This window comes from Notechis scutatus, chromosome 1 (genome assembly GCF_049901735.1).
Source record: "Notechis scutatus isolate UNSWTSFEM ecotype Mainland chromosome 1, rNotScu1.2, whole genome shotgun sequence".
In the NCBI taxonomy this organism is placed as follows: Eukaryota; Metazoa; Chordata; class Lepidosauria; order Squamata; family Elapidae; genus Notechis; species Notechis scutatus.
This window is the reverse complement of record NC_142009.1, coordinates 17,222,583-17,504,019: the sequence shown is the minus strand read 5'-3', so window position 1 is coordinate 17,504,019 and position 281,437 is coordinate 17,222,583. Positions and strand designations below refer to the sequence as shown.

Below are 281,437 nucleotides of genomic sequence, written 5' to 3'. Positions count from 1 at the left end.
CATAGTGCTTTACAGCCCTCTCTAAGCGGCTTATACAGTCAGCATCTTGACCCCAACAATTTTGGGGCTTCATTTTACCTACCCTGGAAGGATGGAAGGCTGAATCAACCTTGAGCCTGGTGGGATTTGAACTGCCAAATTTCAGGCAGCCGACAGCAGAAGTAGCCTGCAGCAGGGCTCGCCAACCTTTTGGACCTCAGGGACCACCAAACTCATAATTTTAAATCCCGCGGACCAGAGACCCTGGGGAAATCCCTCAAAAAGTCTGCAGGAAAATTCCCCACCCTGTTTTCCTACCGATCGATCATTCTTTATTTGGGATCGCAGGATGCCATCTCCAGCTCCGTTCTCGGAGAGAGAGAAAGAGACTTTTGGCTTCATGCAAGGAAAGCAGCAGAAGCAGCAGAAGTCTTTCTTTCTCTCCCCCAAACTCCACCAGAAATGAGTCTTTGTGAGACTTGTCGCACCTGTGCAGCACCTTGGAGGAGGATGATTTGCAGGGTGTCAAAGACTCATTTTTAGCGGAATTTGGGGGAGAGAAAGACAGACTTGCTGCTTTCCTTGCGTGCAGCCAAAAGCAGAAAAAGAAGTGGAAAGAAGGAGCCCAATGGCCAGGCAAGGCATGTGGGGTGAGTGGGGCAAGTTCCCCCCCCACCCTTTCTCCCCTCCCCTCACTACCTCGTGTTGTTCACAATGCAAGCGACATAAGCCTTGTGTTCCCACGGGCCATGTGGGTGGCGCAGCCTTGTGTTCCCGTGCAGCCTGGATTAATTGCTTTGGGGGGTGCTTTGTGGGGGTGACATTTCTCTGCAGACCACCAAAATTTTCTTGCGGACCACCAGTGGTCCCCAGCCCACTGGTTGGCAACCACTGGCCTGCAGTACTACACTCTAACCACTGCGCCACTGAGGCTCATCTGGAGTTAAGGCTGTTTTTAGCATGGAGGAGTGGAGAATGCAGTGTTGTGTCTGTCACTTTCCTTCACTAATAGTCCTAGTGGCTAAATGATTGATGATGTCATCCAAACCACCTGGAAACTCTGCTGTTGCTTTCCTGGTTCAGGATTCTGAACATCCACGATCCTTGTTGTTATATTGGACTTACATAAACTGCCTTTCAATGACCCAAGATCCTGGTTTTGTACAACACTGCAGAGCCTCTTTCAGGTTTGTTTCACTGGTTCTGCAAATAGGAAAAACCAGGGAGGAACCAAAAAAAAATTATATTGAAACTTACATTAAAATGCAGCCTCTTTCCCTTTATCCAGCAGTGGGAAATCTGCAACTTTTCAAACCCCACTGAATTTATAACTCCTAGCATTTTTCTATCTTGGCCATTTTTATTGAGGGCTGCTCAGCATTGTAGTTTAGCCCTATCTGGGCATACAGTTCTCAGCTTTATGTCACCCTAAATAAATTTAATCAGTGAGCCATGGATTCATGAAAGTGCTCCAACTTGTAGCACACCTTCCTGTAGATTTCCCCCCTCCTGTGACCAGTTCATACAAGAACTGTTTTTGCATAACATTATGGACCACTAGTTCCATTTTAATAAAACAGAACATGGGTGGTGTGTTAATACAGGTATTCCTCGTTTAGTGACCACTCAGTTATAACAGTGTTAAAAAAGCAACTTGGTGACCAATCCTCCCATTTATGACTTCCACAGATCTTCAAAGCAGAAGAAAGTTGAAACAAGAACATAAGGGTGGTTGCAGTTTCAATTAGTGACTGCTTTGCTTAACTGAGTTGCTGGTCCCAATTGCGGTCACGAAATGAGAACCCCCTGTATAAGCAGCCTGTACAGGTGAGTAAAGAAACCAGAATAGGGCTAATTTCCAAACCTGAAATTACTTTTACCGATCCTTCTCTTAGGATTTTTAGAAATGCTCATCTTAAACTCTTAGTTGGACACAATAAATAATCATCCCAAAGCTTAGATCATTTTTTTAAAAAAAGCCCTCCTCAGCCATCATAGCACGATCAAAGGGAATTGTCCATTAAAATACAAAACTAGTGGCGAATCTTTTAGCAGTTGGGATGGTGTTTTCTTCCAGTGATGTAACAATGCTTCGGAGTCATCAGACTAGGGTTTCTTTAGAAGGGAACATTGGGGAGGTTAACCTTTTTTATTTTCCTTTGAATTTCTTGGATGTGGAAAGCCTAAGCAAATATTGATCATAGTTGGCAGTGCAATTGATAGATGTTGTATTTCACTTACCGTATTATAGACAACTACAGAGAAAATGTAAAGGGTGTAGGATCTACACCTAGTCTAGTCTAATGAAAAGAAAGACTAGGGGTGACATGATAGCAGTGTTCCAATATCTCAGGGGCTGCCACAAAGAAGAGGGGGGTCAACCTATTCTCCAAGGCACCTGAGGGCAGGGCAAGAAGCAATGGATGGAAACTAACCAAGGAGAGAAGCAACCTAGAACTAAGAAGAAATTTCCTGACAGTTAGAACAATGAATCAGCAGAACAACTTGCCTCCAGAAGTTGTGAATGCTCCAACACTGGACATTTTTAAGAAGAGACTGGATAACCATTTGTCTGAAGTAGTGTAGGGTTTCCTGCCTGGGGAGGGTGTTGGACTAGGTGACCTACAAGGTTCCTGCTCCAACTCTGTTAATCTGAATCTGTAACAGCAAAACAAGCTGTCAACAGAAAAGGATCGTAGAAAGAAGCTTAAACCAACTCCACCTTAACTTCCTTTAAAAGATGCCCACAGAAGGGGAAAGAAAAAACACTGCCAGCCTTCCAAAATTCTGTTGTTGTTATACTTTATAAAAATAAAATAAAAACCAGGAGTTCTTCTGATGTCTGTTTCCTGATGTGTCCTACCTTCAAAGGCTGACATTTTTCCAGCCATCCTTTCACTTGGTATCAGTGTCCACTCACCGTGCAACTCTGGGTAGTTAACATCCAATTGAAAACAAGAACAAAATAATCAAAAATTCAAATGCATCCTATCTAAAGCAAAAGGCTTCAAAAAGAGGGCTTAGGGCAAGGAAGTCCAATTCTCGGCAACTTTTGCATGAGTGGCTGAGAAATTCTGGGAGTTGAAGTCCACAAGTCTTAAAGTTGCTAAGGTTAGTTGTCCCTGGTTTGGGCCATATATTAATTGGTGCCTAGAGTCCTTTATGTGAAATGAGCAGCTATTGCAAATTCATCAATCCATCAATCAGCCCCCAGGGGATAGGACATAAATTTCCTGCAACTCACAGGCTGAGAGATTACTGCAAGTCTATTTAACCCAAGACAGCATTCCCTAAACCATATTCTCCTCCCAGTGTGCAAGTTGAAAACAACCTGATGGCATAGAACCAAACAATCACAACATTGTGAGAAGACAATATCAGCAGGATGAGGTCAAAAAAGCCAAGATGGTTACCATATGTGCTACATGCTGCACTTGCTTCTTCTTCTGGCAGAGTGCATGTGAAGGCTTAAGCTAGGATTGGGAAGTCCAAGAATCACACGACTGTGACACATTGTTCTGTTTTTGTCCCTTTTCAAAATATTATGATTGCTATTAATATTATTATCACTTCCTTTAAGTACTAACCCATCCTCAGTGGGGAGATAGCAAAATCAACAAGAGGTCAGATGTGTCTCTGGGATTGAAGCACCACTCTATTTGCAGGTGCATGGAATGTTGACACACATACAAAAGAGGTGGGCCTTGGGCCATGACATCACACTCAACATCTTAGTAACTGTGAGAGGGATCTTTGAGTTTTAGTGGACAACCAGTTAAATATGAGTCAGCAGTGTGCAGCGGCAGCCAAAAAAGCCAGTGCAAACCTAAATGAATCACTACATTTATTAAGTGAATCCCAGGGTCGTTAATCAAATTTGGATTGCCCCATTGGATTTGCTTGTCAGAAGCCAACTGGAATGATTGCAACCATCGTAAATACAGGCCCGTTGCCAAGTGCTCAAATTTTGATTATGTGACTGTGGGGATATTGTGACAGTCATAAGTTATCTCTGTGAGGATCAGTCATAAGTCACTTTTTTTCACTGCCATAGTAACTTTGAACAGTTGCTAAACTAATGATTGTAAGACAAGGAGTGTTCCTGTCTTATATTAATATCCAGTCTAAGAGCTTTAAGAGGAGTACATGGGTTATCTCCTGTTATATAGGATGGATTGAGACAAAGTGCCAAGCAGAAACATCCACCAAGCTTCACGGCTGACAGTAGACTGAACCCTGAATGCTAATCATCATACCGCACTAGCCCAAAATATGGATATCTCATGACTGGCTGGGCAGCCATCTTGTGAACAATCTAGCACTTGCCATTTTATAAGACCATCGATGAAATGCTTTTGGAAACAGCAAAGCTCAAGTGCAACGCAAAGTGAGAATGGGGGATTCTTAATTAATTTGATCTAGTTATAACCAAGAACAAAACCTCCTCAGGGTCAGCTTTCAAAGAATTATTCCGCTATCGCTCATCTCTGATTCTCATTTGGTCTGACTTGGGAGAGACAAATGGAGATGGAACTTCAAAGCAGAACAAGTTTGTGGTTTATTTTGAAGCTTTTCCCCCTCTTGGGAATGGTGCGTTTCCTCGATTGCCGTATTCATAATTATATTTATTGGAAGCTTGAAGATGAACTGATGTTAGATTGCCCAGTATATTGCAGTTGTGTGTCTAATTAGGGAAATGAATAAGTAATACCAGATTGCAAGAAGAGAACCCAGGAGTCCATGATTAAAAGACGACAATCCAATTTCCCCCCCAAACTTCTACATATCGTTCAGATTTCTCTTTGTAGCCATAGTAAACATATATTTCTGAAAACGAATCAGTAGCAGCCCCCATCCCATTGCAGGCCAGTTATTTTCAGAGGGATCTTGGAGTCTTAGTGCACAACCAACTAAATATGAGCCAGCAGTGTGTAGCGGGAACCAAAAAAGCCAATGCAATCCTAAACTGCATTAACACAGGGATACAATCAAGATCAAGTGGGGTACTAATACCACTCTATAAAGCCTTAGTAAGACCACACCTAGAATACTGCATCCAGTTTTGGTCACCACACTATAAAAAAGATGTTGAGACTCTAGAAAGAGTGCAGAGAAGAGCAACCAGGATGATTAGGGGACTGGAAACTAAAACATATGAAGAACGGTTTCAGGAACTGGGCCTGGCTAGTCTAGTGAAGAGAAGGACCAGGGGAGACATGATAACAGTGTTCCAATATATGTGGGGCTGCCACAGAGAGGAAGGGGTCAAACTATTTTCTAAGGCACCCGAAGGCCAGACAAGAAATAATGGATGGAAACTGAACAAGGAGAGATTCAACCTGGAAATAAGAAGAAATTTTCTGACAGTGAGAACAATCAACCAATGGAACAGAAGTTGCCTTCGGAAGTTGTGGGAGCTTCATCACTGGAGGCTTTCAAGAAGAGATTGGACTGCCATTTGTCAGAAATGGTGTAGGGTCTCCTGCTTGGGTGAAGGGTTGGGCTGACCTACAGTACAAGGTCTCTTCCAACTCTGTTAATCTCTTAATCTTCTGGATTTGAACACTGGGTACAGTCAGGTATTTTGTTCTGCTTGTTTATTTGACATATCTCTGTGCTGCTGCAGTCAAAACAAGTCTTAACAGGTAATGTAGAAGAAGACAATACGATTTAAATATTCCCAGTACAATAAAAACACATGAAGATATTTTTTTAAAAGGTGACACCGGAGCACAGAAAGCTTCTTTAAACTGACCTGGTCTTTCAAAACATCTGCAATAAACAGCAAAGCAGGAGTTGGCCTGATCTTTATTGGGCAGATGTTCCATGTTGGGGTAGAAAAGTAGCACTTCCTCACCTCAGCCCCTGAACCTCCACAATGTGTGAGGTCTGCAGCTGTTTCCCTGGCAGATCTTACTGGTCAGGCTGCTACTGACTGCAATAAATGGCCCTGCAGGAATCTGATGCTGAGCCATAAAGGGTTTTGTAGTTCAAACCTATTTGCAGGACTGAGAGGAGGCCTTAATCCCCAAGAGATGCAACTGAACAGAAATTAACGCCCAACGAAAGAACAAATGAAATCACACAGAAGGAAGGAAATTGAAAACAAAATCCTGGGGCCAGGACATACTGGATCCAAATTAAAAATTGGTTACAAGAGATCACTGGGTATCTATCAGATTGAGCTCAGACCAGAAACCTTCCTTTTAGGAATCATCAAAGATAGATTACCAAAAGAAGTAAAATATTTATTGTTACATATTATAACAGCCTCCAGAATAGCTTTTGCGCAGGTATGGAAAACACCAAACACCCCTAATGAAGAACTAATAATACATAAAGTAACGGAAAGTGCTGAGATGAATATGCTAACAATGAAATTGAAAGACAAAAATGACTCTGAATTCTTTTCAATTTGGAACAATTGGTATAAATGGCTAACAAACAGAACTAAGAAGTGAGACAAAAATTCTAATTGAAACAATCCTTAAGAAAGTAAAATAAAATTTTGTAAATTATATAAAGATATAAGAATAGTAAACATAGTTAAAGCTATTATTTAGTAGTAGACAAATGTAATACAATGTATTATGATATTTAAACCAAAAACCTGTATAGATGCCAAGAACGTTGTTGATATCATGATGTTTTATGATGTAACAAAAGAAATTTAATAAAAATATATTAAAAAAAGAAAACAAAACAAAATTCTGGGGCAGGCAATATGGGAAAATTGGACTTCCCCCTTTTGTGGTATATAAAAGCTGAAGTCAGAACAGCACAAGCGTTCAAGAGAAAAGTGCAAGGTGGACCATTGCTACCACGAATCTAAAGGATAGTTCCCAGCAGCAGAGATGGGTGAATCGATCATCTACATCCGGCATATCGAGTTGCTGGGATTTGAGAAGAGATTTTTCCCCAGCCAACACTATGTAAGTACTTGGAGGTCAACAGCCTGATTTAAGAAGCCGAATTTGACTTCTGGAGGGCTGGGAGTAGAACAAACTGATGGACTCCTTTAATAGCTCAGAAACATTATTTAAAAGTTATTCAAAATGTCTTGGAGAACAGACTCCATTCAGAGGTTAAGCATGCATTCCACTGTTAAAAGGTCTCTAGTTTAATCCAAAGTTTTGACAGTTATAGAAGGGAAGGAGAGAGGAGGGTAAACATCAGGACAGATAATATTGAGTTTGATGTTTATAAATTACCATTTCATCTCTCCCTTTAAAGGAAGATCTCTGAGACAATGATAGTTCAATGGAGCAGAATAGAATGTACAAGATAGGGAAGGGAGTGGATTTTTCAAAGAATCTTAGATGAACAGGCTTAATCAGACTTAATTTGGCCAGATAAAAACCCAACAGTTGCACTCAAGCGTCTGAACTTGGTTACTTTTTAAGCTTAATTAGATGCCTGGATGGCTTAACCTACATGAACTTATCTCACTTGGTTAGCTTCCATTTCAGTGTAGTGCACAAAATGAGAATGTTGATAAATTAAGTGTGCCAGTTAAAGGAGTGCTGTGCATTCCTTTAATTGTGAAGGAAAGAATTCATGTTCCGGGCATATGAAAAGATTGTTGTGTATTTTATATTCTGGATGAATACTGTCTCAGTATACACCCAGTAGGCCAAAGAAAAAGAAAGAAAAAGAAAATCATTTTAAATGCTGTGCTTTTCTCAGGTTTATATGTTTCTCGTGAAATGGCAAGATCTGTCAGAAAAAGTTGTGTATCGGAAGTTCACGGAGATCTATGAGTTCCATGTAAGTATGGATTGGATCTATCTATGCCACCTGAATGTTTTATTATGAGATTAGGTTTGGGGGAAGGCTGAGAAAATAATAATGCCTTGAATTAAGTTTCCACCAGTCTTAACGCTTTGAATCTAACTGCAGATTTCCCCATACATAAGTATTATTAAACATTATCTATCCCAGGTTCTTCAGAAATATTTGATAAGGGGACAAAATGCCAAATCCAGTCGAAACATCTGGCTGATTGTGTGACTAACCATAATACCCAGAGCTATGTGGGAAGGAAACTTAGGAAGGAAACTTAGGACCGGCTCTGTCCTGATTGATTGGTGAGAAGTGAGCCTAAATTTAGGCAGAATCCTTAAGGCCACCTCAATTTAATTCCATCATATTTGGCTCTCCAAAGTAGAAATTAATAGGGGGACTTTTTTTTTTTTTTTTTTTTTAGCTTAACCTACACATTTGCTGAGTAAGCCCAGCTGAGAATAACTTCGGGCAGTTAAGATGGAGAGGATTTTTTTCTCCTTTGGATAGTCCCCATATCAAGATTGGTCTTGTGTTTTCTTTTCTTTTCTTTCCTTTAAAATGCAGCTGGTTAGAATTTTTGTATCTTCCAATTTGGACAGGATTATGAAATCACGAAGCTTTCCCATGTTGTGAAAGTGGAGGAAACCCACAAAGAAGCAATTGGTTACTACTGTCTTTTTTTTTAATGTAGCCTGGTTTTTTTTTTTTAGTGTGTACGTGCATTTTTGAAAGAATTAGGAAGATACTTTCTTAGACTTCAAGAAAGACAGCCTTTTTAATTCTGTATGCTTCAACTCCCTTTCTTTTCCTGTGACTGTCCCTGGTTCCTTTTCCTAGGAAAGGAAGATCAATTTCAGGGCTGTGAGAGGCAGAGTTGGCACAAAACGCTGTTGGAAGAATGATTTGGGGTTCCAACTAGAGCCGGAGTTGTGCAGGAATAAATAAAAATGAAATCCAGACAGCTGTGAGGAAAGGTGGAATGTTTATTGCCAAAAGCATAGAGGTTTGTTTTGGGGGCAGCTGCAGAGAAATGGGACACAGCAAGATTGTTTTTATAGGGGAGTTTATCCTAGGTGTGGAAGTGCATACGTGTTGCTTCTAGGCAGGGGTGGGATTCAATTTTTTTTAACAACCGGTTATGTGGACGTGGCTTGGTGGTCATGTGACTGGGTGGATATGGCTTGGTGGTTATGTTATTGGCTGGGCGTGGCCAACTCAATATCACTCACATCGAGGCACCTGGCCTCTCATGACTGTGGGGATGCTGCAACAGTCATAAGTGTAAAAAATGGTCATAAGTCACTTTTTTCAGTGCCATTGTAACTTTGAATGGTCACTCCACACAAGCAAAGTACCAGCCAAGGAGGGGAACAAAACTCCAGAGACGTTCCAGAGACAGGAAGTCTAGTCCTGCCAAGAATGTAATTAGAGTTAATGGAGAGGCAGTTTCTGTAAGCAACACCAGAATGTTTCCTTCCTTACAGGATTAGGCCAGTAATTTCTTCTAACAACCGCTTCTCCGAACTGCTTAGAATGTTAACAACTGGTTCTAGTGAATAGGTGCGAACTGGTAGAATCCCACCCCTGCTTCTAGGGCAGGGGTGGCTAACCTTTTTTTGGCTCCTGTGCCCAAAATTGTGCGCTCGCATGCCAGCACCCAGAAGCAATGCGTGCTGGCCCCCAACGCTCCCTCTGCATGTGTGCGTGACTCCCCTGCGTGCACCACGCATTTCTGTGCATGCATGCATGATCCCCCTGTACACTGTGTGTCTCTGCACATGTGTGCATGATCCCCCATGTACTGCACATCTCTGTGCATGTGCACGATACCCCCGCATACACTGCACATCTCTGCACATGCGTGCGTCTCCCACACCCCCATGCATGCGCACCAGATACCCAACAATCAGCTGTCAGGTGGCGGCGTACGCATGCGCAGTGGGGCTCTTCCGGGCGACCTCTGCGTTCCACTTCTGGCACGCGTGCCATAGGTTCGCCATCATGGTTCTAGGGTGAAATTTGAGGGGCATGTGTGTGCATAAGTATATGCCATCTAAGATCCAAATGTGCTTTTTTTCAAGAGGCAACTGGACTTTCTGGGGTTTTTTTGAGCTGAAGAAGCTTCTTGGATGAGAAGCAAAACATCTTCAAAGAAAAAACAAGAAACTCCTCTTGCCTCTTGGAAAAAGCACCTTTTGGGACAACCATGACCTGGATGACTGAGCATCTCCATAGACATTTAGTGCCATCTACAATGTTTATTCTTGTGAACAGGCAGCTCCTCTGGGAGACTGTTTTAATTAAGTGTTTGTGTTTACAAACCTTATCCTTTGATATGTAGATTAGGTCTGAGTAATTTATGAGGAATTAGGGGTTGAGGAAGTTTGAGTAAAAGATTTCCCCGTTTGCTATTTTTACTTGATTAACTTAGTTTCAGCCTGACTATCAACTGTCTAGTGGAGACACTGATTCTCAGTCCACTGTTAATGTTTAAGCAAAGATAAAGACAGTATAAAGAATAATATATATATTGGTCATAAGACTTTCCACAATGCTAATCTAGACTAAACTGAATGTTTACGTGCAGTTTCTCCATGTTGTGAGAGCAACTATTGTTTTAAGATATCTCAGAACCAGAGGGTAGACCGTGGGAAAAGGGACAGGAATTCCCCAGACATATGCAAACAGTTATTTTTTTAAATTACAGTGATATTTGTTGTTACAGAGCTTTTCAAATAAATAATGTTGATTATTATATACAATGGTGCATATTTAGTGTTCTGACCCAAACCTTGTTCCAAGGAAACAAACACGAAACAGAGGTAACAGCAAAACTTTTTAATGATTCTTTACAAATTCCATTCCTTCACGGTTAAAAGGCTGTTTCAAATTAATTATCTCTGATAAGAACGGGCCTTGCCAAGGTGGTGCAAGGCTGCCAAGGACACTAGATAAAGTTACTAAGAAATATTTAAAGACAAAGATTCTCCAAATACCAACCAAGAGATTCCGAACGTCCACAAGGCTTGAGTGCAAAAACCTCTTTGCTTCCTGCAAATAACTCCGGTTTCTCAGCTGGCTTTTTATCTCTTAATGGGAGTGGCCATTACCTAGCAGCCTTACTCCCAAGTCACTTGTGCTGCTGCAGCTGTTCTTTCCTTCTAGCAGCCCTGCGCGCGCGCACACGCACTGGGCACAGGCTCCTCGGGGACCTCTTCATCACTGCTGCCAGCCTCCACAATCTCCGAAGGCAGCATTCCACTCCCTGATGGTCCTGGCCCATCCCTGCATCACATGCAGGCCCTTCCCCTCATCTGAGTCCTTGCTGTCCGAGACCTCAGCCGTCCGCACCTGCTGCCGGCAAACTACAACATTTGGTGAACATGGCAGCTGTAGTTCATTTGCCTGAGATTTTTGGGTTGTGAGAACCCAGCCTTGTCCCCCTCTCAGAAGCTGGTGGTGCAGGGAGAAAGTATTCCTTGCACTTCTAGAGGTGAACATGCTACCATAGATGGTGCAGGCATTCCATGTGTCATATACAGAAGGGTCTCCAACTTTGGTGACTTTACGATTTGTGGACCATAGGTGGCTGAGGAATTCTAGGAGTTGAAGTCCCCAAGCCGTAAAGTCGCCAAGGTTGGAGACCCCTGATATACACCTTAGTTAGTCTTCTAAATCTTTCTTGCTGTTCCTTAACTCTAGCATTGACTGGGCTACCTTTTACTCCAAAGAAAGGGCTGGCTCTGTCCTGGGCAAATCCTTGTCCCCGTTTTATTTTGATTTAGGCAAATTGTGTGCATAAATACGGAGGCACCATGTTATTTACAGGCTCCAATTTCTATATCAGTAGAATGTAGGATTGCTGTTTATATTTTTAAAACAAGGAATATTGGTTTCTAAATCTGTGGACAATGGATTACCCAAGGGAAAGAGCAGGCAATAAGGACTCATCAGAAATGCTTGGTGGTGGATGTGATGATGCTATCAAGCATCAGTTACTATGAACCTTCAGCTTTGAAACATGAGCTGGGGGACTTTCTGTAGCTAACTTACTAACCGGTTTTTACACTTCTAATGGGGCAAGGAAAATGTTTCCCAGTCAGAAGTCAATATCCAACACTCTTCATTTATAGAAGTAGTCTTGAATCACTATAGATTATAGCTAAATTATTAAAAATTGAGCACCCCGTAGCCTTTTAGGCAATAACTTATAGGAAGTTGCCAATTAAATTTCCGGAAAGTTTTCTACAACTATGAAGCTGGCAGAAATTTAGTAGACAGGACTCCTTTTCTGCCCCAACACTCCTGGTGTCAAAGCAATGGAGAAGCAAAAAAAACCCCACTTTCTTTAGTTTTATTAGATAATAGCACTTAATAGTGAATTGGCCTAGACTGAAACTGATCTTTTGTTCTTTTCTCTTGCTTAGAAAGTTTTGAAGGAAATGTTTCCGATTGAATCTGGGGAAATTAACACGGAGAATAGAATAATCCCTCACTTGTCATGTAAGTAACCTAACTATAGCTGCAATTAGTTGTGACAAAATTGCATAAAGTTGAAGTTGACATGGGTTAGTTCCACCTGCTAATTTCAAATATGTTTTCCTTGTCCCGCTCATGACTGTTTTTGGCATTCATATGAAGCATCTGTGGATGAACCAATTTAACTGCTTTCCTGATTGCCTAGGACAAAGGCAACATGTGGCCATTCTAAACTTGCCCTCTAGCTGCAACCAGATTTACTTCTGATGGGAGTCACTGGGAATTGTAGTTTAAAAGCATTTAAGGACTATAGGTTCTCTACTTCTGGATTAAATGAAATCAGCTAGGTTTATAACACAGAATTACCTGCTGGTCCATATAATTCATTTTTCTACTGCATAGCTTCTCCTAATTCTATCATTAGCGTAACAAAAAAAGAAAGAAATTTAATTACAATATAACAATAGCAATAGACTTATGTACCACTCCATAGTGCCTTACAGCACTCTCTGAGCAGTTGACAAATATCAGCATATTGCCTCCAACAATCTGGATCCTCATTGAACTGACCTTGGAACAATGGAAGGCTGAGTCAACTTTGAGGCAGTGATGATCGAACTGCTGGCAGTGAGCAGTTAGCTTGCAATCCTGCATTTCTAACCACTAGAGTTCCTAGTGATATAAAATTCCACAGTTGTTGTAATCTGGTACAAAACTTAGACTGTAGCTTGTTTTCCCGACACACCAGGTTTTATAGATCAAACATAACAAAGAAGGAAATTTGCGGCACATTAAACTTAAATCCCTTCTTGGTCTAAGATTTGTTCTAATCTTGCGCCAATCTAGCACTGAAGTTGTTGCCTAGTTGGATAATGGAATATCTACACGAAAATATCTAAAAAGGTTAAATCAGAGCAACTTTAACTTTTAACCTTTTTAGATACTTTTGGATATTGAGTCTTCATTGATATGTCTACAAGAAAACAGCCATGTTCAACGAGCACCAAGGATTCCACAGTTCAACCCTGAGCTGCATATATTCCCTTCTATTAGCGTTTGCCCCAATATAGAAGCAGAGCCATATGCAAACAAAACACAGCTAAAGTTCTTTCATACATGTGCCAGGTGCCATCAAGATATTTGGGCAGTACTTGTCTGGTTGCTGTAACAGTCCAGCTAGCTAGTAGAATCCCACAGCCTCTTTGTATATTCAAAGACGTCCACAAGAATTTGAGGTTTGTCAAGGTTTGTTGGACAGCACGGAAGAGGGGAGGCCACAATCAGCAGCAGAGTGGTGCAGTATCTATACTGGAAGAGGTCACACCACTTGTTTCCTTCAATTTTCCATGGGCTTTGTGGGAGGGGCTTCCTTTTATGTGTGTGTGTGTGTGTGTGTGTGTGTGTGTGTATTAATCTTACTTTAGAACATTGCTATTTTGGTTTGAGTCCTGCTTCATAATGGAAATTATGACACTGGTTTTCTGCAGTTGTAACCAGAGAGAAATTCATAAAACTAAAGAAGGCACAACAGGTATTGTCTACAGGGTTTCTCAGTCATCCAGATCATGGTTGTCCCAAAGGTGATTTTTCAAGAGGCAACTGGACTTTCTGGTTTTTCTTTGAAGATGTTTCACTTCTCATCCAAGAAGCTTCTTGGGTGAGAAGTGAAATGTCTTCCAAGAAAAACCAGAAAGCCCAGTTGTCTCTTGAAAAATCACCTTTGGGGAACACCAGGTATTGAGTAGTGTTTCCTAAGTTTTCTAGCTCCCAGTTATAAAGGCACTGAATTAAAAAAAAAAACTAGCAGCATTTCATGAAAATAACAGCAATAAACTGATGGAAAAAATTGAGTGGTTTCATCCTGAAAAGGACAGATCTCTGAAAATTCTCCCACTTGCTTACACATAAGCTATTTTAACGAACAAATTATCTTTGTTATTACTGGATTATTGACCTGTGACTGAAATTCTATCTTAAAAGCCAGATCTTCTTCCAACCACCAGATTTCTGGAACTTTATTAAAGTGGAACTGAGACCATGATAGGTTCAAAAGAAATCTTTCCTTAAGATTTTCTGGCTTCCTTAAACTGAAGGTTTCGATATTTTCACGATGTGGCCAGATTTACACTAATTTTGGGAAAGGAATGATCAAATCATTACATATGTGTGCAAGTTCTGGGTTTTTGCACACTAACCTAACATGATATGTAGAAGTCTCCTGGAAAAGTTGTATTATGGGCCAGAGGCAGGTGACTGATAACCAGTGGCCAATACATTGTCAATGCTGATGATAGGTGGCTTCTGAATTTGGGGCCCATGCTTGCAAGCAAGCAGCCTTGAAACTGCCTTGTATTGAATCCATTCTATCATAGCAGCCCAGCAGTTATGAGAACTCCTTCTTCATATTTCTCCTGCTTTCTTTGTCTCTAGCCTCTCCTGGCAGGAACAGATTGTTGGGAAGTTCTGCCTTAGAGCATTGATTGAGACCTGCTTTCAACTATCATTCTAAGCCATTACTTAATCGTGGTTTGCTGATTGACCACATTTGGTTGGGTTCACACAACTTCCTACCCACCATAAACATTCATAAAAGCCAGAACTGTAATTCATATACCAGGCTAAATCCAAGCTAAACAAGCTGCATTTATTGCCCAGAGAATGGAATGTTGTCAGGCTGCCATCATATGCTTGAACTTTGCAATTTTGCATTCTCTAGCTGTCAGTCTGACATGAACTATGGGGGCAGGCAACCGGACAGGAAGGGGAAAATGAAACTGATGAAATTGATGGGAAGAAGCCTGCCTCTTAGAGACAAGTTCTCAAGGTCATTACCCTGGAAGAAGAATGCATGACCAGTTTCAAAAACACCTCTTTCAAAATTGACTGAATGATGATGGGGACCATCAATGGGAAGTATCTAGGAGGGGAAAATTAAATTTACAGATTTGGTGCGCAAACTTCAGTTCTGGCTTTGCTATATTGTAATCCACTTGGCTTTTAGTAAAAAAACCCGTTTCCCCGAAAATAAGACCCAGCTGGAAAATAAACCCTAGCATGATTTTTTGGGGATGTTCGTAATATAAGCCCTACCCCAAAAATAAGCCTCAATTAAGATCGTCAGCCAGATGGATGCATTTAGTACCATATTTCCATGAAAATAAGACATTGCCTGAAAATAAGCCCTAGTGCGTCTTTTGGAGCAAAAATTAATATGAGACCCGGTCTTATTTTCAGAGATATCTTTCACTACAAATGGAGTTGAGGGTCTTTCTTAACTAAAGGACCAATTCGAGGCAGGTCTGACTAATGTCTTCAAAGATCTTCTATTTCACTCAACTCACAATCTGAATTGTAGAATATGATTATGGCATTTCTGAAAGGTGACCCATTCCTTGTAGAGTTTAGCTTACCCTCTTTCCTTTCATTTCCTTTCCTTCCTTTTCTCTTGCTGGAAGCTCAAAACACACAAAGAGGGAGAAATGTCCAAGAGTTGAGAACGTGGGACAAAATCTCTGTCTTGGATTTTGGGGAAATACACCAGTTTAGAATTGGGTATTCTGGAACAGATGGATAATGAGCCACACCTGAGATAAGATGTATTTGCTTCCTTTCTCTGTCTAGCTCCAAAGTGGTTTGACAGCCAACGCGCCACTGAAAACCGTCAAAATACTCTGTCCGAGTACTTCTCTGCCTTGATCAATCTTCCACGCAAGATCTCCCGTTGTGTGCACGTCTTAGACTTCTTTAAAGTCAGACCAGAAGATTTGAACCCGTCTACGGCAAACCAGTGAGTATTGGCCAGGCTCTGGAAGATGTAGATTGGGACCATCCATGTTTTGTGCAACCATTGCTTATAGAATCAACCACAGTTGCTTGATAAATATGGTAAGCCACTCACAGTGGCTTACAATCATGGCTGCGTCCCAGATTATACATGTACTATATGCAAAATGAAATGATTGAATTCATGCAGCACAGTAAGCCCAAAACAAAGAAAACTACATAATGCATGACTGCAGGTATAGATTTAAATGGAAACTAGAACTACAATAGGGAATGGTTTCTTTCTTATTGTGACCCTGGCATTGACATTATTGGCATCCATGTTTGCCCTGTGTGTTACCAAGTGGTTTTTCTGGACAATGCAACAACCTCTGCAGATTTAGATAGGAACATTGCTGGAGGAGATAAGGAGGATAACAAGGAAGGAAATTCCCTAAAAGTTATTCATTGCCAGAAACACAATCGAAGCTGGCAGGTGGCTCTATTCAAACAAAGTCTTGCCCAAATAAAGGATTTTTATTTTATATACAATCTACCTAACCCTTAGTGGGGGTAAGCGCCACATGAAATGGCCCAGCGCTTTGCAATCTCAGAGTCTGAGGACATTTATTTTGGGAAGTCCTGCAGCGAAGCCAGAATTGCAAAAATGAAACAAAAAAATCCACTTTTTTGTCTGTGTGTGATGCAAGAGTGTAGTTCTGCAGAGCTTCTGGGCAAATTATTTCTGCAAATGTATTGCCTCATTCTTTCTCCAGATCCTGAATTTTCTTTTATTAGTTTGAGAGGCTGCACCAGATGGCCACAATCCACCATGTTTGGGGCTTAAGAGGGGAAAAATAGATGCCCTTATGTCTCTGTATTTCGCTCCTTCACATCTCCAGATTCCTCTCCAAATATAATCAAAAGACTGAAACTTTTGGCCCACCTGGAATTTGTACTTTATCAATTGGAAGCTCAGTTGATAAAGAGCAACATGCCCAAGGATCCTGCTGTTTTCTTTTCTTAGCCAGCAACTAGTGGAAATACAAAGTCTCAAAGAGCTTGGATATTTCCTCTTGTATGGTGCAAAGTGACTGGCAAGTGAGGGGGAAACAGTAGCATTATGGAACTACCCACCTACAATTTTGAAAGTTTTGCATTTTGTTTAGAACTTACCACTTCTTCTTCCTTTCTTCAGCTACTGCTGCAGCTACTGACCATGATCTAAAGACTTTGAGGAAGAATCTTATTGCAAATTTATGGGAGAGTGTATCACACTGCTTGCAATGTGATTTTTAATGCAAATAGAATGATGGCTTAGCAGCCAGAGAGCTTTCCCTTGTATAAATCCTCAGTTGTTTTCTTGATCATATGCTCATCAAGTCAAGGTCAACTGTTAGCCACCATATGTGTAGATTTCCCTAGGATGGTCAGTTATTTTTTTTATTAATGCATAAATTGCTCTGAAGTATGCTCTTGATGCTGGCTGGGGAATTCTGCTTGTTGAAGTCCACATATTTTAAAGTTGGCAAGATTGAGAAACGTTGCCTTGCAGGGTAGGGGCTTTTAAATGTCAGCTCCATCCTTTATATGGTATCTTAGAACACATTGCAGTTAGCAACTTTGGATGCATTTAAACGAATGTTCCCCCACTTAATGTTTTACAAAACCCCATCAAATTCTCAGAAACCCTCAAGATTCTACAGGACTCTCTTTGAAACTCCCTGGATCAAAGCATAGAATTCGATCAACCTCACTACACCTTCACCAGGCTCAGAGGCCAGCTGAGGAATAAGGAATAATTCAGTGGTTTGCTGAAGGCATTTACATTGCTGGCTAATCAGTGATGCTTGAGATAGTAACAAGTCTGTTCCTTACTCCCTGCAGCCCCAAGAAACCAGAAACATTCATGATGCCATATGATTCAAAGAAGATTGCAACAGGTAAGTCGATGTTCCTGAGTCAGTTGCATCTGTGTTGAGAATGAAAGGGTGCTAGGATGTTTCTGCATTAAATCTCGGCTCCCTAAGGCATCCGGTGCCCACTGTGAGGTAAAACAGAATACCAGATTAGATAGCTCTTTGATCTGTTCCAATGGAGGATTCCTATCTCTAAGGCTGCCCTTCCTGCAGGATTTTATTATTTCTTTCAAGAAGTTTTAATTCATAGTTTATCCTGAGGACTAGACACTTGTATTTAAAGAAGAATAGCATTGGGGAAAAACTTTGACAAATGAAAGCTCTCAATGTTCAAGTCTAGCTTTTAGGTTACACGAAATCTCCTATTTTACTAATTCTAGAAATTATCTCTTCGTTTCTGGAAATAATATCTTCATACCAAGTAAGCTGTTTAGATTCCCCCTTTTTAATTGAAGTGGCACAAAATAACATATATTGTGGTAAATAAACTAAATAAATAAACTGGGATTACCCCCTTGCAAAAAGACAGTCCCCGCTCTCAGGTTTACAACTGTGGCAAGAAAAAGGGGACAGGAAGAAAAGAGGGGAAGATGGACACAAACCAGAGATGATCCCATTTCCCTTTTTAATAGCTCATGGCTAACCTCATTCCGTTAAATGTTGGTTACAACTGAGTCCTCCGGGTTTCTCATGGCAAAAGTTTCTCCTTTTCTGTAGACATCACGGGCCCAATCATCCTACAGACCTACCGTGTGATTGCTGACTATGAGAAGAACTCCAGCACTGAGATGGCCATGAAGGTGGGGGACATAGTAGACGTGGTGGAGAAGAGCGAGAGTGGTAAGAAAATAGCTGGCGACATTTCCACCCCCCTCATCTTGCGTCGAATTGGGTCTTTTGCTCAGTGGGGAAAAACAACCACCCACCCTTCTTTTTGGTTATTCATTTCAGGATGGTGGTTTTGTCAGCAAAAGAATAAACGAGGTTGGGTACCAGCTGCTTATCTAGAACCAATGGATAGTCCAGATGAAGCTGAAGAACAGGAGCCCAACTATGCAGGTAAAGGAACTTTACTGTTGGATTTGAAGAGGTCCTCAGGCTAAGGCCCATGCAGAGCAAGGCCCAAGTTTAGCTCTAGAAGGTAGAGGTAGTCCTCAGCTTATGACCACAATGAAGACTGGAGCTTCTGTTGCTAAGCGAACGGTTATTGAGTCAGACCTGATTTAATGACTTCTTTTACCACAGGCATTGTGTGATTTCCTATGGTCATTAAGTGAATCACACAGTTGTTAAAATGAATCCAGCTTCCCCCATTGACTTTGTGAAAGCCACAAAGGGCAGTCAGGTGATTTTGAGATGCCGCAACTATACACGCTGGTTGCCCAGCACCCAAATTTTGATCATGCGACCGTGGGGATGGTCATAACTGTGAGGACTGGTCATACGTCACTTTTTCAACACTATTGTCACTTTGAACAGTTGTTAAACAAATGCTCGAATAAGTTTAGGCCTACCTGTATTGCATTAAAAAAGAAAAGGAAATGATTTAGGTATTCATATTATAAAATATGGGAAGGATGTCCCCTCATTGCTTCATTCCTTTCAGATTTTAATGTAGTATATTAAAATAATCAGCAACAAAGGCCAGACTGGTCTGAAAACACAAAGCCAGATGTGGCTCAGTCTATCAACCATAGAACAAGAAATGATAATAAACCTTTGTTAGTTTAATTTAAAGCAAATATAATTGGTTTAGACAAAGGAACTGAAGACTCTTTATCCCAAGGGTTGTGAGGATTAAAAAAGGGAGGTATGGCATTGTAAGATTTCTAAAAGTGCACTTTATGTATATTATACCTTATGTAATATATGTGAAAGAAATCAATAATAAAGAATACTACGATATATCTGCAAAATTTACTGCAATATTTATTAATGATCAACGCATAGTACAGTATGTGTGTTTCAGTGATCAATAAGCAATGAAAATATCAATTTATTAATCAATATTGAGTAAAATTTAAAATAAATACGATCAAATTAATATAAGGTGAAATGGGATGGCTTTGGAAAGTCTGGTTATACTTAAGCTGCATGAATCAGCAGTAAGTTACTGTAAACATTGCATTTCCTTAACATAAAATCATGCATTTTTGTAAAAAAAAAAAAGTTGCCATTAATGAACTTCCTTCCTGCATTTTTTCTTTCGGGGCTAACTAAAAGAAATCTAGTCTGTTTTGAAAACACACATTAACGATCCAAATTGTTTAGCCTATTTTCCCATTAAAATGCCTCACTAACTGATAAAATATTCACCATTAAAAAAAGACATTTAAAAGAGGTTGCTGGTTGAAGCTAATTTAAATGAAATATAAAAAAAATATGAATTAAGTTGGAAGCATTTATTATACCTCAGAATTTGTTTCATCTCTCTAATTTGAGTTCGTCCCTTTTTTTGCCTTTCACGCTTTGAATGCATAAGCAGGTTTTCACCCTCCACAGTCCAATCTGTAAAAGGGGTAGCTGAGGGAAATCAAGATTTAAAACAGGAATGAAAGCAGTTAAATGTTTTTGGGGGCACCTGATATCAGTTTCAACTCAGAATCACTTCTTACAAGATGGGTGACTGTATAAATTTGATCAATCAATCAAATAATCTCTCTTCTTGCAAGGTGAGCTCCATGTTGTCCGAAAAGGTTACACAGCTGCTCAGGAAGACGAGATTTCCCTGAAGGAAGGAGAAACCATAGAAGTTATCCATAAACTGCTTGATGGTTGGTGGGTAGTCAGGTAAGGCTTCATTCAGCCATGACTCTTTTCAGAATGGAAGCAATGGAGATGTTCTGTCCTTGAACTTCTCACAAATTGTTCCCTTGCAAATGCGCCGGGACAAATTTCAGAATTCTGACCGTGGAATCTAGTTGCCAGAGTCCTAACTTGCTTGGAGGACACCTCATTTGAAGGCCCCTGCGGCTGAATGTGGGAATGACACTCATCAATGCCGGCTTTCTTGGATGAGAAGCAGAACACTTGTCACTTCAGAGTTTGAGGGCCTCTTTGGGGATCTATCTGGGTATTTATTCTGTGTATTTATTCTTGCCTTTTAAGCATCACACTGAAAATATAATAATACGTGGACATTGGACAATTACAGTTCATTTTCTGTCTCCGTGTATTGTCAAAGGCGTGGGAATCAACCACTGGGTAAGCAATAGCCCTGCAAAATTTCTATCAAGGGTTTTTCCCAGTCTACCTCGGAATTAACCTTGGAATTCTGCCACAAGTCAAACAAACAAACAAAAAAAAAAAAAAAAACACCACAGGAAAGTCCAGTTCCCTTTTGGAAAAAGCACTTTTGGGACAACCATGACCTGGTTGATTGAAAATCTCCATAGCCCTAAATCCAGTCTAATTATTTTAAGATCCTCGAATCCCTAGTCTGCTATGATGAATCTGTCAAAATCAATTTTCTCCAGTTTGGTTTCTGTCCAGTTTCTAGTCATGTTTTTTGAGTTCTTCCTCTCTCCCATATATGAAGTCATCTGTGAGTGGGGTTGGAGTGCTTTAGGGTGAAATTTGTGAGTGTAGTCTTTTCGTCTTTAGTCATAACTCAGAGGCACAGGCATGACTTGTGGGCAGAAGTTCTAGATTAATTCTGAGGTAGACTGGGGAAAACCCTTGACAGAAATTTTGCAGGCCAATTGCTGACCCAGTGGTTGATTCCCACGCCTTTGACAACACAAGGAGACAGAGAGAGAACTGTAATTGTCCAATGTCCACGTATTATTATATTTTCAGTGTGATGCTTAAAAGGTAAGTCTCAATCAACACAGAATATATACCCAGATAGAGGCCAAAGAGGCCCTCAAAAATCTGAAGTGATAGATGTCTATGGAGATTTTCAATCATCCAGGTCATGATTGTCCCAAAGGGGCTTTTTCAAGAGGTAACAGGACTTTCTGGGCTTTCTTTGAAGATGTTTCATTCCTCATCCAAGAAACTTCTTCAGAAGTGACAGGTGTTAAAAAGAGGAAGTCTTAGCTGACAGCCATGGATAAGCATTTATGTATTGCAACACTGAATTAAGTTCAGAGCTAAATTAATCAGTGTGTGGGAGATAGCCCTGGAGCATGACATATTCTTTCCTCTTTTTTGTAATAAGTTTTTACTTTATTTTATAACATACAAAAATTCCAATTTTAATTGAACAGTGTCTGGGGACAAATCATTTTAGGAAATAATAATCACAGTATTTACAACAATATTCATTGCATTAATATCAATTATATTAATGTTAAAAACCATAATAATCATACTATTTATTTAACCAAGTTAAAGTATCTTACTTATATCACTAATCCTTTCATATATTTCCCTGTTTCTAGCTCCTGTTTTTGTTAGTTAACCATTGATAAAATAAGTCTCAAGTCAAAAAATATTCAGTTTCTTCCTTTTCTTTAATGATAAGTGTTAGCTTATCCATTTCTGCACATTCTAATATTTTTCTAATCACATCTTCATCTGTTGAGATCTCTTCACTTTTCCATTGTTGTGCAAATACTATTCTCGCTGCAGTCAATACATGTAAAATCAGATATACATTCCCTTTCTTATATCTGTCTGGTAGAATGCCCAGCAAAAATATCTCTGGTTTGAAATCGATATATTGTTTTATCATTTTTTTCAAGCCATGTATGTATTTTTGTCCAATATTTTTTTGCTTTTTGACATGTCCACCACATATGATAGTATGAACCAGGTATCTGGTGGCATTTCCAACATTTTGCAGATTTATCCTTAAACATCTTTGCAAACCTTGAGGGTGGACAATGCCATCTATCAAACATTTTATAAAGATTTTCTTCGTATGCAGTAGACATTGCATTGTTAATTTATAATTTCTATCCCATAGCTCTGCCATTAATCTAACTCAATTGAATAGCCAAAGTTTTAGCCCATACTATCATCGTCTCTTTTACTTGTTCCTCTTCCACCCTGATACTGAACAAATAGCTACCTATTTTCTTTATTAAGACATATTCTTATTCTGTTCAGCATTATATGCCAATAGAGGAGAATATATGTAGATCAGGGTTGAACTGTGGAATCTTTGGTGCTCTCGGAGTTTGGTTTTTGGCTTCCAGATATTTTCTTACCCAAATAGGTAACATCATCAGTATTTAATGTACACTTTATCTTTCTTAGAAGGATCTTGCTATGCAGTGCGACCAAAGTTCAAGCTATCTCTCTTTGTTTATTTTTATGCCTCAATGAAATGGTCTTCTTAAATCTTAGGAAGGATGAGATCACAGGCTACTATCCTTCAATGTATCTGCAGAAAGTAGGAGAGGAAAACATGACCGAGAACAACCCGCTGAGGAATAAAGCAGCACCCCCTCGAAGGTATAGTTGGCCTCTCTGGAAGTTCATTTGTTTGTTTTGAAGTGTTGAATTAAGATGGGTGAAACCAAACTTCAAGTCCATCCTCAGCCTTGGAAACTCACTGGGAGATTTTGGGCTGTCAGCCTAGCCTACCTCACAGGTTCTTGTGAGGACAAAATGAAGAGAGTTCTCTTTAGAATCAATTTGGAGCCCCTAGATGTAAATGTAAATCAAGAATTATTTTACTTTGGCCTTTTGGCCATAAGTAGACATTGTCATGTCCTTGTCAAGACTAATCTCTGAACCACGGGCTCAGATAAATGCTGGTTAATTCAGCAGGAAGTCAGCAAGATTCATATTTTCTCGGGTCAAAGAAAATATGAGATTTTAAGCCTGGGAAATTAGCCAATTGCATAAAATCCCATAATAAAAAAAAACTGGGATGAAGCAGCCAAAGAATCTGACATTTTGCTCAATGCAAGATCCAGATCAAATCATCCCTAGCCAATGGAACCATGGGGTTTTTTATAGGAAAATATGTGGAGTTACTCCACTTGGAAACATTGAGAATATTAATCCATACACAAGGAAAATGCTAGGTTGGAGGAACCTGCCTTAGCAGAGTCTAGCATTGTTATTTGTGTGCTTATAGTTTCATTGATGATTTTCCTTTCCTTTGGATGACCGGGCAGGTCCAGCATCAGCAACATCAAGAGCATCCACAAGCAAAGTCGCAAGCAGATTAGCCAGGAGACGTATAGGCGGAACAGCGTGAAATACATGCAAAGCAGAAAGAAGCTGAAGAACAAATTCTTGGGCAAAACCAATATTATCGGTAAGTGTGGGAGCTTCGGAAAAATGTCCTTCCAAAATCTCTAATTTGGTTAAATATGTAAAAGTGACAAGGCACAAAATGGCCTTCTCTGACCACCTAAGCCAATGTTTATCCAGCTTGGCAACTTGAAGAGGGGTAGGACTTCAACTCCCAGAATTCCCCAGCTGGTGATTTGCTGGCTAGGGGATTCTGGCTAGGGGATTCTCCATCATCTTCAAGTTGCCAAAGTTAAGAAACATTGTTCCAAGCCTTGGTAAATTTGGTTTCTTCTGAGTTTTGATTATTTCCTCTTTTTAACATGGCTGCCCAACTCAAACGACATGACACTAGGCATTGGGCACAAATCACCAGCCAGGGAATTTTGGGATTTGAAGTCCACTCATCTTCAAGTTGCCAAGGTTGGCAAACATTAACTCAAACATTTAACTCTGGCTAAGCAGATTCTTTCCTCTCCTTTTATTGATACAAATGTCTTCATATGGAATATTTTCATGGAATATTTGACCTGACATGATAGGCAACACAATTATTAGCCTACTCTAATATTGTGGCAAATTAAGCCTATGAATATTAATTCTCCAAGGGCCTCAGGGTTGCACCTTTATAGATGCCAGATCTGAAAGAAAGAAGGTCTTGCTTTTCTCCATCACAAATCAGGAAATCAGTTTGGAATGATGTAAAAAGTTTTGCTGTATCATCTCAAGGCTGTTTTCCCCTCCCCTCCATTTTATTTTATACAGAGGAAAAAAATGAAAATGATGAACCCAAACCTGCAATTCCTCCGAGACCCAGTAAAGATTTGCTTCTGATTCGTTGTTCTGAGAGCACAAAGAAAAAAATCCAGTGAGGAAGAAACGGAGGAATTTATCGCTCCATCTTTGCTACCATCACTAAAAAGAACTTGAAAGGATCTAAAAAGGATCACCTGACGACCTCTGTTTTTGGAAGAGTTATTGCAAATGATGTCTAGTGATCCCTTGCAGCTCTTGTGTTCAGAGAGTATGATCCTTTTTCTACTTCTTGACCAATCTTACAGGGGAGAGAAGTGTTTAGAACATAAGAATAGCACATGGTTATTACAATTCTACAATAGTTATATAATTATAATTGGGCATAGAATTTAGCACTAATGACTTGCAATTTTTTCTACAGAGTCTCTTATTGTCTAATCCAGGGGTAGTCAACCTTTTTATACCTACCGCCAACTTTTGTATCTCTGTTAGTCGTAAAATTTTCTCTAACCGCCCACCGGTTCCACAGTAATGGTGATTTATACAGTAGGGCAGTGGCCCCCAACCTTTTTTGTCCCACGGCCCGGTACCAGCATCACAAAATGATCCACGGCCCGGTACCGGCATCAGCATGCACGACCAAGGCAAGGAGAGCTGAGCAACCGGCCAGCCAGCTGTCCCCCGCTTCTCCCAGCCACCTTCAACTCCTCCTTTGTACCTTTGTCGATGGGCTTTTCGGGCTCTTTCTTAATCTCCTCCTAACGCGAGACTCCATCGCCATCGGGACGGCTCTTCGTTCAAAGCCCCCCCAACGAAACTAAGGCGCAAGGATTCCTTCAGCACCCAAATGCCACTTTCCAACTGACGACCGACAAGCTCACCCGGAAGCACTTTCTCAAGCGCCGTCGAAACAAGATGGCAGCGCCCACTTCTTTGCGGCCCAGTAAAAAATGATCCACGGACCGGTATCGGTCCGGGGCCCGGTGGTTGGGGACCACTGCAGTAGGGGACAAAATCCCTATTGCCCACCATGAAAGCTGGAATGCCCACTAGTGGGCGGTAGGGACCAGGTTGACTACCACTGGTCTAATCAATTGAATCAAGGTGGTACAAGCTATTTTGAATTGAATTAAGTATGTTGTAAGAATGGCATTCATGCACCATTCTTGGCCATTTTAAGTCCTGATAAGTAGTATTTTTCCTACATTCAAAGTCTGCTGAGTTTTCACTTCCATTTAGTATTTTGTTTGAGGGGTGTTATTTGTCTGTGGTTTAGCTCCTTTGGTTAGTTTGGGTTCAATATGTTAATGAAACTACATGGTAGGTTTAGATTTTATGATTAGTTTATTATATATGACTAATTTCATTGGGATTGTAATTTATAAATATATGACAGTATATTTTATTCTTTTTGCATGTGTCTAACTACTGTTTAGTTTTCATCTGATTTTTTTATTGTAGTTACAACATTAAAATTGTTTTTTTCCCCTGAAAAACAAGAAAAAGTGTTGCCATAGCCACAGAGTGAGTGAGTGAGCACACATGTCTTTAGATGTTGTAAATTTTGATCAGTGGGGTAGCTGGCACTAAGGGGTAGACACGTGCATTGAGCTTATGATTATTAATTATGATGCACGTCTATCAACTTAGTGTATTTATTTTTCATGGGCCAAAGGTTGTTACCCATGCATAAGATAGATTGCTTTCTAAAATACGTTTTGAGTAGATGGGATCTTGCTTTACATCTACTGTATTGCACTTGTAACATCTGTGACTATATAATATAATATATATATAATAAATATATAATAAACAAGCTGGGATAAACAAGCGGGCCTTTAGTCTTCTTTTCAGCAAGTCATTCCAATCAAACAGCAGTGGTTGTGACACAAAGGAAAACCTTCTGTTGTACTTCCGACCAGCAGATTGCTCAAAAAAGCCCCTTGCATAAGATTCTGTGCAAAAAAGAATTTGCAAACATTTAAGAAAGTGACTGTTTTTGAGGAAAGTTGACCAACAAATGAATTTTCAACCGCAAGGTTGGGTAGGATCTCACAGCCTCTCCAGTTCACCATTTCAGCTTCCAGCCAATCCTATGTGTGGCTGTCTAGAAGTTAATAAAAACTTGGTTTTCCTAAAAGGTCTTGGGACTGGCTGTGAAACCACAGCCTACTTCATAAGTGTTTGTGTGTGTGCATTTTTTAAATTATTCCATACACCTTGTTAATATTTTTGTTATAAAATTTTCAATTATATTTTCCAGATAGCTGTTTTAATCTCACTAGACAGAGAGATGGTGGCATATACAATACATACATACATACATACATATACAATACATACATACATACATACATACATACAACTGTCAACTGCCTGGAGTCCATGAAGATTGGGAGCATTGATGAACTGCATTAATTTTTCTTAAATGCCTTTCTGCAGAACTTTCTTTCCATCTTTCCCTTTTTCCAGTTGATAAGCAATATAGCTATTTATTTAGTTATATTTATTTATATCCTGTCTATATTATTTTTACAAATAATTCAAGGCAGCGAATGTATCCAACACACCTTCCTCTTCCTGTTTTTCCCCACAACAACAACCCTGTGAGGTGGGTTGGGCTGAGTGATTGGCCCAAAGTCAACCAGCTGGCTTTCATGGATGAGGCAGGACTTGAACTCACAATCTCTAACTTTCTAGCCTAGCTTAGTCCCTTAGTCACTAGACCAAACTCTCTCTGTGGTCAGTTGGATGCTTGAACATGGTTCCTGCTCTTGTGCTATATGTCTGCCATCTTTTTGCTTTTAGGAATAAATATTTCTTCTTTCTTCACAGTCTCAATGGTCCAAACTTCCTTCCACCACTCCCCCCACCAGGTCCAGCAAACCCCCACTGGAGTTTGACATACCTCATTTTTATAATTTTTATAGTTTTTATAATTTTTATAGAATTTTTATAGCCTGTGGTCCGATCTAAGCAGAGTTCACAAAATTGTCTGCTATAACATCTTGCCTGTCAACAACTTCTTAGCCTGAATCACAATAATGCACAGGCAAACAACTGACACAAACTCAAGGTAAACTGATGCAAACTCGATTGTAGAAAATACGACTTCAGCAACAATGTGGTCAATGCCTGGAATGCCCTACCCGACTCCGTTGTTGTAGCCTCAACCCCTCACAGCTTCAACCTCAAACTGTCTACCGTGGACCTTGGTGGTCCTTAAAGGGGGCATGTATAAGCGCACCAGTGTGCCTACCGTCCCTGTCTTACTGTCCCCATTTATCTGCATTTACTCCTTTTGTTCTTGTTTATGTTCATATTTATACTTGTTACCTTGTACATGTTTGACAAACAAATAAATACAATAAAAATAAATAAATATTCTTATGCAGCCCCAGCTCGAGTTGGAACCCCAAATTATTCTTCTGACAAAGGACTGGGGATGTGTGTGAGACGATAGCCATGTCCCAATATTTAAGGGGCTTGCCACAAAGAAGAGGGAGCCAACTTATTCTCCAAAGCAGCTTAAGGCAGGTCAGGAAGTAATGGATGGAAACTCATCAAGGAGAGAACAAAGGAGAAATTTCCTGATAGTTAGAACAATTAATCAGTTGAACAGCTTGCTTCCAAAAGTCCTAGATGCTACAACACTGGAGGTTTTGACTACCACTTGTTTGAAATAGTATTGTCAAGATTCAGGCAGTTACTCCAATTAAATCATGAGCCTCGAACCACACTCCCAAAACTAAAAATATTTATTTGAAGTTAACATTCTACCTCCTATATTTACCTGGGTGTAGCCAACTCTGAGATACGTAATTCACTGTCATCCTTGATCCTGCTTCCTCCCACATTTTGTATACACGTTTTATAGTTGACAAGTATATGGTTTCTTGCTTGAGCAGGGGTTTTTATTTATTTATTTTTATTTATTTATTTTTATTTGTCAGTTGCTTACAAGATAATAGGTATGAGTAAAAACATAGTTATGAATACATGGATAAATATAAGAAAAATAAAAAAAATAAAAGAAACAATAGGACAGGGACGGTAGACACGTCAGTGCGCTTATGCATGCCCCCTACAGACCTCTTAGGAAAGGGGTGAGGTCAATAGTAGAAAGTCTAAGGTTAAAGTTTTTGGGGTTTGGGGAAAAAAAACCACAGAGTCAGGTAGAGTATTCCAAACATTGACCACTCTGTTGCTGAAGTCGTATTTCTTGCAATCAAGTTTGGTGCGATTAACCTTGAGTTTGTATCTATTGTTTGCTCTAGTGTTGTTATGGTTGAAGCTGAAGTATTCATTGACAGGTAGGACACTGCAATGTATGATTTTATATACTATATTTAGATTGGACCGAAGGTGGCATAGTTCTAGGTTTTCTAGGTCTAGAATTTTGAGTCTGGTGGCATAAGGTATTCTACAATGAGTAGAGGAGTGGAGAACTCTTCTTGTAAAATATTTCTGGACTTTCTCAACTGTGTTAATATCAGATACATAATGTGGGTTCCAGACTGATGAGCTGTATTCGAGTATTGGTCTAGCAAATGTTTTGTATGCTCTAGTTAGTAGTGTAATATTACCAGAGAAAAAGCTACGTAAGATTAGGTTAACAACTCTTAACGCCTTTTTGGCTATGTAGTTACAGTGGGCTCTAGCACTTAGGTCATTAGAGATGAGTACTCCAAGGTCCTTGACAGAGTTTGGATTATCAACAAGGTCTTGACTATTCAGCCTATATTTTATTTTCTGATTTATTTTGCCAATATGTAGGACAGATCATTTATTTGTTGAGATTTGAAGTTGCCATTTGTTTGACCATTCTGATACATAGTCAAGGTCTTTTTGAAGGGTAGCAGTATTGTCTATGGTGTTGAATAGCTTTACATCATCAGCGAAGAGAATGTAGTAGCTCTTGATATGATCACAGAGGTCATTTATGTAGAGTATGAAAAGAGTTGGTCCTAGAACACTGCCTTGGGGGACATCACTGTTGACAGGTACAGAATTTGATAGGACGCTCCAAATTTTGACCATTTGTTGTCTGTTTGACAGGAATGCTTCTATCCAGTAATGCAGGTGTCCAGAGATACCCTAATATTTTAGTTTTAGGAGTAGTTTGTCATGTACCACTGAATCAAAGGCTTTACAGAAGTCTATGTAGATTGCGTCTATTGCTTTGCCCTGATCGAGTTGTGTAGTCCATATGTTTTTGCAGTGTAAGAGTTGCAGATTACATGATAGTTTTTTCCTAAAACCAAATTGTTTATTAGAGAGTAGGTTGTTTGTTTCTAAGTGGAGGATGATGGATTGGTTAATAATTGATTCCATGATTTTACAGGTGACACAGCATAAAGAGATTGGTCTGTAATTTTCAACTAGGCTGGGATCTCCCTTTTTGAAGATGGGGATGACCGTGGCTTGTGACCATAGTTTTGGCAAGGAGTTGGTCCTGAAAGATTTTTCAAAGATTATGCTTGGCAGTGGGTAGCTTTTTTAAGAAGTAGGCACATATTCCGTCCGGTCCAATAGATAGAGATGGTTTTAGATTGCACAGTGCTTTTTCAACAATGTCTTCTGTAAAGTTGATATGTATTAGATCATTGTAGTTGTCTGTGGTTTGACTAGGAAATACTGGGTATGATCCATTGCTGTTTACAAATACTGAGTCAAAGAATGTGTTAAAGAGGTTGGCTTTAATAGTGTCGTCGTTGCAGTCTTTACCATTAGGTCCTTTTAGGGGTGGGATGGACCTTGAGTCTTTTAGTTTGTTGTTTATAAAATTGTAGAAAGAGCGGGTGGAATTGGTACATAGAAGGTTTTCTTCTTGTTTAATGTGATAATTGGTGCATTCAGTTTTTATCTGGTGGCATAAATTTTTGTATCGGCTTTTGAAGTTGGCAACGTGACCAGATTTGTTTTTCCACCAAAGTGATTTCTTTTTGGATTGAAGCTTCCTTATTGTTATGGGTAATTTGTTTTTTCTGCTTTGGGAGTTGTTAATGGTTCATATAGTTTGATGACTCTTTTGACTTCAAGTAAAAATATGTTGTAATGGTCTTCTACAGTATTGCATCCAGAGAATAGAAATTGCCAATCAAGGGATGAGAGATCATTGTTTATAAGATCTTAGTTGCCTTTTTTGAAGTTATAATTTGGGATTCCGTCGCTGTGATGATTTTTGTGTGGACGTATGTTGAGACAAAAGTCAATCATGTTTTGGTCACTGTTGGAAAAGGGTTCTTTAATTTGTATTCTGTAAATTGAATTCAAACTATTGCAGAAGATGAGATCGAGGCAGTTGTTAAGTCTAGTGTTGTTCTAGTTGTTGGTTGTTCTAGTCCCAGATTTGTTACTGCACTGTAGGAGGTTGCATGTGTGGGTTCAGTTGTACATTCATTAAGGGTCCAGTTAATATGAGGTAGATTGAAGTCACCAAGAAAGATAAAAGCGTGTGGGCAGGATGCTGCCCATGTTAGTAGTGTATTTAGCTTGTTTGCATGTTTGATATCATAACCAGGGGCTCTGTAACATAGTAAGAACCGAAATGTGATATTTAAGGACAGTTCACAGACGATGGTCTCAGGAATAGCAAGCTCCTGGGTAACTAGGATGTTTTTTAGATGTAGGGATTTTTTTTTATAGAAGATAGCAACACCACCTCCTCTACGGATTTCACGATCTGATTGGTAAACATGATAGTCTCTTACTGTGGTAATGGAGTCAGGGAGAGATGCGTTGAGCCATGTTTCACAGACAAATATAATGTTGAATTTAGCCATATTTAGTAAGAGGAGAAATTCAGGTATTTTATTTACAAGGCTTCTTGCATTGAGTAGCTTGCATTTAAGGCCAGTTGTGGTTGGAATAGAGGTAGTTAGGGGCATGCATGCTTAGTTTTGAGTGATGTTGGATTGGATGGGGTGGGGTTGGATGCGGAGTTGTGCGGACTTTCTTTTGATGCAATCAGCTCTGTAGTCAATGTATAGGTCCTTATCTCCATTGCTAGACAGTTTTTGAGTTCTGCGCAGAGTTCACGGAAGTGGATTTTTTGCAGTATGGATAAGGCTGGTCTTGAGTGAAGTTTTTTGTGGCTGGGATTGGTTTTTGCAATGGCATTTATTGTATGAATGAATATGCGTTTGCTGGACTCATTTTTGCATACAACTCTACAAAATCTTGGGGCCACAGAGCTGTCATTGTATTTGTACCCATGGCCATCTCTGGTTATTTCAATGATATCTTCAGGAGTATTGTTTGTTGTATTAGAGTTGCTTATGATATCACAAACTTTGGTGATGTCATCTGATTCGTTGGTGTTTTCGAGACCAAATAAGATGGCATTTGGACGTTTCTGTTCATATTCCATGGTGTCTCTGATGAGTAAGGAGATATTATTTGTGGAATTATTTGAAGGGATAGTAATTGTTTGTGGCTGTGCTTTGGTGGTTGTAGTTGTGATTGTAGTTGAGGTAGTGGTTGTGGTTGTTGTGGGATTTGATTTTGAGCTGATAGGTACTCACTTATCTGTGCTGTATTTTTTTTCCCAAGAGAAATTAGGCTTGCTTGTATAGTTGTTTCAAAACGTGTTGCTAAGCGTTCTTCTATTGAGTGAATGACTGATTCTATGCTTTCAACTTTGTCAGGTAGGGTACTCAGTTTGTTTAGCTTAGGAGAACATGATGGACATAGAAAAAAGAGTGTATCTGAATTTTTAACCACATCAGCTAGGTTTTTGTTTGCATTTAAGCAAGTAGGGTGGGCTAGATTATCGCATAGGTGGCATTTGATGTAAATTTCTCTTTCATTGACGGTTTCAAGACATTTGAAACATGTGCAGGAGTCTGGGAGGTCATTGGTAGAGATATTTTTCTTTTGTTTTGGTTTGGAGTTTTTGGCTGGCATGGTCAATGGCAATAGTACAGTAATCAATTACAATAACTAGTTAATGTGATAGGTAGACAGTTACTTAATGAATGTTGGTAATTAATAAATGTTAATTGATATGTTACAGAACAAATCAAAAGTAAGGTTGCTTATTACTAAAAATCAATCAATCAATCGGTTATTCAAATCACTCTAATCAAATTTTGCTAAGCAACAAACAGCCTAATTTATTACAATAATTACTAAACACATTGGTCAATTAAATTCACTAAATCACTGATTTTACTAATCAGATATTCAGTACACTATATGCACTAAACATTCAGATACAGATAATCAGAGTTGGAAGGGACCTTGTAGGTCATCTAGTCCAACCCTCGGCCCAAGCAGGAGACCCTACACCATTTCTGACAAATGGCAGTCCAATCAATTGATCATTTGATAAAAATTAATTATTTTAAAGAAATTGATTTTTTTGAGATAATGAAAGTAAGTAATATGAAGTAGTATTGAGAGTTGGTAAGTAAAGGGTTAATGCTTTGCTTTGTTTTGCTTAGCTGTTGCTGATATCTGAGAATAGGTTTATAACCCTTTATAAACTGGCAGGAGGTCTCTTTTCCTGGGCTGTTTGAAAACAATCAATGAACAAGGGTTTACACTCTCTTTCTTGTTTTGTAGATTGAGTTTTTGAGATAGTAAAGATGCAAAGATGTTGAAGGGGGGATCTCTGGCCCCTCACTGGGAGGCAACAGGAAACTTTTTGTTTTGTTTTCCCTTGATGAATGGGATTTCTGGCCCCCTCTTAGTTAATTTAAATACACTTTCAAAGTTTGTTGCTTTTAAGAGAAAGAGAAAGAAATGTAGTCTTGCACTGGCAATTTGAACAGTTTATATTTTTATTATGTAGAACAGGGGTCCCCAACCACTGGGCCCCGGACCGGTACCGGTCCGTGGATCATTTTGTATCGGGCCGCCTATTTTGCTTGGGCGCCGCCATCTTGTTTCGACGGCGCTTGAGAAAGTGCTTCCGGGTGAGCTTGTCGGTCGTTGGTTGGAAAGCGGCGTTTGGGTGCTGAAGGAATCCTCGCGCCTTAGTTTTGTCGAAGGGGGGGCGGCTTCGAACGAAGAGCCGTCCCGATGGCGGTGGAGTCTCGTGTTACTCAGGAGGACATTAAGAAAGAGCCCGAAAAGCCCATCGACCGCGAGAAGGTACAAAGGAGGAGTTGAAGGTGGCGGGGAGAAGCGGGGGACAGCTGGCTGGCTGGTCGCTTGGCTGGCCTTGCCTTGGTCGTGCGTGCTGATGCCGGTCCCGGTCCATGGATTGGTCCATGGATTGTACCGGTCCATGGTACAAAAAAGGTTGTGGACCACTGATGTAGAAGACCTAAAAGTTCCCTTCCAACTCTGTTATGCTGTTAAAAATTGTCAGCTGGAATAGCTGCACTCCTGATTTTTGGCTACGATTAACATGAGTCTTCTCTGTAAGAAATAGTTCTCTCTCTCTTTGCATCTCTGTGTCTTCGTCCTCTCTGAAAACTGTGTTTTTTTCTGTGTGAAGGGGATTGTGCAAAAGCTTACGATAATATATTTGTTAATCCTTAAATTGCTACATGACTCTTGGTTCATTTTTCTGCAAAAGGCAAAGCCCACTACTAGTTTTCTGGAAATTGGACCAACAAGCAATCTTTGCAGGAGACTACAAACCCTTTTTGGTTTCATGCATGCATTCTGTTTTCAGGCTCTTTCCCTTAAGTGAAGTCCCCTTCCCGTTACAACATGGAAGGAAGCCTTTTTTTTGCCTACACGACCCAACCATTTCAAGTTCTTCTTTTACTCACTTTTCTGCTGATTCGACCATTTATTGGTGAGGCTTTCTAATTTCCATTGCATTCAAATTATTTTGGTGCTCTTTACTGGAAAAATAACTGTAGTTTAGTTTCCAGTTTTGTTTGCACCCAGCACACTCCTGGGCGGTTCCTATCCAGACCAGAGGAAATGTACACCCAACTCAGTTCAATAGGCAAAATATTATGTAATTTGATGTTAATTAATTAAACTTCAGCAAACTTCAAAAACTGGAAGAAATCAGAGCAAAAGTAGGAAGAGACAATCATGGATAATCATGACAAGATGATAAATAATTATTTATTTATTTTATTTATTAACAAGGTGATAAAGAGATAGTGCCTATCCCTTCCCACTTATGACTATATTACTTGTTTCCTAGTATGATTTGATTGCTTATTAGTAACCTATGACTATCATTAAGTGTTGTATTCTATGATTCTTGATGTATTCTATGATTCTTGATGAATGTATTTTATTTTTTCTTTATGTACACTGGGAGCTTATGCACCGAAGACAAATTCCTTATGTGTCCAGTCACACTTGGCCAATAAAGAATTCTATTCCATTCCATTCCATTCCATTCTATTACCTCTACTCTACTCTATTCTACTTCTCTATTCTATTCTAACCCCTATCCCTACCTCCACCCTACACTACCCTATTCTATTCTAACCTCTACCTCTACCCCTACCCTACTCTATTCTAAAAGGAGGTCTAAATATATCTTTGTCATAATTCAGACCATCCCAGCTCTTTCAAACAGATGGCAGATAATTAGCCAAAGATAACAGAATCAAGATAATAGAACCAAGAAGGATAATACAGGTAGTCCTTGACTTACAGCAGTTCATTTAGTGACCGTTGTTACAACAGCCCTGAAAAGGTGACTTATGGCCATTTTTCACACTTATGACTTTTGCAGCATCCCCATGCTCATGTGATCAAAATTCAGACCCTTGGCAACTGTACAGGGTCAATGGCTACAATGTCCCAGGGTCAGGTCACCTTTTGCGACCTTCTGACAAGCAAAGTCAATGGGGAAGCCAAATTCATTTAACAACCGTGTCACTAGCTCAACGGCTGCAGTGATTCACTTAACAACTGTGGCAAGAAAGATGCTAAAATGGAGCAAAACTCACTCAACAAATGTCTCGCTTAGCAACAGAAATTTCGAGCTCCCACAAGTCAAGGACTACCTTTATACAAGACCTTTTATTAAACTTCCTGATATTTATTGGAGTTCTATAGCTGCCCAACTCAACCAATACCCAACTTTTATTTCCATATAACATATGGAAATATATATCCATATAATAACAAAATGGATAGAAACATGTTGTTGAACCCAAACATTTTTGAAAAGCTCTTTCAGCTAACATCGCTTGCTTGCAATAGATCGGAAGATGTGGTCCTGCAGGTATTCTGGTGTCCCACCACAGAGTCTTTGGAGTTGGTGACTTCTGACTTCCTGACCGTTTCCCCAATGTTTTTCTTTCTTGGATGCATTAGAAATCATGATTGGGTGACTGTGGGGATGCTGCAGCGGCTACAACTTTGCACATAAAACTGTTCTTGAATGTTATAACAATTTCAATTCCATCGGCGTAATGGGCCCCATATTTGCATTCTTCATGTTAGTGAGTTTTGGCACCTTGATTAAAATTGGTGGTGAGTATAACACACCGTTTGGGTTAACTTGAAGGTACAAACAGACAGATAAACACATTGAGAATTTTAGTATTGTAATATATAGATCAGGGGGGAAAACATGGGAGAGGTGGGAGAGCCTGTGGGAGAGGTTTGGCTGCTTGAAATGCATGTTGCTTTATAAACTCTGATTTATGCCATATGTATGAGACATATGATGTGAAGCAAGGTCTTGTGTAGAATTCAGTAAAGGCAGTTTTTCAGAATAAGGTTATGTCTCCTTTGAATTAAGCTTGAAGTCTGGGAAGCGCAAGGCCACATCTGTGCAATTTTCTTGTTAGCAGTTTCCCTCAGCCCTCTTCTGGGAAGTTGTGTAACCTGTAACACTTAAAAAAAGCCAATACATTGCGTTTGTTACATTCCTAAGTTGCATTAAGAGAGGGATACCGTCAAGATCAAGTGAGGTACTAATACCACTCTATAAAGCCTAGTTAAGACCACACCTAGAGTACTGCATCCGGTTTTGGTCGCCACACTATAAAAAGGATGTTAAGACTCTAGAAAAAGTACAGAGAAGAGCAACCAGGGTGATTAGGGGACTGGAGGCTAAAACAGATGAAGAATGGTTACAGGAACTGGGCATGGCTAGTCTAGTGAAGAGAAGAACCAGGGGAGACATGATAGCAGTCTTCCAATATTTGAGGGGCTGCCACAGAGAGGAAGGGCCTATTTTCCAAAGCACCTGAAGGCCAGACAAGGAATAATGGATGGAAACTGAACAAGGAGAGATTCAACCTGGAAATAAGGAGAAACTTTCTGACAGTGAGAACAATCAACCAATGGAACAGCTTGCTTTCGGAAGTTGTGGGGGTATCATCACTTGAAACTTTCAAGAAGAGATTGGACTGCCATTTGTCAGAAATGGTGTAGGGTCTCCCACTTGGGCGGGGTGTTGGACTAGATGACCTACAAGGTCCCTTCCAACTCTGATTATCTGTTATCTGTTATCAAGCCTGCCTTCTGGAGCATCTTTAAAGAAACTGGCTTCAGCTCCCCTTTAGCCTCCCTCTGTGTTTCTATCAACCCAAAGGAATGCAACTTGAAAAATCCTATACAGGTAGTCCTCGACTTACCACAGTTCACATAGTGACCATTCAAAGTTACAGCATCACTGAAAAAAGTTGACTTATGACCATTTTTCAAACTTACGACCCTTGCAGCGTCCCCATGGTCATAGGATCAAAATTCAGACAGTTGGCAATCGATTTGTATTTATGACGGCTGCAGTGTCCCAAAATCATGGGATCCCCTTTTGCAACCTTCTGACAAGCAAAGTCAATGGGAAAGCCAGATTCATTTAACAATCGTGTTACTAACTTAACAACTCCAGTGATTCACTTAACAATTGTGGCAAGAAAGGTTGTAAAATGGAGCAAAACTCACTTAACAATTGTCTCGCTTAGCAAGAGAAATTTGAAGCTCAGTTGCGGTAATATATGTCAAGGACTACTTCTACATTAAACTACCACTGCATTCTCCTCCTTTGTTAAATTTTTAATATGTGACCCAATTCATCTCAGAGTTGCCTCTGATGTCTGACTGCCACCGGCCCAATAGGAAACCATCTGGTGCGTCCTGGCTTTTAATGAATGAAAGGCTTGGCTGAACCTCAACATTTAGGTTCGTCTCTAAATGATAGGTATCATGGCGAAATGTACCGAGTCCTTGGTGCGCTTGCGCACAGCGAAATAATCTCGAAATTACGGCTCAGCTCCCAAAGGGGGCGCTAGAGATATGGACAGGGCCGCGGGAACAAAAAAAAACAACCCCATTCCTGATAAAAGTACGCCCGGAGGCTTTGACTGAACAGTAAATTTTGCGCCTGCGCAAACAAGAACAGCTGCATTGAAAAGTCACCGCCAGTGCGCCTGCCGAGATTACCGGCTGGCTAACGACAACATCGGACTCTTGCCTATATTATCATGGCGGTTTCTTTGAGTGGGGAGAATTGCGCCTGCGCAGAACAAGAAAAGGTGAAAGGTTAACAAGATGGCGCTGCCCATGATCCCAAGATGGTGATTATTTTTAACGGGTAGAAACGTGGTTTGGTGATCTCTCCAGGCAAGGGATCTGAGATGGGGCTTACTGGCTGTCTGACAGCCTTCCAGAGAAGGATCTGGGTGACATCTGTGGGGTCCAAGAAGCAGCTCCTTCAGCGACCTACAAGCAAGGACTTCGATGGCGTGCCCGGACTCTGCACAAGAGGGCTGTATGGGGGATATCTGAGAAGGGGACGGGTCTCCCACGGGGTGCCATGGCTGAATCCTTCCCTCCACGGTGCCCCCCGGTCCTTCCTTGGCTTTCCCCTCGGGCTCTTCTTTGAAGGGCGGCATCGCGGCTTCGCGAAAGCTGCCAAGCCAAAGAGCATCCGGCACGCCAAAGCCACCGACGAGGCTGCCCCCATTTTCAAATATGTGGGAGACCGAGCCAAAAGGAAAGAGCGGGTCTTTGTGTGCGGCTTCACCTACTCGGGGGCTCTGGGCATCCCTTCCTTTATCATCCCAGATGCAGGGAAAAGGCGAAGGCGGATCCAGCCCACGCCTTACCGCCTGGAGGTGATGGAGAAGGTGAGAGGAGGGAAATCTTCCTACTTTCTTGGAGTTGGGTCGTTTCAAGAATGAGAAGGGGACAGCACCTACTTCAGTTGCCACTGAAACCACAGTCAAAATCAGACCCAATAAGGGTTGGGATGGGTGACCACTAGGAAAGCACAGGAAAGTCGATGTAAGCCCTTTGAGGTAGCCCATTTGGGAAACCAAAACAAGAGTACAACTACTTTTATAAGGTTACAGTAAATAAATTCAACAAATAAATAATAAATAGGATCTTGAAAGTCACTTCTCCCCGTCTTTATAATTAGTCTCCAGAGAGTGAGGGAGGGTCACTTAGGAGATGCTTCCTGGGTCTATTTTCCTTCCTAAGATACATTTTGCATGATGGTCGTCTAGGCCAGGGGTTGCCAACCTTTTGGATCTCTGGGACCACCAAACTCATAATTTTAAATCCTGTGGACCACTAATATGAATTTTGACTGACGGTGGCTTGCTGACGGTGGTGGGAGAGAGAGAGAGAGAGAGAGAGAGAAATCTGATCTAACCTGGGAGGGCTGGTGATTCATTCTCTCTCTCTCTCTCTCTCTCTCTCACACACACACACACACACACACACATACACACACACACAGAGATCCCTCATACACCGCCCCCTCCAAGGCAGCCACATTCCTAACCTGCTTTTGAGCTCAGTTGAGGGGAGGGGGAGGGAGAGAGAAATATATTCTGAGATATATTCTGTAGTTTGGGGGAGAGAATGAAAGACTTTTGTTGCTTTCCTTGCATGCAGCCAAAAGCAGAAGAAGAAAGAAGCGGAAAGAAGCAGCCAAGTTCCCCCCTCCGTCCCCCCCGCCACTACTTTGTGTTGTTCCTATGCAAGCCTTGTGTTCCTGCAGGCCATGTGGGCGGCGCAGCCTTGTATTCCCTCACAGCCTGGATTAATTGCTTTGGGGGGTGCTCTAGGGGTGACATTTCTCTGCAGACCACCAAAATTTTCTCACGGACCACCAGTGAATTGCAGACCATCGGTTGGTGACCACTGGTCTAGGCCGGGGTCTTCAAACTTGACAGTTTTAAGACTTGTGGACTTCAACTCCCAGAATTTCTCCTCCAGTCATGTTAGCTCAGGAATTCTGGGAGTTAAAGTCCACAAGTCTTAAACTTGCCAAGTTCAAAGACCCTTGGTCTAGGCTGTGGCTCTCCCTCTTGCCTCCCAAGGTTGTTCTCACAGCCTGGTGCATCCAGACAGTGACATCAACAAGGAGATCCCAGAAGAAAGCAAAAACAAACTGCCTCTGTACTTTGTTTTCCATGAAATCAGCAAGAGTCAGGCTTGACTTTAAAAATGGAGATCCCAGAGGATGTTGCTGTTATAGCAGTCACCTAGGTGTTAAAGGATATTTCAGGATTGCTACAGGACTTTTTAGAACAGCTTTCCAACTAGGTAACCTTCAGGTATGGAAAGCTGTGGTGTTGCTGATTGTCATACCATCTTAGGTTAAATACTAAAATTAGTTTGATTCTAAACTATGCTTCATAGATTTCTTCCCCTCACTCCCTGCTGAAACAATCTTATAATTCCACCAAAGTCTGTTTTTTTCTTTGTTTTTATTGTCAGCTAAGAGGTATATCCAGGTAAAACTGATCTTATGTATTATGCAAGAAGATTTGTTTGCAAAAGAAAGATCCCTTTATATCTAGCCTTTAAAATTCCTCATTTTTTTCTAAATGAACAATGGATCTTTGAGGGACCAAAAGAAGCACTCTTTGTCCATAATGAACATAATATAAAGGAACAACATTTCAGCATAGTCTCCCTGTTCTAATTCTTGAACATTGTACATCAGTTTCTCAGAATAGATAAATTGTTTTCTCAGCAGATTTTTCTTTCTTTTTTATTAAAGTTTTTTTTATTTTTAACAACAAACATAAACAAACACAAACACAAAACAACAAATAAAACCTTACAGTTATACAGTGTGTCGATTGGTACATATCTCTTGTGCACAATATCAACAGTCCTTTCATCCTGTTTTTATATTACAATTCATTATCAGACTGTATTTATAAATTCATCTCATCTTTTTCGAGCAAGAATCAACTATTATAAAACCTAGTTTAAGGTATCATTCATTTCCAAATAATCAAACATAGAATATCGTATTATAATCCTTTCCATAGTAAAGAAGCAGATTTTTCAAGCAGCAACTATCTCTGTAACTGTTGTTGCTAAAAGAACAATGATTCAGTTTATTATTTATTTATTTGTATCCTGCCTTTATTATTTTTACAAATTACTGAAGGCAGCTTTTGACATCTCTGATCAGCATTCCTATCCCTGAAAATGCAAAGGAGAAAAATCCCTGACTTTTTGAATTGCCGAATGAGAGCCTGATTAAGTTTCTGTATACAGTATTCTTCGCTTCTTTCTGATCCAGAGAGTTGGGTAGACTTCTTTCCTTTCTTTTTTTGACATTAGAAGTGGGGAATTTGTGTTTCCTAAAAATAACATTAGAGTGTCTTGTTATTCATGATCACTGGCCTGTTAGCTTTGATGAGAATTGTGATTCAAAAATAGTGGAGAACTACAGGTTCCCCATCTTTATTGTATGCTTGTTTATATCAAGCTACAGCTAAACGTCTACTTGTTGTTTTAAAGATTTCTTCTGCTGCTTGTGGCTATGGGTTCACACTTCTGTCCTCCAAAACAATGGATATTAACAAGATCTGGGGAATGGGGCTGAATAAAGATTCTCAGATTGGATTTCACAGGAGCAGGAAAAATAAATGTAAGTATGAAAAACTTTGCTAATTTTAAAACGTGCATGCTATCCTTGTTCTTTCACTCCCATGCTTCTAATTGGTTATTACATATTTATTTCATCCTTTAGTCATCTTCCCAGAATGCTTGACAGAAAAAAAGTAGAACCGTTAAAATTATACAACATTAAAAATAATTACGGATAGTGAAGTCAGGCTAAAAAGCAATCTCTAGACTTAAAATTAATATCTATGATTTTCAAAGATTGGGAAAATGTCTTTGCATGGCACTGGAAAACTATTGGGCAGTTGTCAGACAAACCTGTTGCAGGATAATCCTACATTTGGACCAAATGAACATTTGGCATGACCCAGTAAATCTTTCTATAGGTAGTAGCTACAAATAGAACATGTAGTCAAGAGTATATGCTTGGGGACAATAGCTGCCTTAATATCATTGTTGGTAGTCTTGTGGAAACATCTTTCGCCTTTTATTACAAACACAATGCTAACTATGAACTGGCCACCTAGAATGGGTGTTAAATTTTTAGATTTTAAAAAATGGGCATTGCAAGGCTTGCCTTGAAATACATATTACTAGTAGTGACTGTGTTCCTGGCCACAAATAATAGTATGTAAATTGCAGAGAGTGTGAAAGTTAATAACTGAGCATCTTGAAGTATTTAAATCCATTTATTGTGACATTTGTTGAGTCTTTGTAACTTCCGTAGCAGATTAAAGCTACACTCTGTTTAATACATTGCACATACATTGCAATACATTGTCTGTTTCTTTATTTTTAAGCTAAAGGCTATGAATATGTCTTGGAGCCAAGCCCTGTTCCCTTGCCACTGGCCAAGCCACAGCAGAGCAGAGTTTTGCAAGTATCTTGTGGGAGAGCACATTCTTTGGTGTTAACAGAAGAAGGAGGTTTGATGGTACTTTTATACTTTATAGAAAGAGACTGACACTAAAGTTAATACATAACTTTGTCATCTTATAAGAAATGGATAGAATAGAATAGAATAGAATAGAATAGAATAGAAGAATAGAATAGAATAGAATAGAATAGAATAGAATAGAATAGAATAGAATAGAATAGAATAGAATAGAATTCTTTATTGGCCAAGTGTGGTTGGACACAGGGGTGGGATTCAAATTTTTTAACAACCGGTTCTGTGGGCGTGGCTTAGTTGGTGGGCATGACTTGGTGGTCATGTGACTGGCTGGGCGTGGTCAACTCAACATCACTCACATTGAGGCACGCATCTCCTCGCCTGGCCTCTCATGACTGTGAGGATACTGCAACAGTCGTAAGTGTGAAAAACAGTCATAAGTCACTTTTTTCAGTGCCATTGTAACTTTGAATGGTCACTCCACACAAGCAAAGTACCAGCAAAGGAGGAAAAAAAACTCCAGAGAAGTTCCAGAGACAGAAAGTCTAGTTCTGCCAAGAATGTAATAAGGGTTAACGGAGAGGCAGTTTCTGTAAGCAATCCTTACAGGATTAGGCCAGTAATTTCTTCTAACAACTGGTTCTCAGAACTGCTTAGAATGTTAACAACCGGTTCTAGCAAATAGGTGCGAACCTGTAGAATCCCACCCCTGGTTGGACACACAAGGAATAAAAAACAAACAAACAAACAAACCTGTAAGGTTTTTAAAGTACTGGTTAAAATATACCAAGGTGGTGTTGTAGTTAAGTATTGAGCTGTGACCTGGGAGATTCTGGTTCAATCCCATCTTTAGCTTAGTTCATGGTGATGTGGGACCAATCGTTCTTTCTCAGGCCAGCCTATCTCATGGAATTGCTGTTTTTGAAGTTAAAATAAAGGGAGTTCCATAGCAATCCATTACCAGTCATGATGATGTCAAAATGGACATTTTTCCACAGGTTCTAAAATGATACGAATTGTGCAGTTTACATCAGCAATGTCATGTCTAATATCAATCCATAAATCGTTGCACAATGATGTCATGGTTTCCTCATTTGCAGATACCTATGGGGAGATTTCTATATCTTAAGCTCCTGGAGGAAAGCCAGGATAAAATTACAAATTTGTTGATTCATGAACAAGTGGCTGTATGGGTGCATTATGGTAAACTATAATCCATAGTTTAGCAATCATATCAGCTGGGTTTGATATTGTGCTTAACCAAAACCAAACTGTACAGTATGGTAAAAACAAAGGCTTAGCATTAGGTGTCATACAATCTTGGACAGTCTTAGATTAAAGATTAAGCTGCCAAATGGTGATTTCATGTTCAGTACATCTTCCCTGATTATGGACTTCTGTTTGTAGGATGTCCATTTTCTAAAATTTACTGGTGATGGAGGAAAGGGGAAAATTAACTTTGATATTTGATTTACATCTTGCTTAGCTCTATTTCCAGAACCAAACTCTCATGTCTTCCTGAGAAAATCCATATTTACATATAAATGCATATTGTTCTGGGAATATTTAAAAGAAAAATAATAATTGCATATTCCCTTTTCAGATTTGAGGGAAACAAGATCTTCCTGAAAAGGCATTTTTTTTTAGCTAAGCAGGATATTGGATATTTACCTGATGGTGTCTCATAATTTTTCTTTCAGTCTTTAGCATGGGCAACAATGCTTATGGCCAGTGTGGCCGAAAAGTGATTGAAGGTGAAATATACAGGTGAGAGAACTTGTTTGGTTCTATATAATGGTTCTTGCTGGAAGTGTATCTCTAAGCAGGACTAGGAGGTGTGTGATTGACTTTGCTTAACTGGAATCCTGGTTTAAGATCTATTGGTACTTTTGTTGAGGTAATTCCCCGTTAGGAGAATGAGCGCATACAGGGAGACATATAGAGAGTAGAGTTGGAATAATACGCATAGAGCACACAGATACACTGTACAGTAAATGTAGGTTTTTACTTCCAGAAATGTTAAGCAAAGTCCAAAATAGGCAGTCCAAAGTCATTCACAGGTTAAATCAGTCAGTTTTCAATCCAGGGATAATCCAAATATCAAAGTCCAGTGTCAAAAAACAGTTCAGTATCAGACTTACATCAAATCCAGTAATAGCAGTCAATTAGGAGAAATGGAGGAACGGCAATACTTTCCAACAGAAGGAAACAGAGATACTCACTCAGACACACTCTCTTCTGAGACTCAGACTAAGACAACCCAGGTTTCTGGCTCCATCTTATGGCCGTTTGAGAAACCACACCTAATTACGGTTTTGCATTTTCTTAAAGATACAGTTTTAAAATGTTTATCCTGGTTTATATATTTCTAACCCAAATAGCTGTTAGGTGACTCGTATTCCTAACAACTTTGCATTCTAGAATGTTGACATCTGAAGTTATGAAGGTATGATATGCTGTCACTGGCTCTCCCTTGTAGTTATTGCTTCATAACATCTCCCACCAGTTCCAACAGGCACCACCAATGGTGAAGGATGCAGAGAAATGTTGCTTAGCAATACCTTAGGGTCAGATCCCTAACATGTCCCTGGAATGGAGGAAGAATATTACAACTGATGTAGACCATTTTCTTCCTGTTGGAACTTTTAAGGAAAAAAACAGAAAAAATCTACCTCAAGCATTTCCCCCTCTGTCTATTGATTGGAGTGCTCTGTGATTTCACCTTAAAATTCAGCTGAGATTCTTTTAATCTCAGAACAATTCCATGCTATAGTTTCAAATACTAAAAAGCCCTTCTGCAGCGTCAGGAATGTGCTTTGGAAAATACAGGAAGTTAAATAGTGAGTGCTCTGAAACTTTGTTGGTAATAGGCATTTGCTTCAACCACATGTTTAAAATAAACTGTTTAGCTGTTCACGTGATGGCTTGTTTCACTTTCTTGTTATGACCTTTTTTCCCTGGGCAAAACGTAGTGAGAGCCAGATCATTAATAAACTGCAAGGATTTGAAGACAGAGTGGTCCAAGTAAGTCGTGCCGAAAACCTGTATCCTCTTTTTGAAGGAAAAACGTGTTGCGCTGCATGAACTTTTCTGTGTGTCTTTGAAAAGGAAACTGTAATATGCTGAATCAGACCAGGGGATCAGTCTAGTTTAGCACTCAGACCCTAGTCAAATTTCATATGGTCTTTCAAGCCAAAGAGATAATTTCAGAATTTGCATAGAAAAAGATGCCAAAATGAACAAAGGTTGAGAAAAATATGGTGTTTTTGGTTGGGATCCCATCTTCTGCTTGTTTCAGCTCTTCCCACAATTACCTCAGAGTGGGATGCAACTGACTAATCAAAGCTAACTTTTACCTGCAATCTAGAATTTTTCTCAATTGGGCTATGAGAAATAAGAGGTGCATCTTGAAAGCTTGGATTTTATCATCCATGGCTTTCTTCAACTCACAGAAAGATTTTGGCTGCCCAGCCTAGGGATGATATCAAATTGGGAAGGATCCAGGTCAGGAGAAGATTGGCCCACACTGACTACATTCACATAACAGGCTTAACCCATTCAGCTAAAAATGTAGTCACTGCATATTACAGAATGCTAAGTTTGGTTAGCATTAAACTTGGGTTCATTTATTTTGGGAGCGGCTCTATTATGTGAACTCAGGAAATGGTTTCATTCATAACCAGCTTAATTGTGCAAACACAGCCATTAAAAAATAAGCAACCCCACAACTTTTCTTTGTTCTAGTCTCAGAAGTCTTGGTTTCATTGATTTGTTTCCCCCCAACTTAGGCCTCTATGCCACTCCAGTCATATATGATTCAGGTTCTTGCAGAAGATCTTTAAAATTTTAACAATCCCACAGTCATTTTTGCGAACTAACAGGTAGTCCTCGACCTACACTATAATTGAACCCGGAATTACAGTTGTAAGTCATGATGAGCATAAGCAAGTCATCATGTGCAACTCTGCCTTAATTTTACAACCTTTTAGGCAGCAGACTTTTAAGTGAACCCTGCAGTCATAAAGTGAACGCCAGGTTGTTAAGTAAATAGAAATAGGAACTAAATGCTAGTTTCCAGTAAAAAAGGGACCGTGTGATGCTCAGACAGCCATAAAAATGGGCTGTTTACTGAGCATCCAAAATGTGGTCATGTGACTACCAGTGAGGCTGGCTGTCAAATCTTTGAATCCAGGTTGTATGTAGCTCTGGGGAGGTTTGTCATAATTTCAAGCAGTTGCTAAGCAGCCGGTTGTGAATTGAAGACTACCTGTAAATGCCAAGTTATAATAGAAACACCGGGAGATGGAAAGTTGTTTTAATTCTGGTTTCCTCCTTATGCCTATTTAACTTTGACTGAAAATAGAGCGTTTGAGAAGCAAGCATAGCATTTAAATCCTAAATTTTTCAACAAATCTTTATGTTTTATTTTGCCTAAAGGTTGCCTGTGGGCAGGATCATAGCCTCTTCCGGACTGAAAAAGGAGATGTTTATTCTTGTGGTTGGGGAGCGGATGGCCAGACAGGTAAAGTGTCTGAGATGGATCATGCCAGCAATTTAATTTAATTTTGATCTAATAATTGAATTGAATTTAGCAAACAAGAAAAAAAAGAAAAAGGAACAAGAAAGAAACACAAAAACGAGATTTACAAGTTGCATATAATTGAATAAGAATGTTCAAATTAGGTTAATGCTACATATAAGGGTGATCTCCCCCCCCCCCCAATTTTGCACTTGTTAAAATCAACTCAGTCATAGCAAAGGCAGCCAATATATGGCCAGAACTGTCAATCAGAATAAAAGTAGCAATTGATCCAATCTGATATACTATGCCCTTATAATGCATCAAACAAAATCTAATATTGCATATTTCTGTTTAGAGAAACCTGAATTTTGTATGTGGTGTAATTCCACATGCAAAATTTATATTCCATAAATGGTTTCCAGAACAATTAACTTCACTATCAAACAAAAAGGTTCTTTTTGACAACAGTGCCAACTCTGGAAGTTTACTCTCTGTTATCCCTCTAAAAAGGAATTGTCTGTAATTTCAAGTTAGAAGCAAAGTATTCTAGCAGCTGTCAAGGTGTAGTGCCAACTCTGTATACTTTGTAGGAATCTAATGGTCAGCAGAAAAAGAACTGGCACCAAAATAAATAGGAAAGTTTTTAATTTATCATTGTTTCATTCTGGGATAAATGATTTTCCAGAATTGTTGTGGCTTATGACATTGCCACCATGCAAAGAATGATTCATCCTAACAGCTGCATTGCTAGCAGTGTTTTTGAATCTGTTCAAAACCATAAAAATGGAGACTGGAGCATTGTTGATTTTGCTTCTGAAGTAGAAGTGAATTTAACTATTTTGTACCTATTGAGCAAGTTACTTTGGAAGATGGAAGGCTGCTGTATAAAGTGAAGGAAAGGCATAGAAATGGTTACACCACTTCTGACTTGCAGAATAAATATCTTAATTAAAGAAGAAAGGGGAGGGAGGGTCCCCAATGGCTCAGTGGTTAAAGACCCTGAGCTTGTCAACTGCAAAGTTGACAGCCCGGGTTCAAGACCCAAGTGCTGCACCATTGGGTGAGCTCCCATCCTTGCCTCAACTTCTGCCTACCTAACAGTTCAAAAGCATGCAAATGCAAGTAGATAAATAGGTACCACTTCGCTGGGAAGATAACAGCGTTCTGTGTGCCTTAGCATATAGTCATGCTGGCCACGTGACCATGGAAACATCTTTGGACAGCGTTGGCTCCCTCAGCTAAGAAATGGAGATGAATGTTGCCCCCTAGACATGACTGGACAGGGGAAATCTTTACCTTTATTTTAAGGAACAATATTTTAGAGTCATGGATGAAATAGACCAGAGGTAGTCAAACTGTGTTTCATAGAAGAGAATCTGGTTCTGTCTCCTTTGTCTTCCTTCTGATGATTAAGATCAATACTATTTTGAACTAGATTAGATTCTATAGGAGGCTGACCACATTCTGGTGATTTTCATAACTTAATTTAATCAATTAATTTTGCCCTAAACATTATTGGTCAGTTAAAGGCAAAGTTATGGCTTTGCCTTTAACAGTTATATTACAATAACTGTGCTTTAATTTGTAGCATGAGTTCATGTACATGCATATAAAGATGGATGCACATTATGCGATGATCTGCAAACAGCCCTTAATCATTTTTTAGTGGTCTTAGAATTTAAAACAACATAATTTAGAAGTATTGCTTCATTCAGTCCAGGAATACGCATATTCCAGGAATATGCATATAACAGTATCTTGAATAGAGCCATTATAATGAAAAGTCTAAAGCCCTGAATAATTGATACATCATGCATGCATTTGCCTCTATCTACTTGTTCATGTTCTGTAGAAGTGAACAAATCTTCTTGCTCCTTCGTCTTTTTTAATGTCTTTTTTGCAGGTTGTGGTACAAAAAAACAAAACAAAAACAAGACAATACCTGTAAAGTTCAGTTCAAAGCTCTGCCTATTTTTGTGTTGGCTGCCATTTTGACTGTGGATCACACCCTGCGGATTAACTCATTCAATAGAACCGAAAATCAGCCTATAAAATGCCCCTCGTGCCAGCTTCTGGGGTGTGGGATCAGTTGTGGAGGAGAACCAGGGACAAGCTCACGAGGTCCCATTATATTAGCCCAAATTGCTCAATTTGGAGAGAGCCAGTTTGTCTAGTGGTTAAAGTGTCCCAGAAACCAGGCGGTTTGTAAGTTCTAGTCCTGTCTTAGGCACGGAAAATCACTGGGCAACTTTGAACAGTCATACTGTCTCAGCCCAGTTCACCTCATATAGCCTGTGTTGTTTGTGGGATGATAGGAGAAGGAAGGTGTATTGATACGTTCACTACCTTGAGTTATAGATGAAGAAAAGGATACGTTATAAAAAAAGTAGTCTACCTTGCAGGATTTTTGTGAGGATAAAACTAACAGGGTGGAGTTCTATATGCTTAAAGAGCAGTACAGGTTATCCTTGACTTACGACCACAATTGAGCCCAAAATTTATGTTGCTCAGTGAGACAGTTAAGTGATTTGTTTCCTCCATTTTGTAACTTTTCTTCTCACAGTTAAGCGAATCACTGCACTCGTTAATTTCGTACCACGGTGGTTAAGTGAATTCCCCATTGACTTTGCTTGTCAGAAGGTCGCCAAAGGGTGATCACATGACCCCAGGACACTGCAACTGTAATAAATATGAGTCAGTTGAATTTTGATCACGTGGCCATGGGGCCGTTGTAACTTTTTTCAGTGCTATTGGAACTTTGAATGGTCACTAAATGAACTCTTGTAAGTTAAGGACTGTAGTGCTTAACTTCCCACACTCCAATGAAAATATAAGGGAGCTCCAGATAAGAGAAGGTGAACAGAGGCTGGATCTAACAATAAAACTGGGGTTTCTTCAAATTCTTTTTCCACTGTGGGCAAGCTATGTCTCTGCAGACAGTCTAAATCTGTGTTTCTCAACCTTAGCAACTTGAAGACATCTGGACTTCAACTCCCAGCATAGCTGGCTGGGGAATTCTGGGAGGTGAAGTCCACTTACTTAGTGGCTAAGGTTGAGATATACTGGCCTACAGCAGGGGTCTCCAACCTTGGCAACTTTAAGACTTGTAGACTTCAACTCCCAGAATTCTGGGAGTTGAAGTCTACAAGTCTTGAAGTTGCCAAGGTTGGAGACTCCTGGTCTACAGCATAATAGAAAAATAAGCCTAACCTAATACAATATAACCCAAAATATGTGGACCAGAGCTATCACTAAACAAATAGTAAGTTGAGGGCCACCTGCATGTAATTATTAATTGTTAATTATTAACTGGTTGACTTGCCATTAACATGCATATAATGCACTGACTTTCCTTCTCTTTCTCTCCCAACTAGGCCTAGGCCACTACGACATAGCGAGTGTTCCCACAAAACTCGGCGGGGACATTGGAGGCGTCCGCATTACACAGGTCACAACCTATGGAGATTCTTGCCTGGCTGTATCCGAGACTGGCGAGCTCTTTGGCTGGGGAAATTCAGAATATCTTCAGCTGACCTCTGTTACTGAGACGACCCAGGTTAGAACGGTTGCCACTTGCACAACTCGGCAAGGCCTTTTGTGCCACAGGAAAAGAGGGAGGCTGGATTGGCTGGGAGCGGAGGATACCTTTTTTTTGAGAGAATCACGCATGTGCTCGGGTAGCATGCTGAAGGTCTCCTTTTGTAGAACTAGGCGTGGCTAAAATTGACAGGCGAGAGCAGGGAAAAGAAAATTAATTTCTTTGAAATGTCAGGGTAGTTCGAATTACATCAATTACAATAACGTGTCACCAGCTCCGAATCTCCAGCACCAAGAAAACCGCAAGCAAGATGGTTTGGTTGGAAGTGTGAAAACCCGGCATGGAGTGACAAACAAACAAAGTCAGTGCCATGGTTTGTCTCCTGTGCCTTAAATTCCAATGTGTGTGCCTACCCCACGCATCGGCTTCCGCCCGCCGCTAACATCCCACAATCATTGCTCGCACCTAATCTGACAAGCAGCTGACGGCCTGCTTCCGGGATTCCAGCACTTCGCTTCTCCGCTGAACAGCTCCGCCGCGTAGCTGGATCTTCCAGCCGTGTCTCAGCTGCCGGCCTGCTTTCCGAGGCCCAGCTGCATCAGCGCTTTGCTCAGCTGCTTCTGGCACAGCCTTCACCTGGTGCTCTGTTCTCCCCGCCGCATCCCAGCTGATCGCCAGCTGCTTCTTCTGCCGCCGCTCAGCTGATCAGCTGCGGTGAGTTAAGCCTGGCAACCCTGAGACAGCTTGCTGGTGGCTTGCTGTTTCGGGGGTCGACATAATGAGCATGTTAATCATTTTTTCAGTTCAGCCAAGGTTTTTGCAGAACTTGGGGAGCTCAAGTTCTGAACTTTGCATTAGTCAGAATGAAGAGGTCTATCCTAATGTCCCATAAAGTAGAGATCCATAGTAGGCACAGCATAACTTTCCAGGCATCTGCTAAAGATCAGCGACCCATCAAGCTGAAAGCATAGTCAAAATAAACCAGAAATATCTAATTCTGGAGATGCCTAAAGTGATATCTTCATATTGGACACACACCACTCTGCCCCAAGCTCAAACGAAGAGCTAGTGGCTGTATACAGGTGGTCCTTGACTATCAACCATTCATTTAGCAACTATTTGAAGTTACAACGGCACTGAAAAATGATTTGCAACCAATCCTCACCCAACCCGTTGCCTCCTCCCTGCAATCACATGATCAAAATTTGGACACTTGGAACCGGCATGAGAGTTGCAGCATCTCAAGGTCATCCGATCACCATTTGTGACCTTCCCAGCCAGCGTCTAACAAGCAGAGTCAATGGGGGAAGCCAGATTCACTTAACGACCACATGATTCACTTAACAGCTGCAGTGATTTGCTTAACAACTCTGGCAAAAAAGGTTGTGAAACGGGACACAACTCATTTAACAACTGTCTTGCTTAGCGACAGATTATTGGGCTCAACTGTGGTTGTAAGTTGAGGGCTACTTATACCTGGGCTGCATTTTTTTTGCAGAGTTCAGCATGACACAGTGTTGAACCTTGGTGTGTATGTTTGTGGTGTGAATAAATGAAATTTAATGGACGTCAAACTTGTCAAGCTTTGGATTCGTCTTTGTAAAAGAGACTGTAATGCTTTTCTTTTAGTTCAGTTCGGTACAGTTTATTGATGGTTGTTGACCAGTACATAAAGCTCTTTTTCTGAAAGTCTTAAAATAACAGCCATGTCACATTCGATATTTCTGCTCATTGCAGGTCAATGTGCCCAGGCATTTGCACTTCAATGTTGGAAAAGTGAAGGAAGCTTCCTGTGGTGGAACTGGCAATGCCATCTTAACTGGTGAGCCTCTTGGTCATCCCCCCCTGCCTTTTATGAGTCATGGTGGTGCAGTGGTTAGAGTGCAGTACTGCAGGCTACTTCTGCTGGCTGCCAGCAATTTGGCAGTTCAAATCTCACCAGGCTCAAGGTTGACTCAGCCTTCCATCCTTCCGAGGTGGGTAAAACAAGGACCCAAATTGTTGGGGGCAATAGGCTGACTCTGTCAACTGCTTAGAGGGGGCTGTAAAGCACTGTAAAGCGATATATAAGTCTAATTGCTATTGCTAAACCAGAATAAGATAGAAGAATAAGATAGAAGTGAGCAGTATTGTAAGTTGCAATCCTTTAGTATGGGCTGTGCTGGCCGAGGCTGATGGGAGCAAAATACTACTTTTCAGAAGATGGATTTTCTGCCTGTGATTCAAAGTACCTTTGAAAAATATCATACTTGTTGCTGGTTATGTTAGTTGACTCCTTTCTGCAATTTGGTAGTTCGAATCTCACCAAGTTCAAGGTTGACTCAGCCTTCCATCCTTCCGAGGTTGGTAAAATGAGGACCCAGATTGTTGGGGGCAAGATGCTGACTCTGTAAACCGCTTAGAGAGGGCTGTAAAGCACTGTAAAGCAGTGCTATTGCTGTTGCTATAATAGTAAAGATACTGTTAGCTAATGTGATTGTGATTCCTATCTAGTTTACCCAGTGAGGCTGATGTACTGATTTTGTGCTAACGCAAAAGTGGGATTTGTGCAACACTGAACCCATGGCCTGCCCATCTTACCCCATTTCTGTATATATTAGTGTCTTGTCTTGAAGCCAGCTGTTGTTATCTTACCTATTTTTGTTTCTGATAATCTAGAGGAAGGCCATGTTTTTGTGTGGGGCTATGGGATCCTTGGGAAAGGACCAAATCTTATGGAAACAGCCATTCCTGAGATGATCCCACCTTCCCTGTTTGGCTTGTCAGACTTCAACCCTGATATTCGCGTGGACCGGATCCGTTGTGGATTAAACCAGTTTGCGGCGATCACTAGTAAGTATCTTGGAGTAAAATTGTAAGTGCATCTGTTTAGGGGGGAAAAGCCTCTTTAGTGAGAATTACTTCAATCTATTTATGTAAGGGGTTGTCTTATAGTTGCCTGCAAACTGTTAAGGTTCTCTCATGTTCCCAAATCTGGAATTGATTCCCCCCCCCTTCTGTAAATTATATTGATTTGCGTAAGTATCCAGTATTGATCCCAAAGAATCTTTTGTAGCAATCAAAAGTCCTTTTATAGAGGACCCAGATTGTTGGCGGCAACATGCTGATTTTGTAAACCACTTAAGAGAGGGCTGTAAAACCACAATGAAGTAAGTCAAAGTGCTATTGCTTTTGAATGACATTTGATTTTTTTTCTGTTGGTTTTTAGACCACGGAGAACTCTTTATATGGGGCAAAAATGTGCGAGGATGCTTGGGAATTGGCAGGATGGAAGACCAGTACTTCCCCTGGAGGGTAAGAAATGACCTTGTTATGGTTTGTCACATAGTCAGCCAGATGTTTAGACTGGACTTGGCATTTTTGCCTACCTATTAAGTGCATCCCACTCTCTGGGATAGGCAGATGTTCTGGGATGTCAGCTGTTCCAAGTATAGCTGCCTTTTGCAATTGACTGAGGGTGATTTTGTCAATGCCAGTGGGTTTTGTCAGTGCTGAAGGTGTTTGTCAGCTATCGTTATTTAAATGTATATTCTACCCAGCTGCCAGCACCTCTGGGCAGTTTACAAATTATTTAAAATTTGAAAAAACAGACCATAAAAACCGAGAAACAAAAGAAGGATAGAAATTGTAGAAAAACAGACCAGGTAGAAACAAAATAATCTAGGCTAAAAGGAAGCTACACTCATCCCTCACCGAAGACTTGGATTGAAGAGCTTAATCTTCAGGTCCCTTCATAATCCCAACAGGGTGGGGTGGGGCATTCCTTCAGATCTTGGGGGCAGCCTCATTCCAGAGTCTTTTGAAGAGTTATTTGTTTTTAAAAAGGATCTCGCTGCAACTGTAGGATTGGGCAGCAGTAGCAGCAGCAACCTAAATAAAAATGTCAACTCAGCAGATATCTGTATTCCAGCATCCTGAGCTCCAGAAGATAAATTGGAATGCCCCTGCATTATTAATTGTAGCTTGCCTACCAACCCAGAATATACTATTTTTTGCTAATGTGCTTTTTGCTATTTGATTCTGGTCCTTATTAGAAGTTTTATTGGTTTGAAGCAACTACAAAGCTCTACCAAGCTGGAAAATTTTTGAAACTTGCTTTCCCTCAAGGTCAACCCTGTTTTCTGGGCTCAGTGTTCAACATAGGAAACCTTTCCCAGAGCTACATCCTAGTCCTATTAGTTGAGAGAGTGAGTATGGGGGGAATGGAAGTCCAAAATGCTCCAACTGGTTTAAGAGTCTTAGCATATATAGTAGCAATATGCATATTTTAAAAATATTTCAGAAGTGATTTGGACCTCATGGAAACAGCACTTTTTAGCTCCTTCTAAAGCAGCCCAGTCTTTTGCAGCCTTATTCACTAGCTTGACAAAAATAAATTGTTGCTGCTGCTGGTTTACAGAATCCACTTCTTAAAATTAAGACAGGTGTTGTCTGGTGCAAATTTCAAAGCAATTTTCTTAGTTGTTTCCGAAGCATGCACAGCCCTAATATGAGCTGTGGTGACGCAGTGGTTAGAATGCAGTACTGCAGGCTACTTCTATTGACTGCCAGCTGCCAGCAGTTCGATCCTGACTGGCTCAAGGTTAACTCAGCCTTCCATCCTTCCGAGATGGGTAAAATGAGGACCCAAAATTGTTGGGGGCAATATGCTGACTCTGTAAACTGTTTAGAGAGGGCTGTAAAGCACTGTGAAGTGGTATATAAGTCTAAGTGCTATTGCTAAACCAGAATAAGATAGAATAATAAGATAGAAGTGAGCAATGTTGTAAGTTGCAATCCTTTAGTATGGGCTAAAGGATTAGTTGAGGGCCAGTGAAAAAAAAAGGGGGGGGGCCCCCCCCCCGGGGGGGGGGGGGGGGGGGGGGGGGGGGGGGGGGGTCGGGGGGGCGGGGGGTTGGGGGGCTCCCTGGGCTAGGGTGGTAGGGGTTATGCTGACTCTGTAAACTGCTTAGAGAGAGCTGGAAAGCCCTGTGAAGCGGTATATAAGTCTACGTGCTATTGCTAATGGTATACAACATCACTACTGGTGACTACTGTAGATGCCAAGCTACAAAATAATGAAACTTTTAACAAAAATAGTTATAAAATTGTGGCCCACTTAGGCCAAAGGCTTTTTTGGCCATGCCTTCTACTTTTTACATTCCAGCAACTGGAAACCTTTGCAAAGTGCAAGAACAGGCATGTGAATAACAATACAACCCTCCTTCGATTCTCCAGCACCTGAAAGCTACATAGGGAATTTGTTCATGCAGGAGAGGCATCCGGTTCTGCTTGGCAGCCGGTAAACAGAACGTGGCAGCTTTTACCCAGGGATGTAGGGATCCTGTGCAATGAGGCTCCCCTTGCTCACTATTTTGGCAATCAAAATCGACCCTTGCAAAACCAAATGGCATCCAGTATGAAAGGATAAAGTCCAGGGTGCTGGACCTGGAGGTTTTTTTTCGGGAGGGGGAAGGAGTGACTGATCTAGGTGAACTCCATGAACCTTCTACTGGATCATCCTGAATAGAAGTGGGTGGTCTGTATTAGGAACCATGAGACTACTTGAACATAATGCTTTTTGCTAGGCACCATTTGTAAATTTCCAGCTTTTGCCATTTCCGAAGCCTGGCATGGGAAGACCGTGAAACTGCTTAAAAAAAAAAAAGGATATTCTTGGAATTTGCTGTAAGGCAGGAAAAAAAAAATGTAAGTGGATTTTAATTTTCCTTTTTCTTCTTCAGGTGACAGTGCCAGGCGAGGTAGTGGACGTAGCCTGTGGCGTTGATCACATGGTCATCCTGGTTAAATCTTTTATTTAGTAGCGTACCTGCGCACGAGTGCCTGTCCAGATGAGCGGGAAGCCGAATTGTAAAGCCTTTGCTGGGGCCCTGCGGTTGGCCTAATGGTGGAGAACTCACTGAAGCTAGGAAACGCTTTGTAAATCCATTGGGAGAGATTGAGCACGCAGTAACTGTAGCCCAAGGAGCAGCTGAAGGAAATGCAGACTGCAGTCGGACATTTATTGCTAATGCCAGCCATCCTGAATTTTTTTTTAAAAAAAAGCACTCCTGTTTTCCTGGGTAGTGTAAGAATGTTACTGTTAAGGTCCAGAAACGGCACAAAAAATAATTAACAGTAAAAGGAAAATGTGCTACACTGCAGGGTGTTTCTAACAACTATAAATAGTACTTGCAGATCCTCAAGTTAAGTCTATTTTTTAAATGAACAGTCTTACAAGAATCTCATAAGATTTCAGTATAATCATATGAGATCTTGGGAGTCACTTTGGTGATCCATTAAGATTTATGCCATTGGTTAATAAAAGTTATATATCTAATGCCAAAAAGATTGCTGATTCAACAGTCTTTTATTTAAGGGTAAATACTGGGAGATGAACCCTGCTTCCAAATAGCTCTTTCATTATTGTTCCTTCCTGAAGACCATTCCTCTCTCTTTCTAAGACTATTTTCATGGAATTCTTTTCTGGCCTATCCCCACTGATGTCATTTCTGTCACCAGGCGGTTGTGTCCTTACTCTATCTCAGATATCAGTGCTTTTAAAATGTCCCGGCAAGAGAAATAATTGTCATCCTCTGGCTGAGACAATTCCAGGTTGGAATTAACTTGGAACACATGACGTTGGAAAACTTTGCAATACTTTTATGTTGGTGGGCCACTGTATTTGTTGTGGCTACCTCCCCTGTGTGCCTGGTTTTGGATGCCCACCATTGGTACTCAAAATGTGAACAATGCAAATGGAGTAGATTATTTCAGGATCCAATCTGAGTCAGTCACTGGGATCAGAGCAGAGGTGGTATTCAGCAGGTTCTGATCAGGCCTGGAGATTGAGTAGTTTGGAGAACTGGCAAATCCCGCCTCTGACTGGAGATTTTACAGTATCCTTCCCCTGCCACGCCCACCAAGCAACACCCGGTAGTAAAAACATTTGTATCCCACCATTGGACCAGGGATTTAGTCTTCCGAGCTTTTGGACTTGGTGCTGGAGCCCATCTTCAGGGAATTTCTCTCTCACCAGAATGTGTGTATCAACTGCCACTTCACACTTTTGCTTGAAGAACCATTGTGACACAGTGGTTAGAATACAGTACTGTAGGCTGACTATGCCCAGAGCCAGGAGTTCAATCCTAATGCGGATCATGGTTGATTCAGCCTTCCATCCTTCTGAGGTCGATAAAATGAGGACCCAGATTGTTGGGGGCAACATGCTGACTCTGCAAACTGCTTAGAGCAGTGGCCCCCAACCTTTTTTGTGCCACGGCTCGGTACCGGCATCACAAAATGATCCGCGGCCCGGTACCGGCATCAGCACGCATGGCAAGGCGAGCCAAGTGACCAGCCAGCCAGCCGTCCCCCGCTTCTTCCCGCCACCTTCAACTCCTTCTTTGTACCTTTGTCGATGGGCTTCGGGACGGTCGCTCGGCTCGCCTTGCCTTGGGTGCTGAAAGAATCCTCGCGCCTTAGTTTTGTTCGAAGCCGCCCCCCTCGATGAAACTAAAGCGCGAGGATTCCTTCAGGACCCAAACGCCGCTTTCCAACTGGAAAAGCTCACCGGAAGCACTTTCTCATCAAAACAAGATGGCGGCGCCCAGCAAACCGGCGGCCTGGTAGAAAATGTTCCACAGACCGGTACCGGTCCGGGGCCCGGTGGTTGGGGACCCCTGGCTTAGAGGGCTGAAAAGCACTGTGAAGCTGTATATAAGTCTAAGTGCTATTTGCTATTGCTTTGCAGACATTCAGTACCAGCTGCCGTGAACTCAAGGGGGGCCTAGATGGGAGGTGGGAAACTTCAGGGGAAACAAAAGCTTACTGTATCTCTCCAAGAGAAGCTTCAAGGTCAGATAGCTGGGAACGGAACACAACTGCACACCAAATCTAGTCCTGAACTGACCGTTCTGAAACCATCTTGTTTAAATTTGATTGGACCTAAGGGAGCTGGGATCGGAGGCAAATGTTACACTTGGAGACTTCTGGTGCACACTTTTCAGTTCTGGTTTTGACTTAACTGCAATTCACTCGACTTCAAGTAAACTATATCTTCCTCACCCAAATGGAGTGAAGGATCATTCTTACTTAGAGGTTTAAGCAGAGACAGGTCTGACTGTGTTGTCTCATTCCGGTGAGAGAGAAGTTTCCTGAGGATCCCAAGACCCCTGAGCAGGAATCCAAAAGCTTGGAAGACTAAACTGGTGACCGACCCGGATTGGATCCTGCAACATGATCCTGGGACACACATATATTTTGCCTTCATTCATGAGTAGATTATTATTTGCCATCTGGTAGAAAGTAGAATGGGCATAAAGAAGGGAGAAAAGATTCAGAATGACACCAAAACTTAAATTTTTGCACCAAATATGTATTGGGAGGCCGCAGAAGGCTCTCTTAAGAGGTATACAATTGCAGCAACACAGAGGATAATTTTTCTAAGTATAAGTATTCAGAAATTATATTTTACATTTCCAAAACATCACAGCCTGGGCTCAGCCCTTTTAGTAATCTTCAATAGTTCAAGAAGGAATTATATTTAAAAAAATTAAAGTACCTTTTTTTCCTCCTTGTAACTGAACTGGATGTAAGATCAGCCAAGTGCTCTTAGACGGGGCTGGGAATTTAAAGAGTCTTAATGTTCATCATGTCTAGGGGGCTCCAGGTTGGCGAATGTTACCCTTAGGCAATCTGGGCCAATAACTCACCCATTATTATTATTTTTTACAAAAGATGTGTACACTTTCCCAAGCTGGTGAAAAATGAACTAGATCATGCTGGTTGAGAATTAATGGTGCCCTGGTCCAGCACACCTGGAGAGCACCATTAGTGGATTAAGTAGAAACATACAGGTGCAAAATTCACTGCTCAGTTTTAAGCAGCCTTCACCCAAAGGAAATGCTGCAGGTAGGAAGAAATTCTATGTTAGGCTAGGCTATCTGGATAAGCAGTTCAGTCTCTTCTCTGGCTGTAGTGGCTTTCAAGATTTCAAATAGGGAAGGATCATTTCGCTTGGACCGGCCCTGGAACTTTTTCAGTGTGCAAACTATTCATGCTGATCGATGTGCCAGTTAGCTCTGATCACCCAATGACATCTTGCAGTTAAAGGCCTCTCCATGAGAATACAAGAGGGAATACTATATGCCTTTTCTTTTCTTTTTTTGGAATCCAGACGACTTCCTTTCCCTATAATCTGGAGGAAAGCAGAGAGGAGCAGAAGTCCCAAGATAGATTTCCTACACACATTCATGGGAGACTGGGATATACAGAACTAGGCAACTTTTTGGACCCTTTGGGAATTTGAGATCATGTGGTAGCTGCAATTACAAAATGGCCACTGGGGTATATGTGTGTGTTCATCCACAAAATGGCAGCCACAAATAACACAGGTAATCACAAATCATTCATCTGAGAGAAAGCCCATAAATGAGTCAGTTGGTGTGAGCTTTCCTGGTTGTCAGCTTGCCTTTTGACCTTTTTTTTTTTTTAAAAAAGAAAGTCAAATGGGGAAGGAAGCCTGCTGTGACAGCAAGGAGAACAGCCTAGCTACGCGCATAATCATGTTTTCAAAATTAATCCCATTGTCTGTGTTAGCAAAATAGTCAGAATTGCAAGCCAGAGTATACGTCACATTCATTCTAGTGTCACCTTGTGCAAACTTTGTCAATTATCATCTTAGCACACATACTATTTCAGCCAAAATTTTGGGATAAAAGGCCATTCACAAATCATTTGCTTACACCCAGGGTCTTCAAACTTGGCAAATTTAAGACTTGTGGGCTTCAACTCCCAGAATTCCTGAGCTAACATGACTGGGGGAGGAATTCTGGGAGTTGAAGTCCACAAGTCTTAAAGCTGTCAAGTTTGAAGACCCCTGGTTTACACATTATCTGGTATTTCCATCAATACAATTGTGAAGACTGCTATTACTGAAGAGCTGACTCTGGGATTAATCACAGCAAGGTTATTCTTAACCATTATGGGGTTCCACAGGAGGTCTTAACACTTGTGATCCAGTGTCCCCCAGTATGTGTTGATTTGGTTGCAAATCCAGGGCTTTCTATTCCTCTTTTTCCTCTCAATGCATGTTTTATTTTTTTCTACTTCCTTCCCAATAAAAACCGGAGCATTCAGTTCTGTTTTTCAGCTGCAATGTTAATAGCACAACCAGAAATATTCCTGGATTTCATACTAAATGTAGGACTACAGTCTAAAATGGTTGGTTTACTCAAGAGGAAGCAACACAATTCGACATTTTCTTCTCCTTCAGTATTCTACTGTAGTATCGATCCATACAATCTAGTTTCTGGTTGCTAACCAGCACCCTGGTACTTGCCAGCCACGCTGGGCCATTTTGGAGGCAGCAGCAACAGCTGGCAGAGCACAGCTGCCAAGATCAAGAGCCACCCTTTTTCACGGGCGGTAAATCAGGGCCAAAACAAAGACTACTATATATTTGGTTTAGTTTAATTTAAATGAACTTAAATCTGTTCCATTCACATGATTACTCCCTACATATTAAGCAAGTTTCCCTATCAGTCACATGAACAATCTTAAATTTAGTAATTGGCAATGTTTGGAAGAGTGGTGTGTGTTGCATCCAAGGGTTGAGGGGGGGAGGGAGAACAATCTCTTGAGTTCCAAGGCTAACACGAATTTATCAGAGAGGGAAATCTTAGTGTTATAATCTAAACATGGGCTCTGGTTTCTTGCTATACTAATCAGACCAGCGTTGTAAATCAACTCCAGATGAGGATTTGCAGAGACAAACCAAGAGATAGGACGATGGTCATGAAGCTTAATCAGGACTCAGCAACCTTTCGATGAGATGGATCTAATCACTCGTGATAGCAGGGACCACACACACACACACACACACACACAAAGAGGTGGGTTTTGGCATTGTCACCTGAACTCTCCAGGAAATCTTACGAAATCCTGCTAGATTTGGCCATTGCAATTGCAATGTTCTAAGGGCCGTTAAAGAGTTTTGTGAGCACCAACAAGGCGTGCCCCAGGCCAGAGGGTATCCATGAGAGCTTGTTGCCGGGTTCCTGAAAAGCCACGTTGGTTGAGAAGTTAGGAAAGTTGAAGTCCAACACATTCACAAGCCCGGATTGAAAAATGCTACTTCCTGTTCCAGTCATGTCTGGGTATGTTGACCCAATCGGGCTAGCAAGAGGATCTCCAAGCAACATGAAACACGCTGCTTTTTTTTTTCTGATCAAATGGCACCATCAGCAATTCCAGGTTCGCATTTTCAGTGAGAATGCAACTGTGGCATATGCCAACTACACCAACCAAAGGAAAAACAAAAACAAACAGCATAATAGTGACATTTCGCTTCAGAGCTGAATGTCAAAAAACCTTCACAGTGCTTTTAATCCCAAAGATTCTTTCTTCATCTCCTCCTTGCCTTGAAGATATTTTTTTATTACTATTTTGTAAAAAGCTACTGGGAGTCAAATCGCCTATGCAATAGTCTTTTGTTTCATCACTTCTTTGTGGCATGACAATATTTCTCCCGTGCTCTCTTTGGAGTAAAAAAGAAAAAAAGAAGAAGAAAGAATCACCCACCCCATTGCTAGGAAATACTGAGAAGAATTTTTTGTCTTAAAATACACCTGGGTCCCATTCTGAAAAATAAAAAATTAATATTTTTCAGGTTGACTGACTTGGAGTGCATTGATAACGCCGTTGATATTTTCTTCTGGAACCTGTAAGGCAAAAAAACAAACAAAAAAACAAACAAAAATAAGGGTTGGTAGTTGGATAGCAATAACATTTAGGCTTATATACTGCCCCACTGTGCTTTTCAGCATTCTCTGGGTGGTTTACAATGTAAGCATTTGCCTATTGTCCCCAACAATCTGGGTCCTCATTTTACCAACCTTGGAAGGATGGAAGGCTGAGGCTGTCAGGATTGAACTCCAGGCTGTGGGCAGAATTTGCCTGCAATATTGCACTTTAACCACTGAGCCACTAGGGATTTTTCTCCCGACCAAATTCAGCCTGTGTCTGCTGTTCTAGGTCCCTGCCAGCAGTGGGAGCTCTTAGGTTGCCCCCATGTTATAACGTACTTTGCATTTGTGAGGTACCTTCTTCCCTGCATTTTGCAAGCAGAGATAGCCACTCTGTTCTGATGGGACTGTTAGTGTGGATGATAGCTCTGGTTCACATCTTTTGGATTATATTGTATTAGGTTAAGGTTATTTTTCTATTATGCTGTAGAGCAGTACTTCTCAACTTTAGCCACCTTAAGATGAGTGGACTTCAACCTCCAGAATTCCCCAGTCATCACAGAATTCTGGGAGTTGAAGTCTACTCATCTTAAAGTGGTTAAGGTGAGAAACACAGATTTAGACTGTCAATAGATTGTCTGCAGAGGAAACAGAAAATGAAGGAACCCCAATTTTGTTGTTAGACCCAACCTCTGCTCACCTTCTCTGATCTAAAGCTCCCTTGTATTTTAACTGGAACGTGGGAAGTTAAGCACTACAGGTAGTCATCAACTTAAAACAGTTCATTTAGTGACCATTCAATTTCAATAGTGCTGAAAAAAGTGACTTATGACCATTTTTCACACTTACAACCATAGCTGCATCCCCATGATCATGTGATCAAAATTCAGATGCTTGGCAACTGACTCATATTTATGACATTTGCAGTGTCCTGGAGTCATATGACCACTTTTTGCAACCTTCTGACAAACAAAATCAATGGGGAAGCCAGATTCACTTAACAATTGTGTTACCGGCTTAACAACCACAGTGATTCACTTAACAACTGTGGCAGGAAAGGTCATAAAATGGGGCAAAATTCACTGTCTTGCTTAAGAACAGAAATTCTGGGCTCAGTTGTGGTTATAAGTCAAGGGTTACCTGTATTATGCCAATGAACCAATCTTTTGGAAATAAAGTAAGAGCAACAGATTCACACTTCTCCCATTAACATTTTACATTTTTCTTCTTCTTCCCTTTGGAAGATAAACAACTTACTTTTTATTAAGCCAAAGGAAAATGATCAAAACCAAAACTGGAATAAAGATTTGGTGTTGCACTAGCAGAAAAGTAGTGTGCATAGAGACAACAACTACCTTAGCTTTCTCCCTTGACTCAACAAATTCCCTGCCTGGAGCTTATTTATGGGTAGATGAGCATTAGTAAGGTGAGACCCTCACCTGAAGAGGTAGGGCCAGATGCAGACATTATCACATGAGTGAGAAATAGGTCAGTGTGTTAGTTTTGAGATAGGAGTGGATGGGCTTATCTCACTGCTATGGTTAATGTTCAAGGAAAGTAAACCCAACGGATCTAATCATTTGACCTTCGCTATCTGAGATCATGTTGACTTTCTGCTCTTAAATACACACCGAGGCTTCCAAGTTGGAAAAAGAAGGTGATGCTAATAGTAAAGAGACAGGAAAAAAGGAGAAGCAATTTTGACTTTTCTCTTAATGGGTTAAAGGTCAGGTGGTGGAAAGGAGCTTAATGCCTTGTTAACAGGAAAAATAATGGGACACCCCCATGAGAATTGGAAGTGGGGTTGGTGAGGGCAGAAATACACAATACCTGGCTTGAAAATCCAGATAGTCCAGACGTGGTGTCAAATAGAAGAGAAAAACTGTTGAGAATTTCTGTAATTCTCAACATCTTCCCATAATGATCAGGTAAAGAATGATAAGCAAATGGATTTTGGCATTGGAACTTGTTGGAAGTTTATTTGCACACCACAGTTGTGAGACTTTTACTGGATGAATGTGTGGTAGGCAAAATTTGGTTTCAGTTGGTTCTTCCCTGAAGGGAAAATATTTTATATTTCCTTTTTAAAGTTTATAGCATGGTGGAGGGTGATTCTAGGAGGTATTGGAGAAGAAACCAGTATTCTTAAACAGCCCCCAGGTTTTTCAGATGTTCTTGGCTTTTTAATAAGGAAACAGGAATAAAATTCCCATAACCAGCTTGTGTACTTTTCAAAAATAAATCCAAACTTTTCTAATGTTTGTTTGGAGGGGGAGATTGCATTTAAAAAAAAAGAAAATGGCAAATCAATACACTATGAAAAGTCATTCCTACTGACAAGGACAATTTGAAAGGTTTCAAACCTTCAGCCAAACACTTAAGGCAGGAGGGAATTTCATTCGGCAGATTTCCTCTATAAGCCCCATACAAATAAGCAACACAATGTCCTTCAGAATCTCGTTCTTTTTATAGGGAAGATTAAGGAAATGCCTGAGGCTTAGCTGGGAAAAACATGTTTCCAACATCTCCAGGTAAAATTACTTTTGAATCTAGGGATAGCTACTTACTGGTCAGGCAAATAAACTTTCTCCAAGTCGGAGTTCTCCTGAGGTGTTGGCTAAGCCTGTCAGGAGATTCGCAACAGATGAGAAAGGCAAGCGACAAGAATGAGAGTAGTGTAGACATTATTCATCTCAATCAACTCACCAGTGCATGATCAAACTTAAATGTACTGATGTAATAGGCAGGGATATCTGCGGCAGCTAAAGGCTCAGAGATCTGAGCCACGATTCCACACTCATCTGAGGAGAAGAAAAAATTACGACTTCACAATGGCAAAAAGAGTTTGGCTGTAGTTTTCTGAGTCCCAATACCATCCAAATTAATTTACAGCAACATTCTGCATAGAATGGCCTATTCACATTGAAAAGAAACCCCTGCTTAGTTTATGAATCAGAAACCCCTTGAAGCATTCTTGCTTCAACAACTTGATTTCAACAACTCTCCCTTATCTCCTAGACTAAGGGTTGCCAACCCTTGGTCCGTGGACTGGTGCCTGAAACCGGTCAGCACAAACATGTAAAGCCCCATTTGCGGGACTGAGGCAGCATATGCGAAACCATGCCCCCTCCGGTCAGTGGAAAAACCTCCCTCCACGGAACTGGTCCTTGGTGCCTCAAAGGTTGGGGGGGCTGCTGTCCTAGACCTTATGAAATTTCAAAGCTCATAGTGTCTATAGCAGACATATCTGTCAGGCAAAACTAGTGAAATATTGCCAGACTGGATCCATGCTTCCCCCCCCCAAAAAAAAAATTGACTTCAGAGCTTCACAAAGGGCTACTTGTAGGTCCTGCATTGTTGGTAAACTGTAAATTACATTTTAAAAAAGAAGCATGCATTTGTTTCAATCTGCATGGGCTATCAGACCACATTTCCATGTGTACTAAAGAGGATGCCAAATATAACAAAGAGATATAAACAGTGACATGTGTTTTATCATTTCTACCAGACCATTATTAATTTAATGGCAGGATGGACAGTTGCCTTTTGCCTATCTATGGTAGCAATTCTTTTTGGTCCCTCTGGGGTATGCTGGAAAAAAATAAAATGGTGGACAGCAGCTTGCCTGTTCCATAAAAATGAAATGATGGAAGACACTAAGAAGTGGCTGCTAAAATCAGCTGTAGCAGAAGACAGAAAGAGCTGTTCTTCCTTGCCTGTTTTTTTAAAGAAACTATAGCTCTTCAAGGCAATAAGGATAAGAGGTGAATAATACATTCCAAGAGATATTTAGTTTAGTCCTACTTATCATGTGGACACAGATATATGTAAGGTGATTTAGCTGGGGGAGGAGGGTGCATAGTTCTGGCACTATTTTTAGAGTGATAATTAGGATTTAAATCTTTAGAACTTGTTTGTTTGCTGATTTTGCAACAAAGCAAAGCCAATCCTTCTGCATTTCGTGCCTCAGTCAGGAGCGTTCCAGATATTCTGGCCCAGATCTTTTACAAGCCTACCTCTCAGAGAGCAAGGACTATGGGAACTGCAGTCCAAAATGCTAGAAAATAGTGGGCTAAAAATGAAGCATGGATGGATGTGACTCAGTTAACTGATATATGCTATTTCTGTCTCCACTTTTCCCCAAGGTATTATAGATGTACTGAAGCTACAATTCTCTATATTCAGAGCATCTATCAGTGGCTGGATTATTTTGCTGACTTTCTCTATGGAGAACGATCACGAGCAATAGCAAAAACTTGGAAGCCTCATTAATACTAATACTTCCATGTTAGAAGTACTGATGTGCTTCCATGAGGAAAGAATTTGCCGGTGACATCACTGTTGCCTAGGGGAAGCCCAATTGGGGTGGGTGGGTCTCCTTTCATGTCCCCTCAAAGTTGCCCACTGAAGTGATACCCATTAATTTATTTGCATGCTTTCAAACCGCTGGGTCAGTGGGAGCTGGAGCATGTGGCAAGAGCTCACCCTGTCCTGCAGCAGCAATGGGTCCCGAACACAAGGCTGCCAATTATCAGCCCAGCATTCTAACCTTGTGAGCCACTGTTCTCCTTTGGAAAGCCTGATTATCATCGCACTAATGGCTAATTGACTTTGGTACTCTCACATAGGCCTTCTCCTCCCCTTTGCTGAAGGAAGTCTCAGATTTATAAGACTTTCCTCCCTTCCCAGCTTCATCGAAACAAAGGCAGCCAGGTATATTAGAAGAGACTGCAGAGATTGTAGCAGTGACGACATCACTGCCTAAAAATTCTCACTTTCCTGTAACCGACCCTGTAAGTTGGCTTGCAAGAAGAATTAATGGTTGCTGTCATGTAAAACTGATGGGCCAAATCTGCCTTTTTTTTCTTTCTGTCTCTGAAAAAGGGATGTTTTAAGAAGGTCATTCCTTCCTTGCTCTGAGTTGTCCTTCTCATACTGGCATTTCCTTGGCCTCAAAGCATTTGGGAGCACAGGGGAGAGCAGTTAAACAAGCCTATAAACAACCATGTAGGCTACAAAGTACGTAATCTTTATTGCAAGGAGAAGGCAAGGAAGGGCTGAGAGAATAGGGGAATCCTGCAGAGTTAATAATGTGGGATTTAATACTGTTAAAAATCCCTCTGAGGCAAAATAACAGAGGAAGTTGAGATGCAGAATAAAACTTTAGATAATAGGGAGCAGGCTGCAATCAGGGCCAGCCCTATCATTAGACAGATTGAGGTGACTGCCTTAAGCAGCAGACACCAAAATAGGATTCAATGTATTTATTCAGACATCCTCAGCATACGGAACTGTATTATGATATATCTTAACCTTTTGCCCAGACACCAAAAATGTCTTTGACTGGGCCTGGTTGCAAGGGTCCATGACAGGGGTGTCAAACTTGATTTCTGTCGTGTCCGTCGAGAAAGGAAGCTCGGAGTCAGTGACTTGGTTTCAGCTCTTTATTGGCTCCTGATACAGCTTAAACTTGAGGGGAAAAAACTGCGGCTTTTTTCTCGAGCCGCGGCGGTCGCCAATGACACCCTTGAATCTCCCGCGATTAGTTTCCACCAATCGCGGGGATTCGCAGCGGACCAATCAGTGCGGCTCGCCGACCAATCCGGTCGCCGCGCGCCTTAACCAATCGCGACGCTGGCTACGAGTATGTAAATTGACTTGTACAGAACACCCCTCCCCTCTTGGTTCGGTCCTACGTAACGTAGTCCCGTAGGTAGGCGGGCTTCGTACTTGTCTACTTGACTTGCGCAGCTTAGTTGTTGTTTGGTTCCCGGCCGGTTCGGTCGGGACTTCTGTTTCTCTTGGCCCTGTCGATGGAACCCCTGGAAGGCGTCGCTGGGCCTCTTGTTGCAGCTCCCTCCCGGTCTACCGGGTTGGTCGAGCTGCGACTTTCGCCGCTCCTGCCTGGTCTTTCCGGGCTGGTTGAGCTGGCCTGGCTGTTCCTTCCTGGTGAGACTTCGGGCTGGCTGTTGACTGGTGAGTATTGCTGGTTATTTCCTATTTGATCCTCTGTGTCTTCCTCCCCTCTTGGTTTGTGTTATCGGGTCGTCTGTGTTTTTGTTCTTGATCTTATTTGATCGATGTGGCGTTTCCATGTTTGTCCGTCGGTTGTCTGTGGCGGTAGGAGTGGGGTCCTGTCAGTTGGGTTATAGTTGCCGGTACCCATAGTGGGTCTCCGGTAAGGTTTTTTGCATAGACTGCGTCGCCTGGTGCAAAAACCCGGTGCTTGCTAGATGAGTCCGGGGGTTTTCCGGGTGTATGTGGGGTGTAGTCTGTCGAGTGGTGACCTTAGTTTTCTCCCCCATTAGTAATTCTGCCGGGCTTTTGTTAGTCGTTGTGTTAGGGGTGATATGTTGTATTAGGAGCATTTTATTTATTTTTTCTTGTATGTCCCGTGTTCGATCTTTTGGAGGGTTCTTTTTGTAAATTGAACCATCCGTTCTGCTCCTACCATTGGCCGCCGGATGCGCCGTCGCTGTCAGTGCGTGTCGTATGCCTCGCTCCGCTAGGAATCTTTCGAATTCCAGCGAGGTGAACTGGGGTCCGTTGTCTGACACGATGACATCCGGGAGACCGTGGGTTGCGAAGAGTTTGTTTAAGACCTTGGTTACCGCATCTGTTGTGGTGGTCTTCATGTTGCTTACCTCCAGCCAGTTGGAGTAAGCATCCACCGTGATGAGGAATGTGTTCCCTTTTGTGGGCCCGGCAAAGTCTATATGGAGTCTCGACCATGGTCCCCTGGGCGTTTCCCATTCTAAAATTGGTGCTGCTGGGGGATTTGGTCTGGTTTCTTGGCAGCGCGAGCACTTGGCTACCCAGGCCTCGATCTCCTTGTCCATACCTGGCCACCAAGCATAGCTTCTGGCTAAAGCTTTAGTCCTCACAATCCCGGGTGCCCTTCGTGTAATAATTGTAATACCTTCCCTTGCAGTTTTCCCGGTATGACCACCCTGTCCCCCCATAACAAACAACCTTTCTGTAGTGACAGTTCTGTTTGCCGGTTTCGGAATGTCCTGAATGCATCATCGCTGTCTTTCTCTGGCCATCCCTTTGCTACCCAATGTAATACCCGCGCCAGACGCTTGTCTTTATTAGTCTCTCGGGCAATGTCTGACGCGTTATGGGTAGGTCCGCAATGTCTCTATGCTGAGGGTGGTCGTCGTGGGAGCTGGATCGTCGTCTATGTCGGGAAGCGGCGAGCGGCTCAACGCGTCTGCATGGGAGATCGTCTTACCCGGTCTGTGTGTGAGCCGGTAGTCGTGGGCGGCGAGGAACTCAGACCACCTTGTCATCCTGGGGGATAGGATGTTCGGGTGGCCTTGTTCCCGCCAGGATGCCTAGCAGCGGCTTGTGGTCCGTGATGAGGGTGAATCGGCGGCCGTAGAGGTACTGTGGAACTTTTTACTGCTGCGACGATGGCCAGTGCCTCCTTATCTAATTGGCTGTAGTTTCTTTCGGGTTTGCTGAGTGTTCTTGAAAAGAAAGCGATGGGTGCTTCTTTTCCGTCTGGGAGTGTATGGCTGAGGACAGCGCCGACGCCAAATGGTGAGGCGTCGCATGTGACGGCGATGGGTAGGGTCTCATTATACTGAATGAGAACGGCATCCGAGGTGAGCAGGTCTTTGGTATTCTTGAATGCGGTGTTCTCCCGTTTCCCCCAGGTCCATTTGGCCGTCCTGTCCAGGAGCCTATGCAAGGCTCCGTGCGGTCGCCTTTTGGGGCAAGAACACATTGTAAAAATTTAGCAGTCCCAGAAATGCCTGCAGCTCTGTTTTGTTCTTGGGTGTGGGGGCTTCCTTTATGGCTTTGACCTTGCTTCCGGTTGGGTGGATGCCATGTCGGTCTAGGAGGTACCCCAGAAACTCGACTTGCTCTGTGTATAGCTGGCATTTCTCTTTCTTCACCTTTAGCCCGGCCCCTTTGAATTTTTCTAGTACCTCCCTTAGGCGACCCTCTAGTTCCTTCTGGTTGGCTGCTGACACCAATACATCGTCAAAATAGGGGACCACCCCTTGATTCCTCGCAGCAGTCTCTCCATGAGGCTCTGGAAAATTCCTGGGGCTACGCTGACTCCAAACTGGAGTCGGTTACAACGAAACGCTCCCGGTGGGTGACTATTGTTTGCGCCTCGGCGGTTTCTTCATCGACCGGCAGTTGCTGATAGGCTTGCGCCAGGTCGAGCCAAAGACCTTGCCCCCCCAGCGAGTGTAATAGGTGTTGCACTACTGGGACGGGGTAGGCGCTTTGTTGCAGGGCGCAATTGAGGGTGGCCTTATAGTCCCCGCAGATCCTTACTGACCCATCTGGTTTGACTGGGGTGACTATAGGGGTCTCCCACCGGGCGTGGTCGATTGGCTGCAAAACCCCTGTTTGACGAGTTTGTCAATCTGCTCGTCTATTTTCTTCCGGAGTGCAAAAGGCACCCGTCTGGGTTTTAGGCGATGGGGCGACATTTGGGTCTAGGCTAAAAGAGATAGGGGGCCCTTTGTACTTGCCTAGGGTGCCGTCGAATACTTCTTGGAAGTCCCTCGCCAGCTGCTGCTCCCAGTCGGCCTCTGTGGTGTGGTTTACTCCCGTGACCTCGATCCCGAGTGGCGCGAACCATTGGAGTCCTAAAAGGCTGGGTCGGTTCCGGTCCACGATAGTCAGGGGAAGTTTCGCGGTGCGGTTTTTGAAGGTCACCACGAACTGTCCGGTCCCAATGACGGGGATGCGGTTCCCCTGATAGTCCTTGATGATCAGTTTCTGGTTCTCCAGTCCTCTTTTCTGGATGTTTGGTACCAGGCGCTTGAGTTCTTTCCAGGCGACCATGGAGAGGTAGGATCCGGAGTCTACCTCCATCCGGCATGGTTCGCCCTCGATGCTCACCTCCACGTAGACCTTCCGGGCATCCGTGGTTTCGGCATGGCCGATGGTGACCGTCTGGTGGGTTTCTTCTCTCTGTCGGCCTTCCCCGCTCCGTCGTCCTCGGTTGTCTCGGTTCCAGCGATAGTCGGCTTGGCGATCTCTGGTTCTCGGGGGTGTCGTCTCGTCCCCGGTTGCTTGGTTCTCGCCGGCGGGGCTGTGTGTCTTTTGAGTCGGCAGACTCGGGCGATGTGGCCCTTCTTGTTGCACTGCCGGCAGATCGCGCCGATAAAACGGCACTCGGATCGAAAGTGGTTTCCCCGCACCCGGCGCACTGGTTCCCCGACTTACGACCCGTTGATCTCGCCGGTCCCGTCCTGTTTGTAGTCGGTGGACGTCTTCCTCCTCGTCCGTAGTATCGGAGGCGGAGTCCAGGTCCCCGTGGTGTGTGGTGGTTTCTCGTCGGCTTGTCTCGGGGGTTTCAGTGTGGTCCCGTTGTCTGCCCTCCGAAGTCTGGCTGCTGACTTCCGGGTGGCTTCGCTGCGGAAGCTTCGGCCAGGGCGTCCCGAGGTCGATGTTGCCTTTCGCCATCAGTCGACTTTTAGTGCCTGATCCCTGAGGCCTAGGACCACGCGGTCTCGGAGGACATCGTCCAGGTCCCTGAACTCGCACATCCCCCTAGGTCTCGCAAGGCGGCTATAAAGTCGCTAATGCTCTCGTCCTGCCGCTGGTTTCGCCGATAGAACTCATCCCGCCGGATGAGGATGGGCACAGCGGGGCGTAGTGGTTCCGAAGGAGTGGCTCGAGATCGGCCCAGTCCATCGCCTTCACGTCCTCTGGCTTCGCGAGGGCTTTTGCCATCTTAAACACTGCGGGCCCGCAGTGTGTGAGGAAAACGGCCCTTTCTTCTGCCCGTTCGCATCCTTCAAATTGCTACTTTCGAGGAACATCAGGAATCTATCCGTGTACGATTCCCAGTCCTCGGTAGCGGGGTTGAAGGGTGCTGGTGGGGTCATGCTGGCCATCTTGTCGGTCCTTTGTCTTCCTCGGGACACGTGCTCGGTGGTTATTCTCTGGATCCCACCTTCGCCGCCAGTGTCGTGTCCGTCGAGAAAGGAAGCTCGGAGTCAGTGACTTGGTTTCAGCTCTTTATTGGCTCCTGATACAGCTTAAACTTGAGGGGAAAAACTGCGGCTTTTTATTCTCGAGCCGCGGCGGTCGCGACCAATGACACCCTTTTTCGATCTCCGCGATTAGTTTCCACCAATCGCGGGGATTCGCAGCGACCAATCAGTGCGGCTCGCTTCGACCAATCCGGTCGCCGCGCGCCTTAACCAATCGCGACGCGGGGCTACGAGTATGTAAATTGACTTGTACAGAACAATTTCATTGAGGGCCACATCAGGGTTGTGTTTGACCTTGGGGGGCCGGGGTGGAGAGGCCAGGGTAGGCATGGCCAGCTCGACGTCACTCCTGTCGGGGACGCCTGGGGTGTCCTGAACACTCTGCCAGCGAAAACGGACTCTCGAGCTCCATTTTCACTGGCAGAGGGTTGCAGGAGGCCGTGGTAGCCAAAAATGGAGCTCGGGAGCCCGTTTTCACTGGCAGAAGCACCGTGGGCCAGTCCTTCGCTGTTTCCAGGGCGGCCCCGTGGGCCAGATCTAAGTGGCCCCTGGGCCTTGAGTTTGACACCCCTGCTCTATGTAATCACTGTATTCAACTGAGCTGGCACGAAATCAAATTTAAATAGTGCCCCTCCAGAGCACTATTCAAAGATCAGTGTGGCTCTTGGCCTAGAAAAGGATTACTTAATTCTAATACAGACAATTCTAATACAGACAATACTCAGATCCCAAAGAGATCTGGATTCAATCATCCTTTGGCCATGAAGCTTTCTGAGTCACCTTGGAACAGCTACTTTCCTATTTGCAATGATTTGGTAATAGAACTGCCAATCAAAACATGTTAACACACAGTACCTCCCCCCCAATGTATATTTTTGGGGAAGAATTAAGGGGAGAGAGATTTGTGTGGATTGGAAGGAAGGTCAGATTCTGAGCCTAAGAAAACGTTCATCTCTCTAAGTGACATTAGATAGGTTGCAACTCTTAAAATCATTTAATGAAGTTAATGTTTAAAGAGGGATCCAATTAACCAAATGACTGTGCAATTTTATACTTTTCCCAAGTTCTGCCTTCTCAAGTTACCAGAGATTGGAAATATGGAGAAAAAAGAACTTCCAAAGAAGGGAAGGGCTTGAGGATAACATCAAAACTGTTAAAACTTTTGTGTCTGTTTATTTGTTTGTAACCTTCAACTAAGTGAAATGAAGCATTCATAGGGCAACCATTTTTGAATCAATATATCTCAAACGTTTTCACTTACAGAATGCATCAAAAATCCAGGAGCCATGACTCATGTGGGACTGAAATTTGCAAAGTTTATCATTTCTAATGCTCCCTACCAGCTTCCAACAAGGAAGATTAATGGGGAAACCGGCAGGATGTTGGAAATTACTCCTGTTCCCACTGATTTTTATCTGCCTGTCACTTATGACTGTGTTGCTTAGCAATGGTCCAATTATTGTCATTAACCAAGGACTACCTGTAATACTTTCAGAATAATGATTCCTTAACATCAGCTTGGAGGAGCATTTAGCAACAAGGGCAGTCTTCAGATAATCTTCCCAGAGGGATGCACTTTTTGATATTATTGGATGGATTTCAGCAATATTAAGTTAAACCCCCCCCCCAACAACCACAAAAGGAGCAGAGGGGTTTCTTCTGATCCAGATGGGGCAACAGAGAAAGGCAGAGAAAGCCAGCAGCCAATCAGTATGACGTAACATACCAAAGCCGAGAGGTTGCCCTCCAATGCGAACCATCTTCCAGAGTTCTCCTGATGCGCTTGTAAACAACAGATTATTAGGAAATCTAAACAGAGAGAGACAGAGAAAATAGCAGAAAAAAGAAAGAAGTGTCAAAACAATACACACACACACACACACACACACACACACAATCAATTCTGAATCAATAATTCAATGGTGGCTGAGGGATATCTACACACACCTATCTCTCTCTATTTATCATCTATCTGTCTATTACCTATCAATCAATCATTCATCTATTTATATTGATCTCATTCATCTATTAATCTCTATCCTATTAATCTCTCTCTATCATCTATCTATCAATCAATCAATCTATCTATCTATCTATCTATCTATCTATCTATCTATCTATCTATCTATCTATCTATCTACCTACCTACCTATCTATCTATTTATATCTATCTATCATTCATGTCTATTTGTCTGTCTATCTATCTATCCATCCACCCATCATCCTCTTTTTCAAAGGAGGCAACCTTTATGGACTGGGAGTATAACTGGATTTCTGAGCCCATCTCAGAAAATGGCTGCCAAGAGAAACTTTTTATAAAATGACTGCCTTAGTGGGCATGGCTTGTTATGAAACACCCATTTTTCAGAAGGTTGGGGCGCTCCTCAGAATATTCTCTATCTCACTCCAATAAATCAAATATTTATTACAGTTATAGATCAACATGTATCCCACCCTAGGGAAGCCTAAACACATTCTTGAAGATATGTGTGACTGTGCAGCAGCATGCATCTTTCTATCTGATTTTCAAAATAAAAATATTTTAAAAGACCAAGAGAGTTATTGAAGCATCAAAAGTTTTTCTTGCAAAAAAAATGGTTGTGGTTATATATCTCTGGTTGGACCAGGAACATCTTAATTATTCTGGGAATTTTTTCAGTCCCTTCTTGACAAAGCACATAACTTTGAGACATCCAAAATCTTGACAAGTATTCCAGATTTATTCCAGCTCTTACCTTTTCTGCGTCTGTACATCCATCACCAAAGAAATGTATCCCTCAATGAGAGAAAATGAGAAAAAACGAATGTGTTCAGAATCTTCATTGCTTGCCACTAAATCTTTTACTCTGGAGTAAAGAAAGAGCCAAAGACAAGCATGGTTAGGGTCTATTCAATTTACACAAAGTCTATTGGATATGGACTGAGGCTGTCAAATTACTGTTCCTAGTTATCATGGTTTGGAGATATATTATACTGGACTTTTTTCTTAGAGTCTGTAGAAAGTTGAGAGGAGTTTTTCTAAGCATCATTTCTCAAATTGTGAATCTGAGGTCGCCACTAGATTTCAGCATTGCCTAGAAGGGTCCTATTGGTTCCTAGATAGAAGTTGAGAGAAGACACTCTAGGGCAGGAGTGTCAAACTCGCAGTCGTCACGGCATGTCACGTGATGTATCACAACATTTTCCCCCTTTGCTAAACCGGCCGTGGCCAGCGCGTGATGCATCTGGCCTGTGGGCTGCGAGTTTGACAGCCCTGCTCTAGGCAAATGGCCTGAAGATGTGATATTTTCAATAATAAAAATACAGTGTTCTTTACTTGAATTTAAACTTAAAACATTGCCCTCACAAAATTAGATGAGGGCAATTTTTCAGTAATAATTATTTGGTGCTCCAGCTTTCTTTCTAGTAACAGCAGTTCAAGGATTTTTAACATTTTCAACTATATCCCGGAATTAAGAAGTCTGAGAACCTATTTTCTGGACCACATTCCCTTGGTATCTATGGAGATTCTCAATCATCCTGGTCATGGTTGTTTCTTGGGCTTTTTTCCTTTGAAAAAGTTTTGCTTCTCATCCAACAAGCTAACTGACTGGTGGGGAAATGGAAGTATTTAGCAGTCCCAAAAAGATTTCACACCTATTCATAATCTGATTCAGGTGACCCTGAGTATACAGGTAAACCCCCAAGTAACCTTAAAGAGATAACAGCCAGATGACCGCAAAGAATATAAAACCTTCCAGTCTCCACCAGTAACTTAGAATTGAAGAAGCTTTTTGGATGAGAAGTGAAACGTTTTCAAAGGAAAAAAATGAAGAAAGTCCAGTTGCCTTTTGGAAAAAAAGCACCTTTGGGACATGTTCCCTTAGAGAAAAAATGGAATAGGCCAAATAACTTCCTAGAATCTGTCAGAACTGCCATGCTGTTCCGGGTATGCTTCGCTATATGCCAGTGTCTGCCATGAGCAATGGAGGGAGGGAGGGAGCTGTGAGGCAGGTGAAGGGGAGGAGCATGTTTCTGGGGAATCAAAACTATGCATCGTGCCATCCCATGAGAACCACCGGCAGTTCCAAAATCACATCATGGAATGCAGCACCCATCTTTGCCCACCAACCCAACAAAACAATTTGTTGGAATGTAATTGGACAAGCACAGATAACTAAAGTGGGAGGGGGAGAAAAGGGAACAGTTAACCATATGCTTTGGGCGTAAAAACTCAGACCCGGTTTTGCTATGTTACAACCAATTTGCCTTAGTATAGTATACTTATTGTAGCCATGGTCTTGAGAGTCTTTCTTTGCTAGGAGCTTTACTTGGGTAGCTGACCGACTCTCAGTAAGACTACATGATTAGCGTATTGCAGCCAGGGGTGGGATTCTACCAGTTCGCACCTATTCTCTAGAACTGGTTGTTAACATTCTAAGCAGTTCTGAGAACTGGTTGTTAGAAGAAATTACTGGCCTAATCCTGTAAGGAAGGCAGGAAGGAAACATTCTGGTGTTGCTTACAGAAACTTCCTCTCCGTTAATCCTTATTACATTCTTGGCAGGACTAGACTTCCTGTCTCTGGAGTTTCTTTTCCCTCCTTTGCTGGTACTTTGCTTGTGTGGAGTGACCATTCAAAGTTACATTGGTACTGAAAAAAGTGACTTATGACCATTTTTCACACTTACGACTGTTGCAGCATTCCCACAGTCACAAGAGGCCAGGCGAGGAGATGCGTGCCTTGATGTGAGTGATGTTGAGTTGGCCACGCCCAGCCAATAACATGACCACCAAGCCACGCCCACCACCTAAGCCACGCCCACAGAACCGGTTGTTAAAAAGTTTGAATCCCACCCCTGATTGCAGCCTTATATGAAAAACAACCAAATGCTTCCTGAATGGGTTGGATAATAACACTTGCTGGCTGGGGATGACTGGAGTTGTAGTCCATCCAGAGGCACCAAGGCCAAGGAAGGCTGGTTTAGTTTGAGGACATATTTATTGAAAGATCCAACTTCCCTCCACTACTATGAGAAATATTCTTAATGGGATTAAAATAAGCGAGTTTAGAAAAGAAAATACCCCAGTCTGAACATACCCATTGGAGTAAAACATGACATCCATAAGGAGTGTAGCAACAGAGGGAAGGGTATCAGGGTCCAGGCTGGTGACACAGAACATGTTACTCGGACTGGAAAGGGGGTGGATGACAGGCCTTTGAACTGGAAGAGAGGGAGAGAGAGACAGGAAGGTTGAAGGCTTCATAATGAAAAAATAAAACTGCAGTATGGATTCCACATTTCTAACACCACTAGAAATACAATAATGCAAATATTTTTTTACAGACAGAAAACTAACATGACAAGGAAAATTTTCTTGGAATGTTAGTTTTCTACACACAACGTAAGGGTATTCAACCATCCCCATGTCCTGAGTTGCAAGACTAATGGAAGACTGCATGCAATGGCAACTTGTTTGTAGTGCCAGAGGTTGCAATCCTATGTGCCAAATGAAAGCATCTTGAGGACTGATTATAAGTCAGATGTATGCACTATAGGTAGTCCTCGACTTACAACCATAACTGCTGTGGCTCTCCTTCTCTGTTTTCAGAGCATAGGGGTTGAGAAACAAGTCTGTCCTTGAAAAACTCTGTACAGGCATAACAACCTTTTACCACCATTGCTACAGATAGTAGTAATGAAAAAGGCAGAAAGTGGAGGAACATTTTTAGTTGCAGAATTCACTATCCACCTATTTCTTCGACATGCCCCAACAACAAGAAAACAAATGACTCCCGGGGACTTCCGGTTTGTCGGCCATGAGCGGCAGGGATTTGCGAAGCTGCGCGATCCCTGCCGCGCTAGCCGTTTTTGGGGCTCCGATCCGGACGGGTGCGAGCTAGGCTGCCCTGCAGGGGCAGCTGAAGGTAGGGGGATCCGGAGAGGGGTTTGGAGGTGTTGCAGACCCCCTCCCGGCCGGCAGAACCCCTTTTCTCAGGACGGTGCAGCGGCGGTCCGTAATGGCCGCCACAAAGAAGCTGGCAGCCGGGTAAGAATGCGCAGGAGGAAATGGAGAAAATGCTTGAAAGGAGAAAGTTTTTCTTGGTTCCTAGGACTCTAAGACATATTTAACAAAATTCCTGAAAAGTATGACTTTCTGAATGATACCTTCGAGAAGAGGAAAAAGCGGCAGTTTGATGGTGCTGAAAGGATAGCTTACCTTCTTTTTCTACGGAATAAAAAGTGAATATTAAGAAACCTATTTTTTTTTAGGTGAAAACTGGCTCTAAGCGATGAGTGGGAAAAGAGAGGACTAAAAAAAATATTTGTATGCTAAGACTTTGTTGGAGGAGATGCCTTAAGGATTGAAAGACTAAAATATATTGCAACAAGATTTTAAGAAATAGATTTGGACTTTCTTTTTCTGATTGATACTACCCTAGGAGGAGAGAGTGGGAACTCTGTCTTGGTTTGGACTGATTGATAACTTTGGGATTGTTTTATTTTTCCTTTGGAATATTTTGGTTGTTGTAAGAGAAAAGAAAAGAAAAGATTTATAATGGCTCCTTCTATTGAGGAACTGAGAAGGGACTATGAGCAAGCAAAAAAAATGGTAAAGCTGGTTTGAAAGAAGCCTGCCTTTTTTTGGAAATGGCACTCATTAACTATCAACAAACATTGCAACAGATGAAGACAGCAGAAGAAGAAGAAGGAGAGGAAGCCATCTTTAATAAATCTCAGAACTCGACCAAGAGGGAAGGAAGAGGGAAAGGAAGAGAAATAAAGGACTTAAGATTTAAAAAAGCATTTAAGAAAGGGAAAAACAAGGTGCAAAATCAATATAATGATGGTAAACAAAAGGAAAGAGGAATACGACAGAGAAGGGAAGCCAGTAAGGCAGAGGCTAGAAGAAGTGGGGGTAGAAAGGTTTGTTGGGAGAAGAAAGAAAGGGAAAAGGTGGAGAAAAGCTACAAAGTTTTGAAATTAAATGGGAAAAAAGGAATCTTTTTAGGGATAAAGGATAAGTATAATTTCTGCAAAGAGATTTTGCAAGGTACATAAGATGATATTGTAGTATTGTATTAGAAATAGAAAACTTAAATGGCTTAAGAGTTGATAAGAGATTAAAATGTTGAAATGTTAATAATGATTGGTTTTAAAATTTAATAATATGAGGGGAGATTTAGAATATTGAGCTTTAATTAAAGAGTTTAATAAGATTATGGTATTGATGTTATTATAAAATTTTTATTATAGTATTTGTTTTTAATATTTAGATTTACTGTTTAACTATGTATTTAATTATTCTGGATGTATTATTCAGTTAGAATGTACCAAGCAAAATCGGATTGGGTATTGGGTGTTATTTTAAAGATTAACTTGATTAATTTAGTGGGGAGATAGAAAGGCATCATACTCTGATTAGTGATTTCAGGAGAAATTTCTTTTTTTTATAAGGAATGAGACAAAGGTACAATAAAGAATGGACAAAAGATACAAATATAATGACTCAAATTAAGATGATTAATTAAGATAGAATTAAAAAGAGTGAAATATGGGGAGAAGTTAATATAGAAGACTTAGAATGGTAAATAAAATAAGTAATGATATGTAATATGAGCATGAATACAGTTGAAGTCCATGAAGAAAGAGATACCTGGGTCCAAGTTACTTTCCAAAAAGATTTTTTTATGTTTTGTGTGTTGTGTATATATGTTTTTTTTTTTTTTTGGGGGGAGAATTAATGAAACCTTGCAGAAATATAGAATGAGAATAATGGTAACTAAGTCAGAAAGAAATAGATGAAATAATAATAATAAAATGGAATAAGAGTAAAGAGAAATAAAGAAAAATGGATAAGAGGTTTTTGTATGTTTATATGGAAATGGTTTAAAACAGAATTATAGTTCATCTGATTTGTTAAATTAATAATGGAAAAAGGTTTAAATATGTAATGGATAATGATGACTTGTGTGTGTTTGAAAATTAATAAAACTTGTTTTAAAAAAAAGAAAAGAAAACAAATGACTCCCTTCCAAAATAGGAGCACTAATTCTGCGTCCCTTTGGAGGCAAGAGAAAGGAAGAATGCTAAGAAACTCTTTAAAAGGTACCAGAAAAATGGGGGGAAAAACATATTCCTCCAGGCTACACCTTTATTCCAGGTTGGAATGACACAGAGTGAATTTCCCAGAGGGAAGGAGTTGAAAAGGAAGGATTCTTAGGCACTTATCAATGCGTTTGAAATATATTGTCTCCAGGGCTGGGCTGCTGGGGGTTTGCAGGGGTTCGGGAGAGCCCCTAGCTAAGATTCTGTGCAATTCAGAGAATCCCCAAATCCCACTTCTGGCTTTCCCCGCCCACCTCTCCCCTCCCCTGAGTCCCCACGCATCCTGTTTTGGATGCAGGTAAGTGCAGGGCGTGCACAGAGGTTTGGGAAGGCCGGAAATGGGCCTGTTTCCGGCTTCCAGAGAGCCTCCAGGGCCCAGTCTCCGGAGTACAGGGAGGGCGACCCCCCCCCCACCATGGTGCAGGAGGCTGATTAGGCCACGCCCACCGTGGCCACACCCACTCAGCAACCAGGCAGAGAACCCTTTGCTAAAATTTTTGAAGCCCACCCCTGATTATCTTCCCTTAGGCAATCAGCTTTTATGAGTTGGATGAGAAAAGAAGAACTGGCCCAGACGTGGGACAGATGAAGAAGGCAAGGGAGTTCTTTACCCAGTTTTGGTTTCATAAATCCATTGGTTATCCCAAGGTTATCGGCAGCCACAGTCTCCCCATTCACGACTTTGAGGATGGTGAACTCAGAAGCCAGGGTGTGTGTGACAAAGGCCAGGTCCCTCTCGCGCACCTGAGGGGAAAAAAAAAATCTCCTTAGGGAACGAACATCATGTCAACTTTCAGGAATTTAACTCTTCATCAATGGAATCAATTGACCTGGGATAGGAGCTGGGAGTTCTTGTAGATCACAAACATTTGCACTTTGTGTGTGAAAGCTACCACCAGACTGGGCTATAGAGGCCATGTTTATATTATAAGGTTATGCCCTGTTCCTATCTTTTTTTATCATGGATGGGTTGACATAAGAGGCTCAACTCTTAGCTCTGTTTTTTTTTTAAATACAGTTACTGCCTTCACACCATATGCTATGCCTGAATAATTACAAATATTGAACAATGCCTTTTCTTTGGGTCTCTTGAAATGTTTGACTGACCAGGTAAGATTTCTAAACTATTGATGAACTATTCTGAATTGAAGTAAGAATTCAGAATTCTGAACTTCACAAATGACAATTAAGTAGGCCTTTCTCTAAAGCACTTCACGTTCCTTATTCACAATTACTTAGCAGCCAAACCTGTCTTGTATTATTGGAAACTTCTTAAACCTGCTGTTCCAATTTTGCAATTGGTTAACAAATATTGGTTGTTAAGCAAGACGTTTGTTGAATATACATGATCATAGAATAGAACAGAATAGAATAGAATGAGCTAGAAGGGGTCTTGGAGGTTTTCTAGTCCAGTCCCTGCTAAAGCAGGGAAACCTATAGCATTTCAGGATAAGTGTTTGTCTAGTCTCTTCTTAAAAACATCCAATGATGGAGCGTCCACGATTTCTGAAGGCAAGCTGTTCCACTGGTTAATTATCCTCACTGTTAGAAAGCTTCTCTTTAATTCCAGGTTGTTTCTCTCTTTGATTAGTTTTCAGCCACTGTTTCTTGTCCAGGTTGGAAACTAATCAAAGGGAGAAGCAACCTGGAATCATAATGTGTCACAAACTACTGCAATACAAATGCTGATGGACATGATTGCTTCTTCTTACTTTTCTATTTCCAACCCCCCATTCTTAACCCAAAACAGATCTTTTATCTCCACCAAGTGGTTTATTCGCTTTTTCTGCAAACAGTCCTCATTTAGGGACTGCCCTGTACAGTGATTGTTCATAGTAGCAATGAAAAAGTAACGTTGCACCCAATCCTTGTGTTTATGACTGTCACAAGTCTCTAAAGCAAAGGAAAGCTGAAGTAAGATTATAAACACAATCATGATTTCACTTAGCAACCACTTCATTTAAATGACCAAGTTGTTGGCCCCAATTGTGGTTGAAAACAAGGACTGGTTGTACTCAAAAAGCACTCAGCATTCAATGCCTGAACACTTGGGTCCTTGCTCTGCATGGTTGATCATAAAAGTAATGTCATTTGTTGCATGGAAATACAGACAGCGTTTCATCTTTTTTTATTAGATAACATTTTTTAAAAGGTCCTAAAAATGGACCGGAGGCAGTACAGACATATTTGTAAAAGACAAGAATGCATTGTCCTGCTTATTCAAAGAAGTTGAGAAAGGTCTGAAGGATAACAATATAAGATTCTAAACATTTAACCAACAATCACAGATGATCTCAAAATGTGGGTGGTAATGTATACGTGGTCAGATGGTCCTGGTTAAACTGCGATCCTGGACAACTAGGGAAAAATGCAAACTAATGGTTTTCTGAGCCCATAGGTTTGGCTCAGCTGAGTTCAAGAAGAGGGATCTCTAAACTTGGCAACTTTAAGACTTGTGGACTTCAACTCCCAGAATTCCTCAGCCAGCTTAGCTTAAAGTGGCTAAGATTGGAGACCCCGGTTCAAGAAAACAAACAAGAGTGTCAAAGCTTACTAAGCGCATTATAGAATTTATCATGAATCCAAGGAAAAATCAATGGGAAAATAGCATAAGAATTTAGCTTCACCCCTTCAAATGTGCGCTTAATTCTTATAAGGATGTCTGTGGAGATTCTCAATCATCCAGGTCATGGATGTCCCAGAGTTGCTTTTCAAAAGGTAATTTTCTTAATCCAGGTGCCTTTTGAAAAACAACTGTTGGGACACTTATTAGGATCTTGGTGGAAAGAATATGCCTCCTTCTCCCAGCATTAGTTCACATCAAGTTTTCCTTACCAGAATAAAGTCTGTCTGATAGGTGGAGAGCATAAATACTGAGATATTCTGACTGGCTAGTGGAGCTATGACTGATTTGGCAATTTTGGTCACACCGATAGGCTGAGAGCCGGAGAAGCCACCTCCTCCCGAGACGACGTTGAGGGCCAACCATGTTGCATCTGCTACGCTCAAGTGTTCTGATGAAGGGAGCTCTGAAACAGAAAGGTGAAAAGGCACAGAAAACAGTTTTATTTATTGCCTTTTAATGAAAAGAAAATAAGCACTACCCTGTTAGATTGGATCTCTTGGCTCACCTATAATCACTATTGCTATTTATGCTGCTGAGAGCCAATTTGGTCTAGTGTTTAAGGCACCAGGCTAGAAGCCAGGAGACTGTGAGTTCCAATCCCGCCTTAGGCATGAAAGCCAACTGGGTGACTTTGGGCCAATCATCAGGAGATTGTGAGTTCTGGTCCCGCTGGGTGACTTTGAGCCAGACATTCAATCTCAACCCAGCCCGGCTCATAGGGTTGTTGTTGTGGAGAAAGGAGGAAGATGAAGAAGAGTATTATAAAAGTTAATACCCTGTTTCTCCAACAATACGACCTCCCCCAATAGGATAGGCATGATATGAAATTAAGCCCCTCCCCCAAATTAAGGCCCATATTAAAACATGCAAAATGGGGGGAATGGTGGGGGGGGGCTTGCCGTTAGGAAGTACTTTTGTTGCACACCCGGATATGGTGCTGCCTGCGTTGACCCCGATACGAAGTGCCCCACCAACGCCAAGGTCAACATCCAAGCCGTCACCGCCCGCCCAAAGAAGCAAGGGGGGGGGAATTAAGTCACCCCCGAAAAGACGGCCTAGCCATTTTTTCGGGGCTCAAAAAAAAAAAAAAAAAAGACCCGGCCTTATTATATGAGAAACACGGTAGATGCAAGATAAAAATCAAATAAACAAACATTGGAATTCTTTAATGGAATACCCTTCCTACCTGACTGAGGTAATGGGATGAGGAGGATTTTATAGGCAACCTGGTCCTATGCCATGTACGGCTTTAAAGGTCACAGTCAACAGCTTGAATTGAACCCAGAAGCAAAGCAGCATCCAACGTGATTTATGCAGCAGAGGTGTTATATATATATGCAGTCCTTGGGGTACCCAAGATTACTCAGACTGCTTTTTTAACAGCTGAAGCTTCCGGTTACTTTTCAAGGGTAAATTAGAACAGCTTAGGTTAAACAAAAACAATTTTCTATTTATGGAAAGACAGATTTTTATTAAGTTCTGGAGCAAACAGGCTTGCATAAATATACATGCACACACGTGTTGGTGTGTGTGTGTTTCCTCTAACCTTTGGTTGCTGGATTGTAGTAAAAACAGAATTGATCCCACATGTTTGAGTCACGCAACCAGAATAAGAAAAGGCCTCCACAACTATTTTCCAAACAGTGATGATTCAAGCATTAGGAGTCAATATTTACAAAGAAAACAAACTAAATTTAAATAATGTTGCATTTTCTCCAATTGATCCTTATTATTAGCAACCTCCCTTACGAGCCCTGCATCCAAATAATGATTAAAATGCTTCCTTTAAAAAATAATAATCCAAGGGTGAAACCCATATACTGCATTAGCTTCCTTGGATAGGTGGAATTTGAGTTCCATTAAAAACACAAAAGTCAAAAAGTTATTCAATTTTCTCTTAGGCCAATATAGCAATGTTATAAGCCATCCAGATTCTTTGTGGCAGCAAACAAATTTAATAAATAAATAAATAAATAATAAATGCATCTTTATTTTGGTAATCAAAACAACGTATGAAATACGTGCATACATATATATTTGCCTCCATATGCATATGTTTGCAGAATTGGACTTCACAACTTCTGAAACCAAAGCTGGCTACCCTCTCATTTGCCTAAAGCAGACTGCATCTCCTAAACAAGGCATCTATTATTAATAATAATAAAATAATAATAATAATAATAATAATAATAATAATAATAATAATAATAATAATAATAATAATAATAATAATAGAAAATGATTGACTTGCAATTTTTGGATACTGTTCTTGGCAGGCTTGATGGGTGGAAAAGTACAATTCAGGTTTATAGTAAAACAAACAAAATTTAGAAAGTGATTAAACGTAGCTGAGAATGACCTAATTTAATGTGTGGGTGGATTTTTCTGTTCAAGAGACTGTGAAATATACAGAGTACAAAAAGTGCTCTGAATTCCAAAACACAGCATTACTGGATTGGGGGTTCCAAAAGGCAGAAGAATTTATTAGAAAAGGAAGTAAACAACCAGGGTGCTCAAATGCCTTTGGTGAGGGAGAGTGGGACTCCTGCTTGCCATTTTTTATTTAACCAATAAATAAATAACATTAATAATAACACTGGAGGACCACTTGAAACACCATCAGCATTGATAAATCAGTCAATCTTGGATTGATTTGCTTGTAATTTGTTCATTTGATGGTTCTGAGCCATCCAGAGTCCTTGAGAGTTGAGTGGCATACAAAGTTAAATAATTACACTGGCGAGATCCAGGAGAAGAGCCTTCTGTGCCATGGCACCTGCCTTCCATGGAGGACCTGTATACGGCATGAGTCAAAAAGAGGGCTGTGAAAATATTTACAGACCCCCTCACATCCCAGACACAAACTGTTTCAACTCCTTCCCTCAAAACGATGCTATAGAGCACTGCACACCAGAACAACCAGACACAAGAACAGTTTTTTCCCAAAAGCCATCACTCTGCTAAACAAATAATTCCCTCAACACTGTCCAACTATTTACAAAGTCTGCACTACTATTACTATTAATCTTCTCATCACTCCTTATCACCCATCCCCTCCCACTTGTGACTGTATGACTGTAACTTTGTTGCTTGTATCCTTACGATTTATATTGACTGTTTCCTAGTATGATTTGATTGCTTATTGTACCCTATGATTATTATTAAGTGTTGTACCTTATGATTCTCAACTCCTGACAAATGTATCTTTTCTTTTATGTATACTGAGAATATTTACACCAAGACAAATTCCTTGTGTGTCCAATCACACTTGGCCAATAAAGTATTCTATTCTATTCTATTCTATTCTATTCTATTCTATTCTATTCTATTCTATTCTATTCTATTCTATTCTATTCTATTCCATTCCATTCCATTCCATTCCATTCCATTCCATTCCATTCCATTCCTAAATCTAATTCTAATTCTAATTCTAATTCCAATTCCAATTCCAATTCTATTCTTTGGAACATATTCTTATTCCCTTTGGGTGAGATCTGCTCCCACCTCCTGACCTTCTATAAGAGCCTGAAGATGTGGCTCTGCCATTTGGCTTGGAGCCCTAATGGAGGCGTATCATGCTGGAGGAGGTTGATGGACCAAGAGAGGAGGGCCACCTCCCTTTCTCCCCATCCTGCTCCATCCCTCCCCAACTTTTAATTATAATTCAATTATCATGTTTATCTTTATTATTAGAAATATTTATTTTTATGGTTTTATTATTTTTAATGTTGTAAGATGCCCAGAGTCTGTTTGTGGGAAGATGGCTGGCAAACAAATTTAACAAGCAAGCAAACAAGCAAATAAATTTTAAACATAAAAAGAATGGTTGAAGGAATTGAGTATGTTTAGTTTAATGAACAGAAGGACTAGGGCAGGGGTGGCTAACCTTTTTGGGCTCCCATGCTGATAATTGCATGCACCAATAATCTGCATCTGTCATCATGTAACTGTGACTGATTTTACCATCTTTTTTGCAACAGTTATTAAGTGAATGAAGCAGTCAATAAGTGGATATGTTTTATGCCCATGGGTATTTTTTGTCAGAAATTGGAACTAAATTCTGGAGAAAAAAGCTTAATATCACAGTCATGTGACAACAAGATGCTGAGAAGAGCCATAAATGTAAGGTAGTTGTCAAGTGCCCCAAATCTGATTGCATTGTGGGAACTTCAAAGTCCAGTCGTACGAACCATCATAACTTCCAATACTTGCTAAGTGACTCATCGTTAAATGAGGACTACCTGTACATCCTGTCCTCCCAGGCTCTACCATGTGGTCTTTGCCCATCCTGCTCCCTGTTTTGCAGTTAGCTGCCCTGTGTGCCTTATTATTAGTACTGTGTATTCCATCTATTCCAGGGGTGTCAAACATGATTTCATTGAGGGCCGCATCAGGTTGTGTTTGACCTTGGGGGGCTGGATGGACGTGGCCAGCTCAACATCACTCATGTCGGGGGTACCTAAAGAGGCCGGAGTGCTCTGCCAGCGAAAATGGAGCTAGGGAGGACCACACACAACCCTCCTGACCTCCGGGTTTGCTGGCAGGGGGTTTCAGGAAGCCATTGCGGCCGAAAATGGAGCTCAGGAGGGCCTTCCCGAGCTCCATTTTCGCTGGCAGAGGCACCATGGGCTGGTCCTTCACTGTTTCCAGGGCGGTCCCGTGGGTCAGATCTAAGCACCCCATGGATTGGTTCTGGCCCACGGGCCTTGAGTTTGACCCCCTTGATCTATTCCATCCTTATTTCCTGCTATTCAAAATATGCTTGTTTTTCTAGTGTTCAAACCTGAATAATTACTATCCAAACGTATTAACTTTCATATGCCTGCCAAGAGACATGCAAGCAACAAAGTTAAAACTGTTTACTTAGCATATAATATTCCATAGTATAATTAATTTTGGAGCATTAGTTCCACTCCAGGGTTTAAATTCTCAAGAGTTCATTGAAAAATTTAACATTTTCTAAGCAATCCAATTGTTTTAGGCTACATAATCTAAAAATGAATGAATGAAATAACAGGTCAGTCAGACACAATATTATCCAGCAAGCTAACTGTAAATATACCCCATATTTTTGGCTAATGCATACATTACATCTACTTTGGGTCTATTACCTTACATTGCTAACAAGAAATACTGAATTTTCTAGAATTGCACTGAAGCCGTAGGCTGCAAAAAAAATAAAAAATCTTATAAATAATATAAGCATTTTTAATACCTCATCTTTTTATACACATGGTGTACCTGCTTTGTACAAACTTTAATTACAACCTTTTTTTTCTTTTTGGTTATTATTTGTTACATGATAAATCTTAACATGAATCTGAACAAAAGCAAACAACAGCAGCAGCAGCATTTAATAAGGGCTGTTTTACCCATACAAGTATGTCACTTGATTAAATCAGTCCTGACAGCCAAATATGTGGACTAATTTCCTTGAAACATAACCAGTTTTATATATTTTCATGGGTTGCCAGCTATGAAGTATAATAGAAACAGGTATTACAGAGTAGGAACACATTTTTTGGGGGAAAAAGAGTGCATATACACAGACATGTAGTTCTCAACTTAAGTCATTCGTTTAGTAACTGTTCAAAGTTACAATGGCATTAAAAAGGTGAATAACCACAGTGGTTAGGATGCAGTACTACAGGCTACTTCTGCTGACTGCCGGCTGCCTGCAGTTTGGCAGTCTGATTGTCACCAGCTCAAGGTTGACTCATCCTTCCATCCTTCCGAGGTCAGTAAAATGAGGAGGCAGATTGTTGGAGACAATATCTGTAAACTGCTTAGAGCGGGCTGTAAAGCACTATGAGACAGTATATAAGTCTAAGTGCTATTGCTGATGACTGTTTTTCACACTACAACCATTGCAGCATCTCCATGGTCACATGATCAAAATTTGGATGCTTGGCAACTGGCATGTGTTTATGAAACAAAGGACTGTCCTTAAAAGATGTAAGGTCATTCATGATAAAACAAAAAGGTTTTTGGAATGCAGGTATGAACATGAACCCTGATACAACTCATTAAAGCAGCTATGTCTTTTTTTTTTTTAAATCATATGGAGTCCCTTTGCAGCTATAGTACAATCCTGGGAAATGAGATGTTTGGTTTCAGGCACTGCAAACAGATGTTATGTTGGCAACTTTTCTTGCTCTGCCTTTTCCCTTCCACAGCACAACCTTAAAATGCAAGGCATCTGTGTCGTTCTTGTGGAGAAGTTATCCTTTGGGTTTTAGTGGTTGAATTTTACGTAACTTATCTGAAATTAGAACGGATCTCAGTTGTTAAATAATGCAACAAAATAATTTCTCTTCTGCCCTGAAATATATAGGTAGTCTTCACTTAGAGACCACTTGTTCAGTAACTGCTCGAAGATGGCTTTGAACAAGATGATTTATGATTGGTGCTTGAATTTGTAGCTGTCACAGCATCCTCACAATCAAGTGACGGAGTGTGATTCGGGCAGAAGGCAACTGGCATGTAATTATAATGGTTGCAAATGTTCCATGTCATGTGAGCACCATTTGTGACCATCACCACCAACAAGCAAAGTCAGCGGGGAAACTAGCAGGAGGTTGAAGATAGCAAGCAAGTGATATTGCACCTAATAACTATAATTGGAACTTCCAGAATTGCTACTGTTAAGTTGGCACAATTCTGTCATTTTTCACTTTATGGCGTATTGCTTAGGAATGGAGTTCCCAGGCTTAATTCATTGTTAATTGAGGACTATCTGCATTGCTGAGATGAAATAACAGCTTGGAGGAACAGGAAGTGAAACTCTCTGTGTGGTAGGATCTATTCAATTGGAAAATTCCTGGGCAAAGGATTACTTAATTCTAGAGCTGTTTGCACACTAGCAACATTTGCCCTCTTTTTGGATTTCCCAACCATCCTTGAAGTAATAAAAATATTATTATTATTCTTACACAGTATCATGGTTGCATGATTCTAGAAAACCCTGTAAGTCACTGTGGATGGGGTGTGGGTCCTGCAGAAGTGGAGGTCTTTTTGCATCAAGCTCTGGTTAGCAGACTTTTGAGTTCTAACAGTAACAGAAAGTCGATAAATGCCATATTGTACCTTAAGATTCTTTCATTTAGAAGAACAGGGGGGAAAGTCTCTTACTAATTAAATTGCTTTAAGCTTCGGCTGAGCTATTCAAAATCCAACCTTCTGTTTTCATCAAGGTAAAAGAGAAACAATAATGAAAGAAACAATAGTTGGAAAGGAAAGAGCTTGGGGCTTAGGAGACTTTTAATTGATTCATTATATGTCATCAAATTGTTCTTGACTCTTAGTAATCAGAGATAAGATTTTCTCCAGGATGATCTGTCCTTAAGCTGGCCCTTCAGGTTTTCCAATGAGACATCTATCGTCATTGGTTAACCTCTTCTTCTCATCTATGATTAGAATTAGCATTAAAACCTTCTCATTTATTAGACTGCCTCTCTCCAATTGTTTCTGTCCAACTGGCAAGATCTAACTAAGTTGAATCACCATGTTCTAGGTCAGGAGTGTCAAACTTTGAGGGCCAGATCAGCATTTACTTACTCTCCGTGGGCCGGGGGGGGGGATTAGAATTAGAAGAACTTTATTGTCATTGTACAAGTACAACGAAACTGTGGATGCACCCCAGCAACTGTTTGCAATACAATAAAACCAAAGCACTTTGACACCCGTTCTAGGTATTTTCAGCAAAACAAAGGCCCCTTGCGGGATTCCAAAGTCAGGTCTTCTTTGCTGCTGTCCTGAACCTATGGATAATCATTCCTCCCAAATCCTTAAGGTCCTGACCCTGTTGTCATTTAGAAAAAACTGAAGACAGGGCTTCAGGAGGAGCACGGATGACTGAGTGAAACACTGCTTTTTTGCAGTGGCCGAAATAGGAACTGGTGAAGGGCACAGCTCCTCAGAATTCCTCCTCAGATTAAGGAGAAGACAAGGATCACCCATATTGAGCTCGATACAGATTCTCCAGATTTGTTTATAAGTCAGGAGAGATGTCTTCTGCTTGATTTCTTAGAGGAAAAGCTTGAGTATAAAATTGAACTTTTAAATAAAAATAAAAATATAAATGTTAGTATTTCTGATAGTTTATTTCTTTATTTATCAAATTTATTGGCTGCCCAACTTATCTCAGGGTAACTCTGAGAGACTTATAATATTAAGTTCTTAATGGATTTTTGCTGATTAGAATGATCTGTTTTGTTTTGTACTTTGACTATGGATAAGGCATGAGATATGGGAAGAAGAGATTTTTTTAAAAAATTAAGTACTAGGGAAGGTGTTACAGGTTGTCCTCAACTTATGACTGCTAGCTTGATGGCAACCTGATGTTACAACAGCCTTGGAAAACTTGTGTTTGCACTTATGTCCATCATATCACCCCCACATCCACATAATTGCAATTTGGATGCTTGGCAATTGGCTCATGTTTACAGCCGGCTGCAGCTTCCTACAGTCACATGATTGTGATTTTCAAGTTTTGCTGATTTCTGCCAAAAAACACTACTGTAAAAATTGTTGTAAAATTGGGTCTGACTTAACTGCAACGACTTATGACACAATTTACAATTCCAATTGTGGTCATAAATCAAGGACTATGTGCAAACTAGTCAGATTGTTTATATTTGGGAGGTGGGTAGGTAGTTTGCATTAGTTTATCTTTGTATTTGCAAACTTTAATAAAATCATTGAAAATAAAAAAACTGCTTTGAAGATCAAAATGGGACAACTCAATACAGTCTACTTGCCATAGTCAACTTGTCACAGGACAGTTCAGCAAATACAAAAGTTTAATTAATTTCAACGGAACCGTGGCCAATAAGAATAAAATAAAGTCAATCCAGAAATGTAAAAGCTACAATCATTTTGACAAAAACACCATCACCGATAAAAGTAACCGAATGAAATGATTAATACATTTATTATTAAGAAAATTTCTCACAGCAAGTTGGCCACAGCAAAGTGACTGTGGAGAGTTGTCTATGGTGAGTTGTCCTAGACCCTTTGAACACTTAGCTCTTCCAGAAGATTCTAGGGTAGGATGATTTGGCACTGCTCAGTGAGTTACAAGGCACTGCTTTTTCTTGATGTAGGATGTGTTTGTGTGTATGTGTCGAAATACTCAAACATATATATCGTAGTATAGACACCTTTTCTTCCATTTTAAATGTTTATTATTGTTTTACATCAGTTACAGCTGCTTTGGCAAATGAGGAAACTAACACATAGATTAGATAAACAAGTTTAGGTATGTATGAATTGGGTAAGGAATTGCATTGTGTATTAGCTCATAGCAGCTACTGTTTCAACAGTAATCTTACTCCAATTAAAGCACTCTAGAAAGGCATCACATTTGTCATTGAATATGCAAAGATATATTTTCTAATGTGTGGAGAGGGTCTTATATATAATTCAGTGATCAGCGGGTTCCACCGATTCATTAATGGTGATCCCCAATGCCTCCTATACCACAAGAAGGCTATATACCAAATTGGCTCTCTCATTAAAAGTGGAAATTAGGGGAGGCACCTCAAAAGATATTGTACTGTTAAGAAAATTGAAAGTTCTTTAATTGATATGATTTGATCTTGTCTAGCTTTAGCTTTGTTTTGGTTTCAAATTACAGTCTATATCAGTGGCCATTTTGAGAAGACATTCTATAGTAGCAATCTCATTGTATTGTTGAACTATATTTCTAAAACATGAATTTGACATCTTATGAATAATGTTGGTTCTATCAAATCTGGGGCATGGCAAGAGCATATATTTTATGCAACTGCAACAAACTTAGTCTTTTGATTTTAAGGAATGGGTGCATGATATGAATTTTTGATCTATTCTGTAAAATAGACAAAAAGTTTAGGATCCCTGTGTCCTAAAAATGAGAAGATATCACAGTATGTTCTTTATGGCCTTGCTTTTTAACGTTGCCCTACTTTTTCTATAAGAATAGCTAAGTTGACTTCAAAATTACAGAAACTAAAAACGTGCATAGGTTCAATGCTTGCCCAATTCACATTGACATAAGCCAGGAGAATTCTTGTGGCTAGATATGCTCTTGATCGAAAAGTAGTACACTCTTTATCTGAGATGGTTGTTCTCTTCCACTGAAAGCACAGTTACAGAAAATCTCAATGTATTGTTGAACTCACATATGGGAGTGGGGAGGGAGGAGACACCTGCCTAGGCAGTCAGATCAACTCTGATGATCAATGGTGTGACAGATGTTGCAGCCAGATTGTCTTCACATCTGAGACTGGTAGCTGATGGCCTAAATCTTTGCAACGTAATCCAAATTGTCTGCCAAGACAAACCAAAAAGTGACGCAGCCTCATTGCCTCCGTCTGAATGAAATAAACAGTGTCTGCCTACACAGTTGTGCTTTGGCACCAACTGTTTGGTTGTGAAAAGTGCCAAGTGCGGGTGTGTCAGGAGGAATGCAGCAGCGCCTAAAGTTAAAATTAGGACCTTTATACTGTGCCTCTGTTTTATCTCGTGGATAAGCAACATATGTCAACAGTATTGGAATAAAGAGCTTGCCAGCTGGAGATTATGAAGAAACAACCAGCATCTGAAATATTGCTGTGTTCGACTGTTTCGGGTCTCTTTGGGAGCCAAAAGGCTAACAATTTTATTGTAGCTTCATTTTGGGGGCGTGGTGGTTATGATCATACCACCTGAATCCTTAACAGGGATAGTGGAAGTTGTAATCCTGGAGGCCAGTGGATTGAAAAGAAGCAGATTCTGATATATATTCTTTATCAGGTTCAGTTTTGCATATTTTTAAGAATAAGAAATCCAAAGCCTTCATCCTGGTCTAACACATCCTTTATTTAAATAGCCAACTAGATATCTTTGGAGTGCACACAAATGTTATCTCTTCAGTTGCGTCTAACTCTTGGCGATTCAATGGGCCAGGTGTCTTCCGATCTTGTACTTACTTCTTTGAGTTGTTCTATGTTCTGGCTGGTGTCAGCTTTGATGGTGTCTGTGATCTTTGTCGGCCTGGTTTCCTTTTACTGCTAACTCATCCAAACATAATTGCTTTCTCCAGTGAATCCCCCCACAAGACATGGCCAAAAAAAATGAGACACAGTTTTGTGTTTTTGTCTTCCAGTGACATGCCTGGTGTTTATGCGCTTCAATACTTGCTTGTTAGTCACCTTTGCTGTCCAAGGAATACGCAGAAGCCTCCTCCAGCACCATAGCTCAAATGAGTCGATTTTCTTCCTGTCTTACTTATTTAAGGCCCAACTTTCACAATCATAGCCAGGGTGAGAAGGACACAGCCTTCTCCCACTGTTATTCTCCCTCAACAGGTATTTGCAAGCATGCCGACAAGCTAGGAAGCAAGGTCTCAATAGGCCTGCCATTGGTGAATGTATGCACCCTTCTTTTAAAGCCGTTCAACTACTACCACGTTTTCTGCTAAAGAATTCAATGGATTACCAATAGAGGAGAATGTTTGTTGCTCAAAGTTGAATTGTGGGGTCCTTGCTGCTCTCTGATCTTGGCGTTTTTCTTGCAGATGTTTCATTACCAAACTAGGAAACATCACCAAACATCACCAACATCCAGAAATATCTGCAACACCACCACCCCCCAAGCTCAGAGAGCAGCAAGGACCCCACAATTCAACACATTAATTAGACCCATGGGAAGAAGTCCTCTCGGGAGGGCGGAGCTGGCGTCGCGACGATACAGCATGCAATCTCGGAGGTCTGAGATTGCAGCCGATATCTTTGCCCCTGGACGGTCCAAACGGACCTAAACCGGGAAGAAGTCCTCTCTTTGGTCTGTTTTAAATCTCCTTCCAAACAGCTTCATTGGATGGGCCTTGGTTCTAACATTTGGAGAAAGGAAACGTCTCCCTGCCATGTAGGTTTTTGCAATAATTGCTTTTTCTTCTCTTTCCAAATGTGAAGACCAGAACTAATTTTAAACTTTTGGCACAGTTTTTTTTTATGTTCCATTTTATTCTGCACATAAAAACTCAGAGATTCTGCTGAATCCAGCCAAGACTCGCCTCAGTCACCCATTATGATTCTTCCTGAGACCAACTAGATGTCTCTGGGATGCTCACAAGCAGGAGATGGACGTATTCCCCTCTCCCGTAGTTGTCCATGGAGATTCTCTCCCGTAATTGTCCTCCTGCAGCTGGTATTAAAATACATGTTGCTCTCATCCTTAAGGTAACTCCAAAATCTATTTTTTTAAAAAAATTTCATTCAATCATGTCCGATTCTCAGAGACTGCCTGGACAAGTCCCTGCAGTTTTCTTGGCAAGGTTTTTAAGAAGTGATTCACAGGGTCTTCTTTCTAAAGCTAAGAGAAAGTGACTGGCCCAAGGTCACCCAGCTGGCTTTATGCCCAAAGTGGGATGAGAAATCTCAGACTTTCTAGACTGATGCCTTAACCACTACATCAAACTGGCTCTTCTCAAGGTCTCTAGTCCATGATAAATCACTTCTCCATAAATTTTCCCCACCTCCTTTGAATTTCTCTAGATCAAGGGTCTTCAAACTTGGCAAGTTTAAGCCTTGTGGACTTCAACTCCCAGAATTCCTGAACTAACATGACTGGACGAGGAATTCTGAGGGTTGAAGTCCACAAGGCTTAAAGCTGTCAAGTTTGAAGACCCCTGCTCTAGATGATAAAGGAACTTATTAAACTTGTGTTTCCAACCTTGTGAATTCACCTAGCGCTGCATCAGAATCCTCCACAAAACTATGAATTATATTTTTATAGGTATAAAATAATTGTAAACCATTCTCTCCCGCTCTCTCTCATGTCCTTGTCACTTAAACAGAGGAAAGAAATAAAATATAATCCTACTGAAATAAATCCTTACTTATCCTTACTTACATATAAACCCTACTTATAAAACCTTAGTAAGACCACACCTGGAATACTGCATCCAGTTTTGGCCACCACATTACAAAAAAAGATGCTGAGACTTTGGAAAAAGTGCAAAGAACAGCAATTAAGATGATTAAGGGCTTGGAGACTAAAACATATGAATAACAATTGCAGGATTTGGGTATGGCCAGTCTAGAGAAAAGGAGGATTAGGGGTGACATGATAACAGTATTCCAGTATTTGAGGGGCTGCCACAAAGAACTTATTTTCCAAAGCATCAAAAGGGAAGACAAGAAACAATGGATGGAAACCAATCAAGGAAAGAAGCAACATAGAACTAAGGAGTGAGGACAATTAACCAGTGGAACAGCTTGCCTTCAGAAGTTGTTAGGTGCTTCATCCCTGGAGGTTTTTAAAGAAAAGACTGGACAGCTGCCTATCTGAAATGGTATAGGGTCTCCTGCTTGAGCAGTGGGTTGGACTAGAAGACCTCTAAGGTCCCTTCGAGCTCTGTTCCGATTGAAATTTATTCATTTCTTAATAAACTAATCTTCACAAGCCTGGACATAATAGGCAAATTTTAAGCTCATAATTAGATCCTGTGGAACCAGTTAGGGAAGGATCCATTCTTTCCAATACATCCATTTTGCATTTTAACTGCTATTATGTAGCACGTCCTTCTAAACAATTTCCCAATACTTTTACAGGTCCACTGGAAATAATACACTCTGTAATCCTTTCAGTTTAATATGCTATTAACGGCTAAAAGCTTTTAAATTTTATCACAGTTCTTAAAAAAAGAGTGTCCAACAATGATCCTGATGTAGACGATGCATCAAGTTTAATCTATTTGGTGTTAAAAAACAACAACCAATGATGCAATAGTTTATAGAAATCGAGTTTCAACTTTACTGCAAGATGTACTTGGAATCCTAAAATCTTCAAGCTGGAAAGAGCGGTGTGGAGTATTGATTTCAACTCCCTGCTCTCCGCAGGAAACTTCTCAGACAGACTGGGCATCCAGACTCTGCTTAAAGCTTCAGTGAAAGGAAGCCCACTCCTTCACTTGTGTTCCCTACACATACAAAGACACAAATATAGATTTCTGTGATGTCTGTACCCACATCTTTTTCTGCTCTTAAATATACAGGTAGTCCTCGACTTACGACCCCAGAATTTTGGTTGCTTAGCAAGGCGGTTGTTAAGAGAGACGTGCCTAATTTTATGACTTTTTTTTTGCCATGGTTATTCTGAAAATCACATGGCCATTAAGCAAATCCAGCTTTGCCTGTTGACATTACTTGTTCAAAGCTGGCTGGGAAGGTCACAAATGGTGATCATGGGACCAGGGGTGGGATTCTATTGGTTCGGACTGGTTCGGGTGAACCGGATGTTAAGTTTTCATCTGGTTTGCCGAACCGGTATTTCAACCGACTGGCAGGCCCTGCCCACCCAGACCCTCCCCTCCCAGGAGTTTCCACCTGATGCAGGTAAGTGTAGGGTCCGTGCAGAGGCTCTGGGAGGGGGAAAAAACGGCTCTTCCGGAAGTCTGGAAATGACCTGTTTCCGGCTTCTGGAATGTCTCCAGAGCCCAGGGGAGGCAGATTTCGCCCCCACAGAGTCCCAGGGGAGGCCTCCAGCCCATTGGGAGGGCAAAAAACGCCCCTCCCAGAAGTACCAGAAGTCCAGAAATGGGCCTGTTTCTGGCTTTCGGTGGGCTTCTAGAGCCCAGCAGAGGCCATTTTCACCCTCCCTGAGGCCCGGGGAAGCCTCTGGACCTTTAGGAGGGCGAAAAATGCCCCCCCCCGGAAGTTCTGGTAGGCCACGCCCACTCAGCAACTGGGCAGAGAACTGGTTGCTGGGATTTTTGAATTCCACCCCTGCATGGGACCCCCGGATGCTGCAACGGTCGTAAATACATGCTAGTTGACAAGCACTTGAAATCTGATCTCGTGATTGTGGAGATGCTACAATGATTGTAAGAGTGAAGACCAGTTTTAAATTAAAGATGTGGAGTCTATGGCCTTAGATTCTCTCCCGAATTCCTCAGAACCACCTATAGGTCCATCAAGTGATGGTATTGCCAGTAGATAGTTAAAGAGCTGAAAGGGACAGAAGTTTAATTTGTAAAGAAAAGTTCTCAATCTCTGGAAATAATCATCTATGGGGAAATTACTGTTGCTTTTGAAGAGCTTTATTGAACCTGACTTGGCAGGACTTAAATAATTATTTGTACATTACGTGAAGGCCCGGTGGTTCATCTAATGAACTTCTTGGACTGATTTACTTTGACATTTTTCTTTTTGAACCTTCTGGATCTTCAATGTGTGTCTATTGACTACATATACTTACAGTTGGGCATATATAGATAACAGACTGTTGGCTTGCAAGGTAGTCTCCAGATTAGAGATAGTGGCCTGCCGAGAATAGCATGAGCATCCTTGGGATAAAACTTGATTTGGCTGTGCTTGGGGCATAACTAGCCAAAATACACAACAACGGATCCTTTGCCATTATCAAGAAATGTGTATGATCACAGATGGTAACCTTGACTTGTGGAATAAAAAGCAGGAATATGTGCATGGAAGTGAAAATGTAGGCTTAAATTATGAATGAAAAGGCTAATATATATGTCCAAATGTTGAGCTGGTATCATCTAGATCAGAGGTATCAAACTCAATTTTATTGAGGGCATCGGGGTTGTTTTTCACCTTGTGGTGGGATCGGGTGCCAGGGGGCATGGCTAGTTCAATGTCAATTGTGTCGGGGGCACCTGTGGTGGCCTGGGCGGGGCTGGGGAAATCCGGGCTCCATTGTCAGCTGTGATGGCCTCCTGCAGCCCTCTGCCAGCGAAAACAGAGCTATGGGAGGTCTGCGCATGGCCTTCCCAAGCTCCGTTTTCACTGGCAGAAGCACCGCAGGTGCACCCTGTGGGCCGGATCTGGCCCACGGGCCTTGAGTTTGACACCCTGATCTAGATTGTGTCGGAATGTAAGGAATTCATTAGATGGTGAAAATTGCATGTTATGCTCCTTGGAACGATGCTAATAGAATGAATTTTGGGGGGAAAGACGTTAAAATATTTAAAGCAAAATGGTTTATTAGTCTGCTAACAAACTACAGGGAACTTTACTAAACTTACTTGAGATGATGTTGGGTAGAATTCTGGTGAGAAAAGACAATGAACAACATTTGGAAAACATGATGTAGGTTTGTACTAGATATGTTTGTGTGTGCTGACTGTCAACTTATAAAACATTTCTATACCTGTTTTATAGTTGCCAACAGAAAAGAGGGGCAAGGAGTTTGAAAGAGCAGTGCAGCAGTTTGGAATCAAAAGTGCATTCCTTTCATATCTTGCAAAGATTATAACTAAGCGACTGGAGTTTCTGCAAATCTCTAATTGGAGAACATGATTGATGACTCTTGGCTATGGATGTGTTTCATTGGAGAATATGAATTATGATACACCCAGAGGGATGGAGGAAAACCAGGATCAAGGGTGACAGTGAATTATGTGTCTCAGAATCGGCTACACACAGGTCATACTGACATGTTAGCTCCTAATAAATCCTCTGGAGTTTTTGAAGCTTGGCTCAAAGCTCATGATTTAATTAGGGTCACTGCCAGAATCCTGACACTGACCAGTTCATTGAAAAATGTTATCGATAGATAATTCTCAACCTACAACCATTTTGGAGCCTGCCCATTACGATCATAAGTTATTATGGTTGTAAAGTGAACCCACAGTCATTAAGCCATTAATTAAGTCATTAATCATTGGCGAAAATGTTATAAACTGCCGTCATGTGATTGTGGGACACTGCAAATGGCTGTAACTATGGATTGGTGGTCAACTGTCAGAAATGCAGTCATGTGACTGCAAAGAGCGGGTGGCAGTCAGAACTTTGAAACCAGGTCTTACATATCTTTTGGGGAGGTCCAATGTAACGTAACATTTGTTAAGCAACTGGTTGCAAGTCGAGGACTACCCATATGTGACAATGAGAATTCTCTAAGTTGAATGGCTGTTTTTAAACTATCCACCAGAACCTGGTTTCCTGTTAAATAAATCCATTATCTACTGTCCTTCATTCTGAACAATGAAGAAAAGTTCTTGAACTTCTGTATGACATCCTTTTTTGGTACTGGAGAAGTGCTAGTTCTTTCAGTAAGGTGGAACATATTGATCATCTTCCATCCTTCTTCATGAGAGCTGTGACAATTCCCCAATCTTTCTCGTGACCCTTCTCTGACCCTTTCCTTCTTTCTAAATCCTTCTTGAGGGCCCATTATACAAGGCAGGGTGTGTTTAAAACACCCAGATCCGGTCTGATGCAAAATGATGCATCCATTCATGTTGGGTTCTGACTTCACTTAGAGGAGGACTAAAGTGCACAAACCAGATTTGAGGTTTTCTTGGTTGGTTCTGCTGTGCCCTTGAGGTCAAAGGAGATCTCACTCTGGGTGTGAGCAATTCCTTATCCCCTCTTATATGCATGCCCCAGGACAGGATGCCCAAGATAGTGAGGCTGAGGTAACCACATAATACAATCCAAACTTGTTCAGCAGGTTCCTGTGTTGCTATAATTAGACCTGGAAAGATAACTCACCTTTGGCTGGCACTACTTCCTCTGATCAAGAATGTGTTTATATGAAACCCTAATGCAGAAGCCAAGAGGCAGCCCAGCTGCCAGCCAAGTGGCAGATTTTTTTTTCAAGCACAGATGCAAGCTGCTTTCAAGCTCTACTAATCTGATAAGAATACCCAGAGAGCTATGGGTAAACAGTAAAAGTTAGACTGAGGCGAGTTGTTGTCAATCTGGAGAGGGGGAGAGCAACGAAAGCTCTCTTTGTTCCTTTAGGTCAGAGATATTTAATCCCGGGGATATTGAGCCATGCAGAGAAGATTGGAATCACTGGAGCCCTGAAGGATCTGACTTAATTTTTTAAAGATTATCCCCCCCACCTTAAAGTGCAATATTACACAATAACAGAGTTGGAAGGGACCTTGGAGGTCTTCTAGCCCAACCCCCTGCTCAGGCAGGAAAGTCTATATGATTTCAGACAAATGGTTGTCCAATCTCTTCTTTAAAACCTCCAGTGTTGGAGCACCCCCAATTTCTGGATGAAAGCCATTCCACTGATTAATTGTCAAACTTCTCCTTAGTTCTAGGTTGGTTCTCTCCTGAATTAGTTTCCATCCATTGCTTCTTGTCCTGCCTTCAAGTGCTTTGGAGAATAGCTTGATTCCGTCTTCTTTCTGACAGCTCCTTAGATATTGGAAGACTGCTATTTTATTACCCCTAGTCCTTCTTTTCATTAAACTAGTCATACTCAATTCCAGCAACCGTTCTTAGCCACTAGTTCCCTTCCCTTTTTTTAAGGAAAGCTGGCATACAATAAAGCAAAGTGATTGTATTGTTGTCTTACTTTACAAAAAACACTTCTAGGCCCATCTAAGTCACACAGATAAAATGTGGTGATCCTAGGTCACAGATGTCAAACTTCCTGTGTCACGTTGATGTCACGTGACATATTGCGATGTTTTTGCCTTCGCGGAACTGGGGTGGGTGTGGCTGGCATGTGATGCACCCGGCCCGTGGGCTGCCAGTTTGACACCCCTATCCTAGGTCCTTACATTGTCCACACCTGGCTTGGACTTCAGAGCTGCATGGATTTGGACACAAACTAAGGCTACACAGATGGTCCTCGATTTATAACCATTTGTTTAGTGACCGAAGTTACAACAGCATTGAAAAAAGTGACTAATGACCAGTTTTCACACCACTGCATCACCTCCATGGTCACGTGATCAAAATTTGGTTGCTTGGCAACTGGTTCACATTTATGACATTTGTGGTGTTCTAGAGTCATGTAATCACCATCTGTGACCTTCTGATAAGCAAAGTCAGTGGGGAAGCCACATTCACTTAACAACCATATGTTATTAACTTAACAACTGCAGCGATTCACTTAATAAGAGCCTCGGTGGCACAGTGGTTACAGTGCAGTACTGCAAGCTACTTCTGTTGACAGCCGGCTGCCTGCAATTTGGCAGATTGAATCTCACCAGGCTCAAGGTTGACTTGGCCTTCCAACCTTCCGAGGTGGGTAAAACGAGGACCCAGAATGTTGGGGGCAATAGGTTGACTCTGTAAACTGCTTAGAGAGGGCTGTAAAGCACTATAAAGCGGTATATAAGTCTAAGTGTTATTGCTATTGGTAATAACAGTGTTAAGATCATAAAATGGGGGCAAAACTCACTTAACAAATGTCTCGCTTATCAACAGACTTTTTGGACACAATTGTGGTTGTAAGTTGAGGATTGTCTGCACTTCCTTAGCCTTAAAGATGCTGTAGGAGGAATCCATAACCTGAGCTCTATGTTTAGCAACCCAGGAGTATGCAAATCCACTTCTGTAAGACATGTTTATTAATCCTTCAAACTGAAAAACAGATATTCATTTCTTTCTCTAAAAAGAGGAGCACGCTTCCCTGAATTAAAAGTTAAACCAAAGTTTATTTTTGGTTGCCTCTTGATTATATAAAAGTTTATTATGTAACTAACCCTAGAGTTAGGAACATTTTGTTTGGTTGACTTAAAGCACGGCAAGGTTTTGGTTTTGCTGCCCCCCAAAAAAAGCCCCACTCCCCTCTCCTTGCTCCCCAAGAGCTTTTCAAAATAGCCAGTTAGTTCCTTGAGGTACATTAATGAAGGAACCACAGGTAGTCCAATATAAACATTCTGACTAGGTGAGCAAATACTTGAGCTGTATGTGTGCATGCACAGATATACACACAAGCACATTTTCCCCACCCTCTCCTCTAACCTCGCTCAGCTTTAGCCTAGAAAAAGGAATTATCCAGACCCAAAATAGAAAGCTTAATTTGGAGATGTTTTCCTTCTCCAGTTTTGGTACCTATCTTACAAACAGGACATTTGCTCTTGAGCCTCCTAAAACATATTTAGGCAGCCTCCTGGCATCTGTCCCCCTACTGAGAGACATCTACAGGGCCCGGAGCTGAAGCAGAAGGGGGTGCATTTTGTATTTAAAAGGGCAGTTTCTTCTAAATTCTGTTTGGACCATTTCTGGAAGGCTGGGAGTTATATGTCATGTTTGAAGAGTTATGGGAGATGAAGAGTTATGGGAGGTGAAGCAATACCCCCAAATCCGTGGGGCTGAATCAAAGATATTAACAGGGTTTCTTCTACTGTTTTTTAGATTTTTTTACCCCTTTATTCCAGTTTTAGAAACTGTGTTCCTTTAAGATTTTCCTTTAGCTTTAAGCTGTCCTTACAACATTCTGCCACTAATTTTCAGCAGTTGCTTTTAGAGAATATTAAAAGAAACAGCTGTAAGAAACAGGTCTGCAACATGTAATCTTTTAAGAGCACTGGTGTCTAACTCGCAGTGACACATTGCTGTCACATGCCGTTTTGCCATGTTTCCTTTGTGTAGCTGAGGTGGGCATGGCCTGCGCATGATGCATCCGGCCCGTGGGCCACCAGTTTGACACCCCTGTTTAAGATGAAGTGAGATCTGTCCGATCTAAGTATAGTATATAAAATCATACATTGCAAAGTCCTACCTGTCAATGAATACTTCAGCTTCAACCACAACAATACAAAAGCACAGAATAGATATAAACTCAAGGTTAGCCGCACCAAACTTGATTGCAGGAAATACGACTTCAGCAACAGAGTGGTCAATGTCTGGAATACTCTACCTGACTCTGTGGTTTCTTCCCCCAAACCCAAAAACTTTAACCTTAGACTTTCTACTATTGACCTCACCCCTTTCCTGAGAGGTCTGTAGGGGGCGTGCATAAGTGCACCAACGTGCCTACCGTCCCTGTCCTATTGTTTCTTTTATTTTTCTTATATGTACCCATTTCATGTATTCATAACTATGTTTATACTTATACCTATTATCTTGTAAGCAATTGACAAACCAAATAAAAAATAAAAAAATAAAAAATAAAAAAAATAAAAAAATAAAAAACCTCTGATGACCTTATGGCTATCTTCCAATCATTATCTTGGTAATAATATTGAAGTGGTATCCGATTGCCTTCTGGGAAAACCATTTAACTTCTCGATTTGCTGTATAATCCTGTTCTTTTCCAAGTATATAACCAGTTCTGATGTTTATGGAGATTCTCAGTCATCCAGCTCATGGTTGTCCCAAAAGGCAACTGGAACTTTCTCTTTTTTTCCCCCCTTGTAGATGTTTCTCTTCTTATCTAAGGAACTTCTTCAGTTCAGAACTGAAGAAGCTTATTGGAAGAGAAGCAAAATGTCTTCAAGAAAACCACCACAACAAAGGAAGTCCAGTGGCCTTTTGAAAAGCACCTTTGGGACAACTAGTTCTTGATGAAGCTGAGCAATTTTTCAGACCGAGCAAGATTGCTTAAGCTCCCACCCTAAACTACCTTAGACCCCTAAATTCCAGAAAAACAGCATTTTTAAGCATACAGAAGCCTAGTGAAATAGTTAAACTGAAAAAAAAAAAAGAGAGGAATATTTAGCTAAGACTGAAGAGGGGTTTAAAACCGGCTCTTCCTGTCTAAATCTGTCTGATACATAAGAATACAACCATTGGGAGACCTCAATTCTCAAAAATCTTAGTAAAGGCCACGTTAGAAATATATCTGAAGGACACTAAGGCTGTGAAAGGAGCAATTCTCTAATATTTCCTTCAAAGTCTTTCAGTGCTACATTTAGTGACTATTGTCTATGAAAGATAAAGGACAAGCTTTCATTTCAGAAAGCTGTCCTTTAGATTATTTACCTGATTTTCCTCTTGAATTTTCCTTTGTAAAGCAGAGTTATAAACATAATTCTCACCCCCCCCCCCAATTCTTATGAGCTTCTTTCAGTTTTGCCCCATTTTTGGGAGTTGTCCTTTATTTTATTCCAATAACATGATCACTGTAGTTATCTCAGAAGATGCTAAGAATTTTCGCCCCCAAACGATATCAAATGTGTGTTCAGTTGCTAATCTTTGCTTTTTTTTAAAAAAAAAATTCTAATCCTTGTATTTCTGACTGAAAAGTCAATTCAAATATAAGCATCTGAAGCTCCTGGGATTATAATATTAGTCCACACTGACTACTAGCATTTATATGCAATTTCAATGGGTCTTCTTAGTCATACATGGATGGATGGATGGATTAGGTTAGATTTTATTACAATCTGAGTTCAGAAACAAACAATAAAATAGTAGGGTAATAAAGTAAAATTAGTTCAAAGGGTCCAAATAAAATTATTACTCATGTAGCTAGAAGTTGGCAGCTTAAAGATATTCCCGTCTTTTGTGCAAAATTATGCACAAGAATGTTCTTACCCAACCAAGAAAGATTAACATAAAATTAATCAGACTACCCTGGACTACATGATAATGAAGAAAAAAAAACAGCGTCTTCAAATGTCATTATCAAAACATCAATAGAAGAACATGCAAAAGATGGAGTCAATCATGCCAACTCCTCATTTCTCTCCTCTGGAAATGTATGAATTTATTTGCAAATCTTCACTCCGAACATTCTGTTCCAATAACAGTTTCCCTGTCTTATTTGGATTGAATAATCCATTCAAAGGACATACTCATTTGCTGAACACTTTGGCAAATGGCAACAATCTAGATACAGCAATAGCAATAGTACTTGGATTTATATACCGCTTCACAGTGCTTTACAGCCCTCTCTTAAGCAGTTTACAGAGGCAGCACATTTCCCCCAACAATCTGTGTCCTCATTTTACCAACCTTGGAAGGATGGAAGGCTGAGTTCACCTTGAGCTGGTCAGGATCGAAATCCTGGCAGTCAGCAGAATTGGCCTGCAATACCACATTCTAACCAATGCACCACCTTGGCTCTTCGTGATGACCACCAGATAACAGCAAAGGAGGTTTAGGTGCCCCCTTTTTTACCCATCTGATATTAAATCTGGAGTTTGCAGTCCAGATTTAGTGGATCAATTTGAACACAGCAAATTCCCACATCACCCCAGGGTGGATGATTGCTTGTTATACCAACTTCACAGCCTAGTTCTGCCAATTACACCACTGTGACTAAGCCTGACTTTTATATCTTTGGGGATAGCTGGGAGGTCAGCTCTATTTCTGATATAGGTGTCAATTTTACGAAAAACTGAGAAAAAAGATAGAAAAAGATCCTATGAGAAATTGCTAATCTTTTTTCAGCAGCCATGGATTATATATATTTTTTTGTTTTCTGCATCCAAGTTTGTACAACTTGGAACACAGTCCATCTTTATTGCTTTCTAATGCAGCCATAGTAAACTAAGGATATTTTATAACTGTCACAGAGCAGTTATTTATTTATTTAGCACATGATGAGACCATGACAGAAGAGAAGTAAATGTATACACCAGAGGCGGTATTCACCAGAGGCAGTATTCCAACCAGTTCTGGAGAACCGGTAGCGGAAATTTTGAGTAGTTCGGAGACACGGCAAATACCACCTCTGACTGGAGATTTTAGAGTATCCTTCCCCTGCCACTCTCACCAAGCCATGCCCACAGAACTGGTAGTAAAAAAAATTGAATCCCACCACTGGTATTCACACCGTCCGTGTAATTATATACAAAACTACTACGAGGTTGCGGCAATGGTCCCATAACTAGATGTCCAATTCAGCTATCCAGGGGACCACTCTGGTATTGCTTTGTGCAGATCTTCTAGGGAACCGGAAAACACACACATTATGGGCAATCTTGTACAATATGTTTAATTGAGCACTTGAACTTCCCCTTTCCTAAATCCAGCGTCTCTGATTCATAAACCTTTTCTCTTCACACAGTACAATGTCAACCTGAGAGTTGAAAATGTTTTATTTTGAAACACCGTGCCCACCACGGTGTCTAACTTGTCTGCTATTAGGGACTTGCTGGTCTGATTTCATTTGAAGGGCATGTTCCTATCTTAAAACATACCCTAGATCAGGGTGTCCAACCTTGGCAACTTTAAGACTTGTGGACTTCAACTCCCAGAATTCCTCAGCCAGCTAAGCAAAGCAAAGATGGCTGAGGAATTCTGGGAGTTGAAGTCCACAAGTCTTAAAGTTGCCAAGGTTGGACACCCCTGCCCTAGATGAAGACCGACTGGCTATGTGGCAGTCCTAGTAGAACACGCACAGCTAAGGCCACGAGGAAGCCTAGTGTAGATGACTTTGGCAACCAGAATATAGACAGTCAGATATAGATAGTCCTTGCCTTACAATCGAAGTTATAACGCCTCCCCTCCCCAATCCAGTCCCAAGTTCTGATAGTATTCCCCCCCAGTCATGTGACTGCATTTCAGGTGCTTGGCAACCAGCATACATTTACAGACTTTTTGGAACATCCCATGATCCTGTTACCACAATTTATGAGGTATTTGCTGGCAGGTTTACTTCCGGTTTTCAGCAAAAACCTTTCAAAGTGAACAATAGGTTCACTTAATGACCATGGATTCACTTAATGACTACTAAACACACACGAAAGTCATAAAATCAAGTCTGTCAAATGGGTGATCTGCTTTTTGACCTTCACAATTTACAATTGTAATCGTTAGGCTCCATTATGGCTGTAAGTTGAATTCTACCCCTTGGCTACACCCATGCCTGTGGCTATATAGCAGGCTTCGACTTACAACAGTTCACTTAGTGACCATTTGAATCTACAATGGCACTGAAAAAAGTGGCGTATGGACGTATTTCACACTTACGATCATTGCATCATCCCCAGTCATGTGATTTACATTTGGATACTTCCGTGGTCCCGTGATCCCCTTCTGTGACTGCCTGACACGTGTCTGACAAGTCAATAGGTAAACCAGACTCACTGAATAGTCATTTTACTAACTTAACAACTGCAGTGATTCACTTAACAACTGTGGCAAGAAAGGTCGTAAAATGGGGCAAAACTCAACTCAACATGTCTCACTTAGCAACATAAATTTTGGGCTCAATTGTGGTCATATGTTAGGCAGATAACCTTAGTTTAAAACTTAATTTTAATTGTTTTTCTTGAACTATTGACAGGGGTGCCCAAGGGATGTGGTTAAAAGAAAAGTCAAGATGTTAGCCACAGTGGAACAATGATGCACTCACTACTTGTTGCCTATGAGCATGGCCAAATTTTGTAAGTACATTCATTAAAAGGTACCTTTCAAAAATTGATCTCCATGATCCCTTATTTATCTGCAACTTAATCTTTGTTCTTTATCCTCATGACATTGTTTGTCTCTCTTTATATGTTTTAAATCCATCTAATCCAGGGGTGGGATTCTACCGGTTTGGACCGGTTATTCTGCGCAGTTCAGAGAACCGGCAAATCATGCCCCTGGCTGGCCTCTCCCCTCTCCGCCTGCCCCTCCCGCCCAGTGTACTTATTGTGCATGCGCGACATCACGCACATGCCTGACATCGCTGACTGAGATCTCCCCCGCCCAGTCAGTCCTTAAGTTATTTCTCCCCCCCCCTGATGATCAGCTGTTCCGATGATCAGCTGTGCCGGAATCCCCCTCTCTGTCTTACTGCTTTGCCCAGGAGGCTTCCCTGAGGCCCAGTGTCAGCTATGGAGGCAAAAAGGGGTGTGCAGGGTGGGGGTGCCTTCCTGTGCCCCAGGGAAGCCTTCTGGGAGCAAAAACGCCCCCCCCCCGAGGCTTCCCTTAGGCCCAGGAAGCAAAAAAAGAGGGGGGTGCTGCAAAAAAGCCACGCCCACCCAGTCACATGGCGATGCCCATTTAGCCAAGTCCACAGACCCGGTTGTTAAAAAATTTGAATCCCACCCCTGATCTAATCCCCAAACACTAGACCACAAGCTGCTTTAATTGGAACAGCTCACATTTTGGGACCATACCTTTTAACACCATCAAATAACCTTGGGAAAGACTCAGTAGGTGGATAAAAATGTCAAATTCAGTCTAAACATCTGGCTGACTGTGCGGCCAACTATAATAATAGACAGGTGTGCGCTCCCAAAGTCTTTAATTACACTCCCCAGAACATTGCTTGCTCAATCGCACTTGTGACAGAAGTGCATTAAACAGAAAGCTTTTAAATGTACTTCATTTAATCCAGTAGTTATAATAAAATTTAGCTTTTCGTCCTGCCCTTGGCCATTCCATCTTGCCCCCTACACACTAGTCAAAGGACAAAGGGCAGCCTCGTTCAATAAAACAACTGTATATTCTGGCATAGAACTTGACATTGCCCCGTGAGCAGATTTGGTATCTGTGAAAACCAACCACGAAAGGACATGCATGTTTTTGACTTAGAAAGAGATTTAGCAGGAGGAATAGGTTCCCTCCAGATGCTCATGGGAAGCAGTGCAAATTGGAGCACGTTTAATTGGCCCAGAACCATGCTTGAGATTTTAACACAAATCAGATGTAGAAAACATCTGCTTTCAAGGAGTGGCTATTTCAGTGTTGGTGATCTAAAAATAAAAAACCACGTTATTACTAAATTAAGATTTCATCAACAAAAGCGTAATTTTTTTTACCAGGTCTCAAAACCAATAAGATTGAAAAGTGTTGTCTTCAATAAATAAGCTTATCACTCCTTCAGAATCGATTCCCCCAAACTTTTTCTAGTGGCCTCTGACATCAGAGGACTGGGCAATTATCAGAATGAACTTCCAAAGGTTTTTCTAGAACAGGAGCAATAAATCATTTCCCAGGAAATTGACAAGCTCTCTTTGCTGTGGCAAGGGAAGGAGACTGGATAGAGTATTTCAAAGTTAACTAGAAGAAGAGAATGGGAAAAGAGTCAAGCAGTTTTTTGGTGTGAGTGCACCCAACCATGGATCTTTTCTTTTCTCTGATGGAATTTTTCACCACTAGAGTTCACCTTGCAACATTTTGTGTAGGATTATTTGTATTTGTTTATTCGTAATATCCTAAAATGGTATGGTGGCCTAGTGGTAAATATGCTCACCTCCCATTCGGAAGGTTAAGAGTTCAATCCTAGGTAGGGGCAGATGTCCCATTCCTAGGGCACAAAGAAAAAAGATGCTGCAAACTCCGCACATGGGAATGAGACAACTTGGTGCAGCCAACTCCCCGCGGCCAACTAACTCACCGTGGGACAACTCATTGTGGCCAACTCACCTTGGGACAATTTACTGCAGGACATTTCAATGATTCAATTTAAGTATTTAAAATAATTAAAAATATATTTTAATTTGTATCGTTCACATTTCATTTTGTCCCTCCTATTGCATCCTTTTTAAATCATTCTATTCCATCATTTTCTTCAATATTAGCGTAATTCTTGTCCTGCAGTGAGTGGGCTACTCTGAATTGTCCCAGAACCCTACGTGGCATCTGGAAGGGGGGAGCCAGCTAATAAATGCTCAGCTCCATCCAGCTTTTCCCAACTCTACCCTGAATTAAGGGATTACAGGGTCATAAAAAGGGAGTTCAGCTGTCTGGATCCATATAGGATGGCAAATAATTCAAAGCTACATTAAATTAATCAATAACAATAACATCAAAAATAATAATACATTTCTAATTAAAAGCTTAGGGTTGCATGTCAGTCAACTTATAATGTTTGTTGTTCTGAGAAGATGAATCAATAGTGCTCTGCTGAGTTTCACATTGTTTACTCTCAAATAACCATGCATAACATTGCAATCATACATCAAATTAATTGCACTGTTCTATTAGATTTTGTTGCTTCAGCTGTCCATGTTTGTAAGGCCTGTTTTTATGATGTGGTTTTTAAATTAGCATGTTAGGTCATCTAAATAAACAGCAGAGAAGGCATACAGACATACACACCACAAAAAAGTGGGCATTATAATACAGTGCAAGATCTAGCCATACAGGTAGTCCTGGAATTAGGATCGGTTGCTTAGCAACCATTTGAAGTTATGACAGACCTCCCCAGGGGTATTTACGACCCAGTTCCAAAGTTCTGACAGCCACTCCCCCTGCAGTCACATGACTACATTTTGGGTGCTTGGCTATTCACTCATCTCAGTTCACTTTACAACTGTAAGTTGAAGAGTACTTGTATTTCTTTTTCTTTTAAAAATAAACGTACCCATATTTATTCATTCATTTTGCCTCCCTTCCATTCTCTCCAGTTGTCTGTCTGTCTGTCTGTCTGTCTGTCTGTCTGCCTGCCTGCCTGCCTGCCTATCTATCTATCATCTATCTATCTATCTATCTATCTATCTATCTATCTATCTATCTATCTATCTATCTATCTATCTATCTATCTTTCTATCCATCCATCCATCCATCCATCCACCCACCCACCCACCCATCCATCCAAGGGTGGGCTTCAAAAAGTTTAGCAACGGGTTCTCTGCCCAGTTTCTGGGTAGCCGTGGCCATGGTAGGCATGGCCTAACTAGGCTGCTGCACCATGGTGGGGGCGTTTTTAACCTCCCCAGGCTCCGGAGGCTTTCCTCGAGTCTCTGGGAGGACGAAAACGGCCTCCCTGGGGCTCCAGAGGCTCTCTGGAAGCCAGAAATGGGCCCATTTCCAGCCTTCCCGAACTTCCGGGAGGCTCATTTTTCACCCTCCCTGAACCGCTGCGTGCACCCTACCATTACCTGCATCCAAAACGGGCCATGTGGGGACTCCTGGGAGGGGAGAGGCAGGCGGGATCAGCCAGGAGTAGGATTTGGGGGTTCTCCGAACTGCACAGAATCTTAGCTAGAGGATCTCCGAACCCCTGCGAACCCCCAGCAGCCCACTCCTGTATCTACCTACCTACCTACCTAGGCTTTTCCTTGGGAGAATATTTTGGAGGTTGCCTTGTTATAAACTCTTGAATTTGACAATGACCACCATGTCGCTACAAGCAGATACACAACACTGATTTTTAGGTGCCATTTTAGACTGCAATCTTTCCTCAGCTTAATCTCCACCAGAGGTGATGGGATTTGTTCCCGAGTGAGCACACACAAGACGCTCAGCCTGTTTATTCTCCACAGCTTTTAAATTGCTTGAACAATGCCTCTGCTCTTTTCATTTACCCTTCTGGTTATCTTATTGATTGTTCTCTGATGCTGATGAAGTTTTATGAGGACTTTAACTTTATTGTCTCAATATTATTTTAACTGCCCTGATACTGTCTGGCTCAGTTGTCTTCTTGACCAAAGCAGAGCCAAACTGGGAATTCAGTGTGATCAATGGTGCCCAAACTTTGGTAACGTACTATAAATACTGCGATTTGTCTAGAAAGGTGGCAGGGAATGTTCTATAATTCTATGATGGATTGGCTCTTCTATTTGCCACACCCTTATCATCTTGGTACCCATTTATGGAAAACAGGGTTGCCTTATAGTAAATCCTACCCTCAAAATGATGCTATAGAGCACTGCACACCAGAACATTAAGACACAAGGACGGTTTTTCCCCCAAACGCCATCACTCTGCTAAGCAAATAATTCCCTCAACACTGTCCAACTATTTACTAAGTCTGCACTACTATTACTATTAATCTTCTCATCACTCCTTATCACCCATCCCCTCCCACTTATGACTGTAACTTTGTCGCTTGTATCCTTACAATTTGTACTGACTGTTTCCTAGTATGATTTGATTGCTTATTGTACCCTATGAATATCATTAAGTGTTGTACCTTATGATTCTTGACTCTTGATGAATGTATCTTTTCTTTTATGTACACTGAGAGCATTTGCACCAAGACAAACTCCTTGTGTGTCCAATTACACTTGGCCAATAAAGAATTCTATTCTATTCTATTCATCAGACCTGGTGCCAATGGCCCACTTCCACTGGAAAACTCATTAAGGCTTCCTATGTGCTCAGTTTACATGGAGGAAAAACTAGAGGGAGACTGTTGACTCACAGAGCTCTGCAGAACTACAGGTAGTCCTCGACTTATGATCACAATTGAGCCCAAGATTTCTGTTGTTAAGCAAGACATTTTAAATGGGTTTTGCCCCATTTTACGACTTTTCTTGCCTCAGATATTGAGTATCTCACTTCAGTTGATAAGTTAGTAATTTGGTTGTTCAATGAACCTGGCTTCCCTGTTGACTTTGCTTGTCAGAAAGTCGCAAAAGATGATCCCATGTCCTTGGGACATAGCAATGGTCATAAGAATGAACCAGTTACCAAGCATCTGAATCACATGATCATGGGGACGTTATGAAGGTCGTAACTGTAAAAAATGGTACTAAATCACTTTTTTAAAGTGCCGTTGTAACTTTGAATGGTCCCTAAGTGAACTGTTGTAAGTCAAGGACTGCCTGTATTCCCTCCTATCCATCAATATTCCATGGGAATATTGATCTGCTGGAAATCTTCCATGATGTTGAAATCTCCCATGAAATCTCCCACTGAATGATATGAAGTAAGGTGGTGGATTCTCATGGTAACACTGAATAGAATAGAATAGAATAGAATAGAATAGAATAGAATAGAGTAGAGTAGAGTAGAGTAGAGTAGAGTAGAGTAGAGTAGAACAGAACAGAATAGAATAACAGAGATGGAATGGACCTTGGAGGTCTTCTAGTCCAACGCCCTGCTTAGGCAGAAAACCCTACACCACTTAAATGGTTATCCAATCTTTTCTTAAAAACTTCCAGGATTGGAGCATTTACAACTTATGGTGGTAGTTAGCGGTGTAAATTAGTAGACAATTGAATGTCACTCTTGATGTCTTTCCCATGGAAGAGAGGGGACAAGAAACTAAAACAAAATTAAAAGTGCTCTTGGTTGCTGTAGTCTACAATTTTTCCTCTGGAAATCCATTCCTACTCCCACACCATTCAAAGGGTGTTCATCCCAAATTGTATAGCTAAAAGCTATACAGGAGCACTTACTCAGGTGACCCTGAGGACACAGATAAACCTCCAAATGCTTCAACAACCCTATAAAAGGATGCAAATGACCAGCTGTCTGCAAGGAATATAAATCCTTCCATTCCCCACTATACTGCCAGAGCTGAAGAAGCTTCTTGGATGAGAAGCAAAATGTCTTCAAAAGAAAAAACATGAAAGGCCTCCTGAAAAAGCACCTTTGGGACAACCATGACTTGGATGACTGAGAATCTCTACAGACTTCAAGGAAGCATATATTTCACAGTTCTGCAGGGATACAGAAGTTAAGGTAGATATTGTAAGAGCTGCAGCTTGATCCTGGGTAGAGGATGTTACCTTTAGGAAAAGCACTTTAGGAAGACCCAAAATAGAGTAAGCTTGCAGCCTGTTCTATAGCAGCATAAAACACCTTTGTCTTTCTCAGCTAACTTGGTTCCAGGAAAAAGGAAGTGACAGAAAGAAGATCTTTTTGCAGTCTCCTCTCCTCAAGATTGCTATTAAAAAATCAGAAAACATCTTAAGATCCATCTTTGGGTGATATTAATGTTGCTCAATGTTAAATTTGGTCGTGATCCCTCAAAGATTCCTGAAGGTCGTGGCGCCCTTGCATGTCAATGTGATTCTAGATATCTCCCTGGGCTGCCATCTGCTTCTCTGTTCCCTCTGACTTTAAGCTTTTTTTTTTTAATCTTAAATTAACAGTGAAATTAACTTGGAATCTGATATGCTGCAAAGCAGCAGGAGCTTTTAAGAACGATCATGCATGAATGCTTCTGATCCCTGCAAAGAGAAAATGAAAACGTTGGGAATCTACAAGCCAGCTTTGGAACTCCACTTGTCTCCTTAAAAAAAAAAAGGGGGTGATTAAACATGATCCAGAGGTTAGACGGAGCCTGTGAGATAACAATTAAATAGGAATGAAGCCAGTACGTATGCAGGTAGGCCTTGACTTATGACTGCAATTGGGACCAGAATTTCGGAGGGTAAGCAAGGCGGTTCTTAAGTGAGTTACGCCTGATTTTATGACCCTTTTTGCCATGGTTTTTAAGTGAATCACTACATTTATTAAGTGAATCCCAGGGTCGTTAATCAAATTTGGATTGCCCCATTGGATTTGCTTGTCGGAAGCCAACTGGAATGATTGCAACCATCGTAAATACAGGCCCGTTGCCAAGTGCTCAAATTTTGATCATGTGACTGTGGGGATATTGTGACAGTCATAAGTTATCTCTGTGAGGATCAGTCATAAGTCACTTTTTTTCACTGCCATAGTAACTTTGAACAGTTGCTAAACTAATGATTGTAAGACAAGGAGTGTTCCTGTCTTATATTAATATCCAGTCAAAGAGCTTTAAGAGGAGTACATGGGTTATCTCCTGTTATATAGGATGGATTGAGACAAAGTGCCAAGCAGAAACATCCACCAAGCTTCACGGCTGACAGTAGACTTAACCCTGAATGCTAATCATCATACCGCACTAGCCCAAAATATGGATATCTCATGACTGGCTGGGCAGCCATCTTGTGAACAATCTAGCACTTGCCATTTTATAAGACCATCGATGAAATGCTTTTGGAAACAGCACAGCTCAAGTGCAACGCAAAGTGAGAATGGGGGATTCTTAATTAATTTGATCTAGTTATAACCAAGAACAAAACCTCCTCAGGGTCAGCTTTCAAAGAATTATTCCACTATCGCTCATCTCTGATTCTCATTTGGTCTGACTTGGGAGAGACAAATGGAGATGGAACTTCAAAGCAGAACAAGTCTGTGGTTTATTTTGAAGCTTCCCCCCCTCTTGGGAATGGTGCGTTTCCTCGATTGCCGTATTCATAATTATATTTATTGGAAGCTTGAAGATGAACTGATATTAGATTGCCCAGTATATTGCAGTTGTGTGTCTAATTAGGGAAATGAATAAGTAATACCAGATTGCAAGAAGAGAACCCAGGAGTCCATGATTAAAAGACGACAATCCAATTTCCCCCCAAACTTCTACATATCGTTCAGATTTCTCTTTGTAGCCATAGTAAACATATATTTCTGAAAATGAATCAGTAGCAGCCCCCATCCCATTGCAGGCCAGTTATTTTCAGAGGGATCTTGGAGTCTTAGTGCACAACCAACTAAATATGAGCCAGCAGTGTGTAGCGGGAGCCAAAAAAGCCAATGCAATCCTAAACTGCATTAACAGAGAGATATAATCAAGATCAAGTGAGGTACTAATACCACTCTATAAAGCCTTAGTAAGACCACACCTAGAATACTGCATCCAGTTTTGGTCACCACACTATAAAAAAGATGTTGAGACTCTAGAAAGAGTGCAGAGAAGAGCAACCAGGATGATTAGGGGACGGGAAACTAAAAAATATGACGAATGGTTACAGGAACTGGGCTTGGCTAATCTAGTGAAGAGAAGGACCAGGGGAGACATGATAGCAGTGTTCCAATATTTGAGGGGCTGCCACAGAGAGGAAGGGGTCAAGCTAGTTTCCCAAGCACCTGAAAGCCAGACAAGGAATAATAGATGGAAGCTGAACAAGGATAGATTCAACCTAGAAATAAGGAGAAATTTTCTGACAGTGAGAACAACCAACCAACAGAACAGCTTGCCTTCTGAAGTTGTGGGAGCTTCATCACTGGAGGCTTTCAAGAAGAGATTGGACTCCCATCTGTCAGAAATGGTGTAGGGTCTCCTGCTTGGGCAGGGGGTTGGACTAGATGACCTGCAAGGTCTCTTCCAACTCTGTTAATCTGTAATTAGGTTGGAGGTTTCAATTTAAACAGAAGACCGAGAGAAATAGAATCTGCCCCAAATGTGATTTCTGCATATTAAGGGCACCTGAAAGTCGCTGGCCCTGTGCACCAGTGTTTGTGGACACAAGGAAAGGAAGAAGAGGGAGAAGAAAATATGTTTTCATTTTGCATTACAATTCCCTGGATTGAAACCTGCTTTGGGACTGCCATCTGCTCTATAAATAAATGTGACTTTTCATCCCTTTAAATTGTAGGCCATTTCCTTAAAGGCATAACTAATCTCATCAGGATAAGACTAACCTATACAAAAATTTCATGACCCGCAACAGATGTTGAACCAGTTGCTATCACAATCATACTCCAGCACGAATGGAGGCCAATTACTATTTTGTACGGTACAGGTAAGTCCTCGACTTATGACAATTTAACCCAATATTTCTGTTGCTAAGCGAGACAGTTGTTAAGTGTTCCCCCCCCACATTTTGCAATGTTTCTTGCCACAGTTGTTAAGTGAATCATTGCAGCTGTTAAGTTACTAACACAGTTGAGTGAATCTGGCTTCCCCATTGACTTGGTTGTCAGAAAGTGGCAAATGTCAATCGCATGACGCCAGGACACTGCAATCATCATAAATTCATGCTAGTTGTCAAGCGTCTGAATTTTGATCGTATTATCATGAGGATGCTGCAACAGTCATAAGTGTGAAAATGGTCATAAATCACCTTTTTCGAATGGTTGTAAGTTGAGAATTACCTGTAAATACAAAAACATCCTTCTTTCCTCACATACATCTGGACTTGCTGTAAGAAGGGTCCACTACAGAATAGCATCCTTCCCTAGTAAAATTTGGATCTGTCTCTTCTAAAAATTGATTCCAAATTGTCATCTCAGATTAACAGAGTTGGAAGGGATCTTGTAGGTCATCTAGTCCAACCCCCCACCCAAGCAGCAGACCCTACACCATTTCTAACAAATGGCAGTCCAATCTCTTCTTGAAAGCCTCCAGGGATGAAGCTCCCATAACTTCCGAAGGCAACTTCTGTTCCATGGGTTGATTGTTCTCACTGTCAGAAAATTTCTCCTTATTTCTAGGTTGAACCTCTCCTTGATCAGTCTCCATCCATTATTCCTTGTCTGGCCTTCGGGTGCTTTGGAAAATAGCTTTACCCTTTCCTGTCTGCAGCAGCCCCTCAAATATTGGAACACTGCTGTCATGTCTCCCCTGGCCCTTCTCTTCATTAGGCTAGCCATGCCCAGTTCCTGTAACCATTCTTCATATGCTTTAGATTCCAGTCCCCTAGGTCTCAAAGTGACACAAGTGGAATGTATTACTGTAAATGCTTGGAAAATGAATCTATTTATTACAATTAACTGCACTTCACTTAAAATAAATCAAATTTAGTTTTTGTCTTCCACTACATTTTTGTCCTGCCTTTCTTATTTTACACCGAACTTTACAAAGGCCCTTCTAAATCTGAGCCAGAGAAAAGCAGATACCCCCTACTTTAGTAGACAAGGTTTTGGGGACAAAGACTTAAAAATCAGCTATAGGCTTCTCACAGCTCCTGGCCTAGGGCAAGTTGAGTCAAAGCCAACAAAAAACTTTATCGTGGTAGCAGATCAGACATGTCTCCTTTTTGAGTGCTCTGAGCAAATTCTTCAGCAGGATTTTATGGTAGTATGGTACCTCAATAGTTAATATATATAATTGACTTTAAAAAAAAAGAACCTACTACCTGAAAGGCAGAGAGATTACAAAGACATGCTATTCATCAGCCACTCCTTTGCAAACCATGAAATGTCTGAATTATTAACCACAGTTCCCAGCTCCAGTGAGACAAATGCATAAATGTTAAGAGACAAATGTTAAAAGGACACTAAACACTGAAACTTCTCAATACAGGTAGTCCTTACAATCACAATTGAGCCCAACATTTCTATTTCTAAGCAAATAGAAATTAAGTGAATTTTGCCCCATTTAAAAAATTTTCTTGCCACTGCTGTTAAGTAAATTATTTCAATTGTTAAGTTAGTCGCACATTTATTAAATGAATCTGGCTTTCCCATTGACTTTGCTTATGAGAAGGTTGCAAAAGGTGACCCCGGGACACTGCAACCGTCATAAATGTGAGTCAGTTGCCAAGCATCTGAATTTTGATCATGTGACCATGGGGATGCTACAACGATTGTAAGTGTGAAAAATCACACTTTTCAGAGCTGTTGTAACTTCGAATGGTTAGTAAACAAATTTTTGTAAGTCAAGGATGACCTGTACTCAGGCCCAGCCTGTGACATATTTGACAAGTTTTCATGAGAAGATATACAGGTAGTCCTTGTCCTACTACAATTCATTTAATGACCATTTGAAGTTACAACAGCACTGAAAAAGTGACATGACCATTTTTCACTTATGACTGATGCCATGATCATGTGATCAAAATTCAGACACTTGGCAACTGACTTGTATTTATGATGGTTGCAGTCAGTGGTGGGATTAATTTTTTTTTAGTACTGGTTCTGTGGGGGTGGCTTGGTGGGTGTGGCAGGGGAAAGATACTGCAAAATCTCCATTCCCTCCCCACCCCACTAACCTGCTTTCCAGCTCCGTTCTCCTGTGCAGGGCAACAAAAGAAGACCCAGCTGATCAGCTGGAACTCGAAAGGCAGAGAATAGATGGGGGCAGAGCCAGTCAGAGGTGGTATTTGCTGATTCTCTGAACTACTCAAAATTTCTCCAGAACTGGTCAGAACCTGCTGAATACCACCTCTGGTTGCAGTGTCCCAGGGTCCTGTGATCATATTTTGTGACCTTCTGACAAGCAAAGTCAACGGGGAATCCAGAGTCACTTAACAACTGTGTTCCTAATTTAACAACTGCAGTGATTCAACTTAACACCCGTGGCAAGAAAGGTGGTAAAATGGGGCAAAACTCACTGAGCAACTTTCTCACTTAGCAACAGAAATTTGGGGCTCAATTGTGGTCATAAACTGAGGCGTACCTATACTCGTAGCACTACAGCTTCCAAGACTTCATATGAAGGAGGAATGTCCATTAAAACAGTTCCTCACATACTCCTATTCCAGAACTGCTTGATATCTCAAATGGTGGTAAACAGGTTGCTTATTACAAACCCCATGAAAAACTACTTATTTTGTATTGACTAATGAATGTCTAGAGAGCCACTCTGGTGTAGTGATTAAGGCACCAGGCTAGAAATAGGAGACCGGAGGTTCTATTCCCATTTTAGGCTTAAAGGAAACTGAGTGACCTTTTTCTAGTTTTTCCCCCCCTTTCTCTTTCTCCCCCCTCTCTCTGTCAGCCCCAGGGAGAAGGCAAGGGAAAACCATTTTTGAAAAAATCTTGCCAAGAAAACTGCAGGGACTTGAAAAATATATACCTCCCTCCCCCCATTTTTAAACAATGTTTTAATTAAAAATAATAATTACAGCTATTTTGCCTTGATCTAGCAAATACTTCTCATGAATCTAAGTAGATTCTTTTTTTTTTAATTAAGTCTAAGATTCTGCAATACAGGGTACATGGGACTTAATTTAACCTTCACTAATCTGGTATGAGATCGATGTGTTAAAGGCAGCAATAGCTGAGAATCCTTGGAACTGCAGTTCCAACAAACCTAGAGAATGCTTGGATGGATAAAAGTTAATCTAATCTATGGCCTTCACCATAAAATGTGATGAAAGCCACCACCGATTTGTTGATTTTCCCATCAAGTTGGTGTCCGCTCTTACCAACCACATAGGTAGGTTTTTCTCCAGGATAACTTTCAGGTCTTTCAATGGTGCATCCCCATTGCCAGGGTAAATTGAATCTATCCATCTTGTTGCTGATTGTTCTCTTTTTTTTCTCTTTCCTTCCACGTTTTTCAGCATTGTGGAATTTTCAAGAAAGCTGGGTTTTTTTTTTATAATGTATACAAAATATAATAACCTGAGCTTAAATTTAATAACCTGAGTTTAAATATAATAACCTGAGCTTAGTCATTTATGCCTCAAATAAAAATTCTAAGACGTTGATTTCTTCTATGATCCATTTGTTGTTTTCTTGGGCATCCACAATATTTTCTGGAGGCTTCTCCAACATCTAAGTTTGAATACGTAAATACTCTACGTTGCTTCTTTAAAGTCCAATTTCTGCTTCTAACTCCTTCCTCACTGTTCAGTGTTCTTTTGACAAAGAACAGAGATGTGGAAAAAAGCAGTGGAGGAGGTACATTTAAAGTCTTTTGATTTCAGCTGAAAATTAAATGATAAAGTACTTTAGTAACATCCCCTTGGAATTGAACTTAACTCTTAATGTCTTCAGAGATATTTTCATGTACTTTTCTTGGTAACAGTATGGGAATGGCTTGGCATTGTCTTCTTCTGTGGAGTTTTAGTCATTATTTTAGTCTACAGTTCTGGAATACTTGATGGTCCTGAATCAAACCAAATGGACCTGGCTTAGCTTTCCAGAGCAGGCTTGGAACTATCACCTATTGACCCAAAAATGCTTTTTCAAAAGGCAACTGGACTTTCTTTGTTTTTCCTTGAAGATGTTCCCCTTCTCATCCAAGAAGCTTCAGAACTGAAGATGCTTCTTGGATGAGAAGCAAAATGTTTTCAAAAAAAAAAGAAAAAAAAGAAAGTCCAGTTGCCTTTTGAAAAAGCACTTTTGGGACAACCATGACCTCCACAGAGTTCTGTCACCTATTAAATCACCAGAGGATGAGACCATACTGGGAAGAGAACAGAGAAGTATCAAAAAGGATGAACATATAGATGTCTTGCAGCAAATCCAGCCTCATTTGAAGGTAGACAAGAATGTTTTCTCTAAACTTTTTCCATATATTTCCTTATAAGCTCAGCAGATTCGTTTCCACAGGATGGCCAACGAGGTGTGACTTGCGTGAGGGTGACTTTTTGGCTGCTGAGGCTATTAATGTTTAAGATGCAATTAGAAGAGGGGTAGAAAATAGCTTTAGCCAAGCATTTCTCAGGCCATTAGTTTAAAGAATTTGCCACATAATTTCTCTCTGACATTCATAAACAGAAAAGAAAAAAAAATCTATTTCCTCTCATTTGCTAAATGTAGCTTGATTCTAATCAGAAACAGTAGTAGCCATCCATTTCATATGCTCCAGTACATGAAGCTTTTTCTCTGACTATACACAAAAAGATATTATTAGCAGAAGAGTTTGTCTCTGGATTTCTAAGTTTCTAGCCTTCATCCCTGAAGGTCTCTTAATTTTGCCACTTATAAGGGGGAAAGAGACTCAATGAGCTATTGCTGGCTGGGGAATTCTGGGTGTTGAAGTCCACCCATCTTAAACTTGCCAAGGTTGAGAAGCAGTGACCTACATCCTTCTTGGCTATTTCTACTTCATTAAAAGCTACACAATATGGCAGACCTCCTTCGAAGAATACATCATGTACGGTTTTGAAATAAAAAGTTTAAAACTAACATCTTTACAATATCGATGTCCTGAGTAATATTATGATAGTAATATAATAAAATATCATAATATCAGGAACACTATAGTTATTGTATTTCTCACAGCTAGAGCTGGGCAAAAAGTTAAGCTCCGAGCTATGGTTTACAAGGGCAAGGTTCACATGGCATAGAAAACCAAACCCACTGGTTTAGAACAATATGTGAACCCATACCAGCCATAGTTTATTTATGTTGCAAAGTAATTCTTGATTCCTTTTGATTAAGTGTTTGCAAAGCTCTGCTATAAGCTTTATTTGCATAACATTCCCCCCCAGATGCTAAATTAATTACACAAGCTGTGTCTGTGCAACAAACTCATCCACAAATAAGCAAACCACCTACTGTGAGTAGTCTGTTCTGACCATTCATCTGGATATTCACTAGGTGGCAGGAAAGAGACTGAATAAATAGCAATAGCAAAAGCAAAGCACTTACACTTATATACAGCTTTACAGTGCTTTATAGCCCTCTCTAAGCGGTTTACAGAGTCAGCAAATTGCCCCCAACAATCTGGGTCCTCATTTTACCAACCTCAAAAGAATGGAAGGCTGAGTCAACTTTGAGCCGATGAGAATTGAACTGCTGGCAGTCAGCAGAAGTAGCCTGCAGTACTGCATTCTAAACACTTCGCCAGCACGGCTCTTACAAAATAAAATACAGAAATATAAAAAATACAATGAGAATCCACAAATAAGCTGAAGAAACAGTAGACCACTTAGTTAGCTGCTGCAAGGAGATTACACAGACTGATTACACACAACGGCATGACAAAGTAGCAACAATGTTGTTTTAGAATATATGCAAGAAATACCTGCAAGCAACACCTGGTGGTACCACAAAATAGAGAAAGCAATCAAAATGAAGAATCTGAAATGCTCTAGGACTTTAGAATCAAACAGATAAGCACCTGCCACATAACAACCCAGACTTAACAACTGTTGATAAGAAAGACAATAAAGTCTGGACAGCAGACATGGCAGAACTTGGAGAGAGCAGAATAGGAGAGAAAGAACTGGAGAATATAACAAAATTAAATGACCCGTAAATGGAAAGAGAACGACTGTGACAAAAGAAAGCAAAGATAGTACCAATATTAATAAGTGCCTTGGGTACAACCTCAAAACATCTGGAATACTACTTGAACACCCATTGGCACTGACAAAACCCTAATCAATTAATTACAAAAGGCAGCTTACATCTTGCCATGATACCTTTAATATCTTCAGACAACATCTGCTTTTTGGGAAGGACTTAGTAGGTAGATAAAAATGCCAAATCAAATCTAAACATCTGGCAGGGTGTGCAATCAATCTTAATAATAATAAATGAACCTTTTGTTATCATCTAATGATCATCCTAGCAAAGAAAACAAACAAATGTACCATAGAACAAATCAATCCAGAGTTTTTAGTCAAGGCACAAATGATCTGGCTCAAAATACTGTATTTTGGTTAAATTGTTTGCAGCCCCAGCTCTCTTGAGAAATCTGTAATGCTTAGAAAAATGGAAGAAAATAGAAGAAAGGAAGACCAGCAGCAAAGTGGATAGGCTCCCTTATAGTGGTAATGAAGACCTGTTGGAAGATGTGAAGAATGAGGTTGGAGCCAGATTGTCTTGGGAGATAATCTATCTGTATGATTGACCTGATGGCATATAATCAGTCAAAAATCCTTAAAAAAGGTTGTTCTCTATGTTTGGTTGGGTTTGCTCTTCCTTTTTCGCCAAGAACCATCAGCTGTTTTATCTCTTGGAGCTCGTTTAAAATTGAGGAGACTCTCCTGGATATGTGAACAGCAGTAATCCATGTAGGGCCATCCAATTGAAGTCATTGTTACCCATTCATTTCAAGCAACCAAAGTCTAATTCAAATCCATAAACTAGGATTTCAGATACAGCCTCAAGGCTCATTCTGAAACCCAACTAGATCCATCAGGTTCTTGGGTAGACCAATTAAACAGGTCCTTCCTTCCTTAGGTGCGGGGTACAGCCATAGAAAAGTCTAATACTAAGACGAATCTGACCATGATAAGGGAACAATAGTATCTTCTCCCCAAATTTCAGTTCACACTATAATTGCCCTAAGATTACAACTAGATTCGACATGTCTGGAGCCCTTGCTGTCCTGGATTAGGTTCCTAGCTCCCACAAGGGGCTTGAACTCACAAGCTACTTCTGATTCCCTGCCCAGAGAAGATAGGTTGAAATTCCTCAAGACCCGGGGTGTCAAACTCAATTTCATTGAGGGCCACATCAGGGTTGTGTTTGACCTTGTAGGGCCAGGATGAGCATGGCCAGGGTGGGAGTGGCCAGCTCGACATCACTCATGTCCAGGGCGCAGGTGGTGGCCCGAGCGCTCTACCAATGAAAAGGGGCTCCCAAGCTCCGTTTTCAGCTGCGACGTCCTCCTGCAACCCTCTGCCAGTAAAAATGGAGCTTGAGAAGGCCACACGTGACCCTCCCAAGTTCCATTTTCACTGGCAGAGGCACCATCGGCCAGTCTTTCGCTGTTTCCAGGGTGGCCCCGCGGGTCAGTTCTAAGCACCCTGTGGGCCAAATCCAGCCCCCTGGGCCTTGAGTTTGACACCTCTGCTGAACACTAAAAAGTCTAGGAAGCTACCAGCCTGGTTCTGGTGTCCAGCTCAGATAATGAAACAGCAAGGAGGTTGGTAAGTAATAACAATCTCATCTGTCCTGTTGAGCTCAACATCACAATTAGGCTCTCCTATCCATCTAATCAGTGAAGCAGCATCCATGACAAGTGTGACTCTCACTGATGAAGATGATTAGATTTGTCTGAGCCCATCTAGGACAGACTTGATAAGTGGGATTTGAAACAAAATGCCCTACTGTTTACCCAGCCAACTTACTTTGCTCCCCCCCCCCCCGAATACTACACTAGCAGTCCTTGATTTGTGACCATTAGTTTAACAACCATTTGAAATTACAACAGGGCTAAAAGCATATAGACTTGAAACCAGAGATATTTTTGTTGGGAATTTTGCCTGAAATATATAGTAAAGAATTGAAATATCTGATTGTAAATGTATTGACAGTGGCTAGGATTGTATTTGCCAAAAACTGGAAAAATGAGAAAATACCATTACAGGAGGAAACCATTAAGAAAATATTGGAATGTGCTGAAATGAGTAGATTGACATTTGAAATCAGAGAACAAGATGATAAACAATTTTATAAAATTTGGGATCTATTCTATCAATGGTTAGACAATAAAACATGGTAATGAAATATGTAGATTCTTAGAAAATAATAAATATATAAAGATGTATTTTTTTCTTATTATATCTACAAAATGATTGTAGGATAGATTTGAGATGATAATATGAACTGTCATAAAACAAATTAAGTAAAATATGGATTATTTTGTAAAACATGAATAATAGTATAGTCAAATGATTAACAATGATATTAATGTATTTAATATTTGATTGAAAATATGAGAATATAAACAATGTAATTGTAATTGAAGACTACGAAATGGAAGCACAAAATAATTTGTAAACCAACCGACACACTGTATGTATATATATGGAAGATGGCGTGATGTTTTTATGTTTTGTTTGTCTATGTTTGTCTTAAAAACCAATAAAAATTAAAAAAAAAAGGATTATAACAGGGCTGGAAAAAAAAGGGACTTAGGGTCAGTCCTTGTGCTTACAACTGTCACAGAATCCTCGTGGTCTTGTGATCACAATTTGGGCACTTGGCAACTGGCGTGCATGTATGACAACTGCAGCATCCTGGGTTAGATGGTTGCCATCTATGGCCTTCCTAGATGGCTTCTGACAAGCAAAGTCAATGGGGAAGTTGGATTTGCTTAACAACCATGCTTTGCTTAATGACCACGTCAAAAAGGTTGCAAAATCAGACATGGCTCACTTAACAAGTGAATTGCTTAGTGGCAGAGGTCTCAACTGTGGCCATTATTTGAGGACTACCTGTATTCCATCCTCTCTCATTGTCCATTAGGATTCTGTCAAACAAATAATGACTGAATTAAGGGTGGGGCAATCTTCCTTTAAAGAGTTATCTTAATGATTTTTCATACTACAATTCTGAAAATGTTAAAAGAGTTTTCCTAAATCATCCACGGTTGCATTAATGGCATGTGTTGGCTACTGAAATGGCGCAGGTTTTGGGGAATGAGCTTAAATTGGTATGCTCTTCCGATGTATTCCTGTTGCCTTTGACCTGCTGGCTGGGACTGAAAAGGCAGTTAAACCTACTGAAGGGAATCAGTTGGAGGTGAAGAGGGAATGGAGAATAACAGAACAGAATAACAGAGTTAGAAGGGACCCTGGAGGCCTTCTAGTCCAGCCCACTGTTCAGGAAACCGTATAACGTTTTAGACAAATTGTCCAATCTCTTCCTAAAAATCTCCAGTGTTCTTAAGATGAGCATTCACAGGCAAGCTACTCCACTGATTAACTGTTCCAACGGCAAGGAAATTTCTCCTTAGTTCTACGTTGCTTCTCTCCTTGACTAGTTTCCATCCATTGCTTCTTGTCCTGCCTTCAGGTGCTTTGGAGAATAGCTTGACTCCTTTTTCTTTGTGGCAGTCTCTTAAATAGGGGAACACTGCTACCATGTCACCCCTAGTCCTTATTTTTATTAAACTAGAAATACCCAATTCCAGAAACCGTTCTTTGTATGTTTTAGCCTAATAATATAAATTATAATCTTCTGGGCTGGCTAACCACAATAAACGGAACGGGAATGCAGTAGCTCACCTAAAAATCCTTCTTCATCCACTATGACCGTGTAGTCTTCCGGCGTCTCAGTCAGGCTGAAAAATTTGCACCTGGAAGAGAAAAAAAAAAGGCATGTTTAGCTCCCAGCCAACCATCAAGATTAATGGATGATTAATTTAGAAACCACTCTCTCCAAATTTACCTGTTTATTAGATATTTACCCTTCCTTTATTTTTGTATAAGTAACCAAAGGTAGTTGAACATGTATAATACTCTTTCCTCCATTTTCCCCCTACAAGAACCCTGTGAGGTAGGTTGGGCTGAGAGAGAGTAACGGGCTCAAAGTCATCCAGTTGGCTTTCATTCAAAAGAACTCAGTGGAACCTTTGTTCTTATAGATGACCTCATAGTTCAAGGGTCTTCAAACTTGGCAAGTTTAAGACTTGTGGACTTCAACTCCCAGAATTCCTCAGTTAACATGATTGGAGGAGGAATTCTTGGAGTCCACAAGTCTTAAAGCTGTCATGTTTGAAGACCCCTGTCATAGTTACAGCCTATGCCTTCCTGTGATGGATATTTATTTGAGAGTAAATTCCAAGAAAGGGACATGAGATACAGTCCTGACTATACTTGTATAATATGAGGCTGCAAGTTTTTTTTGTGTGTGTGTGCGTGTGTGTGCGCGCGCGCCTTTAAGTCAGTTTTCATTGTGAATGCCTGGACCAGTTCCCTGCAGTTTTCTTGGCAGGATTTCAGAAATGGTTTGCTATTGCCTGCTTCCATGGAAAAGAATCAAGTTACCTCTAAAGTAACTCTGCAACAGATTATTTTCTTACAAGTGCACCTTCAAAAGACCATGGTGGTGCAGTGGTTAGAATGCAGTATTGCAGGCTAACTCTGCCCACAACCTGGAGTTCGATCCTGATGGGCTCAGGGTTGGCTCAGCCTTCCATCCTTCCAAGGTCGGTAAAATGAGGACCCAGATTGTTGGGGGTGATATGCTGACTCTGTAAACCACTTAGAGAGGACTGTAAAGCACTGTGAAGCAGTAAATAAGTCTAAGTACTATTGCTGTTTAAGAACACATTTAAGCAAATTCCAGCTAGCTATTATTCCAAAAAGAGAGAGAGTGAGTGAGTAATGGCACTGCTGCAACTGGATGGAGAAACGGGATGCAAGCTCAGATTTGCATAAAATTAGCAATATGGTAATAAGTACAGATAGGTGGTAGAATCTTGCTGATGTCCTGGTCCCACTCCATGAACTTCATAAAACAATGCAATTGAAAATCCATTCCATTTACAGGGCTAGCAAGAACTTGATACCATGACAAAACCTATGAATAGGATGTCTCTACGGGTCTAAGGCAGGGCTGGATCAGCATTGTAGTTGTCCTTTGCCAGCTGGGCGGGGGGGGAAGTGTGGGGGGGGTGTAGACAGGATGGATATCTCCTGTAGCACTCTGTCAGCTGAAAACAAACCGTGTGGGGGTGTCGCACACATTTTTGGCTGGTAGAGTGCTGCAGGAGCAGCCAGTTTTGGCTGGCAGAGGCATTGCGGGCCAGTCCTTTGATATTTCCAGATTTAAGCACCCAGCGGTCCGGATCCAGCCTGCGTGCCTTGAGTTTGACACCCCTGGTCTAAAGGGTTTATGTGAAGGTGACCCTTTGCCCACATTCTTCTAGACATCTAAACCTCAGCTTCTTCTAATGGTTGCCATATTGGGGAACTGATTGTAGAACTATTACACATTGGCTCAGGAATTGATAAAACACTGGAGTAACAAAACAACCACTTCACACACATGCACGGCACAACATAGGAGAACAAACCCATCGGGACAAGATTCAGCAGTCCCTCTGCATTTGAAAGACAAAGGTCACCCTTCTGAAGACAGCCAAGTCGACATTCTGGACAGAGAGGACCACTGGTTTGAAAGAGGGGTCAAAGAGGCCATCTACATCAAGACTGAGCAGCCTCTTTTCAACAGAGAGGGGAGGGATATGATGCCCCCTATCTCCTGCTTACAACACAGTCCTTTAGCAGTTCCAAGAAGGTTCCACATCCATTTGCATTATTCAGGTGACCCTGAGGGCACAGATAAACCTCTAAGTGGCCTCAGTGACTCTCAGGAAGAGTGCTAAGGACCAGACCACAAGGAATAGAAATCCTCCCATTCTCTACCATTCAGTCAGAACTGAAGACGTTTCTTGGGTGAGTAGTGAAACGTCTTCAAGCAAAACCAAAGAAAATCCATTTGCCTTTTGAAAAAAGCACCTTTGGGATAAAAGCCAACTTTCTCCTCACTTGGAAGGTAATGCCTACCGTCCTTGAACCTGCAAGCTTTTCTTTCTTTTTTTTTTTAGAAGGTGAGACTAACTTGATGAACTTCCCAGACACCATTAGCTCTAATGAACTCTGAACTGCTGGTGAATCACTCCCAATCACCCCATCAAAGAAGATGCCCGCACACCTGCCCTCACCATACACAATTGCTTCCCTCCCTTTGCCATAATGGCAAACACTGCGCAAAAGCTTTTCTTTTCCTTTTCGATTAAGAATTTCCCAATTGCTCCTGCAAGACACAGAAACTCATTTTACAAGGTTCAGCAAGAAGTCACTCTTGGGCCACAGAACTGTCATAAAAGCAGGCAGACATAGCAAAACAAAATATCACCAAGATGATGAGCAGGGCAAGGCCTCATGAAAATCTTGAATTAGATAGATAGATGCTATTGTGCTGGCCCCAGCATGGCCAAAAAAAATGTGGATATCTCCTAGGTGTTTTTATTTTCTTTCTAGACCACTTGCCCTTAAAAACATTTCAAGGTGGTCCACCATAAATCTGTAAAACAGAGATTAAAACCATTCGTAAAAGCATGTATTGTGACCCTTTACAAATGTACAATGGTTATAAATGTAAAAAATGGTCATAAGTAACTTTTTTCAATGCCCTTGTAACTTTGAACAGTCACTAAGCGAACTGTTGTAAGTCAAGGACTACCTGTACTGAATGGGATTTCACCTGGACTAAGTACAGGTAGTCCTCGACTTATGACCACAACTGTGCCCCAAATTTGTGTTGCTAAGCAAGACAGTTAAGTGAATTTTGCCCCATTTCACATTCTTTCTTGCCACAGCTATTAAGTGAATCATTGTCAACTCATAAAATATTTTGTATACAAGTTTTAAAGTTGTCAACAGAAAGAAAAGGGGGGGGGAGTTTCAAAGAGCAGGCAGCAGTGTGGAATCAAAAGCACATTCCATTCATATTTTCTTCAGAGACTGATTAGATGACTGAAGCTTCTGCCATGCAAATATCTAACTGGAGAGCATGATTGATGACTCTTGGCTATGGATGTGTTTCCTTGGATGATACACCCAGAGGGGTGGGGGGAAAAGCAGGATCAAGGGTCACAGTGAATTACATATCTCAGAGTCGGGTACGCCCAAGCTAATGTCGGTATGTTAATTTCTAATAAATCCTTTCAAGTTTTGGAAGTGTGGCTCAAGGCTCATGATTTAATTGGAGTAACTGCCGGAATCCTGACAGATAACACGGTTGTTAAGTGAATCTGGCTTCCCCATTGACTCTGCTTCTCAGAAGGTCATAAAAGGTTATCACAGGATGCCGGGACACTGCAGCCATTATAATTATGAGCCAGTTTTGCCAAGTGTCCAAATTTTGATCATGTGACCACACGGATACTGCAGCGATTATAAGTCATAAATGTGAAAAACAGTCATAAGTCACTTTTTTTCAGTGCCATTGTAACTTCAAATGGTCAAACAAACTATTATAAGTCGAGGACTACCTGTAATAGATTTTGGCTTAATTAGCTTGTTTTAGAAAGCAGAAGCTAGCCTCAATATACTAAATGAGATTTAACCTGGACTTAGTAAAGTTCTACAGCCTTAATCACCACCCTTAGTTATAGCAAAGAAGGATTTCCTGTTTTCAACCAGAGCAGGAGAAACTAGAGTTACAGAGGATGCGCAAGAAAAATATGAGAAATGAATACACCGATGAACTTTACATCCCTACCAGAACAAAGGTTTGTAGGAAAGAAACGCTTATGAGTTCAGCTACCATCTGAAGGTCAGCAGTTCCTTCAGTTTTAAGGCATAGCTTCATTCCTTGAATAATAAAACACTACAAAAACAATGGAAGCATTTGTACACCCAAATATTGGTAAAATGGGAACTATTGTTAGATATAAGGATATATTAAATGAAAAGGGTGAGCTCAAAACCAAACAAAAACTGAACAAACAAAGAATCAATATGGATTGGTACTCATATATGCAAATACAATCAAGATATGAAAAAGATGTAAAAGAGGAAGCTATTTATAAGGAATTGACAGAGCTGGATAAAATACTAACAGGAACAGAAGATGAATTGATTAAAAAATTGTATTGCTATTTACTAGTTGTTAAACTAGAAGAAGAACAAGTAAAGGAAACAATGATAGCATGGGCAAAAAAATTTGGGTACACGATAGAATTAGATAAGTGGCAGAAAATATGAGAAAGAAATTATAAATTAACAATATCGACAGCATATAAAGAAAACTTGTATAAGATGTTTTACAGATGGCACTTTGCACCAGCAAAATGGCAGACTTCCGGTTTGTCGGCCGCAGCGGCAGGGATTCGCGAAGCTGCGCGATCCCTGCTGCGCTAGCCACTTTTGGGGCTCCGATCCGGACGGTGCGGAGCTAGGCTGCCCTGCAGGGGCAGCTGAAGGTAGGGGATCCGGAGAGGGGTTTGGGGTGTTGCAGACCCCCTCCCGGCCGGCAGAACCCCCTTTTCCCAAGACGGTGCAGCGGCGGTCCGTAATGGCCGCCACAAAGAAGCTGGCAGCCGGGTAAGAATGCGCAGGAGGAAGTGGAGAAAGTTTTTGAAAGGAGAAAGTTTTTCTTGGTTCCTAGGACTCTAAGACATATTTAACAAAATTCCTGAAAAGTATGACTTTCTGAATGATACCTTCTAGAAGAGGAAAAAAGCGGCAGTTTGATGGTGCTGAAAGGAAAGCTTACCCTCTTTTCCTTCAGAATAAATAAGTGAATATTAAGAAACCTATTTTTTTTTTAGGTGAAAACTGGTTTTAAGCGATGAGTGGGAAGAGAGAGGACTAAAAAAAAAATATTTGTATGCTAAGACTTTGTTGGAGGAGATGCCTTAAGGATTTGAAGACTAAAATATATTGCAATAAGATTTTAAGAAACAGATTTGGACTTTCTTTTTCTCTGATTGATACTACCCCAGGAGGAGAAAGTGAGAACTCTGCCTTGGTTTGGACTGATTGATAACTTTGGGACTGTTTCATTTTTTTTTTTGGAATATTCTGGTTGTTGTAAGAAGAAAGAAGGGGAAAAGAAAAGAAAAGATTTATAATGGCTCTTTCTATTGAGGAACTGAGAAAAGATTATGAACAAGCAAAAAAAATGGTAAAGCTGGTTTGAAAGAAGCCTTCCTTTTTTTTAGAAATGGCGCTTATTAACTATCAACAAACATTACAACAGATGAAAACAGCAGAAGAAGAAGAAGGAGAGGAAGCCATTTTTAATAAATTTCAGAACTCGACCAAGAAAGAAGGAAGAGGGAAAGGAAGAGAAATAAAGGACTTAAGATTTAAAAAAACACTTAAGACAGGGAAAAATAAGGTGCAAAATCAATATAATGATAGTAAACAAAAGGGAAAGGAATACGACAGAGAAGGGAAGCCAGTAAGGCAGAGGCTAGAAGAAGGGGGGTAGAAAGGTTTGTTGGGAGAAGAAAGAAAGGGAAAAGATGGAGAAAAGCTACAAAGTTTTGAAATTAAATGGGAAAAAGGAATCTTTTTAAGGATAAAGGATAAAGTATAATTTTTCAAAGAGATTTTGCAAGGTACATAAGATGATATTGTAGTATTGTATTAGAAATAGAAAACTTAAATGGTTTAAGAGTTGATAAGAGATTAAAATGTTGAAATGTTTAATAATGATTGATTTTAAAATTTAATAATATGAGGGAGGTTTAGAATATTGAGTTTTAATTAAAGAGTTTAATAAGATTATGGTATTGATGTTATTATAAAATTTCTATTATAGTATTTGTTTTTAATATTTAGATCTATTGTTTAACTATGTATTTAATTATTCTGGATGTAATGTACCAAGCAAAATCGGATTGGGTATTGGGCATTATTTTAAAGGTTAATTTGATTAATTTAGTGGGGAGATAGAAAGACATCATACTCTGATTAGTGATTTCAGGAGAAACTTCTTTTTTTTATAAGGAGCGAGACAAAGGGACAATAAAGAATGGACAAAAGATACAAATATAATGACTCAAATTAAGATGATTAATTAAGATAGAATTAAGAAGAGTGAAATATGTGGAGAAGTTAATATAGAAGACTTAGAATGGTAAATAAAATAAGTAATGATATGTAAGATGAGCATGAATATAATTGAAGTCCATGAAGAGAGAGATACCTGGGTCCAGGTTACTTTCCAAAAAGATTTTTTTATGTTTTGTGTGTTGTGTGTATATGTTTTTTTTGGGGGGAGAATTAATAAAACCTTGCAGAAATATAGAATGAGAATAATGGTAACTAAGTCAGAAAGAAATAGATGAAATAATAATAATAAAATTGAATAAGAGTAAAGAGAAGTAAAGAGAAATTGGATAAGAGGTTTTTGTATGTTTATATGGAAATGGTTTAAAACAGAATTATAGTTTATCTGACTTGTTAAATTTATAATGGAAAAAGGTTTAAACATGTAATGGATAATGATGATTTGTGTGTTTTGAAAATTAATAAAACTTGTTTTTTTTTAAAAAAGAATTAGATAAGTGGCAGAAAATATGAGAAAGAAATTATAAATTAACAATATCGACAGCATATAAAGAAAACTTGTATAAGATGTTTTACAGATGGCACTTTGCACCAGCAAAACTGGCAAAGATGTTTAAAGATAAATCAGCCAAATGCTAGAAGTGTCACCATGAACCTGGAACATATTACCATATGTGGTGGATATGCATAGAAGCTAAAAGATACTGGACAAGGACACACATGGTTGGAAAAAAATATAAAGAAACATATAGATTTGAAACCCGAAATATTTTTACTGGGGATGGTACCTGAATGTTATAATAAAGAAGAAACATATTTAATTATACATATATTAACAGCAGTTAGGATTGTATTTGCGCAGAATTGGAAAAATGATAAAATACTAGAAGAGGGAAAAGTGATTGAGAAAATATTTGAATGTGCAGAGTTGAATAGATTAATAGTGGAAATTAAAGAAAAAGAAGAAACTGAATATTATATGATATGGGACTTATTTTATAAATGATTAGAAAATAAAATTGAGTAGATACATAGAAATTAGTTAAGATAGTTATAAAGATAATAAATTTTAGAGGAAATGATTTATGATCTACAAAGAAAATGTGATTATTGTTATATTGGTTAAAACATATTATGATTGTTAGCACAAGATATATGTACCCAGTCGACACATTGTATGAATGAAAGATGGAATTATTGTAACTATTTAAAAAAATAAACACTAAAATAAACACTGCAAATCAAGCTATGGAAAAGATCTAGGAAACTTCATAATTTCTTTCATACTTGCTCATATGCAGCTGTGAGCTCTGAGTAAGTACTTGAGAAGCAAACTCTGTTGTTTAAGAAGGTTTCATACATAGGAGGCATCATTGCTTTTGGTAGAACGTATGGCAAAGGGGGACCGTCACACGCTGCTCTCCCCCATCTGCTTTATATCAATAGATCCGACCTCTCATGTGTGACCATTCTTTCTTCTGCTTGCATTCTCAAGAAAAGGCCAAACTGAAGATCACAAACAACTCTTTGTTTTAAGCCTGGACACAAAAGTTAATTTATGAATATGTCTCAGATTTACCTCATCCCATGTTCAGCAATAATGGCTATTGACTCTTAACCTGGTTGACTGTATTGGCTTTAACATTTGGATTTCTATATAAGTAGTGTGTGTGGAATTCAGAGCTAAAAATTGCTTTACCTCTACTGATAATTCCAAGATCGCTCAGGCGAAGTCTGTCATGTAGAGCACATTCTGGATTTGTACATTATTTTAAGTTGGAGATGCACAATTTGAGAAGCCAAGTGGTATAATAGTTAAGGAGTTTGATTGACACCAGAGAGATATAAGTCCATGTCCACCCTCAGCCATGGAAGCTCCTGGGTAAGTTTGGTCCCGACACTCTTATTCAACCTAAGAACGGTTGAGTATAGTACCATGGTATAGTAAAGTTGTTAGTCGAGGAGTGGGGAGACCCATGTTTTAATTCCCTCTCATCTATAGAAGGGCTCTTGTAACTTTGGACCCATCATTCTTTCTCAGACAAACTTCCCACATAGAACTGCAGTGGGAAAAACAACCATCACCAGAAGATGGTATGTGCACCATCTTAAGTACCTGCAAGAAAGATATGATAATTGTCAGATTATTTGAGAGCCATTTTGGTCTAGTGGTTAAGGCAGTAGGCTTGAAATCAGAGATTGAGTTCAAGTTATCCCTTAAGTTATGAATGCCAGCTGGGTGACCTTGGACCAGTCACTCTCTCTCAGCTCAACTTACCTCATAGGGTTGTTGTTATGGGAAAATAGGAGGAGAAAGGTATGGTGGATATGTTTGCTACCTTGAGTTATTTGTAAAAATAATAAACGCAGGACATACATACATATAGTACATATATACATTAATTAAACAACCAAGTTGGAGCTGTAAAATTTGCCTAACAAAGAAAGTATTACATATATTCCTGGAGAGCAATCATTTTATTTTCCTGTAAAGTAAAATGTGCATATGTTTTAAAAATTTTTTGTTCATTTTCCATTAGTAGAAGATATCCCAATGAAGGCTGGCAGAAAGGGAGGGGTGCACAATTTCCAAAACCTGGATTGACAGCACACCTCAGGAAACTGTCCTTCACTTTGTTATAAATAATTTGTTACATTAGCAGACAGCAATTATTAATCCATTATGCATCTTTCAATGAGTGTTTAAAATACATTTCAAATTCCTTTCTCCCTTTTTATATTACCACAATTCACTGGCTGATGTGACAAGTGTTCAAACAGCCCACTTTTTTCCCCTTCCAATGTCTCTAGAAAATAAACATTCTTTTTCCTTTAATGTTCAGATAAACATATTTATGCACACTGCCTAGTTAATGGTGCTGTCAGAGCAGGATTTTGGAGCAGAAATCTGGTATCTGTTTAACAGAGTGAAAAAAAAGGACCCCCCAAATGCAGCCCAGCAAGCTTTCATTTTAATGGTTTCTTAATGTCACTGAAGTACTTATGACCACTATTGGGACCTGAATTTCCATTGCTAAGCAAGGTGGTTATATAGTGAGTTAGACCCAATTTTATGACCTTTTTTTGCCAGAGAATCCCTGCAGTTAATAATAGAACCATCCAGCTTCCCCTGTTGACTTGGGTTTGTCAGAAGCCAGCTGGGAAGTTTGCAAACGGTGATCGTATGATCTGGGATGCTGCAACCATGGAAAATACATGCCAGTTGCCAAGGACCCAAATTTTGATCATATGACCTGGGAATGCTGTGACGGTTGTTAAATGCAAGGGGTGGTTGTAAGTTACATTCTTCAGTGCCGTTATAACTTTGAATGTCACTAAATGAATGCTTGTAAGTTGACGATTACATGCAGATCAAATTCAGATCAATAGAGGAAGCTGGTTTATCAGACTATGGCTTTGGGGTAGCTTTAGTTTAGAAGTTAAACCTATATTTCAAGATAATCTAAGGCAGGGCATGCATTTTTGTTGATAGCTCTCTCATCAATCTTACCATGTTTTCATGACCCAATGTTTTCTCTTGCTAATTCAGACTTCTCTTTGGAGGCAGCCAAACCAAATCATAGTTACAAACACCCCCCAGGTCAAGCTATGTTTTCTCATTGGAACTGGACGACTGGTAGCAAACCACAGTTTGAGTTGGCATTGTGACACATCACATTGAAACTTCACTGCGGCTTGAGATCCAAACAGAATCGTAAAAACCAAAACCAAATCAAGCTAAATTGGAAAACCTCCCCCTGCCCCCAGCCATACAAAATACCCAATTCATTTGCTCTTCCCAAGGCAACAGCTTGGAAGCCACACTGCCCTTTTCAGCCAAATAAGCAACAACAGAGGAAGAGGATAAATTAAAAATAGCTCAAGGGACATGCCAACTGCAGATTAAGACAAATAAACAAGTGGAACTTAACTAATTCTGAGCCAGTCATTTGCAAAAGGTTAAACTACCACATAGGGTACCACCTCTGTAGTGGAATGACTTGTGTGTTAAGTGCACAACCTACACAGGCAGATGTCACTGATACGAAGTCTATGGCACTCAAGTCTACCTACAACCATCAGGTTCTGTCCTTCCTGTAGCCTGTCAAGCCTGAATCACCTTCTCCCTTTACAGACAAACTTTTTTTAAATAAGGTTTTACTGAGTTTTAACAAAACAAATAAAACATCTTATTTGAGTACAGCATGGTTCCAGGTGATCACATTTCTATACAGACACAATTTCATATGCATATTCTTTTTATATATTCAACTTCATATCTTATCACTTTTTCCAACTTTTCACTATTTCTCCCTTTACTTCTCTTAGTTTTATTTTATAGTTATCTCATTTTCTTCTTATTCAATTGTATTTCTTTTGCCTAAATTTCTATATCTTTTTATTCATTATACTTATACTTTCGTCTGTCTTATTTACAATTTCATATATTCTCTTCTAATATTCTTAAAAAGCAAAATTCCCCCTATGATTGCCAATCGGAGTGCAACACTTTAAGTCTTATAGTTATTATCATGTGAAATCTCACTGAACATTAAATTTGTGCATTCTAAAATTATAACATTCAAATTTCTAATATCTATTTTATATCATGTAAATCTCATCATTCAGACTCTGCTTGGTACTTCCCCTTGAAAATGTAAAAATGTAACTTAATTTAGCCATTATCTCTGTGTTTCCTAGCTGAGCAAACACCTTTAATCCTAGTACGTTTCCCCTTTTTCTTTATTTCCTGTTTTTGTCCCTCATAAGTTCTTTCCCTTTCTATCTTCCCCCCCTTTTTCTCATCCCCCTTTTTATACCCTTCTCTCTCTAATTTTCCCTTCTGTAGTTTTCTTTTCTGCTTCTCCTTGCTGTTATACTTCTTTTTCAGACTATTTTTCTTTTTGGCTGTTCCCTTTAATCTCAAATTTTTAACTCCTTTCCCCCTTTTTCTCCTTTTTACCACACTTTGTATTATTTGATCATTGAAAATGGCTTCTTCTTTGTCCCGCCCTTCTTCTTGCTCTTGAAGCTTTTCCTTTTGCTTTTCACAGTTCAGGATCTCCATTTCAAAAAATTCAAATATGAAGCCAAAGGATCTTCCTTCCCTTTCTTCATCTTCTTTCTGTTTTTCAAGACTCATCTTCAATTCCTCCAGGAGTGATGCCATTTTAAACACTTTTGAACAACCACCCGATTGACTTTAAGTAAAAAAAATAAAAAAAACCCAATGTCAAAAACTTTTTTTTAAAATCACCAAATGATCCCAGACTGTTCCTTCTTGTTTCTTTCCTTTCCTTTCCTTTTCCTTTCTGTAGGTTATTGTATCTTTTAATAAGATTTCAGTTACTATGTATCCTCAGGAGCCTTTTCAAAGTTTCACTGTTAATCCTCTTTGTTTTTTCAGGTGGCACTCCATTTTTTCATTATTCCAAGTTCCACCCTTTTGCCTCCATTCTTCTCCTTTTTAGGGCTTTAAAATGACGAAGAAAAAAAATCTTTATTCTCCTTTTGACACTTAGATTTCAGCTTCAAGTTGCCTATTAGTGTCAAAATGAATTAACATAAATTTCTTTCCATACCATTTGGAATTGTCAATATAAAGGTAAAGGGATTTTTAACCTCCTTTTCTCTCTCCTTCGCCACTTAAAAATCTTCTTTCGGAAGTATCCCTCTAAGTACTTTTAAATTCGGGGTACCTTGCTTAGATGTTCTCTGTGTTTAGCCCAGTCTGTCCTGCTTTCCTCTTTGTCTTCCTCCTGCATGATCTTATCCAGTCGGGTTCTTCTTTGAGGTGGCCATTTCTGACCACCGCTACAGCTGCCTTCGGGAAAGGGAGTTTAGACCAGCCAAGGAGGAGAGATGCAGCTCCCCTCCACTCGGCTAGTGATCTCCCCCCTCTTCACCACCTCTACGGGGTGGTTTCAGCCCCGAATCCAAAGGATCGGGGTGCTCCAGCAGCGAGCACGGATCGAAACCGCGCACGATCGTGGATTTCGGTCCATTGCTGAAGAAACCCAAGCTGGAAGAGCCCCTTACAGACAAACTTTGACGGCTTCTTCCTTTTTCATTTCTGCTCCCTGGCCTCTGACTATATAACTTTAAGCATTGCATACACTATGGAAAAGTGCAGGCAGGAAAATACCTTTCCCCCTCTCTTGGATAATGCTACAATACTGAAAGACCTTCAGCGATTCAGAAACAATTTCTTTGTGCACTGCATAACTGATATCATGAAGAGCTGCCAGCTTAGATGACTTTCAAAAGACTAGGAAGACAAGAAGGCCTTCAATGGCCACTTAGCCACTAAAACTTCCTCCACTCTTTAGGGACAGTCTCTCTGTATTAATATTTGCTACAGGCCATCACCGATAATGGAGACTTATTGTCTTCACACTCTACTGTACTTGAGATTCCAAGTTCTCAGTGGATCCTAGACAAAGTTTCTGCATCATCCAGTAACCCTCTCCTGATACTAATCTGTAATAGCTAAAGCTGGAACTGCCATGGGCAAAGATAATGTACTCCTAGTTCCAGAATCTATGGATATACAAGAAAGCCGGTCCAGCTCTCAAAATTTGACCTCTTTTTGAATCTTAACCTGCTCATTTTCCAAAACCTTCCCAACTTGATGGTCCCAATAGTTTTTACTACCTTGAAATCCAAACCTCTGGCAAAGTTGCTAATGAATAATTCTGGCAATTTTGTCATGACTCTGGCTTATAGTCAAGTTTGTGAAGTTTTGCTGCAGCCACTGATTATTATATTATGATTATTGCCTGTCATAAGCCGAATGCCTAAGAATGAAAAGTGGCTTCATACCAAAGTGGGCTATTCTTCTGTGCAGTTTGGCCTATACTTTTCCAGCTAGCTACTATTTTGGATGAGAGTTCTGATCATTCCCAACTATGTTGGTTGAGTATGATGGAAAGTGTAATCCAAGGCACTGGGTGCAATTGGAATGGTTTTCCCATTCTGAACACCCATGGCCTGCCCCTTGCAAAGCATGTGCTCTATGACTTTCCCCCAGATTTCTTCTATTTCCTTAGTGGGAGCATTTGGCCTCTTTACCTCAGGCTGAACTACAGGTATTGCTTGACTTATGGCCATTCGTTTAGTGACGGTTCAAAGTTACAATGGCACTGAAAAAAGTTTTTCACATTTATGACCATTGCAGCATCCCCATGGTTACATGATCAAAATTCAGATGCTTGGCAACTGGCTCATATTTATGACGGTTGCATTGTCCCAGGGTCATGTGGTCAGCATTTGCGATCTTCTAACAAGAAAATTCAATGGAGCAGCTAGATTCACTTAACAACCAGGTTACTAACTGGTTTCTTTTAACAAATGTGGCAAGTATGGTTGAAAAAATGAGGCAAAACTGACTTAAAAATGGTCTTGCTTAGCACTGGAAGTTTTGAGCTCAACTGTCGTTATAGGTTGAGGGACTACCTGTACTGATGGACTGACTATACAGCTCAGCAGGTAAAGCATATTGTTTAACTTTGAGAAGGCCCTAAGTTCAATCTTTGCTTTTTGAAATTAAAAGTATTTTAAAAAGGAAAGTGGGAAAAGACGCTTGTGGTGATCTGACTTAATTCAAGCTCTCTGAGCCAAGTTTCCAGATGTCTCTTACAGAGGGGGGAGAAAAGGAAGATTTCTTTGCATGGAAATAAATAGCAGACTAGTGTCACAGAATCCTGATCGACATGCTCTCCCAACGCAAAAGTACACATACAAAATGAAACATAAAGCTAAACCATTTGTTCCACTTGGCAAGCCTGCTTGGAATGCCAGGCCACGCAAAGAGTTAGTCCTTTCATTGTAAAGACACAGCAACGAAGAGGAGCCAAAAAAGGGACAAATATACCCCGAGTAACTGCAAAGACTTAACGGCTGTCTTCCCACAAACATATTTATTGTGCTGAAGAACCAACAACTACATTTGCAGAACCTGTTTATTTGGGGGTGGGAGGGTAGCTTAATGATGATGAAACACCAGCCTGTTCTGTAAACTCAGAATGAAGTCTGTAACCAAGTTGTATGAATGCCACCAGGCTGTGCAACTGGAATGTTAGCTGTATGCATACACATGCACAGAACTCCCAAATGGTTTGGTTGTGGCTGGCTGAATTTCAAAAGTTGTATTTTTAAAAAGTGCACATCTAAAAGGGGGAAATTGGAGACACTGGGAGTTTGTATGGACTAAGGCAACGATCAATTCCCACCTCCCCAGCTTCAAAACAAACCCAAGAACAGCCAGGATGAATCAGGCAAAAGGTCCATCTAATCACTGCATGGCTTTCCAGAGTGAGCAATCAGATATCACAAGCCAGGGATTAAAGCAGTATTTCAATTCCATTACAAGTTCCCAGCAGAGCTGCTGGGGTAGTTTAAATTTATAACTAGCTTGAGGCATTGCAATCCATATCCATCTGGGTTAAAATGTTTAGGACATTGCTTTGTTCAAAATGTGAGGTCCTCAGTTTTTCAAGAGGGAACTCTACAACAGATAGTGCCTTAACCCAGCAGTGTTAACCTCTTACCTCCAGTAATCCTTAGTGTATCCTATGGCTGCAAGTTCCACAGGTTAATCATGATTCACACTTTCTTTTCTTCTCTGGTTCTTTCTCATGAATTCCATCAGATAACTCCAAGGGTTGTGGGAAATACTATCTCTCTGCCTATCTTAATTAGCTATTTACTCCTTTTGCAAACTTCCAACAAGTCTCCAAAGCATTACAAAAATGCTTCAGCTATTTTTCAAAGGAATCATCTTACACAGCTTGGCAGAAGTAGCCTGGTATAGGCATACATATTTGGTATTTTGGTCTGGCTTGGATTCAAAACAAAGCCATTCCTGACCATTTATGATTATGTGTCATCAAGAACGTGTTAACTCTTAATGATTTCTCCATGATGATCAATCCCCAACTTGGTCCTTCAGAGCAGAGATGGGTGAACAGCTGGAAGACCTGAAGGACTAGGTTGGAATAGATCCTCCTGGAGAAAAATTACTGATGTGGTTGCCAAGAGTTGACACTGACTTGATAGCATATAATCAATCAATCAATCAACCAATTTGCTCCTTATCCAACATCTTCATAGTTACACTGCATTGGCTCTTATGCTTGATTTAGAGTTGCTCACAACTGTGTGTTGGCAATGCTGCATACCTTAGCTGCAAAGGGCTTGATGAGTAAGCCTAGGTAAGGAATAATCTAGCAAGGAATAACATTAAAGGAAGATACGGCTGAAGGATCTGACCTCACTTGTATTACTTGGAGGACCCTGAACAGGTTGAGAGTTGGAGTTCCTAAATGTAAAATGAATGTGCTGAAGTAGAAGTTCTTAGCAGAAGACAATATGCTATGTGATTGTAGAGAGACACAGAGCCCAGCCCATCTGCTGGTATGTTGGCTACTACCAGAAACATGTACTGATAATGGACATATTTTGGGCAATGATAAAGCCAAAAAGGTGGCTTCATTGTGGCAGTTTAAAGTTTGATCTAGAGGAGGAGGAGGAGGAGACTTAGGTTGCAGATAGCTGCAGATGGGCTGATGAGCATACCTCAGCTGTGCATTGTGCAGAGGTACACATCCTGCATGCTGATTGGTTGATGAAACTTCCCGCCCCATGCTTTGCGGTTTGAGCTCCCCCTACTCATAATGAACATTCATAGATGTATAAATGCAACAGCAATGCAACCGTCTCCAAATGACAGATGCTACATTTCCTGATGTTCAGCGACAAGAGAATTTTAATGCATGTTTTAGGCTGGGAGCATAAGACTGGCTCAAAGTCACCCAGGTAGCTCATGAGTGGAACTAAAACTGTGCTTTTCCAACTCTAATCCAGCAGTTTAACCACTATATCACATCAGCTCCAATCATAGTCCAGCATCATCTGGAGAAGCATTATCTCCCCAATTTGCGTTCAATGCTAACATAAAAAATGGCATCCTTTAACTCTGAAGTGAGTTTCTGGTAAAACCCTTGAACATCTCATATCTAGGACAGGTTTATGCATACCAACATCATCAACCATATCAGAATGAGATCTGGGAATTATATGCAATATACTTTTCATACAGAAGTGGGGTAAAATATAGTTCAGCATCACCTATGATACTTAGTAATAGTTCTCTGGCAACTAAAATCCTTCAGGCTGAAATCTCTTCAAATGTAAAACCAGGATCTAAAGCATGAGAAATGCTACTGAAGTATAGATCTCCTTATGCTTCCTGTTTCAATGCATTATTTACTCAAAGGTAATTTTTTTTAAAAAAAAGCAGGGTCATATGCTAAGAGGCAGCATTCATGAAATACATTACAACATATTTTCATAGTAAAAAGCAAAATATTTATTTCAAGCTGAGCTTTCCAAAGTGATGCTCATGTCACTTAAAATACCTTTCTTAATATCTGCAAGCCTCCATGGATCCTTGTTGATTAAAGTGGTCATGCTCCAAAATGAATGTCTAAATTGTAGCTGCCATTTTTATTTTTCCAGAAAAAATAAAAGACCACAGAAACATTAATGGAAGATAAAAATGAACGTGCCGCAGGTCAGAATGAAAGGAAAATTACTTTGGGAAAAAGTAGCATGTGTCTGTAAAAGGGGGAAAAGAAGAGAAAATGATGAGTTCAACAGATCTTCTTCATGATTGTTCAAAGTTACAACAGCACTTAAAAAAAGTGACATGACCATTTTTCAAACTTATGACTGTTGCAGTATCCCCATGGTCATGTGATTTATATTCAGATGCTTGACAATTGACATTTATGACAGTCGCAGTGTCCCAGAGTCATGTGATCCTGTTTTGCAACCTTCTTATAAGCAAAGACAATGGGGAAACCAGATTCACTTAACAACCGTGTTACTAATTTAACAACTGCAGTGATGTGGCAAGAAAAGTTGTTAAAACTCACACAACAAATTTCTCACTTCGCAACATCAATTTTTGGCTCAATTGTGGTTGTAAGTTGAGGACTACCTGTACACAAGCCTTCTGGGAAGACCTTTAGCTCACCTATTTATTTTTTTCCTTGTAGGAAATGGTTGTTTTGTGGCTCAGCACATGCAATATGGCAGCCATTTTGTGAAAAAAGAACCCACCTGGGTGGCAGACATTTTATGATACATGCTCAATGCTATCACCATCTATGACACTTAATATGCTAGTGTATTTATCGCATGTTTATGCTACCCATTGATAGTTCTCAGAGTGGTGAGCAATCCAGCAAAATATGTTATTAAAAAAATAAAAAAAATATTTTAAAACAGCAGAGAGAATAGCGCAATAGGAATTCAGGAACATCAAATGTTTGCCAATGACTAAAATGTATCCACCAGCTCCAAAGAATAAATAAAATAATCAGCTAAGAATCACACAGCTGCACAAAAAACATTCTCAAAAAATGCCTGAAGGAGAATTGTTTTAAGAAAAAACCTGATCCACTTAGGAGCCTATAACTGAGAAGAAGAATAAGAGATCAGTCTCTTATGCCCCATCAGTTGAACTGATCTGATTAGTGGGCATTTAAGCAAGTATTTTAAAGCAGATCTTAAGGGGAAACAAGGCTCAAATTGACTTCATTTTTGGAAATAAACTCTCCAAATCAAGTTTGATTCCTGGAGACTTGATAGAAACTCCAAATAATTTCTTAATGTTTTAATGTTAATGTCTGTAATTTTCTCGGATTTAAAAAAATCCTATTCTAATCTATAGACCTAAGATAGGTCTATAGTACAGTACTATTACAGTACAGATAGTCCTTAGAACCACGACTGATCCCCAAATTTCAGTTGCTAAGTGAGAAGTTTGTCAAGTGAATTTTGCCCCATTTTATGAACTTTCTTGGCACATTTGTTAAGTGAGTTACTGCAGTTATTAAGTTAGTAATATGGTTGTTAAGTGAATCTGGCTTCCCCATGGACTTCGCTTGTCAGAAGGTCGCAAAAGGGGATGACATGACTTTGCACATTGCAACTGACATAAATATGAATCAGTTGGCAAGCATCTAAATTTTGATTACCTGACCATGGAAATGCTGCAACCTTTTTAAGTGTGAAAAATGGTCATGGCACTTCTTTCAGTGGTGATGTTCAAACTGCCACTAAACAAATTGTTGTAAGTCGAGGACTATCTGTATCCCATCCAAGTACTAACCAGAATCGATCCTGCTTAGCTACTGAGCCCTGGTTGGCCAGGTGTTTCCATCTGCTTACAAGTTAGCTCTTTAGATACCTGGATAGCTACCCTCTGGGATGAGAAGTTGGGTGGCACATACATTCAATAAATTATTATTATTGCACTTTTTACAACGTTGCCCTATGGTCATATGCTGCATTCTGCTGAAGCTCCTCTGAAATTAGTCACTGTAGGAGGCAGAGGTACAAAAAGGCAGAGTATTTGTTTTGTCTGTGGAAAATATCATCTTGGATTCCTGGAATCTCTCTACAGATCTGAGGAAAAAAATAATTATGCCTGAACTCTGCAGTGTGAAAACAAACATAAATCTTGTTTGGATTTCAATTTTTTTCTGGATGCTCCTCTGTCCTCAACAGCACCATCTAGAGCAGGAAGCTGAATTTTGCATCCTAGTCAGTCCTAAACATACATTTAGATCAGAGGTCTTCAAACTTGGCAACTGTAAGACTTGTGAACTTCAACTGGCTGGAGAATTCTGGGAGTTGAAGTCCACAAGTTTTAAAGTTTCCAAGTTTGGGGACCCCTGATTTAGATCCTTGTGAAATTCAAAATTTAAAATTGCAGTGTTACAGATTTAAGAAAGATGTTTGTGTATTGAGAAAGCTTGAATCTTACTGAGTCTAAAGACGTTTATTTATTGCAGCCTAAACATTCACAGATTGAAATATGAAATGTTTATTTGAAACTATTTCTTTTGAAAAGGAAGGTAATTTAAAAATATTATGTAGTTTGAACTTTCTTGAACTTAACAAGTAAGAAACTAGCTGTTGCTGAGTAATGAACATACCAGTTACAAGTGAGCCCTTCAGAATATTATGACATCAACCAAATGCTGTTAAAAATATTCACAAAATAATGTTTTCTAAGATGGTATTTTGAATACATATATGCCAACCGGAGAATGGGTGCCTTGGCATCAAGAAAAGGAGATTCTTATTCACATAAATTTTGAATATGCTGGTTCACTCACATGATGGTACACTTAGAAATAAGGGCTGTGATTTAAATGGGAAGGCGTGATACTTTGTAAGAATAGACTTACAAAGTCTACAGTTGTATACTGCACACACTGGGTGCTAAGGTCAATGGGGAATGTCAAGCCCCATGGTGCTTTCTTTCCTTATAATCCTTTATCTTCCTATTGAATTTTCTACAATCATAAAGGTGTTTTTTCAGGAGACAACTGTATTTTCAACCATGACCTGGATGACTGAGAACCTCCACAGATTTCCACAGTCCTACTTTCAAACACAGATAGTCGTTGACTTATGACCATTTGTTTAACAACCATTAGAAGTTATAATAGCACTGAAAAAAGTTATTTAGGACATTGCAACATCTCCATGGTCAGGTGTTCAAAATTTGGGAACTTGACAACTGACATGTACTTAGACAGTTGTAGCTTCCCAAGGTCACATGGATCAACATTTATGATCTTCCCAGGGGCTTCCAACAAGCAAAGTCGATAAGGGAAGCTAGATTGACTTAACAATCATTGCAAAAACGTCATAAAACCAGGTGCCATTCACTTAATCTCATTGTTTAGCAACAGAGATTTTTGTTCCAATTGTGGTCATAAGTCAAGGACTACCCATATGACAGTCCTTCCTAGTCTGGTGCCCTCTAGATGTATTGGGACTCCAACTCTCAATTTCTGTAGACAAATAGGAAAGCTGGAGGTAGCAGTCCAAACATCTGGGACCACCAGTTTGGGGAAGGTTGACTCTTCTGTGTAATGTTATCTCTCATCTATTATGTGTATTGCCCAGACAGAATTTAATATTCACTGCTTTACTTAGAATGGACTAAAAAAGTGAACAACAATGGTTGGGTGATGTACAAACTTAATTAATAACAGCAACTGTTTAGGGTCAATGTTATACACAAAAAGTAAGGTTCTTCCCATATACATGCACAGTCATAAATATGTGGAAAATCTTTGGAGAATTTCTATTTCAACCACTTTAACAGAACAACAGAGGTGGAAGGGACCTTGGAGGTCTTCTAGTCCAACTCCCTGCTCAAGCAGGAAACCCTATATCATTTCAGACAAATGGTTGTTCAATCTCTTCTTAAAAACCTCCAGTGTTGGAGCACCCACAACTTCAATGCAAGAAATCCAGAGCACAAGAGATCGGAAACTTCAGAGTTTCCAAGTGTTCTACTACATATCCCAACAGCCTCAGCTGACAAGGCCAATGGGCAGGAATAATGGGAGGTGCAGTATTTGGAGGGCCATGGTTTACCCAACTGAGTTCTAACACCCTGGCCACAGAATTGTCCAGGCTTTGAAGTTAAGCACTTCTTCTAGGCCAGGGTTTCTGTTGCTAAATTACTTTTAGCATTAAGAAATTTCTCTCAGATTTAACTCAGATGTGTCCACCACCTATGTATAATTTACACCCATCAGATCTGGGACAGGAGATAGTGTGTCTCTGCCTCTTTAATGACAGCCGTTTCAATCCAAAACAATCGAAATCCCTGCCTGTTTTCCCACATTTTCTCTTTCCAAGGTAAAACACAGATTTCCACTTTACTTCATCACACTGACAGCCAATACCATCCAACAGTTGGGACACTGGCGACTAGCAGCAGACCCAAACATTTTGAAAAGGTTTACCAAAGATCCAACATAAACTCTAAAACGGGGTGTTGGCTGGCTGCAAACTTCATCATCCTTAATCCTGCCAAGCCTTTTTTTGTCTTTGCTAATATTTTTCTTACTTACCAAGTCAAGCAATTCAATTGGCTGCATTTAACAAAGCCAAGCAGTCGAAAGAATAAATAAATACATAAATCCAGATCTTGCCTGCCAAGCAAGAGAAGATAACGGCCTCTGAGACATGCTTCATTTCTTTTTGGTAGAAATCAGGGTATTTATTTCTGCATGTACCCTTGCAGCTTCTCATTCCCTGCTTAATCACATTAAATGCAACTGGCATTGTATCAATCGTGTGCAATAAAAACTTAACATGCCCAACTATCTATTCATACTTTTTTGCTATTGGGTATGGGACAATTATATGGGCAACATTTTCTTGAATAGATATAATTAAGAATTCAAAAGTTATTTAAGACTGTGAGGTCCTTGGTGCTGAGCTTGGTTGGGAGTTTTTTTGCAGACATTTCATTACCAAACTATGTAATATCATCAGTGCTTTGTAGTTAGTGCTACCAATTATTTAAGAGTTGTAATGAAAAAATTAAGAGTATCATTCTGCTTGCAACCTCAAATCTGTTTACTCAAAAGCTGATTTCACCTGATTCAATGGAAATTTACGCTCTAATACAGTGTTTCTTGATCTCAACAACTGTTAAGATCTGTGGATTTCAACTCCAGAATGGAATTGTGGGGATTGAAGTCCAAACATCTTAAAGTTGTTGAGGTTGTGAAACACTGTTCCAGTAAACAGATTCAGGATTGCAGCTTCAATTGTATGTGCAAAGACAAACTTGTTTCTGGTTCACAGCATTTCAGTTTCGTGGTGACTTCCCAGATATCATAAGATAAATTCCATATGTAATATAAAGTTCCTGCATATCAAAGCAAGTGTAATAGGAAGTATTATGTAATCTGCTACCAGCAGCTGTGTTTATGGCAGCAGATTGCTATGGCTATAAAAGATTTTAAAAGAGAATGCAATGAATTCATGGAGGATCAGACTATCAATGGCCATTAATACCATTGTGAAACCTCATTTCAAATGATTAACTAGGGGAGAGGTGGTTGTTATTCCTGAAAGTCCACTGAATCAAAGAGTATATATCATTTGCATAATGTCATCATTATGCAAATAACATAAACTGAAGCAGAATTTGGTGTGTTGCATGCAAATTCTGTAAAAACCAAGGTTTTACTGTATAATGAGGTAAACTAGGCCTGAAATATTGGTTGCTGGGAAGCAACTGCAGAAAAAACTCTTTCAGCCTTCAGTCCAAACTTGTACAGGTACTCCTTAACTTACAAAAGTTCATTTAGTGCCTGTTTGAAGTTACAACAGCACTGGAAAAAATGACTTATGACCATTTTTCACACTTATTGTTTGCAGCATCCCCATGGTCATGTGATCAAAATACAGACGCTTAGCAACTGACTCATATTTATGACGGTTACAGTGTCCCGGGGTCATGTGATCCCCTTTTGCGACCTTCAATGGGGAAGCCAGATTCACTGGCTTAACTACCAGTGTTACTAACTTAACTACCGCAGGGGATTAGCAACGGTGGCAAGAAAGGTCATAAAACGGAGAAAAATTCACTTAGCAACTGCCTTTTTTTTAGCAACAGACATTTTGAGGCTCTATTGGGGATGATGATTCAGCAAAGCTCAACTTCTGAAGGATTCTGGCCTTGACTTTTCTTGGGCAAACCACAGCAGCTGTTTAAGAACCTGCTTGAGTTTCTGAACATAAAATATAGCTGGCGAAGAAAAGTTAAGGGGGCCTTTCATTGCCGGTACAGCACTGACACTACAGGTTACAAGGCACTGAAAAAAAGGACTTACAAATGATCCTTGCACTTAAGCCCCACAGTCACAAAATTAAAACTTGGGTGCTTGGCAGCCAGACAGTATATACAAAGTTTGCAGGATCCCAGGGTCGTTTGATTGCCATTTGTGACCTTCCCAGCTGGCTTCCAACAAGCAAAGTCCATAGAGGACGATGGATTCAATTAATGACTGCATGATTCATTTAACAATCGCAGTGATTCCCTTAACAACTGTGGTAAAAACGTCAAAAAAATCAGGCCCGATTCACTTAACAATCACCTTGTTTATCGAGGGAGATTCTGGTTCAAACTGTGGTTATAAGTCGAGGACTACTTGAGTAGGCCTCTCTCCAGGGGAAGGTAGCGGTGTGGCCTAATCAGGAGGACAAACCCTTATTGGAGAAGCCCAGATTAAAGTGATGTCATTCATCAAAGTACCTGAACAACAGATAAGTATACAAGTACTTCTGTTTTGTTTGACTTTACTGATAATAAGCAAATGATACCCAAATCAGTACCCTTTTAACATTTTGTTTAAAGGGTGGGGGAGGGGGGAAGTAGTTCCTCTTAAAGGATGGGGGAGGGGGGAAGTAGTTCCTCTTTTTGGAAGTAAACAGAAAGAAGATTTATATTTCCTGTTTTGCAAATGGATACAAACATAGCTTATTTTCACGTTAGCTTTTAATGAGAAACCTACTGTTTGTATGGTGCTCCTGGTGAGGTTATCATTTTCCTTTTCAAAAAAACAATGTCCTGTTTACTCCCATTGTGTGTTGATTTGCATTCCTTTTTCCCCTGTATTCCAATTTGTTAATTATTAAGATGAGCAACCAAATGAAACTGAAAACTAGCAAACCAGGGAAAAGAAGAAAAGGAGAAAAGTCCACAACATTTCTGGAACTAAGCTAAGTTGAAGCAATGTTCAGAATCAGTGGGCGTATCTGGAATTTGGGCAGTGTTGTGAACATTTATTTATCCAAAAAACAATGGATCAGAATGCTCCCCATCATTGCTGTAGCTCATTAAATCTTTTCTATCATTTTAGTTTAAATACATTTTGTGTCCTCTCAGGTGAATGTGCTTCCCCAAAAAGCAGAGTTGTATCAACCTAGTCACCCTTTAAAATCAGTAACTGGTCCTTCTCCTTGGCTTCCTTTGAGTGCTATCAAGCTGGTCAACACAAAAGACAGGGCCTTTTTCACTGTGGCCCCATCATTGCAAGTTTTAATAAAGCTTACCCCTACATTTTTTTTTCTTGAAAAGATTTTACTGGAACATTGTCTGACTTTAGCTTTAACCAATTCTTCTTTCAATAAAATGCCAGAATATTTGTCACCACTTTATTGTAAGTTTATGAGTAAGCCACCCATAGGGGTAGCATCTCTGTCCTTGAAGGGGGACATACAGGTTGTCCTCAACTTATAACATTGTTTAGTGACTGTTCAAAGTTACAATGGCCCTGAAAAAGGTGACTTATGAACATTTTCCACACTTACAACCATCACAGCAGCCCCATGGTCACATGATCAAAATTCTGATACTTGGCAACTGACTCATAGTTATGACGGTTGCAGTGTCTCGAGGCCATGTGATCCATTTTTGTGATCTTCTGAGTAGCAACGTCAATGGGGAAGCCAGACTCACTCAATAACCATGTTACTAACTTAATTGCAGTGACAAGTTAACAATTATGGTAAGAAAAGGTCGTAAAAATGGGGGCAAAACTCACTTAACAAATGTCTCGCCCAGCAACAGAAATTTTGGGCTCAATTGTGGTTATACGTAAAGGACCACCTGTATACTGCAAATATTTTTAATGAGTAAGTAAAATGTAATCCCAGATCACTCTCAAGTGTCATGCCCCTGTTGGAATCTGATTCCAATGGGGGAGTAGCTGATAGGGAGTGGGAGTGTGGCTCCACTGGCTGTGGAAGAAACTGGGGAAGGGCAAAGTCCAGCTGGGCAGAGCAGGGAAGAGGTAGAGCAAGGCAGGGGGAATTCAGAGGAAGATCCAGGCCCACCCCCTCTTCATCCTAGGGCACACAGGGAGAAACAGAGAAGGGAGCAATGTGAATTGCGTGGCTTACAGGGAGGAAAGGGTCCTGATTCCCTTCATTAGCTGCATCTGGGAACACAGTGTATAAAAAGGGAGGTTGCCCACAGCAACTTGTTGTCGAGGCTTATCTGGGTTCCTGGCATCTTCCCAACTATGTGTGTTTTGCTGGCCTTTCAAGTCTGGAATTCCTTCTCCTGCCCTGTCAAGTTAATTACTGCAATGTGGTTTGTGTGGATTTTTATTTACAGTTTGTAGGTACTTTGTTTTCAGACTGAATTTCCTCCACTTAAAGACTGTTCTTAGGAGAGTTTTTTCTCCACCGAAGGTAACCTGGACATTGGGGGCAAAGTTGGAGGTATTAAAGGGACTTTTCTTACTTATGTGACTGTGTTGCCTTTGTGCTATGCCCCAGGTCATCACACTCAAGTAATTCAATAGCAATGGGCATCCTATTCAATGGGCATCCTATTTAGTTCTGGTAGGGCAATCTAAAATCATATTAGCCTTACTTGCAGCTTCATCACACTGCTAGCTCAAGTTAACCTACTTTTATGACTGAAGTTGAATTGCAGGAATTAGGAGTAGAAGAACAAACAGCACTGAGTGTTAGCATTATCCTTTAGGTGGGGCTGCTTGGAGAATAAAACCTGGCCTCTTCCGCTGGATGAAGAGAGAGAAGCTTCAAGGAACTTGCTTCTCCCTCTTGATTAGAAAGAACAGCTTTCAGTTGCTCTGGAAGGAGGCAGCCCATGTCCCCATCTGTCAACAAAGGAATAAGCACCGCTAATCGATCTTTGATGCAAGAACATGAACGAAGACAGACCATCCAGGCCTGAATAACACAGACCAGCATACTTTTAGTTCATCACTTTTTTCTTGTTATCCTCTATTTTCCTTGCCCTCTTCTGCTGCTCTTTTTTTTTTTTTTTAATGAAGTTTGAGAATTGGGTTTTATTCCCTCAGATTCAGGAGATTAAATTTTTGAAAAATATGGTAATAAATACAGAAAGCAACCAGACATTGTAAGTTTATGAACAGAAATAGGGATAGAAAAAAAAAGAGAAGAGACATAATTTCCTTGCAAAGCACCAGTGAAATGTCCAGTGGCCCAGAGAAAGATCAAACCAAAAAGAAGTGTATTTTCATGCCCTGGTACAGATGATCTCCCTTACTGGTTGGATTCCTTCTTTCTACCAGATGCAGGGATTCGGGTAGTCCTGATTTATAACCCCAACAGGGACTAGAATTTCTACTATTCAGCAAGTAAGTGTTAAGTGACTCAGAGTTGTTAAGCAAATCAGTGCAATTCTTAAGGAAATCACATGACTGTTAAGGAAATTCAGCTTTCTCCCACTGACTTTGCTTGTTGGAAGTCAGCTGAAAATGTCGTAAATGATGATCACATGATACCATGACATTGCAACCGTCATAAATAAATGCCACCTGCCAAGCATTCAAATTTCGTTCACTAATGGTGGGGATACTGCAATGATCATAAGTCCATTTTTTTCAGTGAGCTTGAAGTTGCTAAACAAATGACTGTAAATCAAGGGCTATCTTATCTGTAGATTCCATTCTCTGCAGTCAGTTAAAAGTATCTTAGAATTCAGGGAAAAACTCATCTCAATCTGGTCCAATGCTGTGCTTAGGTTGGATTTACACTGCATACTGTTTTAAGATTTGTTTTAACTTAACTTTATTAATTTATAAATAATACAAGATGGCATACCTAGTACTCCTTCCTCCTCCTATTTTCTCCTATTTCTCCAACAACTCCTCTGTAAGGTAGGTTGGACTGACAGAGAATATACTGGCCCAAGTCACCTAGATGATTTTCATGCCTAAAGCGGGACTAGAACTCATAGTCTCCTGCTAACTGGCTAAAGTCACCCAGCTGGTTTTCATGTCTAAGGTAGGACTAGAACTCACAGTATCTTGGTTTCTATCCTGTTGATACCTTAATCACTAGACCAAAATGGCTCTCCATTAACCACTAAGTCCATGATTTGCTTTGTCATAGTATAATCTCACAGGTTACATTCATCAAAAGCCACAAGCCTGCCAACCACAACAGTTAAGTTTCCAAAATAAACTCCTTTATGGAACAGCACTTTATATTAAATAGTTACAGAATCAGTTTTGGGGTAGTTAAAAGTTGAAGGAAGATTATACTTACTGAAATAATTTATATCCAAGCATTCTATTACTAGGCCTGTAAAGCAGGATCTTGAACCAACACATTCAAAATAACCATAAAAATGCAAATGCAATAATCTTATGGCTTTTAAACAGTTTGAACTACAGATTGAGTAATATACAGATTATTCATTGTGGGTGCTAGTTACCGTCCTGGTTATTAAAAGTTTAAAGGCACACACCAGTACATCTAAATCATGCCAGTTTACATAGGCAATAAGATAAGAAGAAAAACAAATATATGCTAAGAATTATTACTTTCCCTCACTACAGTTTTGGACTTCAAAGAAAGGGTTTTGATATTTTGAGACTTTGGTGTTGGAGAAATCTTCTGAGAATACCATGGATAGCCAAGAAAATAAACCAATGGATCATTGAATAAATCAACTCAGAATTCTCACCTGAAGCACAAACGACCAGGTTCAAATACTTCATGTGAAGACTCAGCTCTCTGGAGAAAGTTCTAATTTTTATATATTTAATTAATTATTTGTTTGCTGCCCATCTCATTGCAAGGCAACTCTGGGTGGCTTACAACATTAAAAGCAATAACATAATGTATGTGTGTGTGTGTGTGTGTGTGTGTGTGTGTGTGTGTGTGTGTGTACATATACATATACATCTATCTATCTATCTATCTATCTATCTATCTATCTATCTATCTATCTATCTATCTATCTTTGGTTATTCGGGTTTTCTCCGTAAAATTGGAAGTATCTTGGCGACGTTTTGTGAAGTCTCATTTATCATCTTCAGGCTTGTGTCTTCGGCTTTGTGCTTACTCCGAGAAGCACAAAGCCGAAGACACAAGCCTGAAGATGACGAATGAGACTTTGTCAAAACGTTGCCAAGATACTTCCAATTTTACGCGGGAGAAAACCCGAATAACCAAAGATCCACATCCAAATACCCGCGAAAACCTCAGAAAATATATGGTCTATCAACCACCTCCAGTGTGATGCTCTCTCATTGGGGGTCCCAAGCCAATTGGCACAGCCAGGTCTTTGGGCTCTGGTAGAAGATCAGAAGGATGGGAGCCAAGCTCACTTCAGGGGGTGAGGCAGTGACGGCGAACCTTTTCAGCACCAAGTGCCGAAATGGGAGCATGCATCAGAAACCAAAAGAACAGCTCCCTGATGCTTGTGCGTGAGTACTGGAAAGTTAGCTTCCTGACATGCACACTGGGGAGCTGCTCTTCCAGTTTCCAGCGCTCCCTTGCGCACGAACAGCAACTGGCTAGCACGTGCAATGAGCGACAAGCTGGCGTGCCTGGAGAGAAGGCTCTGCATGCCACTTCTGGCAGGTGTGGCATAAGTTCGCATCACGAGGGTAAGGTGTTCCAAAGGACAGGAGCCAGGGCAGAAAGGGCTCTTCTCTTGGACTGAATTTTGTCTGAAATGATACAGGGCAGCGTTTCACAAGCTCAGCAACTTTTAACATGTGTGGACTTCAACTCTCAGAATTCTCCAGCCAGCAGGGTAGGAATTGAAGTTGATGCATCTTAAAGTTGCTGAGTCTGAGAAGCACTGGTATAGGGTTTTTTTTTTTTTTTTGTCTGATATGGTATATAGTTTCCTGGCTGGGTAGGGGATTTGCCATGAAGACCTCCCAAGACCTCCCAAGACCTTCCAACTCTTTTGTTCTGCTGTTCTATTACCCTGCTAGCCAGAATACCAATTGACAGGGTCCAGGGTCCAGGGTCCACAGCATTCCTTATCTGCTGGCATGGACAGGGTGCGCCAGTCCCATTATGCTGGGAAAAGAAGGACAACCAATAGAAGGTGGATGGAATCAATTACGATAATAATCGATGCAGTATTGGAAGACTTAACGGGCTGGCTGGGGAGAGATCTACTGGAGAATGTCTATGTGGTCACTAAGAGTTAATATTTATATAGAATGCCAATACAGCACAATCAGGGAATTGGGGATTCTGGGATTTATAGCATTCTGTAAGAAAAGGAAGAGCCTTTTAGTGGTTAAGGCACCAGGCTAGAAATCAGGAGACTTGTGTATTCTAGTCCCACTTAAGGCATGAAAGCCAACTAGGTAATTTTCGGTCAGACACTCCCTCTCAGCCCAACCCGTCTCATAGGGTTTTCTCGTGGGGAAAATAGGAGGAGGAAAGAGTATTATGTATGTTTGTTGCCTTGAGTTATTTACAAAAATAATAAAGGCAGGATGTAAATAAAATAAATAAAAAGCCAAAGGTACAAAAGAATACCGTGTTTCTCACAAAATAAGGCCAGGCCTTTTTTTTTTTATCCCCCCCCAAAATGGCTAGGCTGTCTTTTGGGGGGGGTGACTTAATTCCCCCCCCTTGCATCCTCGGGCGGGCGGCAACAGCTTGGATGTTGACCTCGGTGATGGTGGGGCACTTCGTATCGGGAAACCTTGCGCCACCGTTGCTTTCCCTTCTCCCCGTGCTGCCGGGCGTTTAGAGCAACGCCGCGGCATTTGGCGCAGCCATGCACGGCCAGCCAGGGCTCCTCCCTGCAACCGGAGCCCAGAGTGCTCGTGTTGCCACCTTCCCTTCGCCTTCGAAGACAAATCCAATTCTTTTAAAAACGATGCCCTACTACCGGTATGACAAAGACTCCCCTGCCCAAGAGGGCAGCCCAACCCACGTGGGGAGGCAAATCTCCTGGGGCTGCAGCACAGGATCGGCCACCCCGGAGAAGCACCCATCCGCCATCCCTGCCTGGTGCCGGGCAGAGCGCGAAGAGCTTCGCCTGGGCGCCCAGGGCAGCTGACAGGCAGGCCCTCCTTCCTGGCGGCGGAGCTCTTGCCAAGGCAGCGAGCGCCTCCCCGCCGGACCCTCCACTCATCCCACCAGAGCTGTGCGGGCTGGGCAGAGCCAGGAAAGTGAGCCGCAGGTGCGCGTCCGCCTGCCAAGCAAAAGAGCCGGGCCGACCCGAGCTTGCTTCCTTCCCAAGTCCCTCCAGCCCAAATACGAAGGGGCCACTGGGAGAGGCAGTGATAGCGCCCACCCATCCGTGGACAGGGAGGCAAGGCGACGGCCTGCGCTGCGTCCTCCGACGAGCTGAGCCCCGACGAGTGAGCGCCTCTGCCGGATGCCCATGCTGCTGCAGCGTTTGGAGCTGCCTGCGCGTTTGGAAATGCATGGGGACGGGGACAGGCTGGCCGAGGGATGGAAAGGACGGGCGGCTTCGGGCTCTCTCCGCTGGACCCGCCGGCCAGGGAAGCAGCGCTGCCGTCGCCTCGCCTCCCTGTCTGCGGATGGGTGGGTGCTATCACTGCCTCGGGCAGCCTCTCCTGGTGGCCCCTTCGGGTTCGGGCTGGAGGAACTTGGGAAGGAAGTCAAGCTCAGGTTGGCCCGGCTCTTTCGGTTGGTAGGCAGGCGCGCACCTGCGGCTCGCTTTCCCGGCTCTGCCCAGCCCGCATGGCTCTGGCGCGGCCCTGGCGGGATGAGTGGAGGGTTTGGCGGGGAGGCGCTCGCTGCCTTGGCGAGAGCTCCGCCACCGGGCAGGAGGGCTCGCCTGTCAGCTGCGCTGGGCGCCCCAAGCGAAGCTCTTCGCACTCTACCCGGCGCCAGGCAGGGATGGCGGCTGGGCGCTTCTCCCAGGGTGGGCCGATCCTGCTCTGCGGCCCCGGGAGATTCGCCTCCCCACGTGGGTTGGGCTGCCCTCTCGGGTAGGGGAGTCTTTGTCGTACCGGTAGTAGGGCGTCGTTTTTAAAAGAATTGGCTTTGCCATCGAAGACGAAGGGAAGGAGGTGACAGGAGTGCCTGAAGCCGAATGTCTCAGCTGGGCTCCAGTTGCAGGGAGAAGCCCTGGCTAGCTGCGCATGGCTACGCCAAATGCCGCAGCGTTGCTTTAAATGCTGCGGCAGCACGGGGAAAAGGGAAGGCAACGGTGGTGGAAGGTCTCCCGATACGAAGTGCCCCACCAACGCCGAGGTCAACACAGGCAGCACCATATCTGGGTATGCAACAAAAGTACTTCCTAACAGTCAGCCCCCCGCCATTCCCCCCCATTTCGCATGTTTAATATAGGCCTTAATTTGGGGGGAGGGGCTTAATTTGATTTTATGCCTATAAAGCATGCTGGGACTTCCTATTGGGGGAGGCCGTATTGTTGGAGAAACACGGTAGGTGGTCAGCCTATTGTAGCTACTAAAATAAATGTTATCACATTCTCTGCCTGTCTCCCTCACCTCTAACAAAGAATGCAAAGTATGGGGAAGCAATGAGTTATTGTTTAAGACTGGTTTCCTCTAGATGCATCAGACTCCAGTTCCTAGAATTACACAGAAACTGCTCTCTGCTCTGTCATATATAATCTATCATAGCTAGAGAGCAAAAACATTATGGTTTGTTTTAGGTTTGGAAGAAACTCAAGCGGGGAATTCGATTTTCACTTTGCATCAGTCTAAAGCCATTCGGAAGAGAAAATAAATAAGAGCTTAATCTGAGTCCTAGAAACATTTTTCTTTTTAAATGAAATGAGGTGCTCCTTAAAACGGCTAACGAAAGTACCATTAGTTCTAAATATCATTATGTAATTCTACTTTTACAGAATATATAGTATCCTATTTTGGGGTATAGTTTCCTCTTTTAAGCTTGAAGACCTCACTGTCATTGAACTATTCAGTTTACCTGACGCTTTCCTTTAAAAGCACAACAGTCTTATGAGGTAAGTTGGGCTGATGAGCAGCCTAAAGTCACTGAGTGACCTTCTGCAGTTGATTTCAACCTGGGTCTTGCTGGTGCCAATGCAACATTTCATCTGTCAAGAATAGGGTCAGATAATGGTACTAAGGTATTTAATTTTTGATTGACAATATGAGATCATATGCAATGTAATTGTAATTGAAGACTATGAAATGGAAGCACAAAACAATTTGTAAACCAACCGGCACACTGTATGTACACCTATGGAAGATAGCTTGATGTTTTTATGTTTTGTTTGTTTATGTTTGTTTTTAAAAAACCAATAAAATTTATATATATATATATATATATATATATATATATATATATATATATATATATATATATATATATATATATATATATATATATAATCACATACATACATACATACATACATACATACATACATACATACATACATATATATATATATATATAATAGGGTCAGAGTAAAAACAAAATTTAATTTGAAGAGAATTAGATATATTTTCTAATTTGCAATAGCTAGCCAATTTTTGCTGATATCAGAAAAGTTAGGCTGGTCAGTTTATTATTATATTATAGTTTTTATATGTATAGCTCAAAGTGACAAACATATATCTAATACTTCTGCCTCTTGTTTTTGCCACAACAACCCTGCGAGGTAGGTTGAGCTGAGAGAAAATACCTTAAGACAGTTGACTACAAAGTGTGATGGGAAAAGGCAAGAGATGTGCCTTTCTGTTTTGAGCTTGTTGAAGTGCCTTTATTTTACAGAATAAAATCACAATGGTGATTGGGCCCTTAGTCAAGCTCAACTTGCAAGGCTGTTGTTATGAATAAAAAGGAAGAGGAAGCTCATGCCTGCCATTACAAACTCTACCATACAGTAAAAAACATTCTATAATGAAATATGTTAAAATGGGTTCAGAGAAGCCCTTCCTTGGAAAGAAATGAGTAAAAAAAGAGACTTGGGTTTTCTCCCCTCCCCCCACCTGATAGATGAAAGGAAAAAAAAGGATGTGCTTCTCCCAAATCTCTCTCTCTCCTTAAATAATACTGTAACTTCATAAGTTTTCTTTTAAGAAAAAAACATGAAGTGTTCAAATCTGAGAATTCCAACCTGCATTACACTACAAATTGGTACAATCCAGGATGCTATTGGTTAATGGCTGTATCCAGCAGAATTGATTGGTAAAGCAGCAGTTCCTGGCTATACCACATCAGACTGATGGTGGGAGCTGAAATGTTTCAATGCACTTTCCCAGGCTGGATGGACACAGATTCTCTACAGAGAGCTCTAGTGTGCCAGAGAAAGGATCACCCTTGGCTTAATTCTGAATGAACAAGGAGTTGTTTTTCATGAAGGAACTGCAGAACTATCTCGACAGGTGGCAGCACTGTGTCAATTTAGTCTTGATGGAGAATCTAAAGGAGTACAAGCTTATAAACTGGTTATACTAGGATGGAACACCACTAGGAAATCTCAGAGCTGTAGGCTAGATTGTAAAAAACAACAACAAAACTACCACCTCTCAGAAGACAAAGGCAAATCACTTTCAGAATCCAATAGTTACCAATGATCAAAAAGTGTCTACTGCACTTTACTATAGAAATATGCAGTTGTTAACAGAAGTAGCCTAAGTCAGGAGTCTATTTTTCAATTGCATCTGTCCAGGTCATAGAATAATTATTCTGTCCCTAGAGCAATTATGTTATTGCAAAGCACAAGGGAGAATAACAACTCTATTGGCAAGGCTATCACATCTGTAACATCAGAGTTAAGCATTCCATCACAAGCTTAACAATTTCATCCAAGAAACTGAGCGAGGCAGCCTAGTAAAGAACTATCGATAATAAAATGCTGTTTGAGACACTGATTTGAAAAGTTAAAGAAAATAGCTGGAAAAAAAGTTAGCAGTACTACCCGGCTCCTAGAAAAGCAGAGTCCAACTTCTGCATTCCTTTTGGCATGTGTTTTCAAGGATTTGCAATGTGTTAAGCTAGGATATAAAAGGCTGCTGTGCTGAGGTCTGAAATGCAATATTTTTAGACAAGGAGGATTTAAAGGTTATTGGTGACATTAAAAAAAAAACCTTTGGGATGGTTTCCCCTTTCCTAGAACACCAAAGATTAAGAACACAATGAAAAAAGGGAGTTCCGTTTGTCCATCAGCAGAAAAGAACTGTTTTTTTAAAAAACCCACAATTCTGTTGTACTGTACGCATAATACCCAATTGAGTAATTCAAAAGAAGCTGTAAACAAGTTAGCAGTGGTAACATTACACAGCAAACCACATCAACTGCCAAGCCACAAATCAAAGGGAAATTTCAACCCAGTGAACTTTTTATTAGAGATAAAGGACAATAATGAAATTCAATTGCAAACACCCCCCTTTAACCAGGCAGATTGAGATGGAAAGAAAGGGTTTGGGGGGGCGTGGGGGGAAAAAGATTATCTTTGCATTTTTAATTTGCAATTTAGTTTCAACATGAATATGCACGCTCGTTTTATTATCAGCCTTCCCTAGGGCCATTAGGGGTGTGTCGTTATTAAAAATGGTTTTTTGAAGGGGGTTCTTCTCAGCATACTTAAAAGGCTACAGTCAAGAGGCAAAAACTGAGTTCAGAAATGGTTTTTCTCAACTCCATCTAGTCTAACTGCACGAAATAAGCAGAGGTGGGTGAAGAAACCTATCTTTCTATTTACTATGCTATTTGCAAGTCAAATTATTTGTATGGGGGTGGGGGAGGAAGAAATCCAGTGATTGAAGTCACCGGTCCAAAAAACATTTTTATTTTGTTCTTTCTGCTTGTTCATATACATATATTCATTTAGCTAATCCAGATCTCTTGACTTCCTCCAAAAGAACATTATGCAAAAAGAGAAAAAAAATAAGGCAATGTTGCAGAGAATATAACAACCCCCCCCCCTATTTATCAATAAATCCTATTCCCCAAAACCCGACATGATTTTAACTGATAGGAATAAAATATGCAACCCACAAATATCTCTCGTTTTTGCCCCCTCCCGTTCTTATTGCTGTTCTTTGTTGTCCTGGGCGCTGATCCTCTCTTGAGTTGTTGTTGTTTACCTCCTTATTAATATTATTATTATTATTCCTTTTTAAAGATGACTTTGGAAATTTATGGAACAGCGAGCCCCCAATCCTAAAGCTAGTTTCCTTCAGCAACATCTTTTAAAGGAGAATTAAAAAATCGACTCCACTGGAGGGGGGGGAAGGGAAGAAGGGGGCGTGTTTGTGCAGAAACTCAGTCTCTATTGAAAAGATACTAGAAAATGAAAGAAACCATTGAGAGCTCTAAGCAAGAGGCTGGGTACGAGATACCTATGTGGAGACACATCCACACACAAGTGTGTTAAAGGGGGGTCACCTCCTTAAAACTAAACCCTCTGTAACACCCCCCAAAAAAAAAAAAAACAACCCTTGGTGCCTGCGAGTGATTATTTTTTTAAAGGCTTTCTGTGTCGCTTCCTTTGCAGGGCAATTTTCCTTTGCTTCTCACATTTTTATCAATTCTGTGTCAACAATTAATTTGTTGGTTCTCTAGCCGGCTTACCTGGTCTTGGAGGAGAGGAACGCCAGTTTGATCAATCCATAGGTAAACAATTGGATGCTGTCTTTCGCTATGCTCGCTACTTTCAAGCGGTGCTCTAAAATGTGCAATTCCATCTTTTTTTTCTTTCTCATTTGTAGTTCATCTGTTTCGATTCTCCGCTTTCTTGTGGGCTGTTTCTCTTTCTCTCTCTCTCTCTCTCGCCCCCCTCCCCTTACTCAACCAGAGTATTTTTCCACTGTCTTTCCTTTTTACGTTTTCCAGCGCAGGCAGAGAGAAGCAGTGGGGGGAAGGCTAATAATGACTTTAGGAAGGGGGTGGAATATGGTATTTATTATTAAAAAGAAAGAAACGGGGGAAAATATAGGAAAAGGTGTTATTGCTAAATCCAGAAGTAGAAGGAATGAGGAAAGAAAAGAAGCAAAGGAGAGAAAAAAAAATAAGGAGTGGGGGGGAGCAGAAGCTGGGAAGAGAGTTGGGAGCTCGAGAGTGCAGAAAAGCTGCTGCTGTTTCAGAATGTAACAAACAACTTGCCAGTCAAACGAACCCCCAATGGGCATGCGCATAGAGCGGAGCTTCGTGGGAAATGTAGTTCGAGGGGCGGAGCGCTGCTAAGTTTTTTTTCCTTCCTTCTTTAAATAAGCAAATTGAAAAAGAGGGCGGTTGCTTCTCAAAATAAAAGGATACATATATTTCTCTGTTGTTGTTTTTGCTGAGCCAATTGTCTCACTTTCCTGATTTGTTTTAAAAAATTACTAAAAGTAATACATAATTAAGTGCAACTTTAGTGCCTGAATTTTGTGAAGAGGGGAAAATTAGAGTAGCAGTAGCTCCTGATAATGATAATGTGTTTCTGTGCAACTTAACTCAGGAGTAAGCCCCACTGTGTTCAGTTAAATTTACTCCCAGGTAAGTATAAAACTACATATCGTGATTGTTATTTTTATTTTCTAAAAGTATTGCTGAACCTAACTTATCTGAAAGTCTTTGTTATTAAGCATTGCTTTCTAATTCTGGGGAAAATAAGCTTATTTGTAGGTCAATAAATAATATTTTGGCCATAACTCAAATGATTTAAAAATATATGGAACATACTTGAAAGCCATTAGTTACAGTAACAATGCAAATTATACATCCAGGCCATGTATGAGGTAATGCGAGCAAAATTTAAAATGAAATCGAGTTGAATTAATAATAGCAATAGCAATATAGCACTTACTTATATTTTGCTCCATAGTGTTTTACAACACTCCCTCTGAGCAGTAAGAACAGAATTAGAAGGGACCTTGGAAGTTTGCTAGTCCAATCCTCTGCTCAGGCACAAAACCCTATACCAAGGATCTTCAAACTTGACAGCTTTAAGACTTGTGGACTTCAACTCCCAGAATTCCTCCTCCAATCATGTTAGCTCAGGAATTCTGAGAGTTGAAGTCCACAAGTATTAAACTTGCCAAGTTTGAAGGCCCTTGCCCTATACCAGGGGTCCCCAAACTTGGCAACTTTAAGACTTGTAGATTTCAGTTCCCAGAATTCTCCAGCCAGCTATGGAGAATCCTGGGAGTTGAAGTCCACAAGACTTAAAGTTGCCAAGTTTGGAGACCTAAGCCCTATACAAATGGCTGTCCAATCTCTTCTTAAAAACCTCCAGTGATGAACCACCCATAACTGCTTAAGGCTAACTGTTCCACTAGTTAATTGTTCTCACTGAGGAAATTTCTCCTTAGTTTTAAGTTGCTTCTCTCCTTGATCAGTTTCCACCCATTGCTTCTTGTCCTGCCCTCAGGGGCTTTGGAGAATAGTTTGACTCCTACTTCTTTGTGGCAGCCCCTGAGATATTGGAACTCTGCTATCATGTCACCCCTAGTCCTTCTTTTCATTAAACTAGACATACCCAGTTCCAGCAACCATTCTTCAGATTGGATTGCTGTTTGTCAGAAACGGTGTAGGGCAGGCCTGTCAAACTCCTGGCCCACAGGCCGGATGTGTCACGTGCTGGCCACACCCACACCTGGTTTAGCGAAGGGGGGGTATCCTGATATGTCACGTGATGCTGCTGTGATGACATGAGTGCAGGGTCTCCTGCTTGTGGTGGGTGAGTTGGACTAGATGACCTACAAGGTCCCTTCCAACTCTGTTAATCTATAATCTGTAATGTTTTAGCCCCCTAATCATCTGTGTTGCTTTTCTCTGCACACTTTCTAGAGTCTCAATATCTTTTTTATATAATGGTAAACCATTCCTGTGTTTTTACCAAGGAAGCACATTGGTAGATGCTAGAGTACTCATCTCTAATGATCTAAGTGCTAGAGCCCACTGTAACTACATAGCCAAAAAGGCGTTAAGAGTTGTTAACCTAATCTTACGTAGCTTTTTCTCTGGTAATATTACACTAATAACTAGAGCATACAAAACATTTGCTAAACCAATACTCAAATACAGCTCATCAGTCTGGAACCCACATTACGTATCTGATATTAACACAGTTGAGAAAGTCCAGAAATATTTCACAAGAAGAGTTCTCCACTCCTCCACTTGTTGCAGAATACCTTATGCCACCAGACTCGAAATTCTAGACCTAGAAAACCTAGAACTACGCCGCCTTCGGTCCGATCTAAGTATGGTATATAAAATCATATATTGCAATGTCCTATCTGTCAATGAATATTTCAGCTTCAACCGTAACAACACAAGAGCAAACAATAGATACAAACTCAAGGTTAATCGCACCAAACTTGATTGCAGGAAATACGACTTCAGCAACAGAGTGGTCAATGTCTGAAATACTCTACCTGACTCTGTGGTTTTTTCCCCAAACCCCAAAAACTTTAACCTTAGACTGTCTACTATTGACCTCACCCCTTTCCTAAGAGGTCTATAGGGGGCGTGCATAAGCGGACCATCGTGCCTACCGTCCCTGTCCTATTGTTTCTTTTATATATATTTTTATTTTTCTTATATGTATCCATGTATTCATAACTATGTTTTTACTTATACCTATTACCTTGTAAGTAATTGACAAATAAAAATATAAAAAAAGAATGCTGGATGATGGGCCTCTCAGGCCAGCTAACACTCAACATTGCTACTGAGGAAGAGCTTGAGGATGTTTTGTAGTAGTGATGATGTTTATGACATGGGTAGATTAAAGCTCTTGGGATGTCTAGTTGCTGATGTTGTCATGCAGGGAAAAAAAATCAGAAGCTGCAAAGAGAATTACAGTGGGGACATGTGATGTAAGCAGCATGAAGATGGGAAAACTCAACACAATCAAAGACAAAATGAGTCAGCTATAGAATGGAATGGAATAGAATAACAGAGCTGGAAGGGACCTTGGAGGTCTTCTAGTCCAACCCCCTGCTTAGGCAGGAAACTGTTGTGGTTCGCCAGCAGCCGGTGCAGCCAGCAGCAGAATCGGACAGTGAGGAATAAAGGGAACCAGTCAGGGAGTCTGGAGAGGATTCGAACAAGGGTCCTACATCCGATGCAGGGAGCCTTTGGAGTCTGGCAGCAGTGAAGCAGAGGACCCCAGGGAGCCTGTTCCTAGTGCATGTGTGCCCAGAGCTGCTAGAAGGTGAGAGCAGCTGAAACAGAAGGGGCGACTCGGAAGTAAGGCTGGGAGGTGATTGCCCCTCCCATAAGGGATAAAAGTCAGACCTCAATGATGAAATCTTTGCAGGAAGCACAATAGTTCAATAGATTCCGAGTTCTCCTTGAAGCTCTGTATACTCTGGTTGTTGTTTTTCTGCTACTTCAGTTGGTTTCTGTTATAATTATTTGGATACTTCTGTTTTGGGCAACATTCCACAGCACTAAAAGGTGTGTTCTTATCTTGGGGAACTGTTTATAATTAGTTCTGGCTGGGAATGAAAGTAATTCCCAGCATTGCAATAAAATAGGTTTTGCTTTTAAAACAAGTTTGTGTTTAATTCCGTTTGACGAAGCTTGGGTCAGAACAGAAACCCTAAATTGAGATGGACTGGGATTGGATACAAGTCAGAAGACCATATTGTATATTAGGGCATGAAAAAAAAAGAAATAAATGATGCTGCCTTTTCTGTCAGCTTTTGGCTATAGAGGTAGTCCTCGACTTACATCAGTTCATTTAGTGACTGTTCAATGTTATAACAGTGCTGGATCCCCAGGGTCATGTGGTCAAAATTCAGGCATTTGACCACTGACTCACATTTATGATGGTTGTAGTGTCCCTGGGGCCATGCGATCCCCTTTTGCGACCTTGTGACAAAGCAAAGTCAATGGGGAAGCCAGATTCATTTAACGACCATGTTACTGACTTAACAACTGCAGGGATTTACTTAGCAACTATGGCAAGAAAGGTCATAAAATGGGGCAAAACTTCCTTACAATGACAGTATCTCAATTAGCAACAGAAAATTTGGGGCTCAACTGTAGTCATTAATCGAGGACTACCTGTAGTCGGTCAGTGATCAAGTAAAATCATCTATACTGTGAAAATATTTACAGACCCCTCACATCCCGGACATAAACTGTTTCAACTCCTTCCCTCAAAACGACGCTATAGAGCACTGCACACCAGAACAACTAGACACAAGGACAGTTTTTCCCCGAACACCATCTCTCTGCTAAACAAATAATTCTATTTACAAAGTGTGCACTACTATTAGTATTCTTCTTCTTATCACTCCTTATCACCCATCCCCTCCCACTTGTGACTGTAGGACTGTAACTTTGTCACTTGTATCCTTATGATTTATATTGACTGTTTCCTAGTATGATTTGATTGCTGATTGTACCCTATGACTATCATTAAGTGTTGTACGTTATGATTCTTGATTCTTAATGAATGTATCTTTTCTTTTATGTATACTAAGAGTATTTACACCAAGAAAAATTCCCTGTGTGTCCAATCACACTTGGCCAATAAAGTATTCTATGTCTATGTCTAGACTCCACGGACGGCCCTTTAAGATTGTCCAGGTTTATTCCCCGACTGCTGACGCAGAAGAAGAGGTTGATGAGTTTTATGGTCAAGTTCAATCTGAAATCATCAGAGCATGTAAGCAAGATGTTCTGCTTGTGGTTGGAGACAAGAATGCCAGAACTGGAAATATTAAGGAAGAATTTGAATTGAATTGAATTCTTTATTGGCCAAGTGAGATTGGACACACAAGGAATTTGTCTTGGTGTAAATACTCTCAGTATACTTAAAAGAAAAGATACATTCGTAAAGAATCAAGAATCATAACATGCAACACTTAACGACAGTCATAGGGTACAATCAGCAATCAAATGTACTGTAGTTGGACTGTGTAGTCCAGGAAATGCAGCAGAGGAACAATATATCATCTCCTGCCAATCTAATTATATTACTAACAAGAGTTATTCAACTAACTAAACGTTACCTCTATAGGTGAGCATCACCAGAGAGAGTACACTGAAATCAAACTGGCAGCAGGTGTCCCCAACTTACGACCACAATTGGAATTTCTGTTGCCAAGCAAAGGCAGTTGTTAAAGTGAGCCGCACCCAATTTTACAATCTTTTTTTTTTTGCCATGGCTGTTCACTGAATCACTGCAGTTGTTAAGTGAATAATGTGGTCACTAAGCAAATCTAGCTTCCCCCATTGATTTTACTCTAAAACTGGATCGGGAAAGTCGCAAGTGATGACCCTGGGATGTTGCAACAGTTGTAAAAACATGCCGGTTGCCAAGTGCCCACATTTTGATTATCTGATGGTGAGGAATACCGCAAGGGTTGTAAGTGTGAGGACTGGTGGTAAGTCCTTTTTTTTCTATGCTGTTGTAACTCTGAAGAGTCCTTGGTGCTTTCTAGTGAACTCGCAAGATTAGTTTCTCTCACCATGTACATGTATACATCCAAACTACTGTGTTGTTTCTCTGTGTCATATAATATATGTAGGTATATACATAATTTTTATTTATTTATTTAGTCATGTTTATATAGTGTATATTAGAGTGGTAGAGACGCTTTGAGAGCAACAAAATTCATTTTAATATATGCCGATTAGTGTACATTCAACGTGACAATAAAACTACGATTCTTCTTCTCCTCCTCCTCCTCCTCCTCCCTCTCCACCTCTTTTTCTTCTTCTCCTCCCCCTCTCCCTCCCTCCTCCTCCTCTCCTCCTCCTTGTCCTCCTCCACCACCTCTTTTTCTTCTTCCCCTCCTCCCCCTTCCCCTCCCTCCTCCCTTTCCTCCTCTCTCCTCCTCCTCTCCTTCTCCTTCCTTCTTGCTTTTTTTCTTGCAAACAAGTAACATCATCCTAGACTAGTATCAGAGGTGGAATTCAGCAGGTTCTGACCAGTTCTGGAGAACCGGTAGCGGAAATTTTGAGTAGTTCAGAGAACCGGCAAATACCGCCTCTGCACTGCCCCCATCTATTCTCTGCCTCCCAAGTCCCCAGCTGATCAGCTGGGTCTTCTGTGGTTGCCCTGCACAGGAGAACAGAACTGGAAAGCAGGTTAGAGGAGTGGGGAAGGAATGGGGATTTTGCAGTATCCTTCCCCTGCCACACCCACCAAGACATGCCCACAAAACCAGTAGTAAATTTTTTTGAATCCCACTACTGCCATATATACACTTTTCATCACCAAGAACTGCTTTGAAGCCTCCAAACTTCATTGATAGGAATCAGAGGAACCGTAGAATCAAATCAATGAAATTGTTAAGGATGAATGTGAAAATAGATGGCAGAGACCAAGAACAAGAAAAAGTAAACTAGATGTCAGAGCACACGGTGGAAATTTGCCAAAAGGAAAAGGGTTGGAAGCCAAGAAAGATAACAATCTCAGAAAGAAACTTAACAAAGACTTTCGGAGAGCTGTTAGAGAGAAGAAACAGTATTACAAGGGTATCTGAAAAGATATTAAAGGCATGGAAAAGCAAGGAAAATCTCCCCCAAGATTTCTGAATTCAGAAGGCAGTTCTAACCCTCAAATTGGTATACTGGATGCCAGTGGATAGATAATAATTGATTTCAGGAAGATCAAACAAAGATGGAAAGAGTGTGCTCTGAGTACATTATACAGTGGAGATATTGTCTCTTTTTACAATCCTGCAATCCCTTAATTTGGGATAGAGTTGGGGTGACTGGATGGAGCTGAGCATTAACTGGCCGGATGCCCTTCCTGATGCCGTGCAAGAGTTCGCAGCAGTTATTTTTTTCCTTCAGCCTTAGGAGAGAAATATTTGCCACTACCTAGGTTTGAACTCTCAACCTTCTGAGTGGGAGGCAAGCGTCTTCACTACTACGCTGCTATATAGTGGAGATATCAACACCCAAGATACAATTCCCTACTTAAAAGAATCTTTAGTATTAGAAGATAACGTTAGATTAACAATACAATCAATACCAGATCAGAAGGCTAGAGGAATTTATGGAAATATGTACAGGAATATAGCAAGCAAGATAAGCAGCAGCTGTGAAATTTCTAACCTGTCATGTCAGCAAGTCTGGAGAATGATGTATTGGCCAACAGATTGGAAGAGGTCAATCTACATACCAATACCAACGAAACACGATTTAACAGAGTGCAATTTCATTGTATCATATCCTTAAATCCATATTCTAGTACAGGGGTCCCCAGCCAGAAACTGGGCCATGCAAAGAAGTGAAGCCCCATCCATGGAATTTAGGCAGCCCACAAAACCAGGGCTGTGTGCGCATGTAATAAACCTTAAGCTGTGCCGCCCGGACAGCTGATGAGCACTGTGCGCAGGTGCGCAGAGTTTCAAAAGCCACTTTTTAACTACTTTTTCAACTTCAGCTGTGCCGCACAAAACAGCTGAGGTTTAAAAAACAGGAAATAAAGGACAGATAAGAGCCCAGGTGGACCAAAAAAGCAGCAGACACAGAACTGGTTCAGTGTCTGCTGCTCTTCAGAGCTACAGGTTCTATAGAGCCGGGCAGAATTGGTAGCATCCCACCCCTGGTTGGTGGCCACTGCTCTAGCAAAATAAAACTTCAGATCCTCCAATGCAGCCCTACACGGAAGAAGAGATGTCCAAGCTGACTTTCCAAAAAGGCCAAGGAATATGAGACTGTATTATGCACACCATCTGGATGACTGGGAAAGCAAACGAATACTAAAAAAAGAATACTCAATATGTGGTTCAATGAGCATAGAAAAGCCTTTGATTGCATCAGTCATGTCATGTTGTGGTATATGCTTAGGAAATGGGAATCCCAGAATATTTCATCGTCATGCAAAAACCTATACAGGTAGTCCTCGACTTACATCAATTCATTTAGTGACCGTTCAAAGTTACAATGGTACTGAAAAAGGTGACTTATGACCATTTTTCACAATTACGATCTTGGTCACGTGATCAAAATTCAGATGCTTGGCAACCGACCCATATTTATGACGCTTGCAGTGTCCTGGGGGCCATGTGATTCTCCTTTTGCAACCTTCTGACAAGTAAAGTAAATGGGGAAGCCAGATTCACTTAACAACCCTGTTACTAACTTAACCACTGCCGTGATTCGCTTAACAACTGTGGCAAGAAAGGGCATAAAATGGGCAACATTCACTTAGCAACTTCCTTAATTAGCAACAGAAATTTTGGGATCCGTTATGATTGTAAGTTGAGGACTACCTGTTCACAGAAGATGGCAACTTCAAATCTCAACAAATAAATGTTCTGTCCTACATATTGGCCAAAGGAATCAGAAAATAAAATACAGGCTGAATAGTCAAGACCTTTTTGATGATCCAAACTCTGTCAAGGATCTTGGAGTACTCATCTCTAATGATCTAAGTGCTAGAGCCCACTGTAACTACATAGCCAAAAAGGCGTTAAGAGTTGTTAACCTAATCTTACGTAGCTTTTTCTCTGGTAATATTACACTAATAACTAGAGCATACAAAACATTTGCTAGACCAATACTCAAATACAGCTCATCAGTCTGGAACCCACATTACGTATCTGAGAAATACGCACAGTTGAGAAAGTCCAGAAATATTTCACAAGAAGAGTTCTCCACTCCTCTACTTGTTGCAGAATACCTTATGCCACCAGACTCGAAATTCTAGACCTAGAAAATCTAGAACTACGCCGCCTTCTGTCCGATCTAAGTATAGTATATAAAATCATACATTGCAATGTCCTATCTGTCAATGAATACTTCAGCTTCAACCATAACAACACAAGAGCAAACAATAGATACAAACTCAAGGTTAATCGCACCAAACTTGATTGCAGGAAATACGACTTTAGCAACAGAGTGGTCAATGTCTGGAATACTCTACCTGACTCTGTGGTTTCTTCCCAAAACCCCCAAAACTTTAACCTTAGACTTTCTACTATTGACCTCACCCCTTTCCTAAGAGGTCATAAGCGCACCAACGTGCCTACCATCCCTGTCCTATTGTGTGTGTGTGTGTGTATGTTTTCGTGGGTACTTACATGTATGGCATTCAGCTTTGTTCGGGTATTTTCCCACGTCATTGTAGTTGTGCTTTTAAAGTTGTAGCAACGTTTCGGCAGAATCTCATCTGCCATCATCAGGCTTCTCTATTGTGTCCGTCTGTGAGTCAGGCCCCACAGTTGTTTCAGTTTTAAATTTGGGGCAGCCTATTGCTGTGCCAGAATGGTTTTTTCTTCATCCTGATTGGTTGGGAATCTTGGTCTGTGTTTATTGGTCTTGGAGTTTGCTGTGTTCTGCTTGATTGGTGTTTCTAATATCTTCTGTCTGTTTTGTGGCTCTTTTTGTATCTTGATTGGCTGGCAACATTGTGTTCCTTTATTGGAGGCCTTTTGTGCTTGGCTCCCGGTAAATGGACGGCTATCATTTGTTAGGAAGCTAGGTTTCATCTGGGTGCCTGGTTGGGGTGTGTTTGAGCTGGAAGTATCAGGGGGGATCTGTTTGTGTCCAGGTGTTTGCCTGGCTAGTGATGTGGAGATTTTTTTTGTTTGTGAGTGCAGGCTTCCAAATGATTGACAGTCTGGTGGAATCATCTCTTCTATTCATGCTTTCAGCAGACATGATATTCTTCCGATTAAAATCGAAATTCCGATTTTTTTGGGAATCGCCCCCCTTTCCCCCTTCTTCTCCTCCTTCCCCTCCCCTCGGAGGCCCCGAGTCAGGAGTTGCTACCGCTGGCGTGGCTCTGCGTGGCTCCAGTCCTGCGTTGCCTCAGGAAGGGAAAGGCAAAAAGGAAGAGCCGCGGCGGCGCTTTGCAATGGCAGCAGCGGCTCCTGGTTTTGCCTTTCCTTCCCGAGGCAACGCGGGACTGGAGCCACGCCGGCGGTAGCAACTCCTGACAGCCCCAGCCGGATACCTGAGCGGAGCCCGGGCGGGCGGGCGGTGCGGCGGAGCCCGGGCAGGTGGGCGGGCGGTGCGAGCGGAGCCCGGGCGGGCGGGCGGTGCGAGCGGAGCCCGGGCAGGCGGGTGGTGCGAGCGGAGGCCGCTGAGCGGCAGGAAAAGGGAGCTGGGCAGCGATTTCTTGGCGCGGTGGGGGTCTCTTTTGGCCGGCCCGATTTTTTTTTCAGAGGGAATATCATGCCTGTCTATGGCTTCTCTGATGATTCTGTGGCTGGGGTTTTCTATAGTGGCTAGGGTTTTGGTGCCATTGAAGTTGATGCTATGACCTGTGGCTTCCATGTGTTGGACTAGTGAGGAAGTGTGTTCCAGCTTTTTTACTGAATTTTTGTGTTCATCCAGGCGGGTGCTTATTCTTCTATTGGTCTGTCCAATGTATGTGGCTGGGCATGATGCACAGGGGACTTCGTATATGCCTTGGTTTTCTAGGTCAATTTTATCTTTGGGGTTTCTAAGGATGGCTGCTATTTTTCTGTCTGTTTTGAAGGCAGTCTTGATGTGATGCCTGTGTAGTATCTTACTGATTTTGTCTGTAGTACCTTTTATATAGGGCAGGACAGCTGTTCCATAGGTCTGTTCATCTTCTAGGTCTCCATTATGTCTCAGTGTGTTTTTGTGGATCAAGCCGGTGATTTTGCTTTTGTGGAAGCCGTTGGCTGTCAGTACTTTAGTCAGGGTGCATAGTTCAGTCTTTATGTGTGTCTTGTCTGCCAGGCGTTTGGTTCTAGCAATTAGTGTTTTAGCCACGGAGTTTATCTGTGCTGGGTGGTGGTGGGATTGGGCGTTGAGGTAGCGGTTAGTGTGTGTTTTCTTCTGGTATACGGTGTGTCCTAGTGTGCCATCTGTTTTTTTTTGTAGATTAGTACATCTAGGAATGGTAGTTGTTTGTTTGTTTCTGTTTCCATGGTGAACTTGATTTTGGGGTGTGTGCTGTTTAGGTGTGTTAGGAAATTGTTTAGGTTTTCTTTTCCATGGGGCCAAATCACAAATGTGTCATCGATGTATCTTAACCATAGTTTGGGTTTGTGGGTGGCATTGGCCAGGGCTCTGGATTCGAATTCTTCCATGAACAGGTTTGCAGTGACGGGTGACAGTGGTGATCCCATAGGGGTTCCTTCAATTTGTTTGTATCTTTGTCCTTTGTATATGAAATATGTGTTGGTTAAGCAGTGTTCTGTTAGTTCCATGAGGTGTTTAGCTGGTTGGTATTTATTTTTGATGATTTCAAGGGTCTCTTTTATCGGGACTTGAGTGAATAGTGAAACCACGTCAAAACTTACATAGCAGATGTAAGAAGATCTGTTTGTAAGTTTTGATGTGGTTTCACTATTCAATGACTCCTCCCCTCTTATTTATTCAACTTATATGCTGAATATGTATTGAGCAATGTGAATTGGAAGAAGATAAACTTGGTGTAAGTTCAGAGGGAGAACCATCAATAACCAGCATTATGCTACTGTCGCTACTCAGATGAAAATGAAAATGATCTACAAGCAAGCTCTAGTAATAAAATTCAAGGAGCACAGTGAAGAAATTGTGATTAAATATAAAGAAGACCAAACTCATGACAACAGATAGAGGAACCAGCTTTATAGCTCATAATGAAGATGTTGAAATGCATAATGTTTGCCTTTTAGGATCAGCTATCAACTGTAAAGGAACCAGCAGTCAAAACACACATTGCAGTTGATAGAGGAAACATGAAGGGCTCGGAAAAGATATTCAGATGCTTTGATGTGTCTATACCTACAAAGATCGGTGACAGTCCATTGATGTGAGTGTTGGATTTTGAAGTAATGCGATAAAAAGAGTACTGATGCCTTTGAACATTGAAGTTGGAGAAGACTCTGAGAGTTCTATGATCAGCCAAGTAAAGAACTAATGGATCCTTGAACAAATCAACCCAGAAGTTCTTACTCAAGGCACAAATGACTAGGCACAAATAATAGTACTTTGGAGATATTATGCTTCGCTGTAGCTCTCTGGGATCTATAATGCTGGGAAATGGGACAGTGTTCTGACCAAGGCTTCCTGAGACAGTAACAATCACATGGTGTTCCCAAAAACCTTTTGTTTTACTTCAACATTATATGCATTCACAGCCCGTAATGAGTCCCAAACAGTTTATGAATAGTCCAACAGAAATCTGCCACAGTCTTTCGGGATAAGGCTGATAAGCACCCATCTTTATCTCCCTTGAAATGCTGCCAATGACTAAATTGCCCATTAGCTGTACAAGGCCAAATGGAGCACAAAGTCAATGCGGAGCTTCAAAGTTTAAACTGATCAGAACGAACAAAGTTGCTTCCTGCAAAGGCTCATGTCCCTTTGCTTTTCCTTTATGTCTTATGGGAGGGGCCAATCATCTCCAAGCCTTACTCCCAAGTCGCCCCTTTTGTCTTAACTGTTCTTGCCTTCTGGCAGCTCTGTGCAAACGCAAACTGGGAACAGGTTCCCCTTGTTCCTCTGCCTCGCTGATGTCAGATTCTGGAGGCTCCGGAGTCTGTACATAACTGTCAGATGGCCCTGGCCCCATCACTCACCCAAGCCCTCCCCAGACTCCAGGACTGGCCCATGTTCCTCCCCACTGTCCGACTCTGCTGTCAGCTCCGTAGGCCACCAGCAGACCACAACAGACAGGAAACAGAAGATGATGACAAGCAGCAAGGTGGATGGATTCAATTGCAGCTTTGACAGGTGTCCCATTGGAAGATCTGAAGGACCAGATCATTCTGGAGAGTTGACATATAATCAATTAGTCCAGAGGTCTCCAAACTCGGCAACTTTAAGACTTGTGGACTTCAACTCCCAGAATTCTCCAGCCAGCTTTGCTGGCTGGAGAATTCTGGAAGTTGAAGTCCACAAGTCTTAAAGTTGCCAAGTTGGGGACCCCTAAATTAGTCAGTCATCCTGATCTTTGCAGCTCATACTTGGTAACCCTATCTACAACCAATGGGACATTTAAAAAAATAATTTCTGTATGGTGGCTGGATTCACATAACACACAACTAAGACAATGAAAGAAGTAGCTGTGTATCACTTGTAACACATGTAATTTCATTAGGTTTTTATTTTGATGTACAGTGTACTGTGTGACCCTTGTCTGGCAATGCATTGTGGTTCAATATATTGGAGGTTTAATTTTTTTAACTGGGTTGGGGAAGTGATTAAAAGCAGACATAGCTTAACCATGGTTTGAACAAACAACAGTTGTTTGGTTTTGCATAACACAGTGTGCCACAAACCATGATTTAAAATTCACAGGAGCTTGGTTTACAGATCGTGCTAAGCCATATTACAACACACTTGGTGTGCTACGTATTATTTGTGGGTATAGAATCTATTCATAGGCCTGGGTAACATTTCACATTTAAAAAGTGGGATTGCCAGGTTTGGTGGGAACAAAAATTGTTTGTGATGTTAACTGGCTGAAAAGTTTCTGGAGTTTCAATTACAATGGTATCTTGGTACTCATTGTTAATTGTTTCCAGGAAGCATGATGATTATGAAAAATGAGTACCAAGCAAATTTTCCCATAAGAAATAATATAGTGAGTCACAAGACAGCCAACACCGACAAGTTCTAGTATGTGCATTGAGTACCAAACAAACAATGAGTAATGGGACCAAACTGTTGCGTCAAAATGCGTCAAATTCCAAATTCAATGAGTTTCAAAGCAATTGAATATCAAAGTACCACTGTACTACTTCAGACCCCTGGAGGTGTATGCGGAGACTAGAAGAATGAGTTAACTTTGACATATTACCCTTCAGACACAGATTATATATAGAAATGGAGTTGAGGAAGTGACCCAATAATAAAACTTAGAACAATGCTTGCATAAGATATTCAGCTTTAACCTCATTTTGGCTCAAGACATAGATTCATATAACATACTAGACTTATTAGGTCTACATGACAAGATGTTCAATGATTTATTAAATCCAATTTTTTGACACCCTGAATCATAAACTAATCACATGGGTTTGGCTTTACAAAACACAGTAATTAAATACCGTTGCCTAGTTTGTGATACAATGTGTTGCATGAATGCAACCTAGGTCTTTCATTCACCTGAGTTAGTGGGCCATGTGTATCTAGCCATAGTATGGTTTCTTTTATTTTGATTACATTCTATGAAGAAGCCATTAGCAGTGAATTAAGGCAGTAGACTGCAAAAATCTGGGCAGCTAGCAAAGGTACAGAAGCTCCCATCTTTCTGCTATCTAGTGGTGGTGTGATTCTGCAGCCTAAATTTGCTAACCTAAGGTATGTTCCACATTAAATCTCGGAATAGCCTGATGTGTGAATCCATTAATCCAGGGTCTATTAAATGGTCGACTGCTGCTTGCTGTCTCTTCTGGCGCTGTGGCTAGTTTGCACAAATGGGTTGTATTGTTCAGTGTGTGAGAATCCAGCTTATTTGAATGTGGGCTGGTGGAGAGGATGTGTTCCAGTCTTTTTGTTCCCTTCCTAGTTCTTTTTTTGATTGTCTCTTTTGAATGGCTTGTAAATGTGGTTTATCTCTATGTATCTATTGAGGGCTGATTTGTCTGAATGCCAAGCTTCCAGGAATTCTCTAGCATTTTTTTTGGATCTGGCTCGGTTTAAAATGCTAATGGTTTCCAAACTGAACCGCTGGTTGAATCCGTCAGTGCATTGCAAGATGAAGGAGTTTTCAACGGGTCTTCTGGCTGCCAGTTGGTGTTTTAGGAATGCCCTCTGCTAGTCTGTTTGTTCATTTTGGGTGAAGGATTTTGATGGCCATGAGAAGCATGCAGATTTTCAAAGCTGTGTCCTGATCCTGAACTGAATAGATATAAATCCACACCCCCTCCTTGCTGCTACAGGAAAAGTTGCGATGCTGGTTACAGGAGGCTGCAACACCAGGCGTGCAAAGATTCTGCTGAGCTCAGCATGGCTGAAATTTTGAGAGGAAGCAGGAGTGGCTGGCAAGGACCCAGGACCCCCCAAGGCTCTTCCCAATGTTCCTCCCCGTCCTCCCACTTCACTGGGGCTGCTCTTTGAACAATGTAGTCTGTTTGTCCTCTGTTTGGCTGGCAAAAAATCTCTGATCTTTAGAAAAAGAAAAGTCCTTTACAGAAATGGAGAGGGGAAATAGCAGATACAACATTGCAATAAATGATAATACCGCATATCTTAGAAATGCAGAAAAGTCTATGCTGTATATTCCAACCCCCGGGCCCCAAACATCAGCATTTTTAGGATAAGATGCTGATTGCATATTTGGATTTAATATCTTGCCCCTTTTCCTGTTGGTCCTCAAAACAGCTAACGTTTCAAACAAAAATAGAAAAGATTAAGAAGTTAAACCCCGAGAAAGCGGGCTAAAATTACAAGATAAGGTTGTAATTTTTTTTCTTGAACATGTTGAAGAATGATAAATGTAAATCTGAAGGGCATGTAGGCCATAGCTTGAAAGAGATGGAAAGTATTGCCTGTTTGGTTTTGCTAGGGTATTGTAGGAATCCAGCCACTGTGGGTTTATGAACCACGATTGTGTGAACTCACCCAGTTGTGGTTTATGTTAAATAAATCCTGATTAGGCAGGCCTATGTGGTGATTCTCAGTCATCCAGGTCATGGTTGTCCCAAATGTGCTTTTTCAAAAGGCAACTGGGCTTTGTTTTTCCTTCAAGACATTTCGCTTTTCATCCAAGATTCGCTTTTCATTCTTCAGTTCTGACAAAATGGTGGAGGATGGAAGGACTTATGTTCCTTGCTGTCATCTGGTCATTAGCCATCTACATTAAGATTGAACAGCCCTCTCTCAAAAGAGTGGGAGGGATATGACACCATTTCTCTCCTGTTTACACGGTCCTTTCTGCAGTTCCAAGAAGGTTTCACACCCAACTGCACTATTCAGGTGACCCTGAGGGCACAGATAAACCTCCAAGTGGCTTCAACTACTCTCAGAAAGACTGCTAACAAGCAGATGATTGCAAGGAATGTAAACCCTTCCACCCTCTGCCATTTGGCCAGAACTGAAGAAGCTTCTTAGATGAGAAGTGAAACACCTTCAAGGAAAAACAAAGTCTAGTTGCCTTTTGAAAAAGCACCTTTGGGACATGAGGCAGCCATCTTTCCTTAAGCTCTCAGAGCAGAGAGATACAAACACGTTATGCCCCTTGTAGATTGGTTTTACACAGGGGTGGGCTTCAAAAATTTTAGCAACAGATTCTCTGCCTGGCTGCTGAGTGGGCGTGGCCATGGTGGGCATGGCCTAGTCGGCCTCCTGCACCAAGGTGGGGGGGGGGCTTTTTGTCCTCCCTGGGCTCTGGAGGCTTTCCTTGAGCTTCCAGGAGGGCGGAAACGGCCTTCCCTGGCTCCGGAGGCTCTCTGGAAGCCAGAAAGGCCCATTTCCGGCCTTCCCGAAATTCTGGGAGGCCCATTTTTCGCTTTCCCCGAGCCTCCATGCATGCCCTACACTTACCTGCATCCAAAACAGACTGTGTGGAGACTCCTGGGAGGGACAGGGTGGGATGGGCGGGGCAGCCAGGAGTGGGATTTTGGGGGTTCTCCGAACTGTGCAGAATCTTAGCTAAAGGCTCTCCTGAACCCCTGTGAACCTCCAGCAGCCCACCCCTGGTTTTACATGATGTCTAGCCCTTGCCATTCCCCCAAAGGTGTTGGTGGTGGTGGAATTTCTATATTTTTGATAAGAATACAACATGCATTTGTGTGTAGAGTCACTAGGAGTTCAGCTTAACTTCAGGATGTCTTTAAATAAATAGAAAGCTGCAAACCACCAACCATCAAGTCTTACATGTGTTATCACCATGGAGCAAATGATAACAGCTGCCAGTTCCTTACTTTTATTTCCAAAACACTCTTACAAGGTAAATTAAACCCAAAGGCAAATCATTAGCACTGTATTATCCAGGAAATGATTGTAGCCAGCTCCCCCAAGCCTTAAACTAGGCTCTACCTGATATTACGTTTAATATACTGTTATTCAGTGGAATTTAGCCAATGAACCCTTCATTTGTTTAGGCCCCCTCATACACAAGGTTGATGTATGCTGCATGTACCTTGCACAAGTATCTGGATCTGTTTATTCCAAGTTCAAATCTGACTTTTCATCTTATGTGCAGTTTCTGCCTTCTAGCACAGTCCTTTTGGAAGCCTTACATTCAATTACATTCAGTTTGGCTGGTTCTTTTTCATCTGGCTATGTTCTAGGCCAGTGTTTCTCAAGATTAGCCATTTTAAGAGGTGGGGACTTCAACTCCCAGAATTCCCCACATACAACACAGGGAACAGGAACTAACCAGTATACTGCCGGAGGATAGCTAATAAAAACAAAACAGATAAAGGTCTTGACTGGGGGACGATGGGAAGATTCACATACATGCTGAGAGGGCAAGGGTGAATTTAGAGGAGGAGAGCCCAAAGCTAAGATGGCGTGACCATGCATTCGAATCCTGGTCCTATATATGTTCATGCAATGTTAATGCATCTTTAAAGGGGGAGGATTTTGATCACACGATTGCATCCACCATCTTGGCTTCCTGCCCAGCATTCCTATGGATCTCTCTGCTCATAGACATTTTTAAATGACATAAACTCTTAAATAAATGAAATGAAAATGCAGGGTGGCTATAGCCCCGTGTTTGGGATTTAACAGATTTAACAGATAATCAGAGTTGGAAGGGACCTTGTAGGTCATCTAGTCCAACCCCCCACCCAAGCGGGAGACCCTACACCATTTCTGACAAATGGCAGTCCAATCTCTTCTTGAAAGTCTCAAGTGATGGCGCTCCTACAACTTCTGAGGGCAAGCTGGTCCATTGGTTGATTCTCACTGTCAGAAAGTTTCTCCTTATTTCCAGGTTAAATCTCTCCTTGGTCAGTTTCCATCCATTATTCCTTGTCTGGCCTTTGGGTGCTTTAGAAAATAGATTGACCCCTTCCTCCCTGTGGTAGTCCTTCAAATATTGGAAGACTGCTATCATGTCTCCCCTGGTCCTTCTCTTTACTAGACTAGCCAAGCCCAGTTCCTGCAACCTTTAATTATATGTTTTAGCCTCCAGTCCCCTAATCATCCTGGTTGCTCTTCTCTGTACTTTTTCTAGAGTCTCAACATTTTTTTTATAATGTACTGGATTTGTTTGGAAATAAGTTCAACCTACCAGGAAAACTGATAGCCTGGAAATAGGACTAGACAGAATGAGGAAGGGAGCAACCACATCAATTTACACTCAGGTTTACATAGAATTACATCTATGGTTGTGTGTGATTATCTACAGAGAGTCCTTGACTTAACCAGGGGTGGGCTGCTACTGGTTCGCCCCGGTTTGGACGAACAGGTATTTAATTTTATGGCTGGTTCGGCAAACTGGCAAATCCCACCCCTGGCTGGCCCTGCCCACCCCTCCCCTCCCAGGAGTCCCCACGCGGCCTGTTTTGGATCCCAGGTAAGTGCAGGGCCCACACGGAGGTTCAGGGAGGGCGAAAAAGGGGCCTCCAGAGGCTTTGGAAGTCCAGAAACGGGTCTGTTTCCAGCCCCCAGAGAGTCTTCAGAGCCCGGGGAGCCCATTTTCACCCTCCCGGAAGCTCAAGGAAAGCCTCCAGAGCTCAGGGAGGGTGAAAACACCCCCCCTCCATGGTGTAGGAGGCCGACTAGGCCATACCCACCATGGCCATGCCCACCCAGGAACCTGGCATAGAACTGGTTGCTAAATTTTTTGAAGCCATCCCTGCTTAAAACCACAATTGACAGCAGAATTTCCATTGCTAAGCAAGGCGGTTGTTGAGTGAGTCACAATCAATTTTATGGCCATAAGTTAAGAGAATCACTGCAGTCAGGGAGTCATTAAGTGAATCTGGCTTTCCCCATTGCTTTTGGTTGTTGGAAGCTGCCTGAGAAGGCTGCACCTTTTAATCATATAGTCTGGGATGTTACAATCATCATCAATGGATGCCAGTTGATAAGCAACCAAATTTTGAACATGTGACTGGGGGGAATACTGCAATGGTTTTAAGTGTGGGGACAGGTCACAAGTCACTTTTTTCAGTGCTGTTACAACTTCAAGCGGTCACTAAACAAATGGTCATAAGTCAAGGACTACCTGTGTGACCACCATTGCACCATGTTGTGAGTAAATGTTCCTTTTTCCATTATCTGAGCCTACCAAACTGTTGTGTTGCTTCCCCCACCTTGCTTAATCTTTTATTTCTGGCAATCTTTTGCAGTAGCTGACACCCAACTCTAACATGAAGCAAAGTGGGGGATAGCTGGATCACAAAGATAGATTAAGTTCTTTGATCGACTTGCATTGCTGGAAAAAGATTCCAGATGTTTTGTTTTGCAGGGCTGCTTGAATACAAAGTAAATCTTTGTTTGTTTGAACTCAAGACAAGCCATTGAGCCATTGTGAAAAGACTGCACATTTCAATCCATTTAGTTTGTCGATTAATCAACGAAAGTTTGAGTGGATTAACAAGAATGTGGTAATTTTAAGCCAGAGGAGAATGAATTGCTTTGTGTTTGTACAATTAACTCACTATGTAAAGATATAATGATGTCATGTTCCTCCAGCTCACACCCTCCCATGTTTGCCTGTTTAACTAGAAACAGTGGCTTTACTGAAGCCCTTTATAGTTAAACTTAGCAAGATCTGAATTTGAATTCATTTGATTCTTGACTCTTGACATATGTATCTTTTCTTTTATGTACACTGAGAGCATTTGCACCAAGACAATTTCCTTGTGTGTCGAATCACACTTGGCCAGTAAAGAATTCAATTCAATTCAACTCAACTCTACTCTACTCTACTCTACTCTACTCTACTCTACTCTACTCTACTCTACTCTACTCTACTCTACTCTACTCTGGCTTCTACAAATCAGTGGTGGCGGACAATCTGAGAGGAGATCAAATGGTGATCACTGGAGGTTTTCAAGAAAAGGTTGGTCATCCGCAACAAGAATTGTATATGAGCAGCAGTGGAAGAATGGAAACACCCCATCAGAGGATGAGACGATAAGGAAGATACTAGACTGTGCGGAAATGGGCAGACGCTAAAAATAAAAGATAAAGGAGATACAGAATACTATTTAACATAGAATAGGTTCTATCAATGGTTAGAACCATGAGGTAGAAGCCGGAATGCAAAAGAATCAGGTTAGGTGGACATGGAAAGAGATATTATTTTTAATATTGATATAGGAATGTCAGTATTAGAACGGTAGATAAGTTGACATATTAGAATATGATGGTCAGAAACGATTGTACAACTCTAGCACTGTTTAAAATAGTATGTATGTTACTTTTATGTTCACTTTTGTTGTACGATAATTGGAATGCCAGGACAATTACACTGTATTCAACATATTTACATGTAAACAATAAAAATTTATTTTAAAAAAGAGGAAAGGTTGGTCATCCATTTGTCCAAGATGTTATAAGGGCCTCTTGAGCAGGGGGCTGGACTAGAAGACCTCTAAGGTCCCTTTCAGCCCTATGATTCTATAAGCTATAGGCAAGGCTCTATTCCTATTTTCTTTTTCTTCCGTTCCGTGTGTCTGATTCTCAGAGACTGCTTGGACATTTCTCAGCAGGGCTTTTTTTTTTTTGGCAAGGTTTTTCAGACGTTCAAGCAGTCCTCGACTTAAGACTGGAATTGAGCCTGGAATTATGGCCACAAGTTATGCCCGTTGTTATGTAGGCCATCAGGTGACCGACCTGGTTCTGCAACACTTTTTTGTGGCGATCATTAAGTGAATCATTATGATTGTTAGATCCACGGTGGTTAAGTCAATGATGCAGCTGTAAAGCAAACCCATTGACAGCAGTGAGCAAGTTTTGCCAAAAACTAGATGTAAACATCAGTTTTTGGCAAAAAAAATATCATAAACCGGTTACTTGACCATGGGATGCTGCAAACAGCTGCAAATGCAGTTGCTGAGCCCTCAAAATGTGATTATATGACTGTTAGGGGAGGGGGCGACCATTGGAACTTGTAAGTACTATTTTTTGGGGTGGGTGGGGGTTGTAATTTTGAACAGACTTAAGTTGAGGTCTACCTGTAGCTGGCCATTGCATCCTTCCTAGGATTGAGAGAAAGTGACTGTCCCATGGTTACCCAGCTGTCTTTGTGTCTAAAAAGTCCCTGTGGATGTCACTCTGCTGGTTGTTGCTGACTCTAGGGCAGGGGTGTTAAACTCAATTTCATTGAGGGACGCATTAGGATTGTGGTTGACTTTGGGGGACCGGCTGGCTGTCCGGGGCTGACTGGGTGGGCGTGGCCAGCATGACATCACTCACTGGGCATGGCCGACTGGGTGGGTGTGGCCAGCTTGATGCCACTCCCCAAACCGCTGACATGTTTCCGCTTTGCATTGGGTAGACCGGGCTGAAGCAATGTAGGTAGACTGGGCCAAAGCGATGCGAGCCGGCCCCTTACATTTTCCAGGATGGCTCTGTGGGCTGGATCTGACCACATTGCAAGCCAGATCCGGCCCGTGGGCCTTGAGTTTGACACCCCTGCTTCAGCAGGAGATGCTCATCTCCATTTCAAGGCCATTGAGCTAGAGGTGGTATTTAACAGGTTCTGACCAGTTCTGGAGAACCGGTAGCGGACATTTTGAGTAGTTCAGAGAACTGGCAAATATCACCTCCAACTGGCCCCGCCCCCATCTATTCTCTGCCTCCTGAGTCCCAGCTGATCGGCTGGATCTTCTTTTGTTGCCCTACACAGGAGAACGGAGCTGGAAAGCAGGTTAGTGGGGTGGGGAGGGAATGGGGATTTTGTAGTAACCTTCCCCTGCTGTGCCCACCAAGCCACGCTCACCAAGCCACACCATGCCCACCAAGCCACACGCACAGAACTGGCAGTAAAAATTTTTGGACACCACCACTGAATTGAGCCAATGGTGCCAAGACATTTCTAAGGTCATGTGGCCAGCATGAGTTCATGGAGTACTGGTTGGTATTGTGTTATTTCCAAGAGGGGACCAGAATTCATGGTTTCCCAGTTTCTAGCCTGATGCCTTCACTACTACACCAAACTGCTATAATAATGGTTAATGAGACATACTGTATTTTGTTGCATGCCACCCAAATTCACATTTTGTAGTGATGGATGGCTATACAAATTTAATAAATAAATATATGAGACATATGTGTTCAGTATGGAGATGACTCTAAAGAAGATATTTCGGATTCTCTTATGGTACAGTTTAGCAGTGATGTAAAGTTGCAACAGTCCTTATGGTATTCTGATCTGACCTACTGTGAAGAGCTGCAGAGATATGGGATAAATAAATACAATAAAAATATGATGATGCCATGTTTTTTAACCCTTTACAAAAGGTGCATGATTCACTGAACCACAAATGAGTCAATCAAGTCTAGCTTTTAATGCAAAAGCAGCTTGCATAGCAAATTTATGGTTCATTGGGTCATGTGTTTAACCCCTGTTGTGAACATAGACTTTTCCTGCAGTCTAGAAATTTTTCAATCTGTGTCTGTGATGGAGCATAGATGACAAATATGCTAAAGGATATGACATGCCATTCTTACTAAATTGTAGGTTTCATGGACTCACAGAGGTGGAAAGGGATGTTTACAGGCCATTGAGTCCAACTACATGCCCATTGCAAGAATCCAGATTAAAGGCTCCCCATATCCAGCGAAGGGAGATCCACCCCCCTCTGGGTCATTGGTTGCACTGTCAAACCGCTTTTATGGTTAAGCAGTCTTTTTTCTAGCATTTACTTGGAATTTACAGGTAGTCAATTCGTTTAGAGACCAAAGTTACAATGGCACTGAAAAAAGTGACTTATGACTGTTTTTCACACTTACGACCATTGCAGCATCCCTGTATCCAGATGCTTGGCAAACTGGTTCATATTTATGATGGTTGCAATGTCCTGGGGTCATGGGACTCTATTTTGCGACCTTCTGACAAGCCGAGTCAATGAAGAAAATCAGATTCACTTAACAATGACTTTACTAACTTTAACAACTGCAGTGATTCAACCGTGGCAAGGTTGTAGAATGGGGCGAAACTCATTTAACAAATGTCTCACTTAACAACAGAAAGTGGATTTGTGGATTTTTTTTTTTGTTTTGGGGGGGGGGGGGGGGGGGGGGGGGTTGTTGGTGGTGTTTTTTTTTTTTTGTTGGTTTTTTTTTGGTTTGTTTTTTTTTTTTTTCCGGGGGGGGGGAGAGGGGGGGGGTTGTTTGTTTTTTTTTTGGTGTTTGGGGGGGGGGGTTTTTTTTTTTTTTGGGGGGGGGGTGGGGCGCGGGGGAAATTTTTTTTTGGGGGGGGGGGGGGGGGGGTTCTTTTTTTGGGGGGGGGGGGGGGGGGACCAGGTTAGGTGGCTGGACGCCAAACAAACCTGATGATGGCAGATGAGATTCTGCCGAAACATTGCTACAACTTTAAAAGCACAACTACAATGATGTGGGAAAATACCCGAACAAAGCTGAATGCCATACATGTAAGTACCCGCGAAAACTTAAGAATATATATATACTTAAGAATATATATATATATTTCTCAGATTCCTCATTATATTTTCTCTATAAATCATCTATACATTACAAAATGCTATTTTCAATATATTTTTATACACCCCAACACATTACCTTGTGGAATCCCCTTCCTTATCCCTTTTTTTCACCCATTATCTCTCTCTGTTCAAAAACAGTGTACCTTCTTTTCATCCTTGTTTGTTTCCTGTTCCTCTTTATTTTCAGGGTCCTTTCTCTTAATTCCCTTTTCCCCCATTCTTATTCCCCTCCTTTTCTCATTCCAGTTATTAAACTTTTCTCTCTCCCTCTTTTGATTTTCCTTTTGCACTTCCTTTTTCTGCTTTTTCCTTCTCTCTTTAGCCATTTTCCGAACCATTCTCCCTTTTATCATCCCATCAGACCACAAATTTTTAATTCTAATTCCTTTTCCCCCCTGCTTAGATAATTGTTGTTCATTTTGTCCTTCTAAGTTGGCTTCTTCTTAATAAAATTCCTCCCCCTTTGATTTATTATGTTCTTGTATATGCTGACTCACCATTTCTAATTTCTGTAGTACATAATTACACATTTCAAGTTTGATTTTTATCATGTCCCTTGTATCTTGCATATCCGATCTTATATCTTGTGAGTCCAGTCTTATTATCAACAAGTAGCTCCTTCATTATATCTTCTCCTTTTTTCTTTTTCTTTCCTCTTCCTTAATAGCTGAAATCCTCTTCTTTCATAGATATATTCAATTTCAGAGTCCAGTATATTATTTCAGCCAATATCTTTTGAGTTTATTTTCAACAATTCATCCTCTTGAATCTTTATTCTGAATCGTCTAATTGGCCTCTCAACTGTTTCCCAAATTACTGGCAATAGTAAAATTCCTTTTATTTTCTTTGAAGTTCCAAAATCCAAAGTCTCAAAAAGATCAGACACTCATTTTAAAACATATTAAAATTTTCCTGTATCATCAGGTGGCGCTCTTGAATCTTTTTCTTTTTAACTTTCTTTGTTGAATATAATATTTTTATTAAGTTCACTAATTTCAATCATTAGCTATTCTTTTCAACACACCCAATTCCAGCATTTAGTTATGCCCTTTAAGTGCTCACAATTCAATATCTGTCCAGGTTAATTTTTAAACCTTTGTTGTGTTAATGTATTTTCCTTTAAATTTTTCCTCCAGATTAGTCCAATGGAATAGTCAAATCCAAATTTAAAAACCTGTTTTCCTTCTCACTTTCTCTGGTTGCCGCTTCCATACACTTTCCTCCAAAACAGCTCTTTAATTTGATACCGGGGTACCTCAAAAGCGATGTCCTTTGCCTGGTTCACACTCTGCTCGCTACTTCTCTCTCCAGCACAAAACTTAGTTTCCCAGAATGTTCTTCGTCTTCGTGGTGGCCATTTTAAAACCAACGCCGCAACTTGCCTTTGGGAGGGATTTTCCTGTCAGGGAGGAGAGTTGCAGCTCCCCTCGACCCTCCAGGCAATTTCCGCCTTCTTCACCACCTCACCAGAGTGGCTGCGATCCAGCAAGTGAGCTCGGGCGAAACCGTGCACGATCGGGGATTCCACACCGACACCAACGAGAAACAAACTGGAAGTCCTCCAAGCACCCAAATTTTGATCACATGACTATTGATCACAAATATCTCTGAGCAGAATTTGTGTTCAGATATTGAGTTAATTGAGATAATTAAAAACTCCATCATGACAAATTCATCCCTCTTTGAAAAACTAGCATTTTTCTGTGGGAAAAATCATTCACATATTTTCTTGGTTGTTCAAGTGATTATGGATACCAGCATTTATTCTTTTTTATTTAGTGATTTTTAGGAAAGTTTGCCTGTGAAAGAAGGTTTTGGTTTTTAACTTAATCCAGTTCCCAGATTAATTGCAAATTTCTTCCAAGTTTCTCTTCACCAATATTTTGAGCTGATTTTATTATTGGAAGCTAGCTTGTGCCTTCTATATGTATTTTTTCTATTATTCTGATACTTCTCTGCTTCCTGCAGTCTGAACCAATGTAATGGAAAAATTTCCTCATTATAGTTCCCCTTGACATTTTAGTTCTGTAAAGAAGTATTTGCCCCTTTTCAGATTTTCTGAATTGCTGCGTATTGCTGCCACGGAATATCAGAGCTTCCTATGAATATTACTGAGATATTAAAAAAAGAAATCTAGCGCTCTTGTGGGGGGAGATGTTCCTTGTGGTGGAGGAAAGCCAAGGTTGGTGACTTTTGATAGAGGGCAGGTTGACCCAAATCATACATGATAGCTTAATGAATTCTTGTAGAGAAGACGGAGAATAGATTTGAAGGACAGAAAGCAAGCTGCTACCAAGGCAATGGATACATCAGCAGAGCTGAAGCCAAGACCAAGGAAAATAACAAGAAAATGAGTCAGACAAGCCCATCCCAAGTTCACAAGAATGAAGGAAGAATGAAGAAGTAAGGGAGGAGAAAAAAACCAGGAATTGGGTATGTCTAGTTTAATGAAAAGAAGGACTGGGGTGACATGATAGCAGTCTTCCAATATCTCAGGGGCTGCCACAAAGAACAGGGAGTCAATCTATTCTCCAAGGCATCTGAGGGCAGGACAAGAAATAATGGATGGAAATGAATCAAGAAGAGATCCAACCCAGAACTAAGGAAGAAATTCCTAATGGTGAGAACAATTGCGTGCCCCATTGCTGGTGACTTTTAAGGAGAGACTGGACAACCACTTCTCTGAAATGATATATTGTCTCCTGCTTGAGCAGGGGGTTGGACTAGATGGACTTCCAGGGTCCCTTCCAACTCTGTTATCCTATATTCTATTCTATATTCAGATTTTCAAGATTCTGTTACTATACTTTCTATAAAAAACTAGCAAGGTACGCATGCTTTACTATGAAACTATGTGATCGGGCAAGTTTTTAGGGAGGAAAATAAGGGGGAAAATAGCTTTATTTGTTTTATTTATTTATTTATTTGATTTGTCAATCGCTTACAAGATAATAGGCATAAGTATAAACATGAGTAAGAATACAGGAAATAGGTACGATTAAATGGGGACATTAGGACAGGGACGGGAAGCACATATGGTGCACTTATGCATGCCCCTTACAGACCTCTTAGGAATGGGGTGAGGTCAATAGTGGATAGTTCGAGGTTGAAGGAGTGGGGGTTAGACGGTGTAACAACAGAGACAGGTAGTGCATTCCAGGCATTGACCACTCTGTTGCTGAAGTTGTACTTTCTGCAATCAAGTTTAGAGCGGTTAACATTGAGTTTGTATCTATTGTGTGCTCTTATATTGTTGCGGTTGAAGCTGAAGTAGTCATTGACTGGTAGGACATTGTAGCAGATAATTTTGTGTACTATGCTTAAGTCCAACCATAGGCGGCGTAGTTCACGATTGTCCAAGCCCAAAATTTCAAGTCTGGTGATATAGGATATTCTGTTGCGAGCAGAGGAGTGTAGTACTCTTCTCGTGAAATACTTCTGGACTCGCTCAATTGTATTAATGTCTGATATACTGTGCAGATTCCAGACAGATGAGCTGTATTCGAGTGTTGGTCTAGCAAAAGTTGTGTATGCCCTAGTTAGCAATTCAATATTTCCAGAGGAGAAGCTTCGTAAGATTAGATTTACAACTCTTAATACCTTTTTGGCAATGCTGTTACAGTGAGCTCTGGCACTTAGATAATTAGATTTGAGTACTGTGCCTCTACCTACCAGCATCCATCGATATTCATCTGGCTAGCGTCCTGTCAGTGTGTGAGAGAGTTCAGGACAGTATTTGCTGTGTGAGCAAGAAGGAGACAGCAAGGAGTCTGGGCGTGGCTTAGCTGAACTGTAGTTGGAAGATATTTCTTTTCAGGTAGGGAGGGGGAGTAGAACTCCTTAGCATCAGAGCGTGTTAATAATAATAATATAGGGAATACTAATGCTCTGATGGTCATTTCAAAAAATCCTTTGTTAGCGAGTACTTAGAAGCCAAGAGGAACATGCGTGCCAAATTTCAAGTTTGTAGGCTTTACGGTTCTGGAGATTTTGTGATGACGCATGAGTGCTTTTTCGCTTTTATATATATAGAAGATAGATGTAATCCTGATTTATAGTAGTCCTCAACTTACAGCCATTTGCTTAGTGATCATTTTGAAGTTACAACAGCACTGAAAAAAATGATTTACAACTGGTCCCCAAAGTTAGGACTATTGCACTACCCCTGTGATCATGTGATCATGATTTTGGCACTTGACAATTGACTCGCATTTACAATGGTTGCATCATCCACTCACATGATCAGGTTTTGTGACCTTCCCAGCCATCCTCTGACAAGCAAAATCAAATGGTTCAAGCCAGATTCACTTAATGATTGTGCTATTTACTTAATGACCATGGTTGAGATAGTCATACAATTGGGTCATGTGATGTCTGACTTAATGACCACATTGCTTAACAACTGTTTTTTCTGTCCCAATTGTGGTCATAAGTTGAGGAATTCAGTATGTAGCTGAAACGACAAAGACCTGGGTGTTTAAGAAATCATTTGAAGATTCAGGTTCGAAACACGATCGTCCATAACTCTGCCATGCTTTTTTACCTTTTATTTATGCAATTGTGATTGATCTTCCCCATTTTTCATACTATTATTGTGACATTTATATCCTGATGATTATACAGTAACTTTTACCTGGATGTTAACTACCTAGTCCTAGAGCCTCTGGCGCTGGGCAAGATATAAACCTTAGGAAATAAATAAGCAAACCAGCCTTTTGTGTGACTGTAGCATCTATGAATAACTCTGGACAGTTTTTGCAACCCAATCTATTACCATGATTTAAGTCACTAAATAAGCTCCTGCTTAATCACAAAGCACTTCATGTGTCAGGAGGCATTCCATTTCGCCCCACCTTTGTATTCCAGGCTTCAGTTATTTCTTTATTTACTTTCCCATTCTGTCTCTTTTTCGGCAAAGTTGTTTTTGCAACATCAGCACTAAAATGTCATTGCTGATTTCATCCCTCATTAATCTGCAGGTTAAATCTAAATACTTTGGAGGGTTTTTTCTTCTTCTCTCTCTCTTTTTAACACAGCAGCAGTTTCAGCTTCTGGTCGGTTAAATATGAAATGATAATAATACAGTGAGATGATCATCTTGTGGAACTGTTATCGCCATTGCTTCCCTTTAAAAAAAGAAAAACCCACCATGGTAATGTTGCAAGTCTGTTCAGAGAAAGGCAGTTTTTTTGGTTTTTTGTTTTATATCACAGAGACAAAAAAAGTTGGTGCTTACAAATATTTCAGATCTGAGAACCACAGCTGCAATATTTAATTGTTGGACTAATTGATTGAAACATTTAACAGACTACAGGTGTGCTTTTTGAATTTTTAAATGGACTATTCTTTAGTACAATTGCTTATATCTGGGAGAAAAAAAGATGCAAGAATCCTCTTTAGATGTCTGGGAGTTTTCTTGCTGAAGATGGAGCAATTGTCTCCCTTGCTCCAGGGGGTAAAATGAGAATTAATGGGTAGAAATTTCAGGGTTTGAGCTAAACATTTCCTCAAATGAAAGCTGTTTATCACTGCAAGACTGCCAAAGGAGGCGGTGAGGTCTCCTCTGCTGGAGGGATTAAAAGCACGGGTTGGGTTGCCATCTGTTGAAAATACTATAATTTCATCCTTTGCTCAACAGAGAGTTATATTAGCAGGGGGAACGCAGTTGTTGTTTTTTTAGTTTACTAGTGTTGGAAGTTATAGCCTTCTGGGTTCAGTTCCAAGTGGGGAAAAAGATACTGGAAATATGGAGGCTGTTTGGAAAGATGGTTTAATGGTGGACAGGATCACATGCCTTGGAGCTCTTGGGCGAAGAAAAAGGAAAGAGATGCTGAGAGTCCCTGGGTTTTATACCCTCTCTGTAGTGGTGAGATTAAAAATTTTTTTACTACCGGTTCTGTGGGCATGGCTTGGTGGGTGTGGCATGCTTGGTGGGCGTGACATGGCTTGGTGGACGTGGCAGGGGAAGGATACTGCAAAATCACCATTCCTTCCACACCCCACTAACCTGCTTTCCAGCTCCGTTCTCCTGTGCAGGGCAACAAAAGACGACCCAGCCGATCAGCTGGGACTCGGGAGGCAGAGAATAGCTGGGGGCGGGGCCAGTCAGAGGTTGTATTTGCCGGTTCTCCGAACTACTCAAAATTTCCACTACCAGTTCTGAGTTTCTGCCTCTCTGAGTGTCTACTTCTCTTTTAAGGGAAATATTCTGCCTTTTAATATATCCTAAAATATTTCATTTTCCTAGGAGGGAGGTGGGTTTTAACTTCCAACTTCTTGGGGTTTTTTTCCTTTGAAAATGTTTAATATCTCATCCAAGAGGCTTCTTCAGAAATAAATATGCATTATATGATCATCATTACATGAGATATGTCAGGTAAATAAATAAATATGCAAAATCAGGACACTACCACATATAGGTAGTCCTTGACTTATGATCGCAATTGAACCATTAATTTTGGTCGTACGTTGTGCAATTGTAAGTAGAGTCACCACATGACTGGATTTGATTTAATGGCCATTTTTGCAACACTCATTAACTGAATCACATGGGTGTGAAGTGAACAACATGGCGGTAAGTCCAAACTCAGCTTACCCAATTGGTGGTTTGGGGTGGTGCAATCATGTGATCAAAAGTTGTTTCAACCAGTTGTTAATGGGAACCGGTTGCCAAGTGCCTGAAATACAATCATGTGACCATGGGGAGGATGATATGGCAGTTGTATCTTTGAGGATGGATGGGTTGTAAGTAATGGACTTTTTTCAAGTCCATCATAACTTTGAAAAGTTGATAGGCAACTGGTTGTAAATTGAGGATTATCTGTAGTGGCAAACCAAGCCAGAATTGACAGGTGTAGGATAGAGGTCCATAATGGGTACAACACCTTTGAAGCAGGCATACTTTTGTACCAACTCAAGGATGAGTAAATAGCACTCTAATTTGACAGTAAGTATCCAGCTTTGTTAAGAATTCTTATATTACAGTATTGCTGATTCCTGAATTTTGACTTCAGGGCTTGTTTACTGTTTTACTTTGGGTGCAGTTTGCTTTGATGATCTGTGGCTGATTTCACAAGCCTTTCACCCTTTCATCACCCGGGTTCTAAAGGAGTTTGCACAATAGGCTAAATTTTAAATCATGGTTAATTAATAACAAATGCAGTATTCTAACAACAAACTTAGCTGAAATAAACCATGTTATGATTTAACATGATAGCCTACTCCACACATACCTTATCACAGCATACTCAGTGTTTGTATAATATGTAAGAAACCTGGCAACCATGTTTTAGCTCAGTGAAATGTTTCTTAACCTTGACAAATTTAAGATATTTGGACTTTAACTGCCAGAATTATCCCGGCTGGGGAATTCTGGGAATTGAAGTGCAGACACCCTGAAAGATGCCAAACACTTAATAACCACAGTGATTTGCTTAACAAGTATGGCAAAAAGGATTATAAAATTGGGCTGCACTAGAGTGTGGTTAGTTGCACTAGTGCAGACACCTTGAAAGATGCCAAACACTGCACAGTGTGGTTAGTTTATTGTTCACTGTATTGCACAAATTCAGTGAACTGGATTGACTAAATGACTTTCAACCATGTATAAAGGTGTTATGCAGACGCTTTATAATTTGTTGTGTTTTGGCATAACCTTGGAGAATGATTTATGGTTTGACATGTTGGATGAACACCATGTTTGTGGGATACTGAAGGAGAACAAATAGGAGGACAAATAATGCTGGCTCCTAGCTCATAGTTTTAGAAGCATCTCGTGTGTATGTTCAAAAGAGCCCCCTATAGATATGATGCAGCTCTGCATCCTTTGTGTGTGCCTTATGAAATTGCATTAATGCTTCCATCACTTTGGTGAAAGTGATGGAGCCTATGGACACCTGCCAATCATTCCATTTTGAGTTTCATTGTTATAGTTTTCATACAGGTTATACTTAAATTACAGTCTTTTGTTTAGTAACTGTTCAAAGTTACAACGACACTGAAAAAAGTGACTTACAACTGGTCCTCACACCATTATAGCATCCTCATAGTCATGTGATCAATATTTGGTTGCTTGGCAACTGGCATATATTACAATAGTTTGCTGTGTCCCAGGATCATGTGAATGTCATTTGTGACCTTCTCAGCCAGTTTCAGGTAAGCAAAATCAATGGAGGAAGCCAGATTTACTTAATGACTGTATGATTCACTTAATAACCACAGTGATTTGCTTAACAAGTATGGCAAAAAGGATTATAAAATTGGGTGCGGCTCACTCAACTGCCTTGCTTAACAACAGAAGTTCTGCTCTCAGTTGCCGTTGTAATTTGAAGAGTACCCGTACTAAGAAACATTCCTTTGACGTGGAACCAGAAAGCTCCAATTAACACAACTGACCTAGACGCAAAATGAACTGTTGTAAGTCAAGGACTCAAACTGTGGCGTTTTAGATTTTTTTTTATTCCAATGAAATACTAAGCATATTTAGGGCCTTCACCCTGGATTCCTTGGCTGTCAAAAATGATACTGCTCATTGGACACTTAATACACTTGGAACAGTTTCTCTCATCAGCGTGGTTTATTGAAGTGCAAGGATGCGATGATAATTTCCTGCGAACATATCCCATTTTGTATACCACCTGCCCTACATTGGGAGACTATCCTGGCTTACGCTGATGAGTATCTTGTTACAGAAGTTTTTCTTTTGTCGTTAGACAGGGCAAGGGAATTTTGAAATATTAGATCTGGCTACTCAACTTCTTTTCGGTGACTGCTGAGAAGGCAGATGTTTCCTCAACCACAGGAACCAACTCTGCTGTCTGGAACCTGTTACTTAATCTTTTATTTGAGTTGTATGTATCATCCTCCAGAGCAGGGGTGTCAAACTTGATTTCATTGAGGGCCGCATCAGGGTTGGGTTTGACCTTGGGGAGGCTGGGTGGGTGTAGCTAGCTTGACATGACTTGTGTCGGGGGTGCCTGTTTTGGCCTGAGCTCTCTGCCAGTGAAAACAGAGCTCAGGCCTCCTGAGCTCCGTTTTCGCTGGCAGAGGGTTGCAGGAGGCCGTCACAGCCGAAAACGATGTGGCCCTCCCGAGCTCCGTTTTCACTGGCAGAAGTACGGTCCTTTGCTGTTTCCAGGGCAGCCTCATGGGCCAGGTCTAAGCACCCTGCGGCCCTTGAATTTGACACATCTGCTCTAGAGCCTGTCCCTGAAGGTTGGCCTGAAAAATGAGAATGGATGGATGCAGTAAATATAGTGCTAATATTTTAGAATTCCTTATAGAATAGAATTCTTTATTGGCCATGTGGGATTGGACACACAAGGAATTTGTCTTGGTGCATAAGCTCTCAGTGTAAATAAAAGAAAAGATGCATTTGTCAAGAGTCAAGAATCATCAGGTACAACTCTTAATAAATTACAGAGATTTACAGATAATCAGAGTTGGAAGGGACCTTGTAGGCCCAAGCGGGAGACCCTACACCATTTCTGACAAATGGCAGTCCAATCTTTTCTTGAAAGTCTCAAGTGATGGCGCTCCCACAACTTCCGAGGGCAAGCTGTTCCATTGGTTGATTGTTCTCACTGTCAGAAAGTTTCTCCTTGTTTCCAGGTTAAATCTCTCCTTGTTCAGTTTCCATCCATTATTCCTTGTCTGGCCTATAGGAGCTTTAGAAAATAGCTTGACCCTTTCCACTCTGTGGCAGCCCCTCAAATGTTGGAGGACTGCTATCATGTCTCCCCTGGTCCTTCTCTTCCCTAGACTAGCCAAGCCCAGTTCCTGCAACCGTTTGTGGTATGTTTTAGCCTTCAGTCCCCTAATCATCCTGGTTGCTCTTCTCTGTACTATTTCTAGAGTCTCAACATCTTTTTTATAATGTGGTGACCAAAACTGGATGCAGTACTCTAGGTGCGGTCTTACTAAGGCTTTATAGAGTGGTATTAGTACTTCCCTTGATCTTGACTGTATCCTTCTGTTAATACAATTTAGGATTGCATTAGCTTTTTTGGCGGCTGCTGCACACTGCTTGCTCATATTTAGCTGGTTGTCCACTAAGACTCCAAGATCCCTCTCACAGTTACTGCTATTGAGCCTGGTTTCACCCAGTCTATATGTGTACTTTTGGTTTTTCTTGCCTAAGTGTAGGACTTTACTTTTCTCTATATTGAATTTCATTTTATTAGATATGGCCCAGTGTTCTAGTCTGTCAAGATCCATCTGGATCTTGAGCCTATCTTCTTGGGTGTTAGCTATTCCTGCCAGCTTAATATCATCTGCAAATTTGGTAAGTTCCACTTCTATTCCCTCATCTAAGTCGTTAATGAAGATCTTGAAGAGTGCTGGGCCCACTGCTTACTTCCCTCCATGTAGACTTAGACTTAATAATAGTCATATGGTACAATAAGCAATCAAATCATACTAGGAAACAGTCAATATAAACCGTAAGGATACAAACAACAAAGTTACAGTCATACAATTACAAGTGGGAGGCAATGGGTGATAAGGATGAGTAGATTAATAGTAATAGTTGTTAAGTCTGGAAAGATGGGTCCAAGAACGGAGACGAGACTCAGATAGCAACAACAGCTCTTTATTAGTGACTTCAGATCTGAGCGAAATATCCTAGCTGCAGCGGCCCCTTTTATAGAGCTGGCTGCGGCTAAGCGGCCAATGACATCGATTTGAGCTTGCTGCGCTTGGTTTGCCCAATCGCGGCAGCCCGTTAACTAGCCAATCGGATCAGTCTGGAGCGACCAATCACGACCCACTGTTAGCGGACCAATCCGAATGCAGGTTTTCAAGCCTGCTAGTCCGGAACACCCCTCCCCTCTAGGTTCCGTCTAAGGGGTGGGGTTATGTAGTCTCGCAGGTAGGCGGGTCTTCGCACCTGTCTACCTGATTTGCGCGGTTCAAAATGTCTGTGTCCGGTCTTGGGTTCCGACGGGCTGCTCGCTGGAATTGCCTGGAACGGTGAGCCGGTTCCATAGTTGTGACTCCCTTCTGGTGACCTCAGGATGATTGAGTCGCCTCCTTCGTCGCTACCGCTTGGGCTCCCAGGGCTCGCTGAACCTGCTCGGCTGCTGCTTCTAGGTGAAACGCCCGATTGCCAAGGCTCTACTTCAGCTATTGTAGGCTTTGATTTGGTGATCGTGGGGTTTGTTCTTCTAGGCCAGATGTTGGTTCTATTCCAGAACCCGTGGTTTCCCCTCCCCCTCTGGTTTCGTGGTAGGGGTCACTGATGGGAGATGTGGTCAGCCTGGACCGTAGCTGGTCGATGTGGCGTTTCCACAGTCTCCCATCTGTGGTTTCTAGGCGGTAGGAGTGGGGGCCTGTAATCTGAGTTATTTTGGCAGGGATCCACAATGGGTCTCCTGAAAAGTTTTTTGCAAATACAGGGTCTCCTACCTTAAAGGCGCGGTGTTTACTGCTGGAGCCCAGGGGCTTTTCCGGGGTGTACGCAGGGTGTAGGTGGTCTAGGGGCGATCTGAGTTTTCTGGCCATCAGAAGTTCAGCTGGGCTTTTGTTGGTCGTACTGTTTGGTGTGATGTGCTGGAGAAGGAGCATCCTGGTGACTTTATTGTGGATGTTGCCTTGTTCCATTTTTTGTAGAGTTCTTTTGTGAACTGAACCATTCGTTCAGCTCTACCATTCGCCACCGGGTGAGCCGGTGATGTCAATGCGTGTCGTATGCCACAGTCTGCTAAGTATTGTTCAAGGCTAAAGTGGTAAATTGAGGGCCATTGTCGGATACCAGGACATCTGGTAGGCTGTGCGTTGCAAAAAGTCTGTTCAATTTCTTGATGACTGCATCTGTGGTGGTAGTCTTCATTTTGTTAACCTCGAGCCAGTTAGAGTATGCATCTACTGTTATTAGGAAGGTATTTTTATGGATAATGGATAAAGTATAATTTTTTTTTTAAAAAAAAAAAAGATTTTGCAAGGTACATAAGATGAGATGGTAGTATTGCAATGGTTTAAGAGTTGATAAGAGATTAAAATGTTAAAATGTTTAAAAATGATTTGTTTTAAAACTTAATAATAGGAGAGGTTTAGAATATTGTTTTAATTAAAGAGTTTAATAAAATTATGGTATTGATGTTATTATAAAATTTTTATTATAGTATTTCTTTTTAATATTTGGATTTATTCTCTAATTATGCACTTAATTGTGTCGGATGTATTAGTTAGATAGAATGTACCAAGCAAAATCTGATTGGGTATTAGATATTATTTTAAAGATTAATTTGATTAACTTAGGGGGAGATAGAAAGGCATCATACTCTGATTAATGATTTCAGGAGAAACTGATTTTTTTTTCGTAAGGGATGAGACAAAGGGATGATAAAAAATGGACAAAAGATACAAATATAATGATTTAAACTAAGATGATTAATTAAGGTAGAATTAAGAAGTGTGAAATATGTGGAGAAGTTAATATAGAAGGCTTAGAATGGTAAATAAAATAAGTAATGATATGTAAGATGAGCATGAATATAATGGAAGTCCATGAAGAGAGAGACACCTGGGTCCAAGTTACTTTCCAAAAAGATATTTTTTTATGTTTTGTGTGTTGTGTGTATATGTCTTTTTGGGGGAGAATTGGTAAAAACTTGTAGAAATATAGAATGAGAATAATGGTAACTAAGTCAGAAAGAAACAGATGAAATAATAATAATGATATTGAATAAGAGTAAAGAGAAGTAAAGAGAAATTGAATAAGAGGTTTTGGTATATTATATGGAAATGGTTTAAAACAGAATCATAATTTATCTGACTTGTTAAATTTACAAGGGAAAAAGGTTTAAACATGTAATGAATAATGATAATTTGTGTGTTTTAAAAATTAATAAAACTTGTTTTTAAAAAAAAAAAAAAAAAAAAAAGGAAGGTATGCCCTTTTGTAGGTCCCTGAAATCGATATGGATGCGTGACCAGGGGCCTCTGGGCGTTTCCCATTCGGCTGGTGGAGCTTTTGGTGGGGCCGGCGTGTCTCTTGGCATCTGCTACAGGTGGCGACCCAGGTTTCAATTTGTTTGTCCATACCTGGCCACCAGGCGTAGCTCCTTGCCAGCGCTTTCATACGTACGATGCCCGGGTGCCCGTCATGCAGTAATTGTAGAACTTTTTTTGTAGTTTTGCTGGTATGACCACTGGTCTCCCCACAAAACGCACCCTCTTTGTGAGAAGAGTTCTGTTTGTCTGTTCTTGAAGGGTTTAAAGGTTTCGTTGGGTTCGATTTCTGGCCATCCCCTTTCCACCCAGCCAAGAACTCATGCCAAGTATAAGTCTTTTTGGTTTCTAATGCGATGTCTTGTGCTGTTAGTGGAGGTGAGGGAATTGTCTCAATTTGTAGTATTGGTAGTGTGGGAGCCGGGTCATCTTGCAGTTCCGGTAGTAGAGAGTGGCTTAAAGCGTCTGCTTGGGGGTGGTTTTCCCGGCGATGTCTCAATTGATAGTCGTAGGCGGCTAGGAACTCCGACCATCGTGTCATTCTAGGGGATAGAATATGTGGAGTAGGTTTGTCGCCCGCCAGGATGCCCAGTAATAGTTTATGATCTGTGATGATGGAAAATGATCTCCCATACACATACTGTGGAACCTTTTGATTGCAGATACAATGGCGAGGGCTTCCTTGTCTAGGTGACTATAGTTCCTTTCTGTTTTTGAGAAAGTTCTTGAAAAAAAATGCAATAGGCGCCTCTGTACCGTTTGGTAGGACGTGGCTCAGGATGGCTCCTACCCCAAAAGGTGAGGCGTCACAAGTCACAGTTAATGGAAGTGTTCATTATATTGGATGAGCACTGCATCCGAAGTTAAAAGGTCCTTTACTTGTTGCAAGGCATGTTCCTCCCATCATCCCCAAATCCAGGAGTCTATGAACGGGTTCAGCGATGGTCGCCTTCTGGGGTAGGAAAATGTTATAAAAGTTCATGAGTCCCAGGAAGGCTTGAAGGTCTGTTTTGTTTTTTGGTCTCGGGGCATTTTTGATGGCTGCCAATTTCTTTTCTGTAGGGTGAATTCCTTGTTTGTCAAGGAGGTAACCAAGAAATTAAACCCTTTCAGTGCATAACTGGCACTTTTCCTTTTTTACCTTGAGGCCAGCGTCTTGGAACTTTTGTAGGACTGTTCTTAGCCGTTTCTCTAACTGACTCCTTGTTGGGGCGGCTATTAACACATCGTCGAAGTAGGGCATGACCCCTTTAATGCCCTGCAACAACCTCTCCATCAGATTTTGGAAGATGCCTGGTGCTACGCTTACTCCAAACTGGAGCCTGTTACATTTGAACGCGCCTCAATGTGTAACTATGGTTTGGGCTTTGGCGGTTTCCGCATCTACTGGCAACTGTTGATAAGCTTGGGCCAGGTCAAGCTTTGCGAATATTCTGCCACCCCCAAGTGAGTGTAGGAGATGCTGGACCACTGGTACCGGATAGGCACTCTGCTGTAACGCGTGGTTGAGGGTGGCCTTGTAATCCCCACAGATTCTCAAAGACCCGTCAGGTTTTATGGGAGTTACAATTGGGGTCTCCCATCGGGCGTGATCAATGGGTTCTAACACACCTTGTGCAATTAGTTTGTCCAGTTGCTCGTCAATTTTGGGTTTGAGAGCAAAAGGGACTCGGCGTGGTTTTAGCGAATGGGCGCGATGTCAGGGTGGAGGTTAAAGGAGATAGGGGACCCCTTGTACTTGCCTAGATTTTCACTGAAGACTTCTTGGAAGTCCTGGACGAGGGCCACTTCCCAGTCTTCGTCCTTCAGTATGGTTGATGCCTGCCATTCCGATTCCTAATGGCGCGAACCACTGTAGACCCAGTAGGCTGGGTCGGTCTCTATCAACGATGGTGAGTGGTAGTATTGCAGTGTGGTCCTTGAAGGAGACCTGGAAATGACTGGTGCCAGCGACCGGAATCCGGTTGCCCTGGTAGTCCTTTAATATGAGTCTCTGGTTGCTGAGGTCTCGGCGGCGGATGTTGGGAATCAGCTGCTTTAGGGTTTTCCAGGAGACCATGGATAGGGAAGACCCGGAGTCCACTTCCATGATGCACGGTTGATTTTCGATGGTGACCTCTACACTGATTTTTTTGGTGTCCAAGGATGAAGCGTGGCGATGGTGATAGTCTGATGTGCTTCTTCCCGTCTGGGTGCACCAGTAAACTTCCGGGGTCTGTTGTACTGGTTCCACTGGTTGTTTGGGCGGTCCCGATTTGTGGTGGGGGTGCCATCGATTTTTCTGGGACTGTTTTTCTCCGTCTGGGGCTGGAACCTCTTTTGTTCCGGCATACTTTAGCAATATGCCTCGTTTTTTCACAAAAATGACAGATGGCGTCTAGGAATCTGCATTCGGATCGTGGGGGTTCCCACCGCACCGGTGCATTGGAAGTTCGATTTACGACCCCGCCCGGTCTCGTTGCTCGCGTTCTGACCGGAGTCTGTGGACTTCTTCCTCTTCACTATCCGATGAGGATTCGATGTCTTCATGATGGGTGGCTGACGTGTATTTCTCTGATGGCGTCGCCGTATCGTTGGTGGGTTGGCGGCTGGCCCCATTTGCCTGGCGCATTCGTGCTGCTGATTTACGGGTGGCTTCAGCTGCAGTGGCGTCGGCTATGGAATCCGTGAGGGAGATGTCTCCCTTGGCCATGATCTTGCTTTTGGACCGTTGGATCTCTTAGGCCAAGGACGACTCAATCCCGCATGGCTTCTTCTAGATTAGCGAAGCCACACAATCCGCCTAAATTCCTTAGGTCAGCCACAAAATCCCCGATGCTCTCACCTTCTCGTTGATCCCTTTGGTAAAATTCGTGTCCGCGGATGAGAGTCGGTACTGCTGGGGCGTAATGGTTGCGAAAGATGGGAGCAAGGGTATCCCAGTCCATTGATTTGACTTCAGCTGGTTTTGCAGTGCTTTGGCCATCTTAAAGATGGCGGGTCCGCAATGCGTCAGGAAAACTGCTCGTTTTTTTGCTGGGAGTGGCATCCTTCAGATTGTTGGACTCTAGGAACATTTGAAACCTGTCCATATATGAGTCCCAGTCCTCGCTGGCTGGATCGAATGGGGCGGGTGGTATAGCACTGCTGGCCATTCTGCTGACGTCTGCGCGCTGTCAGTCACGTGCTCTGTCAATCTTCTGCGAGTGCTCAGTCAGCTCTGCTGTCTCCGCATCCCATCCTCGTCGCCAGTGTTAAGTCTGGAAGGATGGGTCCAAGAACAGAGACGAGACTCCGATAACAACAACAGCTCTTTATTAGTGACTTCAGATCTGAGCGAAATATCCTAGCCACAGCGGCCCCTTTTATAGAGCTGGCTGCGGCTAAGCGGCCAATGACATCGATTTGAGCTTGCCGCGCTTGATTTTCCCAACTGCGGCAGCCCGTTAACTAGCCAATCGGATCAGTCTGGAGCGACCAATCACGACCTGCTGTTAGCGGACCAATCCGAATGCAGGCTTTCAAGCCTGCTAGTCCGGAACAATAGTAGTGTAAATAGTTGGACAGTATTGAGGGAATTATTTGTTTAGCAGAGTGATGGCATTCGGGGAAAAACTGTTCTTGTGTCTAGTGCCCTATAGCATCATTTTGAGGGTAGGAGCTGAAACAGTTTATGTCCAGGATGTGAGGGGTCTGTAAATATTTTCACAGCCCTCTTTTTGACTGGTGCAGTATACAGGTCCTCGATGGAAGGCAGGTTGGTAGCAATTGTTTTTTCTGCAATCCTAATTACTCTCTGGAGTCTGTGACTGTCTTGTTGGGTTGCAGAACCAAACCAGACAGTTATTTTCATTCCTTTCTCTGTTGATTTGCCTTCATGCAGCAGATGGAAGGTAGCAGATTTAAGAGGTGATGGCAAAATCTAGAACCTTCACAGGTCTGCTCTTTAAGACTGGGTATTATCTCTTCACTCCATTATCCATCAACTGAGATGACAACCTGTCTGTGCAGAAGGATTGGACTGTACAAACCATGTTGTATTTATCTTGTAACACCTAGAGTTGAAGTAAAAGAAAGGGAGCTGAAGAAAAATCAGGCAGTTTAATTTGCACAGAATAGGGGGTTCCTGTACCCCACAAATGCTTTCCAGAACCTTTTGAAGACAGCACCCACTTAAATCTTTTTCTGAAAACCCTAGGGATGTGTATGTTTGCAGATATTTTTTTTTTAAAAGAGATTAGAATTACACCACTCCTGCTTAATCCTAGTGATTAAAAGCCAGCCCAAACAAGCAAGGTTTACAACATTAAGATTTCAAGGACTGTTTGGTTAAGGGGAGTGTCATGTAATAGTCTAGGGTGAACTACACAGATAAGATAAGATACTTGCTTGTTGTTATATTTTGCTGTGTAGGAACTTTTCTTTGCAATTTTTTGGTTCTGGCCACTTATGCACTTATGCACCAATTTTTTGGTTCTGGCCACTTCTGCATCAATTTTTTGGTTCTGGCCACTTATTATTTATTATATCTCTGTTTATTTATAACACATATAGTGCATAACACAACTAATGCTAATTTAACATACAGCTTGGCTATTTTTCCCAAGTCCCAGATGCATAACAAACCTCATGTATTATAACTATGTTTTAATTTACAGTCAAACCCAAAAGAAAGAAACAATGCATTTCTTAACCAAAACGTGTGTTAAAAGAATGCCTTAACCCTCAAAAGTAAGATTAGTACAACTACCACGCTATTAAGTTATAACTGTTAACGTTTGCATCCAAGGTTTTTGACTGCCATTGCTACAGCACAGAATTTGGCCATCTATCTAGAGATTTTGCAGTCATGTAATAATTGCCTCTTAAGGCTAGCTTGGATAATTTGCAGAGAAATGAAGTCTATCCTCCAGGGATAATAAATGGGGCATTGTAAAAGTCTCAAGTGTGAGAGTGAATTTTTTTTTGTGTGAGGTTATAAATAAGTGATAAATATATTTTGGGGTGATGAATGTTCAAACTTGCTATTGCAGAAACGGGAAGGATTCAGTCCATATATCAAAATATAGGATTCTCTACTTTAATTTGATTTCAGGTTTTATCTAGATCCAGTATAATGTTGGAAGAAATATCCAGGTCCAGTTCCAAGCCAGGAGAAAGGCACTGGAGAAAAAAATGGAGGCTGGAGGCTGATTGGAAAGAAGGACCATTTATTGATGGAGCAGAACCACCAAGCACGTGTGATTCTGGGTAGCTGACCACATGGAGTTGAGAGTGAGGAGTTTTTATACCTTCTAGTGGGCTTTGTACTTGAACTTCCTGTTCCTGTGCAAGAACATGTATTCTGTTGGCTGTTGTCAGACTCCCATGGTGCCATGTACAAATCCTAGGAGTTTGTCTGAACTAAGCTTGGTTGAAATTTGGCTGATGCAGTGAAGGGGCTTGCTGGGCAATTCCTATTATGGCTGAAGGCTAACCTTATCTTTGTTCAGACCTTGCTGCAGGGAGTAATGGATTACCAAATTTGCATTTCCAAAAGCTGGCCTCAGCTTAGTATCTGCTTGGGGGCAGGGAGCTGGGGCTCTGAGTTTCTATGTCACTTAAGATTTTTATTTATTTTAGGGGAAATATTTTATCCTGCCTTTTTAAATAGTTTTGAAAAATTTTCATTCTTCTAGGAGAGGGGTGAGTGCTAACCAGTGGTGGAATTCAATTTTTTTTACTACCGGTTCCGTGGGTGTGGCTTGGTGGGCGTGGCAGGCGAAGGATACTGTAAAATCTCCAGTCAGAGGGGGTATTTGAACTACTCAAAATTTCCGCTACTGGTTAGAGGTGGTATTCAGCAGGTTCTGACCAGTTCTGGAGAACCGGTAGCGGAAATTTTGAGTAGTTCGGAGAACCAGCAACTACCACCCCTGACTGGAGATTTTACAGTATCCTTCCCATGCCACGCCCACCAAGCCTTGCCCACAGAACCAGTAGTAAAAAAAATTTGAATCTCACCACTGCTACCGGTTCTCCAGAACTGGTCAGAACCTGCTGAATACCACTTTCTACACTAGATAAGGATTGGGAACTGACTGAGCCTGTAGTCTTTTGGACTGGATATTGTTTATTTCTTTCACAAACAACTACAACTACCTATTGTACAAGTTGGGGTTAGAGCAGTGTTTTCAACCTTGGCAAGTTAAGCCATATGGACTTCAACTCCCAGAATTCCCCAGCCTGCCACATTAGGCTAGAAATTGGCTGCTACAGATTTGACTTACAACCATTCATGTATTGTCATTCAAAGTTAAAGTGGACTGAAAAAAGTGACTTTCCATGGAAATTTTGGGCTCAGTTGTGAGCATAAGTCAAGGACTATCTGTATTAGAAACAATGTATAGTAGTACTGTTCTGATCTCCAAATTTCTCACTCTGTTGTAAATATGCTGAGTCTCTGTTAAGTCTCAATGGAGGCTGTCCATTTAAGAATCAGTTTACAAGTAGTCCTTGACTTACCACTATAATTAAACCTAAAACTTCCATTGCTAAGCAAGGCAGTTGTTAAGCGAACTTTGTGTCAGTGTTCCAGAGAACCTCCATTCCAATTAGTAACTCCGAGACAAACATCATCTCAAAAGTATCTTTATTAGAATAGCATCTGGCACATCTGTGGAATTCCAAAACTAAAAGTTTCCCAGACTTCCCACAATATCCCAAATTACAAACCACCCCCCTTTCCCCTCATCATCACATCACATGCACCAATCCCAAGTATATTCCTTTTCTTCTGTGCCAATTTTTTTGACCTTGAACTAACAAAAGAATTCTATTTTGTCTACTAAGCTACTCAATAAGACTCACCCCCCACCCACCTTCTCAAGCTATGTGGCAGCGATGGATCAGGATTCCAAAGCTGACACTTCGCCTCATTTTATGACCTTTTTTGCCACAGTTGTTAAGCAAATCACTGCAGTTGTTAAGGGAATCATACAGTCGTTAATCTGGCTTCCCCATTGACTTTGCCTGTCGAAAGGCAGCTGAGAACCTTACAAATGGTGACCACATGACCTCAGGACAGTGCAACTGTCATAATTACATGCCAGTTGCCAAGCGTCTGAAGTTTGATCATGTGACCATGGGGATGCTACAACAGTCATGAAAAATAGTTGTAAATTGTTTTTGTTTTTTTTAATTTTGAACAGTCACTGAATGAAAAGTTGTAAATCCAGGAGTACCTGTACTGATGTTTCTTGAGTGTCAGATCTTATGAGATTTCAGTGATCCTGTTCTCAGAACTCCTGCCAGCTGGATGTTAGGAGTGAAAATAATGAATTAACACTTTTACATTCTCCTAGGCAGTTAAGAGCAATTATTCTGTTTAACCAACAAGATTTCAGAAGTTTATTATTTGCTGGATTGATGGTTAAGAGTGCAGTTGATGATCTGTTAGTGAACTTGCTTTCTTAGATAAGCATCTGAAACACTCAACATAAGGTACCTGCGATACTGTGCATATTTAGCTTGAAGGCTAAATCTTATGAGGGGCGGTTAAAGGGACATGGTATGTTTGGCTTAAAGAAGGGAAGCTAAAAGGAGACATGATAGCAGTCTTCGAATACATGAAGGGATGTTACAGGAAAGAGGGAGTAGATCAGAGATGGTATTCAGCAGGTTCGGACCAGTTCTGGAGAGCTGGTAGTGGAAATTTTGAGTAGTTCAGAGAACTGGCAAATACCACCTTTGACTGGCCCTGCCCCCATCTATTCTCTGCCTCCCGAGTCCCAGCTGATCGGCTGGGTCTTCTTTTGCTACCCTGCACAGGAGAACGGAGCTGGAAAGCAGGTTAGTGGGGTGGGGAGGGAATGGGGATTTTGCAGTATCCTTCCCCTGCCACGCCTACCAAGCCATGCCCACAGAACCGGTAGTAAAAAATTTTGAATCCCACCACCGGAGTAGATCTATTCTCCAATGAGTGGAAGCTTTACAGTGAGAGATCCATGCTAAAAATAAGGAGGGATTTCTTGGCTGTGAGAGCTATTAAACTGTGGAACAGCCTGACTCATGAAGTCATGGTTCTTCATTTCTGGAGGTTCTCAAGAAAGAACTGGGTAGCTGGTTGTACAGAATGGTTTAGGATTCCTGTATTGGGCAGGAAGTTGGTGTAAAAGACCTTAAGGCTCCTTCCAACCCTATGATTCTAAGAGATATGTGTCTCACTCCTTAAGCATTTCACTCCTCTGGCTCCCCGAAGTATATTTGAATTACACAGTACATCCCTCTTTAATGTTGTTATTGAAACCTTTATATTTGCACAGACTTTCGGGTTCTGATTTCTATAAAAAAATTACTCTTGCCTTCCCAAGGACTTACACCTTCTGATTAAAGGTTTGATGGGCTGGTTGAACTATTCAGATGCAGGTAGTCCTCATTTAGTGACCACAATTGGGATTGGCAAGTGAAGTAGTTGCTAAGTGAAACCATAGCTGTACTTACGGTCTTACTTCAGCTTTCCTTTGCTTTACAGGCCTGCAAAGGTTATAAATTCAGGGATCGTTTGTCATTGCATGTTTTCATCATTGTTGTAACTGTGAATCATCCTTAAATGAGGCAATCGCTAAATGAGGACTACCTATGCAGTTGTTTTAGCCCATATCTTTGCTTACTGTTAGCTACATATGATTTTTTCTTTTCGCAACCCTGTAAATCCTTTTATTGGGATGGAGTCAGGGCGAACTGAATGAAGTTGAGGAATTTATTTATTTTTATTTTATTTATTTAGTTTGTCAAGCATGTATGAGAAAACAAGTATAAGTATGAACAAAACATATATAAGTATAAACAGGTATAGGTATATACATAATAAATGAGTATGGATAAATGGGAACAGTAGGACAGGGACGATAGGCACGCTGGCGCGCTTATGCATGCCCCCTTACAGACCTCTTAGGAATGGGGTGAGGTCAATAGTGGATAATTTGAGGTTAAAGGAGTGGGGGTTTGAGGATGTAACAACAGAGTCAGGTAGTGAGTTCCAGGCATTGACCACTCTGTTGCTGAAGTTATATTTTCTGCAATCAGGTTTGGAGTGGTTTACTTTGAGTTTGTATCTATTGTTTTGCCCATGTGTTATTGTGGTTGAAGCTGAAGTAGTCATTGACAGGTAGGACGTTGTAGCAGTCAATTTTGTGTACTAAGCTTAGGTCAGACTGTAGATGGCGTAGTTCTAGGTTGTCTAGGTCCAAAATTTCAAGCCTGGTGGCATAAGGTATTTATGATGACCCAGGTTGGGATACCAAATAAACACAGTTACAAAAAAAAACAGATGAAGCCCCTTTTATTCCTTCACTTTGCCTCCAAGCTCCAAATATCCTTAATGGAAGACAAAAAATTCCCACACAAGCAGTTACAAGAAGGAGGGAAAAAACAACACAAACCAGGCAAGATAAGGGCTAGAGGACATCCACAGATAACAGAACACACACTGGGAAGGACACCAAACTCAGAGAGGAACCATAAACTAGAGATATTTCCACGCTTTGTTTCCAGCGCTCGCCCGTACGCATGTCCGTCCTCTTACTCAGTTGTCACAGCTGCAGCCCATGAAGAGGATCAAGGCCCTGTCCTCCCGAGTAGACCACGTCTCTCCCTTATCCTCTCCTCCCTGCGTGCCCTAGGATGGAGAGGGGATGGACTTGGGTCCTCCTCTGACTGCCCAACCAGCCTCTGCCCTTCCCCAGCCTCCTCCACAACCTCTGGAGCCACACTTCCACTCCCTGCAGGCTGTTCCTCCTCTCCCTCAGAGTCAGTCTTCACCAGGGGCATGACAGTATTCTGTTGCGAGCTGAGGAGTAGAGTACTCTTCTCGTGAAATACCACTTAATTCATTCACTTGTATTAATGTCTGTTATACAGTGTGGATTCCAGGCAGATGAGCTGTATTCGAGAATTGGTCTGGTGAAGGTTTTGTATGCCCTGGTTATTTTTTACTGGCCGGATGCCTTTCCTGATGCCTACATAGAGTTCGCAGCAGATATTTTCTCTGTGCCCTGGTAGAGAAACATCTGTCTCTGCATAGGATTGGACTATAAACCTTCCAAGTGGGAGGCTACAGCTTCACTCACTATTAGCTAGATATGTGGACAGAATTCCATTGGACTGTTGTGGATGTTATCTTGACTTTTCTCACCTTACCCTGAGACAATCTTGGGCTTTAAGCATCCTATATTGTTTTTGAGCTCATGCTAGAAGTCTTACCTCACCAAAAGGTGGGTTTATTCTGAACCAGAACCAACCCCAACACAACATTTCTATGTTTAGTCAATGGTTTTTCTGAGAAAGTTCCAAAAGCAACATTGATTAAAAAAAACCAAAGGCTTCAGTACAAACAGTGCTGTTCAATAAATGTAAATTGACTTATTTAAGCTCTTGTTTTGGCTCCAGGCCAAAATAAAGCAACTTGAGTTACTGCTATTTAAGTATTACTTATGGAAACAGTCACTTGTGTTAGACAGTCTGTGTTCTCACCTCCTGCGAGCGGGAGCGAAGTTTTTTTCTTGTTTCAGTAAATCATTTGGGTGGAGTGGTGTTGGTGAGACTTCAATTATCGAGCTGACTTGAGATTCCGATGTGTCTCAATAGTTTGCGTGTGATAAATGTGAGAGGCTTTTTTTTAATTGGGTAAGTGGTCGGATTTATGCCTGTTCATTTAAAATGCTGATATTGATTTAAAAAAAACGCACCAAACTACAGTACTTATCTTGCTGTTCCGTCAAAAGTTTTACCCAGAGTCATATTAGTGGAAGTCAAATCTCAAATAAAGTCAGTCATGAGCTTGGTTTATTATCTTTCACAAAACATACACGGCCTATTACATGAGCTTATGCACAGCTTCAAACAAAATGAAAATGCAGCTTATGAACAACGACGCTAGGGGTCAGCGTGATTCTGTTGTGTTGATCCATTATATTCTTTCCTATTTTGATTTTCCTAATAAGAAAGCTCTGGAGAGAGAATGAGAGAAAAAGAAAAAGAAAGAAAGAAAGAAAGAAAGAAAGAAAAGAAAAAGAAAGAAGAAAGAAAGAAAGAAAGAAAGAAAGAAAGAAAGAAAGAAAGAAAGAAAGAAAGAAAGAAAGAAAGAAAGGGAAGGAGACTTTGGTGAATATTATATTTATAGCTTTCTGAACCCATTTCCCCCTCTAAAGGAGGGAGGTGATTTTTTGGCCAGGATACTTACAACTTTTAATATATTTTTTAATTTTTTTCTTTAGCCAGTCTGCCTTTCATGTTTCTTGATATTCTTGATAGCAACTGTATTTGTTTTAGACACTATTTCCTTTCTCTGAGGAATCTCAAAAATTGTGGTGAGGAAAGAATGAAATTGTACAGTAATTTTTTAAAAAAATCGATGGCATTTTAATGTTTTGATAGCACATTGCCACCAGATGTCCCTGTAAGTTCACTACCAAATATAAGAGAAAAATCCTAAATCTGACCATCTCCTAGCATCTTTTATGACTGCTCTTCTCACATTTAATGCTTTTGTTTAAAGAAGGAATGAGAACTTCAGAACTTTTAACAATGATGCAAAATAAAATACAATTGTGGAATGGCTAAGTATAATTTGAATTAACAAAGCAATTCAAATCCTGGAACAGGTGATAATTAAATTAGAAATTGGCGCAGTTTTGAAGGACCAGAATAACCATGATTTTTCTTAAGACTTTTGCAGTGTGGCTGATTATTTAATGCCATGATTCACAAACATTGAAAAACAGCCATAAGACATAATTGGCAACAGGTGTGTGGTTTCATAGTCGCCATTAATTAAATAAACCACATTTCTTTGGGCTAATAAATAAAAGTAACATTCTGCTGCAAACTGCATGATGTTAGGCCAGGAGGAAGTGGATTAAGAACCACAAATTTGATGGATTGTCCTTCCTGTCTCTGCCCCCTTTTTTCTTTGACACAGGTAGTCCTCGACTTATGGCCACAATTGAGCCCAAAATTGTTGCTAAGTGAGATGTTTGTTAAGTGAGTTTTGCCCCGTTTCACATCCTTGCTTGCCAAAGCGAATCACTGCAAGTTAGTAACATGGTTGTTAAATGAATCTGGCTTCCCCATTGGTCGGAAGGTTGCAAAAGGAGATCATGAGATCCTAACACCAGAGGTGGTATTCAGCCGATTCTGACCAGTTCTGGAGAACCGGTAGCAGAAGTTTGGAGTAGTTTGGAGAACTGACAAATATCACCTCTGACTGGCCCCGCCCCATCTATTCTCTGCCTCCCGAGTCCCAGCTGATCGGCTGGGTCTTCTTTTGTTGCCCTGCACAGGAGAATGGAGCTGGAAAGCAGGTTAGTAGGGTGGGGAGGGAATGGGGATTTTGCAGTAACCTTCCCCCAGGAGTGGGAAGGGAATGGAGATTTTACAGTAGCCCTTGCCTGCCACGCCCACCAAGCCACACCCACCAACCCATGCCACATCCACCTAGCCACACCCACAGAACCAGTAGTAAAATTTTTTGAATCCCACTACTGCCTAACATGTTGCAATGGTCATAATTATGAACCAGTTGCCAAACATCCAAATTTTGATCACGTGACCATGGGGAGGTGCAACAGTCATTAGTGTGAAAAATGGTCATCAGTCACTTTTTTCAGTGCTGTTGTAACTTTGAACAGTCGCTAAACAAATGGTGGTAAGTCAAAGGCTACCTGTATTTTTCTTTCTTCAAAAAGCATTTGGCTTAGGTCAAGAGAAGGGACAATGATTTATTACAGAAGACCATGTTGCCTTCCTCCTGAGAGCTTTTAACAATGGTCCCAGGGCTACATATGGCTGCATTGTCTCCCTCCCTCATTTAAAGTGTTGAGAGAACACGCATCTCTTGAAATGCCCAGGGAAGCATTCTCCAGATGGGCCATCAAACCTGTCAAAGTTCTGTCACTCTTGCAGAAGGTGAATGTTTTAGGGAAGGAGTCGGAGAAGTCCTTCTTGGAACTTTCATGTTTTTTATTTATTTATTTTATTTATTTGGTTTGTCAATTGCTTACAAGATAATAGGTATAAGTAAAAACATAGTTATGAATACATGGATACATATAAGAAAAATAAAAAAGAAACAATAGGACCGGGACAGTAGGCACGTTGGTGCGCTTATGCACGCCCCCTACAGACCTCTTAGGAAAGGAGTGAGGTCAATAGTAGACAGTCTAAGGTTAAAGTTTTTGGGGTTTGGGGAAGAAACCACAGAGTCAGGTAGAGTATTCCAGACATTGACCACTGTGTTGCTGAAGTCGTATTTCCTGTAGTCAAGTTTGGTGCGATTAACCTTGAGTTTTTATCTATTGTTTGCTCTTGTATTGTTATGGTTGAAGCTGAAGTATTCATTGACAGGTAAGACACTGCAATGTATGATTTTATATACTATACTTAGTTCGGACTGAAGGGGGTGTAGTTCTAGGTTTTCTCGGTCTAGAATTTCAAGTCTGGTGGCATAAGGTATTATGCCAGTAGACGAGTAGAGGAGTGGAGAACTCTTCTTGTGAAATATTTCTGCACTTTCTCAACTGTGTTAATATCAGATACGTAATGTGGATTCCAGACTGATGAGCTGTATTTGAGTATTGGTCTAGCAAATGTTTTTTTTTTTTTTGTATGCTCTAGTTATTAGTGTAATATTACCAGAGAAAAAAGCTATGTAAGATTAGGTTAACAACTCTTTGGCTATGTAGTTACAGTGGGCTCTAGCACTTAGATCATTAGAGATGAGTACTCCAAGATCCTTGAAAGAGTTTGGATCATCAACAAGGTCTTGACTATTCAGCCTGTATTTTATTTTCTGATTTTTTTTTGCCTTTATTTGTTGAGATTTGAAGTTGCCATTTGTTTAGCCATTCTGATACATAGTTGAGGTCTTTTTGAAGGGTAGCAGTATTGTCTGTGGTATTGAATAGCTTTACATCATCAGCGAAGAGAACGCAGTTGCTCTTAATATGATCAGAGAGGTCATTTATGTAGAGTATGAAAAGAGTTGGTCCTAGAACACTGCCTTGGCGGACACCACTGTTGACAGGTACAGAATTTGATAGAGCGCTCCCAATTTTGACCATTTGTTGTCTGTTTGACAGGAATGTTTCTATCCAGTTATGCAGGTGTCCAGAGATACCATAAGATTTTAGTTTTAGGAGTAGTTTGTCGTGTACCACTGAATCAAAGGCTTTTTTGGCCAAGTATGAGCTGGCTTCATAAGTGGCATAACATGAAGGCCAAGACTTCACAATAACTTTATTTAATTGTTTCCAATTCTTTCTACAGAGGAATGATTGAGTCTTTATCTGCATCTCTATATCTGTCTGGTTTGGTTCTGCAACCAAACAAAACAGACACAGACTTCAACGGATAATTAGAACTGCAGAAAAAAACAATTGCTACCAACCTGCCTTCCATTGCCAACCTGCCTTCCACTGAGGACCTGTATACAGCACAAGTCAAAAAGAGAGCTGTGAAAATATCTACAGACCCCTTCATATCATGGACATAAATTGTTTCAACTTCTACCCTCAAAACGATGCTATAGGGCACTGCACACCAGAATAACAAGACACAAGGACAGTTTTTCCCCGAATGCTCTCACTCTGCTAAACAACTAACTCCCACAACACTGTCAAATTACTTAGTAAGACTGTATTACTATTATTCTTCTCATCCTTCCTATTAACTATCTCTTCCCACTTATGACTATAACCGTGTTGCTTGTATCTTTACAATTTATATTGTTTTATTTATTTTCCTAGTATGTTTTGATTACGTATTAGTAACCTTTGTATGATTTGATTGCTTACAGTAACCTATGACTATTACTAAGTGTTGTATCTTATAATTCTTGATGAATGTATTTTATTTTTTCTTATGTACACTGAGAGCCTATGCACTAAAGACGAATTCCTTGGGTGTCCAATCACACTTGGCCAATAAAGAATTCTATTCTATTCTATTCTATTCTATTCTATTCTATTCTATTTCCTGAACTAGAATCTCCCTGGGAAATAACATGATTGAATCTTTGATAGTTACTGAGACTCTAGATTGGAGAATAGAAGCTGGTGAATGAAGTTGGCATGATATAATTCTTCCTCCTCCTCCTCCTCCTCCTCCTCCTCCTCCTCCTCCTCCTCCTCCTCCTCCTCCTCCTCCTCCTCCTCCTCCTCCTCCATGCAGGGAAATATAGTTACGAAACTTTATGTCTTATTATAGATCAAATGAGGTCTTTTGGGAATGGTTGCCCTTTCCAATTATTTGAGTTGTCAGAAGCTCTTCAGAGAGTGTATCCCTAGCTGATTATCTTGGCATTTGCATGGCTGTTAAAATTAGAGAGCAAATGAGGGCTGTTGTATGTGGATAAATGTCTATCCATGTCCCATGGCTGTTCTGAGGAACAGTCCAGCTCCATCCTAAAATATCACTCTCCTCTCCTTCCTCCAAAAGACAATTGCATCTCATTACTTCCTTTTCTCAAATGCATGGATTTTTCTCTTCCCCATTCCCTAGGGTACCAGACACCGGGAAGAAAATATATCAACTAAATATTTAATATGGCTCCAATGAATTCTTGATTGTTTTCATTTCCAGCACAATGCTTTGCACTGTTGGAAACTACCATTAAATGATGGATGCTAAATGCACACTGATTAGAACGCCCTTGTTCCAATATTTCTTTGAAAAGGTGAAAGCTACATTTACACTGGCAGAGGCACTGCGGGCCAGTCTTTCACTATTTTCAGTGTGGAGAACCTGTAGTAGAATCCCCATTCTCTCTACTACAGGTCCTCCCAAGCTACATTTTCACTGGCAGAGGCACTGCGGGCCAGTCCTTCACTGTTTTCAGTGTGGCCCCGTGGGTCAGATTATCTAAGAACCCTGCGGGCTGTATCCAGTCCCCAGGCCTTGAGTTTGACACCCCTGAGCTAGAAGGACCCATGACAGGGATACTATAATGATTTACCTTCACCTTTTCAAAGAGATATTGGAACAAGGGCGTTCTAATCGGTGTGCATTTAGCATCCATAGTAGAGAGAATGGAGATTCTGGACCAGTTCTGTTTCTCTCCTCAGTGATGGGCTGCCATTGAGCAGGTGGGGCTGCCCCGAGGATGCAGAACCCAGAGCCAAAGGCGAAGGAAAAGGCGGCGCAGAGAAAAAAATGGCAGCACGCAGATGCCGTAGTAGTAGAGATGACGGGAGTCTGAACCAGTTCCGTTTCTCTCCTCGGTGACAGGATCACCAGGCAGGGCTGCCTCGAGGATGCGGAACCTGGAGCCAAAGGCGAAGGAAAAGGCAGCGCGGCGCAGAGAAAAAATGGCAGCGCGCAGATGCCATAGTAGTAGACAATGGGAGTCTGGATCAATTCCACTTCTCTCCTCGGTGACCGGACCACCAGGCGGGGCTGCCCCAAGGATGCGGAACCCGGAGCCAAAGGCGAAGGAAAAGGCGGCGCGGCGCAGAGAAAAAAATGGCAGCGCGCAGATGCCGTAGTAGTAGACAATGGGAGTCTGGACCAATTCCACTTCTCTCCTCGGTGACTGGACCACCAGGTGGGGCTGCCCCGAGGATGCTGAACCCGGAGCCAAAGGCGAAGGAAAAGGTGGCGCGGCGCAGAGAAAAACCGTCAGCGTGCAGATCTTGGGAGGTTCTGTTTTCTCTGGCAGAGGGTTCAGGAGGCCGTTGTCGCCAAAAACAGAGCTCGGGAGCCCATTTTTCCTGGCAAAGTGCTTGGGCCACCACATGTGCCTCTGACATGAGCGATGTTAACCTGACCATGCCACCCTCTTGGTCAAACACAACCCCGATGTGGCCCTCAATGAAATTGAGTTTGACACCCCTGTTCTAGCTACATCCAGGTTAGTGGGCTCCAAAATTCCAAGAAAGTCAACCCAACCCCACTGACCTCTAAGCAATACCCCACAACTACTCAAAGGCTGGTATTCACAGTTTACGATACAGGTAGTCCTCAACCTATGACCACAATTGATTCCAAAATTTATGTTGCTAACTGAGAAATTTATTACGTGAGATTTGCCCCATTTTATGACTTTTCTTGCCACGTTTGTTAAGTGAATGGCTGCAGTTGATAAGTCAGTAATACAGCTGTTAAGTGAAACTGGCCTTCCCATTGGCTTTGCTTGTCGGAAGGTCTCAAAAGGGGATCACGTGACCTCAGGACGCTACGACCATCATAAATAGGAGTCATTTATCAAGCAGCTGAATATAAATAATGTGATCATAGGGATGTTGCAAAGATTATAAGGGTTAAAACTGGTGATAAGTCACTTTCTTTCAGTACTGTTGTAACTTCGAATGGTCACTAAGTGAACTGTTGTAAGTTGAGGACAACTTGTACCATTCTTCCCCTATTCTACTACAACTTCTGTTCCTCCACTCCTTTTCTTTGCGAGCCCTAGTTCTGGAGAATAGTACAATAAATTTGCCTTAAGCTGCTTCACACTGTGTAAGTTTCCCAAACAACACAAGCCACCTTCTCTTTCACTCTACACTAGGGGTGTCAAACTCGGAGACCTGGTAGCGGACATATTGAGTACCGTGTTTTTCACAAGATAAGGCCGGGCCTTATTTTTTTTTTGACTCCCGAAAAAATCGCTAGGCCGTCTTTTCGGGGGTGACTTAATTTCCTCCTCCACCTAGAGCGCCCCATGCGCACTTACCTCTCCACGAGGCCGTTTTTATCAGCCGACGAAAGCTCCCAAAGGCAGAATCACCAGCTTCTCCCCTCGCCGCGAGGCCATTTCTATCGGCCGATCGAAGTGGCTGGTGACTGCCCTTGGGGAGCTTCCATCACCCGAAAGACACTGCCTTATGGCAAGGGGAGTGTGCATGGATGCTCCTGTCAGAAATACCCCGCGGGCAGCCACGCCTCGCCCCGAAGCGGCTGGGGACTCTGCCTCCGGGGAGCTTCTATCGGCTGATGTTCTATTGGTAGTAGATTGGGGTATTCTAGCCTAGGCTACCTGCAGGGCGCTCCTAAAGGGAAGTTTTCTCCCCACTCCCCCTGCCCTTTCCCCCCATTTATCTTCACCTCGTGTAGTTCTAACGAGCGATGTGAGAAATGGCGGGGAAACGCATGGTTTAAATAGGCCTAAATTTTGGGGGCGGGGTTTAATTTCACCTCATGCCTAGAAATCATGCTGGGCCTTCCTATTGGTGGAGGCTGTATTGTTGGAGAAACACAGTAGTTCGGAGAACCAGATTTTTGCCACCTCTGACTGACCCTGCCCCCATCTATTCTCTGCCTCCCGAGTCCCAGCTGATCGGCTGGGTCTTCTTTCATTGCCCTGCACAGGAGAACGGAGCTGGAAAGCAGGTTAGTAGGGTGGGGTGGGGAGGGAATGGGGATTTTACAGTATCTTTCCCTGCCATGCCCACCAAGCCACCCCCACAGAACCGGTAGTAAAAAAAATTGAATCCCACCACTGCACTAAATGAACTGTTGTAAATTGAAGACTTCCTGTATTTGATTTATTATAGTCATCCCACTTCAAACAATTCTGGGCCTAATAAAAAGTGTCCACAAAAGAGACCTAAAATAAGGTGACCAACCATCCTCCTTTAGGACTAATTGAAGACCAATTAGTCTTCAATTAGTATGCGCTCCACACAGGAGAATTGTTTTGAGAGAGTGTGCCATGCGCAAGTGGCTTTGTTTTTTTTTCCTTCAATTTATTTGTGTCCTCCTTCTTAATGTAAAAAAAATTGGTCACCTTATATTTCTTCCAACACTGCCTTGAGTGTAGTTTTATATTTTTCATGTAATCCTATCTGGAATACTGTATAGAGGTGGTCCTCAACTTACAACAATAATTGGGATCAGAATTTTCATTGCTAAACAAGGCAGTTGTTAAGCAAATTACATCTGATTTTACAATCACTCTGGTGGTTAAGTGAATCATGCAGTTATTAAATGAATCTGGCTTTCCTCATTGAATTTGCTTGTTGAAAGCTGACTGGGAAGGCTGCAAATGGCGGTCACAACAAACACCCCTGCAAACATCGTAAATACATGGCAGTTTCCAAGCGAAGAGTTTTGAACACATCATCCTGGGATGCTGTAACAGATATAAGCGCAACAACCGGTTGTAAGTCACCTTTTTCACTGTCATTGTAACTTTGAACAGCTGTTACATGAATGGCTGTAAATCGAGATCTGTATATTTCTCTCCCTCCCCTCCCTTTCTCTCTCTCTTTCTCCACTGTTTTCTATCCTTTGGCACAACTGACTCACTAATCAGGCAATAAAATGGAAAGATAAGTCTAAAGAAATGCCAGGGATTCTCTTTTATCAATACTGATGCCTGGAATAAAATGGATTGTTCTCTTGATCCTTGTAAGCAGTGAGTTGTTCTTTGGGCATACTCAGTCTTAGGAAACCTCTTTTTGGGGAAACTGATTGTTGCTTTCTCCAGTTGAAGACAGCCTTCCATCTATCATGTCTTGCTGCAGTCAGCCTACTTTCCTAATGTCCTTAATAGAATTACAGTATAATGATGCAGCTTGGTTTCCACCAGTTCTTCCTTTACAATAACTGAGATTACATTTATAAAAAGGTACCTGCAGTGAGTACAACTGGCCTTAAATGCAAGCTACTCAATGCAAGAAGTCTTGTGAATAAAATACCTGAATTTCTCCTTTTACTAAATATGGATAAATTTGACATCATATTTGTCTGTGAAACATGTCTGTGGCTCAATGCATCTCTCCCTGACTCCATTACCACAGTAAGAGACTATCATGTTTACCAATCAGATCGTGAAATCCGTACAGGAGGTGGTGTTGCTATCTTCTATAAAAGTCCTTACATCTAAAAAACATCCAAGTTACCCAAGAGCTTGCTCTTCCTGAGACCATCGTCTGTGAACTGTCCTTAAATATCACATTTTGATTCTTACTATGTTACAGAGGGGCCAATTGGCTAAATTGTTGTCGATCCATCTTGTTTTAGGTAAGGTGACCAACTTTTTTACAATGAGAAGAAAAAAAACAAAGCCACTTGCGCGTGGCACACTCTCTCAAAACAATTCTCCTGTGTGGAGCATATGCATCGCATAATCGCATCTCACCGCACTGTACTGAGCCTTGACAAATCGTCATGTCAAATACAAAAATGTCACATCACACACAACGGATCGGATCGGCATCGATCAAATACGGAGATTTACAGATTAGTCTTCAAATATCAAAAAGGAGGACATGGAGGAGGACACTTTTCGAGAGAGGACAGAACTTACAAAAGGAGGGCTGTCCTCCCTAAAGGACAGTTGATCACCTTAAGAAATATCCACCTGGTTTAGTTCCAAGCTGGGAGAAAGACACTGGAAACATGGTTGGAAAGATGGTTTAATGATGAACAGAACCATCAGCGTTTATGGTTCTGGTGCAGCTGACAAAATGGAGATGAGGGTAGGGGTTTTTTATACCTTCTTTGGACTTTTTTATTTGAGCTTCCTGTTCCTGTGCAAGAACATATCGTTTAGTCTTTTATTGGCTATTGTCAGATTCCTATGGGGTCATGGAGGGGTCATGGAGGGGTCATAGCTGGCTCTATAGGCAAAACAGGAAATGCTTGTCTAGGTGCTTGTCTGAGTTAATCTGGTCAGCCTCTGGTGGGGCAGGAAGACTGAGTCTGCTTTCTGTCTCTAAAAAAACATGTTTCTCCATTTCTCATTTAGAGAAATATAATATTCTGCCATTTTTAATATTTCCCAAAATATTTCATTCTTCCAGGAGTGTGTGTGTGTGTGTGTGTGTGTGTGTACTTCCCACAACAGTGATGATTAAAAACATCAGAGGAAATCTATCACATCCTTAATTAAAATTAAACCATGTTCATTGAAATATACTATATAGTCAACATTAATTTTTGTTCTGATTCCATTGACTTTGTCCAAACTGTATCTATTTTCAGAGCTTGGAAAAAGTTCCTCATCTCCAGTACTTAGAGGCTGAGGCTTTGATTTACATTTTTTGATTCTCAATTTTATTGTCGACTTCTGACTTCTAAGCTGGCCTTGAGGGATCAGTGGTGTCGAGGTAATCCTGGTCCTCTAGAGTAGTGGGCTGCAAATCTGGCAACTCATAGAGGTGTGGACTTCAACTCCCAGAATTCCCAGCCAGTATGGCTAGTTGTGAACTTATGGGAATTGAAGTCCACAAGTCTTAAAGTTGCCAAATTTGAGAACACCTGTTCTAGAAGGAAGTTTGGATCCTGTGATTGTTCTTTGGTTCTTTTGCTTTTATAAGGCTTTATGATGATTTATGTTCATATTTTAATGTTGGTTTCCCCTCCCCCTTGGTAAGCTGCTTGTAAGACTTTACAAAGGTTGTAAAATGGGGTAAAAATGTAGGCACATCTTCGGCAAGATGGGATATGACATCATTATTTATTTTAAGCAATGCTGAAGTGATGTTAGCTTTGGGATTTTGATACTTGCCGGGGCTTGAACACTTGCCCATGTGCTGTTTCTCTCACCACAGCTAACACACAGTGTGAAGAACCAAGACGACAGCTTTAAAAGCATATAAAAAAACTGGAAAGTATCCAGAGAATGGATGGAGGAGTAGGCTGGAGACTACCGTATACCTTATGAAGAAAGGTTGAAGCTACTGGGTATATTTTAAGCTGGTGGAAAAATAATGAAGAGATGATATGGAGGCCATCGAAAGGCAGTGACTTAGGACCAGAGGTGGGATTCTACCAGTTCAGACGGGTTCAGGAGAACTGGTAGTTCCGGTGATCATTTGGCCTCGTCCACTCGCCTCTGCCATTTTCCTGTGCTTTATTTCCTTGTTTTTGAGCACAGCCGATTTGCGTGGCAAAGCAGCCAGGGGTGGGATATGGCGGCTCGCAGAACCATCCATAAGATTAACTACGGGTCCACCCGAACCTGGGCAAACCCATAGCAGCTCACCCCTGCCATGGGGATGCTGCAACAGTCATAAGTGTGAAAAATAGCAATAGCACTTAGACTTATATACTGCTTCACAGTGCTTTTACAGCCCTCTCTAAGAGGTTTACAGAGTCATCCTATTGCCCCCAACACTCTGGGTCCTCATTTGACCCACCTTGGAAGGATGGAAGGCTGAGTCAACCTTGAGCCTGGTGAGATTTGAACTGCCAAATTACAGGCAGCCGGCAGTCAGCAGAAGTAGCCTGCAGTACTGCACTCTAACCACTGCACCACCAAGGTTCATGGTCATATGTGGCTTTTTTTCAGCGCCGTTGTAACTTTGAACGGTCACGAAATGAATGGTTGTAAGTTGAGTACTGTATGAGGTTGGCATAGATAATCTTTGAGAAAGATTGCAGTTCAGCGATGCAGCAACTATTCCACGTGTGAAATGTCCCATCTCTAAGCGCACCTCCTGAACAAGGGAGGGAGCTGAAGGAAAGAATTGATGAAGCCAAAGAAAAGTGACTTGTCTGAGAGCCTAAATTCAGGACAGGCTTTGGGTCTCTGTTCCAAAATACAAGTCCAGTCTTTTTAAGCTACCGTTTTATGCTCCAGCAAGGAGGATCCACCAACTTGGCCAAGGCCAGACTTTGGATCTGAGCTACTAGCCAGTTCCAAGTACTAAACCTCTAAGTCACAATAAAATGCCAATTCTGCCCAAGGCAAACTAGGGTTTATTTTATTTTATTTATTTATTTGGTTTGTCAATTGCTTACAAGATAATAGGTATAAGTAAAAACATAGTTATGAATACATGGATACATATAAGAAAAATAAAAGAAACAATAGGACAGGGATGGTAGGCACATTGGTGCGCTTATGCACGCCCCCCATCTTCTAGATTCCCTTATGAATCTAGTGGTCCAGCCACAGCAATGTCATTGTTCTGTAAATCTTTTTAGTTATAGTTTTCCCCTTTGAAATACATCTGATTTTTTGAACCTCAAAAAACAATTGAGAAAAAGAAGTAAGGGAAAGAATTTGTACAAAATGTTCTGATCACAACATGACAATTTCGTCGGTTCAGAGTGTTGGAGATAGAAAAAAAAAGGACAAGGAGGTTCTAGACAGACACACCCTGTTCTTCTCTAAATTTCAATGATGTTTATGGTTAAGGTGCTTTTCAAGAAAACATTGGCTGTTTACTTCTTAGTGTAATGAAGTACAGAGGTGGTATTCAGCTGGTTATGGCCAGTTCTGGAGAACCGGTAGCGGAAATTTTGAGTAGTTTGGATAACCGGCAAATACCAGCTCTGACTGGCCCTGCCCCCATCTATTCTCTGCCTCCCATTGAGTCCCAGCTGATCGGCTGGGTCTTCTTTTGTTGCCCTGCACAGGAGAAGGGAGCTGGAAAGCAGGTTAGTGGGCTGGGGAGGGAATGGGATTTTACAGTATTCTTCCCCTGCATGCCCACCAAGCCACACGCACCAAGCCATGCCACGCCTACAGAACCAGTAGTAAAATTTTTTGAAACCCACCGCTGATGAAGTATATACATTTTGTATACAAGTAGTCCTCAATTTATAACTGCAACTGAATCAGAGGTGGCATTCAGCAGGTTCTGACTAGTTCTGGAGAACTGGTAGTGGAAATTTTGAGTAGTTTGGAGAACCGGCAAATGCCACCTCTGACTGGCCCTGCCCCCATCTATTCTCTGCCTCCCAAGTCTCAGCTGATCGGCTGGGTCTTCTTTTGTTGCTCTGCATACGGAGATGGAAAGCAGGTTAGTGGGGTAGGGAGGGAATGGGATTTTTCAGTATCCTTCCCCTGCCATGCCCACCAAGCCACACCCATAGAACCAGTAGAAAAAATTTTTGAATCTCACCATGGACTAAACCCAACATTTCTGTTGCTAAACAAGACAGTTGTTAAGTGACTTTTGCATCTTTTTTATAACCTTTCTTGCCACAGTTGTTAACTGAATTGCTCTAGTTTGTTAAATTAGTAACTCAGTTGTCACGTGAATCTGGCTTCCTCACTGACTTTGCTTGTCCCCAGGAACTGCCATAAATACATGCCAGTTGCCAAATGTCCAAATTTTGATCATGTGACCATGGGGATGCTGCATCGTGAAAAAGTCCCTTTCAGTGCCAGTGTAACTTTGAGTGGTCACTAAATGAGTGATTGTAAGCCAAGGACTACCTTGAGAAATTTGAATAGTTTTTAGTTTTGTAATTGTTCTGCTTCTGTGTTAGTTTGGCTTGTTTGTAGAGCTTGGATTTCTGTGTGGTTAATGCATATATTTCTGTCCTGATTGGTTCCTATTGGGAATGATTGTAATGAAGTTTTAAAAATGTCTTTTAAAAAATCACCCCCTTTGCCGATTTTTGTGCCACTTAGGTGGTAGGTAGCGTATACCATGAAGTGCTGACCCATCTACTCTTGGGGCCCTGCAGTGAAAAATAGGGGACAATTTTAACATTGAAACCAGTGGTGGTATTCAACCGATTCACACAGGTTCTGTTGAACTGGTAGCAATGATGACAGTGGAGACCGAACTGTTCTCTCCGCTGCTCTGCTGTTGGGCCCGCCCGCCTGCCCAGGCTCCCATACTCACCTTTGTCCCCTGCTTTTGAAGTGCAGCTTCTTTGTGTGGCATGGCAGAGTGCTGTGCGGCAGCTGCTGAATGCATGCTTGCAGGAGGTGAGTTGGAATGCCTCTGTGCCCGCACAAAGTGCCCGTTTGGTGCATGTGTGCATGCAATGTGTGTGCAAGCACAAAAAACACGTCCACCAAGCTCCACCCACCGAACCGGTGGTAAATTTTTTTGAATCCCACCACTGGTTGAAACATTTAAGATATTTCAGAGTTTCTTCTAGAGAAAGACTGCTTTCACTTTTAATTCTACTGGAAGACAGCCAACTCCCAACAGTTTAAAACAGAAGTCCTTTTCAATTTCATGGACCTCTTTTGAGAATGGCTGTCATCCAGAGAGTCATGTCAGAAATTAGGTTTGAACTAGAGACATCTAGATTTGCAGTTAAGATTATTATTATTATTTTTGCTATGAAAGGGGATTTTTCAAGGCTAAAAGAAACACTCTGTGTGTGTGTGTGTGTGTGTTGTGTGTGTGTGTGTGTGTGTGTTGCTCCAGGCCCCAACTATAAAAGGAACATCATCAAAACCATACGTCAGTTTCTGAATTGATCAGAGGTTTCCTTTCTGCAAAGCAGCAAAACTAACACCAAGCATTATTTTTCATTGTTATAGGTTTCCCCAGATGTGGTTGCTTATTGAAATATTGACTTCAGTGAACAACCACCACAACAAAACAACTTCAGAGAAAAATGCCATTGACACAAAACACAACGTGAAAAAAAAAAAAAAAGCAATAGGGTAGGGTAGTACTGAAGTTAATATCTCATTCCTGATTTTTCCAAGCTGTAAAAATAGCCCTGGCTGCTGTGGTGACACTTGAACCCTTGTTAAATCATGGTTTTGTTTGCACCGTACAGCAAATTGGCTGGCTTTGAGCAATCACATTGCATTTCAAAAGATTTCACCAGCTCAGCAGACTGCAGGAAACATGCATAGCATCATGTCAATAGGAAAACAGAGGAGACAGGAAGTGACTGAAGGAAAAGGTGAGCCCACTAACAAGGTAGGTTAGAGCTCCACTTGCTGCTGGAGTTGATTAATTGAACAATGCAGCTTGAAATTCCACAGCAGTCTCTAAAATTAGGTCACTAATTCCAACTATTTATTTATTTATTTATATTTATTTGATTTGTCAATCGCTACACAAGATAATAGATATAAGTATAAACATGAATAAGAATACAGGAAATAGGTACGAATAAATGGGGACAATAGGACAGGGATGGTAGGCACAATGGGGCACTTATTCAGGCCCCTTACAGACCTCTTAGGAATGGGGTGAGGTCAATAGTGGATAGTTCGAGGTTAAAGGAGTGGGGGTCAGACGGTGTAACAACAGAGTCAGGTAGTGCATTCCAGGCATTGACCACTCTGTTGCTGAAGTTGTACTTTCTGCAATCAAGTTTGGAGCAGTTTACATTGAGTTTGTATCTGTTGTGTGCTCTTGTATTGTTGTGGTTATAGCTGAAGTAATCATTGACTGGTAGGACATTGTAGCAGATAATTTTGTGTACTACGCTTAAGTCCAACCATAGGCGGCGTAGTTCAAGGTTGTCCTAGCCCAAAATCTCAAGCCTGGTGATACAGGGTACTCTATTGCGAGCAGAGGAGTGTAGTATTCTTCTTGTGAAATACTTCTGGACTCGCTCAATTGTATTAATGTCCAATATACAGTGTGGATTCCAGACTGATGAGCTGTATTTGAGTATTGGTCTAGCAAGAATTTTGTATGCTCTAGTTAGCAATTCAATATTTCCAGAGGAGAAGCTTAGTAAGATTAGATTTACAACTCTTAATGCCTTTTTGGCAATGCTGTTACAGTGAGCTCTGGTGCTTAGGTAATTTGATATGAAAACTCCAAGGTCCTTGACAGAGTGAGGATCATCAGTGAGGTCATATCCACCTAGTTTGTATTTAATTTTTTTTTACCAATGTGTAGGACAGAACAACTACAAGCAGTCCTCACAACACGTCATTTAGTGACTGTTCAAAGTTACAACGACACAGTACAATGGCAGTGAAAGAAGCTTATTTTATTTTATATTTTTTTATTTGATTTGTCAATCGCGTACAAGACAATAGGTGTAAGAATAAACATGAGTATGAATACAGGAAATAGGTACAAATAAATGGGGACAATAGAACAGGGACGGTAGGCACGATTGTGCACTTATGTTGTTGTCAGCTTGGAAGCCATTTTTCTTTGAGGCTTCTGGGCTGCCACATTTAGTGCCTGGGAATTTGGGAGGGGGATTTCAAGGAGCAGTGGAAGATTAGCCACAACAACATTCCTTTCTCAGAAAGTCAAGGACATGTTAAAATCAAATAAAATCCTATGGTATCTCTGGACAACTGAATAACTGGATAGAAGCATTCCTGGCAAACAGACAACAAATGGTCAAAATTGGGAGCGTCCTATCAAATTCTGTACCTGTCAATAGTGGTGTCCCCCAAGGCAGTGTTCTAGGACCAACTCTCTTCATACTCTACATAAATGACCTCTGTGATCATATTAAGAGCAATTGCATTCTTTTCGCTGATGGTGTAAAGCTGTTCAATACCACAGACAATACTGCTACCCTACAAAAACATCTTGACTATGTATCAGAATGGTCAAACAAATGGCAACTTCAAATCTCAACAAATAAATGCTCTGTCTTACATATTGGCAAAAAAAATCAGAAAATAAAATACAAGCTGAATAGTCAAGATCTTGTTGATGACCCAAGCTCTGTAAAGGACCTTGGAATACTCACCTCTAATGATCTAAGTGCTAGAGCCCACTGCAACTACATAGCCAAAAAGGCATTAAGAGTTGTTAACCTAATCCTACGTAGCTTTTTCTCTGGTAATATCACACTACTAACCAGAGCATACAAAACATTTGCTAGACCAATACTCGAATACAGTTCATCAGTCTGGAACCCACATTACGTATCTGATATTAGCACAATTGAGAAAGTCCAGAAATATTTCACAAGAAGAGTTCTCCACTCCTCTACTCGTTGTAGAATACCTTATGCCACCAGACTTGAAATTCTAGACCTAGAAAACCTTGAATTACGCCGTCTTCGGTCTGATTTAAGCATGGTATATAAAATCATACATTGCAATGTCCTACCTGTCAATGAATACTTCAACTTCAACCATAACAACACAAGAGCACACAATAGATACAAACTCAAAGTTAACCGCACCAAACTTGATTGCAGGAAATACGACTTCAGCAATAGAGTGGTCAATGTCTGGAATACTCTACCCGACTCTGTAGTTTCTTCCCCAAACCCCAAAAACTTTAACCTTAGACTGTCTACTATTGACCTCACCCCTTTCCTAAGAGGTCTGTAGGGGGCGTGCATAAGCGCACCAACGTGCCTACCGTCCCTGTCCTATTGTTTCTCTTATTCTTCTTTTATTTTTCTTATATGTACCCATTTCATGTATTCACAACTATGTATACAGTTATACTTATTATCTTGTAAACAATTGGCAAATCAAATAAATAAATAAAAATAAAAATAAATGTTACCCTGCACCCGGAGGGGAGTGACTGGGGGTATAGTCTCCAGCTGTAGCGAAATGACGATTGGACCCTGTGATGGACGATTGGACCAAGTGATGGATGAGGGGTTGGATTTTGGGTGTTCTTTGGGCTAGGGAAAACCCGGAACTCTCAGATTCAGGTTTTCCGCAGATGTGCCAAAATGACATCTCTAATAAAATGTATCTTTGGAAAGATGATATTCTCGGAGTCTTTTTCTTTGGAGATAGTTACTTGGAACACTGACAGAAGTGACTTATGACAGGTTTTCACCCTTATGACCTTATGACCACTCTTACGAGCATTGCAGCATCTCCATGGTCACATGGCCAAAATTCAGATGCTTGGCAACTGACATGTATTTATGACAGTTGCAGTATCCTGGGATGATGTGATCACCTTCTCTTCTGCGACTGTCTGATAAACAAAGTCAATGGGGAACCAGATTCACTTAATAGCCGTGTCAGTAACTTAACAACTGCAGTGATTTATTTGACAACTGTTGCAAGAGAAATAAAATGGGACAAAATTCACTTAAGAAATATAGAGTAGAATAGAAATAGAAATAGAAATACAAGGGACCTTGGAGGACTTCTAGCCCAGCTCCCTGCTCAAGCAGGAGATCCTATATCAGGGGTGCAGGGATGGATTCTACAGGTTCACACTTATTCACTAGAACCGGTTGTTAACATTCTAAGCACTTCAGAGAACTAGTTGTTAGAAGAAATTACAGGCCTAATCCTGTAAGGAAGGCAGGAAGGAAACATTCTGGTGTTGCTTACAGAAACTGCCTCTCTGTTAACCCTTATTACGTTCTTGGCAGGACTAGACTTCCTGTCTCAGGAACTTCTCTGGAGTTTCTTTTTCCCTCCTTTGCTGGTACTTTGCTTGTGTGGAGTGACCATTCAAAGGTACAATGGCACTGAAAAAAGTGGCTTATGACCATTTTTCACACTTATGACTGTTGCAGCATCCCCACAGTCATGAGAGGCCAGGCGAGGAGATGTGTGCCTCGATGTGAGTGATATTGAGTTGGCCATGCCCAGCCAATAACATGACCACCAAGCCACGTCCACCCGGTCACATGACCACCAAGCCACGCCCACCAACTAAGCCACGCCCATAGAACTGGTTGTTAAAATTTTTGAATCCCACCCCTGTAGGGGTGTCAAACTTGCAGCCCATGGGCTGGATGTGTCATGTGCTGGCCCCACCCCTGCCCCGTTTAGTGAAGGGGAAAAAAGTTCCGATACATTACGTGACATTGCCATGATGACACAAGTTTGACATCCCTGCCCTATACCATTTCAGACAAGACACTGTCTAGTCCAGTGAGGGCTAATCTTTTTGTCGTCGTGTGCCGAAAGTGTGCACGCGAAAGCATGCACACATGCCCGCACCCATAATGCAATGCATGCAGGACCCCCCATTCTTCCCTCCGCCCCCTGCACAGGCGCATGCATCTCCTACATGTGCCCTGCTCACCACACATGTGTGGAAGATACCCGAAAATCAGCTGGCTGGCAGGAGGCACGCACGCATGCGCAGTGGAACTGAGCTGGGGTGATGGCTGTAGAGATGGCTCTGTGTGCCACTTCTGGCATGTGTGTCATAGGTTCACCATCACGGCACTAGGATCTTCTTAAAACCGCCCAATGGTGGAGCACCCATGATTTCTGAAGGCACGTTGTTCCACTGGTTGAATGTTCTCACTGTTAGAAAGTTTCTCCTTAATTCCAGGTTGCTTCTCTCCTTGATTAGTTTCCAATCATTGTTTCTTGTCCTGCCCTCTGGTGCTTTGGAGGATAATTTGACCCCCTCTTCTTTGTGCCAGCCCCTCAAATACTGCAATACTGCTATCATGTCCCCCCTAATTCTTCTTTTCTTTAGATTAGCCGAACCCCAAACCTGCAGCCGTTCTTTGTATGTTGTAGTTTCCAGGCCTTTGATCATCTTAATTGCTCTTCTCTGAGCGTTTGACTCACTTAGCGGCATAAATTTTGAACTCAGTTGTGGTCCTATGTTGAGGACTTCTTGTACTCATTCTCACATCCAGATTGTGAACCCCTGCCCAGCACTACTTCTCTGTTTTGTTCCTAAGGAACTAGCTTTTACCTCCCTCCCACACAGATGGCATGTATTTCTGATTCAATTCTGATGGCAGGGCAAGAAGTAATGGATGGACGCTTGTCAAAGAGAGCTCCAACCTAGAATTAAGGAGAAATTTCTTGTCAGTGAGAACAATTAATCAGTGGAACAGCTTGCCTCCAGAAGTTGTGGGTGCTTCATGACTGGAGCTTTTTAAAGAAGAGAATGGACAGCCATTTGTCTGGAATGGTATAAGGTCTCCTGGTTGAGCAAGGGGTTGGACTAGAAGACCTCCAAGGTCCCTTCCAACTCTGGTATCCTGTATTTTATATTCTTTCCAACTTCCAATCAGACACTAAATAATATATGCTCACGCAGAAATTAACACTTGGAATGCTTCTTGGGCTTTGCATAAACACAGCATGAGGAAAAAAATTAAGACCTTATATCCGAAGCGTCTGCTTCATTGCACTCTCAAGAATCAGATAATTGGGAATTTCCATTTGGGTTTCTGGTTTGAAATCCAAAGTTAGCAATTCTAGTGAAGCCTGCAAATCTTTAGGAGGCTTGCTGTCCTTTTCTCTCCTTTCTCCTAGGCAGGTGAAAAAAAACCTTACCTGCCGGCTGGAGTATTTCTGCTGCTTCGCAGCATGAATTATCACCTTTTCTGCCTCACGTTAGTCATTTCCACATTCTTTATAGCGTCAGTTTTGCTGCAAAGCTCCAAAATGCGAGGCCTGGTCCTCAGTCATCATGACTAACTGGTTTTATGCTATTATGTCTGACTGTTGTTTTCCAAGGTTGAAGTTACGGATAGGTGCCTCCGGTTATAAGACAAACCCCCAATCGCCCTGCAAATTATAAACAGGGATGTTGTTTTGTCTAAATCTATGGCTCATTGGGGAGCATGATACTCCCGGGTGAGGTGGATCGAGTGTCTACACAGCATGATGTACGACTCTGTTCAGCTCTCAAATGGTTGGACTGTATTGATCTTTGAGCTCCATGTTTAAATGTCTATTTACAGCCCACCTGGAAAGGAAGGGATATAGGAGAGAGGAGCTATGTGGCAGGATAGTCTGAGATCACTAAAAATTACCGTAAGTAGTTACAACATAGAATAATAGGTTTGGAAGGGACTTCAGAGGTTTTCTAGTCCAACCCTCTGCTTGAGCAGGATACCCTATACTACAAGTAGTCCTCAACTTACAACAACAATTGAGCCCAAAATTTATGTGGTTAAGAGAGACTGTTAGGATTCCGGCAATTGCCCTCATCAAATCATGAGCCTCGAGCCAGACTTCAAAACCTATAATGAATTTATTAGGAGCGAACATGTTGGCAGGACCTGTTTGAAGCCGATTCTGAGACACGTAATTCCCTGTTACCCTTGACCTTGGTTTCCCCCCACCCCTTTGGGTGCATCAAAATTCATATTCTCCAATGAAACATGTCCATGTCATCAATCATGTTCTCCAATTAGAGATTTGCACGACAGTCGCCTGGTTATAATCTCTGCAAGTTATGAATGGAATGCACTTTCAATTCCAAACTGCTGTACTGCTCTTTCAAATTCCTTCCCCTCCCTTTCTGTTGGCAACTATAAAACAGGCATAGAAATGTTTTGTGAGTTGACAGAGAAATTTGTTAAGTGAGTTTTGTTCCATTTTATGACCTTTCTTGCCACAGTTGTTAAGTGAATAGCTGCAATTGGTAAGTTAGTAACACAGTTGTTAAGTGAATCTGGCTTCCCCATAGATTTTGCTTGTCAAAAGGTTGCAAAAGATTATCACACGACCTTGGGACACAACAATGGTCGTGCATAAATGCACCATCGTGCCTCCCGTCCTACTGTCCTATTGTCCCCATTTATTCGTACCTATTTCCTGTATTCTTGCTCATGTTTATACTTATACCTATTATCTTGTAAGTGATTGACAAATCAAATCAAATAAGTAAGTAAGTAAGTAAGTAAGTAAGTAAGTAATGATGATAAGCAATAGCACTTAGACTTATATAATGTTTCATAGTGCTTTACATCCATCTCTAAGAGGTTTACAGAGTCAGCATTTTGCCCCCAACAATCTGGGTCCTCATTTTACCAACCCTGGAAGGATGGAAGGCTGAGTCAACCTTGAGCCTGGTGAGACTTGAATTGCCAAATTGCAGGCAGTTGGTAGTCAGCAATGGCCATAAGTAGGAATTAGTTGTCAAGCATCTGAATTTTGATCATATGATCATGGGGATGCTACAAAGACTGTAACTTTGAAAAATGGCCATAAGTCACTTTTTTCAGTGCTGTTGTAACGGTCACTAAATGAACCGTAGTAAGTCGAGGACTACTTAAAAACTTCCAATGATGGACCATCCACAATTTCCAGAGGTAAGCCGTTCCACTGATTAATTTGTTCTCACTGTCAGGAAATTTCTCCTTAATTTTAGCTTGGATTTCTCTTTAATGACCTTCCACCTGTTACTTTTTGTCCTGCCCTCAGGTGTTTTGGAGTTCTGTTCTGTGGGAGAATGGGTCAACCCAACTCCCACCAATGGCTTGTGGAGTCCTTGGTGCCTCTTTGAGTTTAGTTGGGCTTGGAGCTCATTATCTTCATTTCAGTAGTCCTCACTTAACAACCACAATTATGACTAGCCACTCGGTTGCTAAGAGATATGGTAGATAAGCAAAATGTCACAAGATCATACCAGATTGACTTTGACACAGTGTTATTAAGTCTGTGGTCATTCAGTGAGATTTTTATTACCTCCATTTTGCTTGGTGGAAGCTGGTTGTGCAGTGCCCCAAATGAAGATCATGGGACCATGGGACAGCGCAAAAGTTATAAATGCCCATTGAATATGAAGCACCGGAATCTGGATAACATGATTGTGAAGACACTGATGATAATTAAGTGTAAGAATTGGTTGTGAAGTTACTTTTTCAGTGCCGTGGCGACTTCAAACAGTTGCTAAACAGGGCAGTTGTTAAGCAAGGATTGTCTGTAAACCTGACATTTAAACCTTTTAAAAGGTAGTCTACATCATGTTGATTCTGATTTAAGGCTTGATTGTTTATCCTAATTTAATGAATATTTAGTTAATGTTGATCCTGATTTAATGTTTTAGTGTTGATTCTGATCCTAACCCTGACTTCACAGGTATCTCTGCCATTTTTTTGGAAGGTTATGGAACAGGTTGACCTTCTCCTAGAATTTTTATTTTACTTCTCAGGCCAGAATTGGATTTCCTGGTGGCCTCCCATTCAACCATAGAGAAAATCTTATCTCTCTATGCCTGCGAAGAGTTGATGTTGACATAATGACGCATAACCAGCTGAGCACTAAACAAGTCCAGCCCTTCTTCTTCCGAAGACTTCTAAAGAAATCTGATGAGATCAACTAGTTGAATTTGATGCTTTCAGTGTGGTTTGAAAATAGGTTACCGGCAAATCAAAAGCAGCTCTTTCACAGTTTATAAGGAAAAAAAGTGTCAGTTTCCCAATGGCTGCTGTTACCCATTTTTCTCCCAGCAGAGGGCACTATTGCTTCACGAAAATCCTCATTGCTACCTTGGATGAATAATTCCATCACATACTCCCTTTTCAGTTTTTGTCAAGTCTTCTTTTCAGCTACTCAAGAATTGTGACTTTTTAAGTAAGAGCCCCAAACAGCTTCAAAATCTCGGATCTCGCTTTGCAGGGGGAGAAGTTTGTAGTTTCAGAGGAGGTCTGGCATTGCCCTTGGAGGACACTCTTTTCTTCAAAATAGACATAATCTTTCCGTGCATTCCTTAAGTCTCAGTTCCAGGTTTTTTGAATTGTTGGTGAGGCAAGCAAGGTGTTGTGGCCCACTAGTGGCCAGCAGAGCTGGCCACGGATTTGGACAGTGAGGAGGTTGGGGAGGAACATGAGCCAGTCCTGGAGTCTGGGGAAGGCTCTGACGAGTAGTCTGTGTCGGAGGCAGAGATGAAGCCAGGGCTGTCTGACAGTTATCAGCTGTCTTCGGAGTTGGACATCAGTGAGGCAGAAAAACAGCTGGAGCCTGTTCCCAGTGTGCTCATGCACAGAGTTGCCAGATGAAGGGAACAGCTAAGGAACAAGGGTCAACTTGGGAGTAAAGCCACAGGTGGACGGTGAATGGCCCCTCCCATAGTGAATAAAAGAGGAACGAAGGGGGAGTGGGGTTTTGCAGGAGACAATTAGTTCATTTTGAGTTAAGATCTGTTCCTTCATTCTTGCTAAGTATTGTGGCGTCTGAAAGATATCGGCCTGGCCACTCTCCAAGCCTGATAAAGGTCTGTAATTGTGAACTATCTTGAAAGACTATTGGTCGGGACTTTGCTGGAGAGGAATTCACTGTAAATTAAATAAAAGGGGTTTATCAGGACAAAGACTTGGCTTTATGCTGTTGGGGAAGCCTAGATCAGAACACAAAGTTGGCCTTATCGGGATCTTGAGGGAAATGGTTCTAAAAAGGGCAAAATGAGGATGGAAAAAGCACATCTCCTGAGCCCATCCGGTGATCCTGGATGATTGGAACCAGATCTTATCAGATGGACCACAGTCATTGGAGAAAATGGGGCTGCAAATCGCCATCTAATTTGTGGCTTTCCTGGTTGGGGAACTTTGGACAGTGAAGTCCATTCCATTTAAAATTACTGCCTGATGAAAAACACAGAATTAGGGCCATAATAGAGACTTTTTTTTTTTTTTTGCAGTGGTTGTTAAGGTAACATGGTTGGACGTGGCGATCTTAAAGCAAACACAGCAGTCAATAAGTGAACCTATTGTTCATCACGGGCCGATTTTGCTAAAACCCACAAGCAAATATTGGGCTTTGGAATGTGTTGTCATGACTGTGGGACCAGTGGTGGGATTCAAATTGTTTTACCACCAGTTCGGTGGGTGTGGCTTGGTGGGCATGCTTCGCCTAACACTGGCATGCAGCTTTCCCCACTGAGGCCTGCAGTGCCAACCAGCTGAGAGGATAAAGAAGAGAAAAGCACAGGGGCAAGTGGGAGGGCCGATCCTGTGCTTTTCTCTTCTTTATCCTCTCAGCTGAGGATTTTTTTCCTCCTCTCAGCTGATCTTTAGCTTTTTTTTTTTACTACTGGTTCGGCCAAACCGGTCTGAACCGGTAGCATACCACCACTGTGTGGGACGTTGCAAATAGCAGTAAATGAAAGCCGGTTGCTGAATGCCTGAGATGCAATCATATTGTCATGCTCTTGGTAGAGTCGGACTCTGAGGGAGAAGAGGAACAGCCGACAGGGAGTGGAGGTGGGGCTCCAGAGGTTGTGGAGGAGGCTGGGGAAGGGCAGAGGGCAGCTGGGCAGTCAGAGGAAGAACCAGGCCCATCCCCTCTACATCCTAGGACATGTAGGGAAGAACAGAGAAGGAAACAACTTGGCTTATGAGAGAGGAAGTGGTCATGATCCTCCTCAATGGTTGCAGCTGGGGAGACTAGTATATAAGAGAGATGATTACAACACAGCATTGCCAGAAGCAAAGCGTCTGTTATTTTGGGCTGAAGTTATCTTGGTTGGCATCCTTCCAACAGACTGTGCCTTGTTATCTCCTTGAATTTGGTAATTACTTATCCTGGTCCATTGTGGAAATTTTGTCATTGTAGTTTGTTTGGTTTTTTTTATTTCACCTCTGTCTGCTCATTAAGTTCGGACTGTATTGCTTTCTTTTGAAGGCTATTTTTGAGTAGGTTTTTATCTCCAACTGACAATTATTGAACAGTGAGGCCAAGCTTGAAGGCATTAAAGGACATTTCTTTACATTTTGGATTTTGTTACGTTTGTGTCACACTCTCGATCGTCACACATATGGCCAATGGGGCAGTGGCCATCAAAACTTCAGAACCAGTCATAAGTACTCTTAGTTGTAAGTTGAGGACTATCTGAACTGCTCTAGGGATTAACCTGCTCATATAAACAAAGGTGTCTGGGGAGGAAGTCTAGAAATCAAATTATAATCTGCAACTCTTCCTTTATCAATGCACTTAAAAAGGGGCTCAGGATTTGGGCACCATTGATGTCCCCCCTCCTTCGTGGACACCCCTGCACCTGAGGTTTGTAAAGGAACAAAATTTGATTTCCGGTGATCTCCAAGCCCCCATGTCCCATTTCTATACATTTTAATAGACTAGCGTCGAAGGTTTGCAAGAGCGTGCTATGTGTGTGTGTGTGTGTGTGTGTGTGTGTGTGAAAATACGCTTTTCTTTTTTTAAAAAAAAACCCCACAAAGATATTACAATGTACAGTATTTGTATTTGTTGCCTGCTGCTGTGATGGCTTTTGCAGAAAGGGTGTCAAAGAATAAGATGAAAAATCAAATATGTGGATACAAGCTGTTAAAGTTTTTCGGCAGTGATTGTAGCAAGTTGTGGTCCAAAACAGCCAAGGAGACAATATTGTGGATGTGTGTGTGTGTGTGTTTGTGTGGATGTGTGTAATCTAAAATATTTCGATTGGTGGGCTGGTGAGAGACTTTAAGCTAAACAAAGCCTATAAATCCAGATGTACCCATTTGTTCATATCCTTTTTTTTTTTTTTTGCCAGGTTTGAGAAGCCTGATCTGGGGTGGCTATAGGGGGTTAGGATACAGAGCTCCTGGGCTGTTTATTGAGGCTGCTCACCCTGGGTTGTGGCCTATGGCTTCCCTTGCTGTGTGGAAAATGCGAAATCCTGGCCAGATTTGACCACCCTGTGAATGTCCCAATTCCTTTTGCTGTATTCCTTGGCACCCATTCCAAGCAGGAAGCCCCCTGTGTGTATTTTATCCATTCCATCTCTGCTCTTGTGTGATTTGGCATGATTATAAGCTGCCCCTTGGTGATCTTTCTCCTCCCCTCTGTTCCAGAAATGCCCTGGAAATCATGAAAAGTTAATGCGCATTGATGAACAAAATCGATTTCCACTTTCCTGCAAAAGGGCTCTATCACCAACTAGCAGTCAGAAGACACGATGAAAACTAATTTCACAACGCATAGCCAGACTTAACCATAGTTTCAATTGGGAATATGTGACTGTTCTAGACCAAGCCAAGTCCAAAAACTCTAGAGAATTTCTAGAAACCTGGCACCCTGACAAATTAGCCATCGATAGACACATAGATATTAACAGTATCTATAGATAATGCAAAAGAGACGATCAACTAGCTAAAAGGGAACAAAAAGACCTCTCTCTATCACCAATCAAAATCCAAATCAGCATAGATTAATTCCAAGATAAACATCAGACCAACAATCAAGTAAACAATTCACATGAAATGTTAATACCATTTTATAATACCTTGGTGAGGGCACACTTGGAATACTACATTCAGTTTTGGTTGACATGATGTTAAAAAAAAAATGTTGAGACTCTGGAAAGAGTGCAGAGAAGAGCAACCAAGATGATTAGGGGACTGGAGGCTAAAACATATGAAGAACAGTTGCTGGAATTGGGTATGTCTAGTTTAATGAAAAGAAGGACCAGGGTTGACATGATAGTAGTGTTCCGATATCTCAGGGGTTGCCACAAAGAAGAGGGAGTCAAGCTATTCTCCAAAGCACCTGAGGGCAGGATAAGAAGCAATGGTTGGAAACTAATCAAGGAGAGAAGCAACTTAGAACTAAGAAGAAATTTCCTGACAGAACAATTAATCAGTGGAACAATTAGCCTTCAGAAGCTGTGAATGCTCCAACACTGGAAGTTTTAAAGAAAAGATTGGGCAACCATTTGTCTGAAATGATGTAAGGTTTCCTGCCTGAGCAGGGGGTTGGACTAGAAGACCTCCAAAGTCCCTTTCAACTCTCTTATTCTGTAATACCCCAATCAAGAAACTGCCAAAGAAGCCAACAGCAAACAGCCCAACCAAAGAACCTTTCACTCCCACCAACACTGACAGGGCAAGGCACTAGAGTATAAACTACGGGTCTGTTGTGGTTAGCTGGCAGAAGGTGCAGACGGTGGAGGAGAGCGAGGATTCGGAGGAGGGGCCGGGATCATCAGGGAGTGAACTGCTGCCTTCAGAGATGGTGGGGGCTGGCAGCAGTGACGAGGAGGTTTCTGAGGATCCTGTGCTCAGTGCACCTGATCGCAGGATGCTTGTCGGAGGGAACAGCTGAAGCTGCATAGACGACTCGGGAGTAAGGAGGCAATGTAAGGGCCCCTCTCTCTAGGGAATATATGCTTGGTTGCAAACGGTTTTTGCCTTTGCAGAAGGCAAAAAGCCGTTTGAAGGGTTAAGTGTGATGATAACAGACTTTGATTTATTTGAAGGTTTTTCTAATTGGATTACTTGGCTACAAGCCATTTGGTAACTACAAAGAGGTATTTGTGGAATAAAGCCATGAAGGTTTCAGTTTTCGAGTCTATCTGTTTGCTTTCGGAAGCTTTGGCTAGGACAGAACAGGATCCTCAAACTTGGCAAGTTTAAGATCTGTGGACTTCAACTCCCAGAATTCCTCAGCGTAGCTGGTTGAGGAATTCTGGGAGTTGAAGTCCACAAGTCTTAAAGTTCATTCATTCATTCATTCATTCATTCATTCATTTATTTATTTATTTATTATTTTATTTGGTTTGTCAATTGCTTACAAGATAATAGGGAAAAGTAAAAACATAGTTATGAATACGTGGATATATATATAAGAAAAATAAAAGAAACAATAGGACAGGGACGGTAGGCATGTTGGTCCGCTTATGCACACCCCCTATAGACCTCTTAGGAAAGGGGTGAGGTCAATAGTAGAAAGTCTAAGGTTAAAGTTTTTGGGGTTTGGAGAAGAAACCACAGAGTCAGGTAGAGTATTCCAGACATTGACCACTCTGTTGCTGAAGTCGTATTTCCTGCAATCAAGTTTGCAATGTATGATTTTATATACTATACTTAGATCGGACCGTAGGCGGCATAGTACTAGGTTTTCTAGGTCTAGAATTTTGAGTCTGGTGGCATAAGGTATTCTGCAATGAGTAGAGGAGTGGAGAACTCTTCTTGTGAAATATTTCTGGACTTTCTCAACTGTGTTAATATCAGATACATAATGTGGGTTCCAGACTGATGAGCTGTATTCGAGTATTGGTCCAGCAAATGTTTGGTATGCTCTAGTTAGTAGTGTAATATTACCAGAGAAAAAGCTACGTAAGATTAGGTTAACAACTCTTAACGCCTTTTTGGCTATGTAGTTACAGTGGGCTCTAGCACTTAGATCATTAGAGATGAGTACTCCAGGATCCTTGACAGAGTTTGGATCATCAACAAGGTCTTGACTATTCAGCCTGTATTTTATTTTCTGATTTCTTTTGCCTTTATTTGTTGAGATTTGAAGTTGCCATTTGTTTAGCCATTCTGATACATAGTCAAGGTCTTTTTGAAGGGTAGCAGTATTGTCTATGGTGTTGAATAGCTTTACATCATCAGCGAAGAGAACGTAGTAGCTCTTGATATGATCACAGAGGTCATTTATGTAGAGTATGAAAAGAATTGGTCCTAGAACACTGCCTTGGGGGACAGTGTACAGAATTTGATAGGACGCTCCCAATTTTGACCATTTGTTGTCTGTTTGACAGGAATGCTTCTATCCAGTAATGCAGGTGTCCAGAGATACCCTAATATTTTAGTTTTAGGAGTAGTTTGTTGTGTACCACTGAATCAAAGGCTTTACAGAAGTCTATGTAGATTGCGTCTATTGTTTTGCCCTGATCGAGTTGTGTAGTCCATATGTTTTTGCGGTGTAAGAGTTGCAGATTGCAGGATAGTTTTTTTCTGAAACCAAATTGTTTATTAGAGAGTAGGTTGTTTGTCTCTAAGTGGAGGATAATGAATTGGTTAATAATTGATTCCATGACTTTACAGGTGACGCAGCATAAGGAGATTGGTCTGTAATTTTCAACTAGACTGGGGTCTCCCTTTTTGAAGTTGGGGATGACCGTGGCTTGTGACCCTAGTTTTGGCAAGGAGCTGGTCCTGGAAGATTTTTCACAGATTATGCTTAGAGGTTTGGCTATGGCAGTCGGTAGCTTTTTTAAGAAGTTGCCAAGTTTGGAGACCTCTGGTATAAACTGAGAGCAAACCATGCTCCTTACTGGCATTGATGATGTTACCTAGCTTGAGTAATGAAACATCTGCAAGAAAACAAGCAAGGGACCCCTCATTTCATCCCAGAGCTACAAATATTCTCCTTTATTGGGCTCTATTGCTACTTCTGAACTTGGGCAGTTTGGCATAGGATGAGGCTACCTAAGGCTGCAATTTCCTTTCCGTAAAAAAAAATATGGATTAAGTTTCCATTTACCACCCAGAGCTGCTCATGGATGCTAGCTTCATTCCTGGGTGGGCTGCAGATCTGTTTTGCAGCATTCTTCTTGATTGCTGCTATAGTTCAGTCATATATTCTCCATTTGCATTTTTTTTTTTAAATCTCTCCTGGTTTGGTACCCCTTCTAATTAAAGCCTGGAGACATTTCCTGTAACTGATACTCCTGCCTCGGCAACTCCATCAAATCAGGGCTTTGGGATTGGCTTGGGAATCGGATACCCAAAGAGACTTCCTTCTCTTCCCAGAGCCATTTTCTCTCCAACTGTTCTTCACCTGACCAGGAATTGACTCGGTATGATATGCTAATGGCTGGGGAGGATTAAAGGTGACAGGGGGGGGGGGGGGGGGGGGGGGGGGGGGGGGGGGGGGGGGGGGGGGGGCGGGCGGGCCGGGGGGGGGGGCGGGGGGGGGGGGGCCGCGGGCGGGCGGGGCGGGGGGGGGGGGGGGGGGGGGGGGGGGGGGGGGGGGGCGGGGGGGGGGGGGGGCGGGGGGCGCGGCCGGCGCGCGGGGGGGGGGGGGGGGCGGCGGGGGCCCGCCGCCCGCCGCCCGGGGGCGGGGGGGGGGCGGGGGGGGCGGGGGGGGGGGGGGGGGGGGGGGGCGCGGGCCGGGGGGGGGGGGGGGGGGGGGGGGGCGGGGGGGGGGGGGGGGGGGGGGGGCGGCGGGGGGGGGGGGGGGGGGTGGGGGGGGGGCGTTGGGGTGGGGTTTGGCGTTTTGGGGGGGGGGGGTTTTTGGGTTGTGGGGGGGGGGGGGGGTTCCCGTTGGGGGGGTTTTTTTTTTGGGGTTTTTTTTTTTTTTTTTGATTAGTGAGGGGGGGGGGGGGGGGGTGGGTGGGGGGGGGGGAGTGAGTTTCAATCCTTCGGTCCTGTCAGATACATGCTTGTTAAACGGCGCTTTGGAGTAGTTCTTAAGTTTCTGATCAAAGCGAATGAAGCAGAAATCACCCGTGGGCCTAACATAATGATGGGAGAAATGGATTTGATTAATTCTGTATTCTGTATTCATGCCGTTTCCATGCATAACTTTCTTCTTTCGTTTTTTTTTTTTTTGTACTAGCAAACCAAGGACCGTCACAGGGATTGAGGAATGCCCTCTTCTACAGCAATCTAGTTTGGAAAGTGAAGTTTTAAAACATTGTACAATAGGCCTTGACCCAAAGATGCTTTTTTTTTCAAGAGTCAACTGGACTTCCTGGTTATTTCTTTGAAGACGTTTTGCTCCTCATCCAAGAAGCTTCTTCAGCTTTGACTGGATGGTGGGGAATGAGTGAAGAAGCTGAAGAAGCCTCTTGGTTGAGAAGTGAAACATCTTCAAAGAAAAACCAGAAATTCTAGTTCCCTCTTGAAAAAACCTGTTTTGGGCCAACCATCAGAAAAATAAAAATAAAACTAAGACAATGAACAAATCTGTCAGCCCTGTTCAGGAAACAGACACCACAAGGATTCCTAGAATTAGTAATTTGCTATTGCCTGCTTCCTAGGGCTGAGAGAGTGTGACTGGCCCAAGGTCAAACAACTGGCTTTCTGCCTAGGCAGGACAAGAACTCACGGTCTCCCAGTTTCTACCCTGGGTGCCTTAATCACTTCCCCAAACTGGCTTTCCTTGGTATTCTATACCAATTGGTTACAAATATTGCCTTATTGGGGATATGGATAGCAAAAAATGAAACAAAAACAAAGCCCCTTTTAATAAAATAAATAAATAAATAAATAATTTAAGAAAGAAGTGTTTCTCATCTCTACCTAAAGATAGCGGTGATGAGCCAAAAGTCTCTATTCAACTCTGCGCACAGCATATGCTCTGCAAGTGAACAGCGGCCTTTCTTTGAATAATAGCTGTGATGGGGTGATGTGCTTAATATCCAAAATGTACAGTACAGGGCTGGACTGCACACTGTTTGTTTTACATGTTTAGATTATATTTCTGTGTTCTGCCACCATGTGGAATTAGCCCGGGGTGTGAAAGCTGAGCTAGATGAATGAGAGGGGAGGTACATCACTCAGCCTACACAAATAGACCAGCTTGGGAACAGTAACCACTGATCTAATACCCTGTGGTTAAAACATTTGCCTGCATTGGAACTGCTGAATGGCTCGAATTACAACCATCAATAAAACACAACCTGCCATTGAGAAAACGCAGTTATTACAGCCTGCATTTTCTAGAAACGCTGTTTATATTCACTGCAAAATCTTTGATAAAATTATAGCTTCCAACGGTACATTTAGGGATCGTTTATTCATGGCATGTCACTCTCGATTTCCATCTTTGTCTGCTGTGACAGAGCTAGATTGGTAAGAGAGATGGTTTATTATTTTGCTTGAAACAAACCTCTATTGTTTAAGGTTCAGGCTCGGGACAAATATCTCTGAAAATAGGAAGTGTTTGGGTTAGCCTGATGGCTCATCAGTTGTAAGGAGAACATGGAGGACAGTCAAGAACCCTTATCCATCCTGTGTATTAAAAAAAGGATGTTGTCATGGATGCATATTGAGATAGAAAAGGGGAGATAACTTAGAAGGTTCACTTTCCTTAATAATTGCAAAGAATAAGTTAAAAGGTAAAGATTATCCTGTCCAGCCGTGTCTGACTCTAGGGCATGATGCCCATCTCCATTTCTTAGCCAAGGGAGTCAGCGTTGTCTGAAGACAATTTCCATGGTCATGCGACCAGCATGGCTATAGGCACAGATGCATAGAACACTGTTACTGTCAAGTATCGGCTGGCTGTCAGGACTCCAACAAACTCTGTGGTTTCTTCCCCAAATCCCAAAAACTTTAACCTTAGACTATTGACCTCACCCCTTTCCTAAGAGGTCTGTAGGGGGCGTACATAAGTGTACCAACGTGCCTACCGTCCCTGTTCTATTGTTTCCTTTATTTTTCTTATATATACCCATTTCATGTATTCATAACTATGTATATACTTATACCTATTCTCTTGTAAGCGATTGATAAATCAAAATAAATAAATAAATAAAAAGTAAATCAAATAAATCGTAAGTCTCTAGCCGAATCTCAGAGAAAAGAAAATTGATTTATTAGAAGTGGCCATGTTGGTGTTAGCTGGGTGCAGCCGATACGAAAATACACCATTCATTTCCTCCTTGACCCTGGTCTTCTCCCCACCCCCTGGATGTGTATTCTCTAATGGGACACATCCATCCCCAAGAGTCATCAATCATGCTCTCCAGTAATTTTCTTGCGCTCTGAAAACTTTGGGCTGCCAGGGTGATTATCTAAGCACTTAAGGCACTTAAGGAATGCACTGTTTTCCCCCACTCCCTTTTTCTGGTAGCTAAAAAGACCAAAGGAGTATCTTTTTAGTTGACATTTACCTTCCAACTGAAGTGATACCTATACTCACATATGCATGCTTTAGAACTGTTAGGTGGGAATGGGAGCTGGGGCAAGGAATGGGAACTCACACCATTGTGTGAGGCTCGGATCTTGAACCAGGGCTGTCAGCTTTTGAGCTGACAAACTCAGTGTCTTTAATCATTGAGCCATTGCAACCCTAAATCGCTGAGCTACCATGCAATGAATAAGCTGGGATTTATTCTTTGAATGGAAACCAGCTTCTTGGCTGGAAGTGGTCAGGAAGATCCATGACAGAATTGTCCAGCTGCTGAAGTGATGTGGATACCTTACCTTCCATGAGGCTGGACTGGTTTCTCTCAGGAATTAAAAACACAGTAGTTTTATAAGTGGATATACAAATTCAGGAGATAAGAGACCAAGGCTTTCTGCTTGATCATAAAATCAGACACAGTTCATTTAACGATGCCTTGCTTAACAATGGAAAGTCTAGATCCAATTGTAGTCATAAATCAAGAACTATCTGTACTAGAGTATTCTGTCATGTACAGCATGGAATATCTTTCTCTCTCTGTTCAAAAGTTAGAATTTCATGGCCATCCATTGATAGGAAAATGTGGAACATTCTAGGATAAACAAAGTGTTTTTTTTATCCAAATCAATAAATTTTGAGATATCCATTTTTTCCTGAAAATAGTTAGATCTTATTTTTAGGGAAATGTGATACTAAATGAGTCTGTCTGTTTGACAATCTTCTGGGGCTTATTTATTTTTTTTTATTTTTTTTGGGGGGGGGGGTAGGGCTTATATTACGACCATCCTGAAAGATCATGCCAGGGCTTATTTTCCGGCTGAGTCTTATTTTCAGGGAAACGGGTTACCATATATACTTATGGATAAGTCAAGAATATTGGCTTGTTTGCAGTTAGGCTTATCTTCAAGTATATATGATGGATTGTTCTCTCAGCTTTTAAAAAGTTCCATTATTTCCTATATATACTCAAACATGATCTCATCCATGGATAAGGAAATTTTTTTAACTCAAATACAAAAAAAACCCATATGTGAATAAGGTGATTGTAAAAATTGAAGCATACAAAAATTTCAAGAATTGACATATTTGCCTATGTACATTTTTCATGTATTTTGGTTAAAGTTTTGAGAATCTGTTTATCTGAGAATGGGCTTATCCATAACTGTACACGGTAGATTGGTTACCATTAGAAATGATTATGATAGTTGTTTAGGATGTTTTAAAAGGAAATTAGATACAATCATGAAGGATTGAGGCTCTCAATGGCTACTTATTTTGATGGTGGCATACTTGTTCCTTCTCTTGAGAAGTCCATAATGGTGGAAAAGGTGGAAAGAAAGAGAAGTGTGATTGATAGCAAGGTGGATGAGCTTATTATAGAGATGATGGATGCATCATTAGGATGTTTGAAGGATTAGCTTGGGGACAGATCATTCTGGAGAAGATCTACCTATTGGTTGCCAGGAATTGACATTGACTTGATGGCACACCATCCATCCATCCATCCATCCATCCATCCATCCATCCATCCATCCATCCATCCATCCATCCATTTTTGCTTGCTTGTAGCAATAGCAATAGCACTTAGACTTATATACTGCTTTACAGTACTATTTACAGCCCGCTCTAAGTGGTTTACGGAGTCAGCCTATTGCCCTCAACAATCTGGGTCCTCATTTTACCCTATTCGGAAGAATAGAAGGCTGAGTCAACCTTGAGCCTGGTGAGATTCAATTTGCCAAATTGCAGGCAGCCAACAGTCGGTAGAATTAACCTGCAGAATTAGCGTTCTAACCACTATGCCACTGTGGCTCTAGTGCTTAGCACTTATATAGTGCTTCATGGTACTTTACAACACTCTGTGAGCAGTTTACAGAGTCAGCATATTGCCTCCCAACAATCTGCCTCCTCATTTTACTGACCTCAGAAGGACGGAAGGCTGAGCCAATCTTGAAGTGGTGAGGATCGAACTCCAGGCTGTGGACACAGTTTGCCTGCAATATTGCATTTTAAATACTGCACCACCACAGCTCCAGTAGATGAGAATCCTTTCTGTTTTTTTAATTTGCAAATATTACTGGACATTATATGCTATAGAATGCTTTAACTAGATGGGCATTTGTGCTGATCCATCATGGCTCTTTTTATGTTCTCATATTTCTGACTCTTGTTCAAAATCTTTTGACAGGGCTGCTTCCGATGTTATCAGTTCCATCCAAATTGTGACACTCCCTTCTCCCTTCCTGCTTTAAAGTTCAGAACAACAAAGATGAATTTAGCTTTGCAGACACTTCCCCTTAAAATACAGCGTAGGAATTTAAGAGGCAAGTTGACCAAGGATGTACTAATGAATGAAGATTAGTTACCAGATACACTTTTGAGGCCTTGTTGCAGACTGTCTCATAAGCTGACATGGTGACACATAAAAAAATGGAGAAACGGAAAAAAACATCAGTTGAAGGGAAGAGAAAATTGATAAAGGGGGAGCATTCTTAAAGGCACATCTGGAAAAAGACTAAGACTGTAATAGGTCACGGAGTGTTTAGATTCCATCACTGTTACCATTAAAAACCTCCTGGTGGTAGATCCAGGAATTTGAAAATAATGAGTTCAGGATGTTGTTGATTATAGAAAATGACAACCATAAAACAGGATGAATTGGTAGTGAGCCAGCATAGAGATTCCATGATTTACTAGAGGTTGACGAACATTTTCCATCAAACATCTGAGGGATCCTGCAGTTAAGTTACAAAATTGATTTATGGGAGGGATATTTGCTAAAACATACTTTTTCCAGTATTTGCCAAGTAGCCAGACAGACTGTATCCCATCCCATTGTGATCAAGCCCTTACACATTTCTTCCTTACCCGCAAGAGTCATTCTAGAACTGGAAGAAGACCTTCTCAACTGATGGAATGCTATTATTGATGATAAGCAGAAGAATTTTGGGTGGGACATAACCTCTCTCTCCAAATCCTTGCATAGGAGAGAGAAGAAAGGAGAGGACTATTAGGGACTAAACCGTACAATGAACGGTTGTGGGAATTGAGAATGTCTAGTGGAACAAAGAAAAGGACTAGGGGTGGCATGATAGAAGTCTTCCAATATTTGAAGTCTGTCACAGAGAGGAGGAAGTCAACCTATTCTCCAAAGCACCTGAAGGCAGGACAAGAAGTAATGCATGGAAGTTTAACAGAGAGAGATCCAACTTAGAATTAAGAAGGAATTTCCTGTCAGTGGAACAATTTGCGTTCAGAAGTTGTGGGTGCCCCAACACTATTTATTGCAGAATACCTTATGCCACCAGACTCGAAATTCTAGACCTAGAAAACCTAGAACTACACCGCCTTCGGTCTGATCTAAGTATAGTATATAAAATCATACATTGCAATGTCCTACCTGTCAATGAATACTTCAGCTTCAACCATAACAACACAAGAGCAAACAATAGATACAAACTCAAGGTTAACCGCACCAAACTTGATTGCAGGAAATACGACTTCAGCAACAGAGTGGTCAATGTCTGGAATACTCTACCTGACTCTCTGGTTTCTTCCCCAAACCCCAAAAACTTTAACCTTAGACTGTCTACTCTTGACCTCACCCCTTTCCTAAGAGGTCTGTAGGGGGCGTGCATAAGCGCACCAACATGCCTACCGTCCCTGTCCTATTGTTTCTTTTTATTTTTTTATTTTTCTTATATGTATCCGTGTATTCATAACTATGTTTTTACTTATACCTATTATCTTGTAAGCAATTGACAAAAATAAATAAATAAATAAAACACTGGCAGTTTTTAAGAAGAGATTTGACAGCCATTGTCTAAAATTGTATCGGATCTCCTGCTTGAGCAAGGGATTGGACAGAAGACTTCCAAGATTCCTTCCAATTCTGTTATTCTGTATTAGGAGGACAAAACAATTTCTAGGCAGTTTGGGTTAAATGGTTGTGGCTGTTTCAGTGGCACTACAGAATACAGATGAAATTCATGAATGAAGGCGAATATATGTGTGTGTCCCAGGATAATGTTGCAGGATCCGATCTGGGTCAGTCACCAGCTAATTGATCATGCCTTTGGAGAAGATATCGGATTTCCTCCTTTTCTTCTTTTTCTTTGTTCCTGTCAGGCCACCAAATCAAGAAAGACATGTGATTCTTCCCAACAGATTTCTTTATTGTTCCATACCTGTGTAGACATACCCATAGACAGAATCTTGCCAAACTTAAGTGGCTTGCTACCCACATCACACATATACTATGAGAAGATGCTGTCTTCATCCTTTTTCTTTCACACAAACTATCTGAACTGAATTGCTTCTTACTTCTCTAGAATATTTCCCCTCCCTCCTGGGAATCTGGCCTACTACATTCCATTATATTTCCTATCTTTTTTCTTTTCTTTTCTTTTCTTTTCTTTTCTTTTCTTTTCTTTTCTTTTCTTTTCTTTTCTTTTCTTTTAACCATTTTGTTTACTGCCCAGAATTGTTGGGAGTTTGGATAGCATATACATCTAAAATAGGGATGTCCAAATTTGGCAAATTTAAGACTTGTGGACTTCAACTCCCAGAATTCTCCAGTCAGAATTCTCCCAGCCTTCATTTCTGGGAGTTGAAATCCACAAATCTTAAAGTTATCAAGGTCAGATGTCTCTGATCAAAATGATGATGTTAGGAGTTGTGTATTATATATACCCAGTCAGCTGCGGTTCACATAATAATAAACCATGATCAAACATAAGGCAACATGTGAAGCTTGCCAATAAATGACTGGCTAAGTGTATTTTCGAGTGATTGCCTGCCCTCCAGGGACATTACATGACAGATAGAACAACTCTGGCACAAAACATATTGCCTGAATATTGTATCTTTATTCATGAAACTTGTCTCCCCATACATACCTTTAAAATTGAGAGTGCTTTAATATAGTTGTGTGCCAGTTTTTATGAAGCACTTAAAACCCCTCTGAGAGAAGAGGGGTGCAGGAATAAATGTCTATTAATAATAATATAAATGAAGAGAAGCACACTCAGATCACGGGCTCTTAAATTAATTATTCCCTGTTACCATATTAGAAGTTGAAATGGAAGCTGCCTAAATGTGTAATAACCATGATAGTTTCTCTCCCTCTCTCTCCTCCCAATCCTTAATAAATTAATTACATTTTACATATTTTTGTAGGCAAGGTTCTTCCTTTTCTCTCTCTCCCACATTATTTTTAAAATTAAAAGTAGCAATTATGTAAATCAAGAACCAGAACAGTTTCTCAAAAGTGTTATATAATAGCATATCTCACATTCCAGTTATCTTATTAGGACAATTAAACTTCTTCACAAGTTGCTCCTTTTGATTTCATAACAGTTCACCTAGCACAAGGGATTAATAGGAAACTGATATAACAATCTGAGGAAGACATATTGAAATGTTTTCTACAGGTAGTTCTCATTTAGCAACTGTTTTGTTTAGTGACTACAGTTATGACAGTGATGGAAAAACTAATTTTATAACCAATCCTTGCTCTTTGTCTATGGAGATTCTCAGTCATCCAGCTCATGGTTGTCCCAAAGGTGCTTTTTCAAGAGGCAACTGGACTTTCTAAACCTCCAAGTGGCCTCAATGACTCTCAGAAAGAATGCTAATGACCAGATGACTGCAAGGAATATAAACCCTTCCATTCCACACTATTCAATCAGAACTGAAGAAACTTTTTGGATGAGAAGGAGAATTTCTTCAAGGAAAAACAAAAAAGCCCAGTGGCCTCTGGAAAAAGCACCTTTGGGATAATTCTAGCTTTTGCTATAAAGCAAAGGAAACCTGAAGTAAGATCCTAAACACAGTTGTAGTTTCATTAAGCAACTTCTTTGCCTAGTGACTGAGTTGCCAGTACCAATTGTAGTTACTAAACAAAGACTACCGGTAGTTATTTTCCTCTTTGCCCAAGATCAGAAAAGGTGGTTTTCCTGAGGCTAAGATGCAGTTTGCCTGTCCTTAAAGTACTGTGTGTCCAATCACACTTGGCCAATAAAGAATATTTCTATCCTATCCTATCCTTGTTTCTGTTTAGTCCTGCCCCAATAGAGGTGTGCTAATTTATCATGTGCAAACTAAGTTAGCTGAAGTGGGATCTATAATAAATAAAATATTCACACAGCCTTTATTCACAATAGAGTCTTTTTTTCCCATAGGGAATAGAGGTGCATGGTTCAGTGGCTTAATGATACTGGAGGCAGTCTCTGCTCCAGCAGTTCGAAACCTAGCACTGTGTGGCAGGGTGAGCTCCTGTCACTCGCCTCAGCTTCTATCCACCTAACCATTCAAAAGCACGTTCTATGCAAGTAAATACCGTAGATAGGTACCACTTTGGTGGGAAGACAAATTGGTGCTCTGTGCAGGCAGGCAGATTCCTGACAGCTCTGAACTTTCCTGAATGCAGTGCCTGTTTGCAAGGCAGCTCCGGGAAAGATCCTCCTGATCCTGATATGTACTGTACTGTATGTTTATTTTATTAGAGCAAATCTGTTAAATAAGGCACACACAAACATACACCACACATTCTCTACCATACAACTTAAGGGGCTTGATTAAGTCCAGCCTTATTACAATGTAATGAAATTTACATTTCCCTATTCAATTGAGAAGGGTTTTCGAAGAATTCAAAGTGACAAGCCATACTTAATATCCATGAAATATTTGGCATTAAGTCATTCGCAGCATGCTCATTTAAGCTTGGCAATTTTCCATACGGCCTGACCTGAAAATTGTGCTACTGTAGTTCTCTTAATTCCTTCGATCATAGCAATTTGTCTTCCCCTGACTTTGAATGTCATCTGTGAGCAAACTAAAGTAGCCGATAATGACCGGGTGCTTTCACTTTTCTTCCTCGGTGACAGCTTGAACTGTGAGCGCTTCCAGACGCCAATTGCCAATTTCCCAAACCTCCAGCTGCTCACCATACATAAAACCTGATCTCTGCTTTCCCGCCCCACTCTTGCTTTAGGGATAGATGGGACTTCCAGTCCCACAAATTCATCCAAAAGTTGTAAACATTTGTTTCCCCTACTGGATAGACTGTCTGCCTGGCATGTCACGTCCTGCTCCTGGCTAGTGTTTTATGGAGTGCAATTGTGGGAAATATATTTTGCTAACACGTTCCTCTGCTCGCTACTATACAACACTCTCAGGATTTGCTGGAATGAGTTTGCTAGAATCTTCCTAGGACCTGCTCTGAAATGCTGTTTTGGTACCACGGAGAACAGAAGGCCTTTGAGGCTTCTTCATGCACTTGTTGACATTCCTACTACATTTGTTAACAGGATCAAAAATTTAACTTTCCTTTCCTTTCCTTTCCTTCTTTCCTCCTAGAAGAAATTTGCACAGTACTGGGAATTCTGGGAAATTCTGTGAGAATTGGTTGGTACAGTATTCTCTATACTCAACTGTTGGCTTGCTCAGACTAAACAGTGAGTAGTAAAGAAATTATCTTTGAGCTCTTGGCTCACAATCTATACCAGAGGTCTCCAAACTCAAAATGCCAGACTTTAAGACAAGGATCTTCAAACTTGGCAAGTTTAAGACTTGTGGACTTCAACTCCCTAGCATACTGAGGAATTCCCCAGTCCAGCATGGAGTTGAAATTCACAAGGGTTGATTCAAGTCTTAAAGTTGTGAAGTTTGGAGACTCCTGATCTATACTGTATAGACAACATCAAAGTGAAGACCTCTGAAATCTGCAGAAAGTGAAGACAATGTAAAAAAAAAGTATATTGTCTTTCAAACATTTTGGGAATGATTAGCAGATGCAATGATTGATGGCGTGGAAGATTTTTATACAACATCATCTTTCTCCCTGTTGTGGAGCAAATGAGAAGGTCCTATAGAAGAGATTATATGTAGTCAAGGATTGAACTGTGGAGTCCTTGATGCTCTCTGAACTTGGTTGTTTGCTTGCAGATGTTAGGTAGCTTCCAGTGATGATAAAATATCTGCAAACAAACTGATGTCACAGAGTATCAAGGATTCCCCAAGAGATAAGTTTGCAGGGAGGTAGAACCGGAGATGTTCCAGCTCAGCTACTTGTGAAAAAAGGGAGCACACGAAGTGCATGGACCTTGGGTAAAATACAGTATATTCAGGGGTGGGATTCAAATTTTTTAACAACTGGTTCTGTGCGCGTGGCTTAGGTGGTGGGCGTGGCTTGGTGGTCATGTGACTGGATGGACATGGCTTGGTGGTCATGTGACTGGCTGGGTGTGGCCAACTCAATATCACTCACATCGAGGCAGGCATCTCCTCGCCTGGCCTCTCATGACTGTGGGGATGCTGCAACAGTCGTAAGTGTGAAAAATGGTCATAAGTCACTTTTTTCAGTGCCATTATAACTTTGAATGGTCACTCCACACAAGCAAAGCAAAGTACAGCAAAGGAGGGGGAAAAAACTCCAGAGAAGTTCCAGAGACAGGAAGTCTAATCCTGCCAAGAATGTAATAAGGGTTAACGGAGAGGCAGTTTCTGTAAGCAACACCAGAATGTTTCCTTCCTGCCTTCCTTACAGGATTAGGCCAGTAATTTCTTCTAACAACCGGTTCTCAGAACTGCTTAGAATGTTAATAACCGGTTCTAGAGAATAGGTGCGAACTGGTAGAATCCCACCCCTGAGCATATTCATTTGTTTCCTTCCTAGATTGTTACCTTGCCTCTTTTCCCCTAAGAGCTAAAGGCAGCTTACGTAGAAATCTCTATTCATTTTATTGCCACAACAACAATCCTGTGGTAAGTGAAGCTAAAAGACAATGATTGGTCCAAAACCACTCTAGGAGCTTCACTGACTGAAAGTATCTCCATCTCTCCATCTCCTGGTTTATTTCATGATGATGATGATGATGATGATGATGATGATGATGATGATACACATTCAGGTGGGTCCAACTCTTGGACATTCTGTGGTCCAGGACTTTCCACATCTTTGGATTTGTGCTCCTTCTTTTGAGTTGTTCTATGCTCTGGCTGGTGTTAGGTTTGATGGTATCCAGCCATCATTGGTTGTTTGGTGGCCTGGTTTCCTTTTATTGTTAACTTTTCCAAACATAATTGCTTTCTTCAGTGAATTTCCCCGCACGAGATGTCGAAAGTAAGTGAGATGCAGTTTTGTGATTTTGCCTTCCAGTGATATGTCTGGCGTTATGTGTTCCAGTACTTGCTTGTTACCTTTGCTGTCCAAGGAATTTGCAGTAGCCTTCTCCAGCATCAGAGCTCAAAACTGACTTTAGCAATGGGTAAATCTCAAGATTTATTGTTCTATAACTGAGTGGATTTTTTGAATACTAAGGTGCTTCTTCCAAAGAGAAATTAGCATCCTTGAATCTGCTTCAGCAAGACAGAAATCTTCTTAGCAGCTTCTTCCAGATACTTCCTGAACTGAAATATTTTTTTTCCCATAGAACTGGGCAAATGTGTGGTTTCTATGCATCCCTTTTAACATCCACCCATGCAAATCTAAGCATTTTATAAAATTACCAAATCTTTCCAATTTATGGAGTGCAACTTGTGCATTACAAATAACTTTTCAAAAACCATCGCTCAGGCAAAGTTGCTTACAATCTTCACTGCTTGAAACAAAGCTGTTTGTATGAATATTTACATTAGGATTCTGTGTGTTTCCTGAAGTAGACACTCAGTTGAATGCTTGCACAAAACAGCAGCAACAAACTTAATGTTGTATTTATAACTATTCTTTCTATGTGACAGAGTGAAGAAAATAAACACCATCTGTTATCCGGTCACATGATCTCCCAGGCATACAAACCATATTTGTAATAACTTAAATCTAGGAAATACTGAAAGAAGAACAAATGAGGTTTTCATACACACACAGAGAGTAGGTAGGTGAAATAAGCTATAGGTGAAATTGGCTAAGGACTTCACAGGAATTGTGATAGAAATTGACTCACAAGGGAAAGAGAAAGAAAATTGGCTAGTGAGGAACAATATCTGGTAAAGAGATGCAAATCTCAGACTTCAAAATTAGCAGAAAAGAATTGGCACAGAATTTGCTATGCAGGGAAGCTAAAGGCTCAGTTTAGATAGAGATTTCCAAAGGAAAAAAAAAGAAGAAATAAAAAAACCTCCAAAAGATTAAGGCTACATCAGCAGTGAGAAGTTGCCAAATAATTTTTAATTGAAACTCTTGATCAAAACTTCGAGGAATTTAGTCATTGCTATCTATCTTTAGGATAGACAGACTGTCATTTTAGTGCAAGCATTACAATGGCAGACACAGAAGTAATTAAACTTGGAATGGAAAGCACTTAGATCCTAAAGCATTTCAATCAGGGGTGGGATTCTACCAATTCGGCCCAGTTCTATAGAACCGGTAGCTTGAAGAGCAGCTGACACCAAACCGGTTTGCTGCGATGACCTTTTTGTCGTCTGTTTGGCCCACCCAACCTGCCCGGGCTCTAGGCTGTCCTTTATTCTCTGCTTTTTCCTCCTCAGCTGCTTTGCGCAGCACAGCTAAGTGCCACTCATCAGCTGGAGAAGGTGAATGCTTGCCAGATCCGGTAATCTGTAAATAGTATGCATGCGCGTGCAGCGTGCATTTGGAGCACATGCATGAGAAGTGAACCGGTTGTTGATCCCACCCCTGATTTCAATGCATTCCATTTTCTTGGAAAGCAGACATTTAAGACAGGGAAGAGGAACTGAAATTCTGTTTATATGTGTTAGCTGAGTGCCACTTGCATGCTTATCTGATTGAAAGAGTCAGTCTCTGAAAGAAACTAATATTTTTCTATCTTTGATTATGCTACTACAGATACCTATGGAGATTCTCAGTCATCCAGGTCATGAATGTCCCAAAGGTGCTTTTTTTTCAACTGGGCTTTTTTGTTTTTTCTTTGAAGATGTTTCACTTCTCATCCAAGAAGTTTCTTCAGCTCCGACTGGCTGGTGGGGAATGGAAGGATTTATACTCCTTGCAGACAGCTGGTCATTTGCATTGTTTTAGAGAGTCATTGAGGCCATCTGGAGGTTGTCTGTGACGTCACCTGAATGGTGCAAATGGGTGTGGAGCCTTCTTGGAACTGTTGAAAGGACTGTGTTGTATATTGCTATCATGTCACTCCCTAGTCTCTAGACTGGCCATACCCAATTCCTGCAACCATTCTTCATATGTTTTTGTGTCCAGACCCTTAGTCAATTTAGTTGCTCTTCTTTTTACTTTTTCCAAAGTCTCAACATCTTTTTGGTAATGTGGTGACCAAAACTAGATGCAGTATTTCAGGTGTGGTCTTATTAAAGATTTATAAAGCAGTACTAACACTTCATGTGATTTATTATAAGCCTCTGTTTATGCAACCAAGGATTGTGTTAACTTTTTTGGCTGATGCTGCACACTGCTGGCTCATGTTTAAGTGATCCTTAATAAAGCCTTAATAGCCTTAATAAAGTAAGGAATGCAAGGCTACACATCATCATATGAGTAATGCCTTTTCTTCTGAGTAGGAGGGGAGGCTAATTTTTGAATCACTACAGATGAGAAGCTGCCTGTACAAAATCAAAATAATGGTTTTCCAGCCAGCTCTGTATAATTTCAATTCAAATGTCTACCTCAGCCTTACCTGAAGAGGTTAAAGACTGAGCCTGCAGCTTTTTGTACAGGAAACATGGTGTCAGCTGGTGCTCCGTTCAAAATCCAAGAAAGAAATACTTAGACTCTTGTAATTAGAGAAAAGATATCTTTTACTGGAAGTCAAGTGGTAGCAACAAGAGAATTCTGAATCTGAGGAAATAGGCACGTACATCACATATATCAAGGGATTGAAATGTTCCCACCCCCAATAGTTCAAACTGTCTTCCAATTAAAAGTTGTGAACCTCATCATGTGGACATCTTCAGGTGGTGATGATTAGTTGACCTTGGCTTACTCAGATAAAAGTTTGCAGTTGCACAGAGAAGAGAAAGCTAAGCAAGAAACAGAAACCCTCCCCAGTTTATACAACATTAGTTAGTAACACCTCCAGCTCACCTCCCATACTTTTCCCCCTTCCACCCCCCGTTACTCATGACAGCCAGAAAGAAGCAAAGCAAAGGAAGAAGATCTTGAAGGCTGACACATGGTTTATGACTGAGCACATCCTTAATAGTAAGAAAGATGCAAACGAGGGGAACGAATGAACATTAATGACAAATGAAGCATGTTCTCCAATTAAGGAATTAATTTTAGAAACTCCCCTTGAGCTGAAGGCATGAAACTCGAGAAAATGCGAACCAGAGTGACTGAAAATAAATTAAGGATGGAGACTAACTTGTGCCTAGCAAGCTGGAAGAGGATCTCAGGCAGACGCTAGAAGTGTGCACAGGGCAATTCCAGGCATTTTGCTGCCAAGGACCAAGAACGATTCTTTGCAAACTGTCCAGTGTGTATCCTTCCTAGCATTGGAATAGCGCAGAGGCATCCAAACTTGCAACCTTGAGGCTTGTGGAATTTAACTCCCAGAATTCTCCAGCCAGCTATGTAGTTGAAGTCCACAAGTCTTAAAGTTGCCAACTTTGGGGACCATTGGGATAGTGTCTTTCATAGCAAAACAGAACATCATGTTATCCTTCTCAAAGCTGGCTGTTATCTTCTAGAATCATCCATCCAGGGACCCTGTTCTTATAATATTTTATGGTAGGGCTGGTCCTGATTGGCTCCTGATCTCCTTTCACTGTTGCATGGGAATAAGCCAAGAAAGGTGCAACTTTAAAAAGGGCAAGAATATGTTTGCATGCTCTAGAGCAGGGCTGTCAAACTCCCAGCCCATGGGCTGGATGTTTCACGGGCTGGCCATGCCCATGCCTGGTTTAGCGAAAGGGAAAAAAAGTCCCAATACATCATGTGACGCCACTGTGGCGACATGAGTTTGATACCCCTGCTCTAGAGGGAGGCTCGGGGGAATTCTGCAGCTACCACTACAATTAAAATAATTATTTCGAATTTTTATTTAGCTTGCTTTCGAGATAAATTATCCTCTGAAGGGGATTTACAGCAAAGCGATCTAATAAGATTGCACAAAACCAATTGAATTATAATGTTGAAACAAGAACGGCCCGTAAATCAGCTAAAACAATCACATGTAAACATGGGAGCAAATAAAAGCAACATTAAAGAGTTGGGAGTGGATAAGGCAATTTACAGCGTATTCCATCATGTTTAATGTTTGTAGTGTGGGGCTACAGCCCATTAAGGTGGCAAAACCAAGCTGACGGTGTCTGATGTTAAACCACACAACAGAAACAACCAAGAAAGCTGAGTGGGGATGGTGGAGCATCAGGCAATATGTAGGTTGTAGACTGGAAAATAAATAAATAAATAAATCTCCCCTACCACTCCCGGCAAGGAAATGGAAAACCACTTTTAATGCTAAGAAAACAATATTGATCTCTTCATGTCACCAATAAAACTGAAGGAGTACAGGTAGTCCTTGACTTAGAACCACAACTAGGACTAAAACTTCTGACATTATGTGAGGTGCTTGTTAAGTGAGTCACGCTTGATTTTACTACCTTTTTTTTTGCCATGGTTAATCCGGCTTTCCTTCATTGACTTTCCTAGCTGGAAGCCGGCTTGGAAGGTTGCAAATACCTATCATGTAGCCTCTGCAGGAGATGACCAGGCTAAGCCCGAGGGAGGGATCAAATACATCATAAGTCATGAGTACCTGTGTGTCTGCAAGAAATCTAAGTCCCGTTCACCTTGAATCCCTTCTTATTACTGCTCATTTCCCTTGACTGTTAGTAGCTTAGAGAGCTTAAGCTTGCAATAAAACTTTATACTCATTTGAACTGCCTGAATCTCCTGATTTCCCTGGTGATTGACACCCTTGGAATGCTGTAGCCATTGTAAATACATGCCAGTTACCAAGCACCTAAGTTGTGATCATATGACTGGGGCAATGCTGCAGCAGTTGTAAGTGCTAGGTCCATCATAAGTCACTTTTTTCAGCACTGTTGTAACTTCAATAACTAAACAAATGGTCGAAAGTTGAGGACTACCTATATTTACCTTTTAAAAGCCAACTAAGGCAAAATAGAGGTTGCATGCACTCTTAATAGTGCACAACAGGCATATGATTTTCTCAGGAGTGGGGGTTGCAGTAATCTGGTCCCACACCTATAGGCAGAATCTTGCCAGACTAAAGCAATCTGCTATCTACAGAAATGTATACTCAGAAAACTTTTAGGGAAAGGCTGTCTTCACCCTTATTCTCTTATCTATCTGAACGGAGTTGTTTCTTATTCCTCTGGAATCCATGGCCTCCCTCTTGGCAATCTGGCCACTACATTCCATCACACCTGGTGGTTACCATGCCCCTGTTACAGACTCTCCTAGCCAGGTGAGATGAGAAAGTTTGGCACATCTTAGCAGTGCTCACCATCTGTTGACAGGAGCCCCTTGTTTTCTTATATCACCTACTTTGTATCTTCTACTTTGTGTGGATTTTCCATCCTTTCATCACTCTCTACTTTATTGTCTTCTTCTTCTTCTTCTTCTTCTTCTTCTTCTTCTTCTTCTTCTTCTTCTTCTTCTTCTTCTTCTTCTTCTTCTTCTTCTTCTTCTTCTTCTTCTTCTTCTTCTTCTTCTTCTTCTTCTTCTTCTTCTTCTTCTTCCTCCTCCTCCTCCTCTCCTCCTCCTCCTCCTCCTCCTCCTCCTCCTCCTCCTCCTCCTCCTCCTCCTCCTCCTCCTCCTCCTCCTCTGTCTTTATTCTCTACCTCCTTATATGATTGGTTATCTAGTGGTTTTTGCTCTAAAGGTCTTAAAGATTAGCCTCCCCTCCCCTTAATTTTCGTTCTGATAAGATAAACCAGTTGTTTTGACTTCTTAATGGCAAGGACTTTCATTGCCTGCAATTCATGAAGCAGTTTAAATTGTTCCTTCCTCCTTCTAGTAAAGATTTCTCACCTTCTCCCATACTTTTAGCTTCTGCTTTTGAAGTGCAGCTGCTTTGCGCAACATAGAAGAGTGCCACGTGCCAGCTGCTGAAGCAACCGGGAGAGTGCAAACTTGCAGGAGGTGACTTGGAATGCCTCTGCACCTGTGCAAACACCTCTGCGCCTGTGCAAAGTGCGCGTTTGGTGTGTGCATGCATGCAAAGTGCGCCCACCAAGCCATGCCCACCGAACGGTGGTCAACATTTTTGAAACCCACCAGTGATTGGGAAACTCTGCTCCAGAGCAAAACTCCAAGGACTAAGTAGCCCTAAAGGCTGCTTAGAAGCAGCTAAAAGCCAAGCTATACCAAAGCAGTGAGATCTCTTAGCCCTGCCCCTCTCCCCTCTCTAGTACTTGGCACAGGAGATCCCTGCCTTTATCCCTAACATAAAAGGATGAATTTAGCCAAGATTCAGTTACAGCCTCAATTTATCAATCTGTCCCTCTTTCCTTTAATAGGCCAATGTGAGTCTGGCAATGAAAAAACATCAGGAGTCGGAAAGCAAGTCCATCAAAGATTTGCTTGAAATTTATGGTAACAACATATGCCCTGACATCTTTGTAGAAAGAGAATCTCTGAACTCTTCCAAATGCCTGGCCCAGATATTTTTTTTTCCTCTTAAAAAAATCCCCCGGGGCTAATCATGAAAGCTGAAACAAGGCTTAATTTGGCAGTTGGTGTCACAGTCTGGAAATAGTTAGCTTTTAATTGTGAATTGGCTCTCCTCTTCACCCAAGCTGGTTTACTGTTTACTTGCAATGTTAAAGATTTTATTTTCTTGGTTTTCTTTTTAAAGAGGGGATAGTTGGGGGACTTCTTCTTCTGATGGATGTAAGATATATTGTAATATAATATAATTAATATTATATATTAAATATAATTAATATAATTGTAATATAATATAATATATTACTATTCTTCTTCTCATCCTTCCTATTACCTATGTCCTTTTCTACTTATGACTATAACCTTGTTGCTTGTATCTATGATTTATATTGTTTTATTTAGTTTCCTAGTATGATTCTGATTGCTTATTTAGTATCCTATGACTATCACTAAGTGTTGTATCTTATGATTCATGATGAATGTATTTATGATGACTATATGATCATGATTTATCACTTTATCTCTTTTAGGTACACTGAGAGCTTATGCACCGAAGACAAATTCCTTGTGTGTCCAACCACACTTGGCCAATAAATAATTCTATGGACGTGAGAATTACATATTTGTTGGCGAGGATATTTTGAGATATCAGTAAGATTTCTCAGGGTAGAGTACAAAATGAAAAAGAAGGCAAACCCTATTTTGAAAAACAAACCTGAGAGAAAAGGAATAAAGGCAAGGAAAAGGAGAATTAAATGGTAACAAGATTGCAAGAATCAGCTATAAATAGTGGATAGAAATAAATGGTCCAAATGGTGCAGTGTGATTGGATCCACTCCTTCAGGGCTGTCTTTCTAGACTGTTTTACTGCTCTATCTTTGCAGGTACTGGGCTGTAAATAGAACATCCCCATCTCTGAGTAAATATACTCATAGAAACCCAACAGACCTCAATGCTCTTTAGTGTTGTTCTTGCAACACAGGTATCCAATTTCTGATTTTTATAAATACCCTTGTATCTAATCCAGTACATCAGGGTAGATAATAGCCACTTTCTGTTATTGATCTGGAATCCTAAGTTCCATAGGAGAGTTGTGAATCTTCTGTCTGTTGCTACTGCATGGCATCTAGCTTAGTACAAGCCTATTCTATGCTGTAATTTATGAACCTGCTGTATTGTGTTCTTGCTTTTGATGGTTTTTCATTGTACTTTTTCCAATAATCTGATTTTTCAGTGTAGTTTGGTCTGTGATGAAAACAAAAACTGTTATCGAGTGGATTCATTCTTCTTAGATTGGTGGTTGCTTTTCCTGAATTGGGGCGACTCGAACTGGAAGCCTTACTTCTGCTAGATGTCACATTCTGTAGTTGACAAGGAAGGTTTTCAACAATGGCCCAGAGTCATTAGTGGATTAAGTCCTGCTTTAGAAAGATGAAATTAACCTCAACCAGGAGGGAAATGTCAGACTCCAAAGTCACTGTTGTGATTCTTCCAAACAGATTTCTTTATTAATCCTCACTCATAGGCAGAATCTTGCCAGACTAAAGCAGATTACCAGCCATCTTCATCCTCTTTCTGTCATACAGAGTATCTGAACTGAGTTGTCTCTTGCTCTTCTGGAATGTTCTTCCTCCCTTCTGGAAAACCAGATTACATACCTCACAGAAGTTACGTAAAGGTATATCTTGGAGATATTGCAGATTCAGTTCCAGATCACCCAGGGATGGGATTCCACTTTTTTTTTAACAACCGGTTCTGTGGGCATGGCTTAGTTGGTGGACGTGGTCATGTGACTGGCTGGGCATGGCCAACTCAACATCACTCATATCAAGGGGTGCTTCTCCTTGCCTGGCCTCTTGTGACTGTGAGGGTGCTGCAATGGTCATAAGTGTGAAAAACAATCATAACTCACTTTTTTCAGTGCCATTGTAACTTTGAATGGTCACTAAATGAACTGTTGTAAATCAAGGATTACCTGTACAAAAATACAAAAAGCTTCTTCGCTTGCAGAAAGCTGCCCTAAATACCAATTATTAGATTAAAAATATCTGCAAGCCAGAGTTACAAGTCAGGCAGGAAGCCAGAGCACCTTGAGAAATTAAAATAGTTAAAATACAGTGATAACTATCAGCAGCCAACTCTTGTTCATAAAGTGAAACCCTTTTGCAGAGAGGTCATTTAAGCTCTCCAGAAAGAACACATCCAGGAGAAGCAATCCTTAGATCCATTTGCACCACTTAAAGACACCAGCTGGTCTCACTCACCTCACAAGATATACTAAGGAAATCATCCAGATTTAAGGAAAGGTCACACCCCCTCCCAGAAAGGCAGTAAACAAATAAGTGCCAAGTTTGCATCCTGCCTCTTGGAAGTACACCCCAAAAGGACTGTGCCAGATACCACTAAAGCAGTGAAGGAAGACCCCCCCCAGATAGAAAAAGAAACCATGAGGCAGGAAAAAAATATCAAACACAATAGAAATAATTATATCACAACAGTAACTGTTGCTTGTTAAACCAATTATCAGAACAAATAGACACAGGAACTAGCCAGATTTCTCAACCCAGTTTCTTTTCAGGAACAGAGATTAATCTTCTCCCTTCTAAACAAAGCTGAATAGGGAAAATTATCCCATCAATAAACACAGGTTTAAACGTCACCAAGCACAGAATTAAACTTCACCAAAACCAGTTTTAGACCAAAACTCAGAAAGGGTATATAAACTCACATTTGAATGTTAAACTTTCTAGCTAGCCAAGAAGCCTTGCTGAATGTCACCCATCTTGGTTCCTTGTAATTAAAAGTTTCTTTCTTGCAGCTCTGCTTCATTATTCAATTATTTCTTTAAAATGCTAACTCCAACGGGGGAGTATTTCCTCCCAACAGTGGTGTAAAAAACTTAAAACAACCCTTCCCCTTTAAGAAAGTCAAGCTGTCAGGTTTCCAAGTGAAATGGCTATACATATGTCAATTTTGGGCTCCACACAAGCAAAGTACCAGCAAAGGAGAGAGAAAAAAACTCCAGAGAAGTTCCAGAGACAGAAAGTCTAGTCCTGCCAAGAATATAATAAGGGTTAATGAAGAGGCAGTTTCCGTAAGAAACACCAGAATGTTTCCTTTCTGGCTTCCTTACAGTATTAGGCCAGTAAAGTGGAAAAAAAAAAAAGGAAATTTCTTCTAACAACCGGTTCTCCGAACTGCTTAGAAAGTTAACAACCGGTTCTAGTGAATAGGTGCGACCCGGTAGAATCCCACCCCTGAGACCACCACAATAAAGCAAATATCATAATGAAAGCATGCCAATTTTTTGGTTTCTCTGTGCATCTAAAAGTTATATCTCTATACCATATTGTAGTCCATTGAGTGTGCAAGAGCATTATGTATAAAAAAAACCAATGTACATATCTTAATTAAAAATACTTTATTGCTAAAAATGCTCATCATCTGACCCTTCAGTGAGTTGTCATCTTTTTGCTGGTGGAGAGTCTTGTTAAAAAAATAAAAATCTGTGAAGCGGAATAAAGTGAAGCACACTAAAAATTGTCAAGGAATTGTGCAGCAGCTGTCCAGATGGAATCAGAGACGCTGACAGTCTTTTATATAAATATATTTTACAACAGTCTTTGTCATCATTCAAAAAGGGAAGAGCATAAGATAGGATCACAGGAATATCATGAGGTAAATCCAAACAGCACACAGAACACATGGAAGAAAAAGGAGGATGAAAAAGGGAAAATTGCCTTTTATACATACAGCAGCCAATTATAGCGTACATTGCCTCATGCATGAATTATCACTGTCTAACAACTAATCAACTACAATTGTGTGTCCTGGCCTATTGTACATTTTACTGTTCCAGCTACTAAATTCAATATCCTGACAAAAATGAGGCATGCCTGTACTAGGACAGTGGCTAACTAACCCATTCCTATCAAGTTTATTACAGTCAAAGACCAGAAACTAGAATAAATAAAAAACATTAAATATCCAGTTAAAAATTCCAGAATCTATACATATATAAAAGCAAAATACCACTCACACATCATCACAAAATCTCCAGAACCGTAAAGCCTACAAACTTGAAATTTGGCACGTACGTTTCTCTTGGCTTCTAGGTGCTCAATAAGAAAGGATTTTTTTTTGAAATGACCATCAGAGCATTAGTATTTTGTATATTATTATTAACTTGCTCTGATGCTAAGGAGTTCTACTCCCCCTCCCCATCTGAAAAGAAATCTGTTCCAAATGCAAAACATAAGCAGAGGAGAGGAGTTTCAGTTTTAGTTTCACAGCAGCAACCAGCTTTAACAGAACAGAACAGTTGAGCTAAGCCACGCCCAGGCTCCTTGCTGTTTCCTTCTTGCTCACACAGCAAATACTGTTTCAGTTTCCATGTGTTAGTTTCCAAATAGCCCTCAACTCTCACACACCAACAGGACGTTAGCCACATGAATACTGATGGATGTTGGTAGGCAGTGGCACAATTCCCCCCCCTTATTTTCCTCCCCCAAAACTAAGCCTGATCATATAGTTTTGTAGCAAAGCACAGGTATGGAGCTAGTAAAATAATAAATAACAGATAGCATCTATATTAAAAATTTGGCATCCAGTCTGTCAGTTACACATAGCCTAGTCCTAACTATACTACAATATCAATCCATAAACTGAGACCCGTAGTCTTTAAATACTAAAATGCTAATGCAAAAGGGGTTGCTACAGGCTAACTAACCTTACTACAAGGACTTCATACTACAGTAAAAGGCAGCGGAGTCCTAAAATCCTTGGTGAATAATAAATGGGCAAATAGTGGCTTAAATGCAGCAACAAAGCAAAGTGTTCCAGAATGCTTTGGAAACAAAGGAAATGCAGACATAGAGGAAATCAGTCAGTAATATTTATTTAGTCAATGACCAGTAACACAAAAAACAAGCCTAGAGACTCTAACCCATGATCCTAAATAACCAAAGTGTGGATTACAAGCAAAATGAGATGGATGTCATTAGGCACTAAATCAAACGTGACACAATAATGATTAGAGAAACACGATGAGATAAAGCTCACACTGTTACTTGCACAGAGGTCCATTGAACTGATGATAATATGAATGTTGAAAGCACGCGGGTTAAGATAAAACAAGAAGGATACCTTTGCTACAGTCAGCTACAGAGTACCCAATCCGTTAGAAGTAGAGGATGAAGATATATTAAAGCAGATAAATGGAGTGACAGGGCTCCAGCAGTTACCCCCATTTATATAATGACTCTCGAGCCAAACTTCCAAAACTTAAAAAGGATTTATTGGGAGTTAACATGCCGGCATTGCCTGGGTGTAGCCGACTCTGAGACATATCATTCATTGTTACCCTTGACCCTGGTTCCCCCTGCCCCCCGGGTGTATCATAATTCATATTCTCCAATGGTACAAATCCATAGCCAAGAGTCATCAATCATGCTCTCCAGTTAGATTTTTGTACGCAGAACCTTCAGTCACCTAGTTACTATCTTTGAAAACATTTATGGAATGCACTTTCAGTTTTGCAAGCTGCTGCACTGCTCCCCCCTCCCTTTCTGTTGGCAACTCTAAAAAGACCATAGAAATATTTTATGAGTTGACATGGAGCCTCAACGAATCAAAAAGTTGTGATGGGAGATTTTGACGACTAACATAAACATGTTAGTTGTTGAAATCTCCTATCACAACCCTTCAGTGATGGAAGACTAAATTTGTCAAACCCCAAGGTGTCAGATGTATTCTTGATTTGTGTTGGTGACAATTTTCTGTTTCAAAAGTGAGGTAGGCTGGTTTAATTGGTTCTCTTGCATATTTCATTCGATTGGACTAGTGGGCCCTTGTGGTCTCTTCTGATTCCACAGTTCTATGATTCTAAGATCCAAGACCAGGGTGTCAAACTCGTATCATCGTATGACATATTGGGACTTCCCCCCCTTCGCTAAACTGGGGGTGGGCATGGCCAGCGCATGACTAATCCATCCCGCGGCCCTTGAGTTTGACAGCCCAGCAGTAGACACACTCCCTCCCTCCATGTGATTTTGTATGTGTGTGTGTGTGTGTGTGTGTGTGAGAGAGAGAGAGAGAGAGAGAGAGAAAATTTTCTTCTGCTGCAGAACAGAAAGAATCAATAAATCCTACTTTTGTCTCTCTGTATCCTGCTCTAGGCAGGCATTTAGGATTTGTCTGAACCCTTTGATTTTAGGGCTGTAGCCAAATGCACTTAGGCAAAGCTTTGACCTGGAACATAGCATTCTCATTCAGTTAAATAGAAAGAGATACTCTTCAACAATTCAGAAAGACAAAATATACTGCTATTTAAGGGTTAGCAATGTGATATTTAGTAGCTTATATACTGTCTTGACTTCTAGAAGGTAGATGGTGCAATTCAACGTGCTAGTTTTCACCTGTAAAGCCCTGCATGGCTCAGGGCCTGTTTGTTTGCCGGATTGCCTCTCTCCTAAAGGGTTTATACGTGAAGATGAGTTCTACTCATCTTACTAGATCTGATAGAGTTGACACCTTCCAGGTACATCATTGCCATCTCATAGGAAACAGGAAGCATGCCTTTTGCTCTTGCACCTGTTGTGTGGGACAGCTTGTCCCCTGAGATTTAGTTGGCCCCAATATGATAATCTGTTTAATAATTGGCCAGATTTATGACCATAATTCTGTGCTCAGTTATAGTTGTAAGTCAAGAACTAACCTGTAAAGAAAAATGTTGATAGGCATTTGAGGTTCAGCTATTTTACCCCCCAACAATAAGGAACTTTCCTGGAATCTCTGCTGTGCTTGATCCCCAATGGGATCAACCTTGAAGGACTGATCAATGCAAAACATAATTCATTCTGGCCCAGATGCAAGTTGGTGGGACATGATTGGAAGACATTTCTTCTTGCATTAATAGATGGATAGGATCAAGATCACGTGAAGCAGGGGTGGGATTCTACCAGTTTGCACCTATTCGCTAGAACCGGTTGTTAACATTCTAAGCAGTTCAGAGAACTGGTTGTTAGAAGAAATTATTGGCCTAATCCTGCAAGGAAGGCAGGAAGGAAACATTCTGGTGTTGCTTACAGAAACTGCCTCTCTGTTAACCCTTATTACATTCTCGGCAGGACTAGACTTCCTGTCTCAGGAACTTCTCTGGAGTTTTTTTCCCTTTCTTTGCTGGTACTTTGCTTGTGTGGAGTGACCATTCAAAGTTACAGTGGCACTGAAAAAAGTGACTTATAACCATTTTTCACACTTACGACTATTGCAGCAGACCCGCAGTCTTGAGAGGCCAGGCGAGGAGATGCGTGCCTCGATGTGAGTGATGTTGAGTTGGCCATGCCCAGCCAGTCACATGACCACCAAGCCACGCCCACCACCTAAGCCATGCCCACAGAACTGGTTGTTAAAAATTTGAATCCCACCCCCGACGTGAAGTACTAGTACTGCTTTACAAAGTCTTGGTAAGACCTTACCTGGAATACCGCATCCAGTTTTACTCACCTCGTTTATAAAAAATATATTGAGATTTTGGAAACAGCTCAGAGCAACATGATTAAGGGCTTGGAGACTAAAACATATCCGTGGTGGTCGGCCCAGTTCTGCCAAGCCGGTGGCGGCGATGAGCAGCAGAGACTGAACTGATTCTCTCTGCCGCTCTGCTGTTGGGCCCACCTGCCCACCTGGGCTCCTATACTCATCTTTAGCCTCTGCTTTTGAAGCGCAGCTGCTTTGCGTGGCACAGTAGAATGCTGCATGGCAGCTGCTGAAGCGATGGGGAGAGTGCAGGCTTGCAGGAGATGAGTTGGAACACCGCTGCGCCTGTGCAAAGTGCATGTTTGTAGCGGGCGAGCGCGCAAAGTGTGTGCACGCATGCAAAGCGCGTCCACCAAGCCACAACCACGGAACTGGTGGTAAAACTTTTTGAACCCCACCACTGAAACATATCACAAACAGTTGAAGGAATTGGGTATCACCGGTCTAGTCAAAAGATAGGTCAGGGTTGACATGATAGCAGTGTTTCAATATTTGAGGGGCTGCAACAAAGAAGGGGGGGGGTGTCAACCTATTTTCTAAAGCACTAGAAGGCATGAGAAGAAACAATGGATGGAAACTAATCAAGGAAAGAACCAACCTAGAACTAAGGAGAAATTTCCTAACAGGGAGAACAATTAACCACTGGAAGAATTTGCCTTCAGAAGTTGTGGGTATTCCATCACTGGAGGCTTTTAAGAAGAGACTGGAGAACCACTTGTCCAAAATGGTGTAAGGTCTCCTGCTTGAGCAGTGGGTTGGACTAGAAGACCTACAGGGTCCCTTCCAACGCTGTTATTCTGTATTCTGTTCTGAATTCTTGATTCTGCAGTTCAGCTATCAAATTGCTATTTGTTTTCATGGGTATGATCTCACTAGCTGTACTCCCCTTTGTCCCCCCTAAATAGGCCACAAATGCTAATTGGAACATGAGCATCTCATCATCTCTGCACAGCTAAATCATGTCAAGATCAATCTAGCTGCTTTGGACTCTTCCGGTGAACAAAATGAAAGCCTGCTTTTCACTGAGGCCAGATGCCAATCACGAGTAGGGGATGGAGATGAAATTTTAATTGCAAGATTGTTTGGTGCAAATGTAATGAAACGAAGGAAGGGATCTGAGAATTCCAATGCGCTCAGCTCATGCACAATGTTGACTTTAAATTGTCTGTTTCAAATGGGCAGCCAGGAATTGCATCAGAAGAATTTATACGCGGATAAAGTAAATGTACCAGGTTCCCGTAGGTTAAGGTCATAAATCAAAATCATTTAACCTCCATTGAGTGACTGTAAAAGATGATAATGGCAAAGAGAGCACGATCTATCTGTGAGCGACGGCTCAGTTTGCATTACTCAATGTTCATAAATCAGTGATCATTAATTCCCCAAATAGTTTCTGTCAGTTTTCTAAATACATCCCAGTTTGCTAATTGAGATAGAACAAGACAGGTAGTCGCCAGCCCAGAATGAAAGCCAATAAACAGCATTGCCTAACATGCCTAGGAGACATTTTTGGGGGCCAGGTGAATGGAAGTGGGGTGGGGGGTGGGGATGCTGAGGCAGCTATTTTACAGTAAATGAACTGTGCTCAGGATAAGCAGATACAGGTATCCTGCTATCTCCTCCCTCTAACAAGAGCAGAATCATTGCTGTCAGGCTGAGTAACTGCATCCTTTAGCAAGTTTCCAATTTCCTCCATTTATTCTTGCCTACTTTGTTCACAACCCAGTTTGAGAAAACAGATTTAACTTGGCTAGGTAACTGATTAAAGGTGTCAGCCTCCCAAGTACATCAGACAGGAAACACGGGGAGAGGAACTTATCTTACTTTATTGTAAGGCTACATTAACAGCATCTTGCAATCTGAAAGTACAAAATCTCCTGCCATCTCTTTTAACCACCTTATTACTTAGGTTGGATCCTTTCCAAGTTTCTTTCTCTGCCTGTTATTCAGCTGTGGGCTTCTCCTTGTTTTATCTGATTCTGTCATAGGCAGAATCTCTTCCCTTTGTTTCCCAGGTCATTCCCATATAACATTACAAAGGGAGAATGTTATGCCCAGGTTCAGGGACCGTATGAAGCCACAGTTTGCTTAAACAGGATGCATTGATTAAACCATAACAGCTTTGGAGGGGTCCTGATGACCCAGCAGTTAAGACACTGAGCTTTGCTTCACTTCTCTTACTATACCATGTAATATGTATGTACACATATGGCTTATATACATAGGATTAACTAGTGTATTTTGGATGTTCAGTAGTAGTAAATAAATGGAGAGGGAAATTGTATCTCTGAGGCGAGGAAAGGCCAGGCAAGGCACCCCTTGACGTGAGTGATGTCAAGTGGGCCACTCCCACCCAGTCACATGACCACCCAGCATGCCCACCCAGCCACATGACCACCAAGCCACGCCCACCCAGTCATATGACCACCAAGCCACACCCACCAAATAAGCCATGCCCACAGAACCGTTAGTAAAATTTTTTGAATCCCACCACTCTTCTCTTCTCTTCTCTTCTCTTCTCTTCTCTTCTCTTCTCTTCTCTTCTCTTCTCTTCTCATCATCCTCTTATTTTATCTTCATCTTATCATTATTTTATTATTTTATTTATTAAACTTTTATATCACCTATACCTCTTATAAGGTAGCCCATCTCTTCCTTCTTTCTCCTGCATCTATTCAGAGGACCTGCATCCATTAGAAGCTACAGAGGGCAGTTTCCCACTTTGATCCTTTGGGAATAAGTTACCAAACTTAAAAATGGTGTCATTCTTAACTCAGAGGAAAGGGTCCTTGTTCAGGGTAGAGAGTGCCTCAGACTTCATGTCAAAAAGGTATCCTTGAGTATATGGAAAACTCTTGGAAAAGACATAGCTGCTTTAATGCACTCTAGAAAGATGCAGTGTTCCTATTCACATTCTCCAAATAACCTTTTTTGGAATCTGAGTCCCTCCCACTAACAAAATTAGTGGAAAACCTCTCTTTATGAGGGGAATCCATGAAAATGTCAGCAGAGACTCTAAAATTGGCTTGTCATGATTTGCCTCTTCCCACTCCCAATACCAAGTCTTCTTCCAATCCAAGTCAAGTTGGCTCTTCTACCTGCTATGAAATGGACTCCCCCATTTTGTCTTCACCCATCGCTTTCTGCATGCTCAGCCTTTTGGCTGAAGTTGGATGGAAGCAGGAGCATCCTTGGGCTAGGATGGGATGGGGTTAAAAAAAATGGTTAAGATGGAGGCAGGAATGGTGTAACTGAAGTCCTTGTCCTTTATGTGATCGTTGACGCAAACATTGAAAGAGGCAGGGCTTTGATCATGTGCTTGTGGCTGTCATTTTGACTTTTTCTTTCTTTTTTCTTTTTATTTTACCTACCTCCTGCAGATTCCTTGAGTGGGGGCCCCAGCCATGAAAATATGCCTCTCCCTGCATTAAATAAATATGTTCTCCTCTGTACATGTGCAATTCCCATCTGTTCTTTATTTTAATTTTGGCATCCTCTCCAGTGGTTTGGAGCTCTGTTTAAAAATCCTGGCTTGTTCTTGGCAAGAGAGGACTTAACTGCCTTCAACACAACAATAATAGCTTTCTTTCTGGCCCCTTGGAGATAGCAGGCTGTTGCCTCTCCGTGCCAAGTGAGCTTTGAGTGCGGGCATGTGTGACTTCTATGTCTGTGTGGCATCCTTCGTGGAAGAATGCTGAACCATTTTTTTTTGGTCTGGCGGAAAAAACTTTAATCATACCCATGTTCCAAGCCATCCGTATTTCAACCAAGAATGCACAATCTCTTTATTAGGCCTGGCACAGCTTGGTGGGGCTATGAATATTCCTGGGCATAATTCCTGACAACTGTGTTGAATGTCATTCACTGATAATTGGAGCTGAGCCTCCTACAATCAGTGTTTTGTCTTCTCTTTGACTGGACTCATTGGCAGAAGAGTGTTGAGGAGGAGGGGCGGTGGAGATAATTGTTGCTGTACTTGTCTTGTTTATGGCAAGAACTGTCAGTCTTACTTTGATGGACAGACAGGGCTTAATGAGATAAAAGAGAGAGCTAATCATATGTCAATTACTCCTACAGCAGGCAGACAGTGGAGAAGAGAGATTAGTATCCAACTTTTCCTAATTTAGTGTGTGTGTGTGTGTGTGTGTGTGTGTGTGTGTGTGTATGTTTGTGTTTGATATCTGCATTACTGCAGAGGTTTAAAGATGAAGGACACATTTGTTGTGAATGTTCAAATCCCATCATATTATATTGCCCCTTTGCAGCTTACCTCCACTCCTTGTGTTTGTCCCACTCCCTCCGCCTCTGTTTAATATTAAACCAGCCATAATTTGAGCTCTCTAAAAATTTCAGTGTAATTGGAAGAGTATTGAAGGAATGGAGAAAATATTTGCATTGGCAAATGCCACATGATGCAATTAGTCTGGGAAAGAGTCTTTAAATGTTAATGTGGGCATTAGTGTGGGCACCCTTGCCCAGATATTCCAACAGCTCGTGGAATGAAAAAAAATAAAATAAAGAAATGGAATGAATATTGATTGTTCGTGAGATGGTAGGCTGGCAAAACTTTTGATCACCAATCGCTTTTCTGCAAAAAAACTCCTTTTTGGTGTGGAGGTGCTAAGAGTATGGGGATACAGAGCAGTAATGGTGCAGTGGTTAGAATGTAGTATTGCAGGCTAACTCTGCCCACTGCCAGCAGTTTGATCCTGACCAGCTCAAGGTTGACTCAGCCTTCCATCCTTCTGAGGTTGGTAAAATGAGGACCCAGATTGTTGGGGGCAATATGCTGACTTGGTAAACTGTTTAGAGAGGGCTGTAAAGCACGATGAAGTGTAAAGCACTATATAAGTGCTATTGCTGTTGCTATTGTAAGAGTATCATTCTCTCCCAACAACTGATCAGCTCTTTCTGGAAAATTAGCTCTCGCTCCATTGTTCTCTAGTACTTCTCTCTCTGTAGAATGTGGAAGAGAAGGTTTTCCACCTGTTTTCTAGAATAAATGCAGGAGAGGTAAAAAGCTTTATTTAATCTCAACATCTGTCTCTGCAACAAGCTAATGCTTAAATATGAGGCAGCATAAAAAGAGTTTTTTGGTGGAGGCCACTCGGGTCCATCTAAGAAGTCATTTCTGCTTCAGCGGTCCAGATAACTTATATGGGTAGTCCTCGATGTACAACCATTTGCTTAGCAATTGTTTAAAGTGACAATGGTACTGAAAAAGGTGATTTAGGCTGGTCTTTTCACATGATCAAAATTTGGGTGCTTGGCAACTGGGAGTCAAGCTATTCTCCAAAGCACCCGAGGGCAGGACAAGGAGCAAAGGGTGGAAACTAGTCAAGGAGAAAAGCAACTTAGAACTAAGGAGAAATTTCCTGACAGAATAATTAACCAGTGGAACAACTTGCCTCCAGAAGTAGTGAACGCTCCAACGCTGGAAGTTTTTAAGAAGAGATTGGGCAACCATTTGTCTGAGGTGGCGTAAGTTTTCCTGCCTCGGCAGGGTGTTGGACTAGAAGACCTCCAAGGTCCCTTCCAACTCTGTTATTCTATTCTATTAATGTATTTACGGTGGTTACACCACTCTGAAGTAGTGTGATCACTATTTGAAATATTAGCTTCTCACAAGCAAAGTCAATGGGGGAAGCTGAATTTGCTTAATGACCATGTGATTCACTTAAGAACTGTAGTGATTTGCTCAACCACCATGGCAAAAAGGTTGCCAAAATGGGTGTGACTCACTTAAGAACTGCTTTACTTAGCAACAGAAATCATCCAGCTGTTCACTGTTGGAAGCAGGCAGCTGGACTCAATAGCCTTTCAACCTGACCCAAGAAGAATTTTCTCTTGCCCTCTGGAGTTCAAAGGGAAACCAAGGTAGATGTTAGCATAGACCTTTCTGCTGTTAATACTTAAAAGAAAAAAAAGATACTTCAGTCCAAGTGAAGGTTATGAGCAGGGGTGGGCTCAGAGGTGGTATTCAGCAGGTTCTGACCAGTTCTGGAGAACCGGTAGTGAAAATGTTAAGTAGTTTGGAGAACCGGCAAATTCCACCTCTGACTGGAGATTTTTCAATATCCTTCCCCTGCCACGCCTACCAAGCCACGCCCACAGAACCGGTAGTAAAAAAAATTGAATCCCACCACTGGGTGGGATGCTACCGGTTCTGCCTGGCTCTATAAAGCCGGTAGCTCTGAAGAGCAGCAGACACAGAACTGGTTCTGTGTTTGCTGCTGTTTGGCCCACTCACCTACCCGCCCGGGCTCTTACCTGTCCTTTATTTCCTGCTTTTTCAACCTCAGCTGCTTTGCGCGGCACAGCTGAGGTTGAAAAAGCAGGAAAAAAAGAGGCTTTTCAAATGCTGCACACTTGCGCGCTGCGCTTTTCAGCTCTCCGGGCGGCACAGCTTAAGGTGTTTTTACACGCGTGCACAGTACAAAACGTAGTCACCACCGGTTGAATCCCACCCCTGGTTATGTGGCTGTGTGCACATCAGAAAGAGAGAAAAAGTGTGCTGTTCTCATCCATACATCCTCTGTATGCAATTTACCCATTCACCCACATAGTCACAGTTAATTACAAGTAGTCCTTGACTTGTGACAATTTCCATTGCTAAGTGAATCAGTTGTCAAGGGGGTTGTGCCCCATTTTGCAACCTTTCCTGCCACAGTTGTTAAGTGAATCACTGCAGCTATTCAGTTGGTTGCAAAGTGAATATGACTTCTCCATTGACATTTTTTTTTCCAGAAGTTCACCAAATTGATCACATGACCGTGGGACCCTGCAACCGTCATGAATTTTAGCCAGTTGCCAAGTGTGCAAATTTTGATCATGTGACTATAGGAGTGCTACAATGGTAGTGTGAAAAATGGTCACAAGGCACTTTTTTTTAGTGCTGTAGTAAATATGTGGTCGTACTATAAGTTGTGGACTACCTGTATACAATTTAGAGGCTGCCCAGCTCCAAACAACCTGGATTGGTTTACTTTTTTATTAAAAAAAAAGGCAAACACAAACAATATAAACAGATCCTACACATCCATCTATGCACATAGTAACACGTGTAAATCAATAAATATAAATAAATACATAAAAAGCTGGGCTTGGATCCCCTCACTCAACTGCAGCCCAGAGAGGCCCTTCTGGTGAGATGGCTGGCTGGATTAATTTGATAAATAAATAATTAATAAACCAAAACAAGGGAGCCCGTGTTTTATCTATGCTACAACAACATCGAGGCGGTGGCTCTGAAGAGAGGAAATTTTCATCTTCGGCAGAAGGTGTTGTGTGCGCAGATTACTTAAACAAGCGCCGAGGCGAATGCCTGAGTAGCAGTGCTGCATAATGAGGTGTGCAAATCCCTCCGGAGGTTGTTAAAACAGACAGGCAAGCAGGCAGCTGGTGGTAAACAAGGAGGAAGGGAAGGTTTGCACACGGATGTCTTGGAAAACTGGGTGAATGGCAGCTTTTAGCACTGGGGATGGGGTGGGGGAAGAATCATAGCAACCCCATTTCACTCAAAACAACGGCAAATCCTCCACTGATCCTCTCGCTGTAGGGAAGATGGTTACCGATGGTTTTGGTTCTTCCTTCTTGCCATTGCCCTGACCTGCATTGCCAACACATCCTGGGGACAAGGAGCTCTCTTGACCCTGGTCTCCAGAGGATTTGTGGGAAAGATCAAAAGAGTCAAAATGGAGGCGGTCACTGTGCAACCCAAGCCCTGTCCCCCTTTTAGAGGCATTTGTGAGGTGACCAGGGTGGACATTGCAACGATTAGGAAAGCCACAAAGGAACATGCTAGCACAGGTCTCTCAAACTTGGCAGCTTGAAGATGTGTGGATTTTAACTCCACACATGCTGGCTGGGGAATTCTGGGAGTTGAAGTCCACACTTCTTCCATTTACACTACAGGTGTCAGACTTGTGGTGTTACGGTACCGTCACATGACATTTTGTGATGTTTTTCTCCTTTGCGGAGCTGGGCTGGGCATGGCCTGCATGTGACACATCTGGCCCGCAGGCTGCCAGTTTGACACCCCTGAATCTTACACTGATCCAACAACTGCCTTATACAGAGCACAAGTCTTATTTTTAGGGGAAGCAAATTTAATTTTTGCCCTTCTTTCTCCATTTGCAGGTAGCAGTAAGCGGAGAGCCTTAGTTTGGCATGAGAGGACTGGCCGCCATTTTAGTTTGTTGTGAAACTGGATCAACCAGCCTTTAGGCTGTTTTATTTCCAACCATGGCAATTTTAGTCCTCGGTGTAGCTTATGTTGATGAAGATTCTCAGTCATCCAGGTAGAGTTGTCTGGAAGTTGAGTCATGTCAGAGTCAGTTGCCATGACTCAACTTCCGATCAATTCAACCTAGTTTCCTGGAGTTTTCCTACTGGCCTCGCTTCCCAAATATTTATCAGGTTGCTTGGGCATATTAAAAATGATAAATTTTGGTGGGGTGGGTCTTGAGAAGGCACATCAAATATTTTGAAAAGTTGCTCAGACGGTGAACACACACACACACCCCTGTTGTAAGTGTGCAGCTCTTACAGAGGTTACTACGTTTATGCCTTCTTGCATCCACAGCAATTGTGAGTGACAAAGAAAATGTATCTTTGCTTTCTGGCATTGCTGCTAGACAAATTTACTGCACATGGGGGTGGTATTGCACCGTCTGGATGTTTATAGCATTGTGTGGTTTGTCTTACACCAAGGAATGAAATTTGAAATGCTGTTCTTAATACTCGTTAATGAACCACATGTTGGCAGATGCAGGCAAGGAGTATTTTTATTCCCATCCAAGTCTAAACTTGAGCAATAAGACAATCTGCATCGGGAGGATTCTATTTTGGCTTTTAAAGAGGCTGGTGTTTAATTAGACTTGCAAATGTTGGAGCAGCATTTTGTTTGTGCTAATTTCATCGGAAAACACTCTCTCTTGCGCTCTGCTTTTAATTCACACAAACTAGCCATTAGTGAATTGAACATGAACGTGGGTTTTGTTCCATTTTTTTGGAGGGGGGAATAATTGGATGGAAATCTTATCCCCACACTATAAAAAAAGATGTCGAGACTCTAGAAAAAGTACAGAGAAGAGCAACCAGGATGATTGGAGGCTAAAACTGGAGGCCAAAACATACATCGAACGGTTGCAGGAACTGGGCATGGCTAGTCTAGTGAAGAGAAGGACCGGGGAGACATGATAGCAGTCTTCCAATATTTGAGGGACTGCCACAGAGAGGAGGGGGTCAAGCTATTTTCTAAAGCGCCCAAAGACCAGGCAAAGAATAATGGATGGAAACTGAACAAAGAGAGATTTAACCTGAAAATAAGGAGAAACTTTCTGACAGTGAGAACAATCAACCAATGGAACACCTTGCCCTCGGAAGTTGTGGGAGCGCCATCACTTGAAACTTTCAAGAAGAGATTGGACTCCCATCTGTCAGAAATATGTAGGGTCTCCTGCTTGGGCAGGGGGTTGGACTAGATGACCTACAAGGTCCTTCCAACTCTGATTATCTGTTATCTGTTATATTTTGTCCAAATGCAGATATATTCTTCTGGGTGGGTTACTTATCCATATCTTGAGGTCTTGACCCAAAATGCTCCTGGGGTAACCCTTTCCATGAAGTATAATGGACAGCCAAACATAAAAACAAAATTTCAGTGGTGACCTCCCAGCTGTTAACAATCTCCCCAAATTTCACTTAGAACTGGTCTTAATTACTGGTGCCATAGAAGAACAGAGTAGTACTGTTTGGCTTGATGGCGTGACAGTTCCTAATGCTTCAAAAACAGATCTCAGATCAAATTTTCACGAAGAGCAGAGGTGCAAACTTAAGAACATAAGCTAGGCCCTGCTGAATTGGACCCTTGGTTCATTTCATCCAGCAGTCTGTTCTCACAGTGTGCCAGGCTCAATCCCAGTGACAAGACTGGGCTTGAAAAGAAGGACCAGGGGAGATATGATAACAGTGTTCCAATATCTAAGGGGTTTCCACAAAGAAGATGCTTATTCTCCAAAGACAAGAAACAATAAATGGAAGCTTATCAAAGAGAGATCCAACTGAGAAATAAGTTGACAGAAAGTCAATCAGTGGAATGACTTGCCTCATGGACAGAATCTTGTCAAACTTAAAACTATAACTTTTTTACCTACTAAATCAGGGGTCTCCAAATTGGCAGCTTTAAGATTTGTGGACTTCAACTCCCAGAATTTCCCAGCCAACATGGCTGCCTGAGGAATTCTGGGAGTTGAAATCCACAAGTCTTAAAGTTGCCAATAAAGTTGAAGATCCCCATACTAGATAAATCCCAAGAGATTCTAAGGTGCGTGAACCACTTTTTCCCCGTGTCCTTCCAGCTTGGGACAGCACATCTTTTAATCCAGGCCTTTTTCTGGGAAAGTTCTATGTTGTCAAAAGTCTCCCTCAGTGCTCCTGCAGGTACACCAGATTTGATAATATGGTGGCCAATCAACAGCACAAGCTCACTTGTTTCCCAGTACAGTAGAAGGCCTTCAGAGGCAGCCCCACTTTTCTCAAGGCCAAGAGCCATTGATCCTAAGGGTTTCCATGAATTGGTCCAACCCTTTTGGAAGCTAGGCAAGTTGATAGCTGGCAGAATATCTTCTGTTAGCAAATCCCCAAACTGAATTATGCATTCTATAAAATAATATTTCTTTTTGTCTGTCTTGGTTCTTCCAGGATGCAATTTCACTGGATAACCTCTGCTTCTGGGAAAGGAAAAGTAAGTTCTCCTTGTTCACTTTATCCACACCTTCCACGAATTTGAACACTTCGATTATGTGCCATCTTATTCACTTCCTTCCTAGACTAAAATGGAACTAGGTATGTCTAGTTTGATGAAAAGAAGGATCAGGGGGTGATATGAGAGCAGTGTTGCACTATCTCGGGGCTGCCACAAAGAAGAGGGAGTCAAGCTATTCTCCAAAGCATGAAGGCAGAACAAGAAGCAATGGATGGAAACTAATCAAGGAGAGAAGCAACTTAGAACTAAGGAGAAATTTCCTGACAGTTAGAGCAATTAACCAGTGGAACAACTTGCCTCCAGAGGTCATGAATGCTCCAACATTGGAAGTTTTAAAGAAGAGATTGGATAACCATTTGTCAGAAGTGGTATAGGGTTTCCTACCTAAACAGGGGTTGGATTAGAAGACCTCCAAGGTCCCTTCCAACTCTGTTATTCTATTCTATTCTATTCTATTCTATTCTATTCTATTCTATTCTATTCTATTCTATTCTACTCAAATGTCCCAAATTGCAAAGCTCTATGCACAAGGATCTATGCCAGGGGTGGGCAAACTTTTTGGCTCGGGGCCGCATTGACTTTTAAAATTCTGACAGACGGGCCGGGTCAGAACATAAGATTTTTTTGAGGAATCGCCCCCTTCCCCCCCTCCTCCTCCTTCCCCTCGGAGGCCCCTGAGTCAGGAGTTGCTACCGCGGGCGTGGCGACCACGCGGCTTCAGTCGCGCACTCGGGAAGGAAAGGCAAAAGGAAGAGCCGCGGCGGCAAGCTTTGCAACTGCAGCAGCAGCGGCACCGGAGGCTCAGGCTCAGCGGCTCCTGGTTTTGCCTTTCCTTCCCAAGGCAACGCGGGACTGGCCACGTGAGCTGCGCCGGCGGTAGTACCCTGACAGCCCCAGCTGGACCTGAGCGGGCCCGGCGTGAACTGCCTGTTGCTGCTGCCGCTGAGCACCGCCGGGCCTCCCTCCAAGCAGCCCGCCCGCCCCCGGCTTCCCTCCGCTGCGGAGCTCGGGAGCCAGGCGCAGCACCTGCGAGTTAAAAGGAAGACGCAAAGTTGCTGGGAAGTTGCTTTCTCGGGTTTCTCTGGGCTTCAGGCTAAACTTTGCACAGGCAAAGTTTGAGGGCTCCGCCAGAGGGAGGGTGCCGGTGGCCCAGGCCGGGCCGGGGCGGGGCCGTGAGAAAAAGGAAGCGGTGCTGGAAGGCTGGTGTGGAGGCTTAGGCCGCCCGAGCAGGACCGCCGAGGCAGGAAATGGGGCTCAGGCAGGGAGCCCCCAGCAGCGGTGCTGGTGGCCCAGCGCCCGCCCGCGCCCGCCCGCCTGCCGGGCGGAACCCTCCCGCCTCGGCCGGAGCCCCGCTTGCAAAGGCCTGAAGCCCGGAAAAGGGGATCGGGACCACCACGGAGAGGTGCCTCGGTGTTAACCCCGCCGAGGCCTTTGCGTTCTCTTTCTTTCCCCCTGAAGCCCCTTTTTTGGGCCCCGGTTTCGGGCGGGCCGGTTGCCGGGGGTGGCCCGGGGCTTTGGTTAAAATGCTGGCCTTCCACTCGGTGGGATCCTAGCCAGTGACAGGGCACAAAGAGAACATATCTGCTCTGAACTCCATTTGGTGTTAGGAAGGGCATCTAGCCGGTTCATGCTCAGTTCCATTCAGTCACCCCCAACTCCACCCCAATAAAAGGAATTACAGAATCATAAAAATAAAAATGTATATTCTCACATGCAAATCACTAAAATACTGTGAGATCTCCTAGGCAGAACTTTGAGGAGGCTGTTTGCTGTTTTGCAAAACGTCAGTAATGTTTTATTATTTCGTTGTCCAAAATCAGAACACTTCTTGGTGCTACCTTCCTGATTCCTATTTCATTATAAAGCAAGCACCCTGAATATAAGAAGGGGATTGTAAAACTCTGCTTTGTGCATCCACCAAAAAAGCCCTGAAAATAAAATAACAGTAATTCCAGTTTTCGACACCCACTCCCCTCCCACACCCCCTTACAAATAATTTTGCTTCAATACAGATTATTTTGCCATCTCTTTGCCCTGATTTCTGGCTGGAACTTGAAAAGACATTTGCTGCTAACGAGTATTATTAAATTGTATTTTATTGGCTCTGCTGTAATACAAAATGGTTTTGAAATAATGTGATTGCATTGTTTTCTTGGTGGAAGCCACTTTGGGGTAGCCTTGAGATGCAGTTGAGAAATGCAATAAATGTGAACAACGAAAACTGTCTATTTCATGGAGAGGAAGATTTTCCTGACCATTAGAACAATGAATCAGTGGAATGGCTTGCCTTAGTTGTGTGTGTTTCATCACTGGAGGTTTTTAAGAAGAGATTGGACAACCATTTGTCTGAAATGGTATAGTTTTTCCTGCCTGAGCAGGGGGGTGGACTAGAAGAGCTCTAAGGTCCCTTACAACTTGTCATTCTGTTATTCTGTGACCAGAGGAAACCTGCAACAGTTGTAACTTTGAGCAATGATTGTAAATCTTTTCATTCAGCACTGTCATCATTTTGAACAGTCGCTAAATGAATGGTTGTAAGTTGAGGACTATCTGTCATCAGCGAGAAGCACTGAATAGAATACACACTTAATTAAAAACAACTTTAAACAACAGTGCCAAAAATCAGAACTGCAGTATTAAATAAATTTAATAAAAAAAATATAAGTGGAAAACAAAACTCCCAATCCAGAGATAAAAACATCGGCCCACAAAGGGGAAAAAAACTACGGAGATAAAATAAATAAAACAAAAAGGCTTTGAGTAACACAGGAAAAGCATTAAAAGTCAATTTAGACTCAGCCCTCTGCAGAATTTTCAGTACATTCTTTCATTTAATGCAAATATCTTTATGGGAATGGGGGAGAAATTTATGATAATATTATTTCAATGGCTTCAAACTATGGCAAAACAATCCTGCTGTATTTATAGATTCTTCAACTCTGTGGACATTGATCCCATTTTGATCCCAAATTAAAGCATCTGGATTCAAACCCACTATTTCTTGTTCTGTCCTCTGGAAAAGCAGGAAAACAGGCCTTGCCCTCCTTTCAGATATTCAAAGAGCATTATCATATCCTACCACCCACCCTCATCCCAGTCTTTTTTTAAAGCTAAACAAAATCAGCTCTTTCAATATTTCTTCATGGGACTTAATGTACTCAATCACTGTCCTTGCTCTTTTTTGACTCTTAAAAGTGTTATACCCAAAATAGTACTGAACCTGGGGTACTACCAAAGCAGAAGACAAGAGAGTGATTATTTTCTGTGATTAAATTAAATTAAATTTCTTTTGATGCAGCCTACAATCCCATTTGCCTTTTCTGCAACCACATCACACTCTGGGCTCACATTCAGTGAACAACAAGGACTGTTCCACAATTTTTTACACACAGGCTATAACCAAGGCGGATAGATCCTATCCAATGGTGGGATTCAAATTGGTTTACCACCGGTTCAGTGGGCGTGGCTTGGTGGGCGTAGTTTGCGCGCATGCAGAGGCTTTCCTACTGAACTTCTCCTGCACTCTCCATGTCTCTTCAACAGCTGATGCGTGGGAATCTGTGCCGCACAATGCAGCTGAGTGTCAAAAACAAGAAATAAAGGTCATTATGGGAGCCCAGGTGGGCAGGTGGGCCCAACAGCTGATCATCGGAGCGAACCACCCCTGATCCTATCTGTGCTTTTGATTTGTGTTTTCTAAGTGAAGAACACCAATAGATTTTGTCACATTTCATTCTGCTACCGTCATATTCCTAATGAATAGATTTCTGACTACAGGTGTCTTCAACTTTGGACCAGAATTTCCATTTCTAAGCAAGACAATTGTTAAGTGCATTACAACTTATTTCGTGACCTCTTTTGCCATAGTTATTAAGCGAATCACTGCAATTATTATGTGTATCGGATAGCCGTTAAGCAAATATGGCTTCACCCATTGATTTTACTTGAGGGAAGCTGGCTGGGAAGACTGCAAATGGCAGTCAGATGACCCTGGCATATTTCAACCATCATAAATACATACCAGTTGCCAAGTGCCTGAATTTTGGGATGCTGAGACAGTTGTAAGTGCAAGGAACAGTTGTAAGTCACCTTTTTCAGTTCCATTGCAACTTTGAATGGTCACTAAATGAATGGTTGAGAACAACCTACACTAGCATATTAGCTATTCCTCTCAGTTCTTTGACCACTACAAATCTGATCGATACTGTATTGTCTTCAGCCTTTCACTCAAGTCATTTATAAGGATACTATAGAACTGAGAACATAGTGTAGAGTAGGCCATTCTCGCTTGTGTGCGAGAATATGCAATTGTCAAAAACAAAACAAAACACCACACTATTTTTCTGATTTAAATCATGTTTTGCTTTTATTAAAATGAATATTACCCTCCAGTTGAATAATATTGTAAGAGATAGTCTGATGTTAATTCCAAAAAGACATTTTGTTCAGTCAGAGAAACCACAGTATTGAGGAATCTTATGTGGGAAGATAAGAATTTCATCGGCTAAAGTTTATTTTCACAAAGGAGGTTTTAATTCAACAAACTTTCAAAAAGATCACTGGACATTTGTTTTATCATTTATGTTTATGTGGAAAGAGGATTTAATTGAATCCCAAGTTTTATGGGATTTATTGGAAAGTTATTACTTATTTCCATTAAGATCTTGGCAATCACTTGGATTGACATACATCATTTTTTTTCATT

General features: G+C 41.3%; 3 protein-coding genes across 3 annotated transcripts; 2 read left to right on the top strand and 1 right to left on the bottom strand.

Annotated features, from left to right (window-relative positions):
• The first annotated feature begins 6,761 nt into the window (after positions 1-6,761).
• NCF1 (neutrophil cytosolic factor 1) lies at positions 6,762-26,699 on the top strand. The gene is made up of 11 exons (XM_026672360.2): positions 6,762-6,911; positions 7,666-7,746; positions 12,192-12,267; positions 15,865-16,030; positions 17,893-17,948; positions 18,642-18,764; positions 18,876-18,983; positions 20,597-20,714; positions 23,220-23,327; positions 23,999-24,141; positions 24,882-26,699. Exons 1-11 carry the CDS (start codon positions 6,834-6,836, stop codon positions 24,986-24,988), a joined length of 1,164 nt encoding a protein of 387 aa, XP_026528145.1. The 5' UTR covers positions 6,762-6,833; the 3' UTR covers positions 24,989-26,699.
• Positions 26,700-38,055: 11,356 nt separating this feature from the next.
• On the top strand, positions 38,056-56,913 carry RCC1L (RCC1 like). The gene is made up of 11 exons (XM_026672358.2): positions 38,056-38,884; positions 41,529-41,658; positions 42,434-42,559; positions 44,226-44,292; positions 45,498-45,549; positions 46,963-47,047; positions 50,422-50,603; positions 52,323-52,407; positions 53,244-53,417; positions 53,794-53,879; positions 56,309-56,913. The coding sequence occupies exons 1-11, from the start codon at positions 38,393-38,395 to the stop codon at positions 56,384-56,386; spliced, it is 1,557 nt and encodes a 518-aa protein (XP_026528143.1). The 5' UTR covers positions 38,056-38,392; the 3' UTR covers positions 56,387-56,913.
• Positions 56,914-58,920: 2,007 nt separating this feature from the next.
• CASTOR2 (cytosolic arginine sensor for mTORC1 subunit 2) lies at positions 58,921-162,738 on the bottom strand. Its single transcript, XM_026672359.2, has 9 exons — positions 162,182-162,738; positions 126,680-126,750; positions 83,205-83,398; positions 80,981-81,113; positions 77,360-77,483; positions 75,015-75,125; positions 74,006-74,088; positions 65,018-65,112; positions 58,921-62,287 (listed from the first exon to the last, which is right to left on the bottom strand). Exons 1-9 carry the CDS (start codon positions 162,310-162,312, stop codon positions 62,222-62,224), a joined length of 1,008 nt encoding a protein of 335 aa, XP_026528144.1. The 5' UTR covers positions 162,313-162,738; the 3' UTR covers positions 58,921-62,221.
• Between the last annotated feature and the right edge of the window lie 118,699 nt (positions 162,739-281,437).

Bases quoted from the DNA above. Each gene is read 5' to 3' on its own strand.
- RCC1L (XM_026672358.2), top strand. From the start codon at position 38,393: ATGGGGCTTACTGGCTGTCTGACAGCCTTCCAGAGAAGGATCTGGGTG. The intron at 42,560-44,225 runs GTTTGATGGTAC...TTTTTCTTTCAG, and splicing joins GGTGTTAACAGAAGAAGGAG to TCTTTAGCATGGGCAACAAT. The intron at 47,048-50,421 runs GTAAAGTGTCTG...TCTCCCAACTAG, and splicing joins GGGAGCGGATGGCCAGACAG to GCCTAGGCCACTACGACATA.
- NCF1 (XM_026672360.2), top strand. From the start codon at position 6,834: ATGGGTGAATCGATCATCTACATCCGGCATATCGAGTTGCTGGGATTT. The intron at 12,268-15,864 runs GTAAGTAACCTA...TTCTCTGTCTAG, and splicing joins AATAATCCCTCACTTGTCAT to CTCCAAAGTGGTTTGACAGC. The intron at 20,715-23,219 runs GTAAGGCTTCAT...CTTAAATCTTAG, and splicing joins GATGGTTGGTGGGTAGTCAG to GAAGGATGAGATCACAGGCT.
- CASTOR2 (XM_026672359.2), bottom strand. From the start codon at position 162,312: ATGAGAAAGAAAAAAAAGATGGAATTGCACATTTTAGAGCACCGCTTG. The intron at 75,126-77,359 runs GTATGTTCAGAC...TCTTTACTCCAG, and splicing joins GTCATGTTTTACTCCAATGG to AGTAAAAGATTTAGTGGCAA. The intron at 62,288-65,017 runs GTGAGTTGATTG...TTTGCCTTACAG, and splicing joins TTAAGTTTGATCATGCACTG to GTTCCAGAAGAAAATATCAA.